Source organism: Peromyscus leucopus, chromosome 2 (assembly GCF_004664715.2).
Source record: "Peromyscus leucopus breed LL Stock chromosome 2, UCI_PerLeu_2.1, whole genome shotgun sequence".
NCBI lineage: Eukaryota > Metazoa > Chordata > Mammalia > Rodentia > Cricetidae > Peromyscus > Peromyscus leucopus.
Window position 1 is genome coordinate 144,167,269 of NC_051064.1, and position 264,261 is coordinate 144,431,529.

At 44.8% G+C, this 264,261-nt stretch overlaps 1 protein-coding gene across 1 annotated transcript; it reads right to left on the reverse strand.

Annotated features, from left to right (window-relative positions):
* Nucleotides 1–96,646: 96,646 nt before the first annotated feature.
* Nucleotides 96,647–207,960, reverse strand: Prdm2 (PR/SET domain 2). The gene is made up of 10 exons (XM_028880663.2): nucleotides 207,870–207,960; nucleotides 187,693–187,766; nucleotides 172,354–172,468; nucleotides 170,252–170,355; nucleotides 158,738–158,890; nucleotides 153,357–153,483; nucleotides 130,733–130,843; nucleotides 122,319–126,711; nucleotides 100,748–100,891; nucleotides 96,647–98,693 (listed from the first exon to the last, which is right to left on the reverse strand). The coding sequence occupies exons 2-10, from the start codon at nucleotides 187,699–187,701 to the stop codon at nucleotides 98,687–98,689; spliced, it is 5,163 nt and encodes a 1,720-aa protein (XP_028736496.1). The 5' UTR covers nucleotides 187,702–187,766; nucleotides 207,870–207,960; the 3' UTR covers nucleotides 96,647–98,686.
* Nucleotides 207,961–264,261: the final 56,301 nt, after the last annotated feature.

The window sequence follows — 264,261 nt, forward strand, 5'->3', positions numbered from 1 at the left end:
CCTAATAAAAATTTCCTGAAAATCAAAGAGACAAAGGAAAAAGCCACTGTCACCTCTTACCTCTAGAACTCCTCAGCCTGAAAAGCCTTCAGCTCCTGTCTCCTGATGCCTTATATACCTTTCTCCACCCAGCCATCACTTCCTGTCTCAACCTTCCTAATGCTGCAATTAAAGGTGTGTGCCACCACTGCCTGGCTCTGTTTCTCTCCTAGACTGAGTCAATCTCATGAAGTCCAGGGTGGCTTTGAACTCACAGAGATCCAGATGGATCTCTGCCTCCCAAGTGCTAGGATTAAAGGTGTGTGCCACCACTGCCTGGCATCTGTGTTTTATCTAGTGGCTTGGTCTGTCCTCTGATATTCCGGCAGATTTTATTAAGGTACACAATATATCACCACAGTGATGGGCCAGGAAGATGGCTCAATGAGTTAAGGTGCTTGCTGCCAAACTTGATGACCAGAGTTTGATCCCTGGGACCCACATTGTGGAATGAGAGTACTGCCTCTCTCAAAGTGTCCTCTGACACACACACACACACACACACACACACACACACACACACACACACGATGGAGGCAGAAATGGGCAGCTGACTCAGCCACTGTCCTGAAGCAGGCTCTCATCTGCCCTATGTTGCAGTTCCCTCTTGCAAAATTCTAAGGACTAAGTGTCTGCCTTTCTCATCCCTGTAAGGCCCAAAGTTAGCGCTGTGCCTCGAACACAGAAGGTGGCCAATAGATATACACTAATTGTTGACAGAAATATAAATTAATGTAGCCATTGTGAGAATCAGTTTGGAGATTCCTCTAAAAGACAAAATATAGAACTACTAGGATTGGGGAACGTAACTCAGGTGGCAGTGTGTTTGTTGAGCATGCAAGAAGCCCTGGGACCAATCCCTAGCACCTCACAACCTAGCATGGTTACACAAGCCTGTAAACCTACTGAGTGGGGGTGATGAGTCAGGAGGATTAAAAGCCCATGCTCCAGTGGATAGCCTCACATGCACACACAGACACACAGACACACACACACACACACACACACACACACACACACACACACGTACATTCATTACTGGTTGGATTCAGAGGGCCATGGAAGAAAAGGACATGAGAACATAAAGTTGGGAGTTGGGTGTGGGCATAAAGACTAGAGAAAGCTGGAAATGGAAAATAAGAGGTAGATATGATCATATTTCACTGTATGAAATTGTCAGACGAGATCTTTAAGTAGCTCAATGTCATCCTTACTTACACATCAAGTTACAGACCAGCCTGCAATATGATTTAGAACAAAGAACTACCTGTGACCCCGCAATCCCACTTCTGGCTATGCATCCAAACAAAATGAAACCAGTATGTTGAAGAATGCCCATGTTCCTCCAGCACTGCTCACAATAGCCGAGATTTGGAACCAGCCTGAGTGTGCATCCATGGATGCACAAAAGAGGAAAAGGCTGTGTATGAACACAATAGAATACCGCTCAACCCTCAAAGGAAGAAAACCCTGCCATTTGCAAGGGTGAGGACCAGCATTGGAGGACACTGCCCTAAATGAAGTAGGCCAGGCATGTACCTCATGACCTCACTTACACACAGAATCAAATTCATGGAAATCAAGAGCAGAAGAGAGGTGACTCCTGTGGGGTCGGAGGAGAGCAAGAGGACCCGTGGGACCATCACAGTGCAAGAGATTCTAATTAGAAGAGAGGAGTCTTTGAGGTAGATGGCACAGTATGATGTCTACAGTGAACACTTAACAAAATGCGTGTATCTCAAAACTGCTTTTTAGCGGTTCATCCTCTTGGGTGGATTTGAAATCTTCACACCACCAAAAACATAATTATGGGAGGTGATATTTTAATTAGCTTAATTTAGTTATTCTATAATGCATGTGCCACAAAACATCACATTGCACCCCAGAAACAGATACAAATATCAGTTGCCAATGAAGGCTAAAATATAAATAGATACGTATATGTGTGATAGATGACTGGATGGGGCTGTTTGGGTAGGAAGCAGGCTCTGACTACAACTGACACATGCTTTCAGTGGAAAATGACAACAGTGAGAACAAGGGGGTGTGGGAAAGTCAACATCTGGTCTGGGACTGCTCCGCTTAGAAGCCTGCTTACAGAGGTCGATCCCTGGCCAGTGTGTTTATATCCTGGATTGCAAACTACCACTCTCTTTAGAGGCCAGAAGTCTCCAGAACAAGATGGCTTTGCTCCCTCTGGGACCTCTCCTTGCCATGTCCAGCCTCTGGAGATTGCATGCATCCCTCTGGTAGCTGCCCCTCTCCAGTCTCTGTCTCCCTGGTCCCCTGCCTTCTCCTCTGTCTGCTGAACCTTCCAAGCATCTCTAGAAGGGCACTCATTTCTAGATCAAGTCAGTCTGGATAATCCAGGATGCCATCTTCATCTCAGATCCTTCATTACAGCAACAAAGACCCCTTTTCCGAATACAATCACAGTCTCAGGCTCTGTGATACAGATTCAACTTTAAGAGGTGAGTTCAAGAGGCTGGTGAGATGGCTCAGCAGTTAAGAGCACTCCTTGGTCTTGCAGAAGACCTGGGTTCAGTTTACAATCCCCACATTGGGCAGCTCACAACTACCTGTAACTCCAGTTCCCATAGGGAATGAGGGGTCCAACATCTACAGTTTCCTTGGAAACCTGCTCTCACATGCTTCTACCTACACACAGACATATAATTAATAAGAAACCCTTTAAAAAAGAGAGATAAGCCTGAGTTAACCCATGGCAAGAGGGATCTATGATCTTGAATTATAAACAGTTCCCCACCCTGATATGTGTGACTTTCTGTGCCCAGACTGTTCATTTAAGCAATGTGGTTTATTTTAAACACCTGCCTTTCTCCTAGATCTGGAGTACATGATAAGCAGGGGCTGCCTACAGAACCAGACCGCTGGATCTCTATATCAACTCATTTTCTATTGCTTTGGTAAAACAGCATGACCAAAACAACTCATAAAAGAAAGCATTTCATCAAGCTTGTGGTTTTAGAGGGTCTGAGTCCATGATGGCAGAGCAAAGGCACACATCTCAAGCCACAAGTAGGAAGCACAGAGCATGCTGGGAATGGCATGAGTACTTTAAAACCTCAAACCCCGACCCCTTGGACACACTTTCTCCATCAAGGCCACACCTCCCAACACCTGCCCCAATGGCCACCAACTGAGGAACAAGTATTCAAATGCCTGAGAATTGTGGGAGACATGTCCTTAGAACCACCACAGTCTCTAAATGAGTGTCCCAGTAGACACATCTCCACACAGGTACTCACAGCTCAGTACTAGAGTAATTGGGTGCAGCCTGTGAGACACTTCCCCCACTCAGGGAAGGGTTCTGACCCCAGCCTTTGCCCCCTACATCTTGTCCTCTTTGATTTTATACTTGATGCTCTTCCTGAAATGAGTCCTATACATCAGACCAACTCCTGGCCCTAGTGGACAATACAAACGACGTTAAATGAAGATACTTGGACCCACATTCTAAACGCTGGCTCAGCACTGCAGACGGACAGTGGGTGGGTGTATTCAGTCCCACTCCTAGTTTGGGGCTAGGGCTGTGTGTTAGCCACTTTTCTCGTTCTGTACAAGCTACCTGGCAAGAAGCAGCTTACAGAAGGTGGGGTTTGTTGCGCTCACAGTCTGAGCGTGCGGTCTGTGATGGAGGAGGAGGCACGGTGACAGGTAGCTCTGTGGTGGCAGGAATGAGCACCCAGCACTCCTCACCCGCCTGTGTCTTGCTGGAGCAGGAAGCAGAGAGCAGACAAGGAGCGAAGCCAAGCTATAAAACCTGAAGACCCGCCCCCAATGCATCACTTCCTCCAATAACACTTCACTTCCTAAAGGTTTCCATGACTTCCAAAGCAGTGCCACCAGCTATGAAGGAGAGTTCACATTCAAACCTCAACAGGCTGTAACAGTGCTAGAGTTCACCTAGAATGTACAAAGCCCTGGGTTCTGTCTCTAGCACCACAAAAGTTTGTGTGTGTGTGTGTGTGTGTGTGTGTGTGTGTGTGTGTGTGTGTGTGTGTGTAACTACTTTGAAAATGATTACTGGAGCCTAGAGAAGGAAAGTGACTTTTCTACAGACACACAGTGAGCCAGTAAAAGAGCTGAGACTTGGAGGCTGTGAAATAAGATGGTTAAGTTTTCTGTCTGCAAGATATTCTATCAGAGTCAAAGGTCTGAGGTCTGCACTCACTAGCTGGCTAGTGGAAAGATCCCAGGCCCAGCAGGGTATTGAGAACATCTGACCATTGTAGAAGGCATGAGGTCCTTTTGCCCATAGATAAGCACTAGGGAAACCAGGAATGTTAAACACTCAGGGTTGTCTCTTCAACCTGTATGACCCGTTTTCTGGCCAGAAGACTGGGAACGGATGTGGTTATAGCCTAGTGATCTGCGCTATCTGTAGGGCCAAGCCACACACCTGACTCTCTCTGACTCTTATGTTCATCCCAGACTCTTCCTCCCCACACTTTTATCTGGAGCATTGTTTCTCAGTCAATAGAAGAAATCCTTTTAGGAGATGTCACGTGTACTTTACAAATGGAGCAGAGGTAGTTGATAGCTTGGTGACCACTGCACTATCTGTGGTTGACTGAGACCGCACCAGATCCTCCCCCTCAGCCCTTAAGATAACACATGTAGTCAACCTACAGAACCCATCTTTATGGAAGAGGTTATTTGTACTTTGCAAGGAGTTTTGCTGTCGTTATGCCTTAAGCTTTATTGTGCACACGGGATTGAGATAATCACCAATGGGAAACTTTTTTCCAAATTTGTGGTGTACTCAGATATACCTAAAATAAACCACCTGGGGTCAGACCTTAGAAATCTGAACCAACACTGGCTACTGAGCCATGATTAACCAGATTTCCTTCTTGCCTCATACAGATCATCACTCTGCTGACTGTGGCGTTGGCAGAGACCCCTACAGGTCATAGTGACATGTGCACTGGGTGCCTTTTCAGAGCAGGACCCTGACTTCTGGCCCCTGGCAGACAGCTGATCTCCTTCTAACCCCACAGGGGCTTTGGGGAATGACCTCATCTCTTATTATTTTCAAGATAGAGTGCTATGGATTAGTAATTTGTGGGAGAACCCTCCATTGGTGGCTATCTGCCTTTTTCTTCTTAAGTCATTTTGATTACCAGAATATTCTTTATACTGGCCTTGAACTCCTAGGCTCAAGCAATCTTCCTGCTCAGCCTCCTGAGTAGCTGGTGTTTGCCACCATGCCCAGTTTACTAGAATGTTCTATTTCCCCTTCATCCATGTTTTGTCAGCTCTGGAGTAGCACAAGGTAAGTGTCTCTGATGCCATGGCTTTGGAAGTCAAGCATTGTGAAACTCTTCCCAAATAAGACAAAATAAAAACTCACAGAATACCCAGTGGACTTGGGTCCTTCAATGGGAGAACTAGGTGTGGAAACTGAGGCACATTACAAGTGACAGACGGGGGCATCCTCGAGCCCATGTTGAAATGGCTCTGAAATGTGGCAGGGCTACTGTATCAGCAGCTCCAGGTATGGATCACACTTTCCCACCCTTCAAGCTGTAAATATTGGCCCTGTGTGTAGACTGGTTCTAATTACATTCTCAGCCCTGTGACATGTGGAAACTTACATGATACAGCAGAGGAAGAAGAGCTGACTTCAAAATGACATGAAGTTCTAGTATTCATATTCTTATATTCAATCATTTTCATCCCCCCACTCTCTCCTCATATACTCTGGGCTCACCTCAAACTCCTTATGGAGCCAAGGATGACCTTGAGTGAACTGTTGATTCTGCTGCTTTGCCTCCCAAATACTGGGAATACAGATGTGCATCATCATACACACCTGGTTATTTGGCACTGGAGCTGGAACCCAGGGCTTCATGCACAACTAGCAAGCACTCTACCAAATGACCTACATCCCTATTCTTTATTCTCTTTAACAATTAGGTTGTTGTATCTCTGTAAGGACACAAGAGCATGCCCAAGCTAGCCTGGTAGAGGGCCAGTAGAGATGTACAGGAGACCTGAGTTGTTCTCTAGCCTGACTGATCCGTAGCAGATACCAATAGCTGCTGTGGGATGTTCTGTATGGCAAATGTGTTGCTCTGGTTGGTTAGTAAATAAAACACTGATTGGCCAGTAGTCAGGCAGGAGGAAGTATAGGCGGGACAAGGAGGAGAAGAATTCGGGGAAGTGGAAGGCTGAGTCAGAGACACTGCCAGCCGCCACCATGACAAGCCGCATGTGAAGATGCCCGTAAGCCACGAGCCACGTGGCAAGGTATTGATTTATGGGAATGGGTTAATTTAAGATATAAGAACAGTTAGCAAGAAGCCTGCCACGGCCATACAGTTTGTAAGCAATATAAGTCTCTGTGTTTACTTGGTTAGGTCTGAGCGGCTGTGGGACTGGTGGGTGAGAGAGATTTGTCCTGACTGTGGGCCAGGCAGGAAAACTCTAGCTACAAATAGCCAACACTTGGACATGGGAGGAGTCAATGTGGAGCAGAAGAACCTCCCTGCTGAGCCCATCTGAGTCACCCTCTGAAGGGAGCTGAGCGAACATGTACTGTGCCTGTAAAGGCACAGTGGTTTACGATGACAGATAACTGATACACAAAATATGTCACTCTTCCCTGTTAATAAGATCTAAGACGAGATTTGAATCAGTTGCTGCCATTTCCAGTTGTCATCGCCATCTGAATGAGAAATTCTTTATTCCTGAACGTCTTTTTCTGTGATTGAGTATTTTGATTGGCTTAGACAGAATCGACAACCCCGGGAGAGCTGGCATGACATATTGTAGGTAAAGATGAGAAGCAGCAGGTGTGGAGGCGATGTCTACAACCCTAGAACTCACAGCGCAAGTGAGAGTGAGGCAGAGCCCTGTGCCTCTGTCCCTGCAGGGCAGCTGTGTGAGGCTGGGGACTGGAGGCTAGGGAGGGGGTTCAGTTTGTAAAGTGCTTGCTTCTCAAGCATGAGGCCCTGAGTTCAGATTCCCAGAATTCACATAAGACAGGCAGGGAGGTACAAGCTGTCATCAGAGCACTGGCAAGATAGACACAGGTGTGTCCCTGAAATTCACTGGCCAGCCCCCGCCACCAACCTATCAATAAGCCCCGGATGCAGTGAGAGACTCTATCTCAAAATAAATAAATAAATAAATAAATAAATAAATAAAATAAATAGGTGGAGGGTGATGAAGGAAAACACCTGCATGTGTTTTCCTCCACGTGCAATTCATGCATACACACAAACACACACACACACACACACACACACACACACACACACACACACACGAGTTTTCTAGGAGAATCACCTTAAAAGGTCATATCATCCATGCCCCTGCCTTTGAGCAGCCGCATACCTGCTCCATCACAGACAGACCCCAGCAGGTTCTTCTACACATTCAGAGTCCCCTGCCTTGTGATTCTTGAGTTAAGGCCCAGGAGTCAGACCCAGAGGGTTGACGCTCTGTGAGCCCAGCAATGCGGTCCCAGGCCTGGAACTCGGCTCTGTATCACACTCTCCTCCCCTGTGAAGCAAAAATAACAACAGCATGTGCTTCCAGAGCTGTCATGGGACCCATGAGGTGGGGACAGTCTCAGCACAGTGCCTCTCTCCAGCCATCCTGAGCCGTGGCAGTTTCTACCCACCCTGTCAGTGCCCCTCGCTACCATTTAAAGCCTCCATCATTCGCTGACAGCCTTCGCTTTCTGCCATCGCAAAGAGATCAGAAGCAGATGGCATTTGGAATATTCCTTCTGCTTAGAACTAAAAATACAATTATTTGGCCTTTCAGCCTTTTTTTCTCTCTCTAGATGAAGTATTCTAGGAGTCTGGGGTGAGAGAGGAGCGTACAGGCGCACGAATTCACTCAGTACACTAGAAAAGAATCCGAGTGTCTACCAGGTAGGCTTCCATCAGGGCTGTGTGTCTTTTTACCCACGGAGTGATCTCACAGCCTCCTGCTGTGGATCTTCAGGGAAGCCACCTAACCTCTCTCAACCATGCTTTCTGCTTCTATATATTTCTGCTAGCTGCTTTCCTCATAGGATCCTTAGAAGAAGTAATGGTGAGTTGCTATTATTGGCCTCCATATTTGAATCCAAAAAACAGTCCAGAGTTCCAGAATCACGTGGGGTCCATCGGAAGGCAACCATCTGGTGGTGTTATAGCTTTAGGCTTGTATTCCAGGCTCCCTTTCTCCTCCAGGTGAAAGACAACACCCTGCGGAACTAGGGCCCTCATGGAGGTCAGAAAACAACCTTTGTTGAGGCCCTGATTTTCCACCTTGTTTGAGACAGGGTCTCTTTGCTGTTTTTCTTCGGCCAACTGGCCCAAAGCATCTGGGATTCTCCACCTCCCATCCCCACCCAAGGGGCACTGGGATTACGGATGCTTACTCTGTGCTGCCTTCAGCCTTCAGGTGGGTCTGGGGATCCAAACCCAGGTCCTCACGTCTGCACAGCAAATACTTTTACCCATTGATCCCTCTTCCCAGACCTCTCTCTCTTCTAAGGATATTGTTTCTGTTAGAATGTATGACCTCATCTTAAATAATTGCATCTGCCATGATCCTCTTTTTCAAATAAATTTGCATCCTGAGGTCCTTGGGATTTGAGCTTTGGCATATGGATTTTCCAGGAGTACATGTCAAGCCACATCCTCCATCTAGAACAATAATTATTATCCTGTGGGTCAGGACCACTTTGGGGGTCAAATATCAGATATTCTGCAGATCAGATATTTACATTACAATTCATAACAGTAGCAAAATTACAGTTATGAAATAGCAATGAAAATAATTTTATGGTTGGGGATCCCCACAACATGAGGAACTGTATTAGAGGGTCGCAGCATTAGGAAGGTTGAGAACCACTGCCCTAGGACATAACTCCATGAGGACAGGAACACTGTTGGGGTTTGTGGCTATGTTTCCTTTACTAAAAGATCCCTTAGTATGTAGCAAATGACAAAACAATGCATTTTCTCCATAAATAACTGAAGGAAATTGGTGGAGGAGAACGTGTAGGGGTGAAAGCCAAGCATACTGTGGTAGATCTGCTAGGTGCCTATTAGAAGCCCACACAATGGACAGGGCAATGGCCCAGGTGGTAAAGTGCATGCCATGAAAGCGTGAGGACCTGAGTTTGAATCTCCAGTGCTCACATAAAACATCAGGTGTGGTGGTACGCTTCTGTACCCTAGCACTGGGGGAGTGGAGACTGGAGGACCAATGGAGCTCACTAGCCTGCTAGTCTTGCTGAATTGCTGGGCTCAGTGAAAGACTCTCTCTCAAACAATAAATAGATATGGCAGAGAGTGATAGATGGCCTGAGGTTGACATCCTCTGGCCTCCATCTATACATGTGCACATGCAAACACATACAACATATACCATACACAGACAGACAGACAGACAGACACACACACACACACACACACACACAGATTTCATGTGGCAGTTTAGCAGGGAGGTCCTGGATACAGAGGTAGATTTGTGGGGCATCAGCAAGCACATGGCATTTGAACCCGGGACTGGAGGGGGTCAACTAGGGAGGGAGAAACAAACAGTGGCCTAGAATTTACCAAGCAAGAAGAGAGGTCATCTCAAGGACAAGACAGTCATCTGTGTCGCTGCCACCAAGGAGTCAAGCAAAAGGATTGGACAAAATGAGCATTCCTGGTAGCCTTGCTGTAACGGGGCTGGCAGGCAGGATTCTAAACAGACACGTGTGTCCTTCCCTTTGGCTATAAGACCATTGAGACAATGCACCCCAGTGGATGACATTTCTACAGAAATCTCATGCTGGGAAAGGAAAAAGCCTGGAAGCTGATGCCAGCCAGAGTGGGAATTTGTCTCCAGAAAAGAGATTTACAGCTTGTCAGACCACCTCAGAGAGACTGGAGGCAGAACCACACCTTGACAGGGACTACTTAGCTATGCATACCTCTTGCTCTCCAAACCTAAACCTCATATAGGCCTCCTAAGATGGACGAGGGAGGGAGATTACTGGGTAAGCTTTGATCTTCTTCCCAGTGTGGCCACATTGAATAAATCTTTTTTTCTGCTTTTCACTATTATTTGCTTGTAGAATTGGCTGACTGAGAATGAGTGGCTGAGCCTGGCTTGATGGGTCTGCCAGGGACCAAGCTCTAACCCTAACAAGTCTGGTGACATTACCAGGAGAGACAAGACCCAAGTATAAGGAAGGGGCCAAAGAGAGACTGGACAATGAGGAAGCAGAGGCAAGTGGCACAACAAGCTTGGGGTGGGGGTTCCCCAAAGAAGGGGGAAAGTTACATTGACAGATGGGGACAGGGCTAGAATTTGGGCAACAAAGACCGAAAAGGAAGAGTTATTTGGGTCCTTCTGGCTTCTGAACTATGTATGCATTGGAGACACACGGTGAATGTTCCAAAGACCTGAGTCTTTCCAAGGCTTCTCATAACCCATAAAGCTTGCCACACCACACCACACCACCCCCCAGTCAGGAAAGCCAGGGGTCACTTACTGCAAATGCTTGGGACTATATCATCTCTCCTGATGGTCCTGTTTCTTTCCTAGTAACCTGGAAGATATCCTAAGAACTGAACGGCCAGCCCTGGGCTCCCTGAAGGATGGCAGCTTTAGCAGTCCTTGCTGAATTGCCTTCAGGATGCAAACTTTCCAGGGGCAGGAGATACTACTTAGCTGCTTAAACCCGCCTCTCAAACTAACCATTTTCTCTGCAAGAAATCACAGCAAGAAATGACCACTTTGGGGATAATAGAGCTGGGGGGCCAAGGAAGAGGCTCCAAGACACCTACAGTCTGGGGAGAGAAGAGGAGAGGAGAACAGAGCAGAGCAGAGGGGAGCAGAGCAGAGGAGAGCAGAGGAGAGGAAAGCAGACAAGGAGGAACTTCCTGCCTGGCCTCCTGGTTTCCATGGTTTCCATCCAGGCCTTTGGGAATCTCTGATGTGCAGAGCCCCAAGGGTGGGCAGGCTCCCCTCTCCTCTCCCACCCCTCTGAAACCTCGAGAGCCAAGTGCTTCAGTGCAACGCCACAAGCCCATCTGTGGAAAGCCCGTGGGAGAAAAGCAGCTGCCACCTTGGCAGGTGTGGGGAGCACCACATCTGGGCTTAGCACGTCTATACCTACCTGGCAGAGCCTCCCCTCTGTTCTTAAAATAAAAAATGGTCCTGAGATCTGAACTCACATCTCAGTACCTGGCCAGCTGGAGAAGGAGGCTCTCCTAGGCGCCATTCCTACATTTGGAATGGATTTAACCTCTCAGGGCTCTACCAAATAGCCAGTAGGGAAGTAAGCCACAATTGTGGTTCAGTTCTCCAGGTGGGGAGAGAGAGGTTTGGAAGTGAACTTGACTGCGAAACTGTGGTTCTCCAGGGGCCTGCATTTGCCCTCAGGCCACACCATCTCCGTGGCTGCACTGCTTGATGCTAGCCAGTAGAGTGGTTCCCAAAGGTGGTTCCCTTCGTCATCCCAAGGAATCACTGGGTGCAGGAGGGGCTCTTCAGTGTAGTCTTTCCAGTTGTGAAGGACTGCTGGGAGCCTGGTCCTGGGAGCACAGAAGGTGCCGTCTTCATCAGATCAACTGCTTGCAAAAGTCCATCACAGTTAGGCTTATTGATGATTGACATCCCCTCACAGAAGGGGTAGGTGGGAAGAGTCACTTGACCCTCACCTGCATTTCCACCCATTCCTACCATCCATTTATATTCACTTCTGCCCTAAAAGGGCACATGGCCTCGGGGCGGGGCGGGGAGGGGTCTGGTGGAAAGGCCAACAGGAGGGGACTCCATCGGTGCAGTCATGAGAGATTTCATCCACACTAGACACTGTCCTTCCAGTGAGGCAGCTTTACAGTCACCCACTCTCCTGACCATAACCCTTCACCCATGCATAAGGGACCCCAATAAACTCGCTGATTCCCAGGATGAACATTAGTCCAGCAATACTTTGATTTGATCTTGTGGATCTTCTGAGGCAGGGTAGATGTGGCTTACATCTCCCTGGGAGAAAATTCTAACCCAGACTCATTCCCTGCAGGATGACAAGAGCAGTCATCTGGTCATTAAGCCACAGCGAGATATCCAACTACATGCAGTGGAACAGTGTGGTTTCAAATAAATTCTGAAAGCAAAGCATGATGGTAAGTGTCAGCAGTCCTGAGACTGAAGCCCAAAGATCTCTCTGGAGCCCAGGAGTAGGACACTAGACTGGATAACACAGAGAGGGCCTGTCCTCTTTTAAATTAAATTAAAAAGGAAGGAGAGAAAGAGGGGGTGGGGCATAAATTCCAGATCAGTGCTGACCACTAAAACTATAATGAAGGTACATCTGTGACTTTATATTTTCTTGTATTTCTTAAAGTGTAGGAAGGTGCAATTAACTTTAATAGCCATTATTGATGCAATAGACCTAAAACTAATCATGCTAGCACATTACTAATGTAACACAGCATTAGTGCCATACTTTTTTATTTAGTTTTTTCTTCTAATTCTTTAAAGCCCAGCATGTGGGTCGGATAGCCACATGTGGAGATAGGCTGCTGCAGGGGACATCTGAGGTTGGCAGTGGCCCATGCTGGCTGCCAAGTCTGGCTGCATCGCTTGCCTGTGTTGCTCTGAAGAGACCACACAGCTTCTGTGCCCTGGTTTCCTCCTCAGTGGTCCATACACTTAGGCCAGGACATTGAGTTTGCTCTCCCACTCTGGTCAGTCCTGCAGTACTCTTGTAGAAAGGGTGTGAGAAGCCATTGCTGGTGCCCAAGGGCATAAAAGACATAGAACCAGGCTAGAGAAAGCCCAGGCAAGGAGCTGTGAGACCAAGGCCAACTCCATCCCATCACATCCCTGCTTCCTTTTTTATTCCTGTTGTCTTTCCTCCCTGGTCTCCAAGCAGCCTCCTGCTCCAAAAGCAACTCCTGTTGGTTCCTGAGGCAGGAAAGGGTGTGAGACGGGAACTGAAGGGGAAAGGGACCAGGACAGGAGGAGCAGAGGGGAGTGAAGAGAAGTGGGGTACAGGAAAAGCTGGCTCTGCCTCAGGGGTTCAAGCACAGCTGCACCACAGGGTCTCATTGATATCAGCAAGGACAGGACAGATGCAGCTGTTCCGCTAAATCTGGGGCGTTCTTTCCACTGTCCTCTATCTCCCTCTACTGGACTCCAGGTCCAATAACTACGTTAATCAGAAAAGACACAGCCTTGCAGGAGTCTGGTCAAAAAGCAGGCTGGAATGAGGAACCTGTTTAGAACTTTATGAGACCCCAGTCAATGCAGGGTGGACACAAAGCATTCAAAAGACACGAAAATAATGTAATTCCAATCATAGAGATCCAACTTTGGAGATGCTGTACTTTGGCCTGTGGGTGGGATAATAAAGATCTAACTCCTGTTCCAGAGGTTGCAGAGGGTGCATCCCATGTCCCTAGTCCTCCAATGTACCACTGTTTACCAGCATGATGCTGAGCATGGTCCCAGGGGGCATGTGCCTTCACTGGCTTCAGGGACCTTAGCCACAGCAATGCCCCGTTGCATCTTCACGGTGCAAGGTGGCACCCCTGAGGACTCAGCATGTCAGTCCTTCTGCCAGAAACCATTAAGCTGCCCACTATAGTGAAAACCACCACCCATTTCCAGCTGGAGAGCACCAAATGTCTTGGGAGCACAGAGACTCATGCTTCCATTCTATCTAGCTGCAATCAGCCCTGGAAGGTTCATGCCCCACAGTGTCCAGGGGTGGCTTTGTGACTCCCTGAGGCCATAACCACTATCTCTTCTCCAAGATCCCCCTACCCATGGGTCCCTCTGCTCAGCCCCTCACCCTCACAGTCTTCAGGTACTTCACTTACCACAAGGTGATGACCACTTAACCCAATGAGTTTAGTCAAATAATTTAAGTCAACAATGTATTGACTGTGCATAACCCACCAAACATCATAGCTTAGCCCAGCCCACCTTCAACATGCTCAGAACTCTGTAGACCTTACAGGTGAGCAAGACCATGATACACAAGATATGTGCATGCTCATGAGAGTACACATGTATGCAGATGTTCATGCACATGTGTACACAGGCATATAGGGGTCAGAGGTCAACTTTGGATGTTCTTAAAGTCTCCTTCTATCTTGCTTTGGGTTTCTCATTAAGATTTATTTTTATTATTTGTGTGTGTTTATATATGCCACATGTGTGAGGATGTCAGATCCCCTGGAACTTGGGGTGTGGGCAGTTGTAAGCTGCCATGCAAGTGCTGGAATTGAACCCAGGTCCTCTGAAAGAGCAGCCAGTGCTCTTAACCACTGAGCCATCTCTCTAGCACCTTGTATTGTTCTTTCAGTATCCATTTCAATTATTTCTTCCATGAGCTTTATTATTTCTTTCCATCTACTGATTTGGGATTTAACTTGTTCTGGTTTATCCAGGACCTTCAAATAAATTAGTAAGTTATTTCTTTAGAGTCTGTCTTTTTAACATTTATTTATTTAGTGTATATGTATGTACACATGCATGCATGCACTCGTGCACACATGGCATGGTGCACATGTAGAGATCCAAGGACAACCTACAAGAGTCAGTCAGTTCTCTGCCTCTGCCATGTGGGTCCCAGGGACTGAACTCAAATCATCAAGCCTTGGCTCCAAGTGCCTTTAGCTCTGAGCCATCTTGCTGGCCCAAAAGTCTCTTAATTTTTTTTAACATAATCATTCATAGCTGTATTTTTCCTTCTTGGGACTGCCTTTGCCGTAAACTAACCATTCTGTTAAGCTGTAAGTTGTTTTCATTTTCATTTTATTCTAAGAATTCTTTCAATTCCTGACTTTTCCAATGACCCTATTGGTCATTCAAGTATTGTTTAATCTCTATGTATTAGTAGTTTCTGTTACTATTGATGTCCAGTTTTGTTTCCTTACAATCTGATAAAATAAATCATTGAAGTTTTTTGGCCCAGTCTTACTCCATTTAGAGAATGTTCGGTGTCCTGCTGCATGTGTATTCTACAGCTATTCGGTAAAATATTCTGTAGATGATTTTTAAATCCATTGGACCTATAGTGCAATTTAAGAGAAAGAGTTTTTGGTCTGAATTATTTGTTTGGGTTGAAATCACACATTTTATATCCAGACATATCTGTCCCTTTACATCCAGTGGTCCCAGTTCATGAAAATGATTGTGTCAATGTTTGTGGTATATATATTTACAATGGTGACATCCTCTTGATAGATTTTCCCTTTATCAATATGCAGTGGCCTTGTTTATGTCCGATTAATTTTGTCTGTGATTTACATGATCAGATCTGAGTATAGCAACTCCTGGTTGTTTTTCTACTGTGCATCTTGACTCCATCCACTAACGTTGTGTCTATGTGTGTGTGTTTGCCTGTGAGGTGTGTCTCTCACATACAACAAAAACTTGGGTCTTGTATTGTTTGCTTTTTTTTTTTTCAGTCTGCTAATCTATATCATTATGTTACTTATGGAGAGAACTCTTAATTCTGTGGGCCACTTTTCTTGGTTGATTCAAATATTCTTTGTTCTAATCTGTTCAAGATAGACCCTAGTCCACAGTTTTAGACATGATTATTTCCTAATTCTCACTTATTCATCGATTTTTCCCATGAAACCTATTCTTCCCTGCATTACCACAGCTGAGAAACCCAGGGGTCACAAACTGCTGTATTTGGAACTTGTCTACAAGGCCTTTATTTCCCTATAAATCTTTAAAGATCATGGGATATAATAATCTTGGTTGGCAATTATTTACTTTCAAGGCTTAGAATATATCACAGCATGAGTTCCTGGCTTTTAAGGTTTCCTGGCGCTATTCTGATGGGCTGGGCTTTATATTTGAGTCGACATTTTCCTTCCATCTTTTAACATTCTTTGTTCTGTAGTCTTGGCACTTCATGTGCTGTAGAGAAATTCTTTTCTGTCTGTGTCTATCTGGGGTTAGTTTGCTTTGTTTGTCTATTTCTTCTCTAGACTTGGGAATTTTTCTGCTATAATTTAATTTCTGCTATAATATAATTTCTATGCCTTCAGCTTTCATCTCAGTTCCTTTTACTGTGTTCTTGGATTGTGTTCCTGAGTATAAGTGAGCCTCCTGCTTCAGTCTCCTGAGTAATTCAGTAACACAGCTGCAGACAATTGCATCCAGCTAAACTAAAATAGCTTTTAATTTATTTAGTTATAATTTATTAATGATATACTAGATAATAGTTGATGGATGATATATTTTTGCCTTGGGGATCAAACCCAGGACCTCATGCAATCTAAGCAAAATGCTCTACTATTAAGTCACATCCCTAGCCCTCCAATAATAACTTTTAATTGATTTAAAGATCATTGAAGAGTGAACAACCCTCATCACTATTGTTTGAGCACATGTCAAAACTGTACCGAGCTCTGTGGTCAATTAGCTCATTCAACTTTCACATTAGGAAATGCATGTTCTTATTCCGCTTTACTGATGAGAAAGAGAAGATGCCAAAAAGATAATCAAGAGGTTCAATCATCAGTTCAAGGCTGCACAGGTGGCATGCAGCAGGAGCCGGATTAGAACCTAGGTGTCCGAGTCCAAAGCCCATGATCTGTACTGTCTCATCTGCCATTGCACCCACACTCAGAGTGTCAGGGCAGAAACAGTTAAGTCCTGAAGCAGGGAGAGGAGAGGGAAGGGAGGAAGGGAAGGGGAGATAGGATGCTGCATGCAGGAAAAGCTCTGCAGCATGGACAGAATTTTAAGAGATGAATGAAGATAAGCAGCTGGTATTTATTTAGAAAATGCCATAATTGCTAACATAATAGACTCACTCGTCAGGAGCCAGAGGCATTGCAACCAACACAGCATCCAGTACAGAAACCCAGTGTGCTGAAGATGTGCCTGTTGTGGCTGGGAGACATGGTTCACTTGGAGACATCATCCATACAAGGAATAAACCAAGGACATGGGCAGCAATGTCCCTGATGAATTCCAGGCCCACAAACACTTCTCCAATGCCTGCTGCCCCTCCCAAACCAAGCAAAATGTTCTAGAGCGGTGGTTCTCAACCTTCTTAACGCTGCAACTCTTTAATATAGTTCCTCATGTTGTGGTGACCACAACCATACAATTATTTTTGTTGCTACTTCATAACTGTAGTTTTGCTACTGTTATGAATCATGTAAATATTTTTGGAGATAAGGGGTCAAAACCCAGAGGCTGAGAACCACTGTTTCAGAGAATAAAGGAGATAGAAAATAAAGTGTCGTATTCCACCTTAGCCTCCTCTTCCCTCTTTCACTTACAACTTCCAAACTGTTCCTGAAGCACATTGATTTTCTCTTGAGAATAGCCCAAATCTATTTCAGATGGTTGACAGGTTCCTATAGATTTGGACCCCTGTCTGTCTGACCCACCAATCCCCAATTCTACTGACCATTTGTTTTTTTTTAAAATGTGTATGTGTCAGCATTGTAGAGAGGTGGCTTCCTCACACATGGTGTCAAAATCAGTCCTGTCACAGTGCACCTCTGAGGCTCCCCGAATGGCTTCTTCCTCCAATCCTTATTCCTCCTGCATACTCCCCTGTAGTCCACCCATCTCCTCCTCTTTGTCCCTCCAAGTGCCCCAGGGCCTTTGCAATTGCTGTTCCTCTTACCCAGAATGCTCTTCCCAAAAAACCACATGGCTTTCTTCCCCAGAACCCTGAGGTCCTTTTCCAATGTGGGACACAGCAGGACAGAGGGACACATCTCTTTTATGACAATCACTCCAGATGAGAAATATTTGTCACAAGTTTGGCCCAAGTTACCCTCAGAATTATCGAGGAGAGAGAGCACTAATTTACACCATTGAGGATGTAAACTGAAGTCCCCGGAATTTTGCCGGGCCTGGGTGTACCTAGGAACAAACACTCCCAGAAGCCCCCTCACACACTCCCAGCCATTGGCCAGCATCTGCAAGTCCATGTGTGAAGATATACTGAAAGAAAAGGGCCCCCAAAGCGAGTGGCACTATTAGGAGGCGTGGCCTTGTTGAAGTAATTGTGATCTTGTTGGAGGAAGTGCCACTGTGGAGGCGAGCTTTGAGGTCTCATATATGCTCAAGATACTGCCCAGTGTCTCAGACCACTTTCTGTTGCCTGCAAGCCAAGATGCAGGACACTCAACTACTTCTCCAGCACCAGGTCTGCCTACATGCTATCATGTTGCACCATGATGATAATAGACTAAACCTCTGAAAATGTAAGCCACCCCAATTAAATGTTTTCCTTTTAAAAGTTGCTGTTGTCATGGTGTCTCTTTACAGCAATATAAATCCTAGCTAAGACGCCTTCCAAGTGTATTCAAAGGGCCCAGAAAGGCCCAGGGCAGGCCTGAGAAAAGTCCAGCTGGCTTGGGAAACAATCTGCACTTCTCTTGGTCAGTGAGGCAGCCACACTACAGCGCTATGAACACAAGAGGGCAGTGTAGCTGCACGGAGCGTTTTGAAGGCTCTGGTTAAGGCGGTGGATTGGTTTCTGATAGTTTGGAAGACACACCTCAGGAGAACAGCCTGGGACTCCAGGGTTGCCAGGATATATATGACCCAGGTATGTCTCCATAAACACAACACCACACACACACACACACACACACACACACACACACACACACACACACACACGAAGTTGTGTCTACATCAGGTGACCTGGACATTAAAACCCCAGCTCCGCCGGGCGGTGGTGGCGCACACCTTTAATCCCAGCACTTGGGAGGCAGAGGCAGGCGGATCTCTGTGAGTTCGAGGCCAGCCTGGTCTCCAAAGCAAGTTCCAGGAAAGGCGCAAAGCTACACAGAGAAACCCTGTCTCAAAAAAAAAAAAAAAAAAAAAAAAAAAAAAAAAAAACAGCTCCACCTACCTATGAGCAAAGCTCTCTGCCTCAGTTTCCCTACCCTCTATCAACAACAAAACAACACTGAAGAATACACAACACAGTTTGAATGTGAAATGTCCCCTATGTGTATGAACACTTAGTCCTTAGCTAGTAGCACTGTAATAGAAAGGTCTGGAACCCTGAAGTGTGTTGCTAGGGCCTTGAAGTTATAGCCTGAACCCATTTCCTGTCTGTTCTCTGCTTCCTGACTATAGATGCAATGTGACCAATCACCTCACCTCCTGCCACCATACCTTCCTACCATGATGGATTACATTCTATCCAGCTGTAGCCAAAACAAAAAACAAAACAAAACAAAAAAGCCCTCCCTCTGTTAAGCTGCTTTTTGTCAGGTATTTGGTCCCAGCTATGAGAAAAGCGAGTAATGAACACAGTGTATAGTCAAGAGGCTGGTGTCCTCAGTGGTTTTATTTATTATTATTTAATGTGTATGGGTGCTTTGCCGACATGTATGTCTGTGCACCACATGCATGCAGTGCCTAGGGCATCAGATCCCCTGGAGATAGAATTAGAGAAGGTTGTGAGCTGCCATGTGGGTGCTGGGAATTGAACCAAGGTCCTCCGGAAGATCAGTCAGCGCTCTTAATCAAGACCATCTCCCCAGCTCCATAGGTGATTCTTGGTCCTGTTGAGTTGACAATCAAGATTAACCGTCACATGTAAGAAGCTGAGCAGGGTGTTGGGCAGCTGGGGAGGAGTGTGCATTGACCGAGGGCCCTGTGCTTCATGGTATCTAAGTCTAATAAAAGGCCATCTCGCCGGAGAGGTGGCGGAATTGAATATGATCAGGCATTACAGCACCTGCCAGATCTAAAGGAGTTAAGTACTGACGAGGTAAGAAGTGGTATGCTCTATGAAAGGTGCATGTGCAAAGGTCCTGAGGCATGAGAAGGGCAGTCATGTTTAGTGCTACCAGTGGGACTGACTGACTGATTCTGGCATTCCTGTTCCATAATGAAGCATTCTCTGGGCTGTGCTGGGAATGAACAGACACATCTTGTCAGTTGGTTCCTGACTACCATCCTGCAACCTGCCAGTACTCTCTCACAGGAAATGCCTCCATGGTGTTAGTCTTAATGCATTTGAGGTGCTGGAGCAAAACTGCCACCCACTGGGTGACTCATAAACACTAACTCACAGCTCTGGGGGCTGGACTGTCAGGGTTCCAAGACACCTGGCATGAATGAGATTTCTCTACTGCCAGCCAGCACTTTTCACTGCGGCCCCACCGGATGAAAGGGCTAGCCAGCCTCCTCTCCAGGGTGTCCCTGAGGACATTAATTCCATTCATCGTTATTTTTTTCCAGGGCCCCATCATCTAATATAATCTAATGGGAACTCAATTTCATTGTGTGCATTCCAGACATAGACATGCAGACAGCAATTCTATTCAAGGTGGCCCCCTATGCAACTGGCATTGGAAGCCCTAGGGCACCTAACTCCGGCAGGGCAGGAAGCCAGGCTGAAGAGTCATCGAAGAGTGTGTGTGTGGTCACAAGATTTGCCCCTAGTAACCTGCATTTTCAAGGATATCCCAATCCCAAGAACTCTAAGGCTTCCTAACACCGAGTCACAAGCTAAAGACCCAGAGCGCGCGCGCGCGCACACACACACACACACACACACACACACACACTCAGAGGTTGTGCTGACAAGGGTTATAATTGGCAAGAAGGAGACAGGAAGTTAGGATCATTCCAAAACTTGTCATTTCTTTATGAAAACCTGACCCAAGACTGACAGGATAAAAACACATGCTCACTGTTTCCCACCCACATGTCCGTGTCCCCGGTCCTAGGAAACAAACAGGAAGTGTTTCCTTACGGAAAGAATGTGTAGACCTCTAAGAGTCAAAATGAATCCCATCCTCAAGACAAACGTTCAGAGAGTTTCTAAGCAGAGCAAAAAAAAGACGGTGTGGGAGTGGGAGAAAGAGGCCCACAGTCCGAGGTCTGCAGGGTAAAGGTGATGAGGAGGGTGGGGCCAGCTTAAGATGGTGGGGGGGGCAGTTTTCTGGTGCACTAAGGCCCAGCTCAGAGGGTGAGCTGGATGGGGAGCAAGGCTGTGAGGCTGTGGTCGGTGAGTGGGGGGCCTCAGCTGCACCTTGCTTCCCTTGTTTATGCTGAGCAGCAGAGACAGCTTCTCCCAGAAATGTCTCTAGAAGCATCCACAGATCCCACAAGGGGAGCCCAAGAACTCAAGGAGATAAACTATTGGCAAATCCTCTGTGTTAGTCAGTTATCCATTACCGCAACAAATACCTGAGGTAAATGGACTTAAGAAGGAAGCTTTGCTTTGGATCACAGGTTCCAGTCTCTGACCGACCAGCCTGGTTGCTTTGGGCCTGGGGCAGCTTAGCACATCATGGTGGAGCACATGGTCAAGGCTGGTTCACTTCAAGGCCATGTGTGGAAGAAAAGAAGAAAGCAGAATCCCACAGTTCCACTCTGGGCCACTCCTCCCGATGACCTAAGCCTCATGCTAGGTCCTGACTTTTAAAGGCTCTACCTTCTCTCAGCACCACTGGGGGTTGAAACCAAGTATTCAACACTCTAGGGGCCCATACTGGATCCCAAGCAGAGTACCCAGCCAGTCATGACTCATGCATCCAAACTGTCCTCTGCCATTCCTGGGCACAGGCTGTGGTAAAGAGGGAGGGAGACAGAGATAGATTGATTCCATATAGAGGAGGGTGAGTCTCACAGTCAAGACTGACCACATGTGAAGTACCACCTATGCTTCACACACAAGCTCACTGAATCCTGAAGAAAGAAAAGTGCAAAAGCAAGCAGTCATAAGCCCCCAAGGAAATGTGGTGACCTCCACAGGCACCTGCCCCATGTGGCATACCGATACACATAAATAGACACATAAATAAATAAATAGATGCAAATCCCTGAGTGAAAGCCAACCGCAATCATCTAGCAAAGTAAGACAGCCAGCATTTCACAGCCAGATCACCTGAGCTGAAAACCCAGGAAGCAGCTAAATGTTTAAACAGAGTGGAGATGAGCTATGTAAGCAAAAATGTGAGCCCAGGGGTCCTCAAAAGGTACTTCAAGAGTCCCAGAGACATAAAACGTTAGTGGGAAAGAGATGATAGATAGAAGGTATAAGAGAAAAATCAAGAGAACCAAAAGAAACCCCAGAAGTTCCAAGGGCTGACACATATTGCCCGATAACTATACATCCAAAGCCACAAACACCAGTCATGTGTAGTTTTACTTTTTTGTATGTGTACATACATATGTGGATATGTGTGTGTATGCTCATGCACCTGTGTTTTGAGGTCAAAGGTCGACCTTGACTGTCATTCTCCAGGCACTGTCTACATTGTGTTTTGAACCAGGGTCTCTCACTGAACCTGGTGTTTGCCAAGCAGGCTAGACAGGCTGGTTAGAAAACCCCAGGGATCCCCCTGTCTCTACCTCCCCAGCTCTGGGATTACAAGTGTGTTTCACCATGCCTGATTGTTTGGTTTGGTTTGGTTTGATTTGTTTGTTTGTTTGTTTTTACATTGGTTCTGTGAGTGGAACTCAGGTCTCCAGATTCACAGAGCAAGCACTTTGCCAGCCGAGCTATCTCCCCAGCCTTAATTTTACATTTTTCTGACAGCTGCTTAGAGAAGAAAGAGACAGAAGGGATTTATTGCAGTAACGGATTTTAATAAGGCATTTGCCAAATATTTCCATTTCAACACACAGTCAGTCAAGTGAAAACATTGAGATATCTTCTATTTCTCTGATGCCTTAGAAGCATAGTGTATTGTTGGACTTGGTGGTGCAGGCCTATAAAACCAATCACCCAGGAGGTCTGTCAATCCAAAGCTTTCATCAGCTACAGAGTAAGTTCAAGGCTGGCCTGGACAACTTAGTGAGACCCTGTCTGGAAGCAAAATGTAAAACATGGGTTGGGATGTGGCTAAATGGCAGTGATTGTCTAACATGTGTGAGTCCCTAGGCTCCAATGTAGGAGAAGTACAAAGCTGGCCCAGGACACAGTTCTTAAATGAGAAGAACTCAAGAAATTCGTGAAAGCAAAGCTGGAAAGATGGCTCAGCAGTTAAGAGCACTTGTTGCTCTTGCAGAGGACCAATTTCCCAGCATCCACTATAGATGGCTCACAACCACCTGTAACTCCAGGTCCAGGAGATCTGATGCCCTCTTTTGGCCTCCACAGGTACTGCATTCACATGCACATACACATACCACCACCCCCCATACACACATACACATAATTAAAAAGAAAATAATCTTTAAAAAAATTTAATTCATGAAAACAGACCCACATTTCCAAATGCAACAGCTAACTTTCAGGACAGAATTCATTTTAGAAACTTCCAAATAAGAAGGTTCCTAGCATGGAAATAAGAGTCAGATTGAGATCAGACTTTACTGACACAGTATTACATGGCAGAGGAAGTAGGGGCAGGGATTGAGAATCACTTACTCTATGCTCAGTCATTTTGCCATTTTGAGGTAAGCATTGAATTTGGACATGCCCACTCAGCTCATCCCAGGATCCTTTCAAAACCTGCCCAAGAGCTTTCTTCATCATTGGCCTTGGCCAGTAACTACACTTCACTTGTGGGGCTTTAAGCACTCCACTGGCCTAAAAAAAAAAATAGCTTCCAATTTTCAGAGGTGAAGACGCCTTCAGATTTAAGCAGGCGCATCTAGTTCACAACCCACACAGGCTGCTTATATTTTGCTGCATGAGGCTAAGGATAGCTATGAATATGTTTGAGTGCAAGATCAATACCTTGCTTAAAACATGATTAATTAGGGGGAATGAGACGATAGCTCAGTCAGTAAAGTGCTTGTCACACAAATATGAGGGCCTAAGTTTGACCCCTAGAACACAACTAGAAGCCTGGCATGGAAGCACATGCCTGGAACCCCAGCAGCCGGGAGGCAGGTACCAACTAACCTAACATACCTGGTGAGTTCCAGGCCAAACAGAGACCTGTCTCAGAAAACAAGGTGAACAGCCCCTGAGACACAACAACTGAGCTTGACCTGTGGCCTCCACATGCACACAAATGCACGTGATTGCATACACACACACACACAATAATAATATCAAAGAAAAAGAGGCTGTTAATTTAAAGAGTTGAGGGGAGACATGGGATGGGAGGGGCTGGATGAAGGGGTTGGAGGGAGGAGAAGAAAGAGGAAAGCAGTGAAATTGTATTTTAATTTAAAAATTGTTCACACTTTCTAAAACATACAATAATAAGGAAGCAAGAGAATAATTGAACTGGGTCATATGATAAAATGCATACAACCAGCTATATTTCTTTTTAATTTCTTTTAACTGGGGTAGGATACTGTCTCTGCACCATGGTTCAGAGGCCAGCTCTAGAAGATAGAGCCTTCCAGACTGGCAGCACTGCCCCATGACGGGATTTGGAGGGCTATATCTGACCCCAGAAGACATGCTGCTCCCAGCTGCCTGCTCTACCGCCTCCTGTGGATATCTGGGGGACAATAAAAGAAAGGGAGGAAGAATGGTGGATTAATCGGGGAAGAGGGAGGAAGAAAGGGGAGAGAGCAGAAGAGAGGAGAGAACACATCCCTCCTGAAGCTTGAAACCCTCCCTTCCATTCAGCCAGGAAGCTGCTGGGAAACCCCATCTGCTTCCAGCAAGCCTCAAACTAGCAACAGCTCCTACAGGCTCACTTTGCTCACAGCAAGCAGGTCTGACCTGGTTTGAGGTTCCCCTGGGAAACGGTTGCCCAAACTACCATACTGATAACAAATAGCACAACTGAGAGAGGCAAGATAAAGAATGGGGATCGGGGCATGGGCACACCTTCCTCCCAGGAACTCTGAGGCCACTAGTGTCGCATTTCTCATGACACATTCATTTTGGGGACTTTCTCCAGTGCAGAAACTGTAGGTGGAGCGTATTGGGACCCACCAGGATCCATACGGCCCTATTGCCTCAGAGTATGAAGGGTCAAACAAATATCAGCAAATTGAGACTCAACCTAGCTGTTTTTATGGCTCAGCTTCAAGTAAACATCAGAGCAGGTGACACTGTGATGCCTGTGTCAGGGCTAAGGTCACACACTTTAGCAATCCCTCCTGTCACTCAGCTGTCATAAGACCTCACTGTGTGCAAGACTCTAGGTGCTAACTCCAGACCATAGCTCCTTTGAGAATGAAAGGCACACTGCTAATAGTCATTCTGGGACCACAGACAGACCTTGGAGCTGTCCCAAACTCACAGACAAACGTGCTCACCCAACTACAAGCCAGGTGTGGCTCTAAGTGTGTTAGCTCATCTTATCTCCATATACCACTGTCCCCATTTCACAAAAAGGAAAGGTAAGGATTTGGACCTAGGATTTGGACCCAAGCAGCCTATCCACAGGTCCCATGATTCTCACCAGTAGGCTATCCTGCCTGTCTGGGAGCCCAAGTATACTTTCAGATGGGGCTGCCCTCAAAGTTGGGCTTTAGCCAACCCCCCCCCCATACTGTGTCCTCTGCAAAGCTCTTGCTTAAGGAACCTCCCCATAGCATTGAGACATCTGCTGCAATCACACACATACACACACACACACACACACACACACACACACACACACACAAATGCAGAGCTGAGTAGGCAGAAAAGCCTAGAATAAGAGAAATCCTACACACTCCAGACACTGTCGCCTTCTAGAGACCAACAGCCCTCTGTCCTTCTGGAGTTTTCTGGAATGTCTGTATGTCACACATCACAGAATTTCCATTCTTACTCCACACAGTGCTGGAGTGAGCAATTCGCACAACTAGCCCCAAGGGACTGAGGAGCCAGTCAGTTGAAAAAGTATTTGTCCTGCAAAATGAGGAATCGAATTCCATCCTGGACACCCACATAAAAGCCAGACATGGTAGCCTGCACTTATAATCCCAATATCTGGGTAGTGGGTAGGGTTGAGACAGGTGGATCCTGGGACTCACTGGTCAGTCAGTCCAGTTTAATTGGTGGCTCCCAGGTCTCAGTGAGAGACCCTGTCTCAAAGAAAGTCAAAGTCTCTAAGGAGAAATACTAGATGTTGTCCTCTGGCCTCCATGTGCCCATACGTGAGCACACACAAAAGAATGCACAAGCAGACTATTCCATGGACCCCTTGTCCATTGGCTGCTCAGTGGACTCAGCCAATAGGAAGTGCACTGGAGGTCAAAGGGCAAGGGACAGGTGAGGTTGGTCATTCACTCCTCTGTTCATGCTGGTGCCTCAGTGATCTCAGGCAGTTTTCCCTACCTATCACACACTTGGGCTCTCGAGCCTCCTGTCTTTCCACGCTCTTCAAGGTTGCCTCTCCCATATTACTCCCACCTTTGTGTCTCTACAAAAACCCATCTTCCAATCTGAGCATGATACCCGACAGTCTTGAGAGGAAACCAGTAAGCGGCTAGACCATTCACTAACTCTGCTCTGGTAGGTGGTGTGAAGACTGGGGATACACACTGAAGAAAAACAGATGCAACCTTGTCCTTGCAGACCTGACAGTCTAAGGAGAGATACCCAACAGCAGAGAAAGGCACACAATGACAGCTCTGAGGTGCTCGCTCCCAGTGAACAAGCCGAGGTCACGTGACATGGACCGGAAAGGTGGTGACTCAGCCAGGGAGGTCAGAAGGCATAAAGAGCACTGGGGTGGCATTGTTCAGTCATCTGCTGACACATACCTCAGTGTAAAAGCTGAGGCGGGAGGAGAGACAGTTTGTGGGCTGTGGAAGCAGCAGCGGAGGACGCCCTGTGCTCTGACAGTTGCTCCAGGGGGGCTGCTGCAGCAGATGAGCTCCCCCCACCCCCAGATATTAGCTCTACCTCCTGGAACCTGTGGCTCTTCCTTAGGTGGGAGAGCACTTTGCAGCTCGCCAACTTAAGGACGTGGGTGGAAGATCTCTTGGTGAGCCCATTAGGGTTAAATTGTTGCACCACCACCCTGCCCAAATTTGTATGTTGAAATCCTGCCACCTGCTACTCTGAATGTGGCTGCTCGTGGAACCGGCATCTTTAAAGAGGTGATTGAGTTAAAGTGGGGTCATTGGAATAGGCCCTAATCCATTTAACATAACTGGTGTCTTTAAAAGAGGGAAATATGGGTCGGGCAGTGGTGGTGCACGCCTTTCATCCCAGCACTCGGGAGGCAGAGCCAGGCGGATCTCTGTGAGTTCGAGGCCAGCCTGGGCTACCAAGTGAGTTCCAGGAAAGGCGCAAAGCTACACAGGGTTTAAAAAGAGGTAAATGTGGAGACACACGCACCAGGGAAAGGGACATGACTTCACAAGGAGAAGACATGCCCCACAAGCCAAAGAGAGGTGCCTCAGAAGACATGCACTTCACAACACTTTGTTCTGTAGACTTCCAGCTCCTGAACCCCAGGATGACACACTTCCTTGGCAGGACCCCCAGTCTGTGATATTAGCTACAGTAACTCTTCTGGGCTGACAGTCTCAAATGTGATCATGACTGTCCTTATTGAAGGATCGGGAAGGGATGTGGACCCATCCACATACCCAAAAGGAGCCAAGGCAACCTCAGAGGCAGAGAGGCAAGGGCTGCAGCCAGGAGTTTCTTCCCTAGAGCCTGCGGGGAGGTGGGGAGTGTAGCCTTGCTGACATCTTTATTTCCAGCTTCTAGAACCATGACAGAAAGCTTTGCTGTTGTAATCCACCGTGCAATGGACATTTGATACAATGGTGCAGGAAGACAATATGCTTCTTAATAACTAATACACCAGCTTACTAAAAAGATTTGTTTTATTTTAATTATGTGTATGTGTGTATTCATGTGTAGGTATATACGCATATGTGAGGGTGCCTGTTGATGCCAGAAGTGTCTGATCCTTTGGAGCTGGAGTTGTGAGCTTCCTGATATGGGTGCTGGGAACTGGACTCAGGTCCTCTGGAGAGCAGTATGTGCTCTTCACCATGGATCCAGCTCTCCAGCCCAAGACTGCTCTTTTATGTGGGTTCTGGAGATTAAACTCAGGTCCTCATGCTCACAAGGCAAGCACTGAGCCACCTCCCCAGCCTTTGGAGTTTTATGTTCTTGAAGGTTGTAGAAAACCTAAAAACACTGTCTTCATTACAAAGCCTATCCATTAAGACAACGTAAGTTCCCTAGTACAAAATTAGTTCATGCTTTGAAAGTTACAGCACTTAAGATTGTCCTCTGTCCTCCCCATGGGTGTGAACACATACAAGGAGAAACACACACACACACACACACACACACACACACACACACACAATACACACACAAAAATCAAACCTCAGGGTTTTAGGAATTTCCATGTGTGCTAGAGGCCACCGTTCAAGATGCCTATGGAACACTGATTCAATAGATGTGTGAAGAATTCATTAGACATCAAGATCATCCTGGGAGCCCAGAGAGACAGTGAGACAATGATACCTGGAATGATTGTATTTACTCCCTCAGAGTTTTTCTATTTTCTACAGCAAGTTTAAGACATAATCATTCCTGTCAATCACTGTATTGGCAGAGGTTGGAGTTCGTGGTCTCCTGATCCTTAGAATTATTCCTTTGATTGCATTTAGAGATGGAAGTAGCAAAGAGAAGTCGTTTGTCAAGCACTATAAGAATGAGAACCCTATTTTGGATCTCAGGAAGACGGGCTTCCAAATCTGGACTCAGTGCCTTCACTAAGCATCTTGTGATTGATTGAACAAGTCAGCTGTGGGAGATTTTCATCAGTAAGAATGCAGTAAGCTGAGGAGGACGGCACTGAAGCCACTATGTGACTGACTCAGGTTGCCCAAAATGTATGCGCCTTATGATAGAAAATTACAAAAATTGCTGAGCAAGGAAAACACAGAAAAGCTAACTCGGGGTTTATTTTAAAAATAGCTGAGTTTCATCAGGCTGAGTGACAATCCTGAGGACTTGGGAGCCCAGAATGTCTGACCACTGCCATCTGGTCCTTCTTGGCACACCCAAGACCCATCACTGCAGTTTTTCAGGAATCAGGTAGCAGAATTCCCAGGAGAAAGTGGAAAAAGCAAGCAGAGGGGCCCATTGGGTATGGTGACTGTGGACGACAACTTAACCTCCTTCATTCACTCAGCATCTCTTTAGAACCAGCATCCCAGTCCCTACAATCTCATTCCACAGTCCTGCCCAAGGCAGGTCCACAAAGGCCCACTGAAGACCGAGGATTAAATTTAGTCCCTCACTTGCACACATCACATACCACACCACCAATGGGACATGCTCCTTTAAAATACCCTCCTGAAACAGAAGTATGTGACGGTCGCCTTCAATAGGTTGGTGTGGTCATACACACCTATGATTTTAATGCACAGGAAACTGAGGCAGGATGACCACAAGTTCCAGGCCAGCCTGGGATTCCCATGGAGAGCCTCTCTCAAAACAATATTCTGCCATGAGTATAGACTCATTCTTACTCTGCCAGTTATTTCTGGACCTAGTATGTTAGTTGGGGCATCTATGGTTTGTTGCTACTAGTTAGAGGGACTTCTGAGTAAGATGATGGAGTACAAGCTGCCTCCATGTGGTCCTATGCTTTAGGAACGTCTTCTCCTGGGGAGATGTAAACAATTATCTGCTCCTCTTCATAGGGCACCAAATGACAAACTAAAGCATGGGTCACCAACATCCAACATGGGGGAACCGATGAGTTTATGGAGCTTACTTACAGAGTGTGGGGGAGGGGTCACTTACAGGAGTGTGGGTAACCCCAGAGCATCCACACCAGAATGTCTTGTCCCAGCATGAATGATGAATTCCCCACAGCTGCCCAGGTGGAGTCCCCACTTCAGTGGCCCTTTCCCAGATTTACATCTCCTGAGACCACAAGGCCATGTGCAGTTAGGGAAGAATTACATAAGAAGGCTAGGAAATCTCATGTGGTGGCCAATGACTCCCTCACCACCTCCTTCATCATCAACAGTCAACAAGCCTGATCTTGGTGGTCTTTTGCAAGAAGCCACAGTTGTTCTGATGAAGATGAGTGATGCTATGCTCAGAGGATGGCTCTCTACAGCACTCAATGAAGGAGAAGGGTCATGTTACAGCTTTGGGAGTTTATATCCTTAGGGTACTGTCTTAATTTAGTTTCTGGTGCTATAATAGATACCCTGACCAAAAGAAACTTGGGGAGGAAAGAGTTTATTTTATCTTACAGGATAGAGTCCATCATCAAGAGAAGTCAGGGAAGGAATATGAGCAGAAAATTGGAGGCAGGAACTGAAGCAGAGACCAGAGGAATGCTGATCACTGACTTGCTCCCATGGCTTGCTCAGCTTCCTCTCTGGGATACCTGTCCAGTGATGGTACCTCCTACATCAATCACTAACCAAGAAAATGGCCCCCACAGGCTTGCTGCAGGCCAATCTGATGACTGCTGTTCCTCAGTTGAGGTTCCCTCTTCTCGGGTGACTTGAGTTTGTGTTGGTTTGACAAAAGATGACCTGCACAGGTGTACTGAGCCCGTAATTGTTACCACTAGTGTGATTTCTTTCTCCTTACACCCAGGAACATCTCTTGTTTTGCAGTCTACTTAGGTCTACCAACAAGTTGACAACAGCTTTCCTCTGGCTGACATCTGTCTAAGTTAAAGTTTCTATCCTTAGTCTACAGAATTGCCTGGGGTGCCTCTTAAGCACATATTGTTGATTTTCTTTTGGTTGGACTAGCTAGTCAAGTGGATCATGACCCCTTTGGGGTCAAGGGTCAAACAACTCTTACACAGGGTTGCCTAAGGCCATCAGAAAACACAGATATTTACATTATGATTCACAACAGTAGTAAAATTACAGTTATGAAGTAGTAACAAAAATAATTTTATGGTTGGGGGGTCACCAACATGGGTGTTGTTTAATACAATAGGAACTGTATTAAAGAGTCGCAGCATTAGAGAGATTGAGAACCACTGGTCTAGTCTACACGCATATGTGGTGTGACTACTAGTACATCTGGGCTTCAGCCAGCCACCTATGGGTGTTCTGTTTGCTGAACCGTCTCCTTCTGCACATCCCATCTTTCCTTGCTCAGTTTCCTCGTGCCTTACAGTGATCCCTGTGCAGCTACACAACTGTCACTCCTCTGAGAGCGGTCATCACAGAGAAAATGGCCCACATCCTGGCATATTAAAGTCTGATGGAAACTTTTAGTTTTACTACATTGCAAACAACTTAAGGAATTTATAACACTCCTTCCCTTTACCTTAGCTTCCCGTTTTAATTTCACATATATTTTCATTAGTTTTAACTTTTAATTTATTTAGAGAGTGTGTGACAGGGTGGAGAGGTGTCAGGGTGGGGGCCTTAATTTTCTCATCAATAAAATAGAGATAAAAATGTCTGTCTGTGGTAATGATCTGATCATTCACGGAGTTAATAGCTCTAGCCTCTGAAACAGCTCGGTCAAAGCCATTTGTAAGAGTTGGGTGCTGGCGAGATGACTTGGTGCTTTGGAGTGCTTTCAGCTCTGGCGAAGTACTAGAGCTTGGTTCCTAGCACCCACATCAGGCAGCTCAAAGCACCTGGAACTCCAGCTCCAAGGGATCTGGTACCCTCTTTTGACCTCCACAGACACTTGCATACATCTGACATGCACAGACACTGACACACACACACACACACACACACATACACACACACACACTGACACACACACACACATACACACGCATAAATAAAAATATAAATACATCTTCCTTTTTTAAGAGTTGATACTAACATGCCAAGACCAATACACTTACAAAATGGGCAAACCCTGGGGATCCTCCATGTTTGGGGTTATAAGTACACTGGGTCTTCTCTGAGTAAGAGGGCTCAGGACACATGAGGGAGGCATGATTCCTTCTGGCTGAAGTTCCCCTGTCTCTAACATGTTAATCCCCAACTCAATGCCTCTCAAGAAAGACACACATCAAACGTGTACACACACACACACACACACACACACATTTACCAGTACACACACCCCTCTGGTGGGAAAATGCTAGCAGTTGCCAAAGAAGTAATTGATGCAGGTCAACCTCCACCCCTGCTCGGCCAGCCTTTACCACTCCACAGTGCAGAGCCATTAACACACATTAGAGAACCCTTGCTGGTACTGAGAGAAAAAAAAAATGTTAATTTATGTTTACAGTTTATAGACTCAGTCATAGCTGTGTGCTTAGACCATTGCATTCATTCACAAAAATACAGTGCCTGCTTCTGTTTTGCAGAAACTAACCATTCCCTTAGATTTCACAATTCACTAGCATTAATTGGCAAAATTGAATTCTTCCAGCATGAATGGAGATGAATGACTCTCATTATTTAATCAGCAGAGAACCAAGGGCTCTGCACACAGATGCTCTGACCACAGGGGTTTGCTGGGACATGCAGGAGCTGCTTCTTGCTTCGTTCAAGCCCAGACAAATGAGACAAGATCTGCAGGATGGGGAAATGCACTGGTGGCAAACAGCCTAGGAGTTACCCTAGCTGGCCAAGAGAGAGCTCAGCTCAGGACCCCCTAAGGATTGGGTTTTTTGTTGTTGATGTTGTTTTGGAGGGTTTTTTTGGGGGAGGAGGGCAGTCTAACACATGACTAAGAGGGCATCATGGGATGGCCAGGGATATAGAGTTGACTGAATCCAGTACTTCCTTTTCTCTGGCAATCAATTCCAGAAAATTCCTATGACACATGCAAAGCTAAACATCACCATCTATTATGGTTTTGATACGAAGTATCCTTCAAAAGGCTATGCACCAAAGGTTTGATTCCCAGCTGGCAGCACCATCTGAGAATGTTCTAGAACTAAGACATGGGGCTTAGCTAGGAATTAGTCAGACTGAGACATGTCCTTAAAAGCGATATCTTGTCCCAGATCTCTTTCTTTTTCTCTCTCTCTCTTTCTGTCTCTTTCTCCCTCTCCCTCCCTTTTTGCTTCCCATCCTTTGTGGGCTATGCTCAGCCATACACTTCGACTGTCATGATGTTCTGGCTCACCATGACCCAGAATCAACAGCCAAGGACTGTGGACTAAACTCTCTGGAATTGCAAATGAAAATAAATCCTTCCTCAAGTTGTTTATGCCAGGCCTTTTATCTCAGCAACAAAAAACCTAATACACACTTTGACAAGACTGTCTCCCAACACCATGCCTAGGGCCTGCGGGGACCTGGCTGTGTCCAGACACTTGCCACATAATAAGTACTCAGTAAGAGAAGGGGCAGGAAAAAGAGAGGGAGACAAAGCAACAACTTCAGCATATCCCACCTTATCAAGCATCCAATGCTGCAATGATGCTGCAAGGCAATACCCAAGGCCAATGCCTACAAGAGGCACTCAGGTTCTTCTTGTGGGTGAGCACATGGGCTGCTATGCTGCTGTGGCTCAGTTTGGTCTTGAGATGGGGTCAGGCCTATCATGTGGAGAAGCAGGTTCCTGAGCATTCTCTTTTCACAGTCTATAAGTGGGACTTCAAGATAAACCTTCCCAGCATGTTTAAGGCTTCTACCCAAATCTCTCTCTCTCTCTCTCTCTCTCTCTCTCTCTCTCTCTCTCTCTCTCTCTCTCTCTCTCTCTCACACACACACACACACACACACACACACACACACACACATGCACGCTCGCTGAGTCAAGTCATAGTATCAAGTATGGGGAGGGGTTTTCCCTCTGCCCCACAGAGATGTGCTATTAAGTGTGTGTACCTCAGACACAGGGGTGGAGTAAAGAGAAAACAGCAGAGGGAAAGGCTGTTTTTGAAAGCTAGGCTGCTTGGCTGAACCTCATTAAGACTGTGAGCTTAGGGAAGTGACTGACTCACAGGTCCAGAGTCTCAGGCTCACCACCTGTCAAATGGACCTAAGAATAGCAACTGTTTCTGAGAGTTGTTGAGGGATGGATGGAGAGAGAGGAGGGGATAACTACATACTAGATGGATAGATTGATTGATTGATATATAGTCAGATGGATGATGGTTAGATGACAGATGAATGGATAGATGATAGATAGATAGATAGATAGATAGATAGATAGATAGATAGATGAGTGATAGATGATGGATAGATAAATGATAATTGATGGATGAGTACATAGATTAGGTAGATATATGTGTTGGATGGATGATAGATTTATTGGATATAGATAGATGATAGATGCATAGGCTAATGGATGGATAGATGATAGCTATATGGATAGATGATGGATGGACAGATAGATAAAAGAGTAGATAGATAAATATCAAATAGATAATAGATGATGGATGGATATATAGGTAATAGATGGATGGATTGATTAGACTGTTGGTGAATAATTTAGAATAGATTCATGATAGAAAATTGACTGAGACAGACAGACAGGTATCTCCTAGTCCATTCATCTCCCCTTGAGCTGAATTTTCTTCTAGAAAACTCCAGATGCTTCCCAGCCCCAAACTCCACCTACTCACACCTCAGGAGGCCAGATTCTTCCCAACTGGTCCACATCCCTCATCTTATTCACACAATCCTTTTATAAGGCCCTGGTACAGCTGCAGTGGCCACTCAAAGTGCCCTTGAATGTCAGGTTCTCAGGCAGCACGAGAGCCCCAGGCTGACATTGAAGCAAGCATCCCCAAAGTCATTGTGCCCATGAATAGGGCATCTCAGTGACGGATGGCTGCAGGGCTGAGCTGCAGCGCGCTGCCTGGACCATCCATCTCCCCCTAGGAGCCAGGGTACAGCCATGAAGATAAAGGGCACACCGTGGGAGTCTCTGCCACTCTACAGTTCTCACGTGGGCTTCAGCTGCAGCTGAGCTCCCTTCCAGACTGAATCCAGACAAAGCCTTGCAGTCACATGTGAGAGCAAAGGATTGCTCAGTGCCACAGCCCAGTCCAAGGGGCCAGCTCCACACAAGAACAAGAACCCAAGCTCAGACAGCTGAGCCTGTCATTGCTCAACTGCCTCTGGCAGGTCAAGTCAATTTAACAAACACATAAGTGAATTTCCAGGACAACTTAGAGCTAGTTTGAGGACTGAGAAGGCATGAGAATCCATCCCTGAAGAGCTCTTTCCCCCACAGTGGAGCAGAGAAATGAAAGATCAGAGTACAATGTTTAGTTTACTTTAGAGGGTTCCCTTACCTGGAACATCATGTATTCACCCCTGCAATATGCACAGCCCCAACCATCACCCTCACACAGAGCCTTGATGAATGGATATCATACTCATATCCAGAATCATGCTCATATTTAGATATGTTATCATATACCTATAGTCCCAGCACTCAAGAGGCTGAGGCAGGAACAGCAAAAGTTTTGGTCCAGCCTGGGCTACATAGCAAGCCTCTGTCTCAGAAAATAAATCACACTTTTAATATTTTCTTATGCAAGTCACACACTGCAAATCATTTTGTCCCAGACAGAATGAATTTCTAAACTCCACTTCCAATTATATCTCCTCCTAATTTGTAGTCACAGATTAGGGGGCTAAGGAGATGGGTAAAATGTGCCACACAGGCATGAGGACCTGAGTTCAAATTCCCCAGCACCCGAGTTAAACAGCCAGGCATGGCAGTGCACACATGTAATCCCAGTGCTGCAGAGAGGAGACTGAAGGGTCCCTGGAGCCCCTTGACTAGTCCTAACTGAGATGGCAAGTTCTGGGCTATGAAAGACCTTGCCTTAAAAAATAAGGTGGAGAACAATTGAAAAAGACACCTGACATTGATTTCTGGCCTACACACACACACACACATGTACACACACACAAACATATATGCACACACACACACACACACAACCATAAAATTAAGACAGGCATGGGTATAGAAGCAGTACTGATTCTGTACACCCATGGGAAAGTCAATGACCCTTCTAAACTTCAACAACCACACAGGGAGAGAAAGAGTTCTCAGAATTACGGGTTCAAAGAGGTGAAATCCAGAGTTCCTGGTACATATTAGATCGTCAGAGAAAGTTGTGTCTGTTACCAACATTGGCATTACCATAGACACCATCCATGGTCCAATAAGACCCAGTTCAAAGAAATAACAGAGTGGAATAGACCCATGTTGGCCTGTGTCATGGAGAAGCCCTTTAGGGAGAAGCACAGATGCTGTACAAACTCAGACTGTTCCCAGACTGCATGTAGGAGTCTGAACTCTGTGCAGGCTGAGCAGTGGAGCCTCTCTTGACTCTCCATGCACACACACCCTGGTTCCTTTGTGTGTGCAGCTCACTTGGTCAAGGTTAAGTTAAGGCTCTGAATACTTATATGGAATGGAAGCAACCTGGAATCTGAGATCTGTCATACACTCGGCCCTTGAACACTTTGCCAGCTCATTCCCACCACAGTGCCTTTGCACATATGTTGGGATGCCTTCGATCCTCTGATCTTTTCCTACTTTAATTGCTATATGACTTCTCTGTATGCAAATTTGTTTCTCCTTTCCCACCCATATGAGCCCCCATGAGGGCAGGGGCCATCTCTGCCTTGTGCTCACTCTGTCCTCATTCCTAAAAAAATACTGAAGAGCCAAGAGCCAGTGAAAGAAAGGAGATGGTGAGGTTGAGATTTGGACCCATTTGTACCCAAAACAAAGTCTGAGGCTTGTAATACAGACCCCTGCATACCTACTCCTAAGCCAACTGGGACAGTTAATATTAATTACCAGCTTGACAGGGTATAGAATCACCTAGAAGACAAAACCCTGGGCATGTTTGTAAGGGAATTTTTAGTAGGGATAACTAAGGACCTGCCTGAAATGTGGGTGGTACCATTCCCTAGGCTGGTGTCTTAGTGTGAATAAAAGGGAGAAGGTTGAGCAACAGCATCCATTCCTCTCTGATTCCTGACTGCAGATGAGATGTGACCAGCCACCTCACAATCCTGCCATTATGCCTTCATACCGTTTGACTCACTGTGCCCTCAAACTGTGACCCAGAAGAAGTTCTTCCTCCTTTTAAGTTCCTTTTCTCATGGCAATGGGACTACATCATCTTTTTGAATGGATACATGGAACAGCTTATCCCTGCCTGAAAACAGTTCCCAGTCCTTCTGCGATCCCTTCACAACCCATCATGCTCAGCTGTGTCCTACACAGGCCTGCTTTAAGGTCCCTTGGTGACCCTTCAGTTCCTCAGGGTCCTTCTCCAATCAATCAGGACTGAATTCCTCCTAAGAAACATAGCCAGACTTTCCCATGGGTCTATTAGTCTCAGCACCCTGACATTATACTTCTATCATCAACTCCCAGGACTGCATCAGGCTTGATTGGCAAAGCTACCTGAAAAGAATATGAAATCCAATCACACAGAGAATAATCTCCCACAGACACTGAATCGTGGCCTCTCTTCAGGGGTGGCAAGATCATATGTCAGAGGCAGATCCCACATGAAGGACTTCTCGGGAAATAATGGGTTAAATGGCCCAAGCTTTACTTTAGCAACTTTAAAACCAATGTATATTTAAAATATATTTTTACAGAGGTTTTTTTTTTTCCTTTAAGCAAAACAACAATATTAACCTTTGGAGTGGAGTGAAAATTTTTAGATGATAAATGTTTCTCATCTCACTAGCTATTCCCTTTGAAGCCCTAACTTAGAAAAATGGCAAATGAAGGGCATACTATTTGAACTGTCACCTCAATATTAAATACACTCTGTCACTTCCAGCCAGTGTTTTGTCACCTTAGGAGACTGATTCGTGCTTGGGAAAATTTACAGCCATTTATTGCAGACATGTACTCAAATTCCTGAGAGATGAACCTTTAAAATGAAGATAAATCTTCCTCTCTCGTTTTCAGATCTGGGTTAGTTCTCATTAATAACAGGGACCTGCCAGTGATGCTTTAATCAGTACCCAGTGTCATTACCCTCACATGCACATGTCTTTGTGCTAAAGGAGCTTGAAAATAGGAAAGAGGCCTGGAGATGGAAACAAGATCCAAAAGACCCAGGAGCCCCTGGGGCTTAGCCATTGCTTCCTTCTTGGGATAACATTGAGTGAGAACATTCCAGAGTGAGAAAAGAAAATGCCTCTAAGTCACACAGCCAGGGATGCCACCAGACTAACAACCAGTGGCCCTTGTTTTCCAAGTGGGCAGTGGGCAGGGTTAGCCCTGCCCAGCTAGGAAGAATAGTCAGTCTGGTGTGTCACTGTCCTGTGCTCAAGTTACTCGGGAAACTTGATGTTCTAGAGAACTAATGGCGAAGAGAAGTGTGAATGAAGTGAGAGGAAGCAGGGCCCAAGCCCAGTGTGTGGGAGACTCTTCCTGAGAAGCGACCCAAAGACTCATTTTAACACTGAGTAGAAACTGGGGGGACAACTTGACTCTTTGGAGACTAGAGAGATGGGGGAACTAGAGTGCCTGCCCTAGAAACATGAAGATTTGAACCTGAGTTCACACGAAACCCTGAGAGTCACACAAAAAGCCAAGTGTGACAATGCATGCTGAGAATCCCCAGAATGGAAAGGCAGAGACGAAAGGATCCCTGGGGTTTGCTGGCCAGTCAGTCAAACTGAATCAGTAAATTCCAAGCATCACTCTTTCCTTAATATTTCCCAACCCCAATCCCTCAGCAACAGACCCCTGTCTCAAAACACAAACAAACAAACAAAACAACAACCACAAAAAAACTCAATAAATTGGAAAGCAATTATAAAACAACCTGATGTTAGCCTCTAGCCTCTACATGCACACATGTGCACACATAACTACACACTCAGAGCATATTCATATACACACACAAAGAACCAGACTCTTCAAAAAGAAAAATGAAGGTGAGGAAGACCATAATGGAAATCAAACTACTCATTCTCCCCACACTCTACCCCAGCCCCTTCCAAGACTCAACCACCTTGGCCAAACACTTGCCCACATTCCCTGACATTCAGGGCATCCCTCAAGGCCAGCGTCAACTCCTGTGCCTTTTTCTCCACATAAAACCCACTCCACTTTTGTTCTCTCACCAGTATTCAGTCTCTCAGAGAAGCCATGAACACTACTTTTATTTTGAGACAGGGTTTCTCTGTGTAGCCCTGGCTGTCCTGGAACTCACTCTGTAGACCAGGCTGGCCTCAAACTCACTGAGATCTCCCTGCCTCTGCGTTAAAGGCATGCAATACTACCAACAACCATGCACACTACTTTTAACCATACCTTGAGGCTGGTCACAACTCCCCACACCCTAGGGTCACATTCACACTCTCCACACTGCCATCTGCACTCTGCCCTCTCGTTTTAAGTTCTACCATGAACACAGTAGACAGTTGGTCTTTAAATGTGTACATTAGAAAGGGCTTCCATCCATGTAAAGCCTTTCTAGAGGCCTGCCCCATCTTCATGTAGAAGAATGAACAAATTCTTTTGACGTATCTGTAAGGTTCATTGAGGGTGTCAGCCCTTTCAACGCTATAAAATGACATCATCCACACATTGCTGGGCCTCCTCTGAAGGTATCCTGAGATGCATGTAGCCTGTGGACACATCTGTAGGTAGTCTCTCGATCCTGCTCTGGCACCTCTTGGACCTCACTTCAGATACTTCCCCTATCCTAGTTATTTTTCTATTGCTGTGAGAAAACACCATGCTCAAAATCAACTTGGGGAGGGAAGGGTTTGCATCATCTTACAGATTACAGCCCATCACTGAGAGAAGTCAGAACAAGATCTCAAGACAGGAACCTGAAGGCAGGAACTAAAGCAGAGACCATAGAGGAAAGCTTTCCACTGGCTTGTTTTCTCTGGCTTTCTCAGCGGCCTTTCTTATCTAGCCCCCAAACCCCTGCCTAGGGATGGCACTTCCCACAGTGGACTGGGTCTCCCTACATCAACTGACAATTAAGAAAATGCCTCATAAACATGGACACATGCCAATCTGATCTTCGCAATTCTTCAAATGAGTCTCCTCCTCCCGAGTGTCAGTAGGTTTGTGTCAAGTTGACCACTGGGCTAGTGTCTAAGTCCTGTGTGTCTATTAAGTGCTGGCCAATATTCGAGGTACTAAATTGTAGAAGTGAGATGGCAACCAGTGTATAAAAGCATGCCAAGGAGACGAGACTTCTGCACAGACCTCAAGTCTTGGCGTGAGCGTCTGCTGCTGACTCTAGAATACAGAAAGCCAGCCCCAGCTAGACAGGGTGTTCTCATGCCAGCTGCCACACACTGCCTCATCAGCTCCTGCTACTGTGACTTGCTGACTCACCTCTTCTCAAGGTGACTAGTGACTGTATTCACGGAGGTGTAAATCCGGGAGCAGAGGGGGTCCCAGGCTATGCTCTGCTATGACTCTCATCTGTCCCATTCAGGACAGTCCACTCAGAAACTCAGAGCTCAGTCCAGCAAGTATCCCTGCTAGACAGTAATGAGAAATCTCCCAAAGGAAGCCTTCCCTGGGAGGCAGATGGGGGGCACTGGAGCTACTGGTGTTTGTGAGCCACCTAACCAGGAACCCAAACTTGGTGCAGTGGTTTGAATGAGAATAGACCCCATAGGCTCATATATTTAAATGTTTGGGCCCAGTTAGGGAAACTGCTTGGGAAGAATCGGGCATGGCCTTGTTAGAGTAGGTGTGACTTGTTGAAGGAGATGTGTCACTGGGGGTGGGCTTTGAGGTTTTAAAAGCACACTAGGCCCAGTCTGCCCATCTGTCTGTCTGTCTGTCAACAACTTACAGATCGTGTAAACTTACAACTACTGCCACAGCACCGTGCCTGCTGCCTACTGCCATGATGTTCATGGACGAACCCCCAGTTAAATGATTCCTTTTATAAGTTACTTTGGTCATGGTGTCTCTTCACAGCAATAGAAAAATAACTGGGACACTTGGGTCCTCTGCAAAAGCAGCAAGTGCTTTTAACTACTCAGCTATCTCTCCAACCCCACCCAACTTACTTTTTTAATTTATGCAAAGGTAAATCAACAGAAAAAAATCTGCTTTTCCAATAAATGACACCGGGATGAGGAAAGTCTGGAGAGATGATTCAATGGAAAAGAGCATACACTGTTCCTCCAAAGGACCTGAGTTTGATTCCTAACACCCATATCAGGCAGCTCACAACCACCTGTAGCTCAAGCTCTGGGGAGTCAATGCCTCCATGAGCACCTAGACTCGTGTGCACAGACACACACATAATAAAAAAAAAAAATCTTTTTTTAAAATGGATGAATCTCACAATCAGTGCCTTCAAAATGGGGAAAACTATACTGTGCAGGAAGAGGTCAGAGCAGAGTCTATATTTGGGGAAAGCTGGGTGGAGACCAAAAGAAGGCATGAGGAGGGTACCCAGCATATTGCCAGTCTTGGTGAACTGAATGGATCTGCACAGGCATGGGTCCTGTGAGGACTCAATGAATGCCAGCTTTAGCATGTGCCACAGTTCAGTTTGAAGTTCCTGTGTCCCCTGAATAGACAAGAATCAGTTTCCTGATTATCTACTCTGCAAAGACAGGACACAAGAAAGGCCTGATCACTATCATATTCCTAAAAGGGAAAGAACTTTGAACAGCTAAGAGTCCCCAAAGAAATGCATCAGAATGAAGGAATCAATTAAATTGAGTACATATATTTATCATCATGAAAGAATTTTAAATGACGCTTTTAAGACCATCTAGACAACTTCAACTCCTCAGTTCTCATCTCCAGCCCTGACTCCTTTCTCACCACCACTTGCATGTCTAACAGAAGCTTCAGGTAGAGCACATCCACCTTGTACCCCAGGTATTTCCTACCCGTAGCTTCTCCCACCCGCATCTCCTTCAAAGGCTCACCTTAGGCCAGGCACTATTCTGTACAATTCATGCACATTTTAGCACCTTTACAGCTGATTGTCAAGATGATCCCTTGGATGCTTCATGGGCTTTCAGGGCCTCTGAGAAGCATTCTGAGCTCAGGGTGGCACAGCTGAGACCACAGGAAGGTGAATCGAGGCTTCTGAGTATGAGTGGCTCCATTGTCCTTTTCAACAAGACTGGCAAATACCCTGTTGCAGTGGTCTGAATAGGGACAGCCCCCAAAGGCTCATAGATTTCAATGCTTGGTCACCAGGGAGTGGCACTATTAGGAGGTGGGACCTTGTTGGAAAGAAGTGGCCGGTCACCAGGGAGTGGCACTATTAGGAGGTGGGACCTTGTTGGAAAGATGTGGCCTTGTTGGAGAAAACATGTCACTGGGGTTGGGCTTTGAGGTTTCAAATGCTCAAACCAGCCCCAGTGCCTCTCTCTCTTCCTGCTGCCTGCTAATCTGAACTCTCAGCTCCTCCTCCAGCAACAGATCTTCCTAAGAAATGCCGTACTCTCTGCCATCACCATAATAGAATAAACCTCTGAACCTGTAAGTTAGCCCCAATTAATTGTTTTCCTTTGTAAGTGTTGCCGTGGTTATGGTGTCTCTTCAGAGCAATAGAAACCCTAAGGATCTTGTCTATATGGGTATTTAGTCCCCATTTCCAGGCGAAGTGGCACACTAAGACCTGACAACTCCTTCAAGTTTTGCTTAGCACCTACCCCTGGTGCATGACTTTTCAAGCCCTGGGCAGTATTGAAAGCACCAGGGGTAGGGTGGGATGAGGGATGGGTGTTGTTGAAACTTGGAGTTCAAAGCCCAGGAGTTTCTGATTTAACAGGTTTCAAGGCACACCTCCAAAATATGCATCTCTAACAAGCTCCTTGAGGATTGCTGGTTTGAGATCTATTTGAAAACCATTGTAGTTCAATAATTCTCTAGTCACCTGAAGTAGGAGCCACTCAAAGTTCTGTGTGTGTGTGAGTGTGTGTGTGTGTGTGTGTGTGTGTGTGTGTGTGTGTGTGCATGCATGTGTGTGTACACATGTGTTTGAGTCTGTGGAGGCTGGGGATCAATGTCTGGCATCTTCCGCAGCCACTCTCCACCTTATCTTTTAAGAAAGGATCTCTCTGTGAACCTTCAGCTCGCCGATTCTGCTAGGCTGGCTGCCTAGTGAGTGCTAGTGATCTGCCAGTCTCTCTCTCCCTCCCCAGCACCAGGGGACACAAGCACTGCATGTGTCTTTGGAAAGAGTTATTTATTTTTATGTGTATGGGTGTTTTGCCTACATGTATGTAAGTGCCTTTGTGTGTATGCCTGGCGTCCTCAGAGGCCAAAAGAGGGTACCAGATCTCATGCCACTGGAGTTATAATGGTTGTGAGCTGCTGTGTGGGTGCTGGGAACTGAACCCAGATCTTCTGCAAGAGCATCAAGGGCTCTTAATGACTGAGCCACCTCTCTAGCCCTGGGAAGCTCTTGCTCAGTAAGCCTGCAGTGAGACTCAGGCTTCATAATTTCAAGAGTGAAGCTGAAAGTTTGCACATTAAACAAACTTCTGAAACCATCACAACACACTGAGTCAAAAGACTATTCTAGAAAGAATTGCTCCCACCAAGGTCCCTTGGGTGGCAAAGTGGACTTGGATTGAAAATGCTTCTAAGTGCCAGCTAACAGCAGAGCTGAGAGTGGATCTCAGCCATGGGTAGCTGGGATCTTCCCTGTGGCCCAAAGAAAACCAGAGCTGTGAGTCTGCTAACTTGCTAAGCCAAGTGGGGTAGCACATGCCTGTATCCCAGCATGCAGAGGGTGGAAGCAGAAGGATCAGAAGTTCAAGGTTATCCTTAGCCATATAGAGTTTTAGACTATCCTAAACTATATGGGACACTGTCTAAAAAGGAAGAAGCAAAAAAGAACTCTAAAATAAAGCCTAACCTCCTCCTGGTTTCTCCATGATGCATGCCAGCAGGTGAGTCCTGCATGAAATACAGAATTTTCATTAAACAACCTTTCATTTAACGGCTATGGGAATTCAGCCGACTCATCCAGTTTTATCCTTGGATGTATGTTTGGAATGTGAGTCTTCCCTCTGCCTTAGATAAGAGGTGGCCCTGGAGTGTGAGCATAAGCCCTCCCTCAGTTTCAGCTTCTACCTCTGGAACCTGGAGCCCGAGGTGCTTGGCTCTGGCCCCAGCAGTCATCATCCTGGATGAACTACATGGCACCTGGTTATCACAGCAAGCAACCAGCAGTTCTGTGCGGCTGTTGATTCAGACTGTGCTCACATACAAATCAGCCCCTGGACAGCTCGGCAGCTGCAACAGCTTCTCCATGAAACCATCAGTGAGTGAAAGACAGTCACCATGTTACTCCTAAGGATGTCTGGAGAAAGAGCAGGACTCTCTTTGCCCTGAGAAAGCTGAAGATCACGGTCACCAGAGTAGGACTGGATGTGTGTGCGAGGATAGGACAAAGCAAGGAGAGGCTGAGGGTCCCACTCAGATGTTGCCCGTGGCCGGGGAAAGCTGGTCTTTGGACCGCTCCAAGAGCATACACCTCAAACACAACTCATGCATTTCTCGGTAACCCTCTGAGCTCCTAGCTCACGAAATAGCCTCTTTGACATAAAATAACATAGTTCAGAGAGATTTAAAGCAGTAACAATTAGAAGAAAAAGGTCACACAGTCAGTAAAGGGTGGTACTGTGGCCTGCACTCCAGTCTGCCCCCAAACCCACCCCTCTGTCTTTCTCTGTGCTTTGTCACCTTGAAGGGCTTGGGGTTCAAAGCCAACCCCAACTCCTGGCACTTGACTGTTTTATTGGACACTTCCTTCCCTCTGCACAGAACTGCTGCAGGTCTCTCACAGATTTTAACTTACAGACATAAGGGCATCGTAGACCCTATTAGGTGATAGGATAGATGTACACAAAACATTTGTCTCTGGTCTTCTAGGAGGCATGCATAGCAGAAGGAAGGTCTCAGGGTGGTAAATTTAGTATAGACGAGAGATCATTGGCACCCTACCTGGCAGCATCAGAAAACAGGAGCCTCGCTCCTTCCCAGTCATGCCCAATGGCCTATAATCCCTACCTATCACCTCTTAGTATGGAAAAGGCCTTAGAAATTGTGGGGATTAAACCCTGTTTAAAGTGTACCCCTCCAGTCAGCCTCTTGGTCACAGAGGTAGCTGAAGACCACTATCAGGGCTTAATGGGGGCTCTCTGTGCTTCAATCTTGGTAGCAGGTTCACAAATCCAGCCCAGAATCCAAGGTATCGGAGCTGCCTCTGGGCTCCCTTCTGCATCCCAATCCCAGCATGGATTTTAACCCAGATCTCCTCCTCTCTTAAATGCTTTACAGCCACACTGCTTACAGCCCAGGCCTTGAGCATCAGCCAAGAAAGATGATATTATCCTAGATGAGGCCAAGAACCAAATATTGAGCTACAGAATCTCTGAAACAGAACTGTTGAAAGTGACAAAGCAGGATCCAAAGGAGTTGGGAAAGCAGATCTAAAGTCCCCTCATTTATCACTCCTCCGCCCTCCAGCACTAGATCCTAGCTCTCTTCTCCACCTGGGAAGGAAAAAGTTCTATGCTCCCTACCCCCACCCTCCCATACTCATCATCCCAGGGTCACTGTCTCCTAACTGAAAGACCCCCCACCAAAGGCCCAGACACAGTTCCAAAGGCCCAGACACAGTTCCCCCAGAAACCCAAATGAGCTGAGGGAAGAAATATCTTAAAAATAAACAGAACTGAGTCAGTTCCCCCTTCCTGGAGAGGGTGAAGTCAGGTGTTTTCAAAAGAACAAAGTCTGGATATCTGGTGGTGACAGATCAACCACGAGATGCCCCTCTCCAGAGATAACATGACCAGACCCCGGAGATGGGTTGTAAATCTCCTGACAGGGCAAACAGATAAGCTAGAATAAGACAAAGTCCAGGCCTGGGAAAAACTGGACCAATCAAGGATGGACCCGTACTAACCCCCTCCCCTCCAAGGAATTTTGTGGGTTTTGCCTAAAAAACCTAACTTCCCCAAGAAAGAGGAACTCTCCTCCCTGCCTCGCTGCATCAGGTGTGGTGGTCAAGGGTTCCCTGCTAGCTTCAACTACACACATGTGCTGTTTTAAACCTTGCTATTGCATTCTGGACATCTTCGGTCTCCAGTGATCTCTTTGGGGGTCCTAATCTGAGCAGAACACTAACTAAAGTTACCTCTGATGTCAATGCACTACCTTCTTGCAGACACACTGGAAGTAAACTGTAACTATCTATTTCTTATACTTGCAAGCACAGGGGACCCAAGTCCAATCCCTAGAGCCCACATTTAACAAATGAAATGGTGTACCGGCGACACAGGTGAGGCAGAGGCAGGGAGATCCCATGGGGCTTCACTGGCCAGCCCATCAGCCCACTTGGTGAACTCCAGGCAGCAAGAGACTTTGTCTCAAAAGCAAGTAGATGGTGCCTGAGGAAAAAGTTGTCATCTGGCTTCTTCATATATGTATGCATACACATGCATACCTGCACACACATGAACACATTCATAAACACACATTCATAAAGAGTCAGTTCAAATAATGCCTCAGCCAATCACATAGTTCAAGACTAGGTACTAGAGCTATCAGGATCTAGGATCAAGAGCTTCTGCATCCATAGAGACTGCTCTGTCTACCTCTAGCATCTGGAGTCCAGGAACCAAGAGAGAGCGGCACATCCAGATCTCGGGTCTTCAGGGCCCTCTCTTGGCCCCGCCTTGTAGGCATGACAGTTACCAAAGCCTCAATGGGGGTTGGAACTTCCAGATCAAAGCTGGAATGGCTACCCACTACAGAGAAGTTCATGACCCTTGAAGTAAACCACAGTTCTTCTAATGTGTGTGTGTGTGTGCATTTGAGAATGTGAGTGCACATGTGCATGTGTGTGTGTTCATAGTGTGCCTATTGTTGAGGCCAAAGGTCAATGTTCTGTCTTTCTCATTCACTCTCCACATTATTTCTTGAAACATGGTCTTAGTTTGCTTTCTATTTCCATGATAAAACACCATGACCAAAGGCAAGTTGGGAAGAAAGGGTTTATTTCCTCTTACACATCCATGTCACAGTCCATCATCAAAGAAAGTCAGGGCAGGACCTCAAGGCAGGAATCTGAAGGTGGAACTCAAGCAAAAACCATGCAGGAATGCTACTTACTGGCTTACTACCCATGGCTTGCTCAGCCTGCTTTCTTTACACCTCAGGACCATCTGCCCAGGAAAGGCACCACCCACAGTGAGCTGGGCCCTCCCATATCAACAATGAAGAAAATGCCTCACAGGTTTGCCTTTAGGCCAATCTGATTGGGGGGGGGGATTTTCTCAGTTGAGGTTCCCACTTTCCAAATGTCCCTAGCTCATATCAAATTGGCAAAAACTGACCAGCCCATAGAAATCTGGATCTCACTGATGGAGCCAGGCTGACTGGCTAGTGAGCCCCAGGGATCCTCTTGTCTGTCTCTCACTGGGGTGACAGACAGATACCTACTCTGCCCAGCTTTTAACATGGGTGCCTGGGATCCAGACTCAGGTCCTTATGCCTGCATGACAAACATTTTAGCAACTGAGCCATTTCCCCAATCCTCCATTCCAAGAGGCCAGCTGGGAGGAACAGCTCTTCTTACACTGCATGGGGCTCATTTATCAGGGACACTTCACTGAGCAAAACTATGAAGGCCCCTGGCCGCCTTCTGGCCCCAACGTGGCTCCACAATTCTATTCCCCAATGCCAGTGGCTACAAAGGAACTTTTGTTTGAATTGGGGACAACCAGGGTGGTACCACCTGACAAAGTAGATTTCTAATGACTGTTTAGCACTCAAGGGACCGAACTGTGGTAGCTGGAGCCTCCTTGGCTGGAAGCATTGAGGCCAAAGCAGTTTCAGCTGCCTCAGCCAGCTTTGTGCAGGGGAGCTCGTGGTTCCTAACCTCCCCCCCCACAATGTCTCATGACCTTGCTCATCAGCCTAAGAAGAAAGAGGCTGGTCCTTCATGCTAGAGCAGGTAAGAGAGTCTTTATCTGCTACAAGAACATATGTTCGTGTCATCAGCTTTCTGAATAACCCCGGTTACTGGCCTCCTGGAAGTAAACTGTTTCTCTGGCATGAAACAAAGTCCAAGAAGTCTGTAATAGGAAAGAAAATTGACCGGTTGCTAAATCCTGGTTGGAGTTTTCTTTAAATTGTTGAATTTCTGCAGGTCAGCTAAACACAAAGGCTGCTGTCTCTGCCTAGCTTATATCCTTCCCTTAGCTGACCCACATTTTGTGTGTGTGTGTGTGTACATGTGTGTGTACATGTGTACACACATGTGGAGGCTAGAGACCCCCCAATATCATTCCTCAGACACCATCTCTCTTGTTTCCTGAGACCTGGTCTCTTCTCCTCCTGCCATGAGCTCATTGATTTAGCTAAGCTGTCTAGCTAGTGAGCCCCAGTGATCCACCTGTCTCCATCTCCCCAGTGTGTATCCCTGTATCCATCCAGCTCCTCATGTGCCCAGCCTGACCCTGATTACTAACATGTACCTGGCCTTGCTTTCTCCAGAGTCCCATGACTCATATAGGGCATTAGCTCTAATTTGGGAAGAGCACATTCATTCTTCTCATGAGTCTTATAGCTTCACTTGGTCTGGCCACAAGAGTCATCATCCAAGTTCAGGGGGGCATGGGGAGTACATGTTGGAGAAGCTGTTCCCAAGCCATCAGGAATTATTATCTTTATTGTGTCTTTCTGGGTGAGGGCAACGGAATGATAACAGTCTTTTTCATTCTAAGGCAATCTATACACACAGATACACACTTCTCAGAAGACCTTACATTGAGCCCTGCTATTCCTCTGGTCATCATTGAGCTGAGAGCACCAGGGAGTGGTCTTCTCTGTCATTCCTGGCCCGTTTAATGCCTCAGGGAATTTAGGTCCTAGAATCTACTCTACCCAGCTACTGTTTATCTCTTAGGGGCTGTTCATCTTCACAGGGGGAGACATTAGTGTGGTGGTAATCTAATTGTACTGAAATGTGATTTTGATTGTATGTTAATAAATAAAGTTGTCCGAGGGGTCAGAGCTATTAGAGCCATAGCAAGAGTGTGGCGGTGGTGGCACATGCCTTTAATCCCATAGATCTTTGTGTGTTCAGGGATACAGCCAGCATTGGAGACATATACCTTTAAGACCTAGGGGGCTGTACATTCAGACAGTGACGAGGCAGTCACGTGTTTGGGTTTACAACCAATGAGAAGGCAGAACAAAATACTATAAATAGACGAACAGACAGGAAATAGGTCTCTTTCGGGAAGCTGGGACACCACAGGCAAGAAGGGTGAGATTTTAGCTCTGAGCTCTGACCTCTCGGCTTTCTCTTTTACATTGTTTCTGTCTCTTATTTAATAAGACTGTTGAATACATCAACATCTGGCGCCCGATGTGGTGGTATTGTGTTCCCCAAAATATTGTGTACCTTAATAAATTTATCTGGGGTCAGAGAACAGACAGCCACTAGATACAAAGGCTAGAAAATGGTGGCACTCACACCTTTAATCCTAGCATTCCAGAGATAGATATCCCTCTGGATCTCTGTGAGTTCAAGGCCACATTGGAAATAGCCAAGCATGGTGACACACCTTTAATCCCAGAAAGCCAGCCTTTAATCCCAGGGAGTGGTGGTAGAAAGCAAAAAGATATATAAGGCGTGAGGACCAGAAACTAGAAGCTTTTGGCTGGTTAAGCTTTTGGCTGGTTAAGCATTCAGGCTTTTAAGCAGTAATTCAGCTGAGACCCATTCCAGATGAGGACTCAGAGGCCTCCAGTCTGAGGAGACAAGACCAGCTGAGGATCTGGCGAGGTGAGATAGCTGTGGCTTGTTCTGTCTCTCTGATCTACCAGCATGGACCCCAATAACTCGTCTTGGGTTTGATTTTATAATAACTTTTAAGATTCCTGCTACACATTAGCCTATCAATCAATCACCAGGACTAGTGTATGAAACACAAAGTGTGCTTCCAGCTGTCAAGAAACTTTGGACATGTGCTGAGTGATAAAGGACTTTAGAAATACCTTTGGCTATTAAAAAAATCATAATTAAGGTTTAGCCACTAGCAGAAGGTCAAGAGAGACAGGATGAATATCGCACATATAAGCTATGTCTTCCTCTGACCTTCTGCTGAGTTCACACATCATCACTCCAAGGACACTGGGTATTTTGCTTTGCAATGACTGGTCAATCTCTGTTCCCCCAAAGAACCACAAGGCACATGACACAGCCTCTGACTCAGTTTACCTGACTCCCCCTAGGAAGGAAGCTTTGGACCATGACATAATGTCCCCAATCCACTCAGCTCTCAGCAAGAGTCAGCTCCAAGCTTGGTCCTACTCTGATCTTGACACTGTTCACTGGCACACAGTAAGTGCTTGAGAAACTCCCAGATGGATGTCTTGTGCAGTGTCTGGAACAAAAGGGACAGACAGGTTCAAGGTCTGTCAGGAGCAGTCACATGGAGTTGCCATTGGTGAAATGGGGGGGGGGGGCTGAGCCAGATCAGCCACACTCAAGAGCCAAGAGACACAAATAGGAGTGAACACAGGCAAACAGAAAAGCGAGATGAAGCAGCCAGAGGAGCTTGGGCCAGTCCTGTGGTACCACACAGCAGATCTTACTAACTTAAACAAAGCCTAGCTTTTCTGTCCCATAGGGATGGAGAAGAGACACTTCCTGATACCAGACAGTACCTACATGTCAGCATCCTCAGCCTCTGGCCCTCAGGAAGCAGTCATGTTCAAGAGGTCAACATTTTCCCTCCAGCCTGGAGATCCTTTGGAATATCTCATTTTCAGAGAGCAAATATGATGGAACGATGTGGAGAAGAAATAAGCCCACATGATATTTAGAAATACAGTGGGCATCCTTGTACACATAACAATGAGTTCTCATAGTAAAATCTCCTGAGGCTAAAATGTGCCCCAGATCCAGTTCCTTAACATTTATTTACCTGTTACCTTACCTGGTAAAGGGTCTCTATTGGTGGGACTGGGTTCAGGGTCTAGTTATAGGAAGATTTTCATTGATCTTCAGGCACTACATGCCGTCAACCTTCATAAGACAGAGACAGAGAGACAGTGTACATAACAAGAGAAGGAGCCATGTAACCATAGATGCAGAGATGGGAGTGCTGTGGACACATGATAAGGAGTGCAAGCAGTCTCTAGAAACTAGAAGAGACAAGGAGCAGATTCTCCTCAAGGAGGAAGGGGGGCCTGCGGATACCTCCATTTCAGACTTCCAGCTTTGCATTCTAAAATGCAAGAGAGTAAAAGTCTATTGCTTTGAGCCAGCAGGGCTGTGAAAGTTGGTTACAGTGGCCGAGGAAATGAATAAATCACAGAATAAAGTCATGAAATATGGACTTGAAAGTCAGAGTCACAGCTTAGGTGAACAGGCTGATACTCCATTCAGAGGCCTTGCTGGCCTTGTTAAATGATGTTTGAGGCTTACTTTGCTGGGGTAAAGAAGTCAAAACCACAACTACACACACACACACACACACACACACACACACACACACACACACACACATACTTACATGGATACACAGCTTCACCTTCAAAAACATAGAAGACTTGGTGTACAAGCAAAACCTATAAGGAAACTTGGGAGCTGGAGAGACGGCTCTTACAGAGGATGTGAGTTCAATTACCAGCACCCACATCAAGCACTCACAACTGCCTGTTAACACCAGCTCCAGGAGATCTGATGCCCTCTTTTGGCCTCCCCAGGGAACTGCACTCACACACATGTGTACATGGGCACACATGTGTGCGCGCACACACACACACACATATGCATGCATGCACACACACATGCATGCATGCACACATACATACACACACAATTAAAAAATAAAAGCAAATCTATTTTTAAATATGAGGAAACTTGTCTGTCTGGAGTACTACATTGAGTCGGGGTGAGTACTAGAAGCAGAATGTTCTTAAATTAGTCATTACCTTGCTTTTTCCTCCAAAATGTTAGGTTCAAATTTACAGTACTGGGAATTTGAGGAAATCCTCAGCCCAGAAATTAGCATTCATTATGATAATAGTATCTCAAGGTAAAGTATATCAAATAATATCAAAACACTATCAAATAGTATATCAAAGTAAAGCCCCAAAACACAAATGCAAAATTTAAACATACAAAACACACAAAAGACCATCCTGAGCATGAGTCAAAGGCAACAAGAATTGTCCCCAAGAGCTCCAGACATGGAGCATGAAATTCCTTCACCAGATAGATGATTCAGATCAATGGTTCTCAATCTGTGGGCCTCAATCCCTTTAGGGGTCACCTAAGACCATTAGAAAATACAGATATTTACATTACAATTCATAACAGTAGCAAAATTACAGTTATGAAGTAGCAACAAAAATAATTTTATGGCTGGGGGTCACCACAACATGAGGAACTGTATTAAAGGGCTGCAGCATTAGGAAGGTTGAGAACCTCTGGATTAAATGGCCAAACAAATTAAAGATAAAATCGAGAACAAGAGAGACAAGAGATTACCATAAAATGCAAAAGAATATCTGGGAGATTTGAAAGCTACTCACACATAACCTCTTGAGGTTGAGAAAAAGACATTTAAATAAAAATCTGATTGTCTGAAGTTGGCTGAAGATTATACACAGGCAGACAGAAAATTAATGAACCAGAAGATTGCTTTTAAGTTGTTTTATAGAGGCAGGGATGGGAAATACGATAGAGTTCAGACTGAAAACTGCTGTGCAGAGGAGAAATGTATAAAAAGAATGGAAAGAATGGAGGGGTATCCCTGTCCAAAGAAATAAACCGCTGAACCTGGGGTGGCACACACCGTAACCCAGCCCTTGGGAGACTGAGACAGGAGGATCCTGAGTTCAACGTCAGACTCAGCTGCATAGTGAGACCTTATTGAAAGAGAAGGAGAACGGAGGGGAAGCAAGAGAAGGAGTGGGGAGAGAAGAGAGGGGTGGGAAAGGGATGGGAAGAAAGAAAAGAAAAGGGAGGGAAGAAAGGGAAGAGGAGGGGAGGAAGGGAAAGAAAGAGGAAGGGAGGAGAAGGGGGGAGGCTGTACATTCTTCAGATCTGAGGCACAAATCCTCAGAGCTCAGCATCGTATGCCCTAAATAGAATCAATAAAATTAGATCCACTCTGAGACATGTTATAGTAAAACTACAGAGCCTGTGGGACAAATAGTTTAAAGGCATGCGCTTGGAAACGGCAGGTTACCTATAGAGAAATGACTCCAAGGTCACCATGGCCAGCAGCGACAACAGAAAGCAGGAGATGGAAGCATGTCATGCCTATAATGTCGAGAGAAAATAACTCAACTTAGAAGTCAGAGTCCAGTTCTTGTTCAATGACTGTGACCAAAATTAAACCAGAACAGTTGACAGTCCAGCTGTGTGTCTATCCCAAGGCCACTCTTGGCCTCCATCAGGCCTGGCTCCAACCACCTGTGATGGTCTCACACTGGCTGGCCTGACCTCTAAACCCAATTCTTCAATGTTGAGTGTTCTCCCACAGACAGAAGGGGTGTCTCCTAGTGGAGACAGGGAGGGGCTCTGGTCCTGATCATCCTAATATTCTCCTTCACTTCTCACTGTTCTGGTCTTTCATCAGTACCTTTCCTCCATGCTCATGAGGATGTGACCCAACCTCTAGAATCCCAGGGCACCTGCCAGCCCTGACTCCTTGCCTGCCTCCATCCACTCCTTGGACTGGTCACATTCCCCATGCTTCTACCAAGGCAAATGCTTCACGAAATGCATGGATCTAGCTGAAGACCTACGTCTGTCTCCTTGGTAGGTTTCTGGCTCTACCGTAGACATCAAAGGGATACCCCATATATTTCATCTGACCCAAACCCAGGAACTCTCCCTGCTGTCTGGAGTCCTGTGGTCTCCAAGGCTTCTAACAGGGCTAAGGTTACTCAGACTCCCAGGGACCCAGTATAGACATTCCTTCTGAGATTTACTTCTCACCCTACATTCAAGATCAGGATTTCTGACTTTTTCTGGCCCCGAGGAGCACTTCCTCCCACAAAGCCACCTGAAATTCTTTAATTCTCTCCTAAGACGTGGCTGTCTGCTCTGTACCATGTCACTTCTGTTGTCCCTTAGACCAGCAGAGATTGGTAGCCGCAGCCTTCCCCCTGCTTCTCTTTACTCTTGTCCCCAAGCCAGTCCTCTCTCCAAGCATCATGTGTGTCCTTACCGTGGGCTGCTGATAATGACTTCAGAAGACCAAAGGCAAGAAGAACTCAAGGTTCCGGGAATCCGAGACTGCATATGGATCCCTTCTTGGTGGCTCAGCAGCCATCTTGGCTTTGGCTTTATTCTCATATGGGAGCCCATTGGCGTGATCTTCACTTTGGTGACTCAGACCCAGGCTCCCTTCTGAGCACATTGCATTGCTCCACATGGGTTAAAAGGAAGGCTGTGCACAGGTCTTAGGGAAGACAGTGATACAAAAATGGGGAAATGTGTCCCTTTCCAGTCAGAGCCTAGACACTGTGTCTGTGTTGTCTGGCTCCTGCCTTACATGCTCAGGAGGATGGATGAGAGTTGAATGGATTCAGATGAAAGACATAGTCACGGACTGCATTAAAACCTGGGATGGGCAACTCACCAGGTCTGAATGTCCGTGCTGTGAGAGGTAGGGAAGAGAGGGGGTGAAAGGAGCCCCAGGGCCCCCTTGGGACAGTATTTTCACAGTGGTTACAGCACCACTTTGGCGATCTCCCCTACCTTAAACACTGACATCTTCAAGCCTCTGCTAACCCTTACTGCTTGGTGGGTTGCCCCTGGCCACAGGGAAGCCCTCCTCACTTCCTTTTTGCCCATGAAGTCCCAGCCACATCTCTAGGCACATGGTGGGAGGATGCGTTTTCCCTCTAGTCTGGGAAACCTGCAGCCACTTTTGTTTCCTTTGGGAAGAGCTTTGGGGAGTTTGTCTGGCTGAGAGCTTTGCCCATACTAAAGGGGTTGTCTGGGTGAGGTTTGGAAACACAGGAGAAGCAAAGCAAACCTAATTTAGGAGATACATCACACAACTGACCACACAAGGCCATTAAAACTGCCCCTGTGAAAGTGATCAGCTAACTCTGTCCAAAAAAGACATCAATGGGGAAGCCACCCTTTCTGGAAAAGAAAAGGCACCTTTTCTTCGGGACCCTACTCCTCAGGGGACTTCCAGCGTTAAGGAGGTTGACCCCAAGAAGGAAACTAGTTGTCACTTAACCATTTTTTCAAAGATAAAGCCAAGGGCGGTGTTGGATGCCTGACTCTCCCCAACATGTGCATTTTTCTTATTTTTCTGCAATACCCATCACTATTTGGCCAAACCTAGACCTTTGCCCTTGCCCTGGAGTGTTGCCATCAAGAAAAAAAAAGAGGAGGCTCAGCATGGTGGCACATGCCTGTAATCCAGACACATGGGAAGTAGAAAGAGGAGGATCAAGAGTTCAAGGCCAGCATCAGCCACACAGAGTTTGAAGTCAGGCTGGGGTATATAAGATCCTGTCTCAAAACAAAACAAAATAAACAAAAAAACAAACTAAGAGTGGAGAGATAACACAGGTAATACAGTGTTTGACACACAAGCACAAGGAACTGAGTTGAATCTCCATAACCAGTATAAAAATCCCACACGCAGTGCTGTGTGCTTTTAATCTTAGTGTTGGGAGGCACAGATAGGTGGACCCCTGGGGTTCACTGACAGTCTGGCCTACTGTACGATCTGTGATTACAGATTATCTATGATCTACAGATGATCTATGATCTACAGATCAACAAGAATCTCTGTCTCAAAAATCAAGCCAGATGGGACCTGAAGAACAAGGTACACATGTACATACACACACACACACACACACACACACACACACACGCACGCACGCACGCACGCACGCACGCACTCACGCACACACACCTTCCACAAGAACATGAATGCACACATGAGAGCAGAGATCAGCTCTGTGGCTACGTGGGGACCTGTGTGTTAAAGGCCTGGTTAAGAACTTTCCATTCACAGCAGCACCCAGCTGTCCATTCAGCACCAGCAAAATCTCAAGTCAAAAACTGGGATGTTTTGGAGCCTCAAGATGATGGGTTTGATCCTCTCCCATCCCTGCCATGTCTTTTTCAGGTGCCTGTGATAAGGAAGAGAACACTGGGGGCTCAGTCAAGTCTATTTGTCACTATCTTTTTTGGGGGGATGGAGGAGTTCAAGGCGGGGTTTCTCTGTGGAACAGTCCTGTCTATCCTGGAACTCACTCAGTAGACCAGGCTGGCCTCGAACTCACAGAGATCAGCCTGCCTCTGACTCCCGAGTGCTGGGATTAAAGGTGTGTGCCATTACCACACCTGGCAATTTGTCACTATCTTGCACCCTCCAGCCATGGCAGCACAGGGACGCTGAGAAACTGGAGGACACAGATGCTCCCAAGGACAACAGTGAGCCAGCCAGGAGTTCATCCCACACACACAGCGTGGAACAAGAGCAAAAGACAAACCAGTGCTGACATTAGAAACAGCCTCACCCCCATGGAATCCACTCATTGGAGCCAAAGGCTTCCTAGAGATCTCAGAGGGGACAGGACTTAGAGTCCAACCATCTAGAACTCTAAGTCTTTCCTTTGGTGACAGACACACCCAGAGTGAGGGAAGTCATGGCTGCTAGAATGGCTGGAATCTTGGTTACAGGCCTAATGACCCTCCCCAGTCACACCTTCTGTGAGGAATTGTTACTAGTCCTAATCTGGCCAGAGTTGGAAGTAAATCACCTCTTCTCTGATTTCCAAATGGCTGTGTCCCTATCACGACCAGAGGACAGCATTCCACAACAGTGCCATCAGCTCACCATGGTAAATCTTGATCTGGAACGTCAATCACAGGGTTTCCCACCAGAAAAAAATAGCCAATCAGGAAGCTGGATCATGACATCCCAATTTGGAGTTGTCCTGACTAGACTTTTGTCAACTTGACACATGCTAAAGTCATTTAAGAAGAGGAACTCTCAATTGAGAAAATGACTCCACCAGATTGACCTGTATACAAGTCTGTCCAGTATTTTCTTGATTATTGATTGTTGTGAGACAGCCCAGTTGACTACGGGCAGTGTCACCCCCTAGGTAGGTGGCCCCGGATGTTATAAGAAAGCTAACTGGACAAAGCAGGTGGAACAAGCCAGTGAGCAGCATTCTTCCATGGCTTCTACTTCAGTTCCTGCCTCCAGGTTCCTGTTTTGAGTCCCTTCATGATGAACTGTGCTGTATGAACTAAATAAGGCCTCTCTGCCCTAAGTTGCTTTTGGTCATGGTGTTTTATCCCGGTGTTAGAAACCCTAACTAAGACAGGGATCTACAAGGAAACCTTAATCCATGCTGTCATTTCCACAGAGGGAGGGATAGGAGAGGTGTTCTCTGTTTGGGGCATCTTCATCCATTTGGCTTCTGCAAAAGTACTCAGCATGTTCCACTCATAGCAGAGACCCTAAATGTTGCTTCCCTAACGCCTCAACTGTAAAGATGGAGACTGACTCCTGATGCATGTAACTTCTTACTCAAAAGGATCTCTGTATTGTTCTAAAGACAGGGGAAAGGTGTGCAGGGTCAGCCTTCAGAAGAAAAATAAAAAATAAAAAACATGATAACACAGTCTAACGATGACCAGACCCTGGCCAGATACCAGCCAGATGGGCAGTCATGGCCTGTACATTGTAGTGTCTATGTGGTGTGGGGTAGGGGATTAGGGATGAGAAGTCTTTATCTGACTGTACTCATAAGGAACCTTGCGGTAGCTTCTGAGCTGCAATAGGAACCCTGCAGAGCAGCAGCAGTAGCTCAAGCATCACCTCCCTGTCCTCTCCTCTCGTCTCCCTTCCCCCCTTGAGCCAGTCCTGGGTTCCTGCAACATCAGCAGAACACAGTGGACAGGTGACTTCGGTCTAACTGGTCAAGCTCTGTAAACCCATGGAAATGCTTTCTGCCCCAAATACACACTGCAAATTAACTCAGGTAACATGGAGACAGCTTCCCAAGTCAGCTTCTGGGACAGGAAACCAAGCCCCTCTGCAATCTGTGGCCACCACACAATGAATGCTAGGCCAAAGGCGAATCAAGAGTCTCCCACTGCACACCAAGGTGGAGATGTACCTGTCACACATTTCACGGGCTCTGAAGAGGACAAAAGGTTAGTGGGCTGGGGAGATGGCTCAGACAGCAAAGTGCTTGCATTATAAGCACAGGACTGATTTTGATTCCCAGAACTCCCATTTTAAAAGCCAGGTGTCATGGCATGTGCATATAACCCCAACACTAGGTAAGCAATTATAGTCATATTCATGGGGCTCACTGGCCAGCCAGCCAGCCCTACCTGGTGGCTTCTAGGCCAGCGAGAGACCCTGTCTCAAAAATAAGATGGTTGGTCCCTAAGAAATGACAGTTGAGGTTGGCTTCTAGATCTCTGGCCTCTGCATGCATGTTTATGCATGTCCACACACACACACACACACACACACACAGAGAGAGAGAGAGAGAGAGAGAGAGAGAGAGAGAGAGAGAGAGAGAGAGAGAGGTCAAGAGCCCTCAGTGAAAACACCCAGACACTGAGTCAGAAGCATGTGTCGTCACATACTCTGCAGACCAGACAAGAGGCAAATTGCTCAGCCACACTACAGAACACACTTGCTGGAGCCTCTGCTGTCTGTCCCATCAGACTTCCCCAGCATCCTTGGTACAATGTTAAAGCAGAGTGATGCTGTGTGGTGTGATGACAGCCCACAGCCAGTGGGAACGAGGCCTTCTGCTTCCACCTGCAGGAGGAGAAACAGGAAGAATGGAGCTTTCGTCTACCATGTTTGTCTAGACAAGCCAACCTCTCACCTGCTGTTTGAGGCTGTGACAGAGGAAACAAGAAAAGAAAACTACTGTGTTAGGAGTTAGACATAACTGTAAAAAACAAAAAAAAAATAAACAAACAAAAAACCTAGTACCTTTGTGGGCTAGGTATCAGGAGTGAGATGAAGGACCCTGATGAGGGGCAAAGGTACACAACAGCATCAAAGCCACCGAAGGTCTTCTCTACATCTTTGACAAGACCTGACAGAGATTCAAAACTCTCTGCAGAAATGGTGGTTTATTGCTTTTTGTTTGTACGGTGCTAGGGATAGAATCTTGGCCCTTTCATGTGCTAGGCAAGCCTTCCACTATGAACTACATCCTAGCCCTTGATGTGGCCATTTTGAGTATATGGTCCAGAATGATGTTAACAGAAGTTTAATCCAAACTCACCCAACATCCAGACCATAACTATTGAGTAGGAAATAGGCTGTGAAGATGGTGGTCTAGCTCAGGTGCTCTGGGCCTGGGCACAAGTCTATTTTCATTATGGCCTCCACATCCATATGAATGCTTCCTAAACCAACAGTGTGGCATTGTGCAGGTGGCAGAGGATGTGAGGGAGTAAAAGTACCCTGCAGCATCAAAGGCTTCAGCAATGAAGCATCAGTCAGAACCAAGCTCCCAGGCTTTAGTCAGGTCCATGCCACTCTGCCACATCTCTTGCTCTAGGTCCAGAATCCGGGATAGTTTTTATGTCAACTTGACACAAGCTAGAGTCATCTGAGAAGAGGGAACCTCAGTTGAGAGAATGCCTCCATAACACTGGACTGTGGGTAAGCCTATAGGGCATTTTCTTAGTGATTAATAAAGGAGAACCCAGCCCATTGTGGGTGGGACCACCCCTGGCCTGGTGGTCCTCAGTTCTATAAGAAAGTAGGCTAAACAAGTCATCAGAAGTAAGCTAGTAAGCAGCACCCTTCCACAGCTTCTGTATCAGCTCCTTCCTCCAGGTTCCCACTGAGTTTGAGTTTGTGCCTTTGCTTCCCTCAATGGACTGTGATTAAGAATATGTAAGCCAAATAAATCCTTTTCTCCCCAGGTTACTTTTGGTCACAGTGTTTCATCACAGCAATAGTAACCCTACCTAAGTCAGCAAGAGTCAGCAAAGTGCTTTTCTATGAAGAGCCAGACAGTATTTTCAAGACTACATGGCCTTGGTCACAACTCTTCAACTTTACTACTGTAGCACAGAAGCACCATGGACAAAATGTATTTGAATGGGTATGCTGTGTGTGTCAATAAAACTTTATTTACAAAAGGAAGTAGTGGGCCTGGTTTGGCCCCAGGAGTGCTGTTTGCCAATGTCTGCTCTGGGGTTTTTGGAGTTTATAAAGTTTATACAGCCAGCAACAACTAAACTGGGACTAAATGAAAAAGAAGTCTATATTTTTCTACATGCTAGCCAACCTTCACATAACTACTGCTGTTCACTGGGTCAGGGTTATATGGGTCTCACTTATGCCCAGTTTTACTTTTGCTGCCAGAAATCTATCCTTATCTCCAAAATCCTTGATGTACACACACACACACACACACACACACACACACACACACACACACACTCCATATCCTATTTTGCATCCTTACTGCTTCATGCCCAGATCCATCTTCTTCCCTAAGCCTGACATGAGATACTGATGGATGTAAACAATGAACCAGTGTCACCATCAGGGACATGTCTTTTTGAGGTTAAAGTCACAGACTTTAAGCATGGCTCCAAAGATTTCCTCCCCAAATGGTGTGGGTGTGAGCCAGAAGGCCATCCTTGAGTGTTTCTTTTGCTTTTAGGGTTTTTTTTTCTTTAATTATGGAAAATAGTTTTCATAAAATAGAAGAAGGGTGGCCAGGAAAATGGCATAGTTGAGAAATCATAGTGTCTCGTTTCCTCAATATGATTTATGTTTACCTCCAGCCAAACCAGCACTCCCGAGCGAGGGCAATACCTCACCCTGTAGAAACTGCAGATCTTGGCACCATGGATAGCACACAGAGAATGCCTTAAAAATACCTGGGGCTGACAGCTGCTGTTCCCTGGGGAACAGCCATGACTAACCCAGCTGCCAAGCTACGAGTCTGCAAGTCACTGGAACATACATTGAAGATCTCTTTTATCTCACTAACCGACTACAAATGGCTGGCTGGAGACAAGTTAGGGTTTCTCTTTATCCCTTCCACCTCCTAATTTAGTGAGCTTCTTTGACTACAGGCTAATGATTCCTCCTTGTGTTCTTTCAGGGAGAGAGTCCTCTCTAGAGAGGACTAGCTGTTGTTGTTATCTTGCAGTATCTTGCAGTACTCTCTTAATATAAAGGAGGTGGGGAGTTTGGGTGGTTTTTATTTCTTTCTTTTCTTTTTTTTTTTTTTTTTTTTTGGTTTCACAAAGGAGACTGAGGATTTCGTGGCCTGATTTAGGTCAGGGTGCTCGAGGAGGAGGGAGGAGAACGCCACAGGGGACCCAGGCGCTTTAGAAATCCAATCTGCCTTCCCCCAGCAACCTCAGAGAAGCAGGACAACTGGGCCCTCCTGGGTGGCAGTCACCTCTACAGACAGATGGAGAAGTGGGAGATTCTCAGTGTCTGGATAAACCAGAATTCAGCTACAGGGCAGGCAGGGCTGTTTGGTGCTTCTGTTTTCTCCTACAGAGCCCACTGTGCCCCGCTCTGCAAAACCAGATGTCCACACAAACCTACGCAAAGGGGTCCACCATGTATTAACTTATTTCACCTTCGCAGTGGCCCCATGTAAAGGTGCCTGGTATCTCCCACCCTACAGATGAGGAGGTTGAGGCACAGGAAGGCTAGGGATCTTGTCTGAGGACAAGCAACTTTCAACTTATAAAAGCAAAGCTGGGACTCAAGCCTAGGCAGTCTAGCTCCGAGCCCTCCCAGTCCACAAGTTGCCTCTCTGTGCATCCTGTCTTAGAAATGAGCAGGACTTTAACATCTCTCCCAAGCAGTGCTCCTGGGAGCACAGAGCCCTAGGTCTGGGCGGACCAGGAAGGCCTAAGTCCAGTTGTTAGGTTTTATACCTAGAATGATATATCCCAGGGATGGAGGAAGGGTCTGCCATCACAAGTCATGGGACCACCCATGAAAGTATCCATGTGACTCAGCCCCAGACTCCTAAGACAGCGGTCTTCCCGTTATCTTCCTGAGACTCAAGGCAAAACACACAATTAATTATACTTCAAACTCAGTCCTTTTCTCAGGAATGAACTCAAAAAATCAACAAATAAGAAGCAGAGAAACGCCGGGGGTGGTGGCACACGCCTTTAATCCCAGCAATCAGGAGGCAGAGGCAGGCGGATCTCTGTGAGTTCAAGGCCAGCCTGGACTACCAAGTGAGTCCCAGGAAAGGCGCAAAGCTACACAGAGAAACCCTGTCTCGAAAAACCAAAAAAAAAAAAAAAAAAAAAAAAAAAAAAAAAAAAAAGAAGCAGAGAAACAAGCATACAAGTTCTGATCTAATACCTTAAGTATCACTTGTGGGCTCCCTCCTGGTGACCATTCACATGGAGCCATATACCCATACCTGACTTTAATCTGTGATCACATGCACATCTTAGCAAGACAGCTGGCATGGGTTATAACTTCCATGATGCCAACTTTTCCTTTCTTAAAACACCAGACAGATCTATGGGCAAAGGTTGCGGGAGAGATCCCCTAGCAGAGCCAAAGACCAGAGAAGATTTTATGTGGGCATCTAAGCTACTCCAACAGTGCCTCAAGGCATGACTGCTGCAGCATTCAGGAACAGAGAGGCAAGGGACAGAAAGGCAACTAGTCCAGGACTAACAACTGTCCCCCAAAGGTGGGCACACTCAGCACTCTACCTTACCCCACCCCCACCCCCCACGCGCACATATTTCCTCCAACAGCTGGCCAGAGAAAACAGACATACAAGACAAACAGGGACCCTCACTCATCATACCCCAGTGGTAGCTTCAAGTCTCATAGTCAGACCTAAAAAGTTTATCATTTAAAGTGACAGATGTCAGCTGTCACATCTCAGGTTAGTCCCGCTCAGAATAACATGGAGAAAGAGATCAGACAGACCCGTGCATACACACACTGACGGACAGACCTCCACTCCCAGAAGACTGCTTCCCACTCTCTGGCCACCTCCTACCTGCTTCCATCAGCTGACACTGTTGGCCAAAGACTCGAGAGAATGTAACCCGGCCTGTGGGGGAACTGGATGCTGTCAGCACCGACTCCATGATGGTCGTAGGTCCTTGCTGTTGCTCTTGTGGATGTGATGGGATACTTAGTGTCCCACCAGCAGACTTTATCACTACTCCAAAAACAGTAGCAGATTTGGGGCCACTTGTCCCCTTCAAAAAAAAAAAAGTCCCCGCCTCCAAAGTTTACAAGACCTGCTCTGTTCCTTGTAGTTTTTCCCTCAAACACTGATCAAGTGAGAAATGACACCCTGAAGATTCTGCAAACCAAAGGAGCTACAAGCCTTATCTGTAGAGCCCAATCTAAAATGCCCCAACAGGACGAGTCTCTCCTGTGACTAGGGAAGAGATAATTGCTGCTCAGCTCTGGACCACACTGGCTAGAGAGGGCTCCAGCCCTGCCGCGTCCCAGCACCAGCTACAGGCAAAGCGCTGCCCAGGCTCCCTGGGGAGCTGACCTCACAGGCGACAGTCCTGGGCTCCTGGGTCCTGACTGGATCTCCGCGGCTCCAGGGGTCTTCTGGGTCCCAGGGATCGCTGCAGCCTGGGGAGACAGCAAAAGACGTGCGCAGCAGCTTGAGCGGGAGCTCTGCAGCTGGGGGGGCCACTGTCGTCGCTGGCTCATCCTTCACTCCTCCAGATGCCTTTGCCTTCCAGTTCTCCGCAGCCTGGCCTGGCAGTGGGAATCCGCTGAACGACACATGCTGACAGAGCTCCTGCTGCGACCCACTGCAGCGGGTGTCCCTAGTCTGCTCTGCTACCCCCTTTCCGTGATGCAGAAGGGGCTGTTACTTGGCGAGCTCCTGGATGTGGAGGGAAGTGCTAACTCAGCCCAGCGGGCTCCAGGGCTGGAGTAACCTCTTCATGTCCACAGCCAAGGAAGCGCCAGACCTGGGACATCAGACTGCTGGCAATAGAATTCATAGATCCAGGACAGAAAAGCTGAGAAATGTCATCCATTCCCAGTACCCTGGAGGGAAAGAGCGGAAGGAGGGCTGCATCTCAGTCACCCTAAGTCACCTGGGCTAGGAGCAGAATGTTCAGCCCCACTGCTCCAACCAGAAGCACAGTTTGTCTGGAAAAGGGGCGGGGCGGGGGGCGGATACCTTCCACAGGATCACAACCCCCTCCTGGATGGGCACTGGGTCTTGAAGTCCGCCCCACCCCCAGCTGAGGCCCGAACCCACGGCCGCTCTACCACTGAGCTAAATCCCAACCCCCCAAAAATGCTTTTAAAGACACTGCTCCACCTCACTCTAGCTCAGTCCTGGTGGTGCTTGCTCTGGGGATTCAGCTCCAACACTGCTGGGATTGGCTCTGGCAATCACCTGGTTCTAGGCAGAGCCGGGAGCACCTGGAGCCAGAGAGAAGGCTCCCTTCCAATCAGCCCCCTGCAGTCATGTAAGCACTACTGTTTGTATAGCCTCTTCAGGAGGAAAGGTGAAGCTCCTTTAGAGACACACAGGCTCCCTGACAGGAAGGAGCCTTTTCCATGCCAGTCCTTGGTCAGCAAAGGTGACACAGGATGGTGTTCAGGGTTACCTAGGAGCCAGAAGAAGCCATGAAATAGCCCCAGAACTCAGATGAAGTCTGATTTCATGTTGGTGTCTGTTTTGTGGTTTGTTGGTTTGGTTTTTGAGACAGGGTCTCTGCCTCCTGAACGCTAGGGTTAAAGGTGTGCACCAGCACTCACAGCTTGTCTTCAGGTGTCTTAAATGATGGAGCACCTTTTTTCCTGTCATAGACAAAGCTCTCTTTCACATCATGAAACCACAGGACAGCAGAGACCACTCTCTGTGACAGGGAGGGACAGGGTTCAAGATGAGCACAGACTGGGGTCAGAGGAAGTCTTGACTTTTGGTAAGAGGGGAAATGGGCCACTTTCCAGGGACCAGGGTAACCATGGTGCTACCTAGTACTCAAATTCATCAGGCTGTACACTGTCCTGTTGGATAAATAGAAGTACTGTGAACAATTAAACCAGGGTAAGCAGCGTAGGCCAGTGTGCCTGGGTCTGCACAAGAACTTCCCTAGCTGCATACCTGGGCATGGGATTACACTACTCAAAGATATATACAAATTCTATTTCATTAAATGCTTCCAAGTACTGTAAAGTGTCTGGGCTAGTCTATATTGGACTAATCCTGTACATGGTACTAGTGTAACTAGTACTGATTACTACATGTGAAATTAATATTACCACACTCCCGTGTCTTTGACAGTAACTGCTCTTGGCAAAAAAAAAAAAAAAAAAAAAAAAAAAAAAAAAAAAAAAAGAGGAAGCTGGGAAATGCAACAAGTGTCTTCCATTTGAGTTCATTGTTTTGCTCTGCCCTTTCTTAATTACTAAAAAGACCGAGTACTTCTTGGAAAGTGTATTATGTTTCCCTCATGTTTCCCTCTCAGGAAAGTTCCTGTTCAAGCTCTCGCCCATTCTTCTGGTCCTGTTCTGTCTCCTGGCTTTCTTACTGATTTACTCTTTGTGATTTCTACACATTAAACACTTGTTTACCCCTGGGCCTTGCCAGTGTCTCCTCACTGTAGCTCATCAACCTGCAGGCTTTGCCCCGGCATCCTTCTCTAACTAGAAATAAGCGTGGTCGGACTCGCTGAGTTTTGGACTTACAGTCTGATCTGCTAATCTTGCCGAAGACATTCTTCCTTACATCTGGGTCACAAAGTCAGCCTCTTTTGCAGCTCTCCCTCTCATGCTGTGATGGTTAATTTTAGTTATCACCTCGACACAATCTAGAAACATCCTGGGTGAGATCCTCACTGAGGGACTGTCTAGATTGGGCTGGCCTTGTGGGTGTGTCCATGGGGAATTATCTTGCGTATATTAACCGAGGTGGGGAGACCCCGCCCACCGTGGGTGGCATCATTCCTTAGGCAGAAGAACCTGAACTGATTAGGAGTACAGAAAGGGTGCCCTCTAGATAACTCATTTGGTAAGGGCACTTGCCTCAAAGCCCAACAACCTGAGTTCAATTCCTGGGAAGTGCATGGCGGGAGGAGAATACCAAGTCCCACAAGTTGCCCTCTGATCGCATGCATGCCACAGCGTGTGCACATGCGCGCACACACGGAAATAATAAATGGAAAAAGAAACTGAAAAGACGAGTGGAAGTGTATGCATGAAAACACTGATTCATTGCCCTCTGCACTTGACTGTGAATATGACTTGACCAGTTGCTTCAGTTTCTTGCTGCTTTGACTTCTCGACCATGACGAACTGTAACCTGGGATTGTGAGCTGAATCCTTTCTCCTCTAAGTTGCTTTTTCCAGGGCATTTTGTCACAGCAATAGGAAACAAAACTGAGACACATACAGAGTGTTTTCAGTCTATGAGGGGCCTACTTACAGATCTGGCATTAAGCAGTGGCAGGTTCCACCATCCCCAATATTCAAACCTTCTTTTTCTCCTCTGCAATGGACTGAATGTGCCCTCCCCACTGTGTTGTATATTAAAATCATAACCCCAAATATGGAGGCTTCTAGAGGTTAGGGTACTGGGGAGGCCAATTAGATTCTGAGGGTGGGGTCCTCATGAATCGGGTCAGTGCCCTTATTTAAAAAAAAAAAAAAAAAACCAACGATCTCCTTTCCTCTCTCTACCATGTGAACACAGTGAGAAGTAGGCAGTCTACCACCCTAGAAGAACATCCTCACCAGAACCATACCCTGCTGGCACATTCAGCTCAGAGTTCCAGTCTGAAGACTAGCAAGAAACAGGCACTGCTGTCTAAGCCAGCCAGCCTAAGGTAGACGGAGGCCCTACCCAGCCTGCCCCACTGTGGCTTCCATATCATCATGCAGTCTATTCCAACAGATGTGGGATGACTTCTCTGCCCTTTTCTATGGATTCCCAATACTATGCTATCAATGTTAGCATTTTCAAGTTACTTACCAACATTTCTGTGTATAATTTCTTTGTCTATGTGCCCATGTGTTCACATGTGTACACATGCATGTTTGTTTATGCACAGGGGTAATCTCAGACGCCAACCACTTGTTTTTTGAGACAGGGTCTCCTCATTGGCCCAGAACTCAACTGTTCAGTTGGTGTAGGAATTTCCTTTCTGCTGCTGTGATAACATACCCTGATAAAAGGCAACTTAGGGAAGGAGGGTCTTACTTTAGCTTATAGGTCCAGAGGGGAGACAGTCCATCATAGCAGGGGAGACAGGACAGCAGGAGCCTAAGACCCGCCTGAGAGTTGGGAAGCTGGCTGATCATATTCCAGGAAGCAGAGAGATAGAATGGGAAGGAGGAGGAGGCTCTAAACCCTCAAAGCCCACGCCTGGTGATGGACTTCTTCTGTCAAGGCCCTTCCTCCTAAAGGTCCCCTAACTTTCCCAAACAGCTCCATGGACTGGAGTTCAAACACTTGAGCCTATGAGGGACATTTCTCACTTAAATCACATCACCCAGTGAGCCCTCCAAGTCCTCCCATTTCCACCTTTCTAGTGCAGGGATTACCAAGCCATGCCACCACACCGAGCTTTTTATATGGGCTCTGGGGAATCAAATTTAGGTCCTGTGTTTGCACAACAAGCCCTTTACCAACTGAGCTGTTTCTTAGCTCAGTAATCATCATCTTAAGAAGTCTAGGTTGGGCAGTGCTGGCGTACGCCTTTAATCTCAGCATTCGGGAGGCAGAGCCAGGCGGATCTCTGTGAGTTCGAGGCCAACCTGGTCTACAGAGTGAGATCCAGGACAGGCACCAAAACTATATAGAGAAACCCTGTCTCAAGAAACAAACAAACAAAAATGTCTGGGTTTCCTGATAAGTCAGATTTCTAGCACTGAACCTTTTTGCCTCATGCTCAGTCAACTGGTAAAACAGAGACCCCCTTCCTATGGGTCCAGCCTATAACACAGCTTACACCTCACAGACAAGGATGTGTTAAGGGTTAGAAACAGCTTTAGAAAGGAAAGCAGAGAGAAACCCATGACTGGAGATGTCATTGGCCAATGGAAAGAACTCTTCTTCCATCCTTGCTGGGTCATTGATCAAATATCTAATTGATACCCAACTCTAGGCACAAGTAGATGGAAGACAGGAAGAAGAGAAAAGGGGGAAGATACTGGGAAAGGCAACATATTTTCTGTCTGTCTATCTCTGATAAACATAAGGAGCTATTGGCCATCCATGTGGGAGGTCTTCTTGTTGCAGCACAGGCAAGGGCCAGCACCTTTAATAGCACTCCAAGGGACAGGGCATCAGAGCTGGCTAAGAATCAAGGAAGAGCTGTCCCTGTAGAAGGAAGACTGCAACAGTGGAGAGGATTTGGGCACAATCAAGCTCTTTGTGAACAGTTTAAAATGCCATGTTATGCTGAAAGGGTTTTAAGGTCCACTTAGGACTTCAGGGAAATGCACAGACCCACGTTTCTAAGCATTCCCTGGGTCCTTTTTCAGTCCAATAAGATTCTAAATTGACTTTCCCTAAAGGGCTCTCTTGACCTTGCTTAGATTCAGCAACCCTTAAGAGCTAAGGACTGATTTCATAGGTCAGGTCAGGCTCAAGGTATCATCTGCTTTCACCCACAACTTCCAGCAAGTTCAGAGAAGCAACTACAGCCATGTACCATGGACAGAGGCAAGACAAAGGGCCATCTGTTGTAATGTGAGCCTGGGATGAGAACAAGGTATTTTATGATATTTAATTTCTCGTAGGCAAAGAGTACTCTGTCAGTCTGTTCCATGTGGGTAATAACATAGTATGTTTATGAGTATTTTTTAAATAAAGAAATTTTCATTTTGGATCATGGTTCTTGGAAGACTAAGGCAGAGTAGCTTCATCTGTGAGAGCTTTCATCCTTGCTGATCTCCTGGGAGGCATAGGTCATCAAAGCATGTTAAGGTTTAGATATCAAATGTGCCCCCCAACCCACAAAGCTCACTCACAGATTGAAGGCCTGGCTCCCAGAAGATGGTGTCACTGAGAGGTGATTGGTTCATGAAGACGCTAATATGTTCAATGATCAACCTATTATTGAGTTCATAGGTTGATGGGCTATTAGGAGGTGGTGCCTAGTTGGAGAAAGCTGGTCACTGGGGGAGTGCCTTTGAAAGATTGTCATGTCCTTAGTCCAGTCCTCGACCTCTTTCCTTCCCTCTCTTCCTTTCTGTGGCCAGGAGGTCAGCGCCTCTCTCCATCACGCTACTGTTCACGATGTAATGCTTCACCACAGGCCTAAAAATAATGGGGCCAGCTGCCCATACCACCCAGCTTCTGGTGATTTGACCACAGACCAGAAACTTTAAAACCATGAAAACAAATGGTCCTTAAGTTGACCTGCAGAGACATTTTGTCACAGTGAGCCACACATGGCCATGTGTCTCTCTGGTCTCTCTCCTCTTGAAGAGTCAGCAGTATTCCCTCATGGGGACTCTACCCTCACGACCTTGTCTAATCCTATCCACAGCCCAAGGGCTTCCTTTGAACACCATAGTCAGCCAGGTGGTGGTGGCACACGCCTTTGATCCCAGCACTCAGGAGGCAGAGGCAAGCAGATCTCTGTGAGTTGGAGGCCAGTCTGGTCTACAGATAAAGAGTGAGTTCCAGGAAAGGCTCCAAAGCTACACAAAGAAACCCTTTCTCAAAAAAAAAAAAAAAGTTGAATACCATAGTTAAATCAGGTTTTTACCCTCCTAATACTTCATACTAAAAATTAAACTCCAACACAAGTTGGGGCAGGGGGCATTTAGCACTTTCCAGACCATTGTGAGCACTAAAGAGAGGCTGCTCTACAACAGACTACTGTACTGTGAGCTCTACAGACATTCACATTTGATAACAGGTGCTCATGCGCCCCTTCCCAGAAGAGGAAATAGGAATTCAGAAAATTGCATGCTCTTTGCCAAGATTTCCCAGCAGTGTTGCATGACTGTGAGTAGGTAATTTACCTCCATGCCACATGGCTTTCCAACTAGCAACTGCCTGTTTCATTGAGAAGTTGTGTGATGGCCTAGTTGCAGAGGTCCCGTAATGACTTGAGTTGTCTAGAAAATCACAACGATGAATGTTCCCTTAAAATTTTATCAGCATAATTCATATGCCATATCGTTCTTGTATTTAGAGTATCTAGTTCTGCGGTTCTAGTATATGCACAACCAAGACACAGCTAGCATTAGGACATCGTGGAGGCTGGGGAGATGTCTCAGTCATAAAGAACTTACCACATGAAGGCCTGAATTCAAACTCCAGCACCCATGTTAAAATCCAGGCATGGTGGCTGGAAGGCGGTAATAGGTGGATCCCTGAGCTCATCGGCCAGCTAGTATAATTCAATTAGCAAACGCCAGATCCTAGTAAGAAACCCTGTTTCAAAAAACAAGGTAGATGGCTCTTGAGAAACAAAATATGAAGTTGGTTTTAGCCTGCACACGTGTGTGTGTGCACACGTGCGCGTGTGTGTGCACACACACACACTCACCTGCTTACACAAGTGCATCTATGCACACACAAAACATGCACAGACAAAGAAAGAAAACTATAAACTTCAGTTCTCACCCCAACTCCCATCTCCCTTCAAGCCTAAAAAGCTCTTATTTTGCTATGTCTATTCACTTCCCTGATCTAGATTTTTACATGAACAGAATTCTGGAATATGTCAACTTCCCTTTGGCTTCCTACACTTAGCCCAGTGTTCTCAAGGTTTGCCCAACTTGGAGCATATAAAAATACCTACCTCTTTTTTATGAATAATAATAATCTATGTATGTGTGGTGGTTTGGATGAAATTGGCCCCCATAGGCTCATATATTTGCATGCTTAGTCTCCATTTGGTGAACTGCTTCGAAGGATTAGGAGATGAGGCCTTGTGTGGAGAAGGAGGTGTGTCACTGGGGGCCAGTTTTGATATTTCAAAAACCCATACCAGGCCCAGTCTCTCTCTCTCTCTCTCCCTCTCTCTCTCTCCCCCTCTGTCTACCTGCTTCCCAGGGATCATAATGTAAAGCTCTTAGCTACTTCTCCAGCACCATGCCTGTCTAATGCAGCCATGCTCCCTGCCATGATGATAATGGACAAAGCCTCTGAAACTGTAAGCAAACCTGACCCATTAAATGCTTTCTTTTACAAGAGTTGCCTTGGTCATGGTGTCTCTTCACAACAACAGAACAGTGACCAGGATAGCATGTATAAACTCCTTTCTGCCTACCCATTTGTCTGAGGCTGAACACAGGGGTTGCTTCTGACTACTGACTGTCATGTTGTTCATGTTACATCATATCACATATATTATTTATGATGCTACAAATGCTCACATCCACTTTTGGTGCAGGCATTTATTTTCATTTCCCTTGGGCATGTTTCTGGGAGTGGACTTTCTAGGTCGTGTGGTAATTCTATGTTTAGTCATTTGGGAACAGCCCACTTCCCAATGGTGTCATCATTTTGCATTCCTGCCAGCATGTAAGAGGGCTCCGGTTTCCTCACACCACCACCAGTGCGGTCTTGATATAGGGCCAAGTACTAGGCTTAAAGGTGGCAGAGCCTGTGTGAATGGATGAGTGGATGAGTGGGTGAATTAGCACGCATGTACAGACATAAATAAATAAATCCATAAACATTCAGAAAGACAGAAGAAAGTGCTTTTCTTTGTAGCAGGATGCCAAGCCAGAAATGTACAAAGTGTTAATATTGGAAGTTTTCCTTAGTTATGTCTCACACCAGAACCAGTAGTGCTCAAGAGCAGACAGGGGTTTGATGAGAAGCAGTGTGCCTACAGTCTCAAACAACACCCACAAAAGATCTGACAGTCACAAAGAGAATGGAAAGCTGGAGATGGGGGCTCATGCCTATACTCCCAGTACACATGGGGGTATTAATATATGCCAGTGCTTATAAATTATATAAGTTATGATTATTCATGATTAACATTATCTTATCCTATGCTAATATGTTAATGAACTATAGTATTCTAATTACATATAGAAATAAAATAAAATAAAAAAGCTTAGACATTGGAACAAAGTCAATGAAATTAGAATAGCCTAAGATCCTTTCATTGTCCCGCAAAAAGGAAGGTATTAATTTATACAAACCTTTGATAAGTCAGAGGCATACTTTAATCTCTTGAATAGTCACTGAAAATTATTTAAAAATTTATAATCTTACCATGTGAATAGGAAAAATGAGTATAAAAATAACCCCAAAAAATGTCAGGAAAGGAGAGAAAAATGAATCATTAAGAAAGCTGGTATATGGAGCACGTGGACTAAGCAAGAGTTAGGAAGCCTGCATGGGACCACCTAGGCCCTCTGCATGTGGGTGACAGTTGTGTGGCTTGGTCTGTTTGTAAGGCTCCTAGCAGTGTGATCAGGACCTGTCCCTGGTGCTTAGCTGGCTTTTAGGAGCCTGTGCCCATGCTGGATGACCTTGCCCAGCCTTGATGCAGGGGGAGGAGCTTGGTCCTGCCTCAACTTGATGTGCCATGCTTTGTTCAAGCCCATGAGAGGCCTGCCCCTTTCTGAATGGAGACAGAGGAGGAATGGAGGGGGGGTAGATGGGAGTTGGGGGAGGGAATGGGAGGAGAAGAGAGAGGGGAAACTGTGGTCAGTATGTAAAATAAATTTTAAAAATGTTAATTAAATAAAATAAAATTGTTAAAAAAGAAAGTGGGTGTAGAGTCAGGCAGTGGTGGGAATAGCTGTAATTCTAGTACATAGTGTTATGAAGCAGGATGATCACAAGTTCAAAGCCATCATGGGCTATATAATAAGATCCTGTCTCCAAAAACAGGATAGGAGTGGGGTGGGGGCCAGAAGAGGAGAAGAGGAAAGAGGGGAAGGGTCTGGAGGGGTGAGGAAAAGCAAGGAGGGAAGAAGGGGGAGGGAAGAGAGGAAAGGGGAGAAGAAGAAGGAAAGAGAGGAGACTGAAGGAGAGAAGGAGAGGAGAAGTGGGGAGGAAGAAAACTGTAATCTACTGCTATCCAGTGATGCTGACGGGAAGATAAGCAGCAGCTGAGGCAGACTGAAGTACCCTTCTTAATAATGAAACAACCAACGCTCTTCAAACATGAAGCAAAAAAGGAATGTATTACAAGGAAAAATAAACACATAAGCGAAAAATAGAAGAACTAACCCAAAACTAGACAGTACACTAAAAAATTGAGAATAAATAACATGTTGACCAAGGGACATAGGTAGATCATTTGTGACCACAATTTCTTTTCTACAAAGAAAATAAAGAATAATGCAAAAACTGTTCATGTACCAGACTAGTTCAAGCCTCAGAAAAGGTGTCAAAGGAATAAAGTACAGTTTTCTTTTCTTAATAGATTTATTTATTTTACTTTTATGTGTATAGATGTTTTGCCTGCATAAATGCCTGGGCACTATATGTGCACATAATGCCTGTGGAGGCCAGAAGAGGGTATCAGATCCTCTGGAACTGGAGTTATAGATCATTACAAACCACCATGTGAGAGCCAGGAATTGAATCTTGGGCCCTCTGGAAGAGCAGCCAGTGCTCTTAACTTCTGAGACTCTTCAGCCCCAAGGATAACTTTCTTAACATAATAAAGAGTTCCACTAAGGAACACGTCATAATAGTGAAATATCAGGAGCCTCCCCATGAGAGTAGGAGGAGGGGACAGTGGAGGAGATGAGACCTGAAAAAGAAAAACAAACTCCAGCATTTGCACTTGGCATAATTATCTTAGAAAGCCCATAAACTGGGAAGATGGCTCACAGGGTAAAACATGTCTGAGTTCGCATCCTACACATCTGTGTGAAAATCTGGATGTAGCCATGAATGCCTGTATCTTCGGCACTGGGAGAAGGTCCTGGCCACTGTGTGCCCACATAAATGAAGATGCCCACACAGGTATACACACACCACCAACAACCACAAAATGGAGTGGTTGACCCGAAGAGGCACAAATGGAAAGATGACAATAAGTGGTCTGGCAGCTGACTCCCACGACAATATGACAAAGATGCCACACCCAATGGTGGGAATGCTCCGTGCTGCTCATTGGAAATCCTTGTGGGAAGATGCAAAATCTGACTTCTCTACCCTCACATCTAGACAAAAGTCAAAATGGTGTCTTAATGGATTCCCATGTGAAATCTAAGCCAATCTTCTTGGCAGTGATGGAAAACAGTTTTATGATGTTGGTAGAGAAGGTAATGACTTCTTCAATAAGATACAAAAGCACTGATCAAACAGAAAAAGATTAATAAGTCATCAAAACTAAGAACTTCCTCGGCGGGCAGTGGTGGCACACGCCTTTAATCCTAGCACTCGGGAGGCAGAGGCAGGCGGATCTCTGTGAGTTCGAGGCCAGCCTGGTCTACAAAGCGAGTTCCAGGAAAGGCGCAAAGCTACACAGAGAAACTCTGTCTCGAAAAACAAAAAAAAAAAAAAAAAAAAAAAAAAAAAGAAAGAACTTCCTCTGGGTTAGGGAGATTACTCAGTGGATAAAATGCTTATTGTGCAAGGGCGTGGAACAGAGTTCAAATCCCCAGCACTCACAAAAAAGCCAGTCATGGTGTACACATCTGGAACTTCAACCCCAGGCAGGCAGAGACAGCAGGCTGCTCCAAGCTCACTGGCCATCCAACCTAGCTATCAGAGAGACCCTATTTCAAAACAACAGAGGTGAAAAGCAATTGGGAAAGATGCCCCATGTGAATCTCTAGTCTCTAAGTGTATATGCATTAGCTAGTGCACCCATGCAGACACATACAACCACCCTTCCATCCTGCCTCTCTACTCTCCCAATGTTGTCCCTCGATGAAGGGATGAAATCTGAAACACTTATAACCAAGAACAGATGCTGTCCAAATTTCCTTTCTGTTGCTGTAACAAAATACCCTGACCAAAAGCAACCAGGGAAGGAAAGGGTTTATTTGGTCCAGAACTCCCTTCATGTCACAATCCATCATTGATGGAAGACAGGTCAGGAACTCAGAGCAGGAACCTGGATGCAGAAATCATGTAGGAAAGCTGTTTACTGGCTCTCTCAGTCTCGGCTAGCTTTCTTGTATAGCCCAAGACTGCTTTCCTAGGGAATGGTAGAACCCACAGAGGTCTTAGCCCTCCTACAACAATGAACAATTAAGGCAGTTCCTCACAGACTGCCCACAGGCCAATCCAGGCAGTCCTTCAATTGAGACTGCCTTCTCAGATGACTCTAGGCTGTGTCAAGTTAACAGTTAATGCTAACTAGGACAGGTGCATACTCTTATTATAGGAAGAATTCCTTCCGATCAGTAAGACAAATAACTCCTTTAAAGCATAGAGAAGAAACCTGAACAGGCACTTTGCAGAATGATGTGCTGTATTTCGTTCTGAGATCTTCTCCAGGGCCATGTTAAAGGCCCCAGCTTGGTGCTACTGACTGGTGATGGGAACTTTAAGAAGTACTCTAATGTGAGGTCTTGGAGTCACCAGGTTGTTACCATAGAAGAGACTGTGGGACCTAGGTCTCTCTCTCTCTCTCTCTCTCTCTCTCTCTCTCTCTCTCTCTCTCTCTCTCTCTCTCTCTCTCTCATCTGGCCACAAGCTGATATATGGCTGATGGAAGTAGACAGAAGTTCCCTTAAGAAACTATACGGTATTTTGTTTTCGAATTGAGCACCCCCTACTCTGTGACCCTGTGCCCTAGCTAGCTTTAACTGTCAACCTGATACAGTCCAGAGTCATCTGAGAGCCTCAATTGAGATCTGTGAGCATGTCTGTGACAATTAATTGATGTAGGAGAGACAAGCCCACTGCAGGTGGCATAATTCCCCGCGCGCGCACGTGCGCGTAGTCCTGAACTGTATAAGAAAGCTAACTGAGCATGAGACTTTGAGCAAGCCAGCAAACAGCCTTCCTCCAGGTTTTCTCCTTCAACTCCTGCCCTGGCTTCCCCCAATCACCGACTGTAATTTGTAGGCTGAAATGAACCCCTTCCTCCCCAACCTGCTTTTAGTCAGTGTTTTATCACAGCAACACAGAGAAACTAGAACACCCGGCAAGTCTTCTAGGTACATTCAAAGGAGAGTTCAAGAACATCCGCAGAACATTCCCAGAACCATTCATTATTCAGAACAGCCTCAAGCCACAAATAACCCCAAATTTCAACCGCAGCAGAACAAAATGGTTGAGAATATTCATAGAACAGAACAGAATCGGGATGAAAGGGAACAGATAGCAAGGATGGTCCTCGGGTTGAGGACTATAGCAAAGTCAATACATGTGGTTTTGGTTTTATGAGACAATGTCTTGCTGTGGAGCCCTGGCTGGCCTCTAGCTCACGATCCCCTGTATCCACCTTCCAAGTGATTTCACAAGCGTGTAAACACCACTTTTGAGGATCTGGGTGGACATACACTAACTTGAACTATTCTCCCCCTGAAACAGCGGGACTACTGAGTGGGTGCTGTCACCATTTCAAACTGTCCAAGACAGACTCATCCAGTTCTCAATCATTACACTCTGAATAGAGTGATGTGTTAGCACTCACCCGGGAGGTGTTTTCTTACCAGGTCACTGCCCCTGGAAAGGCTTACCACTTGAGGAGTGAGCTGTTAAATGAGAGCAAGCAATACTTACCTCAGCGATGCCTTTGCTAGCCTTCTCCTGAGCACAGGGAAAAGTCCACTATCCCTTCCTACATGGATGAGTGAGTTTTGTAGAGCAGGTCCTTGCCATTATGGGATAGATGGACAGATAATGGATAGACTAATGGGATCTGCCTGAGACCTGGGGACTGTTTTTTCTTGGGATAGATTCCCTTTAAGAAGCTGGTGGGGAGCCACTGCATCAAGTGTGGGTTTCGTCCCCTTAATTCTGTGTCACTGGGGTGACTGTCATATACTGTCCCAACCAATGCCCTTGAAGGTATGAGGTAGGTGGCTGTTGCGGGGACTGGGGGAGATGGCTCAACAGGTAATAGCCTGAAGACCAGAGTTCAGGTCCCCAGCATCCACATAAATGCCAGGAGAGTATTGGTTAGAGTATTGATTACACCTGTAATCTCAACGCTAGGGAGGTAGAGTCAATGGCTAGACTAGTTGAATGATCCAGCTCTAGGTTCAAGTGAGAGCCCCTACCTCAACACAAGGTGGAAAGCAATCCAGGAAGACACTTGGTCTGAACCTCCAGGCACCATATGCAAGCTCATACATGTGTACACACATCTGCACACCTGCCCATACAAACATGAACACACACGTAAAAAGAAATGGAGAAAGTCCAATGGAGCATCTTGGATGGTCATACAGGTCTTAAGGTAACTATCGGGGCATAAGCCAGGGCTGCTCTAAGCAGACTAGGAGGTAAGGTTGCAAGGGATTCTGGAACTCGGAACTTGACTCTACAGAAACTTCCAGACTTAAGCCAGTCTCCTCCGGGATCAGGCTGTGCTGCCAGGCATGTCGTTAAAGCGGTAATTGCTCAGCTTGCTTTCTACACAGCAGCTAATGCTATTGGCCCTGAAATAGAAACCTGTACTGGATGCATCTTTGATGAGCCCCCATGGCCTTTTGTGCTTTTCCCTACCTAATCTACTGGGTGCCAAATGGCCATTTCTGGATGGAAGACACCGGGGAGCATGCTTCGCCATCGTGACCGATGCAAGCCAACACCTCACTCTGCTCCAGTTGTTTCTCTCAGGCTGCGGTGCTGGGCGGTTAAAGGCAGGGGTGCCTGGGCCTCAGGCTGGATTTCGGTAAGCACTTAAGGACTCACGTGGTGCAGTGGCTTCCACGCTGTCCTGTTTTTCCACGCACTCTGAGCATTGTGCGCGAGCACCTGTGGTTTGTCTGCCATGCTCTTGCCTTCCTCTGGACTCTTGATTAACTCCTTCTGTTTCTCAGCTATGATTTTGACCTCACAGCCTCATGGAAGACAGACCCGACAACTCTGACTGAGCCAGGTAGTATCTCCAGTGAGGTCTGACTGTTAGGATTCTGCCACTCCAGCTGCATGACCGTAATGCGCAGCTCAGTAGTTAAGCAAGGGGTCTTCTGTCCTATGTCATCAGTACGCTGCATGATCGCGCAAATGCATGGCAATCGTGGTGTAGCTCCATAAGCCTACCTGCGCATGTGCAGGGGAATCCTTAAAAACCCGGACACAGACTCCTCCCCTCTCTGCTCTCTGTTCTCTCCTCCTCCCACTACCTTTCTCTCTTTTTCTGCACGTGTGTCTCCCCCAGGCCTGGTTACTCTCTTCCATACCCCCCTCCACCTAATAAACCTACTAACCCTGATACTGGGTTTTGTCATGTCTCATGACCTTTTTGCCCAGTAACAGTGCCACTAATGTATTTTTAAAACAACGCTGACTATACAGACCTCCTGTGAAGTATGACTACAAGTTGAGGACTATGGTCTTCTAGGGTGAGGCAAGCTGAGCTCCTGCCAGGGACACAGAATCGAAGGAGATGCTAAGTAACTCAAGATAAATAGCATAATGATGTAAAAAAAAATCTGCATATGAGTACACTAAAACATTTAGATTTTTTTAAAATTGTATTTATTATTGTCTAGGTGTGGGGGAGGGTATGAGTGAGTCTTGGGGAATGCATGCCACTTCATATGTATTAAGGTCACAGGCCAAGTTTCAGGAGTTGGATCTCTCCTTCTACCATGTGAGTTCTGGGGGTGAATTCAGGTTGTGAGGCTCAAGAGAAAGTGCCTTTACTGGCAAACACCTCACTGACCTCAAAATCTTAGTTAAAGGCTGAGTACTGAGCAGGGCTTGCCAGAGTAGAGAGGGCTGAGCCTCATGCTAAGTCCAACACCCCAAAACACACACAAAAGTCGAGGGCTGGAGAGATGGCTTAGCAGTTAAGAGTGCTGGCTGCTCTTCCAGAGGACCTGGGTTCTATTTCCAGCACCCACATGGCAGCTCACAACTGTTTGTAACTCCAGTTCCAGGGAGTCCAATACCCTCTTCTGGACTCTTCAGGCACTGCACCCACTTGTTGTTTAGACAAACACACAGGCAAAACACCTACACAAAAAATTAAAAATAAAAAATTAGAATGCCAAGTATGGTTGTGCATATAATCAAGCACCTGCTCATAATCAAGCCGAGATCTATGGGTCCCAAGGGCGCACTGGAATACCAGTTCCAGGCCAATGAGAAATACCCTGTCTCAGAAAACAAAGTGAAGACCAATGAGATGACTCTGTGGGTAAAGTCACCTTCTGCCAACTCTGATGACCTGAGTTCCTTTCCCATGGACCCACATGGTGAAAGTAAGGAACCAATTCCTATATGCTGTCCTGTGATCTTCACATGAACATCTTGGCACATGTGTGCACATATACATGTACACATACACACAATGAATATATGATTGTCATAAAACTATTTTTTTATCAAATTAAGGTGGTAAAGGAAGTGGGAGGAGGGCATTTAATGGGAAAGACCATGAGTTCCTTATGATACAACACAGCGAGGACTCAGCTACGATGTCTTAAGGCTCTGGTCTCAAAGCTTACTGTTGCATGAATGCTTCCAGCAGGAATGAGGCATTACCCAGTGACTGGCATGGCCTGCACAGGGGTCAAGAACCTTCCTTTTTGTTTGTAGATTTATTGCGTTTCTTCTGAAATTCCCTTGTGGTGATGCTATTTGGGGGCAGGGTCTATCAGAAGACCATTAAGGCTCATGAAGTCCTAAGAGTGAGACCGAGACAACCATGTTGACATCCTTATGTGAAGAGGAGCAGAGGTGTCCCTGCATAGGAAAAATGTATGTAAGGACACAGCAAGAAGGTACCCATTGGCAAGCCAGAAAGAGCAACTCCTCAGCAACTAACCCTACCAACTCTGCCATCTTGGATTTCAGACTCTAGACCATGGGGGAGCTGCAGGCCTGTTGTGTAAGCTGTCCAGTTAGGGGTATCTGTCATGACCCCTAAGAAGACTAGCACATCCAGCCATGCAAGCCCCTAATCTTAGAAGGACAGCTATGTCACAGAGGGTCAGTAACTCATCCCACTTAAAGCAGAGTTCAGTTATGAATGAATCCCCTCGAAGCTGGGCCTGTCTGACCCCTATATGCCACTGAAGATCACAGTCCCAGAGGGTACTGTTGTGGGATAATCTTTTTCTACATGTGAAGATGTGTCTCTGCCAAGGCACCTTCTGATTGGTTTAATAAAGAGCTGAACAGCCAATAGCTAGGCAGGAGAGGATAGGCAGGATTTCTGGACAGAGACAGGAACTCTGGAAAGGAATCAGAGAGGTGGAGATTCACCAGACAGACAGGAAGGAAGTGCGATCTACAGTATGGAGGCGAGATAATGAGCCACGTGGTCGAACATAGGTTAATATAAACAGGTTAATTTAAGTTTTAAGAGCTAGTTGGAATCAAGCCTAAGCTAAGGCCAAGCTTCCATAATTAATAAGAAGTCTCTGTGTCATTATTTGGGAGCTGGCAGTCCAAACAAAACCTGCCTACAGGGTATTGTGCCACTCACAGTAGACTGCTACAGCCAGACTCCTCCCTGGGCTTCCACAGGCCTCAGTGTGGAGGGAAGGCCATCACGGTGACAAAGGAATCAGGGTGGGCAGAGCACTGCATTAATGGGAGGCTCATTCATCAATGCCCACACTTGAAGCAGAGACATTAGCTCTGCTTTCATGAGCCCAACCAGGAGCCACCTAGCTTGAGGCAAGGAAGAATTCTAGCTCTAGGTTGGTACAGATTTTCACACGAATAAAGATCCACCAATGGATCAGAGATGCCACACCAGAGCTGCCTGCTGTCCCTTGAGGCGCCCACAAGATCTACACTTGATAGCGCCTTCTCGCCTTTCCCAATTCGAGCCCCTCTTCCATCAGGATGACAAGTGACAAGAGTGGATTTTTCATGAGACCGCGGCTTGGCCATCTTGGTTTCACTTCTTTTTCTAAATAATCAATCTACTGGGATCCCAGCTGCAATAAATGTCAGGTCATGATTTGTGACTAACGCCACTGCCAATTGGTTCCGGTGGCTCTTGACTGAGGCCGCTCCCACCTCACTGTAGCAGAGAGAAATAAAATTCTCAAGGCCATGGTGACATTTTTCTTCCTGTCACCTCTCCAGGGAGGAGGCTTGTGACTCCGTTTCATCCCACACCCTCATAGGAGAGAGCAGGTTAGTCAGGGCTGAGGATTTCCATGATACTCAGTTGACCTTGAGATATTCACAGTATCCAAGCAGATGGAGAAAACATGGGCTCTGGTCTTTAGAAGTATAAATCCCTGGGGAAATGATTTGTCAGTCTTAGAGACCACCAGGGAAGAGCTGGCAGTGTATCAGAAAGAGAAACATCATGCCCTGGGGCCACTGTGCCTGCAGATCTCCTTTGTTTCCTCTTGCCCTTTGGCCACAGATAACTGTGTTCCTCATCACGTCATTCTGGCTTTTGCGTTATTTGCATAGTGCTGAGGCTTGAACCCAAGGCCTCACCCACACCAGGCAAACGCTCTCTCAGCTGAGATACTGTCTCAGCCCTGTCTGTTTATTTTTGTTCCAAGATGTCTTCTCTGGCCCTTGACTGGAGTGTGAACTTTCTTCTGTGTCCTCATAGTTAATAGGATCTTGGGACCTTATCCAACAGCATGTGTGTCTGTTGGAGTCAGAGAAACTATTGAGTAGCTTTAACAAAGTGAGGACTAACTTCTACATAGACTCCAGAGCCCCATTAGAGACCCAGATTTCTGTTCATGTACCTCCCTGTCACTTCAACTAGACAAGATGCCTCAGAATATCTGTCCTACAGACAGAGTTGCCCCCATCTGCATGTTATAAGTTAAAATCTTATTTGTTAGAACCCTGCATCTTAGTGTTACTATTTCTGTGATGAAACACCATAAACAAAAGCAACCTGGGAAGAAAAGGGTTTATTTCACTCACCGTTCCATATAACACTTCATCATCAAAAGCAGTCAGGGCAGGAACTCAAGCAGGGCAGGAACCTGGAGGCAGGAGCTGAAGCAGAGGCCATGGAAGGGTGCTGCTTACTGGCTTGCTCCTCATCACTTGCTCGCCTGCTTTCTTATAGCACTCAGGACCAGCATCCCAGAGATGGCACACCCACAATGGGTTAGATCCTCTCACGTCAATCACTAATTAGGAAAATACTCTACAGGATTGTCTACAGCCTGATCTTATAGAGGCATTTTCTTAATCGAGGCTCCCTCTTCTAGATAACTTTAGCTTATGTCAAGTTGACATAAAACTATCCAGCACATCCTGCAAATTTTGATTACATCTGGAGACCAGGCATTTAAGGAGGTCAGCAGGGCTGAATGAGGCTATGTGGATGGATACCCCCTGACCCACAGGACTTGCATATCCATAAGTAAAGACCAACACACAATGTGCTCACACACAGAGGTGAGGATATGAGGACTAGGCAGCCATCTGCAAGCCAAGGAGAGAAACCACAGAAGGAACCTACGTACCATCACCTTGATGTTGGAATTCCACCCAGCTGAACTGTGAAGTTTGTCACTTGGGCAACCCACAGCCTCAAGGGTCCAGGATAAAAGTTACCCACTAAAGCATCAGAAGTGGATGCTGAGATAGAAAGAATTGGCTGGGCCATCTGGCAAAGCAGCTGCTGTACTCTCAGGAGCTGACATGTGTCCTGTAATAACAGGGCAGGGTGAGGAGAAAGGGAAGCTTGGAACAAGTACTGAGGACAGGCATCCTGTTTGCAGGGACAAGTCAGGGATTCAAGTGGCGGCCGAAATTCTAACAGCAGGAACACACAGACACCGTCAAGCTTCTTTACGATCGGCAAATGCCACTTCTTTCTTCCCTCCCCCAAACAGCTGTCTTCAGCAGCTCAGCTGTGCCTTCTTGTAGTAGACCATCAGGAGCGGACCGTAAACTGTTAACATCCCATCGTAGAAGGAGAGGGTGGGGACGGGTTTGTTAAACCCTGGAGATTCCAGGCACTCCTTCCCAGCCCTTTGTTTGCAATTGTGTCCCCAGTGCATGTAGCCTGGGGTCTCAGGATACAGAGTGCTAAGGTACATAGCTCAGGGGAGGTTAATTGAGAGATGCTCCATCTACATGAGCATTATCTTTGCTGGTGAAGACTTTTCAGTGTAGCTTCTTTGGGAGTCACTCATGTTCCAGCCAGTGACCTTTCACCCATGCTCTTAATGATACCCAGATGGTTCCCCAGGGTGAACTCTGATGGAATCACATTTGGTTTGTCATTTGGACCTTGTGAGGAGGAGGTACATATCATTTATAGATACTCTCAACAGGGCACCAGCCAGTGTTGATCTCAGCATGGTGTACAGAGGAAGTCAAAGCTCAGCCTCATGACACATCATCAAGACTCCATCCCTGAAATGTTTAAAAAGCAATCAAACCTTTCCAATCAGACCACTTTGTTCCCTTGTATCTTGGATGCCACATGTGTCCCAAAGGCTATACATCAAGTCCTATGTTGCAGGAAACACTATAAACATTAGGGGACAATTCCACCTGGGTACCACCCTGCACATCCCCACCCTTCCTGTACACACAACCTCACACACACTCTGTAGGTTATGATCTTGTTCTTAGCAAGGAGCAGGGCTCCACTGACTTGTGGCTGCTCCTTTAAGCAGGGGGGGGGGGCTGTGTTCAGAAGAACACAGGGAACACAGGCTTTAGGTCAAGATTGGTGCTGGAACTTTGTCCTAGTTAAGGTTCCTATTGCTGAAATAAAACACAGGGACCAAAAGCAACTTAGGGAAGAAAAGCTTTGTTTCAGCTTACAACTCTCCGGTCACACCCATCACTGAGTGAAGTCAGGGCCAGAACTCAAGGCAGGAAACTGGAGGTAGGAGTTGAAGCAGAGACCATGGAGGAGCACTGCTTACTGGCTTGCTTGTTATGGCTTGCTCAGCTTACTTTCTTTTATAGCCTAGGACCTCCTGCCTAGGAGCACTACTGATCACAGTAGACTGGGTCCTCCCACATCAATCATTAACCAAGAAAATACCGCACAGGTTTGCCCATAGTCCAATCTAATGAGGTCACTTTCTCCATTGAGATTCCCTCTTCCCAAATGACTGTAGCTTGTATCAAGTTGATAAAAAAACAAACAACTAACCAGGACAAATTTCCAGGAGCTGGCACAGCCCAGGATCCCATCTCATTGGCAGGCAAGGTCAATAGCAGGTTCTCTCTCAACCACTGTCTCAGCAGGTGCAACTGGGAAGACACACGTGTCCTGGAAGCACATGTATGAGAGAGGGCTCACCGAGGCAGTGCATGTTTGAACATCCATATTCCTGAATGTGCTTATGTGAAATATGTGCACATATATGTGTTTCTGCACGTATATTTTGGCATATGTTAATGTGAGCGTGTATTTGTTGTGAACCTGTGTGCTTGTGAACTTGAGTGTGTATGTGTGTATGGGTGTGATTGAAGGTATGCATTCATGCGTGTGTATGTGAAAGTGTGCACGCATGTGTATGCATACATGTGTGTGTGTGCACATGTGTGTTGAGGAAGGAAGTGTCTGGGGATCTGGAAAAAGTGAGAGAATTCAACATAGGTCATTCAAGGTATGTTAAGGGTACCATTTGCCACCTCTTTCTCCATAGGCCCTGCAAGACTCCTGTTCCCCCCAGCCCTTCACAGAGCTGCTAAACCCCATGTTATCAGACCTTCAGAAGCAGCAGTGGCTCCTCAGAGCAGAAGTACACACAGCTGGTGCCAGACATGTCTACCTGGGACTCCTACTTCAGAGGACTCCTTCCAGACACTGGGAAGGTGGCACCTAACTCGGTAACACAGCATGAATCCCATGTCTATTCCCTTTGACCACCTCTCCTTCCTGCCCAGTGCTTATGGGTGGCACAAGGCACTGCTTGTCATAGAAATAAACAGGGTTCTTGGCTTGCTTTGTGTTCAGGTGTTTTCCATTAATAATCCAAATACAAAGAACAAAGATAAATGGAGGGAAGAAAGATTGTCTGCACTCACACTCTGCAGAGAAGCTCCCCACAGCTATGTCAAGGGCAGGGGGCACATGGGTGATGATGTAATTCCCATTGGACCCAGGGCCTAGCTAGGAATAGACCTCTGGATGCCAGCTCTCACCTGAATGCCACCTATGCCAAAAGGGTGTCCTGGTAAGACACCCCGGAAGTCCCTTCCACTCTCTGCTAGCAGGTGCTCCATAGCATCCTCATTTAGAGAGCATGGGCAGAGGACTTTGAGTGGCATCAGACGCATTGCAGGGTCTCAGGAAGCCAGGAAGAGTTTGTGCTATAGGCATTTGCAGAGACTGGAGAATACTTCCTGCCGAAGGTGGCACAGTCTAACTCCCTTGGTCTTTAGGGGTCCTGGCGGCTTGTTTCCCCTGAGATCTTAGTGGAGACATCCTCTTTGAGCTTGTTTCCCTCTTTGTAAGTTTGGGAGCACCAATGAAACCCTCCTTCCCCAATTGCACAAGACCGGCATTGGCCTGCTGCATGTTTGGTAAGGCTTGTCTGTAATTCCCATCAACATGACCACCCCACTTCCATACAGAGCACTGGGCTCTACAAGCAAGACAAGGGGTGTCCTGCCCGAGTCGACTGGAAAACGCAGAAGGAGTCTGAACAGTGCTCGAGTTAGGAACCTCCCCACCACCATCACTGAAGGAACTGTAAGGGTAGCGGCAGTCTAAGACTTGGTTTGTCTGAGGGTCTTCTATAGCTGGAGTTAGCCTTGATCTAGCTTTGCAGCCAAGGACGACCTAGAACTCTTGACTCTCATGTCCCCACCTCCCTGGTGCTGGAATCACAGCTGTGCACTACCACATCTGCTCTATGCCATGCTGCGACTGAAACCCAGGGCTTTGAGCGTGCTAGGCAAGCACTCTGTCAACTGAGCCACATCCCTGCCCTGACAGTTTAAAAGTCAGTGTGGATCCATTGCCACTAACAGTTTGTGCCTGGGGCTGGGGTCAAAGTGCTTTTGTGTTTAAAAAACAAAACAAAACAAAACAAAACAAAACTTATTTTTCCCAATTACATACCAACTCTACAGACAAGGAACCGGAGGCACAGGAGACACAGTGGTACCCCAGGGCCACACATTAGTTGATGGCACATTTGTTGATCGTGTTTATTTCCAGAGACTGGAGATTTCTTTAAGTTTTCTCTAATTTTTTTCAGTTATTAATAACATAAACTTTCTAATCTAAACAAAAATAATGTTTTGGTAACGACACAAGAATTAGCCCAATGGCTTGGTGCTAGGGAAGCTCAGGTGGTTGTTAGGAGGTAGGCAGGCACACCTACAGCCTGAGAAGTCAGAGGGAGAGATGACCGGCTGGGAAGGCTGCATTCTTCTGGTCTCAGGTTGGTCTTCTGTGTATCAACCCTGCCTTCCCTCTCCTTGGTCTAGTATTTAACTGCACTTGGATGCCACAGAGCAGATGCATACAATGGCAGCCCTCAGAAGCCCTGAGCAACAGCTGGTTAGAAGCACCCCTCCCCCAGTGTGTCTCTGCACAGAGAAGGGAGCTCACAGCTGGTGAAGCCCTTTCTTGCCCCCAAATGATTTTATTTTGCAACATCCTGCCAGCCATTGCCAAAACAGATCCTCTCACTCATCCTTCTGCCTCAAGGCCTTTGTATCCCACAGCAAGAGAGGGAGGCTGTGGATTCAACACCCAAATGAAAAACAACGCCATTTCACGCATCAGGCAGAAGGCAGAGGCACAATCCCAAGATGTAAATGGCAGGTGTCAAGAGTCACTTGAACACTCTTTAAGAGTCCTAGGGCTCCACTTGACATTCAGTGACCTTCACATTCAAGGCAGAAGCCACTTTGAAGAGCAGAGGAGAAACCGGCCCAGCTGCTGGGCTGAGGGCCAGTTGACTGCTGAGCACTCTCAGTCAACTGCAGAAGTCAAGATGACCCAAAAGAGAGGGACAGCATAGAGGACGTTTTGACCTCTGCACAGGACTGCCAGACAGGGCAACATGGGGTGCCCAGGCACATTGGAACTTCACATAAACAGTTGTTTCGGTGTAAGTGTGCCCTGTGTGATATTAGGGACATATTTACATTGTGAGGTCTTTTCATGATTTTCCAAAATTCACACGATTGGGCATCCTGTATCTTATCTGGCAGCTGCTGTGGGAACTGTTTTTTTTTTCCTTGGAAGATACAAACAAATGTCTGCTCCTTCTAGAGCACCAACAATAAACCAAAATAGGATTCCACCAAAGTCCAGTTTGGGAAACCAGTAAGTCCATTGGGTTTACTTACAGAACATGAGGGAGGGGTTGCTTAGAGGAGCATGGGTAGCCCCAAAGCAGCTGTTACTACTTGAAAGTCTCACCCCAGTATAAATGGTGACTTTTCCATAGCTGAATATATGCAGTCCCCCAATCAGTTAATCTTCTGGTCTACATGCACTAGCATCTCCCAAAGCCGCAAGGCCATGTGCAATTTTGACAGAATTGTATACAGATAACTAGAAGGTACAAAAGAGTGGCCAGAATCTCCAGTGAGGGTCCAATGACCCTCCCCACACCCCTCCTTTCATGTGGGAATGTCAACAGTCAACAAACCCAATCATGGGGGACTCTTGTGAATGTCATAACATCTCTCATGAGGATGACAGCCATTACATTCGGGGGATAGTGCTCCACAACAGCAAAACACCTGAGAAGCAGCAACATTTACAATAAGGCCAACCTCACTTGGCCCTTGGACCTCAAGGTGGGCACAGAGAGAGCCTATACAGTAGCAAAGCCAGGCACAGAGGCCATGTACAGAAGCAAGGACAGGCACATAGCCCCAGCCCAGTCAGAGCATTGAGGAGCATTGGGCCAAATACTCTACCCAGCTTGACAGCTGCAAGCCAGTCATTTCCACACCTTCCTTGCAGTTAACACCAACACAGCCAGGGCTTCTCTGAGGTTTAATACTTGACACACACAGAGGCCTCCCGTGCATCCTACAGTGACTCAGAGGAACCACTGGGGCCAGAGGCTGGAACTGACTATGGGACACAGAGATGGCCCCTCTGGGCTTGTAGAATTGATGTTTGAGAGAAGCTAAAGATTAGAAAATCCCATCTGGGACCAGTTTCAAATAGGAGGCTAGAGCCAACCAAGTGGACAGGGAGAGATCCTAGGGAGATGGCATCTAAGCCAAGAGCCATGTGACTATTGAAAGAACCATTACAGGGAACAGAGTTAGTTCATGGCATGACAGAAGATGGTTTATATATCCCTGTGCATCTTAGTGAAATGCAGCTCTATGGCTGGACTGAAAGGGGAATGTATGGGAGGAGGTGATTACTCAGCCCAATAAACACACAGCACCCGAACCACAAATGGGGGAGACAAGTGAGGTGCCTGGGGTGCAATAAAAACATTCACTCTCAGATTCCCTTGAGTCGGAGAGTGAGATGGATGGAGGGAAGATGTTTGCTGCCAAGCATGACGATCTGAGTTCAATTCCCAAGACCCACATGGTGGGAGGAGAGAAGCAACCCCTGAAAGATGTCCTCTGACCTCTCCATATGCACACGCGCACAAAATAAACAAATGAATGTAATAAAGAACATTTAAAAATAATTTAGATTCCTGTGGGTGCCACTTCTCACTCATAGCTCTTTCTGTGGAAGCTGAGTGGCAGATGTCGTATGGGCAGGCAGACTTGTACCTGCCTGAGCATCTCAGCAAACCTGCCCATTTTCTCTGGCTGACTGTCAGAGAATAGGAGCCAGTCAGAAAGGAGGAGGAGAAGGGAGATTTACGCCACCCATGGGGCCAGGCAGCAGGTCCCATTTCCTGGGAGTCTGGGAGCCACTACATACAGTCCTGTTATCATCACAAAAGGGACAGAAGTCAGGTTAGGCTTGAAGCGTGAGTCTCCTATGGGGAGTCTAAAAGTTAGCAGCTGTCTGCTCAGCTGAGTGTGGCTAGCAACCCCACCCAGCACCCTGAGCTTCTAGCACCCTAGCTGAGCTGAGCACCTGAGCTGAGCACCCTAGCATAGCAGAACCCCAACCAGGGGAAAAGGTGGACTAGATGGAGTTGGGTGCCTCACCCCAGACTGTGGCCTTTCTCCTTTGCCACACACCCAAGAGCCGTTCCAAGCCTCCCTTTCCAAGGTAGAGAGCACAGGCACAGGAGCTCCTGACTCCACCTGTCCTGTGCCCGCCCAGCATCCTCGAGCCCCAACTCCCTGCTTGCTGTCAAGAGACAGCATCACAGCTTTGGCTGAACCACTGGGTACCCTACCATGACCTGTACAGCTTTGGAATTGATCTGACTTGGGCGATGGGAAATAAAAAATGGCAGACAGAATGTGCAGAAAAGCTGGGATCAGGTGGAGTGTGTGCTCTGATGGAGATGTACCAGGAGCTGGAAACTTGGTGCGTTTATTACAAGCAGCTGAATAAGGAGGCAGGTTAGCCAATCCTGGTAGAGAGGTACAATGTAGGGAGCAGTCTCTGGCTGCCGTCATCCATGAAGAAGCAGCTGTGGTTGATATTTTCTGCATACATCTTCAGCATGCGTACTCAAAGCAGGAGAAGGCCCTGCCACTTCCATGGGTCTAGGCATTGGTGTCCTTGACGTGTCTGTGCTCATGTCAACAAAGCATACACTCTGAATTTCATCCACATTCCCCCTAGGCTTCATTTCCTCCCAAGTTCCCAGGATGATGGGCCAGCCTCCCAGCCAGGGCTAGCAGCAGGTTCTGTTTGGGAAGCATTGTGCATTGGCAGCTCTGGTCCCCTTGGCACCCGAGAGTCCACTCTTGATCACTTGGCAATTTGCTAAACTCCAGGCCTCACTAAAGTCCTGGTTTGCTGTGATGCCCACTGGTTTTTAACCTGTCCCAGAGAAGTGGAGGGCATGTAATTGTCTGCTGCTGCCACAGAGGGACATGGGACTTCCTATCTCTATACCCTCTCTTTATGTTGCCTCATTGGAGCCAAGTGACTGGGTGCGGCAGGCTCTGTGAAGCACCTGGAAGATAAACAGTCACCAGGGGACTAGAGAGAGAGCTCTATCAGTAAAGTGCTTTACTTACAATCGTGAGGACCTGAGTTTGATCCCCCAGAGGACACGTGAAGGAAGGATAGAACCAACTCCTACAAGTTGTGCCCTGACTTTCACACACATATCATGGCATACACACCACACACATACACACTAAATATATGTAAAATAATTAAAAAGCAAAGCGTGGTGGTGTGTGTTTGTAATTGCAGCACTAACAGAGACAGGAGCATCATGGGGCTTGCTGGCCAGCCAGCCTAGACTATTTGGTGAATTCCAAGCCAGCTAGAGACTCTCCCTTAGAGATGGAATTTGGGGATGGACCTTAGCTGTAGTGCCAGGGAGAGAGGCCATGGTCTGGGGTGGGGCACTCAACTACTTCCAGGTCCCTAGCATGGCATCTAAAGATGATAGGTAAGGTCTCCCTATGGTCTCCACATGCACACATATACATGTGCACATGTGTACAAGATATACACATACACTGGATGACTCCTGTACATCCATGCATGCATGCGCACCTGCATACACAAAGAATCCTCAAGATGTCAACTACCTTGGCAACATCAGCCTAGTGACTGGCTCAGCCCTGCAATGCTGGGCTCTGATCTGGGCTGGTGCTCCAAGGCCTGGCCCATGAAACCTGAGCCTCTTCTATGGCCATGAACTTGAAGTGGAACAAAAGTCCAGAATCTGAATGCTCTTCCTGGGGGCTGGAGACTTATCTCCATGGTAACATTCCCATCTGAAGGAAAAACCAACCCTGAGGAGATGGGGAGAGCAGTGAGGGCAGGGATGGGCAAGTAAGAAACGTTAGCCATTGGACCCTCAAAAGCTCTTGTCCAGCTCCTGCCTAGTCCACATCCCCCAGCTGTGTGATGCTGGCCAGACGGCCCAATATCTCTAAACCTTTGGTGAGACGGCAATTGAGATGCCCACAAAAATGGGCTGTTGGAAACTGCCTGGAATACCACAGGGCTCAGTAAGTGGTCCCGTGCAATAGCTACCACCTGCCCAAACACTGAGTAGGTACAACCTGGATGCATTTCTTAGCTTGCCAAAACCACCTGCAAAGAGGAGCCAGTGGGCCTGTCCTGCTACCAAGAGCCTGTTCGGATGAAATGGAACTGTGTGAGTAGCTGATGGAGGGGAAAGTGGTCTAAAAAACCTGGTCATTGTTTTAATCCCAGCCTACTGGTTACTGTGCAGCACTTCCCTCCCAATCCAAACATTCTCTCCAAGAGTGAAAGGGAAGCCCACGAGACTCCAGAGGTAAAGCAAATGTCACACACACACATCTGAAAAAGCCAAGACTTGCAAGATTCTCAAAGGTCCCTCCCACCATGATCAAAAGCAACTTGGGGGAGGGGGAGGTGGTTATTTCATCTTACATTTTTGTGGTCCATCATCCAGGAAAGTTGGGGAAAAAAACCTGGAGGTAGAAACTGAAGCCGAGGCCACGGAGGGATACTGCTTACTGGCTTGCTCCCGCTGGCTTGTCCAGCCTGGTTTTTGTTGTTGTTTATAAGATTTATTTATTATGTATACCATGTTCTGCCTACATGCATGCTTGCAGGCCAGAAGAGGGCACCAGATCTCATTATGGATGGTTGTGAGCCACCATGTGGTTGCTGGGAATTGAACTCAAGACCTCTGGAAGAGCAGCCAGTGCTCTTAACTTCTGAGTCATTTCTCCAGCCCCCAGCCTGCTTTTTTTTTTATAGCATCCAGGACCACCTGCCCGGGGATGGCACCTGTCAGTTGTACCATCCACAGTAGGCTGGGCCCTCCCACATCAATCATCAATCAAGAAAATATCCCACAGACAAATCTGGTGGGGGAGGCATTTTCTCACTTGAGGTACCCTATTCCCAAATAACTCTAGCTTGTGTCAAGCCTACAAAACTAGCCAGCACATCACCTCTACAGACACAGTAAGCATCTTGGGGAAGAGACTCTGAGGAGCCCAACTGCTCAGAGGAGGCAGAGCTATCAGTAGACCTCTTAGACCTATGCGGCTGCCAGTAAGTAGTGCAAAAATCTCCAGGGTTGCAGCTTTCAGGCTCCATCAAGTGAACTGTCACCCATGCTGTGGTGGGCTTTTTGGAGATTCAGCTGCTCCTATGTCATCCCTGCTCCTGTAACCCCTCATTCATGCTCCTATTAGTAGCCTCGTTAACAACTCATTGGGAACAGCAGTGGCTCAGCAGCTAAGAGAACTGGCTGCTCTTGCACAGGACCCAGGTTCAAGTCCCAGCACCCATATGGCAGCACACAACCATCTGTGTCTCTAGTTCCAAGGGGTCTGGTCGCCCCTTCTGGCCTCCCCAGGTTTTGCATTCACATGGTGCACAGATGTGCATGCAGATAAAACACCCATTCACATAAAAAAATTAAATATAAAAAATAAAAACTCTCTGTTGAAGATAATTACAAATTTATTAGTATGTCTTTGAAATACCATACTCTCCTGTCATTTGTAATGTCAAAATGCACAATAACAAAATGATACTTTCATTTTTAATGACTGTGCTATAAAGCACTTTTAAATCTTCTGTGGAAATTATATAATCTCATTATTTTGCTGAGTGCTAAGTTTTAAAAATTCTAGCTTTCATTTTAGCTATGGAATCAAAAATGCATTGTTGCTGGTGTGATAGAAATATGTAAAGTTTAATGCAATATTAATTTCACCTCCTTTTGGTAAACATGTAAAAGAAGACAGAACAAAGTATAATAAACAGTGAAAAATTCACATTTTAAAAGAACAAAATTACCATTTAGGAAAAAGAATTCTAAATGATATTTAATACAAAAAATACATGAAAAACAGAAATAAAAAGCACTCCACCACTCAGAGAGATTGTGTTAACAATATTCTGATAACGTTCCCAAACCTGGACTTGGAAGCCTTTCCCTTTTACATCTCGTGACCTGATTATACAAACCATTTTCTATGCAGCTTTTTACACTTAACATTATAATCATGCAATTATAGCAAGTTATATAGGTTACCACCAACTTTAACATTTTTTCATTCCAGTTGCTTATTGACTTAGTTTCTTTTCCTACTGCGGTGATGAAATCCCTGACAAAAGCCACTGAAGAGAAAATGGGTTTATTTTGGCTCACAGTTCTAAAGGGATACAGTTCATCATGGCAGGGAGGCACAGCAGCGGCAGAGAAGACACAGACAGCAATTAGATCTGGCTGATCACACTGCAGCCACACTCGGGAAGCAGAAAGAGAACAGGAAGTGGGGCTAGGCTGAAGCCTCAAGACTCACCTTAAGTGACGTATTTCCTCCAGCAGTGCTCCATCTACTAGTTTCCTCAACTTTTACGGACAGCACTCCCAGCTGGGGACCAAGTATTGAAGCACACGAGCCTGCGGAGGCTCACCCAGACCACATAACAGTTATGCCATTGCTCTTAATGTGTGTAATACTCTGTGATATGGAGTGAGCCTTGTGATTATCCTCCATTCCGTTTACCCTCTGGTCCTGTTGAATCTGCTAAAACTAAGATTTTGTTGCAATTACTAGAAAGGTCCTAAAACTGACAGATCAGGACTGTATCCTGGCTCCAGCCCACAGGAGAGCACAAAAATCAGATGACAGCATGGTAACGGTGTCGTCTAATTATAGGTCAGATAAGTGCATGTGTTTCACAAAGTTTATTTGTCGTGATTTGGTAGCTTCTGGATCCCGGGAGAAGCTGAAACTTCAGCTCTGCGGCAGGTGCATGCAAAATGCTTCATGGATTAGGACATACATCTGCAGCATTCTTAGCTGAGAAGAGAGGAAAGGCAATATATGATAGCTTGCAAAAAACAGATGTTCCAAAAGAAGCTTCAGGACTATTTAGATCTTTCCCACAACACCGCCTCTTACCCAATAAAGGACTAATTTTGTCATCAAACTAAAAAAAAAAAAAAAAAACCTCAAGCTGGGCGGTGGTGGTGCACGCCTTTAATCCCAGCACTCGGGAGCCAGGTGGATCTCTGTGAGTTTGAGGCCAGCCTGGTCTATAGAGCGAGATCCAGGACATGCACCAAATGACACAGAGAATTCCTGTCTCAAAACAACAACACCAAAAAAAAAAAAAACAAAAAAAAAAAAACAAACAAACAAAAAACCCTCATTAGTTCACCAAGTTGGACTTTGGTGTAATCATTACTTTAGTCTGTTATGGGCTCCCTTTCTAGGATGAGTGAATGTGTGTTGCATCTCTCCCCAGGTGCCCAATATGGAGATCAGTTGAGACCTTATCAGCATCAGTCAGAGTCCCTGGGTCTCCTTCTCATCTAGGAAGCCCTGACAGTCCACTCCAAGCTCTCAACACCCACAAGACAGACTTAGCACCTCTCTTATCACGTTGAATGATGGTGTCCTAGTTAGAGAGCACAGTAACTCTTACAAAGAAAACATTAAATTGAAGTGGCTCACTTGCTGTTTCAGAGGTTCTTTCTATTATCGTCACGGTGGGGAGCATGGCGGCATGCAGGTAGACATTGTACTGGAGAGGTAGTCGAGAGTCCTACATCTTGCAGGCAACAGGAAGTCAACTGACACACTGGGCAGTATTCTGAGCATAGGAAACCTCAAAGCCCACCCCCACAGTGACACACTTCCTCCAAGGCCATAACCCACTCCACCAAAGCCACACCTCCTAATAGTGAGTGCCACTTCCTATGAGATCATGGGGGCCAATTACATTCAGACTACCACAAATGGTCTACTTTATGCTGTGTGAACTCTGCTGGCATTCTTCTTGCCACCACCAGTGTGGGGCCCCAGAGGGAGACCTGTGAACTCAGGCCTGCAGTCCAGCCAGGTCCAGGGATTCAGTGAATGGATTTCACCACGAGAAGAGGTTCACCTTCCCTTTCTACTTTGCTCCAGAGAGTGAGAGGTTGTGTGTGGTGACTAACTTCACACTGAATGGGTGGAAGTGGACGTGGGATCAGGCTGAGCCCAATTTCGAGGTCATCTATGAGGTTTTCAGATGAGAATATCACTTCAGTCTCAGAGGACTGTGGCAATATTGTGTTCCCCAAAATACTGTGCATCCTAATAAACTTACCTGGGGTCAGAGACAGAACAGCCACTAGATATAGGGGCCAGAAAATGGTGGCGCACACGCCTTTAATCCTAGCATTTCAGAGGCAGAGATCCGCTTGGATCTCTGTGAGTTCAAGGCCACACTGGAAACAGCCAGGCATGGTGACTCATGCCTTTAATCCCAGGAAGTGATGGCAGGAAGCAGAAAGGTATATAAGGCATGAAAACCAGGAACTAAGCTGGTTAAGCTTTAAGGTTTTTGAGCAGCAGTTCAGCTGAGACCCATTCAGATGAGGACAGAGAGGCTTCCGTTCTGAGGAAACAGGATCAGCTGAGAAATTGGCAAGGTGAGGTGGCTGTGGCTTGTTCTGCTTCTCTGATCTTCCAGCATTCACCCCAGTATCTGGCTCTGGGTTTGTTTTTATTAATAAGACCTTTTAAGATTCATGCTGCAGAGGACATCCTCAGTGTGTCTGGACTTGTCCAATCTATGGAGGGCTCTGAATAGAACAAATGTGATCAGGAGGAACTCTGCCCAGTCCCTGCCTGTCTTAGCATGAACTATCAACCTGACATAGCATAAAAATTCTTAAAGAGTCTCAAATGAGTCAATGTCTATGAGGTTGGTCTGCAGACATGTGCACAAGTTATTGTATTAATTGCTGTGGGCAGCCTGACCTACTGAGGGCCACATCATTCCCTAAACTGTGTAAGACAGCTACATAAGCCTGAGCCTGTGAGTGAGCCAGAACCATTCCTTCGGTTACTGCTCTGATTTCCCTCAGTGATGGCTCGTGACCCGGAAGTGTAATCCAAATATAAGCCCTATCCTGCCAACTTGCTTTGGACCACGTGCTTTATCATAGCAACAGGAAACCAGAACAGTAACCTGCTGAGGGGGCTGAGGCAGCTCACTTCCTCTCCTGCCCTGGGTCCCATGGGTCCCTGGTTCTCAGGCCATTGGACTCAAGACTGAATGGCATCTCTGCAGAGCTTCTTGGTCACCCCAAGCTTGCAGACAGCAGATCATGATGCCTCCCTTTTACACATATGGAAATCTATTTACCTCATTTCTCTGGAGATCCCTGACTTCTGCTTTTTAGAGTGTTTAGGTGAAAATATAGGATGTTTGACTCTTTCTATCATGTAGGATTTGGGCATCAGTGAAGGTCTGCTCTGAACACAATACAAAACGCTTATGTAAGTCTATTGTATCCAAAGCAAATTAGATCTCAATAAACAAAAATTTTAAAATATACTCTTAAAAGAGTATATTGGAGGGGCTGGAGAGGGAGCTCAGGGTAAAAGAGCAAGAGTTGCTCCTGCAGAGTACCTAGGTTCGATTCTCAGCACCCACATGTCAGTTCACAACCATATGTAACCCCAGTTCCATGGGATCTAGAACCTTCATCTGGGTGCAGTGCGCCTGCACACATCTCTCTCTCTCCCCTCCTCCCTGCTCCCCTCCCCCCCCACACACACACACGAGGAAGAGGGTATTGCGATCTCAAGAGGCTGTCCAGTCTTAACAGAATACGGTAACTTACGGTCTGGCAGAATGGGAAGGGACGTGAAGGTAGAGAAATCTTGTTCAACACGAGGCCATCCCCACCACTGGCCTCGTAAGCCTCTGATTTTCTCTGTTCCTAAGTCAGAGTCTACCCCACCTTTGCTCCGCCAGCCCAGAATCCACCAATGTGGAAGACCAAGTCTGAAAATGGAAAATGACCATGACCACACCGGTGTTTCACAATCGCTCCGCACTTTTATTGTTCACTTTCTTCACATGGCAGATACAGAACTGTCTTCGCGCGTGGCCTAGGACCATGCTGGAAGACCTCCACTGACCAGGAAACACCACTCATGACAATACTTTCTCCTTGTTTTCCTGACAATCTGGGAAGTGTTGATGGGTGACCCAGCACAATTTGCACATGCAGAGAGAGAGGGAGAAAGAGAGAGAAAGAGAGAGACAAAGAGAGGGAGAGAGAGGGAGGGAGAGAGAGAGAGAGAGAGAGAGAGAGAGAGAGAGAGAGAGAGAGAGAGAGAATCCCCCAAAAGCCCAGCAACACTTTCCAGAGTTTTCCAAAGTCTGACTGAAAGCCGCTTGCCAAGGCTTTGGGTTCGTGAGTTTTCCTGGCTGGCTGGGAGAGGCTGAGCTAGAGTCCGTGTGATCAGCTGTGGGGCATCCTGTGTCTGTGGGGTTAGCAACAGCCATGAGTCCATGCTTGCAAGGATTAACTGCAGGGTGTGGAAAAGGAAAATCCCAGTTGAAGAAATAAAAAAGGGAACACCAGAGTTTAGCTGGGTGGGTGAACAGGAAAACTGTAACACTGGACGATGATGGATGTTTGTCTGCCCGTGTGAGTCTCTAGGGACGCTTTTTCCTGGACCAGTCAGTCCCCTTGCTGCAGCCAGTCGACTGATTAATTAAATAACACACGTTATAAAACTTTAAAAATGGAGCATTTACAGTCGGGGCCATAAATACGTGCTTTTAAAAGTGTCTACATACATATTTACAGAGTTGTAAGATCAACCATAGTAGCCCTGAAGAAGAAAACCCCTTCCACGTGTGACAACTCTCCCAAGTTCTGTCCTCCCACTTCGACATGTTGGGACCAGAACGGAGCTGAGGAAACAGCACCAAAAATGTCTCAGGCATCCTCCGCCCCAAAGGCACAAAACCCAAGAACCTCAGTGACCCAGGTGCGAACTCTGAGCTCAGTCCCGTGTTTCCCCCAGACTCCAACTGTCCACCAGAGCAGGGGTCAGCGGGAGGTGAAAATCACCCGGTCACACTCCTGTTCTGTTTTCTTTAACCCGACCATATTTTTCTTCATTTCCCTTTTTACAATTTTTTCTTTGCTTCCCTTCGCAGCTAACTTGAAACGTCCAGATGCTAACAGTAGAGGAGGTCGGCCACGTGAGACAGGGGAGGGCACAGGAGAGCCACGCCTCCACCTCAAAGTCCCTAACCACTGCTTCCTCTCAACAAGAAAGCAGGTCTGAAAACCGCTGGGCGGGCGCAGAGTCTGCCTCCCGGGTGCACGGGCTCTAGGGTTCCCTGCAGAGACTTCAGAGCAGTGGACTCTGGAACGTCAAAGGAGAAAATGACTTGAAAGCTGGAGGCTCTGGTTGCTTAGGGAGAAAGGGGGTTTCCAAGTGCGGGGGCCAAGGTTCAGGCTCAGCCCTGATGGATCTATATGCTATTTGCTATTGATTCCCAGAGACAGTGTGAGGAGAATGTTGGTGAGGGAGGGGCTGGCATGAAGGGGAGCTCGGCCTCTGAAAGGTCATCCTTAGATAGGATGCCTCTCCACCCCTCAGGGCCAGACTGAAGCCCCAGTGACGGCAAGCGACAGCTCAAGAAGCACAAAGCAGGGTCAAGGAACTCTTTAAAAAATTGCATAGAAGGAGACGCCCCTCCGGGCAGGATGGCTGCACCACAGAGCACGGTTCTGGGCCACGTCCAAGGACAGCTGGAGGATGCTGCGAAGGCTACTGCCTTCCTGCTCCCGAGGCTGGGACCTTGGCTTGAAGACCACATGCATGCACCAGCACACACACATGCATGCACACATTCATATTCTCTCTCTCTCTGTCTCTCTCTCTGTCTCTCTCTCTGTCTCTCTCTGTCTCTCTCTCTGTCTCTCTCGCTCTCTCTCTCGCTCTCTCTCTCTCGCTCTCTCTCGCTCTCTCTTGCTTTCACAACTGGGAGAGGTCAGTACTCTCTGCAGGGCAGAATGCTGGTCCCTTTGGCTTCACTGATTCCAGGTCACTTCAGGTGCTGGGGAGAAACAAAGAGAAAATAACAATGGTCACATACTCACTGCCTTCTGTGGCTGCTCATGTTTCCCTGTTTAATTATTCTATTAAGCAGTTTAATAAAGTATAAAAGACATATAAAAGCCCCATTTGACCAATTTTCATAGCATATATTCTGCATTAGATAAAGATGTAGACTATGACCCCAACCCACCCTGAGCCATCCCTATTTAAGGATATCTCCCCCCAGATAGCCATCATCCTGGTTTTTAATCACTTTATGCTCTTGCCTGCCTTCCTTCCTTCCTTCCTTCCTTCCTTCCTTCCTTCCTTCCTTCCTTCCTTCCTTCCTTCCCTCCCTCCCTCCCTCCCTCCCTCCCTCCCTCCTTGTTGTGACATATTTGGTTACACTGTGTAAAGATATGTCACTCTGATTGGTTTAATAAAAAGTTGAATGGCCAATAGCTAGGCAGGATTTCCAGGTACAGAGGATGCTTGGAAGCTGAAAGGTGGAGAGACAAGGAGATGCCAAGAGATGGAGAACAAGCAAGACATGAAGGAGGGGAGGTACAGCCTCGAGCCACGTGGCAGCACATAGATGAGAAGGTTGGGTTAGTTAGAAACCAGCCTAAGCGATCAGTCCAGTTTCATGATTAGTAATAAGTCTGTGTCATGATTTGGGAGCTGGCTGGTAAGACAGAGAAAGATTCACTACCCTGCCTTCCTCGCCTTCCTCCCCTTCCTTCCCCATGATGCTAAGAATTGAACTCAGGACCTCCCACATTCTAGGCAAGCACTCCACCACTAAGCTACATCCTCAATCCCCTTTGAGACCATTTCACAATGTGACCCAAGGAGGCTTCAAATTCAGAAATCCCCCTGCATCAGCTTCCCAGGTGTCTGGAATTATAGGTCTCCACCACCTAGCTCATTTTTTTTTTTTTTTTAATTTAAACACACCGAATTGACTATGACTAGCATCTATACCTTTGTGCTTCAGTTTAGCGTGTCTGTGAAGTTCTGGGCATGCAGCTACAACTCTGTGTATATGAGCAGGCTGTATTTCTGTCTGTCTGACCATGTGGCTGTAGCTCTGTCCATCTGCTGCTTTACAATATTCTCTTGGGGGAACATGCACATTGGTCCCTTGGGTCCACTGCTAATGAACAACACGGAGCCCCTGAGGCAGACAGCACAGATTCTCATGCAACATGGAGGAAACAGAGACTCAGAGAGGACCGGCTTTTCATGAGATCATAGGGAGCGTGGGTCTTCAGGGAGTGACCTTCTCTCCTGCAGTGGGCAGCTCTCCCTCCCTGGGTGCTATCACTTACAGCCCACTGTCCATGCTGGAAGTCAGAGGACCAGAGTTCTGACACACGTTCTCCCCGTCAGTTTCCCTCGTGAAAAAGGAGGGGGCCGACCTGCAGGTATCTTCCTGAGCTGAGATTCTATGCCATGGACTTTAGAGACCTTTCTGTACCCATGTCTAATAGTGCTCTACAGTGAATCTCGTCTCTCTGAAAGCCCTGTGTTATAAGCAGACCCTTTAGTGTAACGGATCAGGACCGCTTGGCAATAATTAGGGCCCCAGCAAGTGAGGACACAGTAAGAAGGAAGATACTGGCTACAGTCCAGGAATTGGCAGGTCTAGTTTGAGCAGGCGCATTTGCAATGATCTTATGGTTGGAATGGCTGTGCTACACAATTTTAAAATAAGCACTTGATTGCCTGAGTCTGGGATGACATAGCAAAATACCACCAACGGGCAACTTCAACAGCGTTTGTCCCTCACCGTTCTGGAGGCTGCAAGTCCCCATTTGCACACGTGGAAGTGGAGACTCCGAGACAACTGATAGCCAGTGGATGGCAAAGCTGGGGTTTGAACCCTGGCGGTCCAGAGTCTATATGCTAAGCCACAAAACTCATGCCTGCCGAAGGCCCCAAGCCAGCCTGGAGGGCCCTTGGCATGCCATCTCTCCCACTCACCCACCCACCCACCCAAGACCTACCTCAGACCCCATCCCCAAGACCCAAGAGCCACCCTGATGGTGCCAGGGTGCCTCTGCCTCCTACCTGTCAGGGAGCAGACAAAAGTGCCTACTCTTTGAAGAAGGGTCCCTGGAACTGAGCTGCTGCTGCGCCCTTGACCTTTCTGCATTGTCTGGTGATGTAAGGGCTGCTGAGGAGGCGCATCGGGACGCCAGGCGGAGACTGTAGCTGTATGGAAAGGAACAGCACAGGTCATCATCAGGAACCAGTTTTGGGTCTCTGGCATCACTGAAGGTACACACAAGTCTTTGCTGCCTGTATCTCCCAGGCCCAAGCAAGATGGCATTTCCTTTCATGCCAGGGGAGGGGTGATGGGACTTCCTAATGGAAATGTAAGCCCAGGCCTCTTTGACATGGTAGAGCTTTGTGTTTTATGGCCATCTATTAAATGGGATTCATTTTTTTTCAAGAACAACTATTTTTTGGTTCCCACCCATCACTCACCCTCCTCTTCTTACACCTAACTAACTTGTGTTCAGCTGGGTTTCCACCTTCTCTGGGAACCCTGGCCTCCTGTGAGTGCACCCCACCCCTCCCGCCATGTCTCCCATCGCAGCGCTCAGCACACTGAATGAACTACTATTGTAGACTACAGGAGCTACCGTCCTCCTGAGCACTAAGAGCCCAAGGTCACATCTTCTTAGCTGCGGCTGCTCCACCGTTGGCTTAGCACAACAAAAATAGGAGTGGCTAGATGTGCCTGTAACTCCAGCAACCCAGGAGGCTGAGGCAGGAGGATGGTGAAATTGGGGCTAGCCTGAATTATATTATATAGTGAGACTCTGTCTCAAAGTGAACAAATGGCTAGAGGGTGCTCACTTCATGCCTGGGTGTTTCATGTAGACCAGCTACCTTCCTTTTCATACAAGCCGCTGAGTCAAACCCTTATTGTCTTGAATTCACAGAAGGGGAAATGGAGGAACAGAGAGCCCAAGGATCATCGTCAACTGTCTCTCTGGGCACAGAACAAGGGTGGCCGAGCAGGGACTGGGTGAGAGTGGGCTCGTGAGGTGCAGAAGGCAGAAGTGGGCGGGGCCAGCACTTCTCTACTCCACTTGCTTGGAAGCTAACAGTGCTTGGGAGAGCAGGAGATGGGAACAAGATCCTCCCTGGGGCTGGCCAATAGGAGGGCGGGAGTCAGTACTATTCAACCGGACATGATTTTGGCAATGTGTGGAGATATCTGGGTTGTCATAACTGGAGAGGTGGGGACTGCTGTCTGCATATGGTGGGCAATGCTCAGGAAGTTATGAAACATCCCACAAAGCACAGGGAAGCAAAGAGCTAGGCAGCCAAAGCCTAATACAGTAGACTAATACCCCTGAGCCACAAGGGCTCTGCTCCAAGACACCCTGTGCACACTGCCTACCTAGAACAACAGAGAGTACTAAGCCCAGTATACACTATGTCTATTCCTGTACATACGGCTGTGACTTAGAGATCAAGTGAGCCAGGCCTGGTGGCTCATGCTTGTAACCCCAGCACCCGGGGGCAGGAGGATCACCCGGTGTAGCTAGAGTTTTCCTGCCTTGCCCACAGTCAGGACAAATCTTTGTCACCCGCCAGTCCCACAGCCGCTCAGACCCAACCAAGTAAACACAGAGACTTATATTGCATACAAACTATATGGCCGTGGCAGGCTTCTTGCTAACTGTTCTTATATCTTAAAGTAACCCATTTCTAGAAATCTATACCTTGCCACGTGGCTCGTGGCTCACCAGCATCTTCACATGCTTCTTGTGCTGGCGGCATCTGGCAGTCAGTCCTTCTGCCTTCCTGTCCTTTTATTTCTCCTCTCTGTTAGTCCCGCCTATCCTTCCTGCCTAGCCACAGCCGATCAGGTTTTATTTATTGATCAGAACAACTTGACATACAGACCATCCCCCAGCACAGCCAAGTGCAGACCATCTCAGACACCTGCACTCAGGCCCATGGTCCTAATCATCCTCTATGCGGACCTGCTGGGTAACGCCACAAAGAACCCAAGAAGGGCTCCCACAGGACATACAGAACATCCCACAGCAACCCGGAGTTTGGGGTCTGCCTGTGCAACACAGTTCAACAGCCTGGGCTAGAGTAAGAACTCTGAGCGTTTCCGTTAACATCTCATCGCACGTTCAGCTTCCCTCTGAGAAGCAGCCTTGACAGCTCCTCTTTGGCACTCCTGTTGCCGCCCTTTCTTGGATATCTGTCAAACATTTCAAACCAGGCCCTAGACACCAAAATCCTGCGGGCCCCACCTCCTTGCCTAGAGGCCCTCTCCTCCCAGGCAGCAGCAACCACAGCCATTTCCACAAGGGGGCACACTTTCTCCCCAGCCCAGGACATCCACCCTGGTGTTTCTCAGAAGCAGAGGAAGGGCCCTCTGTTTTTACCCCAGGCATGTCTGGCATAAACGGAAGACAATTTCAGCCACATTCACAGGGCCCCTAGGAATCCCATATTCTTTCTCTCTGGATCGTCCGTCCCACGAGTCAGGAAAAGCAAATGATTCTACATTCATCTTAGAGATGAAAAAATGGAGGCATGACTCAAGGACAGGGGCTTATTCTTGGGGTGACAGAGGCCAGGCCTTGCACTCCAACTGTGGTAGACACCGGGTCACCACCTTGATGTCTCCTATGAGGACTAGGGTAAGAGTCATCTACTGGATAGACTCCTTCTTGATCCTGAGAGGTTGAATGCCTACCAGTGTCTCCGGAATGAGCTGGTCCTCTAGCTATGGATCTTACCAGTTCTTGAGCCTGGCTGCAGGTAGTTACCATCATGACTTGGGGTAAGCTTGGGCAGCTGAGGTCTGAACTAGCTCTGACTCCAAGCCTGTCACCTCTGAGCTCAACATCCTCTCCAGGTGACCTCATCCACAACCTCCTAGAGATGACCCCAGTGTCCAGGCCCAGACCACACCTGGCTGTAGCTTGAGTCTCAATCAAGCACCATTTCTATGCAGAGAGGGGGGACATTACCTGGACAGCTGAGAAACCCCTTAAATTTGGATCCTGACCTCAACTTGTGATACATTCCTTGTCTCTTTTTCTTGGTGACGGGTACTCTCTTAACACCCTGAAAGCCAGACCCATGGGAGTCTTCCGGTCCCCTCCTCTGCCGCTGCCGGGCTCTATCTGGGTCACGTTCCTCCCTGTCACCACCACGGACCACCTTTCCCCAGGTCTCCTGCAATGTGCCTTCCTCACAGGGCCTTGCATGGCCACACTGGCTCCCCTCCCGTCAACGGACAGCAGAACTGTGATCTTTCCCCCAAAGCGCACACTGGATCCTGACAGCCCTTCACTGCACCTACCCCTCCCACTACTCTCAGGACAAGCCCACCTTCTTTCATAGGTAGGGTCTGCAGGGTCCAGCCCTACTGACCTCACAGCCTACCTCGGTCCCTTCAGGGCTCAGTGATTCAGCTAACCTGGGCAGAGGGCTTGGTAGCAGCTGTTTGGGGACGGCAAAGAAACAGTCATGTTCCTAAGATTTCCATTCAAGTGATTGACTTTCCTGAAAACCAAGGTGCAGAGGGAGTGTGGGGTGGACTCTCTGTGCTACACACACACACACACACACACACACACACACACACACACACACACACAGAGGGGTGCATCACTTGTAGCATATGCAAGGTGCCTTCCGGAAACAAAGTCCAGGGAGCTCATACACCATGCAAGCCCACCCCAATCTTTAGACAGACAGGATGGTGCAGATGCCACAGACAAAGCTCTTTACCCACGTCCGGCTCTTGGAAAAGAAGACTTTTCACTTATGGCAGGCAGGATGCATTCATCCCCTCAGGCACCTTTTACATCTCCTGTGTACTTTGCCTGGCTGTCCCTCCTGCGTGACACTCTTCCCCACAGACAGTCATGTGACTCCCATCCCTTCTCTAGGCCTTTGCCCAGATGTTTTCTGGTTAAAAACTGGACCCAACCCCTCCTTAGGAGATAGGTGGCTAATGGCTGCCAGGGGACCGGGAGACATTTAATTCAGTGGCGTAGCCATGGTAAGGTGACCGTGGTCCTGTAAATAATCTTCACTCATGCTCCTGTAAGCACCCGCAACGACACCCAGTGGGTCTCAAAAAAAAGCAGAAGTGAAGAGAAAGGGACCAGTGGGAGCCAGAGAAGGGGAAGAGAGGACAATGGGGATGAGTATGATCAAAATACACTCCACACACATACGAAAATGCCATAATGAAACCCATTATCATGTAACTGCGCATAACTAATACATGCCAACCACCTCCCCAGCATCGAGGCTGTTGCCCTACAGATGTCCTAGGGCCTGTAGGGAACAGTTCTGTGTCCAAGGGAATTGGGTGCTAGGGCCCAGGCCTCAGGTTCCCAAAGGACCACGTTCCTTTTCAGCTCCCAGGAATCGGTGTGAAAGAAATCCAGGTAAGATGGTATGTCCGGGAGCAAGGAGGGGTGGGGAGAGAGGAGGTAAGAGGTGATGGGGCAGAGAGAGCAGCCAGGAGCTAAGGACAAGTCTCAGGCTGTCAGCAACACACGGGCCCTGAGGGACTTGGTCTGCTTGTTTGTCCTGGGTGCCTCCTATGAGGTGATGGAGCCCCAGCGGGTGCCTTAAGCAGCACCAAGCCTTGGGAGCTGGGGAGGAGGTGAGGTCACAATACCTGGAGCTTCTCCTCCCTGGTGCTTTCTCAGGGACAGGGGAGAGCTGAAACCAAGGTGAAGAAGGAAAGCTACATCAAAAACACAAACTACAGAAAGAGAGTAAAACTCAAACGGGCTGTGGGGTGGGGCCCAATTGGTAGGGTGCTCGCCTGGCTTGATGGAAGTACCACACAAAACCCAATGTGGTGGTGCACGTTGTCATCCTAGCACCTGCTAGGGGAGGCAAGACGACCGGGTCAAGGCCATCCTAAGCTACAGAAGGAGTTCGAGGCCACCTTGGGCCACCTGAGACCCTATCCCAAAATAAGTAAGTAGAAGATGGGTAATTCTATCAATAAATCATTTTAAAAAAATAAACAACTTAAAATGGGCAAAAGACACCAAATCACTGAGCAAATTTCAAATAAAAACGGTTAAGTGGCATAGTAAAAGAACAGCACATATTGTCACCTTCACTGGCCAGACTGAGGTAGCCTTTGCAGGAAAAGGAATGTGACAGGCCCCAAAACAACCCCCAGTGCCCCACACCACGGATGCCCCGCCCACAACTGAAACCTGTCCGCTAGGCCCTTCTTGAAGCCATAGTCCCAGACCTGGTGCATACAAAGACCACTGCCCAGCACAGCAGGGGACCGGAAGCATAGCACAGGACCTAGGGTGTCAAAGCCTGGCTCCCCGGACACTGTACACACGCACAAAGCAAACACACACACACACACACACACACACACACACACACACACACACACACGACCCCTCAGGCCTTAATGATCGAGTGATCACTATGGAGAGAAAAGAGGCCAAGGAGGGAGCCCCAGAGTGTGCAGAGGCAGGTGAGGGCTGTAAAGTGAAGAGGAAGGCTTCAGATGTAGCTTGTGTGTGAGCTGCCCAATATGGATCTCGAAGACACTTGGCTCTTATAGGTGGGAAGAGCATGTGCAGAGGCCCTGAGGTGTGGCGTTGTCTAAAACACCAGAGAGGTGGAGAGGAGCAGACGGGAGGATCTTGTAGGCTCTGTGGGAGATGAGCGCTTGCTTGTCCCTGATGTGACAGCTGTGGGTTTACAGGGACAAAACTGGGGAGACCAACTAGGAAGAAGTGCTGGAGGTCTGGCCTTTTCCGACTACTGGAGGCTGAGCTGTGGGAAGCGGCAGGTTTGCACACACTGAGGCCATGGCAGAGGGAAGCCTGACCTCTAGCAATGTCAGGGCTGAACCTAGGGGTATGAAGAGAGTATGCAGTCCAGCTTAGCTCCAGAGCAGGATGTGTCCATCCTGCTGACACGGGTAGGGGACTCTAGGGACAGCCAGGCCAAGGCATGCTCGCCAAGGCGTGAGGGTGCCTGCTGGGTTCCTGCCTGGCCTTCCCCTGGCTCACATCTTTCTTATGCAGACTATGCTGGGTCTCACATCAGATGCCTTACCCAACTCCATACCTATGTGACAGTTCATTGGGAATCAGTATTGGATATTCTGTATTATGCCAGAGGTAGAGAGGAAAGACAAAGGTGAGGGAAGACAAGCCTGAGACGCTGAGAATTCCTGTGGACTGAACTGAAGGAGCCACTTCCAGGAATGCTGGTCAGTTGGCACTGTGGGCCTCTCCCATTCTCAGGCTGGGAGCCCAGCAACAGAACTGGAGGACAGGCCCACACTCAGGCCTAACTCTGAAGGCCTCCAAAAGATGCCACAGGAGACTCACCTGCAAAAGGAATATTTCAAGAGGGGGTGGTGGTGTGACGGCAACATTTATGAGCTAAACACTGGGGGTGGGAGAGGGTGCTATTTTAGGTCCCTTGCTGGAGTTCTTTCAATCCTCTGCACTGCAAGGCAGGGCTGCCATGACCTTGCTTTATGGGGGAAGAAGAGGTTCAGCTTGGTAAAGGCAGCAGTTGTCAAAGTTTATAGGGAAGCAGATCAAGATTTGAATCCAGAACCATGTGCTCCCAAGCCAATGTGCACCCCTGATACAGGCCTCACAGTAGTGGAGATGAATGGTGCTTCAGGGTGGGGTTCCTCTTCCCTAGAACAGCTGCACAGACTCTGGAGAAGCTGGGTCTGCTTTGAAATGGCCCTGTCCAAGCTCAGAGGAAGCCAGGAACAAGCTAACTCAGGTGCTCAAGGGAAATCCTGGGATGCTTAAAACACTCAAGACTGAGCTCACAGCCAGACATTTGAACTGGCCCCCATCCCCGCACCCCCACCCCCGCCCCCAGCTCAGCACTGGGATTTTGAGAGCAGGCTCTGAGAGCTGGTGAGCTCTGTACTTCTGCTCAATGTGAGGTCCACAGTCTGGCAGCACAGTAACCATGAGGCAGGTGGGACCCTCATTCCCAATAGCCCTGGGCCACAAGCTTTAAAGGAAACCGGAGGGGAAACATGCTGAAGATGTGGGGACCTGTGGCTGGGGACACATAGGTATGAGGCTCTGATCTGGATTAGGGCTGGTGTCTAGACTATCTGTGAATAAAGTGCCTCTGTGCAGACGTGGGGAGGAAAACACAGGTGGTCCTTGGGAGCAGAAAAACACTGGCCCTCTGGGGTGGCCAGATGGCTCAGCAAGTAAACAATACTTGTGATGAAAGCCTGAGTCCCTGAGTTTGATTCCTGAAAGTCAGATGCAATGGCGAACATCTGTAATGCCGGCACTCCTGCAGGGAGATGGAGGAAGGAGACAGGAGACTCACCTGGATGCTCACGATGTGGAAAGTTACCTTCTCGGACCCATACATACATCATGGAATGAGCACACCTGTAAAATACACACACACACACACACACACACACACACACACACACACACACTTAAATTAAAAAATTGCTGGGCCTGGAGGGCTGTGATTTCTTAAGGTTGTGACACCTGAGATCTCTCTGGTCCTATGATGCTGGGGCAAGCTACAGTTGACATGGGGATCTGGCAAGCACAGTGTGAACTCTTTTATGGGTCTCTTTATTTAGTATCGCCTTTAACACTGTTAAGATGGTCATGCCCTTCTTAGGGCTCAGGGGACAGGAGCAGAAGGGTTCCGACCACCTCTCCACTGACAATTTCCCTTCCTTCCCAACAGGCCCAGCAAGGACCTCTTGCTCACCTAAAAGATCCATCTATTAAGCTCTGCCTTGTTGGGGCTTCTGGGTCAAACCTGTTTGGTCCGAACTTGAAATATCCAGTACGTGGCAAGCTCCTAACACCTGACCCAGTTAACAGGAAGGCCGACAGGGCAGCCAAGCCTGAGGATCTCAGCCAAGGAAGCTACCAGTGGGGAAACCTGTATGGATGCCTCCCTTCCGCTAGGACAAAAGAGGCCAGCCTAGTTCATGGTCAGACCAAGAAGCTGAGCCAGAGGGCGCAAGGAACTTGGTCAAAGCAGTGCAGTGTGCTGCTCTTGGGAAGGGGGCTGTCATTGGCTTCGGAGTCATCTGGGCAAAAGCGGGTGGAATGTAACCCTAGGAACACAGAGGGAAGCTTGGGAGTCAGGTAATGGTCCTGACTGGATGAACTCTCCCTACCAGCTGAGCCCAAACGCTCCATTTGCAAAGAAGCCAAAGGGCAGCCTGTATCCGTCCACTTCCTGCCCACGGGGCCATCACTGCCCTGGAAGGGACAAATCCACAGCAGGCTCTCTATGCAGTCACACCTACAATGTGCAGGTTCCCACTCCCAAGAGTGAAATTCACTCATTGCCAGAGTCCTCTCCGGAACATGGGACATGTGAACACATCTGCAGCTTCAGACCTCTCCCACAGATCCCCTACTCCACTAGTGCTGCCCTTTAGTTTCGGGGACAGGAATCCCTGCTCTACAGGAATCCTGCTACTGCCTATGACACGCGCAGCTCAGGCAGAGAAGCCTGAGCCAACATGAGAATGATCTCCCCAACCTCCTCCTCTCCACATCTCTCTCCTGTGACTTCCAGACTCGCCTTCTCCTCCAATTAAGTCAGAACACACAATTTACAAAGAAAAGCCAAGAAGAAAATAAATATATGTGCCAGGAATGCTGATAGAAAATTAGGTTCCCAGTGTGGGATCATCTAGAGAAGGACAGTCTCCCAGGACATCACATGGAAACACTCTTTTCAGTGACAGTCCTTTGGAGATGTGAGACATCACTAGCACCTGTCTTTGAAAGCTGAGCTTTAGCCAAAGATGTTAAAAGATGATGAGGTCAGCACCAGGGGCAAAGCAAGGCTCAACCCTTCACAGGATTTGCTGTTGTTGGTACAAAGGTCTCGTAAGAGTCACGTGGCATGAGTGTTGGCTCCGGACTCCAGAACTTGGCGTCAGATGCCAATGTTGAAGATGGTTCATCACAAGAACAAGCCCAAGGCTGATCTTACACAGCTGAGCGGCTCATGTAGGACTTTCTGCTCCCGCCTCCGCAGAGAAGCCCATGTTCCTGGCTAGTGTCCTAGACACAGGGCTGACACTGTCACTGGAAAGGCACGCTTACCATGTGATTGCATGGGCATTAGTCAATGGGAAAGGAGCTGCCAAAGAGCAGGGATATTATGGGATGGGGGCCAAGTTCCACCTCCAGCTTGTGTGCCTTCCCCCAAAGCCCTCACCCTGTCTGGCGCCAACCTCAACAGTTTAACCTGCTCCACACACTGGAGATGATGTGGCCTCAGGTCGTTCTTCCCACCCTGAGCTGCTCTACCAGCTCACTGGGTGGAGACCTTCCAGAAAGGCTCCTCCTGGTTGGGACAGACAACTCGGCCAGTTAGACGCTACTCAGTACTTGCGGAGCCCAAAGGCTTGCAGCTAGGTGGAGGCAGGTATAGAATGAACAACACTCCCCCCCCCCAAACTTCCTTCCCCTTATCTGCCCTAGCTAATGGGACTTGTTTGTTGGAATTTAATCCTCACCAAGAGCTGTGAGATGGGTATGCCAGCCTTTCAGAGTGGGTAAGCACCTTGCTGTGGAGCACAGACACCTGGCCCCAAAAAATCAGGATTGAAGCAGTATAGACTCCTAAGGATAGCAGGCAGCTTGTTACTGACCTAACTTGTTTTCCCCATTGGCACTATGGGATGTAGCTGTGAGCAAGGATCAAACACTGCATGGGGGGTGGGGGTGGGGGGTGGTGTGGAGATGGATGGATGTTCTCCAAGATGAAGAGGAAGAACATACGATTTAATTGTGCGTGTGCTCACTTGCATGTGAAAGACAGGGGGCACACTTAGGTGCTGTCTGTTTGGTGCTGTTCACCTTGTTTTTTAAGACAAGATCTCGCCTTGGCCTAAAGTCACCAAGGATACTTGGCTAGCTGGTCAGGGAGCCCCTGCCTGCCCAGTGCTGGGACACAGCTGAGCAGTCACACTGCACTTGTTCTCATGAACAAGGCTACTTTCATTACTGACTCCCGGGAAGCAAACACTGGGCTCAGGATTTACAGAAGCATCGAGCTGTAACTGTTGATTACAGTACGCTGGGGCGACACCACAGGCAAATGAGTCTCAGCTGTCATTCTGTCCACAGGTCGTGTCATAGCAAAAGGTCAGAGTTTTTCTGGGACCTTCCCACTCTCCTAGCTCCTTGCTTCAACTCCTTAGGCAACAGTGGACACGTGACACCCAGTGACTTAGGAGAGCTGTTTCCTTCATCTGCAGCATTACCCTTTGATTCTGTCAGCCGCTTCATTACAGCAGCTCTGACTCACAGGTGCGATGGAGAAATCACCAAGGTAGGTGACACTAGGCTGTGGACTAAGGCTTTGGAAACAAGTCCAAACACAGCCCTGCCAAGTGCGTACAGCATTGTGAAATCAGCCAACGCAGACATCAACAAGAAGGGGCTTCCATATTCTGGGTGAAAATCTCAAGACAAGAGGAGTGGGGTCCCCTGCAATGCATTCTGGGTGGCTGCTCTGAAAAGGGAGCCCGTGGATGTCTAGTGTCAGGATAAAGTGGGAGATGGTCCGATTTCTAGCTCCCAATGCTAGAACAACATAACAGAAAACTCTGCGAGCCTATGTGGGTAGCTCAACTCCCGAGGCGTGGCTGAGGCCAAAACTTGCCTGTAAGGACTCAGGTCTGTGCTATGGCACCAGAGTGGGCTGTAAAGAAAGAAGCCAAGCTTACTAGTGCCTCTGAATGAACGAATGGTGTTTCGCTGTTCTGACGGCACCTACAGTCTCTGCTGTTTACTGATCAGCTGTCATGTTTTGTATGCATGTACACGACTAAGTACACACATGGGTGCATGTGAAGGCCAGAGGACAAATCTGAGTGCCAGCCCTAGAGATACTGTCCAGTCCTCTGAAATAGGTAATTCTCATCGGCTTGGAGCTTGTCAGTCAGGTTAAACTGGATGGCCACTGAGCCCTAGGGAATCCACCTGTCTCTGCCTCCTGGTGGGTTCTGGGGATTGAACTCAGGTCTCTGTGCTTACAGGGCAAGTACTTCAGCCACTGAGCCATCCTCCCAGTGCACACCATGAATGGTTACCCTAAGGACTGCATATTGAGGAACTATCCCTTCAGCCAGGTCTGTCATGGCATAGCTCCCCAAAGGGGCCTCTGCCTCTCACTAGATTTTAATCATTTCCACAGCTCCAAGAGTCACACTTTAACCCAAAACTTCAGTACTTTCACCACGAGACCTGTGAAGTGGAGTAGCTCTCACACTTTAACCAGCCCTAAACATTTTTTTCTTCCATTATCCCACAAGTACTGAGTCTGTGTAGGAGCTTGGGCTGTGGCAGGTGCTGGGGAAGCATGGGAATGGAGGATGCTGCACCAAGCCAGCCCAAGTAATGACTCAAGTTCCTGTTTCCTCCTCGGGAAAATTCAAAGGACAGACAAGCCTGAGAACTCTCAGTTCTACCTCAGCTCTGACTTTCGGAGAGTCCTGGACTTTGAAGCTGCCCCTAACTTACCTGCCACTAGTGGGTTATAAAGACAGAGGAAATGTATGTGAAAGCACCTGAGAACTGAACAACACTCTATACCAACAGAGATGGCAAAAGCAAGAGGAGTGCTGAATGACAGCTGGGAGGAAATTACACAAGAGTAATATATATCCTTTTAGGATGAAGGGACTCTGTAGTCTGGTTATGGCTCACTTGGGAAGCTAATTTCAAAGTCCCAGGGGTTACCGTTCAGTATATTTGGAACCTTACATAAACTTCTCGGGGGGGGGGGCCGGCACACAGTCACAAAATGGTAGTCTCTTAACTACCGTTAACAAGTTAACAAGACCGTTCATGCTCAGCAAAATATTACCCTCACCTAAGCAGGTGTCAGACACAGCTCGGAATGTCACCACAGTGAGACACTGGCTGGCAGTGTCACTAACGGGCTCCATCTCTAAGTTTAAAAGATGCTTTAAAGAATGTAAATGTTGTTCACAATAGTGATGGAAGTCATTCTGTGCAGCAGTTCATCACCATGCCTGGGTTCAAACCCAACACCACTGAGGACAAGCAGCACAAGAAGCTTCTTCAGCAGCCCCCTCCCTCCAAAAGTCCCTCAGTGACCATCACCATGAAGACTGCTCAAGCATGTCCCACCCATTTCACAGGGACTCAGTTCCTGAATGTCGCCTGGCAGATACTCGGTGATACCTCCCAAGGTTATGTGACCTTGGTGGGTGTTAACAAGCACTACCGGGCCTTCCTAGGAGCCTGTGTCACCTTCATTAACACTCACAGCCCATGCATGGAGGCCTCGATCTACAGAGCAGGCAACCCAGGCTTGGCCAGCAAGCATTCATTACTGACAGAACCAAGGGAATCATAGTAATTCAGCTGGTTCCTCCAACTCCACTGAAACAAAACCGAGTTTTGGACAAGTGACAGAGGTATCAAGCTGCCATCAGGCATAGTTATATAAATGAAGTGACTTTAATACAAGACAACCAGGTGGCTCCACACTGCAGCTTAGCACAGCAGCTGGGAGATCAGACTACTAGGTATGGCGTCCCCTTACACCAGTGTGGGACAGGATTCAAGTACTGTCATCTTCCCCTCTGTTACCTGTAATGAGAACTGTGCTTCCTTCAGGTCCCGAGAGAGCTCAGAGTGAGGTCCCACTATGCACTCAGAAGAGATGCCATACAAGAAACAGTGGTTACTTTTGTTCCTCAACAGAATTGGTGCATCCCACGGGGTAAGCCGTGGCGCACAGGAATACTCTCCGGATCCACAGCAAGATACAGAATACAGCCTGACACCTGATGGCCTACACGGATGTTTTCTGATTAGCAGGAGCTAGGGGTAGGACTCAACACATCCAGTCATCGCATGGAAACAGAAGCTATCTGAAAATGTTCCTGCATCCTATCTGGGCTGGCAAGGGCTGGGCCTGATTATAGAAAGTGAGGAAGAGGATGCTACTACAACAAAAACTAAATCAACAAGGCTTAAATAACTTCATCCCAATACTGAAATATATCTCATCAAAATACTTATCTGCTTTAAATAGAAAATGTCCTTAAGCACTGCTGTGACAACATCCAAAAGCTGTCATACATTCTTTTTGCTAACCTACACGTGCCTCAAAGTCTAGGATGCTATGAAGTGAGTCCTGTTTAAAATTTACATTTATATTGATGCTAAGACTCAACAGATTACTAAAGTAGAACTTTACAGTAAATGTCTGTCTCAATACTGATAGATTCCTGCTCAGAATATAAACCTGCATCTCACAGTCCCAGACTCTGTGGCTCCCCAAACGACATTACCGTCTTCCTCCATCCAACATCTCAGGGAGCACCTATTACAGGACCCCTGGAGAAGCTGCTTCTTTGGCTGGCTTTCTGCTCTGGTTTGGTAGCTGAACACTAACGTCTTCCATAAGATGTTTATGTTTCTTTTAACATCTGCCTGGATCTCCTATCACTCTACATCAAAGGCTTGAAAAAAGACATCCAGCCAGCACAAGTGAGGCAGAAACCACAGTGTGTGCAAATCCTATTACAGAAATATTTCCAAGACCCTTATGGCTCAAAATTAAATCTATATCTTTTGGAATTGCATTAAGTAATTTAATGCAGTCATGTGGAGCTTAACCAACCCCCCACCTCTAGTTTTCTTGCTTAGTCAGAAGTAAATGAAGCTTACAGAGACCCTTAAGGCCCTAACACCCTTAAAACCCAGGAGAAGAACACTGGTTTAGTTCCCACCACGTCCACGTGACAGCTCACAACTGTTCGAAGAGCACCAGGCACGTATGCACTGTGCATACATAAACACAGGCAAAACTCTCACACACAAGACAAACTTGAAATAATCTTTAAAATAACACCACAGGCAGATCTGATTTTGCATGTAAGGCAGTTTGCTGAAGTTGGAGGAGCCTAGACTAGCCTTCTCTGGGGGCTAATACACAGCTGGCCATGGTCTTCTGTCAGTCCCCCAACCGACTTCTTAAGAATCACTGTTAAACACAAAGGGCATGATGGCGGGGGTGGTGGGCACGCTAATCAGCAACAGACAGAGGATTCTGTGATTCGAGCACTGGCTACAAGTGAGAAAAGCAAAACAAAGAAAGCCAAAAAAAAAAAAAAAAAAAAAAAAAAAAAAAAAAAAAAAAAAACACAAAGGGCATGATGCTAACAAACTTGATTTTACATGCATGAACTCAGTTTCTGTTGCAGTCGACTGATGAAGCAGAAGGTTCCTCTGAGCCTAGTCTGAAAGGAGGGACAGGCTGAGGGAGATGGGGCCAAAGTGCCAGCCAGGGTAGTCCCTCAGCCGTAGGTGTTCTATGTTTACTAATGCCCAAGTCTTTAAAGGAGAAAGTACCAGGATGGCTCCTGAGATCAACCCTAACAGTTCTTGAAGAGGAAAGGGCACTGTGAAGGGAGGTGAAACAGGTAAGTGATGCGCGAGCAGGTGTGAGGCAGTGCCCTAAGGCACAACCTCAAGACTACAGTTGGCAGCAGTTCATGCCTTCCCTAATCACACCCACTCACAAACCCCAGTCTGGTCCTATTTTCTCCTCTGTGAGACTGGGTGCTTTATATATGGAATTTTAATGCAACACAGATGTCATCTTTACCCTCAATTTGGATCTATTATTTGGTATTCCATAGCACCGGCCACTTAAGGTCATGGTGTGGAACAAGTCTGTGGCAGGAAGGCTCAAGGCACAGAAAGGAAGTGGCTTAAAAGGGTCTGAGGGCGCTGTGGCTGCTCCTGCTCCCCTAGGATTTACACGCACCCCAGTCCTGTGCCACTGGTGCGTATGTCTGTAAGTCCAGAGCTCAGGGTTCAGGGACTTCTGCAGTGTCCTGCAGGATGGTCGTAAGGATTAAGTGTGCAAACAGAAGGCTCAAGAACCCACAGATCCTCTAGGGATGGAGTTGCACACTGAAACTCTTGTTCATGGGCTGAAATTAGCCAGAATATTTAAAGCAGAAACTGTCCAGCACTCCTGGGGCTCATAGTCTAAGTTGAGAGGGCTCTTCTAGTGAACTGCAGAAACCCTGGTCCAGAAAGGATTTGGCTCTCTCTTAATGGCCTGCCCACACTTCCAAATATACAACAGTGCTCTAGCAGAAAGTTCACTGGGACCAGATGGGCAAGTGACAATCTCAGGCTGCTGTCAGGGGAGAAAGGCTAGGGGCTGCCAGATCTGGAAAGCCAACAGACAAAACCATTCTCCTTAGCCATCAGCCAAGTCCTTAGGGCACCTGCAAAGTGGCGTGTATATTCACATAATCCTCTCAGTCTACTTGTGCTCTAACGCATTTTCAAAGTAAACTACCCTCTATAAAGTTTTTGGGTTTTTTTTTCCTTTTTTCTTTCTTTCTTTTCTTTTTTTTTTTTTTTTTTTTTTTTGGTTTTTCAAGACAAGGTTTCTCTGTGTAGTTTTGGTGCCTCTCCTGGATCTCACTCTGTAGACCAGGAACTCACAGAGATCCACCTGCCTCTGCCTCCCAAGTGCTGGGATTAAAGGCGTGCGCCACCACAGCCCGACGAAGTTTCTTACAGACATCAATCGAGTACAAGCAAACCTTAATATCCAAAGGCACACCACACAAAAAGTGAACTTGGATGTCAGTAAGCATTTAGATCTAAGTATGAAAATCTGCATTCCCCAGTCATCAGCACTCAAGCATCAAGTTGGTTGCACCTTTCTCATCAATCAGTTTGGGGACAATGACATGAGGACAGCACTCCAAATATGAAGTATGACACCAGAGCAAAGATCGCTAGGAAACCAGACTCACAGGGGTCAGGAGTTTTTGCTTTGCTTTGCTTTTTGGGACTGGGTCTCACTATGTAGCCCTGGCTGGCTATGTAGCCCCCGACTCCTGATTAATGATATGCAGCACTGCACCTTCCTGGGACCAGGATTTTTGTTCATTCTGTTGGCTAACATACATTAAAGTACCTAGAATGGAGCCTGGCACATGTTAAAGACTCAAAACTAAGTTGACTCTAGAAACTATTCTTGCCAGGAAGTACTTGTCACAATGGAGCTTACAACAGCCACGATGGGATCATCCCTGGAAATGACGTGAGGGGCCTCCAAACAGTACAAGGGACAGAAGGCTCTAGTCATTCAGCTTTTTAATGTTTAACAAATATTTCACTTGGCATAAAAGGTAAGAGGAATTGGAATGGAACAGCTCCTGCTTTACCAGATGGACATGGATGGCATGGCTTCTTGGGAGCTCTCCCATTTGGCAAATGTGTCTGAGGTTCCAGTGCCTCTGTCAGAGCCAGGGACACCATGGAGAATGGGAGAAGCACACCCTGTTCTTTATCAGTGTGGGTGGGCCAGCATGCAGGTCCAGCAACAGTCCACTCCTTGCTTTCTGCACACTGGAAACTAAGATCCAGAAAACAGCACTCACCCAAGGCTAACCCACCAAACACTAGGAAAGGACAACAGTCCAATGAACGAACCCTAAGCAGACAGGGTGGGAGGGATGCTGCTTCTCTTTCTCAGAGTACCTCCAAGAGTACCTCCAAGATCTGGCTTCCTGGCAGAGCACTGTGGTGCATCTGCATGCAATTGTGTACAGCATTTCCAAGAACAACTGTTGAAGGCATTTCCAACTTCCATCGCCATCCCCTCCTTCTCACTGGGTTTCTTAGAACCTGGTAGGTAGATTTGTGAATACCTGGACACTTAAGTTGTCAGGCCTGCAGTTCCTTCCCTAGAGGAAGGCCAGATAGTGGACCCTGGGATGAGAAGTGACAGAGTGTCAGACTACAGGAAATGCCTCCTATATACACACATTAAAGCCCCTGGAAGAAACTTAACACAAGCTTCTCTGATTCATGCTTGGGAGCAGTCAATCTGGAAACTAAACTGCAGGCAGCTCAGATGCAGTTGAGACCTCAGGTAACAACACCCCCAGTCCTTTGAACTGTTCTCATAATCCACAATCTTGATCCAGCTAAGTGTCTACCCTCTTAAGAGGAATCAACTGCAATTAGCAAAACCCAATTGACACCACACAGACACAGGTAGAGAGAGGTCCCCAGTCAATGGCTGACTACACAGACTACACACCAAACAAGGTCCAAGTAGCCTGCTCCCCCTTACAGACAAAATGCAGTCCTTTCACAAGTGTTTACAAAGTGTTTATTGGTTACAATGATATAGAATGTGTGTCATCCAAGTCTCCTCTAGTTATCAGGTGTTTTAAATAACATGAAAAAAAATCTTTCTTAGCCATCTAACAAGCAGAGGATGCATCCATTCTAAGAGGGCAAAATAGCAAACATCACTCTTGGATGTCTGTAATAAACTCTGTCAAGGCTACATTGGTTAAGATCAATGAACAATCCCTTTTGTAGGTCAAATGGTAAATTTTAATGTTTCCATTAGAATAGTCTTTATAGCACTCTGCAACAAGAAGCAACAAAATAACTAACAGCAAACTTCAGTACAGCAGACACTGTCCAGATTAACAATGCAAACAAAAATGTAAGATGTAAATCACATAATACAATTGAAGCACCCAAAACAATTTAAATAATTTTAAATATTTTATTTTAAACTGCTACAAATGCTTTATACAGTATTTCAACACCAAGTCTCCTTAACAGAAATGTAACAAAATGGGAATGACAGTGAAAGGTTAAAGTGGCACAAATTCATCAAACAAGTATTAAACTACAAATTTTAAGAGGTAGATTACTTTTAAGGTTGAGTACAAAACACAGCATGAATAAAATGTAGCCATTTTCCACCACCTCAGTCATGAATTTGGGGGAAGTGTCAGGACTCGTGGAGAAGTGGTACTGATCCACTTCAGAAGGAAGAGGCCAGTCTGCTGTTTTCAATCTACTGAGACTCAAGTGTAAGGCCTGGTGTGCTGATACAGACAGCTATACAGGACTGGATGCTTTCCATAGTCTGATACACTGCTACATAGCATCTCGTAACACAACAGCTATAAATTAGTGCCAGGCAGTGAGAGGATAACATCCACTTGGGATAAATAAACATGACACTGATAGAGCCATAAAAAGGAGTCCATATCCAATCTGGCTTCCTCTGCATTATACTGGCAAAATCTGCTTGTGATTTTTAAGAGTCAAGGGGTAGAAATCAGCTAAATGCCTCTCTGTGTAATATAGGCAAAAGAAAGGAAGGCATCAAGGGCTGGTGTGTAAGCAAGTGTTCTGAAGTGAGTGCACCCGATCTGCCACTCCTGAAACTACAAGGACCACTGATAAACAACAGCACTTGCTTTGCAAGGTTCAGTTCAATCACTCCCTTATCTGCTCTCTGCCCAGACTCAAGGGCCACACTCAGAGCTGGGTTGCCAGTCCAGTGATGTGGAAGGAGCCAGTTCATCTAGCCCGTCTTATGGCACCCTGGCTCTTTGGATCTCAATTCCCCGAGAGCCCAGCACACATGTGAGAACACACCAAAGAGACTCTAACCTGACTCTAACCAGGGCAAGAAGCCTGCTGGCAAGCAGCTGTATGTTCTTGCAAGCTGGGTAGAGTTTGCGTCCTTTGCCGTAGTGCGTATCCTAAGTTGAGCATGCAATACCTTTTTGTCAGTTAAGGTTTGTTTTGTGGGAGTGGGGGCTTTTCTACAGGAAGTTCCTAGAAAATAAGAAAACTGAAGATAAATGACAACATAACACAACCTTATATGAACTGACCATGTTAAAGGGAAAAAAAAGGTGAAATGACTATAAGACAAATGTCACTAAGACAGAAACACATACACGACTCTTAGAGTTTTAGAAACTCCACACCTGCTCCAAAAGACACAGGGCTGTTTCTCACCCATGGTGGGTGGGGCTGTCAGCAGAGAGGGGTACTTTGTTAACTCAGCACTTGGTGCTGGTGGTGGAGAACCTGTCCCAAAGTTGCTTCTTTTCTAGCTTTCTAACTTGTGGACATGGGGGTGGGGGTGTTGTGGAAAATGTTGCTTGGATAGAGCGGCCCTTTGGATTACAGGGGAGAACATGGTAAGAATCTGATTTACTCTCTGGCAAGGAATCCTTAACAACATATCCAAAGGCAGTAGCAAGAAGGCCCAGGCAAACTGTGCTACACACTCAGGACAAGGGTCACCTGCTTGTGTGTGTGTGTGTGTGTGTGTGTGTGTGTGTGTGTGTGTGTGTGTGAGTGCTGTGTGTATGTGGTTTTGTTGAGAAAAACATTTGGAGCACATGGCCTTTTACCCCCAGAATGGCGTATCAGCAGTGGCCAGCTGATAATCTGTAGAGTCCTGTGCTCAATGCTGTGTTCTGGTACATGCATGTGGCTGGTGGCAGTCATGTCCTTGAAAAATTGCAGAACCCTACAATGGCTTTCAAATAATCATGGTTTGCTGCAATCAACAACAAACAGGAAGGAATGAGTTGCAAGTTCTGCAGAGCTGAGGACAGCAAATCCCTGCAACATGGGAGCTTGCATCAGGGAGACTCTTGTAAGCCAACTAAGAGAAACACTGGGGCAGAGGACCACTGTCAGTAAATGTTCCTCTCTTGTCAGCATACAACACACAAGCACTAAGAATGAGCTCAGTCTAGCCTGTATCAGCCCTGAGTTAGAGAACACCTGGTGTACATGTGTCAGCAGCCAGGAATCCTACTGCTGTCTACATTTGCAATGGGATACTAATAACCAAAACATACTCTGCACAAATGTCCAGTCTTATATCTAGGCAGTCAAACATCATGTTCCATTGGACATTTGGTTTTTAATTGTCCAAAACAGCTCATGAGGTTGTAGCCCCAATGGTTGATGCCCAGCATCCTGCAGATCTGTCTACAACACAGGGGCAATGACTCACAAAGGAAAAGGATTAGCCACCGGGACATCTACTGCACCTAGGTCTATTATTGAGTGCACGACTCATGTTTTCGTTATCCGTTCCTTTAGTGATTCCTTTTAGACCACCTTTAACTCCAGCAATGTAACTCTGTTAACTATCAAAATAGTTTAAATTTACTGGAGCAAAGATGAGAGATATATTTTGGGGCATTTTAGCCTTAAGGAGTCTTTACAACACCAGATAAGAGTGAAACAAGTGAACTTACACATGCACACTCAGCTCTTATGTTTTCAAACATTTACCCTTGAAAAGTCTAAACAGGATCCAGTATGAAAGGAAATGCGTTTAGAAAATACTAGAACAGAGTAGATTCTAAAGCATCAACTACCTGGAGGTGTTCTGGTAACCCACAAAAATGATGGTTCAATAATGTTCCATTGGTGTAGAACTCTCTAGAACAGAGGCCAGTAACAAGCAGGGAGCGCTGATGACTGAAAACAGTGCTTTCTATCACCACAACCAACTCCACGATGCCACCTATGCACCAGTGTGGCCAAAGATGACCAGATCTATATAGCAACTAACACTCAGCACATTTTGAAGTACCTTTAAAAATTCCAACCATTCAGGGCTATAGTATATCGTTGAAATCAGCCTTTGTTTGGTGCCCATGATCTAGAGCTTTCCTTTGCTATGCTTCAAGGCACACTAGCACCAAGAACTCTACCTGATCGTCATACGGTGACACTGAAATCTTTGTAGGCTTAGGTCTTCTCCAAAACAAGTCACTCTACAGCTGTCCCTCATTCTGTTTGTTTCCAACACCCAGAATTATAGCCATGACAGTCCAGAATCTAAGCAGGCTGCAAACAAGGTGTCCAAGTATTTGCAGAGATGCCTTCTGATGGCCACTGACTAGGGACATGGGGGCATTATATGGGAATTCCAAGTGTATATCAACTCAGCCTGAGAAGTCAATGTAACAGATTGAACTAGGGCCATAACATCATCCTGTCTGTCCCTGAGAACAGTTTGTAATGTGAGGAGAACATGGAATAAGGCAGTAAGGTCAACTTAGATGAAATGAAATCTAATGTTATGGGGAAGGCACTGAGCCTCAGGGCCACAGGGCCCTGCCTCCCTGCAATCTCAGTGCCTATTCCACTCTTCTTGCCCATTGGAACCTTGACTGCTGATCACACTATGGCTGTAAGCAGAGGGCTGGAGGGGGAATATAAGGCATTTTTAAGATATATGGTATTTTATTTTTAAGCAACATGGTAAATTTTTAAAATTCAAACACTAGCAAATGGAAGCATTAATAATAAACAGTCTTAGACATTAGTAGGTATGCTTAAGTCACAAACTACTATAAAAGAGTGCACTGCAGTTGCTAATGGACTTGTGACCCACTTTACCCTAAGGAATGCAGGACCAGGAACCAACACATGTGGCAATGAAACATTGCTCAAGATGTGAATTAAGAGAACCTCATCTTTTCACACGAGGAAATGGGTTCAAGCTCCATCCAAAAATTAGAGAAATGGTACCACTTTGTGAGTACTAAGTCTGAAATAAATGTATTTATTCATCTGTACAGCAGCCAAAGCAGCAAGGGTATGCTACAAATTATGCAACTGCCACTTTGCTAAAAAGCTCGTGTCAACATTTTATAGGAGGGGGAAACCAAACCATCCTCCAGGCCGGCTACAGCTCTCCTGGCGGTCCTCACATCCCCGAGCTCAGGGCTTACCTCAAGTCCTTCAGCTCATGCCTGGCACTGCTGTCCTCTCTCCTGCTTTCACTCAGGTCTGCAGCAGCTGCCAGCTGAAGGCTTCTGGTGATGGGGCCCCCACTCCGCTCTCTAGACTTCACTATGAAGCGGTCTGTTCTTTTCTTACTGGCCAGAGCAGTCTTGCTCTGTACAACAGCTTTGCTCTTCTGCACTCTCACATGCAGATTTCGGGACGATTTGCTTGAGAGCTGAGCACAATGACTCTTGGCAACAGCCTTGGACTTTTTGCCCTCAACATGAGTAATTTTGGCCATTCTTATAGGACTGGAGTTCCTCAAGGATGAAGAGCTTGCTTTTTTGGATTTGACTGAAGCTGCAAACTTGACATTCTGTCTGGATCTGAAGGATGAGGAGGGCAGTGAGGCTTGGGCAGGGCCTGAGCTCCGAGCTCTGGTCTTGCCCAAGGGCGCCTGCGTGCTCTGCATCTTAATCTCCGTGTCCGCGGTCCGTCTCCGGGGATTGCTGCTGCTGTTTCTGTCACTGCTGGCTGGTGATGCGTGGCCACCTTTCTTAGATGAATGGGAAACTTTTCTTTTGGAAGGAGAAAGGGGTTTTTTAGGACAGCTGAAAGCGGCGTGCTTATTCAAGCTGCCGATATATGTGAACTCCCTGTCACAGTAAGGGCAAATGTGCGAGGATACCTCAGAAGTGTCCTTCAGGTCTGTCTTCTGCTTTGCAGATCTGTTCTTCTGAAGGATCGCTTTCTGGACCAGCTGATTTTTCTTCTTCAGTGCACTTAGCTTGAGCTTATTGGGAGACATTTTGCTGAGTTCAACATTGAAGCTCAGTCTCTTGGGCTGCCCCATCCGTCTGAAGGCGTTTTTCCCAGAGTTGTCTAAAACCACCACTCCATTTTTGGGTTGCACAGTTTGTTTCAGGGGCACTGGGTTTTTCTTAGGGGTGTACCTCTTCTTGTCACTTGCAGATGCACATGCCAAGATATGTTTATGCAGCTCAGGCATATTATCAACACCCTTTCCACACTTTGTGCAGCGAATGGCAGTCGTGAAAGTCTGTGGAATATTGTGGGTAGTGAAGTTTGTGGCCGTTACGCCAATACCCATGGGGTTTCGATGGTGGTATTGAAATGGAGGTGGTTTAAAGCTCGGGTAGTGCTGATTGAGACCAAGTCGGACATCTGGATCTTTCGTCTTTATTCCAGAAGCCATTATTTTGATGGTCGTGTAAAGCTCTTCAGAGGAATCATTTAACTCCTCCTCTCTAGAAGTTTCCAAAGGCTCTTCTGGCAAACTCTGAATATGCTCCACATGGGCCTTGCTGGGGTCTGTGAAGTTCTGGGGCCTCAGGGTCCCACTTTCAAACTCGTGATGTGTGCACACCTCATCTGGGTGGAGATCTCGCTGGTGCTGCTGTAAATTGCACAAGAAGGCAAACTCTTTCTTACACACCGAACACACAAAGATATTCCCAACTCCGTGAAGCAGAAATCGATGCTCTGACAGGTCAGTCTTACCCTTAAAAAGCTGCACACAAAACTCACATTTGAAGGGCCATTCTTCAGCATGAACAGATAAATGTTTGGTTAGATCTTTAATGGAAAGGAAAGGTGATTCACAGACATTGCAAACAAAGTTTTTGCTGAATGTTTCTTGGACAACACTCTGTCCACCTGCAGGTGGGGCCTCTTCCTTGGGTTTCAGAACTTCACTCTCTGACTCTTCCTGTTTGAAAGTTATTGCAGGGAGTGATGCTTCCAGGTTGTCACCAGAGGAAAGCACAGAGGACACTGCTGAGAGAGGAGGAGGTGAGGGAGATGTGGAGGAGCATGAAGAGGAGAAGGAAGAAGGAGAGGAGGAGGAGGAGGAAGAAAGTGTCGGAGGTCCAGGGGACGCAGCAGACATGAGTGGCTCCACAGGAGGAATGGGGGAGGGTGAAGGGGACACTGTGGGGGAGAGAACCGGGAGAGGGGACTGGGCAGTGGCCTGTGAGAATGGAGAGGGGCACTGCTGAGGAGACGCATCTGAAGAGGGAGTGGGGAGAGGGACAGTGGGAAGGAGGGGAGGTGGCGGAGTGGCAACCGTCAACACAGGAGGGCACGGGGGAGGGGAAGAAGGCTCTGTGGGGGTCAAGAGAGGAGGCAGCTGACCCGAAGACAGGGAGGCTGTCTGTAGAGAGGGTGATGAAGGACCAACTACTTCTGGTGGGGACTCGACAGCAGGGGCTGAGGAACTCGAGTCAGGACCAAGTTCAGGATCTGGCTGTGTATCTAGAGATTTACAAGGACTTGGGCTTCTGGTCACCTCTGGGGTGGTTTCTGTAGGTAAGCTAACACCATTATACTCATTGAGAAGAACCTTTTGTAGCATGCAGGTGGTTGGTTTCTTCTTCTTTGCAGCACCACAGGCTGGCTGTGCTGAATGGTTCTCTTTGAATTCCTTGCCTTCAGTATCACAAGGCTTTTTATGCACACTGAGATCCAATACAGATTCCCATGGGACTGGAGTCTTGCCTGTGCCCTCGGACTTCTGTTTGACCCCGCTGGATAAATCCAATGGCTGTTGGTTGCACACACTGCTGAAAGTAGAATTGGCTGCCCACTCTTTTGTTATTTTGTATTCATCAAAGCAAGGAGGGCTTCCAGTTTCTCTCTCATCTCTCCCAGACAAACTCCATGCTGGTGAGTCACTACGATTTTCTAATTTGGGTTTCTTAGAAGTCAGAACTGTATCTGTCCATGCTGCTTTCCCATCACTTGGTTTCCCAAAGTCTCGAAGGGCAGGACTGTGCTGTGGAGAACTGGGTGGAGAGCTGGTGCGCCTCTTAAACCTACTAGAGGTCACTGGTAACATAGATGCTGGAGTGGATACACACACGGGACCTAACTTGGGAATCTCAGCCGCTGAAAGTCCTGCAGGAGGAGTCAGTTTGTCCTGGGTCTGAAGAAGCTGCTTGAGCTTTGAAGATAAATAGACACCCTTCTCTTTATGGAAAGACACTACCTCTGTTGTGGATATGCTCAGAGGCAAACTTAAGGAACATGAGGGCGCTGTGGAGTCAGAATCTGCTTCAGCTTTGATTTTGGGGAGTACAGGTGGACTGGCAGTTCTCCGTTTCTTGGACTCACAATTTGTGCTACTGGGAGACTCTTTGGGAAGATCATCTGTTACAGAGACCTGGGTGCTCTTTATATTTTGAGTAATTTCCACTGTTACTGGGGCAAGCAGACAATCTATGCCATATAAGTGTGCAGAATTAGACTCCATCTCAATCACATCACAATTACTAGTGCTGTTGTTAGTCTGAATCTTACCATCAATATAGTAATTTAGGTTTTCAGAGATGTTGCTTGAAATGTCCATAATGTAGACATCGTCAGCTTCCCCTTCCTCCTCTGGCTCTGTGCTTGGTACATAGACATTCTGGGAGGGTGGGGCCTGCTCTGCTGGTGGCTGTGGCTCTTCCAGGAGTCCTCCTTTTCGACGGACACCTTTGGGAATCAGATGGCGTTCATGAACCCTGCGCTGATGTCGTCTCATATTGGTGTGAGTTCCAAATACCTTTTTGCAGTATTTGCAGGGATGAAGTTCTTTAACTTCGCCGTTCTCTTCCACGAAAGATGACTTTATTATTTCCTGGGAGGCTTTCTCTGAGTTCAATATCAGACAGTCTTGTCCAAGTTGAGGTGGACTTGACTCATCTTTAGAAGTGACATTTTCCCCCTTGCCATCATCTAGGTCCTCTGAGGGCTGTAGTGTCACGCTGGGTCTCCTCTTTAACCCCGCTTCATGGCGACGTTCATGTCGTCTTCTGTTAATCTGTGTGCCAAACGCTTTCCCACAGTACTTGCACTTGAAAGCATGATTGATTGTAGACATGTGGATATGCATGTGACGTTCAAGCCCTTGCTTAGTTGCAAATTTTCTTTCACAATGCTGACATGGAAACATAAATGTTTCAAATGCATCACCGTTGGCCTCCTCTCTAGTTCTAGAGATGTGGAGAAGAGGGGCCATGTCTGGAGAGTCTTCAGAAGTTTCATTTGAAATGCTCTGTGGTTCTTCTAATAAATCCTCTGGCTTTTCTTCACATCGTATTTCTGGCTCTTTCACAGAGCTTTCATTCAGCATGTCAGCTTCTTCCTCCCCATCTTCTTCCAACTCCTCCTCTTCTTCCAACTCCTCCTCTTCATCCTCCTCCTCTTCTTCCTCTTCCTCCAGATCATTGGTCTCACAGTCTGTGACTTCTTGTTTCCCATCTGGCTCTGGCTGTGGCTCGCAGGCAGGGAGAGGGATGGCCACCTGTGGAACTGCATCCTGGCTGATCACCTCAGGAAGAAGGGCTGGCTGCTCAGGTGCGGAAGCCAAAGGCCTCTTGTCCTCTTCCTTAGGACCTAGGGGCACAGAGGAACAGAAGCACAAAGGTAAGGACACACTGGCTACGTGTGATCAACTCCTATGACTTCACTGCCAGAAGACACTAAGATATATGAGCAAGAACACTCCATTTATAGAGGTAGCTGGTGCAAATACCTTCTACTGACTTAACAAATGAAAGGGACTGCTTAGCACTAGGGAACACTCCGGACACTTCAGGACAAGCAGATCCACAGGGTACTGAGCTTTTTGTTTACAAAAAACGTAGTGCCTACAATGGTGTTGGAACAGTCAGTATTAACTGTAAGGAGACTAGCTGTAAATTCCAATTTCTCATGATTCAAAGGACTTGCTGAGCCTATCAGATTAGATTCTTGACAATGTACCTAAAGGACGAAACCAGAACTCATTCTGATATAATCAGTTCTTCAAGTCAAAGAAACTTTCTATCGCTTAGAAGCCTAATCTAATTGTTATGAATCAGGAGCACTTCACTGAAGAAAACAGCAATCTCCAATTACTTGTGACACTATATGCTTATTCCCACCTAAAGTAGACAGTCCAGAGGAGGGCTTGCTAATGAAGCCACAGTTGAGCAGAGACATAAAGAAAATAAGTTACACAATCGCCTGGTGGACAGAATGCACTGGACAGAGAAAGCAGCCAATACATTAGTTCTAAGTCAAGATGGCACTAAGCAGGTTCAAGATTGGAAAGGCTGTAAGAGAGAGTTGGGAAAAGGCCAGGAGATGAGATTAGAGGTAACCCAGGACCTAGATACCATGAGAAGCTAGCCATTACCCTGAGTCAACAGGGAGGTGGTTCTAACAGAGAAGTTATATGGCTCCACTTTAAAGAGAATCAATCAGGTTGCTCACTGGAAGGAAAATGGAAAACCTAGGTGGGTAAGGGAGGGAGGTGGTAAGAAGAGCTCATTGCTCTAGGAGAGGTACAGGACAGTGACATACAGGTAGTAGGATGGGGAAGGGGGTGGAAGTAATCAGACCCTGGGTACTAGTATTTGGGAAATGAAGCTGACAAAATGTGCTTATTAACTGGCTGTACTGAGAAGCCAGAAGACTGCAGAAAAACTGCAATAATCCTGCTTACCAACCCACATTGACTACAGGAAGAGCAGGGATATCTATGTACACGTATAGACATGTGACAGAGAGAAATCATGAGTTTACTTAGGATGAACTAAAGTTTAGGATATGGTAATATAGTTGTCCCACTGAAGATATTAAGTAGAATCTTGAGGTCAACACCGAGGCTGGGGCACCTGCCTATACCCAAGTCCTCAGGGGAGAGAGGTTAATGAGCAATGAACTTCAGACTACCTAGAAAGGGGACAGGCAAGGAAGGACTATATCCCAGACACTGAGAGGGTGTTATGGCTAATATCTGTCAGCTTGACCTACCTAGGAAAAAGGAACATCAACTGGGGAAGTGCCTCCAGTATATATATTAGCCTATAGGCATGTCTGTGGGGCATTTTCTTGATTGATGGTTGATGTTGGAGGGTCCAGTCTACTGTGGGCAAGGCAAGCCCTGGGCATGTAATCCCAGGTTGAATAAAACAATGTAGCTGAATTTGAGCCTTGAAGCAATCCAATAAGCAGTGTTCCTCCATGGTCTCTGCTTCAGTTCCTGCCTCGGCTTCCCTCATTAATGGGCCATAACCCATAAGCCAAATCAACTGTTTCTTCCCCTACGTGCTTTTTGGTCATTGTTTTATCACGGCAACAGAACACAAACTAGGACTGAGAGTGAGGAATATCCTCTAGGTCAAGAAACAAGTCACAAGGAAGGAATGGTCTGTTCAGTCCAGAGCTGCAGGATGCTGGGTAAATAAAGGACTAAAACTGGGGTATGCTCCATTTGCCAACAGGGAGGTCTGGTGACCAAGACAACAGCCACAGCAGAACAGTGAGGACAAATTCTCAAAGGGAAGGGAAAGGAAGGAATGTTAGGAGCTCTTTCAAGGTTCTCTCTCTATATATATAGGACTTGTGGATGAAAAGGAACAGAAGACTCTTCCAGATCAAAGCTAAGAGGAAGATGCAGCATGAATGCTGGTAGGGTGGTCCACATGTCACCTGCCCAATAAGAAGGACCAACTGCTATGCTATTGAATTCAGCCCCTTCACCCATAGTCACCCTCAGAATTCAGAAAACTGCAAAAGAGGCAGAGCTACAATTTCTCTACACCAAGTAAACTGGCCAACTCTTCAAGTTTCCTGACAGATCCCCATGAAGCATGCACAATAGACAGCATGAGTCACACCAGACTGTCAGGACCCTTAGCCCTACCTCTCACACACATCCCAAGTTTATAGCAGGAGCCACACACAGCAAGCAAGCAACTATCCTATAATAGACTAATGGCCATATGTGGTGTGAAGTATGCTATGCAGGCTAACCCAAAGTTCATAAGGATCAAGGATGGAGAGGGAAGAACAACAGAGGGCAATCAAAGTGAGGGACAGAAAGCATCTGCATACAGAATCATTTGGGATACTGAACTATGGGATGGATGAAGAGACTGAGAAAAAGACTTTCCTGAATGCTGAGACCAAGGCGGGAATGGTGCTGTTGGACAATAAGCTATGAGACAGAGGCAGGAAAGAGCGGTCCAACTGTCGGGATACAACAGGCTGTCCACAGACAGGGACCACTACAGAGAGGAAATGCTAAAGAGCGCCCAAATGCTACAAGCTCTGCAAATACAAAGGTAAGAATAAAAGTTCACTTAACCACCTAGGCATTAGCCCTCTTGCTATTTCCTAGAAACAGAGGTCCTACTTCTCCCACCTGTGGCTACCTCCTTAGCAATAGGCTCCTGTTTCTAAATAGAAATCAGCCTTCTCTCCCTTAGACACATTTTATATTTTCCGTGTGCTCTCAACAAGCCGGGAGAGCAATCAATAATATTAGTAATACATTTTAAATGAGCTCTCCGATATTTTTAACAAGCACCCAGAACACTGGACCAAAGTCAACATGGGACAACAGGAATCTATTTCCATGGCTCCAAAAGGTCTTTCTAGAATTTGTTTTCTGTGATAATCTGTAGTTTCCTTAGGTTTTAAAAGTGTCTACAATTGATGATCAATCTGGTTTGACACTATCTAAAGCAGTGGTTCTCAACATTCCTAACGCTTTCTGTCCTCTTGGGCTTTCAAACATGAGGGCTGGAAGACCTTGGGTCAGCAGCTACACTAGGCAGAGTGACCAGCACTACCAAACACTGGGCCTCAGCATCGAGTGTCTCTCTCATGGTTTAATGGTTCAGCAGGGAACAATAACTCTTGACTTACTAAAGGGACCTCTTACATTTTCAAACTCTACTTTTAAATAAAAATTGTTTAGCAATTTTTGTATTGTTCAAACAAATGTCTTAGCAAATTTTGCTCTCAGGAGGCAAAAGTTATATTGAACTCATCTCACTTCCCCCACTGTGTAAAGCACAAAGGGAGGTTTAGGGGTGGAGGGAAGCTCCCCTTCTTCCAGTTAATTCCTTCTGTTTAAAAATCACACTGACCTCCTACCTGATTCCCTCGGTCACCCTGATGGCCATGTACACAATGAACCCATCCTTTCCTGAGTCACAAAAGGGCATAAAAATTGTGATTCTTTTGAGTGTTGTCATCACCAACAGGGCAAATAAGTGACCATAAAAGGCATTCAAGATATTGATAGCCCCAACCCCCTCCCCTCCCCCCACACAAATGTTTCTTGCACGAGTCACAAGCCTGTGTTCTGAAATCTGCCTGTCTGTGTCATGATGAACAACTCTTGGGCAAGCTCCTGTCGCTATGTGAATTTGCCTGTATCAAACTAAGAAGACACATAAAAGTCCCAAATATGGAAGAGGTGGGGTGTGGAAAGTTCAGTTTCTACACTAAACTCAAGACGGCTTTCTTGCTAGTTGAGCCCTCTCTAGTTCTTGGCAGCTTCTCAGGTGGGCAAGCCAGAAGATAAAAGATAGGATGACGTAATAACACATACCCAGATCACCAAGATCTCATCACTTACCTTCTTCAGAGCCTCTCATGTTTGCAAAGGTGGAGTCGGGCTCACTTGCCTTCAGCTGTGTGGCCTGGGTTCTGAGGCCTTTGTTTTTATTCTCTTGGGATTTCTTCTTTCCTGAAATACAGCATGCATTTATTTACTCATTCATTCACATCACACTGATCTTAGAGACAATTATTAACCAAAGCAAAGTAAACTGTATTTGTAGGCAATTTTAGCATTTTGGATTTCTAAAAAAAGGAATGGATGACTGACTGTAAATAACATCAAATCTATCAAAGAAAAAAGAAATTCATAAGTCCTACACTTTTAGATGCTCAGTCCTTAGTGTCACAGCTGTAATAGCTATCCAATTAATGAACAATGTATTCTCAAAAAGTTAGCAACAGGCCAGGCGGCGGTGGCGGCGCATACCTTTAATCCCAGTAGTTGGGAAACAGGGGCAGGCAGATCTCTGATTTCAAGGCCAGCCTGATCTACAGAGCGAGTTCCACAACAGCGGGGCTACACAGAGCAACCCTGACCCTGTCTCGAACACAACAAAAATAATGATACAAAAGAAACTTTAGAATCACCAAAGTTTGAAATCATATAAATAATATATGGGCAAAGGCATATTAGAGAGAAACAATAAGGTGTAACTTAAAACCTTTTTATTAAGATAACCTATTGGTTAAGCTAGGATAATCCCTAACTGCAACTTCTACTTGAATCCCAGCACTTGGGAGGCAGAGGCAGGTGGATCTCTGTGAGTTCGAGGCCAGCCTGGTCTACAGAGTGAGTTCCAGGAAAGGAGCAAAGCTACCTGAGAAACCCTGTCTCAAAAAACCACACACACACACACACACACACACACACACACACACACACACACACACACACAAGTAGTAGACATTGCACTGCATTATGAAGGATAAATATGGCTCAACATCAAATGCAGAGTGATCATGAACAACTCCATCAGCCAGCATAGCCCTTGTTTCAGTAATAACATGGGGAGAGGCACACAAAGTTCAGGAAATAAATATTAAGTGCATTTCAAATGATCCCAAAGCACAGAAGGTTAGATTCAAACATGACATCTCCTGAGAAGCTACAGCAATGAACTGAATCCCCAAAGGAACACAGCAGAGTACACTGCAGGTCCAGTCCTGAAGGACTGACACCAAATTGGTCATCAGATCCAGGGGAGTCTCAAGTCCCTTACCAAACACTCCCTTCTCTTCTGGCACTGTTCTCCCCACCCCATCCCAAAACCCCCCATGTTTCCCTGCTTTTCCTAAACAAGCCTTCTCCCCCTTTATGTCCACCTCAGCTAAAGACAAACAAGAGCCGGGCAGCAGTGGCGAACGCCTTTAATCCCAGCACTCAGGAGGCAGAGCCAGGTGGATCTCTGTGAGTTTGAGGCCAGCCTGGTTTACAGAGAGATCCAGGACAGGCACCAAAACTACACAGAGAAACCCCGTCTCCAAAAAAATAAAAAAAGGAAGCCACTCACCACTCGGAACACAAAGAAATCACATTCTGATAGTCTCAGACAACCACAGGAAGAATAAAGACAACTGATGAAAACTAATGTCAGAAACTCAAAATGACATAACTGAAAAGATCATTAGATTAAAAGTACAGAAATCAATTATAATATAAAGTACTAACTAAAAAGATTTTGATAGCCGGGCGGTGGTGGCGCACGCCTTTAATCCCAGCACTCGGGAGGCAGAGCCAGGTGGATCTCTGTGAGTTCGAGGCCAGCCTGGGCTACCAAGTGAGTTCCAGGAAAGGCGCAAAACTACGCAGAGAAACCCTGTCTCGAAAAAGAAAAAAAAAAAAAAACAAAAAAAAAAATTTTTTGATAAAATTTTAACAGATATAACAAGAAAACAAACTACGCAAAACAAGTCATTTAATTTGTTAAGTCTTCAAAAAGAAAATCCTAAAATATCATTTTAAGTGCCCAAATCTTTAGCCAGTAAGAAAACATGCTTAGTTTTTGTCTTTTTAATTTGGGGGGCAGAGGGGTTGTTCTTACAACTATATGGTTAAAAACTCCTGACAGTATGCCCACATGTTCTTTTCCACCTGCAGTTAAAGAACACACATATGATCAGAAGCACCTCCACTCTGGTATGGCTAGAAGTCAATGGGCAGAGGATCATGGCAATGGTTGATTCCATCTCCAGGTGAAGAATCATACTAATCGGCACCACAGGAGTCAGACACATAGGCAACTTGGGGGGGGGGCGACGACACACCACACTCAAGACTCCCCTGTCTCGCCCTTACAGTGCTAGTCTAGGAAACACACAGGCACCTTCCACAGAGCGAGGGAGGCTCTTTGGACTCCCCTGTATTGACTTTCCACTGTGTGGAACAGAATCTGGATCCTCTTCCCTTTCAACAGTTCCTCATCCTCAGTGTCTATGTCCTTCCTGTGTGTGATGTTCAGTCTGAATGAGATTAGTAACTGCAAACAAAATGCATGCCAACGCGCGCGCGCGCGCGCACACACGCACACACACGCGCACACACACACACACACACACACACACACACACACACACACACACACGACAATCTGACGCTATGGTGCAGTGGAACTGCTCCAGCATCACAAGGCCAGCAGCAAAACCTCCAGACTCTGCGCTCAAAAGTTAGACAGAGTTGTGGTTCCTAAATCAAAACCACATCTTTCTCTAAGTACTAGTCAGTACTACCCCATGTCCTCCCTCAAGCAGGTCGAGAAATAGGACCCTTTACTCAACTGTCTACAGGTCTGCAAATAGAGAACAGCAATCTAAACATGGCTCTGCAATAATCTTCAGATACATTGGAAATAAAGGCATACTGTAAGAGTTTCTAGAAAAACAGGTGTCAATCTGTTGACCATGATACCTTGCCAATGCAATTCAAAGATTTTCTACAACCCAAGTGCTGTACCATGCCCAAGTAGCAACATGAAGCATACCAGGCAAACGGAAACAAAACATTAAATATACTTCCATTATAATAAAACATGCAGTGTGATACACTCAAAATGTAGCTGCTTAAGTATGTGAAAGACAAACACTATTTACATTGTATTCCTTGCCTTAAAAAACAAAACAAAACACCACTAAAACAGCTAGTTCACACCATATGTCCCTTTCTGGGCTCCTCATCAACAAATTAGTTTGTTTTCTAGTCCCCAGGTATTGACTGTAAAGCCACAGCCATGGAAATGCAATCTGTTGTGAGGACAGACCACATCAGGATGAGCACCTCCTGTACCTTCTTGAGAGGATGAACAAGAGCACACCACAGGCACAAACAGAACAGTTAGCCTAGTTTCTCAAGCATAGCACAAATGACACTCCCAGTCCCACAATTCTGTTGTGAAGGCTGCTGATTCACCACAATATATTTCACTGCATCATATAGTGGGCAGGGGCACTCTACCCACAACATCCAGCAACAATGCCCCTTTTCCCAATGTGACAACCTAAAACTCAGAACACAGTGAAATCTCCCTTGTTCTTTGTGGGGAGATCTCAAATGTCAGAGCACTGGACTATACCAATGTATTAGATTTGAGGTCACAACAGACAGACGTACAGGAATCTGTGGCCTATATATTTATTAAAAATTATGGTAAGTTCTTAGAATAACACTAATATAACAATTCTATAGATGAAGAAATGATACCACCAAGGTAACTTAGTGAACAACAATGGATTATGTGGCAACAGGAATCTAGTAAGACTATTATTTGTTCATGGAGCTAAGTCTGATATCTAAATTTTCTCAATCAAAACCATTTATCAAGAGACTTCTCCTGAGGCCCTCTGACTAGAGATGAAAGGGCTACCAAAAAAGCTACATGCTTCTCCCACTGGAGTGCAATTTTGTGGGAGAAACTGAAGGCTCAGAGCCCTGAGGAACAAGTACATCTATGACAGAAGACAAATTAAATTCTGCTCCCACTTATGTGTCAATACAACACCAATACTGTTGGACAGGCGGGGACCTTCCACGTTTCCTTAATCAGAAAAGTTCTTTCCAGGTACTTGGTTTCTGTCTGCTACATTAGAAGAGATTACAAGAGAAAATGAAATGACCTATCAGAACTTTCCACAGGGGAACAGAGGACTTGTAGCTTCTATCTCTGAAGCAAGAGGAACCACTGGGCGGCTGGCAAGTACACAAGTGCACTTACCAGGGGTTCTGCAGGGTCCTACATGGCGCTACTGCCAGCTGGCTGCTCCACTTGGTCTAGACAAGAAAGATACAGGAATGAAACATGAGGAAAGCGAAATGGAAATGACCACAAGAATAGCATGAGGGACAACACCTGAAGTGTTGAGGGGAAGGAATGTGCACATAAAGACGAAGAAAAGAAGGCAAAGAGCAATTATCTACTATATCAAGGCTCTCATACACCACCCCCGCAAAAAGCCATTCCTATGTCCTTATCAGGCTTACTGTCAGGCCTGTGCCATGCCTATGTTATATGACACCATGCCACACCACTATGGGCCATTCCTCTAGACCTCACAGTACCAACCCATGCCCCCAATTTCATAGAGACCTCCACAGATCAGAGATGGGATTAGACTCAGGAGCCAGAATCAGTGGCGACAGCACTACTCAAAGTGCTCTTTCTCTGGCTGCCACCTCCTGAGCCAGGGAGGGCTCAGTCAGCACACTCCAGTCTTGGCATCCATTGCTGGCCTGACAGATGAAGAAGCTCCTACACACTCAGCATAAGGACAGCACTCAAGGTGGAAGGAAGCACTCTTTCATTTTCATTTTATCTTACGTCACAAAGCATCAGTCAACCACTCAGAACTCTGCTCTCAATAAACATGATTCACCAAGGAAACAGGCCTTTCTAGTCAAACAGCTGCCATAAAAAGACACTCAGCAGCTGTAATGGCTGCTTTCTTAGACAATAGACAGCCTTATACTGCTAGTACCCAGGGTGGAAATTACAAAATCAAAATTGCTTAAGACAGCACATGAATAATTTAACCCAGATCTGGACTATGTTTTACTAGTCAAATAAACTAGACAAACAACAAGAAACTCTACAGAATAATGTTTCACTTAAAAATGTTCAGGCAGCAAAGAAAATTCCAGGTCTAATCAAGTAACATTAAAAATTCAGCACAATAGTGAAGTTCGTGCATATAGTGACTTACGTGAACTAAATTTAGAACTACATGGAACTCTCACTGGGGAGCTAGCCATCTCTTCAGTATCAACAGAATTAAGACAGCACAGAAGCCAGGCCCATGGATCTTTCACACCATCCTCGGATACACAGTGACTCTAATTTAGACAGTCAGGAATGCCCGTGAGACTCTACACTTTACCATGAAAGGTCACTAAAGGTCTCAACAGCCCTGAACAGTATCAAGAGAGGCCATCAAACTGGGCTGTCTGCTAGCTCTAGTCCTTACCATTCAGCCAGCCCTGCCTCTCAGCAACTTCTGTCCCTACCACTCCAACAAAATCCATTTCCCATGGTTATCACTGACATCCTTCTTTCAAGTTCAGCATTTCTTCAGTTTCGTTTGTCTTGTGTTCTCCTTCTGAAGATAGTAGGGTAACACGATCTTCCATCCTTAGGATTCCTCTTCCTGGTCTCATAGCATTACCATCCAGAATCTCCTCCTCCTTCTCCTCCTCCTCCTCCTCCTCCTCCTCCTCCTCCACCACCACCACCACCACCACCACCACCACCACCACCACCACCCCCCCCGCCCCCTGCCCCTTCTGTCTTTCTTTCTTCTGCCCCTGAGGAAATCTGAAGACTGGAACACTGCTTTCACAAAAAGCTGCAGAAAGACTCCAACAAACACCCAGAGCTAGGATGAGGGGAACAGAAGCTCAGTGAACACACCATGGGAGATGGGAGAAGCTGAGCTGCTTGTAGCAAAAAGATGAGACCACCATAACACCATGGAACAGGAGAACTCGGAAGACTACCCAGCTCTAAACTTTACATTATTATATGGACTGCCTCAAGTCCCAACACATCACAAGTCACATCACAAGTCAGTACCCAATCTGGAACTTCAACTCCCACCCAATTCTCTCCTTCATCCTCTGTGTTCCAGGAAGCCTGTCAATGACATTTTCCGAGTCCTAATTTCACTCTTAAAAATGAGACATAATGTCTCCTTCTATATCTCAGGCAAAGTGTGAGCGATTCATTACAGCACTTAAGTTCATTACACCTTTTCCCCCCACATTTCTGTAAGGAAAAGCCGGCTGTGGACTGATGAGCACTCAGGATATGGCTGAGATACAAGCTTAGGTTCGAAAAACCAGATAAAAGGTTTAACTGAGAGAAAGCACAAAGTACATGCTCCAGGAAGATTTTTAAAAGCTAAACCCCCCTTTGATTGTGTTAATCAGGTCAAAGAATAAAGAGGTAATGGCAATGTTGACAGCTCAAACTGCCAGAATTATGTGAGGCAGTGTTGGCAGGAAGAGACAAAGTACCAACCACTGGAGGTAGTTCAGTGCTCTACAGTGCATATGGGAACACTCGAAGCTAAGTTCTCTCTCCATGAAGAATCCCAGCCACTGCAGGATCTGTGTGCCTGTAGGCCACCAAAAGCTACTCAAGGGAGAATCGGGAAACTGAGGGCAAGATTGATGGAGACCACTGTCTGAGACACTGCGCCCAGAAGGGCTGCTGGAAAGGTCACCAAGCATCACACTCTGGCCCTGGTAACAAGGTCAAAAGTGGCCATGACAAGTAGTCACCAGGGAAGAGGTCCTGTCAGTCTACCTACCAGTTTGACACTAATAAGAGTCTGGGACATTTTCCATTTCATATAAATGTAAGTAACATGCTACACATTTCTCAGATTTTTCCCTTAAAATAACTCCAAAATTTCCCTGAGAGTAAAATATTGCTAAGTTACTTTGGCACAATCACACCTTCTTTCTACAGCTAAGTTCAAAAAGTGCTGTCTGTCAACACTGAGGCAAATAATAAAAATAAAACCTTCATGGTTTTAAGTTGCTCTGTGTATTAAACAGGACTCTGAACTCGTTTCCAACAAAACAACAGGAAGAAACCCTCCAGCAGCCTCAGTTCTGCTGTGTAAACTCCTGATGAGACCCTGCTCCTACCAGGGGGCTGCTGCAGAGCCTGGGTGGCACTTCAGGCTGCCCCACTTCCTCACAGGCTGACGGACACAGCAACAACCTTATCTTTGCTTTTAATTTTTCTAAAAACAGAAAAAATTTATACAGTGGCTTTGAATTTTAATTTCGAGAAAGAGCTCCCCAGACAAACCAGCAAATTTAAATTAAGAAAACATCAAGTTTCCTTTCCTTTCTCTTTAGGATCTTTAAAGTCCTATGGTATAAGAAAAAATATTTTAGAGGCTAATTAAAATATCTCTGAAATCTAAGCTAAGCTGCTAGCCTATTCTATCTTATAACTTAATTAGAGGTTTCTTCTCCTAGTTTTTCAAAAAGCCTTTATGAATGAAAATGGATGTCCAATCTAAAAACATATGGAAAGCAACTGGTCAATTAAAAAGCAAAGAGCTTGAGGCTGGAGAGATGGCTCAGCAGTTAGGAGCACTGGCTGCTCTTCTAGAGGAGCAGGGTTCAATTCCCAGCACCCACCAGGTGCCTCACAGCCACCTGTAGCTCCAGTTCCCCAGGGAAACATTCATGGTTTAAGTCTGAGTCTGTTCCCACAGCAGACCAAGAGCACTGACAGCTCCACAGTAGTGGTGCATTCCAGGCACCTGAAACCCCAAACCACCAGGGAAGGCTGTATCCTCCATAATTGGTAAAAGGCCTCTTAGAGCCCATGCTAAATTTTACAATACTATCTTTTGATGAATTAACTATAAATTTACTTTAAAATATTTTAGAAATAAATTTAGACATAACTGAGACAAAATACAACACTTAAAATTCATCCTTGGCATTTATGACAGAAATAGAATGTGTTCAGACCTTATGACAAGAAAGTCTACAGTAATCATAAATGTAAATGTTAAGTGACCTCAGGATACACACATTAAGACACTGGAAGGTGGCACCTAGTGATGCAGTTGTAGAGCAAGGTCTATTTTCCCTACCTGTGTTCTCTAAAACCGAAAAATTCATGAATGGGTGACTTTCAAAAATGAAATGCACACAAAAGCAAAATTAATGAGATAAAATTAACATTTCTGTGGGTAAGATTAACATACAACATTTTTCACCCTTTGGCAAAAATCTCTACTTTCCATTTTGAACAAATTATCCGTTTCCTCCCTCTTACTTATATATACCCAGTAAAACTGCTCAGAATAAAAATCGCTCTCCTCAGAAATATTAAGTCCACAAGACAGCCACAGAGATTTAAATGGAACTAAAAGTATAATGTAGCATTTAAAGAGCCAGAATTGCTTAAGTCTTCAAATCACCTCACTGATCCTCAGGTGTGTAACCTGTAGCTTCTTGTGTATAACAGAACTTCAAACAACTGTTTCCTCCTTTCATACAGAGGCACACACTCATATTCTCTGTTGTTTCACTGCTCTTTAGTTATTATACCCATCATTATTTAAATAAAATATCCACATCAAAACGATCATGTTGAGTGCTTATTGATATTAAAGAGGGTCCTGATCTTGGCAGTCAGCTATGATGAGAGTAATGTTAACTAGCCTTTATTTGCATTTTCTAAAACTCTCCAAGTAGGCAAGTGGATCTGCTATGTTTAGCTAGAGGGCTACAGCCACAGGATCCCTTACAGAAACAAAAAACCACTTCCTCTCATGGCCCTACTATGGAGGAAGGCACTTTGTTCTATCTAGTCCAGCTGCAATAGTAAAACAGCAATATTGCTCATCAACCCGATCCTATCTCTGGCATGTTCGCTGTCATCAAGCTGCCCTCATGCCTGCACGGCACCTTATCACAACTGAAGAACGGCACATCGCTGCTCCAACAGGAATCTTGGCCACGCTCATCTCAGCGCTGCCATGCAGTCCTTTACCTCAGCAAGACAAGGCATCGGACACTTTGCTCACAACTATTGTTAGATTATAGAATACACTGAAACTCAGTTCCAAAGTTTTCCTATAGGTCTCCACCTAAAGCCAGAGTTGTTCTCATTCATTTAATAACCCATCTATTCTCAGATGCACCAGGAAATCAGCACAAGCTTGTTCTTTCTAAGTTTAAAAGACCTTTTCTCTGCTTTTTCTTCATTGCATAAAGGTTCTAATGCAATGGTAGAGAGACATTTTTATGGTTTTCTTGGGTGCTCTTAGCTACAGGACACTATTAGAAGCCACCAAAAAAAAAATGCATAGAAAAGTTGTTCAAAAGTATTTGTATTTCATTGAGAAGGAAAGAGGGAGAGTTGGCTGGAGGGAGGAGGACAGACACAGGAGGGAAGGGAAGGAAGTAGGGGCTGATGAAAAGAGCCAGACCAGACCAGATAAGGCAAGGTAAGTAGCTCCAAGTCACAGCAGCACCCACAGCTACCCACCTCCAGCAGACCCCTGATTCCCAACAGGCTCCAGCACTGAGTAAACACTACACCATAACTCAGCACTGTTCTTCAGGGATTATCCCACCTCTTCGTCAATAGATGTTTCTTATTCTGCCAATTCAGGAAAGTAAAAGAGTGCTATTCCCAATAGGAGGAAGACTAAGTAAGATGAAGGCTTGTCAGAATCAGGTTCAGAGCACGGGGGCCTCCAAGGCCAGTGCTCACGGCTGAGGAAAAGGGTCTCTCTCATTCTCAACCCAGCCCCTCACCTCACCTGTTCCCAGGAGATCTGCCTCATGTGCAAGGTTATACATCTCCTCTTCAAAGAACTAACCCAAATCACGGGAGCACACTAAATCAAATAGGTCTTCAGCAAAAGAAACCCCAAACCTACATGAAAGTACTGCATGACAGCCCTGGGCCATGATCTGAGAAATAAGAAATAACCATCTTGCAAACAAATGAGAACCACCTGGGTACATGTTGGTGGTCTAACAAGCCAACACTGACACCGAGGGGCAAGCAAGATCAAGCATACAGAGGAAGCCTCTCAGTGTTGCCTGGACACCATGTGAGCAGAATCATCTGTAAAAGGTGACACAGCAGATTCCACTCAACAAAACATGAAATTCCCCACACTTGGTTGGTTGACAGCCTCTGTTTCTTCTTATGCATTCTCTAGCAAATTTCTCCATCAGCCTTTTGCTTTGTTCGTTAGTTTTACATGAACCTAACCTGATATATTTATGGCATGCACAAGTCTAATGCAGGAGAGAAAAAGAATCCCACTACTCATCAATGCATGCCAATGCATTATCAATATGAGCTACAAGTACATTCTATCTTTACAAGTATTAGAAGATTCAAGTACAGTCTACACTTACGGACTTTATTACTGTTAACAAATCTTTAATCTGTTGTGTTTTTTTTTTCCAAATCTGAACATCCATTTTGCATTTATTTTAGTGTGTGCATGCACACATGCATGTACGCAAGTGTGTGTGGAAGTTAGAGGACAACTTTAGGGAGCTGGTGCTCTTTTCACCATGTGGTTCCAGGAATGGAACTAAAGTCATCAGCACTTTTCCCTGCTGAGCTGCCTCTCTGGCCCTCAACCTAAGCTGTTTTGTTGATGTTTTAATTAAACATATTCACGTTAGTGGTTTTTAATCCTTAGTGAAGGATATCTTGAACCCCTTGTAAAACCTAAGGCCCCTCCCTCTGTGAAGTTAGTCACATTGGGCATAATCACATTTTGTAATCCACACTAAGGTCTGGGCCTCCTCTTACTGGAGTCAGGTTGTAAGTGCATGCAAGCACTGTGAATCCACAGAAGCATACCTGTGTATTTATTCTCTAACTTCTCAGAGCTGTCGAATCCATTTGCGCCCCTCAAACCCAACTTCATTAGAAACTTCTAAGAAAGTGGTTCTTTACACTCTTGCTTTTTCCTAACTTCACTCCATAAAGAGCACAAAGAAATCTGAAATGTTTCCACAGTTACTTTCATGACTAATGATTTCTGGGAAAATGTATCTAAACTTCATCCTAAATGTCAAACACATAAAATCTGGTTCAAACACACAGCATCCAGGAGTGGTATGAACTACACAGTGGGACAAAGAAAGATGACAAGCCTCCATTCCAACAAGCCAGTGAAGAGCAGGTATGTGCAACACATCAAATGCCACAGATCATCTGATCAGCTCCATTAGCCCAGGTGAGTGAGTTTCAGGAACAAGTGTAGCAAGGCAGCTTTGGAGGCGGTCTGGAGACTCTTCCAGGCCACAAGACAGCTAGTAACGCTTGCCTAATTAAATCTTTTTAACTCTGCATCTCCAAAGCAAAAACAAAGATTTCTAAATCTAGAAAATGTTGAAAGTTGACTTCTTATATCAGTCCCCACAGAATGAATTGTGCTAGTACCTCCATTACTATGGAATAAACCAAAGATGCATAGCAACCAGCAAGGAAGGGCTCATCCTCATCTTTATTGTTGCTGTTTTGAGACAAGGGCTCTCACTTTGTAGCCTAGACTGGTTCAGGTGGCATGAGCTATCACAGCCAGTTCATTTTATCCCATTTTACAGAAGCGTAAACTAAAGGCAAAAACATGGAAAGCAACGTTGATACTAAAGCAAGAAATCAATCTGGCCTGGATTTCAAGTCTAGGTACACCATTCTCACTTGCTGCAAAACAGTCCAAGCTTCACACATTTAACACTTGAGGTGTAAGTCTGCAACTTTCCCTTCCCCTCTCCACTTAAAACACACACACACACACACACACACACACACACACACACACACACACACATATTTTGGACTCAATTTTAAAAAGTTATCCCTTTGCAAAGTATTAATTGATTTGTAGTCAACAAGGAAGTAACTAACAGAGAATCCTGTGTGTACAATGCAATATCTTGGCTTAGGATAAAAAACAGCAGCAAAAAAAAGATCCACGGCATTCTTTAACACAGATATTGAAAGAGGGACAATTTTATGTACTTTTGACAATTACTCATGAGATGTATAGGACTTTGTTTCCCCAAAGCTTAACTAGAAACAGTGTAGACTACACATGATCTAATATTATCTCCACTCTACAACTATGAATTTACTACCTTAGCATACAGAATAGTTTACATTAATCTTCAATTCCTCAATTTACTGTTTTGATGCAATTGCAACTAAATAGATACTCAAGTTTTACATTTAAACTCCCTCTTATCATCAGTCTTATAACTCAACTAACAAGGAAAAGATATTTCCTGGGATAGTTCATGTAGCTGCTGGTAAAATTCCTAATGATGAGTACATATGGAATTTGGGATCCTTAAAAAAACAAAAGAAAGAAAAAAAGCCAAGCAACTGTAGCTAATGACAGCCTGATCCTCCTTTTTGTGGTCCAGATGTGGATATCACTGTGAACTGCACAATCTAGTCTGTGGAAACAGGCCAAAAAGTTGTCCCATATTAGAGAAATCACAAGACTGACTGACCACCAGGGCCACCCACAGTACAAACCTACCCATTCATGGACAGTCTCGACACTGCCCCCTGCCCCTGTCAGCATTAACAACAAAAGACCCTTCAAGGAGCAGGAGCAGAGTGAAACCCTCATTTTTCTCCTAGACTTTGGACTTTAGCTTTTAGCCAGCAGTCACTCTACCCTAGAGAGAAAGAGGCTCTGGTAATCCCACATTAAAAATATAAACAGCTAGCAGGCCCAGAAAGGCATTTTCTAACACCTCAAACTGGCAAGAAAATGAAAACCAAACCTGAGAAGGCAAACAGTAAAAATAACAAAAGGCCCAGAAATTGAATTGTTGTCCATTCTCAACTACAACTTCAAACAATGCTTGTAATACTGTTCTTAGATCTAAACTCAGGCAAACAAACCAGTTTGCCTTCATTTTTTGTGGCATGTGATGTCAAGAAACCTACAAAAGACTGCAGAGATTATAAACACTGAAGGAAAGATTTCCCTTTTGCCCAAAGCAGAGACAATCCTCTGCTTAACATGGAGCTCATTCATTAAATGTGAAACTAGTCTTGGTCAAGCCAACACCATTAAACTAGTAATATAAGCTTGAAAATATCCAAGTATCATGTAAGCAAAGACTCCATCTCATTTCAGAAACCAGAGAATTTTTATATACCACACTCACACAATATCATTATCATAAACGTCTTGCCTCTGAAAGTATATTCTTGTACATTCAAAACAATGTTGTAGTACGCTCTGAGTATATAACATATAAGATAACTATCCATTCATCAGCTGATTATTAAAATTTCTATCAAGAAGTCCTTTGAAGCCAAAAATGGCATTACACACCTTTAACCCCTGCACTGTAGAGGATGGGAGATGGAAGAGGATTTCAAGTTCAAGGCCAGTATGGGATACACAGTGAGCCAAAAGATCTTTTGAAATTTCCAAATGATAACCAGATTTGGAAATAACTAACACCTACAATCAGTGCTTCAGAGCCCCCAGAGTTCTCTAGTCTCCTACTCATGTTCTCCTAGGGCTGAACATATGCACTGCTTCTTGACACTGTAAGTAAAATCACTTCCTCAGAACTTGTGGAGAAAAAAACAGAAAGGAAAAGTTCAAGGCGTTTGGAAACTGAATGCAAATATTACTAAGCTAGCTCTGCACCCTGCCCATCAGGCATATTTGCCACAGGGTCAGATATTAGCTACCTGACTCTACAGGGACAACTGAATATTCTCAGCCAAAGTTCCCAAATTCACACTTATCACATTGTATTCCAAATTAAAGTTGGAAAAAAATAAAGACTCTACTGTATGACAGGCCATGATGATGCAGTAGCTCAGTGGTATGGTAAAGTATATCAGGGTATCTAAGCCTGATCTGAGTGCAAGCTCCAGTGCTCCAGACAAACAAAACATTATGCATACAGACACATGAATTTAATTTTTTTAAATTACTGGACAGTGGTACACACTGGGATCACAACAACTGGGAGACAATGGCAGAAGGATCTGGAGCTCAAAGCCAGCATGAACCACACAGGGAGATCATCTTCAAAAACAAATACAATCAGCTGGGCAGTGGTGGGGCACGCCTTTAATCCCAGCACTCGGGAAGCAGAGGCAGGTGGATCTCTGTGAGTTCGAGGCCAGCCTGGTCTACAGAGTGAGTTCCAGGACAGGCCCCAAAGCTACACAGAGAAACTTTGTCTCAAAAAAACACAAACACACACAAAACAACAACAACAAAACCAACAACAAACAAACAAGTAGAATCTACTGTAGGAAAATCATGATGAAATGAACTTCAGCACTCCTTAAGACAATTCAATTACCACTGCAGTTCATCCAGGTCTAATAGCACATGCCTATAATCCCATCCCAGCACTTAGGAGGTGGAGGCAGATCAGAAGTTTAAAATCCAGTCTGGACTGCATGAGAAGTCCAGAAGAGGGAGAAGGCAAGGAAAGAGAAAAGAAAGAGAAAGAAGGAATGTAAAGGGGGAGGGAGTCATGCCCAGGACAGGTTGGAGCAACTTCTCCTACTAAGTCCCCTTTCCTGCCTTTCATACAGAATGAGTCAGGAACGGCTGCATCAGCAGGCCAGACCTCTGGAGGTGCCACTTCAAAATAGCTCACACTTGTTCCAAGCAGGCAAAATGAAATACAAGAGGCTATCCCTCACAAATAAACATTCAAACAAAACAAATAGAAAAACCAGAACACTTACCTTACCCTAAGACAGGGAAGGAAACTAGCAAGCATCACTTCCTTCTACTACAGCCACAAAACAAATCAGAACTGCACTACATCAGTTTCTACATTTAATTGTCTGACTGTATATTAAAGCATGTTCATGATCCTCAATCTTCAAACTAAGCAAACTTTCAAGGACACATGATCAGTGGAACAGTGACAAGACCTCAAGAGTGCTGCAGAAGAGGAAACTAAACACAATTCTTCCTTGACTCCATCAGTAACAGTAAGACAAAAAGGAGGGTCCCAGGCTGGGCCCGTCGGCCAACTCTATCCAAGAGGCAAGGAAGTGAGGACAGCAGGGTCTTACTCTGCTCTTGTGGTTTCATGACTGATGTCAAGATAATACAAAATATTAAAAAAATCCCACCCTGGCAAATATGCCGATAGAAGTAATCTAGAAGTAGTCGTTAAACTGTTTAATTTAGGACACTTAAAAGAATGAATCTAGCCAGGCAGTGGTGGTGCACACCTTTAATCCCAACACTAGGGAGGCAGAGCCAGGTGGATCTCTGTGAGTTCAAGGCCAGCCTGGGAACAGTGCAAGTTCCAGGAAAGGCGCAAAGCTACAGAGAAACCCTGTCTCAAAAAACAAAACAAAAAAAAAAAGAAAGAAAAAAAGAATGAATGAATCTAGTTTGACTCATAACCTCTCAGAGCTGAGATAAACTCTGCTAGCAGCTTTCATTCTAACTTTGCTTTCTACACCAAAGATGTTAAGTCAAGCACTGTCTTCACATCTAGTTTTATACAGAGAATAAGTAGCCCAATTCACTCTGGCTAATCGGCAAAGCCAACAGCACATCCATGTTCACTGTGAACCTTCCCTATTCAGAAACACTGTGGGTAAAAACTGGGCTTAGGCAAGACAGAGCCACTAACAGCACAAATGTGGGCACAGGAGCACCAGTTTCTTTGGTGAGAATAAAGATCCTTTCTGCAGGGTGATTGGTAACAGTGCATATGCAATACCAAGCACAGTGCTAGAAAACAACCGTGTAACTGTTGTCACTGTCGGCAGTAGTACAAGTGCATGGCATGATATGGAAGTAAGTGTCAAATCCTGACATATGTCTGTATCAAAACTCACCTAATTAATTAATTCAGCAGGAAAGGTTTGCAAAGCATCAAACTGGTTTGGTCAGAACAACAAAAAGGAACAGCTGCTTTCAGTATTATCTTTTTCACTTAGAGAAAGCACAAACAGTTTCATATGGCTCTTGCTTCTGTACTATAAACTCCCCTAAACTATTAATGTTAATAAAAACCAAACTCCGAACCTGTTTCTGGCAGCATGGGCTACACACAGGGAATCCAAACTACACAGAACCAGGCTAGTTAACCTGAATTGCTACCTTTCATCTCTGAAGTCTTCACTCAAAGATGTGCCTATTGATGGCTACCCCCCAAAGTGTGCTCTCTTCCCACCCAACCAATTCCCACTTTCTTTATTTTTCTTTCTTTGTTTGTATGTTTATTGAGACAGGGTCTCTCTATGTCCTGGAACTCTCTTTAGATGAGGCTGGTCTCGAACTCAAAGAGATCCATCGCTAGTCTCTGCCTCCCAAGTGCTAGGATTAAGGGCATACACTACTACACCTGGCTCCTGCTTTCCTTAGAGGCAACTTCAGATATGAAACCACACCCTCCTTTCTGCCAAGCTTAGGAACACTGAGTTCCCGTATCTAAACCCCATCTGTGAACTGGAATGAGAAACTGCCTAGGAAAGAGAAGCACAGCTAGCTTTAAAACCAACTTAAAAATCAGTTATTTAAGCAAAGAACCTAGTGTTCATATTGTGTTTTAACATTCAAGTTATAATCAGATTTAAAAAAAAACTAAACTAATTTGAATTCATTATAAGGGCCTTATTATTTTACCTTCTAGAAAATGCAATTATAATCAAACCTTACAATTTACCTATAGACAAATCACAGCACATGGCACAGCTCCTAATACACTCAATCAGATGTCTCAAATAGTTTTTCATATATTAAGATTCTGGGCTAGAGAGCAAGATGGCTCTGCAGGTAAATTAAAGGCACTTGCTCTCAAGCCCGACAACCTGAGTTCAATGCCCAGAACCCACACTGAAGTAGAGAACTGGCTCCTCTACAAAGTGTTCTGACCTCCACCCCTACTACACCTCCTGGCATGTGCATATGTGCATAGAAACATGCACATAAACAGAAAATACACTTGTGAAGAACAGTTAACCCACACAACTGTAAACAAGGTTACATATAACGAAGAATCAAAGGCATAGAAACAAACATTTTTCAATGTTTTGCCTAAGTCTGGAATACCTCAGTGATGGCACAAGTAGAATTAGAAAAAGTAGCAGAAGTTTTCTCTCTCGTGGTGGAAAAAAAAAGCTTAACTGAAACCATACTGAGCATTTAAACACAGCCCACAGCAGCAAAGGTGGGCAAGACATGCAATGCTCAGCAAAGGCATCTCTCAGATGGACAGCAGCCAGGGCTTCAGAAGACACAGATGTTAAGACCCACCATACAACCATACACAAGACAGCCCACTGGACCCAACATAACAAGCCTGAAGCCATAAGCACAGCCTGCCTCTGGCCCCCAGAAGTCCTGCTCCACAGCGGTAAACAGGTGAGGGCCCAATTAAGCCTATGAACATAAGAACTGCCTACAAGGCACCAGGAGGTTTAGGACCTATCAACCATCATCCTCAGGCACCACAACCAGGCCTCTGTCACTCAGTTCCAGCAAAGGAATCTGAAACAGAGCTGCCAATTGTTAGAAGGGACCAAGAGATCACTCCATGGAAGCCCACCTGTTCTCTGCTTTTATAACATGTGCTTGTGAATGCTAACTTCAAATCTTTTATTGCTGCTTTACAAAAGCATAGACACCTGCCCACCTCACCCCCAGCCCCTGCTCAAGTTGATACCCATCAGCAGAGTAATCTCAAACAAGTCCATGACTCTTGCCTGAGAAGTGCCCATTCTTCGTCTGGAGCTAGGACAAACCACTCCACAAATGAGGGTTAGAGGGAACTCTGGTAGGGTGCTCAGAAGTCTACAAGTCTCTGTTCAGGAGGCGGAGTACCATCATCAGACCCGGAATTCTGTACATTTCCTACATGCCTAACAGTTTCCTGTGACCCCATATCCTTCACAGGGAAAACTCACGCCTTGCTCTTTCTCAAGATCCTTCCCATGATGATTGGGGAGCCTCAAAGGTCAGTCTCTGCTGACCCACATCAAGTACAGACGCCTAATTTAGCTTTCACTTGGTTGCACTCATGGAGACTAGGAACCTTACAGAGCTGGTTGTCTAGCCACCTCCTGAATCTCCACAACCAAGCCACACATGGTGCCTGGAGGAAAGAGGCCAATACAGCCATGTACCGAGCGGAGTTCCTCAGTTCTCGAATGGGCCTCTGTGTAAGCACAAGCTCCCTAGACCATGTGCAGCTCCTCTCCTAGAGCCCTCAGTCCCCAGAGCTTCATGTCACTTATGACACAAGTGCAGGAAGACCCTGACAACAGTTGTGCCCCACCCCACCTACTTCTCACCGACACTGATTGTTACTAAGCCTTGCTCATCAACAGCCGATGGTCCACTACTCTAAAGTCCCTCTGAGAGCAGGAACCTTCTCTCATCTATTCACACCCCTCCCTGAACTGAGTTCTCTGCATGTGGAACTTTTCAGCTTTCCTAACCTAACCTAATCTGAGCTGTTCAGCACTTTTGGGGAAGAATGTCAAATATGCTTGATTTCAAAACACTTAAGTGCTCATTATACTAAGTTTTCATTTGAACAATTCTATGTGGAGACAGGATGAAGCCATTTCCTTCTGAATACTGACCATAATGTAAATGTCATGTGGTAGTTGAAAGCCAAATAGATAACTAAATGATGTTATCAAATGAATGACCGAATCTCCTGACCTTAAGGAACATATCCTGTGCAGCCGGTTATGGGCTACAGACTTAGTCTTCTTTACCATCCAAGGGACTTCTTGCTGCTATAAATAACTCTTCTCTGCTAACCTGCTGGAACAGTGAGGTCAGTGGGTTAGAGAGGCCTCTAATAAGGGTGAATGGGAGAGTGAGGCTGAGCCTAGTGAGGATAATGGGGAAGAATCCAGGGCGTATATAGAGCTTCTCTCTGGTGGTCATAAACATCCACTGGCTGAAGGAGTCACAGATGCAGTACATCCTCAACAAGAAACCCACACTAGCATTGGCACTTGTAGTTTCCAAGTGTCTTCCAATTCAGAAAACACCCTCCTTTTGTTAACTCCCTTGTTTCTCACAGTGACAAGAAGTTAAATTGCTAAAGCTCAAGTGGCTTCCCAAGTCCCCACTTTAAAGCTGGCAAAATGTACCTCTGAGCAGTGTCAAGACTGCCCACGGTCCCACACCTGGCAGACCTAGGTGTCTCATGTTTCCCATCCCTTCCACCAAGCCCATCTGTGTAATGGATGTAGCACGAGTCTTAAAAGTTCTTATTAATAAAATCAAACCTGAGGCCAGTTATTGGGGTGAAAGCTGGAAGATTAGAGAAGCATTGCAAGCCACAGCTACCTCAGTAGCTTGCCAATTCCTCAGTTGGTCCTGTTTCCTCAGACTGGAAGCCTCTGAGTCCTCATCCAGAATGAATCTCAGATGAACTGTGCTGCTAGAAGCCTGAAAGCTTAACCAGCCAAATGCTTCTAGTTCCTGGTTTTCACACCTTATATACCTTTCTGCTTTCTGCCATCACTTCTTGGGATTAAAGGTGTGTGTCACCATGCCTGGCTGTTTCCAATGTGGCCTTGAACTCACAGAGACCCAGAGGGATTTCTGCCTCTGGAATGCTAGGATTAAAGGCGTGAGTGCCACCATTTTCTAGCCTTTGTATCTAGTGGCTGTTCTATCTCTGACCCCCAGATAAGTTTATTAGGGTGCACAATATTTTGGGGAACACAATACCACCAAACTCCTTCAGGTAGGGCTCTCTACACACACTGCTACTGCAGTCAAGTTTCAGAAAAGCATTACCAGAACTGGGTTTAGTGCGGTGGCACAGTGCTTACTCATCAATACTATGAGACCCTAGGTTTCATCTCCAGTGCCACTAACAAGCAGAGAAAATTCACCAACACTCATGACTTATGGCTAGCAAACTCAGTTTCATTTCTCAGTTATGAATAGGGGACAGGAATCAAGAAAGTGGTAAAAATTCTAAACATGGCCTTTTCTCTGCTACATTATAGATTATACAGGTCATAGCAAACAGCTGGAGGCAGCCAACACTAACCCTCCCACTTTCTACCTGAAAGCTTTAATCTGTCCCATCTGAGGCATTTCTGACATTCAACCTTACAGAGGCTGCTCATACATGTATGCGATTCAGCAGAAACACAGAGCTGAGAACTTTAAAAATTCTAGTAAAAATACCTAGTCCCTGCACATCTGTGACCATGGGAAAATTGCAAGCTCCTAGTTCAGGGACAATATGAACTGTCTTCTCAAAGCATTATGTACTGTTCTTTCTTCATACATTGTTTGAATGTTTACTGAAGGCCACTACCTGCCGGCTACCCAAGCGCTGATCACTGCCTTACTAATGCACCTACTCTCTCTCCCCAGGTCTTGGTTTCAGGCTAGGGGAATGACTGCTGCTGTTCTATTCACCAAAGAACGGCACAACTAACTGCCCAGGAAGTCCAGCATATGGCAAGGCTTAACAGATACTAGTGTCAGAGGGAAAAGAAGAGAGAGGGTGCCCGTTTGTCACGGACATGGGAACCAGGGCTTTTCATTACCCAATACACAACACAGTCCTTACGATCCACCAACAATCTGATGAGTTCTAAAAGGTTCCTCATACAACACACAGATGTGGGCATAGCAGCTGTCATGCAAAGGAGCTAGGGTCCAGAACTGTGAAGAATCCAGTCCTTTGTCTCAATGGTACGAGATTATTTATGCTCAATGTCAATCTACCAGTCAGCTGTATGTCCCCAACAAATAATCAACACTGCCTCTGAATCAATTTATTCTGATTCTCTCTGACACCACTGCCACAGAAGCTATTATTGAAATACCTAAAGTCATCCTGAGTTAACAGTAAGAAGTTCTGCCTTCAGGTCTTACAAGCTGTTAAGTCAGACTTCACAGCATAGCTAAGAAAGATTTGATTCACTAAACTCTCTTCTGAAGGGAGCTGCCCAAAGCAGAATGGCTATATGTTCTAAGCATAAGCTTCATGCAAGTCTTTTAATTAAAGCTCAAGAAGGACTTAGTGAGCTGTTTGCCGTCCAGACTCTTTATCAAAATAATAATGGGGCAGTAAGAAGTATGGTTTACCAAACAATCTAAAAACCAGCAAGGTAGCCATGAAATGTGTAAGTCTATGTATCACTAATAAAACAGTAAGATTAATTCCAGGTTTTTCCTCCACATTGAACTAACTGCATAGAACAGTAAGGAGTAACTAAAGAAAAAGAGTAATGAAAGAGGTTCTGAGCACACACCAAAGTTTACCACGGAGCAAAGTGAGAATGCCATCAAGTTATAGATCTGATTAAATATCAGGATTAAGTTTAGTGGCACAGGAAAAAAGTCCCCAGGACGCCTAATTTTTGGACTCCACAAGTCGTAGTTTGTCTAGGAAGGCCGGTAACATGAATTCTGCTTACAAACAAAATGTACATAAGTATAGAAACCAGTCAAATAATGGAGTGGAAACAAAATGTTAAGCCTTAGCCCAAAGAAATCTCAAAACACAGTTAAAACACTTGGGGGAAGGCTGGAATTTTCTAGACTCTTGTCATCTGACCCAGAATCAAAGTATTTAATGACCTAAAGCAGCAAGTAAATCTCCGTCAATAAACAGAAAAATGTAGTCAGCAAGTAGCCCACTAGCCATCCTTGGGTGAGCCCATTTTACTTTCCCGTGAAACACAAAGAATATGAAATTGAAAAGTCACAATGAGCTCATCAAATATTGCTTGAAAGTTTTCCAAAACCACGTTTATGCTTTTATTTATAGCCTCACTCCCACAACATACTTTGCAGTGTTCTGGGAAAAGAACGGGCTTGTTAGGATTACAAAAATTTACTAATATCTAAAAGAAGAGAAAAAAACTAAACAACAACAACAAAAAAAACCCCAATGTTCTTGTTTTAGTTAAAAAAAAAAAAAAAAAAAAAAAAAAAAAAAAAAAAAAAAACCACTGTATCGTGTGTTGGCCTGTTTTCAAACTAGGCTCAGTACGAGATTCCCAAATTCGCGTTAAAGTTTTTCGTAAAAATATTCCAGCGACGTATCTGCATGCCAGCTGGAAATATGATATAGCTATCCAAACTATTTTCCTACCCACAAATTATCCTCTCCCTTTTATAAGTGTGACTACATTCTACCTTCTGTTCAAAACATCGTTTATCACAGAACTGTAAAAATTGAGGGCACAGCAAGCCTCCTTAACTTCCACAAAGCCCAACATATCCTGTGCGGCAGCCCGCCGCCCTCGGCCCCCGGTGCACCCCATCTTTGTCTCTCCCAAGTCCGGCTCTCCCTTCCCGTCTCCCTCCTCTGCCGGGTCCTGGGCTGTCAGCGGAGCCGGAAGGCGCGGGCGGCCCTCCCTCGCGGCGCAGCCGGCCCGATTCCGGGAGCAGGGCCGGGCCCGCACTCGGCGGCCGCACGCGCACTTCCCGCCGCGCGGGCGCTCAGGCGCAAGTTCGCAAACAGCCCGAGCGCGCCGAGATCGCCGTGATTCAGCAGCGGGCCGGGCGGGGACGGCGGGCCGAGCCCGGAAAAGGTCACGGCGACTGCCAGGGGCGACGCCCGGCCTTCAATCCGTACACCCGCGCGGGTGCGGCCCGGGCCCAGCGGCGGCGGCGATTCCTACCTCTGCGGCTCTTCGGAGAGCTCCGCTTGCTCCGGGCGCTGGCTCGCTCTTCCTCAATCGCAGCTGCTATCTCGGGGTTGTCTTCCCCATTGTACCAGACCAGGAGCTCCTCGCCAGGCGCGATTGGCTACAGAAGAGACGAGACAAGGTGTGAGCCAATCAGAGAGGCGGTTGTTGACGGGGGCGGCGCAGCACGGCGACGGGCAGCAGCGGCTCGCCGACCGCAAACAGCTGTCGGGAGGGCGCCGCCGCCGCCCCGTGGGCGCGCAAGGAGAGGAGGCGCGGTCAGGGAGCGCGCAGGGAGGAGGCGGGCCTTGGGGCGCGCGCCCGGACAGAAGGAGGAGCCGCAGCCCGGGCTAGCAGAAACCTCATTGCCTGGCAGGGCCAAGGCAGGACACTCAAGGCAAGCAGGAGGACTTGGCAGCTTGTCACAGAGGATCGCAGGAAGGCGTGTACCGCCTGATCTGGGACTAGTGCTCAGCCTTCATCACCAGATTCTTACAGCTAGCTCCAAACCTCATGCCACCCACGCAAGAGAGAAAATAAAACATCGGACCATTTTGCCCATGAAATTGGAGTGGATGAGAAATTTAAAGGGTCATTAAGAAGCAAATGGCATGGGAAGGTGTTAGCAGCATAGTTTCTAATTCCAAGCACAAGTTAAGCAGAAACGCTCTGCACCTTTATCCATGCACGCACCCGCTATTTATAATTACAGAAGGGCTTAGCTCAGGCAGAGCCCGACCTAGCCTCCTCAAAGCAATCACCAACCAGCTCAGGCCTGTGAAAACATATCAAGAGTATACATCACAATTTCTAGTTACAGAAAAGCCTAAGAATACCTGCCAGGCATTATGCTCTTAAAACATTAAATTTTTCAGTCGCTCCTGAAACATCCCGAAGAAACATTTGGAGTAGAAAAGTGTAGTGAGTCCTAAACAGAATTGGGGAGGTGGCTTATAGCTTCATTCACTCTTGGTGATGTATCTGTTCAGAAAGTTCTAGTAAAGGCCCATCTAAACCCACATGCTGACATAGACGATCGAAGGAAGACAAATAAATAGGAATGTTCTTACTTAAAGTAGAACCAGTGGGAATGAGGGAATTATAATACTCTATATAGCAATCATCAACACAGATTGATCCAGACAAGACTCCCCAGTGGACATGAGGGTAATAGGTCAAAGTCTGTGAAGTACCAGAACATTTGCCTCCTGTCAAAATTCTCGCCCCACAAACAGCTCAGTCACAAAGGGAGGAACTGTCTTTATAATGAGTCAGATGGACAGCACCTGCCTCCTGAAACTATGCATAGAGAACAGATCACTTCTGAGATGTCCAGAAGGCCTAAGTGAGATCTAATCAGAAGTCCAAATTGCTTCTCCTCAGCACTAAAATGTTACCAAAGACCAAAGTACTTCCCAACTGTGATGGCCACTGTTGGTTGTCACCTTGACTATCTGGAATGAACTACAATCCAGACACGGAGGGCACACCTTTAATCCAGCTCTTGAGGCAGGAAGACAACATGCCTTTGATCTGGATCTTGAGGCTAGAAGACACAAGCTTTTGCTTTTGATCTGGATCTTGAGGCAGGATGATACACTCCTTTAATCCAGATCTTGAGGTGGGAAGACACACCTCTAATCTGAGCCACACCTCTAATCTGAGCCACACCTTCTGCCTGCTTGCCCTTGCCAGCCCATCCATTCCTTCACTGAATTAGAGCCTACTTTGGGACTTCAGCACAGACAGAACACCAGCTGAGACATCCAGCGTTGTGGACTGAGCAACTACTAGATTCTTGGGCTTTCCATTCACAGCTAGCCATTGTTAGACTGCAGCCTGTAAGTCATTCCAATAAATTCAGAGATAGATAGATAGACAGACAGACAGACAGATATACAGATAGACAGATCTTTCCCTAAGTTCTATGACTCTAGAGAACCCTAACTAATACACCAAGCCTAGGAGACAAATGAGAGCCAGAATTCTTTTCCTACAAGGACATGACTGCAGCAACAGATACAATCTTGGCTGAGTGGACAGATCGGATAATACAATACTTACTGCCTCTAAGATGCTGGCTTCCTGATGTGCCAGTGTACTGTGGCTATGTAAGAGTTTGGTCCTGTGGTTTTTGTTTGTTGTTTGGCTTTTGTGAGACAGGGTCTCAATATGTAGCATGGGCTGGCTTGGAACTCTCTAGGTAGACCATGCTGGCTTTGAACTCAGAGATCCACCTGCCTCTACCTCCCAAACACTGGCATTAAAGGTGTGTGTACCACTCAGCCCCTGTTTTTGTGTTAAAGAGGAAATTCCATCAGTGATGTCAGTTTAAAAATAAAATGGTCCCTTACTTCCACAAGCTTCTAGTTTAGATAGCATAATTTTGCTTCACTATCTATAAAGAATTACCACTATTTCAAATACTCAAGCTGTTTAAAATAAAAGAACCAGCCTGTTTACTTTTTTCCTCCAAAAAATAGCTAAAATGTGCCACTTTATTGTTTTTGAACCAATATCTCAATATCTCATATCCTTTCTTGCATCAGGTAAACTTAACCAAAAACCCTAATTTAACAATCTTTTTTTTTTTTTTTTTTTTTTTGGTTTTTCGAGACAGGGTTTCTCTGTGTAGCTTTGCGCCTTTTCCTGGAACTCACTTGGTAGCAGCCCAGGCTGACCTCGAACTCACTGAGATCCGCCTGCCTCTGCCTCCCGAGTGCTGGGATTAAAGGCGTGCTCCACCACCGCCCGCCCGCCTTAACAATCTATTAATGAGCTAAAATAACAAAAATTAAAAAAAAAAAAAAAGCAGCATCACAAATACCTTTTGGCACTCGGATAAGCTAATCTGTTTTGTTTGCTTTTCAAAATTAAACTGTTTTTAGAGCATGTAAATTTTAGTTCATTTCTCTTTTATGCCATACACTTATGAAATGGTATTAAACACTATTTGAAATGATTAGGATTCTAGAAAATAGAAAATAAAAGCAAATTTTTAAAGTAAAGGTGCAAGACTGATGACAAACGGATGCTCACCATGCATGATTTTCAGTCAACAGCATCATCAGAACAGACAGGCTGGAAGCCACCATGAGACACTCGGGCCTCGAAGAACAAGAGCGCCTGGTCTAGCTCCTGTTTCCCTTTTCACTGCTCTGCGGGCATCAGCAGAACTAGTTGTACTTCATGATGACATGAGTTAGACTTCTGCATAGGGATGGGGTGAAACTCTGTGCCCTGTGTTTGACCCCCAACACCAACAGATGGAGAGGGTGAGAATCGTGCAAACTCCTTATAAGGAAGGGCACTCATGTCCATTCAAGTTATTCTTTATTGCAATACACAAGAATCTGTGTACTGCAAATCAAATAAAAAAATAACTTAAACATTGATAGACATGAAATATTGAAGGAAAGCCTGGTTTGTTCCGTACTGAATGGCTTTCAACACTGTCAGTGACTGAGATATTACTATACTGTGGAGCTACATACTAACAGACACTATCTTACAAAAGAGAAAAATAATATTTTTAATTTTTTTCTGTACTCCTTAGCATTTTCAAGGTTTCTTACAACAAATTCCCATGTAATTCATTTACAAAGGCTGCCTCAGAGAATGCTTAATCCTAGAGAAAACAGGTGACACTCTTGAGGGACCCAAAAGGCTGCACGCATACCTGAACAACTAGCAGAGGTCAGGACTGCAGGTATGCAGAGATCAGAACTTATGCCCTGCCAGTGCACTCATTAGTTCACACTTGGAGTAGGTACTAATCCTCTGCACTGATCCACTACATATTGGCTCGTCTACTGTTTACAGCAACTGTATGAATTAGTGTTATAGGTTAAACATCTACCAATACAAAAATCTGAAACCTGAAATGCTCCAAAATTTAAAACTGTTGAGTGGTGACATGACCCCCACAATCAAAAGCAGGATCAATAGTGCCCCTGTATGTCTGCTTGTCTCAGATGTATCTGAGACATAAGTGGATTCTATATTTAGATGTGTAGATCCCCAAGAACTAAGTGTATGTAGATGTTCAAAATACAAAACACTGTGAAACTAAACAGTCCAACTAAGGAACACTCAACCTATACAGTTACCTCCATCCTCAGTCTCCCCACACAGCTGCCCCCATCTTTACTTGACACTGCCTGTCTCACAGCCACTGTCTCCCCAAAAGAACCAGATGTGTCTCCTGCTTGAGATGTGTTTGAGAAACAGAATGAATCCTAAGTGGCATTTGGAACCAAGCCGCAGGGCTACTAGAACAGCCTGTGACTACAATCCAGTAGAAAGATATGAAAAACAAGGTTTTAGACAGCCTAAGTATGAAAATGAAAACAAAAACAAAAACAGAAACCTCCAAATCCTGCAGGACCCAGAAGCCAAGATTAGCTATAAACAAGTCACATGCAGTTCAGTTATGTGGCAATGCCAGGAAAATACAATGGAGGAAAATTTAAACAGTCACATGCTACCACACCTAACTCAGGAGGACACTGCCTGAAATACTCAATAATTTTCAACTCTGTAAAGATTTTAAAAAAAGAAAAAAACTTTATAGACTTGTCCACCAGTCTGTGACATATATAATGGAACCAAATGAATGAAGAGCTATTTGTTTGTTACAGCAATTTGGACAGAGGTATTTTTCCAAAAGAAGCAACCACCATCTTTCTTTCCAGCCCCAAGATTCCATTCTAGAACATTCCATGCATGGAATGTAGCTCTGTCTGCTACAGAAACATGACCTGTGAAAGCAAGAGGAGGAGACAGAATTCTACTCACAACCCAAACATGCTAACATGAAAAGCATCCTAGTAGTAAGATCCTGAGTGCAGTGAGTGCCTCATCAACAGCTCTGAGTATGGCTGTCTTCTTAATCTCTGCAACTAATGTCCCCAAGATGTATTTGGCAGGAGAAGAAATATATCCCAAATTCTATCCTGAATACAAGCGAAGGAAAGGGAAAGCTAATCCAAAGCTTCATGCACACCGAACACTATGAGTGTGCTTTCTGTTAACATGCACCACCAGGGTACTGATAGCTACTCACAGTGGGATAAATCTGCCAGACAGTTCCAGTGTATCTGTGCCAGAGGAGGGGAGCAGCTGCCATAGATAATCAACAGTATCAAGAAAGATACAGTCTGTAATTACTCAACACAATCTTCCTGCTCTAGCTCCCTGACACATGCAAAGCCTCAGCAACCATGTATTTAACACAGAGCCTTGGGAGTATGGATGAACCACTTCAAACACAATCCATTCCAGGTCTGTGAAGTTGTTCTTGTCAGTCACAACTAGACTGCATTTAGAGAATGCACACCAAGTAGCCAGGAGTAGACTAACAGCAACACTGTTACCTTTAATGTTTTATAATAAATGGCTCTGTTGATTTCCAGTGGAAATAAATTCTGCTCTTCACCTGAGCAGGCCCAGTTCACATAGCGCAACCAGTTGCCCTTCTCCGGATCAGTGGCATCAATGCACATCCACCCCAGATTTGGGTAGTACACCTGTGGACAGAGAAGAAGTAGCTTGTATTAGGACAGGGATGCCTAAAAATAGTTTCATCTTCAACTTTCCAAACAGCTGTTTTCACTATTCACAAGCACTCTACATACAGCATTTCAGAGAAGCAAGATAAAGAAGCAATACAAAAAAATACAGGCAGGAAACAGAAGCTATAAAATCGTATTTATTCTTTAGGCTTGTTTTCTCCCCCAAATATAAGAAATTGAAGTTCATATGCTTGATCTACAAATGTTTCCTGTACATGAAAACAGGTTACAACTACATGCTCTCAAATGTGACTTAGCAAAATGCCCTTCTAAGTATTTTGCCAGTCCAGTCCAGGCCTGTACTGCTTGGCTACACAGTTCCGAAGTCTTCTTTCTAGCATGATTTATAGGACTTCACAAATGAGCACACGTTGTGAATCACCATGTGTGTGACAAACTACAATGGTTTTGTAAACCTCACTGTCCCTTAACACCTACACCACCCAGCACATGTGTGAGAAGTGAGGTCCATCGCTTCACTTCAAAACATGTTTGTGAAGTTCTGGGATGCTGCAGAAAACCCAGGACACAGGATCTACTCTCTTAGGAAGCTTCCCTGATCATCCATGCTTGTTCCTCCCCTGTGATACTGCCAATAATCACTTAGCCAGTCATGCCTTCATCGACTCTGCAAGGAGTTTGAAGTTTATATGAGCTCATATACATGTTTATTCTGCAAAACACCTGAGTAGACACTGAGCCAGAACTACAACTAGTCATTTTTTTTAGGAAGAAAGAAAGGATTCTGGGTGTGCCTCTCTTTCCCATACACACCTTGACTCCTTCCACTCACCCCTTTTTTTCCTCTCCCACCACATTAATCACCTTTAGTTGGGTGACTTTCCCTCAGATCAAAGCTCCTGCTCTCAGCTGATGGTTGGGATGCTGATTTCCTAATCAAACCTGGGCCCCTGAGCCTGGGCTCTAAGTCTGACTCTCACCTTCCAAGACACGGACACTACATAAGCCTCCCACTCTGTGTCAGACCTCATTTACTACTTTGCCCTTCCACATGTGGAAATCAGGGCTTGAAGGTGGAACAGCCTTCCTTTCTAAAGCACTTGACTGGAAGAAAGACAGTCTTAAGCCCAGGCCTGTTTAACCTCCATTTGTGGCTGTTTCCTTGACTACCTGATCACCCTAGGTAAGACTACAGGCTCTTCTCTTCCCACCAGCACCCCAGCCTCCTTCAGCTCTTCTAAGGGTAGACACACACACACACACACACACACACTCTCTGTCTCTCTCTCTCTCTCTCTCTCTCTCTCTCTCCCCTCTCTCTCCTCTTCAAAACAGAGCACCTCTCAAATGGTATGTTATGAAGAGGCAAAAAAATGTTAAACACAATACACAAAACAACAAAAGCTGCTTTCCAATGTTTAAGAGCTATGATTGTCCCACTTGTACGCACAATCAAATATGGAAAGTGAAGTCACAGTGATCCATGAACATTGCCAATCTGCTGGTTAGTCCACCACCTCACACAGGTATTCTTAGTCCCTTTGCCCCCAGGCTCAGAGATAGTCTTTTTTTTCTTTCTTCCTTCCTTCCTTCCTTTCTTTCTTTCTTTCTTTCTTTATTTATTTATTTATTTTTAATGTATATTGGTAGACATTGGGGTCCTACTGGATCACCACCAACACACTGGCAGTATCACCAGGTATCAATACTGCAGAGACAGCAGCAGCACCAGGAAAACCCACCAAATAGATGGTGAAGGTGGCAGCTTGACTATCCATCTGCTTTAATAACAACTCAGGCTCTGCTGGAACTTCCTGGATCTTGAGTCAATATAAACCTTTATATAAAAAAAAAAGTGTTCTAGTTGAGTGAGTTCTTTATTTACACATACCTCATTGTATCTCAATGGAATTAGGCATCTTGTAAGGCACAATGATGTTCATAAAGAAAAAAGTTGCATAGAAAAAGATGAATACAACAGAGGGGATTTGAGAAGGGTGTATTTGTTGGGGGAAGGGAGGCTTTTGTTTGCTTTTTTTATTTTGTTTTCTGAGAGAGGGTCTCACTCTGTAGTGTACCCATACATACACAAATACATTGCTGAGTGAACAAAGCCACTTACTGAAAGAATGAACTATTTATTTTTAGCCTAAACATAAGAATATATGAAGAGAAAATAATCTAAAACTAAACATAAGAAAATGTCATTAATGGTTTTCTCTGAGAAAATGGGATTATTCAGTATTCTTTTCTTTGGCTTGTCTAAACTTTCTGCCTTTCCTCCACTGGTGTGTCATTTACACTGGGATCGGGGTGGAGGAAATGAAGAAGGTCTACATCTGCATGAAGTACCAAGGTCTGCTGGATGCTAAAGGAAACCACAACTTTGTTACACTTAAAGAAAAAAAAAAAACTGAGAAGCTGAGTTTGGTGGCACACACCTTTAAATCCCAGCACTCAGTATTTGGAATGTGGAAGCAACCAGATAGATCTCTGTGAATTGTCAGCCAACCTGGTCTACATGATAAGTTTCAGGCCAGCCATGAAACCTGTAGCACGAATCTTAAAAAGTCTTATTAATAAAAACAAACCTGGAGCCAGGTATTGGGGTGAACACTGGAAGATCAGATTAACAGAACAAGCCACAGCTACCTCACCTTGCCAATTCCTCCGCTGATCCTGTTTCCTCAGACTGGAAGCCTCTGAGTCCTCATCCAGAATGAATCTCAGATGAACTGCTGCTAAAAGCCTAAAAGCTTAACCAGCTCTAGTTCCTGGTCCTCACGCCTTACATACCTTTCTGCTTTCTGCCATCACTTCCTGGGATTAAAGGCGTGTGTCACCATGCCTGGCTGTTTCCAGGGTGGCCTTGAACTCATAGAGATCCAGATGGATCTCTGCCTTCAGAATGCTGGGATTAAAGGTGTGTGTGCCACCATTTTCTGGCCTCTGTATCTAGTGGCTGTTCTGTTCTTTGACCCCAGATAAGTTTATAAGGGTGCACAATGTTTTGGGGGAACACAATATCACCACACCCTGTCTTAAAAAACATAAAAATTAAAAAAAAAAGTGTAGTGTTCTTTTTTTATTGAGCTTTAGTTTATTAGTGGGGAACTAAGATGAGAATATGATTTGATACAATTCCCATGTTTGCTAGTCAAACATCTACTTCTAATCACATTAAACTCAGTGACTGACACAAATATCTCTAATAATGAAATAAAATTTTGCTTAACTACTATTTGCTAAGCTACAACAGTGCCACCCATCATCAGACAAGGGTAGTGGGAAGCCAGTGACAACCAACTAGGATCACTTCCTCCATCAGTCACAAGGCAGGCGACCCTCCTTCCCTAGCTCAAACCCAACAGAGACACTGAAGAAGTCTATTTCCAATATCTCCATAATGACCAAGAAATAGTTGACTCACCTGATTCCAAAGGCTCACCTGCATCAGTCTTTATCTTGATGCAATCCATAAAGCAGCCCTTCTACCCAGCTGGGGTGCCAGAACAAGCTGACTGCCAGCCTTCATCCTTCAACTAGAGAAGAGGACTGGAGAAAAGCACTGTGTGCCAACTCTGGGTAGGCTGGGTACCCTCCAAACTATTTTTGTTCAATCTTTATAAGGGTCTACAGAATAATCTATAAATATTATGTCTTTGATATTTAAAATTTTTTATATATGTGTTATGTGTTTGTGTTTATGAGGAAGGTGTGGGTGTGCACATGAGTGCTGGTGCCCAAAGAAGCTAGAAAATGTCAGGTCCCCTGGAGCTGGAGTTAATGGAACAGGGTCTAAGTCCTCTGCAACAGCAATATATGCTCCTAACCACTGAACCATCTCTCCAGTCCCTATGAAATGTTATTAAGTCCTTTTTATAAATAAAGAAACAGCAGATGGGCAATTTTAGTACAATAACCAAGCCACTAAAAATACAGCCAGGACTCAACCTTGATCTTCTCATATCTCCCTTACATCCAAATGAAACAGATAAGAGACAGGGAGCAGGGAAGGAGAGCCTTAACTAAGATCCCTCTTTGTAATCCTCCTTCTGTTGGCTGGGGTGTAACTCATGGTAAAGTGCTTATCCAGCGGGCTGCCCCAAGTGTCCCCTCTAGCAGCACTAAATGAAAGGACACAGCTTTCTTCCCCCTCCTGACTCCTCTAGTTAGGGTTGTAGAAGCCATTCCTGTTTCTCACTGAACAGACTGCGTGCTAATTCTTCTTCAGGCACAGCATAAATGTCCTGTAACTTAATTTCAATTCTATTTAATCCAGTCATTTGATTAAAATAGTTTTAAAATCATCTAAATTCAAATGCAGTACTCATGCCCATTGGAATGTAACACACTCAAAGTCACATCTCTATGCCATTTAAAAAAAAGAATTTGCAAAGAACAAGCCACATTATATCTTCCCTTAATCATTTACTTATTATTCTGTAAGCATATTGGTTAACTTTGAAAGTTTAAAACAAAACTTGCATTAACTTTATGAAGCATAGCATCATTCAAACTCTCAACTGTTCACCTACAACATCCTAACCCAATAACAAAATCAAACAGCAAATTACCACAGACATCACTGACCGGAACTGAAACAAGGCAATGAAGAAATCTCATGCTGGGTCAACTCTCATATCAAGTTTGAATATGATACTTGATTAAACCAGCTCTCTAACATTACAGCCTACAGTGACAAAACCACGTCCCTGGGCTATTGTCTAGAGTTCCCTACAGTGTAGGTACCGAGCGTTTCTAACACTTCACAACAAAGACAGAACCTCTCCTGGAAACCAGGTTCCCACATCAGCAGCCCCAGCCTGCCTACATTGTGGGAGGCTCCTTTCCATACCGCTGTATCTTCCCAGAGGATTTGTTGTTAAACTTCAGCATGATGATCTAAACCAGCAATTCTCAACCTGTGGGCCAAGACCCCTCTGGGGGTGAAATGACCCTTTCACAGGGGTTGCCTATGACCATCAAAAAACAAAGATATTATGATTCATCACAGTAGCAAAATTACAATTACGAAGTATCAATGAAATAATTTTATGGTTGGGGGTCACCACAACATGAGGAACTGTATTAAAGGGTAGCAGCAATAGGAAGGTTGAGAACCACTGATCTAAACTGTTCTACACTTATACACAGCTACAATTTTTAAAAATGTTTTTATCCTCTATAAGATCAAATGTTTTTCTTCACTGTTCAGGCTCAAATAATATCACTGAGTTAGAATCATCTCTAGCAACTAATTTTATAAATATCATTGAACCTACAAAGTTATGAAGACAAAAAAGAGAAAGGTAATCTCACTTTGGTATGAAAAGGTAATAAATGTATCATCACAAGTCTTAAAGGATTTTTACTAATACTACTCATGAAAATATCCCATCTTTGTGACATGTTCAGCCCCTAGTTGTACTTTAGTTACCAGAGCTGGATGCCTGCAGGCCTCATTATGGACAAGCAGACTGCTGCCCTGCAGAAGTAACTTTCTGGGAGGTACAGACAAAATGTATCATTCACTACCCCACTCCTCAGATTACTCTAGAAGCTCAAGGGCTTCTAACATGTTCTAAACATTCTACAATAGAGAAAAAAGGTCTAACCAGTGCTTGCACATCTTAACAGAAAAGGCCCACTCCTCAGAGGACAATTCCTAGATGTCAGCTTTTTGTACTGGAAATTCTAAAATACAAATGTAAAATGTGAAGATCTTGGCTTCTCAGGCACTCAAAGTCCAGCCACTGCCCATCTCTTGAGCATGCTTATGACCCTCTTTTGAAATTACTGGGAGTAGGTCTCAGATCTATAACTATATAAATGTTTGTGGGAAATCCTCCAACAACAGATGCTCTAAAAAATATAAACTGCTTCGCAGCAAGTCCCTAATCAAATTCTAGTAGGTAAGAAAAATAATTATTCTGGTTCTTAAATCAGAATTTCTACCCATGACCATGGGTAAGAATTCCATAAACTCCTAGAAGTGGCATCCAACTTTTCCTGGTGTGCAGTTCTATGCTTTCTGCACAGACTTGCAAGAGGGTGCTGTGGTCTGGGTGCACGGTCCTCTACAGGGTGCTACTGAGAAGTAATGGACCTTTGAGATGTGGGGCCTGGTGGAAGGTCCTTAGGCCATTGGCACCATGCCCTCAGAAGGGACTATAGGGACCTGCCTAGCCCTCTGTTTCTGCTTCAGTCTGATATAGAAAACTTTGGCTTCTACATGTGCTACAGCGAGGATATGCCACTGTCACCAGAGGCCCAAGCTGCATGACCACTCAATTTTGGATGGTCACAGATAGAACTGTGAGCCAAAACAAACCTTTCTGTACTTTAGATAACCTGTCTTTGTTATCAAGGGTCTACATCACAAAATGTTCTGTCTGTGGCTTTTGCTATAGGAAGAGTACTGACAGCAACCTAGATGCTTAATTTGGTCCTGACTCCAGATGTAACAGCTTGAGGGCCTCAAGCAAGCTCCCGAGAATCCAGACTCATCATCTACATGAGTCTTGTACTCCAGACCAATAACCTTCATGCAACAAGGCCAGAAGTTTATAGTACATGTTTCTATGCCAAGATCAATGCTGAAAAACACATAGAAAAGGCTTGACAAAGAGACATTAAATGAACTTCCAAGGAGGGTGGGGCTATACCAAGCTGCTAATCTATGTAATAGTTAACCTGTTTGAAAAGATTTAATCCTCCATACTTCAAAACCCTCATCTATACTGAAACTCCTAAAACAGCAGATGATTGGCTCTGCTGTTACTACGACAACCATTTCTCCAGTTGGAATACCAAGTTTTGCACACTGCTATAACCCACTCACAGTAAACCTGAAACATCAGACAGCTCCACATACACTCCTCTGCGGGTGGGGGGGGGTGCCCCCTAGTCAAGACACAGGAAACTTTCTATAATAAGTAAAGTGAATGTATTTGGGAGTACAGGAAAGATGGCTCCATAAAGAACATCAACTGCTCTTCCAGAGGACCCAGGTTCAATTCCTAGCACCCACATAGTGGCTCACAACTGTCTAATTCCTTTTCCAGAAGATCTGATATCCTCTCTGGCCTCTGCAGACACTGCGCACACATGGTGCACAGACAGACACACATGTAAACAAAACACCCATACTTTTTTTAAAAGTATTTTTGGCCTTACAGGTCATACAGCCTGTTGCCACTGTTCAACTCCACAGACAGGAGACACATGAATGTGGCTGTGTACCAATAAAACTTTCCTCATGAACTGAAACTTCGATTTCATAACATCTTCATGTGCCACCAAGTTTAAAACTATAAAGATGCTTCTTAGTCTTCAAGCTTTAAAATACAGGGTGTAGGCTAGATCTAAAGACAGCCTTTCCTACAGCTGCCCTGACAGCATTCTACAGCTAGAGAACAGCAGTGAACATGACTAGCACTTTCTGAAAACAGGCTCTGCAGAATCTGCTGGCAGCTTCCAAGTGACATCCAATTACAAGAAAGGACACTGGAACGGGCTGCCATTGCTCCAAATGACATCCAATTACAAGGACACAGCAAGCACTATCAAACTCACACACTAACACTTATTTTACTCACAATGCTGCTAGCTCATTAAAAGGGGGGTTTGCTCCTTTAAACAACTGTATGAAATCTTTGCACTATGCAGAGGCTCTTCTACTTCTCCCCTCTCTGTCCTCTAGACTCAAATTTATTGCCAAGATGTTCAAACCACAAATAGAAGTGGTGATTGCTCACTTAAAAGGACAGATTTTTTTAAGGCAATTAAAAAGATAACAATACTTGGTTTCAAAGGCCTAGAAAAAAAAGCATACTCTTGCTGGTTATACAAATCATTACAATCTTTCTAAGGGCTTTGGGGCAAAACTGACCAAAAACTTACAGAAGTTTACATAACTTTTGATTTAACATTTACAATTCTAGGAATGTATCTTAAGGAAAGTATCAGACAAGTCAGTACATTGCATGTACAGTGAGTTTACATACTCAGCAAAAGATTACAACTGTTTAAATGTCCAAAAGAAGGTAAATCATGGATGGCATGCAAACAGAATTATGAGCAGCCACAGAAAAAATGGCATACACCAAGTACTTGGCAGACAAGCCCCTGGTACATTGGTAGGAAACAAGAATACTACATTCCTATACAAGGTGCAGGAGCAGGCACCAGTGTGAGAGACAAGGAGAGCAGAGGCATTAGGCAGAGAAAGGACAGCCTGCACTACATGAGACTCTGACCAAAATAATTCCTTATTAACTTAGTAAATTTTAAATGTAGTTGAAAGTGTTCATAGAGATGCCTGTGTGCTGGAAGTTTAAGTGAATTTTAATTTTTGGTAAGCTTTTTCTGTATTGTCCATACTATTATAGTTTGTGGTAAACGTATTTTTTGTTGTTGTTGTTGTTTTGTTTTAATTACATTTATTTGTGTGTGTATGCATGTAAAGTCAGAGGGCAATTTAAGAAGTCAGTTTTCTCCTGCCACCATGTGAGTTCAGTGATGGAATTCACGTCATCGGGCTTGGTGGCAGCACCTTCACCCAATGATGCATCTTGTTGGCCTTGTTTAAAATTTTAAGTTATATGCTGAGTTGGGTGGCACATGTCTTTAATCCCGGCACTGAAGGAGCAGTAGCAAGAAGATCTCTATACATTCAAATCCAGCCTGGTTAATCTAGCAAGTTTCAGGGCAGTCAGGCTATACAGACCGTCTCAGAACAAAACATTTTTAAAATACTTATTAGAATATATACCAAGAATAAGCTAACACAAACTATGATTGTTAGGTGATAACAGCCCTTGGAGGCAGGTTTAGTAATAATAACAAATGTCTCACTCTGAGGGAAATGTTGGTGGTTGGAAAATCTGTGGGTATGCAGGGTAGGGTTCTTTATTTGGAGTAGGGATGGCTCCCAAATGCACGTACTGTATAGAGACACGGGGCTTAATGGGATGTCCAGACTGTGGCAGCTCTGGCCGTGTGAAAGGATGAATACAGGTCCTAAAAGGGTTTGAGGCCACAGCTTCCATCTCTGGCTCTGTCTTGATCTGTAATACTTTCCAGCATGTTATAATAGATCAAGAATCCCCTCACCAGATATTTACAGCTCTTCAATGGCCTTCTTGACCTTCACAATAAGTTTTTGTACTCTACCCTGGCTGTGGAACTTTATCAGAGCAGCACAAAACAAATTAAGACAGAAACCACTGCCACTTTCCAATCAACTCCTTTCTGAACCTAACACTGGGAATAGTGGTCCAGGCCTGTATTACCAGCACTCAGAAGGTTAATGCAGGAGGAACTGGGTTTGAGGCTAACCTGCAAGCAAGGCTCTGTTTCAAAGCAATACAAGTAAAATAAAATAACCTACTTTTAAAGGATTATTAGCATAATTCTTACTCAGTTAATTCCAAAAAATCTGTTTATTAACAGCAATCTGAGCCTAAACTTTTACTCCTTACAAGGAAAAGTCAATCTTCACAAGAACAAGATGACAAACTCGAACTTGACTAAAAAGAAGTGGTACTTTCATAATGAGTTACAAACTGAAGCATGTGTATGTAAAGAATCTTAAACTATTAGTACTAGGATGTTGCATGTGTAGGGGAAAAAGGGTCACTAGTATCTCATGGTTGTAAATCATAACCATCAAGTGACTCTCAAGCCATACTAGGTGTGAATTTCAATGTAGGTGATAACTCCCATAAGCCATGAGTGGTGGTTTATACAGCCATGTCCAACATCAAACTGTTACACTGGATAGAAGGTACCACTGACTTCACTTTAGCAGTAATGGTGTTTATTCTACTCAGCACTGTACATACAGAATGTTGAAAAAGCATGTGACTCCCTAATATTACTCACTATGATTAATGCTAACAAGGTCAAGCATGCCTGTTAGCTTCCTTTGAAAAACTTTTTAAATTAAGAATGTGCTTTATTTCAGAGCAATATTTGTACAGGCATACATTTTTAATGACATAGTACTATGGTAATGAAGACTTTCTGTGACCAGACAGTTTTTCTACAATTACAAAGCTCTTTCACCTCCAAACAGTCCTGATTCTTTTGGTAAATCCTTGTTTCCTAAAACCCCCAGGGTTCACTGTCAGATACTAACACAGACAACAGACTCATAAGAAACAAACACAAAATGATGAAACTGTCAGATCAAACTATAACCTTTCAGACTTAAGAGCTCCCACCCTATGCCCTGAGCTTGGGGGGAGGGGTGCCCACACATTTTACTGTCAGGCTTTTATATGTCAACAGGTATGAAACAGACTGATTCCTTCTCATTCAAAATGGAACTTGTAAAGGAATCATTCCCTGAGGTGCTTCCCCAGGCACTGACCTGCAGAATCCCATGCAAAACCCAAGAACATCATCAACACATATAGTCACAAGCATCCTAATGAAATGTTTTCAGCCTACTTTTTAAACAGAAGGCTTCATAGCCCATAGGTTAGGTAAGTCAGGAAGCTAGTGTAGAAGCAGGACCTGGCCAAGGCAATCTGGGAGAACATGTAAAACTATTGTTCCTAGGAGACATGGCTCTGACTACATCTGCCCCACTCAGGCCTGGGCCTGCAGAGCAAGGGCAGTTCTTCCTTTTCTGGAAGCTTCTATAAAAGGCTGCCACTGCCCTGCTTTGTCCTCCAGGGCTGTTGAAAAAATATGAAATAGAATGAAAACCTTTTGCAAAATTAAAACTTCAGGGCTGGACAGATGGCTCAGTGGTTAAGAGCACAAGCTGCTCTTCCAGAGGACCTGGGTTCAATTCCCAGCACTCTCATGGCAGTTCACAACTGTGTATAGCTCCATTTCCAGGGTATCTGACACCCTTAAACTTGCAGGCAAATACCAATTCACATGAAATAAAAATAAATATATCATTAAAAAATTAAAAATTCAATGTAAATGTGTCACGTGCTATGTATGTTTATAATATTTCAGGATGAAACTACGTTCTAACACACAGAAAGGAATCAAATACTGTTGTTGGCAGCCTTTGAAGTGTACTTTGTGGTGTCTATCTGTGTCATTGTAAAATGACAGGCTACCACACAGGAAGTCAAGGTCTTAGGTGCAAGGCAAAATGCCCTGGACAAGGAATAAAAAAAAAGATGTGACATTTACAATCAAGAACATCCTAGCAGCTTCAAACTACACACACATATGCAAACAACAGTCATCCAGAAAAATTAATATTCTCATTAACAAAAAAATTTGATTTTTAAAGAACACATTAAAATATTTGTTTTAACTTGAAAATGTCAAATCACATGAGAATAGGCAGTGGTCTCTTTAAAATATTTGAAACTCTCTTACCTCCCACATGTACACATTATTCCTAACCTGAGATCTCTTCTTCTTATCACCAACAAATGGCCCAAACTTTTTCCCTTTTAAAATTGGTTTAGTGGCCCAGACACCTAAAAAAACAAAACCAATATTTTTATAACGTAATGTGGTTATTTTATATATTGAAAGCATTAATGTCATTGAGTTTTACAAAACAATTAAAAAGCAAGGTTGCCCAAGAGCAAAGTAACTATGAGTAAATTCAATCAAACCAAATAATATCCTCCAGGGGATTCTGAGTTTTCTTCTGTAGTCCCTCAGTATTTTCTAAATAGTCTGTAAAGAGTCTGCAATGTTTAATATGTTTTAAAAGTTTATATTAACTTTTACATGTAAAATAGACCATATATAATACAAACACAAAACTTGAAAATTAACATAAGAAACTGTTGGAGCCCACTAGGTTTCCTGGTGGCTGTACCCAGCAGGACTGCATGGGAGGTTGATTGGACCACGGGCCTGGGTAACAGGTGACTGTAACTAGCAAGGGGTAGGTCTTTTGCTTCACCCCTTGGCATTGTTATAAATAAACCTTTGGAATAAAGGTCTGGGCCGGTGGATAAGGATCCAGGCCCACCAGAGTCTCTCCTGTGTTTTCTCTCAGTTTCCCTCCTCACCTCCATTTCTAACTAAATCTCTTATCCCTCATTCCTCAAGAGTTTCTGGGGTAAGTAAGTGTGGGGCTGGTCCCCCACAAGAAACAAAATACAAATGGAAAAAAACTACAAATAACTTAAATTCTTCATTGTCTATCTACAGATTTCAAACAGTCCCTACTAAACATAAGTTGTTTTTATAATGGTTAGGACTTGGTTTTTATTAATAAATACTTTCAAAGTTGATTTGCCTAATTAGAGTGGAAAACTCTTTCCTCTCTCATTAGCTTCGTGAAACGTAGCTCATGGGACAGCTTGCCTCCCAGAGTGTCAAACAGACAACATACATGCTCATGCACGGCATCCCTTAGGATTATTTCTGTCTCTTATTCACCTATCATGAAGCACACAGACAGGATAAGGCACAGTCAATGGAATGTCAAGAGCCCAGGAGTCAAGAGAATCACACATTCTGGACAGGATCCTTCATGTGTAAGACAAGAGGTGGAGGCTAGCCCTGCCATGTGTGGCTAATACATATACACTCCACTCCCACCAAAGACAACTTGGAACTGCATCTGTGAAACAACCAGTTGGCTAAACTGTGAGACAAACACTTTTGTTCAAATTTGCTCACTAAGCAAATTTCCAATGAGAATTAGAAAAGGTGCTTGTCAGAGTCACACTCACTGAGCATCAGAAGAGCATCTAGAAGGCAAAAGGGAGGGTATAAACATGATCTATTCAAGAGTATGCTCTTACAAGATTTTGACAACTTACTCTTTGCCTTCTATCTAAAACTTATATCACAAAAACAAAATTCAAATACATACAAGCTTGTGTATTCAACAAGAAATTTTAGCCAGCTTATGTTGTTCATTCAGATACCCCTAAGGGTCCCTAAGTATCTGGAAATGGCAAAACAATGAGTAAAGCAGACTCACTATCAGTAACAGGGACAGATATAAAGTGCTAACATAATCACACTCAAGGCACAGCGAAATCAGAGGAAACCGCCCACTCTATGGAACAAGGCTCACAGGGATGCAGAGGAGGGCACACTGGGGCACACAGCCAAGGACAGAATATGCAGGTTCACTGTGTGTTTGGAGGTTGGGGGGGGGGAGTAGTTTCCTTCCCACCCCTCCCTGTTTTTTTGAGACAGGGTTTCTCTGTTTAACCCTGGTTGTTCAGGAACTGCTCTGTAGACCAGGCTGGCCTTGAACTCAGAGATCTGCTTGCCTCTGCCTCCCAAGTACTGGGATTAAAGGCTTGCACCACCACCACCCTGTTAGTCTCCTTTTATAACCCATGTCCACCCTGGATTCTTATGTGGAAAGTACATATACACCACATAATTTAAGTGAGGGCCAACCTTTCCTTTTTTTGCATAATGCTTACCTAACATGATCCCTGCTCCCAAAGCAAGCAGCCTACTCTTTGCTGCCTGCCTCCTGTGATGAGCATACTCACCAATGCGGGTCTTGTCAACCGCAGAGGGTAAAAGCCTCACTTCCTCTGGAAGTCCTCGAAGCACATGCTCAGGTACCCCAGCCAGAGTCTCAGTGGCAGTCACAGACTCAGTGTTCTGTAAGTCAAACAGCGGAAGAATCATAGGAAAAGGAAGAAACCAGCAGTGTTGTTTTGTTTTGTTCTGTACTGCTTTTTAGTTTCTCATCCAATAATCAAATAGTGAAAACTATCTGAAACTGGAGTATGCAAAGCAGACTGGGACAGGTTGTTCAGCAGCTCTGGAGTTGCTGTGCCACCTACTGAGACTGCTAATAAAACACCAGCAACTTGCAAACCGGGATCTATTTTACTCCAGCCACCTATATCCAGTTTCAAAATATGTAAGTCCTTAACACTACACTGCTCTTTAACTTCTAACAGAAGCGGACAGCAAAGTACAGCTTATGCCTGTTTCTAAATCAAAGGCTACCAGCAGTACACCACAACCTTAAAAGAATAATTTTAGCACGCTCCACGAGGGCCATTTCACCTATCAGGTGCTGCCCCCCTCCTGAATCCCTCCAGCAACCTGAGCAGCTTGGACATTGCACAGAGATGACAGTTTACTGTTAACCCTCACTTCAAGTGGGGCTTTCCAAGAAGCAATAGCTGATGACTATGTACTAGGTCACTAGACAGCAAAGGCATGATATCTCAGAGTTGACAGGAAATAAAGTATGCTATACAATTAATTCTCAAAATTTAGGCTGGAACTCATCAGAATCTTAAGAAATAAGATTAGTATTAGATGTTTATGTAAGGAATAAGGGGACTGGTGTCAATGAGGAGAACAAGCTTTTAGAATAACTTGCTGCATAGAAAACTAAAAAGATTACCAAGCCCCTCTGCCGAAAAAAAAAAGTCATCCAAACTCAAAACTCCTGGAGTTTCAATTTAGAAAAACAAAACCCACCAGGCTGTTCTAATAAAACTCAGTTGCGATCATCATGGACTACTCTCTGGCCTGCTTGGAGTCAGCAAGCCCAAGAGGATGGTTACAGACACGTCACCTCTGGAACAAGGCCAAACTACTAGTGTGCTTGCTTCAGAAGCACAAATACTTTGTTCTGCTCTGACTGACATCCTTTTCAACAAGTCATCCAACAGTTCCTAAAAATGGAAGTTTCAAATTGCCCCCAAAACAGCCTCCTGTACCTCTAATTAGCTAAAAATATGAATAAACTTAGCAGGCATTTTTCACTTCCACATATGGTATTCCCATTTTAAAATGTTTTAATCTATAAGCTGGGTATTATGAATAAGCTTTCTGTCAAAGGAAGAAAAATACTGACCTGACAGTATCCTATACCATGATTTTTCTACGGTGCCAATAACACCAATAAATACTAGCCAGAATTATGAGTGTATCGGTCTGGCCACTTAGAATAACCAATGAGAACCTTCTTCCTTTTCTAGCTGTGGCCCACCTAACCTATCCTCCCCAAGAGGTATCCCCTTCACACACATGCCTATGTATACACACACACACACACACACACACACACACACACACACACACCAAGGAAACTGAGGCATAGGGAAGTGGCCTAAGTTGCTCACAGTTGACTCTGAACCCTGGTCTAACTTTGAAACCCAAATAGTTACTGTGGGTTCCCATTAAGACTCACTGGAATCATCTAAGATGCTCTGCTGCACAATTTCCAGACTCCTGGAATAGCAGCAAGAGGTATTGCCCAAGGCAGACATGGTCTTCCATAGGAAATATGTCCCTTCAATGGAGACATGTACTAAAACTCCTGAAATGCCTGTGAATATAAAGGGCTTCAACAGAGCTGCCTGGGGTTAAGCCTGTTTGGGGTCAACCTGCTACCTGGGTGTGTCTTATGTCTTGTTTTGGTTTTGGTCTTGCTAAATGGCCTCCACTCAAACTGGCTAGTCTCAATCTCAAGATCTTCCTGCCTCAGTCCCTGAAGTATTGGGATTACGAAGATGAGATTTTAATGTGGGCTCATCTTTCTAGGAGAAGCTCTCTTTGCAATCTACTGTAGTTATCTTCAATGAAAATAAGACTCAACTAAGTTCACAGCAAAACTCTCTAGAGCCTGTCAGCCATGGCGTCACCCTTCCATCAGCCAAACTGCTGGAACATCTCCGAGGCTGCAAACTGCTCAGCACATTCTCAGAAAGCAGTGGCTTGAGAAGTAGAAGGCAGGCTCCATCACCCCACTTCCCTTGTTTTGTCTTGTAATCGGTTTCTAGGCAATTTTTCCTAACTGCTTACATACCATGTTGATTGTGCATCATAACACTTACTGTGTTGACTATGCATCCCTGTGAGACTACAGTAGATAGAGATGGTGTCTCTCTCATTCTCAATGCTGGAGACTTGAAATGTTGTTTGCATTTATATAGGTAGATAAGTATCTGATTCTTTGTTAAGATAACTAATGTAACATCTTTGAAAGAATATATTGTGTGTGTATGTTTGCCTGCATGTATACATATGTACCTGATGTGTGCTTTGTGCCCAGAGGCCAGAAGATGATTCCAAATCCCTAGGAACTAGAGTTACAAAAAGTTGTGAGTTGCCATGTGGGTGCTGAAAAGTGGACCCAGACCCTCCCCAAGAGCAGCTGTTAACCTACTAAGCCACTTCTCCACCACCATGACCCTGTCCTTCTTAAGAGGGACAGACTTGAACTAGCAGAGTCATCTCTCAGGACACATTTTTCCATGTGTGTGGTAATGTCTTGAATTTATGACAGATACTCCTTGGGGCTGATCCCACTTGCACCCACACATCTGTAGTAACAAAATCCAAAAATGCTCAAGTTCTTTACATAATCGGCACAGAATGTATATATGCCCTGCACACACCTTCTCATGTACTTTAAACCCACAAAGTATGGGTTAAGCACTATGTAAATAGATGTTAAACATTATTATTTAGGGAACACGGGAAAGAGAGAATCCTCTACATGTTAAATGCAGAAACAAGTTTGCCATCCAAATATTTTCAACCTGAACTTTGTAAAGTCTAGAGGTGCAGAAACCATGGATACCGACTAACTACACAAAAATCCTTTTTATTAGAAAATGCAATTTTAGAAACAAGCAATTTAGAAATAAATCTTTGGAACAAAGGAATTTTTCTTTAATTCTTTCCCCTACAGCATTCATAAGCTGGGCTCTTTTCTACATTTACTATGATAGTACCAGATACAGTTTCATACTCCGAACTGGCTGGCCTTCTTACATGAAACAATCACAACTGTTTCTCACTTTGGTCTTAATCTAAAAGAAACTATAATAAATGTCTACTCAGTACTAGTGCACTGATATATTTCTGAGTCCCTACTGCAGTCCAGACTACACATCACATTTACCCCAACAATGCATCTCTGTGGTAAGGACATTAAATTAAATGCAAGCAATTCCCAATGCTCAGAATCAAAATCAAGCATAGAAAGGGGAGCAGTGATGGGATGGGAATAGAGGTGCCACTTCAGAGAAAATGTGCAAAAGGCAATAGTAGGGACCAAATCATGACTAGGAAGAACCCTGGTGAACTCAGAGAGCAACTAAGCAAAAAAGGGCCAACGTGTTCAGGGCAGAGGAGATGAAAGTGGCTGTTGTAGAATATTACTTTAAGGTGTGTTACTTACCTTTTTTTTTTTAACCTTGGAGCTGAGGACCAAACCCAGGGCCTTGCACTTGCTAGGCAAGCATTCTACCACTGAGTTAAATCCCCAACCCCAAGGTGTGTTACTTTTGTTATTTTGCATTTGTTTAACTCTGCGCAGTTGTGTCTGAAACACCTGATGGGCTAATAAAGAGCTGAATGGCCAACAGGGAGGCAGGAAAAAGGACAGGCAGGGCCAGCAGGCAAGGAGAATAAAAAGGAGAAATCTGGGAGGAAAAAAAATTAAGAAGGATCAAGAACAAGGAGAGGAGGATGCTATAGGGGCCAGCCACCCAGCCACACAAGCCAGCCACAGAGTAAGAGTGAAAGTTAAATATACAGAAGGTAAGAAACAAAAAAAGCTCAGAGGCAAAAGGTAGATTGGATAATTTAAGAAACGCTGGCAAGAAACAAGCCAAGCTAAAGCCGGACATTTGTAACTAAGGATAAGCCTCCATGTGTGATTTATTTGGGAGCTGGGTGGCAGGCCCCCCAAAAAGCCAAAGAGTTAAAACAAACAAGTACAAGAGGCAGCCAGAGCTAAGGCTGGGACAGTCAGAGGTGAAGCCATGAGCTTTTGTCAGCAAAGTGGGAAGGAATTCCAGTAAGGAATGTTGGCCACAAACAAGATGCCTGTAGCTTTGAAGTCCACTGTAGCTGATGCTCTCATCCACTGCACGGCCTCTGTTGCCCTGAAGCCTGAAATGGCAAGGCCCTCTCCACTTGGCCCACACATGCATAGCAGCAAATGCTCAGTGGGCCAATGAAGTAGGGCAGGTATGACCTGTCTGTAGCCCACAGGCTCATGTGAGACATGTGGTGGTATTGTGTTCCCCAAAATATTGTGCACCCTAATAAACTTATCTGGGGTCAAAGAACAGAACAGCCACTAGATACAGAGGCCAGAAAATGGTGGCACTCACACCTTTAATCCTAGCATTCCAGAGGCAGAAATCCCTCTGGATCTCTGAGTTCAAGGCCACAATGGAAACAGCCAGACATGGTGACACACTCCTTTAATCCCAGAAAGTGAGCCTTTAATCCCAGGGAGTGATGGCAGATAGCAGAAAGATATATAAGGCGTGAAGACCAGAAACTAGAAGCATTTTGGCTGGTTAAGCTTTTAGGCTTTTGAGCAACAGTTCATCTGAGATTCATTCTGGATGAGGACTCAGAGGCTTCCAGTCTGAGGAAACAGGACCAGCTGAGGAATTGGAGAGGTGAGGAAGCTGTGGCTTGTTCTGCTTCTCTGATCTTTCAGCATTTACCCCAATATCTGGTTCTGGGTTTGTTTATATTAAGACCTTTTAAGATTTGTGCTACAGAGACATGCAGGTATTCCCATCAAAATTAACAACAGCAAGAGTCATAAACAGAGTTGAGGATGTGGTTCAGTGTTAAGGTTCATGTCTAGCATGGGCAAGGCCCTAGGTTTGATCGCTAATTATACATCTAACCTCCCCTCCCTGTTACACACACACACACACACACACACACACACACACACACACACACACACACACCTACCTCATACAAATTCAAGGTCCTGCCCCATCCCCCAAAGCCAAGATCTAAATTGCCACTTTTTAAACTATTTCCATCAAGGCCAGCAAACAGAGGCTACAGACAGACTGTTAGGTGGGTTTATTTGGTCTACTGAATGTTTTAAAGACAAAAAAGAAACAAACAAACAAAAATCCCACAATTCTTTTGGGGGCAAATAAAAAGGCTCCCATCTTGCCCTGGCCCCTGACAAACACCAGGCATAGCCTCTGTGTTCTTCCTCCTCTAGATCAGGGGGGTCTCTCTTAAGGGCAGGCTTTTATGCTGCTACTCCTCCTAGGCCTCCATTCTTCCAACCAAGCAATGTCCTCTTCATCTTTTCAAGTTCAGTTTGAATCCCAGCTTATTCATGAGGAGAAACAACCCACTATGGCCGCTCCTTCTGAGTTTCCATCAGTTTCATGTCATAGACACACAGGACTCAAGGTCTATGGAAAAGCTCTCAGCTTCACAACCCATGAGGTTGCTGTAATGGAACAAGCAAAAGTCTGAGCTCAAGTTGGCAATAAGAGGAATTAGAAGGCATTAGAGGGCCGGCAAGACAATTCAGCAGGGAAAAGCACTTACCATGCAAGCATGATGCCTTGAGTTCAAATCCCAGAATCCACAGTAGAAAGATAATAGACTCCTCAAAGTTGACCTCTGACAGTCTGTGGCATATGTGGGCCCCCACCCCCAGCACACATTATACACTCACACACAACAGTAATGATGAATGAAGATTTTAATCTAACAACAACAAAGGCACTAGAAGGCAGAACCAGCATGTAGCTGCTGGCTGATGTAGCAGAAATAATTTACAGAGTTCCCACTTCCCAGGCTGCAGCCTGGAGGCTTCCTTTTACTAATCCATTTACCACTGACTGTAACCACAGGTCTACCCTAACCCATCAGGTAACAAGCTACAGCCAAGAAGTCAGTCAGGTTACAGAGGGAGTGGCTTCAGAGTTGAGCATGGGTAATGACCAAAGACCACACAATGAGGTACAGTAAAACTGCTCTAATGCTCATCTACCACATCATCATGTCCAAACAACACAAAAAAGCAAAGCTTTCCAGTTACTTAAAGAAACACAAGGGGTTGGGGATTTAGCCCAGTGGTAGACTGCTTGCCTAGCAAGCACAAGGCCCTGGGTTCAGTCCTCAGCTCTGAAAAAAAAAAAAGAAAAAGAAACACAACCCAGGTTGTTATTGTTTTTTTTTTTCCCCAATTTTCAGATAATCTAACAGTTTCATTTAAAAAAAAAAAAAAAAAAAAAACAAAACAGCTGGGTGGTGGTGGTGGTGGTGGTGGCGGCGGCAGCGGCGGCGGTGGTGGCGCAGACTTTTAATCCCAGCACTTGGGAGGTAGAGGTAGGTGGATCTCTGTAAGTTCGAGGCCAGCCTGGTCTACAAAGCGAGTTCCAGGAAAGACACAAAGCTACACAGGAAAACCCTGTCTCGGGGGAAAAAAAAAAATCCATGTTTTATAAAAATTGCTGTTAAAAAAAAAAACTGCTATCTAGCAGATTACAGGATTTAACATGAGATTTAAGTACCATCATTAGAATATAAATTTCTTAAACTAGACATTTATTTAGATCTAAATCATAACAACTAGGAATACCTATGGAAGTCTTTTTAAGTCTGAAGATTTAAATTTGTATTTATACTTATAAACATTTCTTTGGCACATAATTAGTATATGCTAAGACAGACTATTTTTAGTGTTAGGAAAAAGAGAGAAGAAGATAATGAAAATGAAAGTGAGAAGCCACCACAGAACTAACCACCTGGTAGAATCAGACCTATGGACAGACTCGGCTAAATACTCAGATGGTATCAAAAGAATTCTGCAAAGGAAATGAAGCTGCAAGGCAGACAACAACCTGGATAGACTGCAAAACCATCAGAAGACACAGAACATGCTCTGTATGACTGCATGTCTATGACACTCGAGAACAAGACAAACCACTCCATGGAGACACAGAGCTCATCAGGAGCCGCTAGCTAGGGTGGAGGACTAATGGGCAAGAGAAGCCCTGAGAAACAGAAATATCCTGGAGCCAGGAGATGGCCATAACTCCATGTGTGCAGATGTGTGTCAAATGGGTATACTATGCTGTACACAAATCACACTTAAGGAAAAAAAATCTAGAAAAAAATGGCCTAGAAGTCTCCTTTAATATCAAACAATTTAAAACTTAAGCTCAGAGACAAATATTTGAGGAAAAATGTTAATGAGATACTGAGAAAACAGGAAAGTAGTAACAATATACAACCACAGTAGAAACCTAAGGCAAACAACAACAAAGAGCTTAATAAACATCGCAGCAGAAAAACAGTACTACTGAGGACAAACTCCAGCAGCCCTAAATTTCAACAAGAATGGAGATGATGGGAAAACACTTTAAAGTACAAAACAGTATCAAACTTTAAAAATACAACAACTGGAATAAATGCAATGTCCACAGTAAAGGAAACCAAAGTATGTGTATTAAACACCTCCTTGCAAGAAAACACTAAAGCAGGGTTGAGAGCTGGTCCAGCGGTCAAGAGCACTTGCTGGTAAATCTCAAGGACAGAGTCGGGATCCCAGAATCCCCATCCGGAGGCGCAGGAGTACCTGGAGCTCCAGTTCTAAGGAATGCAGTGCCTCCATGGGCACCTTCAAACAGACACATGCACACACACATAAATAGAATAAGTATTTTTAAGTGTATGAAATTAAAGTTTTAAATACTGTATATTTACAGATAGAAAAGTTAATTTACATACAAAGAAATAAAAATCTAGCTGACCTCATAATTTATGATCCTAAATACATATTAATCTTTAAATCATCACTAAACCAAAAATGAACCTTTAGGATATCAGACTTAAAGGACAGGAATACCAATATAATAGAGTATAAGATTTATTTATTAACCCAATTCAAACATTTCTCTACTCGAAACTCTCCCATCCCTCAGGCAAAATCCCCCCTAGTCTTTTACAAGGCCCATGAAACTGACCTCATCCCTCTTTGCTATGGTTCCATGTGGACTCAGAACCAGCCTCTCCTCCCTCACCACAGTCCCTCTCTCCACACACTCTGCCAGCTGCCAGCTGCCATTGGTAAAATAACTGCTGAAATAGTGGCTAGTACAGAAGGTGCCATCCACATTTTACATGTGCAATATGGACTAATGGTTCTGGCTTTTAAAAATAAAAGAATAAAGATTGGGCATGGTGGTACACATCTTTAATCTCACCACTTTGCAGGCAGAGGCTGGGAATTTCTGTGAGTTCAAGGCTGTCCTGGTCTATACAGTGAGTTCCAGGGCAACCAGGGCTATGTAGAGAGACTTTTTGTCTCAATAAACCAAAAATATGTATCACACACACACAAATGAATGAGCAAATTTTATTGGCCTTTCACAAGAATGTAGTAATTCCACTTACACACTTTACCCAAAAAGTAACTACAAATTATCACACCAGTTTTAACCCACCAAAACACTTAAAGAATCTGATCCAGATACTGAAAGAGAGCAGCAGATTACGGGGGATTCTACTCAGCAGGGTTTAACATTAAGAATACTTTGGAGGGGCTGGAGAGATAGCTCAGAAGCTCTGCTCTTCCAGAGGTCCTTGAGTTCAATTCCCAGCAACCACATGGTGGCTCACAACCATCTGTAATGAGATCTGGTATCCTCTTCTGGCCTGCAGACATACATGTAGGCAGAACACTGCATACATAATAAATAAATAAATCTTTTAAAAAAAAATCAAAAAAAGAATACTTTGGAGCCAAGTGGTTGTGGTGCACGCCTTTAATCCCAGCACTCATGAGTCAGAGGCAGGTGGATCTCTCTAAGTTTGAGGCCATCCTGGCCTACAGAGTGAGTTCTAGGGCAGCCAAGGCTACACAAAGAAACCCTGCCTCAAAAAACAAAAATAAAAACAAAACAAACAAAAATCTGTTTAAAAAAAAAGAATATTTTGGAGCTGGAGAGGCAGCTCAGTGGTTAAAAGAACTTGCTGCTCTTGCACAGGACCTATAACCCCAGTTTACATGATCTGATACCCTCTTCTGGTTTCCGTGGTCATCAGGCAAGCATGTGATACACATGGCATACATGCAGGCAAACACTCATACACATAAAAATAAAGAAAAAAAATATAAAAGAAGAATCCTTCATGCAAAGCTATACATCACTGTTGCAATAGGCTAATAATTATCACTACAGCACTTGTTACAAACAAAACACACCTAAGATTTAATCTTAGGGTATCCAATATTCAAACAATTCTTGCCTGTTTATACTTTTGAGGCCAACCCAATCTACACAGCCAGAATCTGTCTCTTTAAAATGGGGGTGAGGGGAGGGGGAGCTGAGGAGGGTACTTCAAGCTAATACTAGGACAATCAATGGGGAAAAGAATCAATCACGCTTCAGGACACTAAAACAGCATTTAATTGCATTTGATTAAGGAACAACTGGTTGTAGTAACAGTTTACAGACAGACACACACAACAGAAAATTCTTATACACCACCTTGGAAAAAAACATCAGTCAAATCAAATCTATAGTACAAAAAAAAAAGTAGCCTCTTCCCAAAAGCTTAAATTGTCCAACTGAAGAACTGTGCTCCAACATGTTGCAGGTCTCAAAAATGAACAGGCTTGTTACCACATCCCTACCATACATCCTTGGCTCTAGAGCAAATCGGACAGCACTTTCAATAAAATACAAATGCCTTCCCACAGCACTGACTCTCACACCAATATCACCCTGTACTGTAGTCTCTGATGGCACCAATCTTCTTAAACCAAGCTCAGGCCCTCCCCTAAGGATCGAATGTGTGTTACTCTGCCTGTTGTTTTCTTTTCCTAGATCAGTGTGCACTTCAGTGCTGGCTGTGTCCCATCTTGGCTCTAAGATGGCCTCTCAGACCAGCCTTCTGTGTAACCCAGTGAGCTTCCTCTAACTCCACCGCCATGCTTCCTCACTAGCACCTGCTGCATTGATTGCCTTCACAGTACTTTCACTATCCACTGGAAATGGCCTTGCCTGCTTCCTCCAAGCATACAGGCTGCAGTGCTTGGCTCACTGCAGTGTCCACAACATGCTAGGAGGTGTTCTGTGCATGGGAACAAATAAACACCTAGGATGGTCGGTCGGTCAAGATAAGAGCTGCAGATGGCTTAGAACAGTGCTCAGAGCTGGATGTGTGAAACTGAGTGGTCACAGTTTCTTTGTTCTTTTACTGGTCTCTAAAACTATCACAGAAAGCTAAACTGCCCTGCTACTGGTTAACAGCAGTAACATACATAGATCACTGTTTAGAACAAGGAGATGCTGTGACTATAGTCACTTTATTGCATTATAGTCACTATATTGCAAATATTAATAATAATTTGAGCTATACAAAGAATGAGGGGGACTGTGTAACTCAGTAAATTAGTAATAAAGGTACTCACAGTAAATCCTCATAGCTGTCCTTAAATACTAATTTTTCTCTGCTAGCAGATACAATCCCCCACCACACTAATTTAAATGATATATACCAAAAGGTGTGGCCAATTAATGTCACATATTAAGACCAAGCCTCCACTGACCCTTGTACTTGTGTAACTATAGCAGCACAGCACCATATTAATCTACACAGAGTATGTTGTTGTAGAATATTATTTTAAGGTGTGTTGGTTTTGTTTATGTTGCATTCGTTTAACTCTAAGAAGTTGTGTTCCTTTGCCTATCTAAAACACATAATGATCTAATAAAGAACTGAATAGCCAATAGTGAGGCAGGAGAAAGGATAGGCAGGGCCTGCAAGCAGAGAGGATATATAGAAGGAGAAATCTGGGAGGAAAGAGAGTGGTAGCCAGAGAAGGAGGACTGGAGGGGCCAGCCACCTATCTACACAGCAAGCCACAGAGTAAGAGTAAGATTTACAGAAGTAAGAGAACGGGAAAAGCCCAGAGGCAAAAAGATGGGATAATTTAAGTTAAGGGAAGCTGGCAAGAAATAAGCCAAGCTAAGGCTGGACATTTAGAAGAATAAGCCACTGTGTGTGATTTATTTGAAAGCTGAGTAGCAAGCCCCCCCCCCCCCCAAAAAAAGCCAAAAAACAACCAACAACAGAATGTAGCAAAGACAAGGAAGTAAGTTAGTGCTGTTTTAAGCCACTGAGCTGGGGAGCTGTTTGCTACCTCTGCATAGCCCAGTGTACTCTCTGGCTGCTTAGTAGACTGCAAAGCTCCTTTTCTTCCTCTGGAATGGCCATCTCTCTGGGCCTCAATGTCTTCAGTCATAAAATGAGAATTCTAATGCCTGCACTTCATAGGGTGTTTTACAAATACGGTATTAACAGGAGAATATTTATACATTCTACTTGTTTGCTTTTGATTTGGGTTTGTTTTTTTTGGGGGGGTTGTTTTGCTTTTGTTTCTTTTTTTTGGGGGGTGTTTCGAGACAGGGTTTCTCTATGTAGCTTTGGGCCTTTCCTGGAAACTCACTTGGTAGCCCAGGCTGGCCTCGAACTCACAGAGATTCGCCTGCTCTGCCTCCCCAATGCTGTTGTTTCATTTTTAAGACAGGGTTTCTCTGTGTGTCAGCCCTGGATGTCCTGGAACTCTCTTTGTAGACCAGGCTGGTCCCAAACCCACAGATATCCACCTGCCTCTGCCTCCCGAGAACTGGGATCTACACTACAGGGTTAGTGTAGAATGCTAGTGAGGAAAGAAAGGACAGCTATGATTAAAAAAAAAAAAAAAATGGAGAAAATAAAAAAGGAAGACAAACATGACCCTGCCTGCCAGCCAGGCATGACTGTAAAATGGAACAAGGACTCACCTGCACAGCAAGCTGTACTCCCTCTCCTCCACCATGCCCAGCACATACATTCTTTTTTTTTTTTAAATTAGGCACATACATTCTTGTTTGTTTGTTTGTGTTTGTTTTGAGACAGGGTTTCTCTCTGTAGTTTTGGTGCCTGTCCTGGATCTCGCTCTGTAGACCAGGCTGGCCTCGAACTCACAGAGATCCGCCTGGCTCTGCCTCCCAAGTGTTGGGATTAAAGGCATGAGCCACCACCGCCAGGCCCAGGTACATACATTCTTAACAGAGTACTTGGCAAGTGTGCTAAGAATTCAACAGATACAAAATGGAATTAAACTCTAAAACATATCTAACTTAGACTACTTTGAGCCTATTTGCATTATGTCACTAAATAACCTAGGAACCAGGAGAACATCACAGAGATGATCTCCAATTTAGATCAGTCTGAAATACAAAGGAAAAAAAAAAAAACCTTTACAATGAGTTTAGCAGGATATAACCATACTGAAAGTGCAGGAGCAACTGTACAGGGTTAGTGTAGAATGCTAGTGAGGAAAAAAAGGACAGCTAAGATCCAAAAAAAATGAAGAAAATAAAAAAGGAGGACAAACATGACCCTGCCTGCCAGCCAGGCATGACTGTGAGGAGGAACAAGGACTCACCTGCAGAGCAAGCTGTACTCCCTCTCAAGATCAAAGAGATGGCAAGAGTAAGTACTAAATGAGTAACAGGGATGAGGAAGAAAGATAAAGAACTAATGTTCTGGGGCATGTGGAACCCCAGAAATGGCTTCAGAGAGAAGTCTAGCAAACTGCCTCTCTAGGAGGGACTTAGAACACACCAGGACAACAGAATGTGACAGGTGGTGTGTACAGTATGGGCAGGCTCTGAACTCCACTGCTCCTCCTAAAGAATTCTCACAAGCACCGTGACCATAACCAGATCATCCCTGTGCCTCAAATGGCTCATTCATGGGAGAAAAGTGAGTCTATGCTAATGCCTCTGAGATCACAGCCATTATGAGAAGTTTTGACTGCTGAAATGCAACAGAGAGATGCTAATCATTTCCTAGAGGGAAAATTCCAACCAATCATAAAACAACTTTAGGATTTTAATTATAAGTCAGTCTTGTTCAAGTTCAAACTTTTTTCCACCTGAATTTTGTTGTGCAGTTATTTGGAAAATTTTAGTACAATCTGGTTGACAATGAGAGTGATAAATACAAGAACAAAAGCCATAAACTATTCTGAATAATATTCTTATTTTTATTATAATAACAATATTGGAAATATTGATTAACTTAATATTTCAGCATAATAAAGAAATTTAACTGAAAACGCTAAAAGTTTTAGTCAGGAAAAATGGAAGGGTTTTACAATCCAAATAAAACTTTCCTCACTGCCAGCCCATTTAAATTACACAAATAAGAAACGTGCTAGCCATTAGAACACACATGGATACTTTCGTCCTATACCTGGCACTTGGCATCAAAGGAAGCCCTGTACAGATCTAATGTTAAAACTTGTCAAAAGTAACGTGAGATTGCTAAAGAACCAAAAAGTGAAATGGTTATTGCTACAACTGTTTTTGAATAGTATACACTCTTTGACACAATTGGGACATTAAAGCAAAGTGTAAAGTATCAGAAAATAATAATAAGGTCCAAGAACATTTGAAATCTTACTAATTCAGTAGGGAATGAAAAGCAATGCACAGTTAAGCCTAAGCTTAACTGTCAGCTTCTCAGATAATAAATGAACACAAAACACAGCAAGAACAGTCCACACTCAAATTCACTTCAGAAAGTCACCATCACTCTAGCCCAGACTGACTCCTCTAACGAGTCCCAGACTACAGAAAAGTCACTGCCTTTGAGTGACCAGGTTCACATTAAGAATCAATCTTACAATAAGAGAAAAAATGAAATGCATACATAAATATACCTCTGATGTATGATGACTGAAAATCCATTCTGCTTTTTCCCTATCCCCTCACCATTTCAAATATAATCTGCCTTCAAAAGCATGTCAGTAAATCTTCAACTATTACTATAATAGAGACCATGTGCTCATGTGCTTGCCAGACTCATGTTTATGAGTATAGTCCTCTATATTAAAATAAGCTTATTTCTGATAATGAAAGCAATGAAAAGAAATCAAAAAGATCCACTCCAACAATTTCACCTCTCTCAATGTAACCCAGGACAGAATGTATTAAATCTCATCACCTCACAAAATTATACTTATGGTTTCTAATTAAAAACACCTGGAAATGACAAAAAGATATCTAAAGTTTCAATTGATAAGATACAAAATGTTTTCAAGTCCACAGAGTTTTAAGCTATGAAGTAAAAAAGAAATTTACATACTTTACATTTTTGGGTTTCATCTCTTTTAAAAGTTACTTATAAAAAATTTTAAGAGAATGTTTCTGACATCCATAAATTAATCTTTCTTTCTTTCTTTTTTTTTTTTTTTCTTTGAGACAAGGTCTCTCTATTCTGTAGTTCTGGCTGTCCTGGAACTTGATATGTAAACCAGGCCAGCTTCAAACTCACAGAGATCCATCTGCCTTTACCTCCCAAGTACTGGGATTAAAGGTGCACTTACAAAAATTTTTAGGAGACCATTTCTAGCATCCATAAATGTCTATAACTGTGAGAATGAGACAAAAAATAAGAATATTGCTCTAGAATGCATGAAAATCACATGGCTAATATTACTCATCAGAACACCCTTGAGGTTATGGAAATATCCATAGCAAAATAATTTAATCTCCCAGTAATCACACACCCTCCTGCAAGAGAAAAACATCTTATATTTCAGTATCTGCCTTCTGTATTTTATACAATGGACTTTCAAGGACAAAATACTTGAAAGTTTCTGTTTGATCAGCTATGGTCTCTAAAAATGACTTTCAATCTTGGAAAATTGAAAAATAGAAAGTTCAGAAAATAAAAGCTTAATATGTACCAAACAAAGAAACACAAACCCCTCAAGCTGAATGTGGCAGAAGAAAGGTTAAAAAGGGAAATCTGGAGCTAAAGTTCCTAAGAGTTCGTCCCCCTTGGGAAGCAAAGCAACAGCAGCAACCCACAGCAAGCAATGCACATGCCTTGCCACACACACATTCATATTGTGAGAGCAACGGCGGATAATGGGGCGAAGGAACCAACACAAACATCCAAGAGGAAGGAATGAGGGTATGTGCGTGTTGCTATGTTTTAAAATCAATAGCTGGCCTAACATCTAGGTCATGAATTTGTATAAATTTTATTTTTAAACTCACCTGATGCATTTTCAATTCCTGTTGTGTTCTGTAAAGATACACACAACAAAGAAACTTCTTTGATTACATGAGCCCTAAAAAGAAAAACAGACAATTGTAATATGCACCTGCCTACAAGTTTACAGTGATTTAAAACTGCATATGAACTACAGAGTATACTCCAAGGGCTATTCATAAAGCAACCCCTGCCAGTCAACCTTAGTCCAGACTGACAACTAACTTCTCAGATTCATTATCATAATAAATATATTTCTCACTAAACCCTCCTAGGGCTTCACTGTACTCTACAAACCAAGCAGAATCAGCAGAATGACATCATATTTTAGGTTAAGAATTGCATCACTCCTGGAGAAATAAATCGGCTTTGTTAATAGTCAGAAGCACAAAGCCTAGCAGAGTAAGTGGTGTGCAACCCAGGCATCCTTCTTTTGCTTTCAGTATTTGCTGCATGCAAACACAATTAGACTCCATTACTCTGTTTTTCAAGCTCCTGAAGCAGAAGGGTGGACTGACTAAAAAGGGCCACATGAAATTCTCTTCAAAGGGAAGAATAAAAAGCAGGCAGTACCATGCAAAGCTTTTAAAAGAAGTCTGGAAAGAACTACAATTATGCCTCTCTAAAGTATTGTTTGACAAAGTCACGGCATAGTAAGATGACAACAAAAGTTCTTCTTGTAAATACATATGGCATACAGTCACATACCTCATAACAATAGGGCAGTCAACAACTGTCCACATACACAATGAGGATCCCGTGAGACTGTTGTATTGCCTCATGTTTAGCACTGGTCTCAGCAATGTCATACCAGTACCTTAATGACATTCAAAAATAAAACTGCCCAATGATACATTGTTAGATCACACCCTTAAGTAGTGTGTGACTGTATTCATTTCTAAATAATAATCTACTAGCCAGGTGTGGTATCATACTGTAATTCCAGCACTTAGGTGGAGACAGGAGGATTTGGAGTTCAAGGCCAGCCTGATCTACGTAACACTGCTATCTTGAAAAAGTCTATGCAGATGGTCTTTTCTATGTATGCCCATGTAGGTATGGTGGCTCATGACTAATCCCAGCACTTGAAAAGTGGAGGCAGGAAATCAGGTTACTCTGAGCTACATTAGATAGTTACCCCCCAAAAAAAATTAATTAACTAGCGATTTAAAATATATAGATACAATGTATGCCTCGAGTCAGTTTCTATCATTCATATATGTGAAACATACCACTTTTGGTAGACCCTCTACTGTAACATTGTAAATGTCTCCAGTAAGCACACATACACATGTACCAGGAAGTATAATTCTCTTATTTTTTCATGCACATCTTTAGTCCACAAGACACCACCTATATGGTAACTGTCTGATTTGATTGTCAGTCATACAACAAGCTTGTGATGTAATGACACACATTTTAGATTGAAGAATACATGCCTGCCCCATCAGAGGCAACAGTGCTTAGAGAACAGTGGTTCTCTAAGAGGAGTTGACTTTCTGTTCTTTCCTTGAGCTGCTGGACCATACTCACCTGATGACCTTTAACAACAAGGTATTATATTTAAATATGGCCCTGCTCATCTGAATTCATTTTTATGGGTATTATGCCCAAGGAATGTACTCCACAGCATTCCATCTTGTTACGCGGGTCAGTCAGTTCTGGCCAAGCCAATATAAACTCTTAGTATATTCAACAGATAAAATGTCAAGGTAACTGAAGGACAGCCCATGGAGTCAGTTCCTTTAAAGTGGTTCTCAACCTTCCTAATGTTACGACCCTTTAATACAGTTCCTCATGTTGTGGTGACCCCCAACCATAACATTATTTTCATGCTACTTCATAATGGTAATTTTGCTACTGTTATGAATCACAATGTTTCTGTGTTTTCTGAAGATCTTAGGCTACCCCCATGAAGGGGTTGTTCAACTCCCAAAGGAGTCGCAACCCACAGGTTGAGAATCACTGCTTTAAAGTTTAACACTGATATTCAATATGACCTTCCCCAGGATACATATAATACAGGAAACACAACTCACCCTATTGCCTGAGACTTAATCTGCTATCCTGTCTGAAGGTGGTTCTTAGGTCTGAAAAGTTACTAATGGTCTCTTAGGCAGGCATACCTGCCCCCCATACAATGTTTACTGGCTACTATCAGCTCCTCTAGGCCTGTGTGACATCTTACACTTAAGGTTTCTCTTCTCTTCTTCAAGTTCTTATATGTGAGTTTATGAATTTGGCCATGGGAGATGTGTGGAAGGATTAGACTTCTATGCCATTTCCTCAGTTTGGTTTTTCCTTCTTTTAAGACTTATCAGTATCACTGTAACAATCACCTATGAAGCTTCTTCCAGAGACAGCAGGCCTGTGCTGCCTTCACACACTTACTTTGATGATCTGTTTTGAGGGAAGCACTGGCATCTTCAGCTAACAAGACCTAGCTTCAGGCTGGCTGAGAAAACTAGGCTATGTTCTACAACCTGGTTTCATTTAATGTATGGTGGTGGTGTTTGATTTTTGTTTGGGTTTGTGTTGTTGTAATTTAACAGCTTTACTGGCTATTCATGTATCGTGTAACTAACTCAATTACAATGTATAGTTCAAGAGTATTCACCAAACTGGAGAGATGATGGCTCAGTAGTTAAGAGCACTGTTGCTCTTGCAAACAATCCAGGTTCCACTCCCAATACCTAATAGTGGCTCACAACCTTCTTTAACTCAAGAAACCCAACACCCTCTTCTGACCTCTGTAGGCATCAGACATGCACACACATGAATATATGTACACAAACATACAAGTAGGCAAAGCACACATCCACATAAAATGAAATAAGTAAATCTTGAGAGAGAGAGAGAGAGAGAGAGAGAGAGAGAGAGAGAGAGAGAGAGAGTGAGAGTGAGTGAGTTAGTTTACCATGCTGTGCAACCATCACCACCACAATCACTCATGGACATTTTTATCCGCACAAAAGGAAACCCTAGCAGTGACAACACCCACCCCTAACTCTTACCCCTCAGCAACAACTAACCCACTTCTTGTCATATAGATTTGCCAGTTCTGAACACTACACTTTGTCAAGAGAAAAAATGACAATGAAAGACCTTAATGGGCTTTACTTTACATTCCAGAAATTAGGCAGCACATCATTTCATACAAGAGAGTGAGTGTTCCTTCACCTGCTTGTAACACAGATTTATAAAGGTCTTATCACAAAAAACCCGGAGCCTGATATAGGGGTGAAAGCTGAAAGATCAAAGAAGCAGAGCAGTGGTGGCTGGCACACTCCTTTAATCCTAGCACTGAGAGGCAGAGATCCATCTGGATCTGTGTGAGTTCAAAGCCACCCTGGACTACATGAGATTGACTCAGTCTAGGAGAGAAACAGAGACAGGCAGTGATGGCACACACCTTTAATCTCAGTACTGGGAAGCACACATGCCTTTAATCCCAGGAAGTGATGGCTGGGTGGAGAAAGGTATATAAGTCATGAGGCGACAGGAACTAAAGGCTTTTCGGAAGAAGCATCCCTTTCAGCTAGAGGCTTTTTTGGCTGGAGCCTTTGGGTGAAGACTCAGGGTTTTTAATCAGAGGATTCGTGGAGTTGGTAAGGATGAGATGTGGCAGTGGCTTGTTCCTTTGTCTCTCTGATCTTTCAGCATTTACCCCAATATCTGGTTCCAAGTTTTTTTTTTTGTTGTTGTTGTTGTTTTTTTGTTGTTTTTTTTGTTGTTTTTTTGTTTGTTTGTTTGTTTTTTTCGAGACAGAGTTTCTCTGTGTAGCTTTGCGCCTCTCCTGGAACTCACTTGGTAGCCCAGGCTGGCCTCGAACTCACAGAGATCCGCCTGCGTCTGCCTCCCGAGTGCTGGGATTAAAGGCGCCCGGCTGGTTCCAAGTTTTTTATTAAAAGACCAAATTAGATTTCGTGTTCCACCTGCCTGCTACTCCTCCCACCTGAGCACCTACAAACAGGGAAGATCCTTGCCCTCTAGGGAAGAGGCCCACAATGAGCAAATGCAGAAAACACCTGAACTGTAGAAAAAGGGCTATACAGAAAAGCAAGAAGAGGTCTGTCAAGAAGAGGCGCACCATCTCCTGTCTCTCCACCTGCCAACCCAACAAGCTGCTCTAGGGACAGGGAGAAGAGCTGTGACCTGAGAAGGTAGAAGAAGGAAGAGGAAGAGCACCGAGGAAGCCAGAACCTGAGCTGAAAATCTCCAGACGCTTGCAGACTGCAATGTCAGAGGCAAAGCATAGACTGGTTTGACATGGTGGAAAAAGAGAAAGAAGTGACTGGATCCTGGATAAAATTGCAAATAGAGCCTCTAACTTCAGCTACTAGATTAGAGATGAACTATGAAAGAAAGAACAAGTCGGGATGAAACCTGAGCCCCCATTCTCCCAGAACGAGCGGCGTGGAGGGGGATGAGGGGTGCGGCTGCTGCTTCCTAGGGGGCTACCTGTTGCTGGAGGGCTTCTCTCCAGGTTCCCCAAGCCCCGCAGTCCCACAATCCACTTATAAAATAATCACTCAGACGCTTATATCACTTATAAACTGTATGGCCGTGGCAGGCTTCTTGCTAACTGTTCTTTTATCTTAAATTAACCCATTTTTATAAATCTATACCTTGCCACGTGGCTGGTGGCTTACCAGAGTCTTTACATGCTGCTTGTCCTGGCGGTGGCTGCAGTGTCTCCCTCCTCAGCCTTCCGCTTCCCAGAATTCTCCTCTCTCCTTGTCCCACCTACTTCCTGCCTGGCAGCCTACTTCCTGCCTGGTCACTGGCCATCAGTGTTTTATTTATATAGAGCAATATCTACAGCACTTTCCCTTTATTTCTTTTTTTAAAAAGGAAGGTTTTAACTTTAACATGGTAAAATTACATATAACAAAACAATTACTGAGCAAGAATTATAGTTACAATATTAAAGAAGATGTCCTATCTATCTTATATTTGTGAGTTTAAGGTTTTATATCTAACTTATCTTTTATCATAACTGAGGAAATTACAACTATCTAGTTTTCAACCACATCAAAGACCTGAGAAGGAACATAATGGTACCTGAGAAATGGTAGATGGATGCAAGCAACTTCCAAAAAATTTATGAGTTGACAGAAACAGCCAGCTGCCTGGGCAGTCACCTGAGGTTTCCACAGTGTTGGGGCATCATCTTCAGCCTATAGGCTTAGCGTATCTGACAGACTCATTTGTGAAGTAGGATGTACACAAGGTCAACAGTTCAACATCACATTGGGTGAGAGCAGTTCATGTACCAGAAACACCTGAATTCCACTAGTGTCCTGTCATGATTCAGGATTTTAAATTCTGGAAATTGTTGACAGTTTTTGAATTCAGCTGTCCATTCTTCTTGGCTGTGTATATATGGCTTCATCTCAGCAGCTACCCTCCCCTTCCATCTGCTCTGCAGTTGGTTTTCCCTCTTTATTTCACATTCTTCTTTCCTTTTCCCCATCCACTGTAGTTGCTAGCTCACAGGCACAATTCAACATTCACACAGAGTTATCTGCTATGTGACACTGGACAGATCAAACAGTACAGGGCTTAAAACATTTCATTCTTGGATGCATTAGCTTAATAAATGGCAACTTTTCTAATTAAAAAAAAAAAACTATGTGACTCAAATTGTTACATGATGAAGTGTAATCTAAGACTTTCCTGATTCCTCCTTGTCCAAACAAAACCCATTCATTATTTACTGTTGGAGAATATAAAGATCTTAACACCTTCATTTATTTATTTATTTATTTAGGTTTTTGAGACAAGGTTTCTCTGTGTAGTTTTGGTGCCTGTCCTGGATCTCGCTCTGTAGACCAGGCTGGCCTTGAACTCACAGGGATCCGCCTGGCTCTGCCTTCCGAGTGCTGGGATTAAAGGCATGCACCACTGCCGCCCCAAAACACCTTCTTTTAAAAGTTCACTACATATCTATATTCAAGGGACCCTCTTCTCTGTCACTTCTATTCTTAACTGCTAAAAAAAAAAAAAAAAAAAAAAAATTCCTTTTTTTCTCTCTCTCTTGATTCCCAACATGGTAAGTTACATACCTAAAACTTCATAAACCAGGCACTTGCCACCAAGCCTGATAGCCTCAGTTAAATCCCCAGAACACATGTGAACAGAAAGAACCAATCCCCCACAGTTGTCTTGACCTACACAAACACACACCACACACACACACACACACACACACACACACACACACACACACAGAGGCATGCATCACCCATACATAAATGCAAAAATAACATAAGTGTACCTTTTAAAAAAAATATTGTACAGTATCAGAACTATTACAAGCCCAACAGACTTCTCAGCTGATTTTTTAGTATATGTATGTATGTAGTGTGTGTGAGGGTATGTACACACATATTCACATGTGAGGGGCACACCAGTGTGCAAGTGTCTGTAAACTTGTGTGCACGTGTATGTAGAGGCCAATAGGTTGACATCAGATACCTTCTTCAGTGGCTTTCCACTTAGTCGGGACCCCTCGCTGGGCCTAGTCCAGGTAGCTGGCTTGCCCTGGGATGCCACTCCACCTCCTGAATGGTGGGATTATAGACAGGGGAGCCATTATTTGTATATGGATGCTAAGAATCCGAACTCCAGTCCTTACACTTTTGCAGAGAGTGCTTTATCCACTGATGCATCTCCCCAGCTTTCCTGCTTTTCTAGGTTAAATTTTCTCTAAAGTATGCCAAAGTAAATCACATACAGTAGTGTGTGCTTGTCACACTAGTTACTCAGGAAACCAGATAGAAGGATCACTCTTGAGTTTAGAAGTTCAAGACAAGCTTGAACAACCTAGCAAGACTATAACACCAGCAAATGGGAGACTTGGGGGAGTCTCTTTAAAAGTATCACTGTGTATTGAACTCAACAGCCCCTGGCCTGAGACTGCCTCATTATGAGCATTAGCACTGCCCTGGCCCATCAAGGCCAGCAGTACTGCAATCATTTTCACAACTGAAAAAACCTACCTACCTTCCCAAACACAAGCTCAGGGGCTGAGAACAAGGGTCTGTAATAGGACCACGTGTGCTATCTATAGTAATGACAAACTCCAAACACTGCTTAAAAACCCCAAAGCTTTCACAGTACTTTGACCTCAGCACTGACTGGAACAGCAACACTTCCGCATTCCCACTTAGCTAATGTATGGCATCTCAAAGCCAAAGTTAATCCACAAGATATCCACAATGGATCCTATCAGTGCAGAGGGAGAGAAAAATCTTCTCACACAAATCATCAAAACCATTCCAGTGCCAGGCAGTGGTGGCCCACGCCTTTAGTCCCAGCACTCAGGAGGCAGAGGCTGGCGTATTTCTGTGAGTTCGAGGCCAGCCTAGTCTACAGAGCGAGTTCCAGGACAGTCAGGGTTATTACACAGAGAAACCCTATCTCAAATGCTTTTTTAAATTTTTATTAAGATTTATTTTACATGTGAAGATGTTTTGTCTACATGTATGTATACTACATGAATGCCTGGTGCCCACAGAGGTTAGAAGCAGGTACCAGATATCCTGCAAATGGAGTTACAAGTTGGTTGTGACTTGTAATATGGGTGCTGGGAACCAGACTCCAGTCCTTTGCAAGAACAAGTGTGCTTAACTGCTGCACTATCTTTCCAGTCCAGCAAACTCTTTTTTAATACTAAAAACTTCAGTGCTTCTAATTTTCTACTTACTAATAGATACTGAAAATAGGTAGAAAGGGTACAGTAGACGGATGCATAAGCTTGAGCCTGTGAATGTAAATCATCAGTTACTCACAAATAGCATGGATCACTGAAAAGGTACGAGCTTCAGCTCCACCTTATATTTCTAAAATTCTGATCACATACATATACTTATTTTCTTTTTAGATTTATTTTGTTTTATGTATATGGGTGTTCTGTCTGAATGTGTACATATGTGTGTATATGTGTATTATAAACATACATATATATTTAGATATATACACGTGTACACACACACACTCACACGCACAAGCACACACATAATGTAGGTACCTGGTGCCCACAGAGATCAGAAAAGAATGTCAAATCCCTTAAAGTTGGAGTTAGGGATGGTTGTGAGCCACCATATGGGTGTTGGGAGCCAGCCAAATCTGGGTCCTCTGCAAAATCAACAAGTGACCTTGATCACCAAACCATCTCTGCAGCAACTTTTTTTTTTTTAAGTAGTGTCTGGCTTGGGCTATAAGAGACACTATTTTTTTTAAAAAAAATCTAATCTTCCTACTCTGCCTTCTGAGTGTTGGGATTATAGTGTTCTGCCATGTCTAGTTTATAGAGTGCTAGGGATAAAACCCAGGGCTTCTGGCATGCTAGGCAAAGTCTATGAACTTGGACACATTCAGCTGTACTTTTCAAAGATACTGCTTTCAAATTATGGAACAAATCATCCTTACCAATATTAACTTGTTAATATAAAGGTTACTTGAGTATTGAGGGTCGGTACCAAAAACCTAAACAAACAAAAAGTTACTGGTCTCTCACAGTATCAAAACAATCTGAACAACTGGTAACATGCTCCAGAGACCTGAAAATGTAGAGATAAGTGACACTCCTGACCCTGGGTGTTCAAAGACCTGTAACCACTCACCATCCTCTGAAAGAAAGCAGAATGTATCTAAGGGCAAGCACACTAGCACAAATCAAACACATATGACACTGGTTATGCTGTCTCTGTGCACAGCTGCAACTTATGCATTTTACACAGCTTTAGGAAAAGCAATCTTTTTTAAAAATATCAATTTAAGTCTAGGAGGAAGGAAGAATGATGAAAATACTTAATACATTCACGCACAAATCACTCAGTTATTTTTAGGATCAATTCAGATCTTCTGTTCTTATTTGAAAAAATACTGTAACTTCAGGACTGTTACTTCTAACTTATATTCATTATTGCATGTGTGTGCTTGCCACTGTGTGCATGTAGGGGTCAGAGGACAACCTTCAGGAGTCAGTTGATTGTTTCTTCCAGAAATTTCCAGGGGCCAAAGTTCAGACACCCAGTTTGGTGGCAAATGCTCTCACTTGCTGAGCCATCTTACCGGCCTAATTTTCCCCACATTGTAACATCAAGAATCAGAAGCGATTACTTGCGTTGTAAGACTCCAGAAGCTCACAGACAAAGAATAAAACACTAGCTTGCTGTGCTAGTGTTAGACCAAAATGCAATACAGACAGACAAGGTGCAAGGAACCAGCACACTGTTAGAGCTAGGCTAGAAGTACAGTAAACACAGACAAGGTAGTACAAGAGAAAGGTCTGAAAACAGCACTTTGTGAAAGGAGTCTCACAAGTCCATATAATAAATAGTCTAATCACTACAAAGTAGCTCTTTCAGCAAATAAGCATCATAGTAGCAAATAATATGGAGATAGGGCCTTTAGCTTATCAGATTTACTAACTGTGGCTTACTCTGATCAAAAGACTCTCACAACCCAGAAACTTTAAAATGAATATATTAAAACCATGCTAACATCTCAAAACCAGATTTTATCAATTTACGAACACTATCAGATTGTCAGGATCCCTACCAGGAGGGTGGCACCAGTAGGTCATGATTGAAACAGGCACTGCTCACACTACACCTGCTCAGAGAAAAACACATCCATTTTCCTTTCCCAAAATAATATGATTTCACAAATCACCTAGTTCCATCCAAAAATAACAAAGCCCCAACTTTTCCTTGAAGATACAAATTATGAGTGGCCTGTTGGTGGCATGTTTACAGAGCATGTGCAAAGCTGTACAGCATTGCCAAAACAAAGAAGAAAATACAGGCAGTATTACCAGGTTATATAAACTGCAGTAAGAACTGTACTGAAATGTGTACCACTTTAGGAACAGGGAGACGTGTGTTTGTGTGTAGATCATGAAAGCAGACTCATGAAGGAAGACTGAGCAAAAGCTGACTCACTGGGTGTGGCCTCTGCTGAAACCTCTCACCCCCCAGAATGACTTCCACCCAATACCAAAGACAGAGGTGATAGAGTAGATCAGAGACACCAGCAAATCAGTTGCTCAGCCTCCAGAGCATGTGAAGAAGCACAGTGACCAGGCTGTTAACAGAGAACCCTGAAGTGTTCACCCACTTCAGTACACTGCTTTCCATCACATGGTCCACAACACCAACATAACAGCCCCAGGGCCTAGATCCCTGAAGGTGCACAGCACAGAGTATTCTGTGACCCAAACATAAATAAGGAAATGGGGGCTTAGAGGGTTGATTCAGGTGCTGACAACACTGTTTCCATGCAGCAGACTAAAAACCCGGGGCTTTCTGTTCCCAGAGCTACAGACACAAATGAGAAAATGGAGCTGATTAAGAGTTCTGCTTAAAATATGTAAGTTACAGAGCTCTGAGGTCAACAGCCCTTGGCTCTAGAGGGCCTTAAGCAATTAAACACCATCATATTAAAATGTCAAGTAAGAGACCAGTTGATATCCTAGGAAAGTAATATAAATCTGCACTTAGACTTCAGACACCCAGGAGTTTTCCAACCAAATGGAATTTTTTACTTTACAACAGTGGTTCTCAACCAGTGGGTCACACCCCCTTTGGGGGTTGAATGAACCTTTCACAGGGTCACCTAAGACCATCCAAAAACACAAATATTTACAATTCATAACAGTAGCAAAATTACAGTTATGAAGTAGCAACAAAAATAATGTTATGGCTGGGGGATCACCACAACATGAGGAGCTGAATTAAAGGGTGGCAGCATTAAGAAGGTTGAGAACCATTGCTTTAAAACAAAAGGGACTGAATAAATAATTCAACTGATAAAGTGCTTGCTGAATAAGTATGGGGACCTCAGTTCAATGCCTAGCCCGCTTGTAAAAAAGCCAGGTGCCACAGCACACATACTTATATGCTGAAACAGGAGGACCCTGGGTACTTGCTGGGCAGCCAGCCTAGTCAATCAGTAAGCTCCTTCAGGTGAGAGACCATCTCTCAAAATATAAATTGGGCTGAGGAAATGGCTCAGTAAGTAAAATACTTACTTGTCATGCAAATGTGAGGACCTGAGTTTGAATTCCTAGAACCCATTTAAAAGCTGGGCACAACAGCATGCATGTCTGTAATCCCTGCACAGAGATGGGGACTGAGTCCCTGGAAGCTCACAACCAGCTAACCTGACATACAGAGCAATGAACAAGAGATCCTACCTCAGACTAAGTAAAAGGTAAAGATCAACACCGAAGTCATCCTCTCACTTCCATCTGTGCCCACTTGCATGCACTCATGAGCACAAGCATGCACACACACACACACACACACACACACACACACACAAATAAGCAAACAAACCAAAAAATAAATAAATAAATGCAATTAATGGCCTGCCTACAAGATGTGCTGTGGTAAAGATGGTGCAGAAATTGTGGGATGACCAACTAGTGACTGGCCCAGCTAAGACCCGTACCCTGAGAGGGAGCTCACCCCTGCAGGCCAGGATAGAACCAAACATGACTGGCCAAAAAAAAAGTCAATGAAATGCTTCCTAATGATATTCTCCTACACTCACAGATTGGTGTCTAGCTCAACTGTTATCAGAGAGGTTTCACTCAGCAACTGATGGAAACAGAAGCAGAGACCCACAGCCAAGTATTAGGTGGAACTTGGGGAATCCTGCAGAAGAGGGGGAGGAAGGACTGTAGGAGCCAGTGGGGTCAAGGGCACCACAAGAAAACCCTCAGCACCAACTAACCTGGGCTCACAGGGGCTCATAGAGACTGAACTGACAACCAGGGAGTCTGCATGGGTCTGACCTAGCTCTCTGAATATGTGCTACAATTATGTAATGTGGTCTCCTTGTGAGACTCCTAAATGGGAGCAGGGGCTGTCGCTGACTCTGTTGCCTGCTTTGGGGACCCATTCCTCCTACCAGATTGTCTCATTCAGCCTTAATAGGAGGTGACTAGTCTCACTGCAACTTGATAAACCATGGCTGGCTGATAGGCATGTGAGGCCCACCAGTATCTGAAGGAGAAGAGGATGGGTGGGAGGGAGGGTGCTCGGAGGAGCAGAGGGAATTCTGGTTGGGATGTAAAAACAAAAAATAAATAAATAAAAACAAAAAAGAAAAGAAAATTGAGTAGGAAAAAAGAACAAGCAATAAAGAAAAATAATAAAGATAAAAAAAATTAATGGGAAATTCTTCACAAAATATTACTCCCAAGTTGGGGATGTAGATCAATGGAAGAGTACTTGCCTAGCATGTGTGAAATAATGGGTCCAAGCCCCAGCACTGCAAAGGAGGGGGGGAAAGCTTCTAGCACCCATTAATAGAGCTAAGCTTAGAAATAAATGTTGGTCATTGTAGATTATCATCTCCCTGGCTGATTTTAAAGACGTCTATTAATACTCTCCCTATTCCCCTCATCATATACCTATGACATATTTCACTGAACGTGGGAGCTCTAAATTTATGTCATTGCAAGCCTCGAGTTCTCTACAATATATATTTTCTTATCTCTCCTTGTAGCAGTAGTTATTCTCCTTCACTGTACCAAGAACAAAAAGATCACTGTCAATTTTCCTGGGTGAAATAATCCTATCCCATCAAAACATCCTTGAATCAAATTTTTCCTTATTTTAAAGACTAATTGCCAAAAAATGCAGATGTGAAGATCAGCAAGAGAGGTGGGAATGGGGCAGGAGCACCTGGGCTTTCTGCTCACACCCTGTGCCACTACAAATTCAAGGTTATAAGGAGTCCCAGCCAAAGTACTGCAACCCACTGCTAACTGCACATTCTGCAAAACAGAACCAACATAAAGACGTTTTAATTAAAAGATACTTTTGTAATATTTTGTTAGTTGTATAAAACTTGCCATTATTAGGAAAGGAAGTAAAATCAATTCTTCACTAACCTCCAAAGACAAGCATCCTGAAGAATGTCTAAAGAGAGGAGGGATGTGACCATCCACTCCACAGTTATCCTATGAAGTCTTAGCCAATTGCTTTGAGTGACCTTTTCCCACCAGAGTTCCCAACACAGCACTACTTTTGTAGTTAAACTTTGAAAAATAGATATTCAGGACTCCTGCTAAGTGTTTCCAAAAAAGATATTCAGGACTCCTGCTAAGTGTTCCCAAAAAGCAAAGAAAGCTACAGCAACATGGACATGGTGAGCATGTCACCCAAACGCAAATTTTTACTCTAAGACTCCCAAAAGTTTCATCTGCTCATGCTTCAGAGGCTGCTTGCAGCTCTCAAGGTTTTTCCTCCACACTGGGGAAAGCGGGAAAACTAATCTTGTTCATACTCACATCCACTGTGGGCTTCCTGACACTACAAGTGAGCAGCTGAGAACTATGAGGTACACCAGCCACTGTCACTGCTGACACTGTTTTTGGTAAAGGTGCTAGCCACATGGACATCACAAGATTCACCTACCACTTCAGTGGGGGATTTTTTTAGTTAGGGTGGACATTAACTTGTATAATCTGAGGTTTGAGGTTTACACTCTAAATGTGTAACAACTGTTCTCAAGACCCCTTAAAAACAGTAGCAATACCTACTGTCTACAAAGTATATACACTACACTACAGTTTTAGAAGGTCTTGTATACATAGTAGTTGTTTTTGTTGTTGTTGTTGTTGTTATTGTTTTAAGATAGATACATTTCCTCAAAATAACTTACCAGGCTGGCCTCCAACTCACAGAGATCCACCTTCCTCTGCCCGCCACCCCCATCCCAGTGCTCGTCCGGCTATAGTTCTCAATTCAACATAAAAGCAAATGTCTAGGAGTTTATGATAAAAACATGAAAAGAAGTCTCTTGATACAGGTATGATAGCTGTATGGTTAGTACAATAGTGCCCTCCATGCAAAGGTATAGAAAGAAAGAACAAAACAGATGAGGACAGTTCCAGGGGGCTTTGGGTTCCAGGTTAAATGTGAACTTGACCTTGTGGTAGGTGTCTAGTTTGCTTTCTGCTGCCGACCAAAAGCAACTTGGGAACAAAAAGATTCATTCCATCTTACATTCACAGTCCATCGCTGAGAGAAGTCAGGATAGGAACTTAAACAGAGATCATGGAGGCAAGCTACTTACTGGCTTGCTCAGCCTCCTTTCTTATACCATCTTGGACCACCTCCCCAGGGCTGGCACTGTCCACAGTGGACTGGGCCCTCCCACATCAGTTAATAATCAAGAAAATGTCCTACAGACATGCCCACAGGACAGTCTGGTGGAGGCACTTTCTTAACTGAGGTTCCCTCTTCCCAGATGTCCCTAGCTTGAGTCAAGGTGACAAAAGAACAGACAAGCATGGTAGGGCTCCCCAGACATTGTTGCCCTCTCAGCCTGCCCCCAAGCTCTAGAGGTCTGTCTGCCTACAGGATAAGTCAAAAGTGGGACTGCTAAAAAGCAGAGCCCACATCACCTGCAGGAGGAGAGATGGTCTCAGGACAGTCTGTTACGAAGGTCTTATCCACCTGGGGGACTTATCCACCAGTCTTTCTGACTGAGGATACATCATAAACAAAGCCCAATATTTAAGGAAAATTAAGTGAGGAGCCCAAAGCTAATAAGCAATTAGAGCCTGAACCAAGATAACTGGAAAGATACAAAAAAGCATCCGCACCACAGTGGAAGAACAAGGCGAACATGGTGACCAACCTAACAGGAAATGAGAAGAGATGGAAATAATCGAAAATGTGGAAGGTGAGTAACAGGGAGGGCTATGGAAGACATTTAAAAACATCTCATTAACATCTCATCAGAAACAGAGATGGGTAGGAAGTGGAAAGTGGTGAATTCCATGTTGGCCTCTGATGCTCAGAAGAGGGCAGACCTTCCCAAAGAAAGCTACATCAGTCAAAGGGGAAAACTGGTCTCCATGCAGACTGAAATGGACGACAGAGATGGAGATGCAGACATTTTTAGTCTCACTGGGGTGCCCCAAGAAAGAGGACTGTCCAGAGGGAAAAATATGTCCATAGGGAGAAGATGCGGGGTTTGACTCTGTGGAGTAGTCACCTCCTGTGCTATGTCTGCGGGGAGGGAGGGGTTAAAAAGCCTAAGGACAATTCTCTCAACAACCGCCCATTATCTCTCAAGGCCTACTGCACTGGAAATATCTAAGAAAAATGTTAGTTTTTAAAAAACATTAAACTGATTGCATCTTTTAAAACTTTCTTAAATCACATTGTGTGTGTGTGTGTGTGTGTGTGTGTGTGTGTGTGTGTGTGTGTGACTGCATCACAGGTCAAAGGATAACCTCTGGGCATCCTCCTTTCTACTACTGGGTCCTGGAGAGCTTTAACATGCTAAGCCATCTTACTGGCCCTACTTGCATATTCTTTACCTATTCAGCTCAAAATACCCCAGTGAAAGAAAAAAGTATTATTTGTCCCCACTTTGCAAACATTAAGAGGAAAAAAGAGATGCTACCTATATCCCCTCACATCTACCACCACCACATACACAGCTGTGTGGTCCTGTGATCCTGTCATTCTGTCATTCTGTGCACTGAGGTAGGGCTCTGCTAAACAACAGGGCTATATGCACACACTATCTCCACGTCTTCTATCGTGGGGAAAAAGGCTTTACAACTGAGCATCTAAATTTACCCCCAAGAGCCTTCCTTTTCAGAGGTTCTATTTGCAAGTGTATCTTAAAGTCAAGACTTGCTGAATTATGGCAAAGTCTTTAAGCCTCAGAGAATCAATTTGAATGTCATTTTTATAGTCTCCAAAATATGCTTAATATACATTGTCCGCATACAGTCTTAGGAAATATACAGAATTCATTCTCAAGTATATACAGGTTTGGGGAATCTCACAATTCTGTTCAAATTTTGAAACCATCATTTAAATTAATTTCCCATGAGACTTTAATGAAGTCTTAGAAAACCTACATGCAAGTACATATAAAATATGTAGGTTTTACCACTTTCCAGATGGGCTGCCCACAGTAATCAACCTAACATTTCCACTTAGCTTTACATATTTCAGACAAGCTGTGCCAAGAAGTAATTCAGCTCTTTTAAAGCAAAGCCTAACGTGATTTATTGCAAGGGCTACAAAATAATTCTTACCAAAATACCTGGAATATATAGATTCAGTCAAACTTTTTTATTGCACATTCCAATGGGCTAGAAATGAGAACACAGTATAGGTATGACATGAACCAAGATTCCAAGAATAACTACTACTTGCATAGTATAATTTAAAAAAAAAACAAAATAAGCATTTATCATTGTAGTGACTGGGTTTACTATATACTATGACTCTAACTTATGTTTCAAGGGGATGGGATAGAGAAAGAAAAGCATTCCCTTTAAAAAAAAAATATTTAAATGATACATGCATCCACTGCACTGGAATTATTCAGCTATTCCTATAATTCAGAAAAAACACTCATTACCAAATATGGCTCCAATGGTAGATTTTTTTTATATGTTTTATTTAATGGTACATTCTGACTAAATATAATTTCACAACCAAAACTAACTAAATAAAAAAGAACCACAAGCAATAAAATCTTTTCTTAGAATGATTAAGAATAAGACTTGGGAGACATATTTCTCTCCCAGCAGAAGATGCCATTAATGACACTTTTCCCATGATCAATTACCTACCATTAAAATGTAATGCACTGAAGTCAGGTAAGCATTGCAAAAGTAAGATCTTTCCTTAGGACAAGTTTCTGAGCATAACACCAAACTGGTTGGGTTTTTTTTTTTTTGTTTGTTTGTTTTTTGTTTTTAAGGAGGAAAAAAAAGGAGATTTTTGGAAAAAAGTAGTTTGGCTTTCATCATCAATCTTCAATCTTCAAGGAGTTGCTTCAAGTCTCATTTTTCTAGAAGAGTTATTTCTGTGCTATTCAGCATGACAGACCAAACGCTTAAATTATTCAACATCCATCAACTCTATGCAAATTTATTTAAATTTCATAATAATTTAATCTGCATACTGGGAATGCTGATCCCATGTCATGAAAACTTCATAATCTCCAGGCTATCTCACACTACCACATCTCTTGCCACAAAAGGACGCCAATGTTCAATTGCAGAAAGTGAGTTACTCTGTATTCACAAAAGCAAATGCTGAAAGGAATTTGGATAGGAAGTCCATTCCCTTCTTCAAGGTATAAACCATAACATCTATTCTTAGAGTTCTTTGTGAAGCCATAACTGCTTCTGTGATTCAATCACCCAGCAAAGAAACTTTCATTTAATGAGGTAGTTGAGAATCATGCAATTTTGTTCCCCCCAATGGACACCTGGTAATGTCTGGTGACTTCACGGCTTGTAACAATTGAGCAAGGAACCACTGCCACTTTGTGGGGTGGGGATGCTGCTAAGCATTCCACCATGGACAAGAGAGATGCCCCCAACAAAGACTAATTCAGTGCAAATGTCAACAGTACAGTAGCTGAAAAACAATGTTTTGCTGGGACTAAATATGCTAGTCCTACTAAAAGACTCTAGCTTTCCCTGGCCTGCTCTATGAAAACCATTTTTTATAGCTCTAACTAAAAATTTCTAACTTCAAAAGGCAAGCACCAGATATGACACCAGGCACTGTAATTGCTGGTGGACAGCACACCAATTATGAAGCACTAAACACAAGTGTGCAGGAGCAGAAGTCATGCTCAGCAGGTACTTCCCCCTCTGCATCCAGAATTCCCTGTGGATGCTCTCTGCATGCAAGTTTGACATACTGTCTTCAACGTCCACATACGCTTTCACTTTCCACTATGGAGTTATCTGCTGAAGGTTGCAGATTTGCTATTGGGTTTTTTCCCCCTTGTATGTGTATTAAAACTAACAGGGAGCTAAGCAGAAGACATGAAAATAGAAAATAATCCAAGGTGCTTTCCACCCGGAAACTATGATTTCACAAACCCTGAAAGGTTTCTAAGTCAGATCTAAACTTGAAAAGATATCAGCATTCTGAAGAAATAGTCCCATGAATAAATAAAGAGCAAATGTAAAATAATCATCAAAAGAAACCGTGTGCATATGCATGTGAGCTACACAGATGCCACAGCGAAAACAGTTGAAATGGACTGTTACTTCTTAGAAAGATAGCTAAAAACAAAAAAATGTGTAGACAGGTGCTAAAAAGCAGATTTTCCAGTTTTTACGTCTTAGGTAACTACAGAATTTTAAAGTTCATCATAGAGAAAAGACAAATTTTAATGAAAAGAAAATGTCAGGCTTTAGAAGCCTTACAGATCAATGTGGTATTGGTTGATAAATGACAGCCCATCCACATATCAGACGGCCATTAAACATCAAATTGAAGAACAGTTAAAGCCATAGATATGCACTTACAACAGCATAATGGAAGACAAGCTACATCAATACACACAACATATCAATTCTGTATAAAATATAATACAGAAGTGAATACTTCTATGAATAAATATGTGTGCATAAAGAAATACAAGCAGGCACACCATGAGGGACTGGTGACAATCTGCTACAATGTTAACAATGGCTATCTGTGGAGGCGGAAGGTTATGGCTGGTTTCTATTCCTTCTTTGTGCTTTTCTCTGTTTCCCCCACAGTCTTACAGTCAGACTATTTTTGCTGTTTTGTGCTTACAGAGCTAATACATTATTACAAAGTTGCACCTTATTATCTTGAGCACTGCGTAGGAAAATAAAAATCAAACCTAAATGAAGCCAACTCTTCCATCAACAAACAGCAAACATTCATTGAGCATTATCGTTATATCCCTGGGTCTAAGAACTTTCCTAAATGCATCAATGGCTTTAATGAAAAAAAAAAGGGGGGGGGGGCCTGAAATAACACCAAATGCAACTGGGTGTTGCTTCCAACAATGGATTTACAGCTCTATTCCCATGGCTTGAAATAAAAGGGGCTTATAAAATGATCTATAAAGGTCTTCAAAGCTAAGTTGAAATTTCACATGGAAAAGATTTTTTTTTACCAAGTGTTTGTAAGAAAGCCTGGAAAGTGGCAGCTACATTCGATCTCAAAAAACAGAACGCTACAGAAAAGAAAACAACATAATAATGACTCAGTTCCTCCTTAGTATCTAGATGCAAACTTCCTAAACCTCTTCTTTAATGCCATCATGGGCAGGACTGATGAAACTGTAGTCTGCGCTACTGTAGGTAAAAAGAACCATTGGTAGGGTTCCCTTTGCTGTAAAATGTTACTTTAAACAATAATCCCGAAGTAAACAAAAACTTTGAGATACATTTCAGTTATGTCCTGGGGACATTTTGTTTTAGAGACAAACATTCCAGCGTTTGATTAAAGGATCCTAAGGGCAAGGCCCTGCGATTCAGCAAAAGGAAGTCCACAGGTCAAATACACCCAAATCCTCAATATATGAAACATGGGTGGGGGGGGGGGGGAACCCCATTTCTCCAGGTGCAAATTCCAACTGCGTAGTAAGGGACAACGGGCCTTCCCAGTTATCTGTGGGATTGTTCCCCCTGCTCGAGGCCCGATCCAAAGGTACCAGGCCGTGGGCTAGTGCTTCACGAGTGGATCGTGGAAGATCACTGACCTGTTAGGTGAATTTCGGGTCTCACTTGTCATCCTCAGAGACAGGGTAGACCGATCTCTTGACTAACCCAAACCAGTCATGTGTATGTTGGTGCACACCTGTGACACACGCACATACGCACCAGTGGGTGGATGGGAACATTCGGGGAGACCATGGCCAGGTTTACAGCTCACAAGAAACTACCCGGGGGAACACAAAAGACTCGCGACCCAGAACCAAGTCGGGGATGCAGATGCGCTCAGACACACTCAGCGGGGACACAAAAGAGCAGAGAGGAGCGCAGACCCGCGGATGGGGACCGCCCGGGGCCCACGTGCCGACCCCGCCAACCCCGCAGCCACGCACCCCCCGAGTCCGCCGCGCCCGCCACAAAGCGGACCCCCAACTTGGCCGCAGGGACTTGAGAGCCGCAGGGCGGGAGCCTCGCGCCGCCGCCGCCCGCCAGCCTCGGTCAGCTTTGGCCATCGGTCCCCAGCGGTTCGGAGGGAGCCCGGAGGGGGCGCGTCAAGCCGCCCCGCAGTCCCCTCAGCGCCCGGCCCGGCCGCCCCCGCCGCGGTGGCCACGCTCCTCACCGACACCGAGCGGTGTCCCTCCGCCCCGAGGCCCGCCCGCCCGCCCAGGCTGCGCCGCTCCCCCTCACCAGAGAGCGCCGTGCCAGCCCCTCAGCGAGCCCAGTGCCGCCGCCGCCGCCGTCGCTCCGGCGTCCGCGGCCGCGCCGCTGCCATCTTGGCTCCGGCCGGAAGTGACGTCGGCAGGGCGCCCGACACCGACCCGTTGCACAGCTCGTGGCCCGCGACCCCCTGGGGCCCCCCGACACTTATACGCGGTGTGACCCTGACGGACTGTGTCGGCCTCGCTGTCAGTCACTGGTTCACCTCGGAGAGAAGCCTGCGTCGCCATTGCTGGGCCGGCCTGACCACTGAAGAGTTAGGGCTGAGGGATTCGTAGCTCCTCAGAGAACCCACCACCCTTCAAATGGTCGGGGCTGCTGGGCATGGTGGCGCACGCTTTAATCCCCAAACTCTATGAGGCAGCAGCAGGCAGACTTCTGGGATTTTGAGGCCAGGCTGATGCGCATAGTGAACTCCAGGACAGCCAGGACCACACCATGAGACCGTGTCTCAAGATCAGAAGAAAGGGTCCACTGTGAAGGCCATTATACCTCCGTCGGGCAAATAGACCACTTAGGTTGTGTGCAAAGGACCAGGGCAACCACGTGCACTAAAATGAAACTCCAGCAAAGCAGGTGCAACTGGGTGGCTGTGTTCATCCCTTACCAGGGAGCATTTGCCAGCCACGGGCCTAGGTCGGTGCCCGGGAGCTTTGGCACCTAACATGGCCTTCACCTTGCCCTTGGGAACTAAGTCAATGTTTACAGACAAGTCAGCAAATAGATGTCTGACTGTAGTAGTGTGTGATGGAGATGGACTGGGTCGAACTAGAGACCACTTCTGGACATCCCCAGAAAAGATGTCTGACAGGAACACAGCTGCCTATCAATCTGAAGTTGTGGAGAGATGCAGCCAGAGATGAAAGTTACAGTTGTCACATCTAGACGGTATCTAAAGCCATGAATACTTCGAAGTAAACCTGTCTTCTGAGAAGAAAGGAAGGATCTAAATGTAGCGGATTATATTAGTCCTCTGTGAAAAGATCTAGTCTGAAGAATAGATAATATATTATGTTCAAATGTTCAAAACTTTGGAAAGACCAGACATGTAGCAGGTCGTTCTCTGTACTGCCAGCTCCCAAATAAAGACATGGAGACTTCTTACTAATTATGAAAGCTCAGCCTTTAGCTTAGCAACTAACTCTTTTTTTTTTTTTTTTTTTGGTTTTTTCGAGACAGGGTTTCTCTGTGTAGCTTTGCGCCTTTCCTGGAGCTCACTTGGTAGCCCAGGCTGGCCTCGAACTCACAAAGATCCGCCTGCCTCTGCTTCCCAAGTGCTGGGATTAAAGGCGTGCGCCACCACGCCCGGCTCAACTAACTCTTATAACTTAAATTAACTCATTTATATTAATCTACATCTTGCCACGTGGTGTTACATCTCTTTCATCTTGCACCTCCTGTTTCCTCTCCATGTCTGGCTGGCAACGCTGCCTTTCTTTTTCTCAGAGTCCTCTCTGTCTCTGGAAGTCCTGCCTGACCTCTTCCTGCCTAGCTATTTGGCCATTCAGCTTTTTTTTTTAACACCAGACACAGCAAATATATCTTCACACAGTGTGTAAATATCCCACAACACAGACAAGTTCATGAAATGTACTTGGAGTTTAGAAACTATGTCAATCAACACAGATCTTGAGATGCTCTTACTGTAAAGGATGGATGATATCGCTGATCGTTTCATCAGTGTTGTTGACAGGTGAAGAGAATGTCCAATGTCAAAGTCTTAAAAATTACTGGGTCACTATAGAGCTCATGGAAAAAGGAAATAAAACATCAAGTGTTTGCTTATTTCTCTCACTATTCAAGGAAAAGTTCGTAGATCTCAACGATACAAGTAAGCATGTTACTAGAATATATAATTATGATACAGGCCATCATTGGACTTTTGCACTCTTTACTTGATTAATGCCTTACAACTTAATACATGCATCAAAATCATCTGAGATGTCTGTGGAAGCAAAAGGGAGACCACCATCTCATCTACCACCAAACTGCCACACAAGTCATCATTTTAAAAGAAAACCTAGACTGGAGAGATGGCTCAGAGGTCAAGAGCACTGGATGCTTTTCCAGAGGTCCTGAGTTCAATTCCCAGCAACCACAAGTTGGCTTACAACCATCTGCAATGAGATCTGCTGCCCTCTTCTGGTGTGCAGGCATACATTAAAAAAAAAAAAAAAAAAAAAAAAAAAAAAAAAAAAAAAGACCCAGGTTTGATTCTCAGCACCCACATGGCAGCTCACAGCTGTCTGTAACTCCAGTCCCAGAGGATCCAATGCCTTTTTGTAGTCTCTTCAGGAACAAGGTAGACACGTGGCACACAGACATACATGTAGGCAAAAGACACTTACACACATTAAAAAAGAGAGAGAGAGAGAACTTATATGCCACTGACATCTGATAAAATGCAAAAGGAAAATAGAAGTCAAAAGTGACATGGTAAAACCAGGGAGTATCATTCCAAAAGAAGGCTGACAAAGAAGTAAGTGGCTGTCCTTCCTGTCTTTAGTCTAAAATGACAATGTATTTTTTTTCCTGAGGCTACTGTTTCAGATCTGAGGTCTTAAAACAACAGAAATTTAATCTCTTATAAATGTAGAGGCTGGAATCCAAAATCAGTATCAGTAGGCCAAAGCTGAAGGGTCAGCAGGACCGTACTTCCTCTGAGGCCTCTAGAGGATACTGTTTCCTTCTTCCAGCTTCTGGTGGCTGACAACATTCCCTGGCTTGTGACCATGCCACCAACTCTTCAAGACCAGCATCTTCACACTCTCTGCTCTAGCTTCACACCACTTTCTCCTTTGTAGGTAGTCAAATTTCCCTCTGTTCTTTCTTAGAAGAAATGCATACACTTGCACTGAGGATCCCCAGATAAACCACAGTTAATCTCTTCATTACTTAGTCATATACACAGAAGTTCTGCACAAGGTGATGCTTGAAAATTCCAGGGATTTAGGTGTAGTCTAATATTAAGGAATGATTATTTAACCTACCACACTGAGTGTATCTTAGGTATTTCTAAATCCTACCTCTAACCAGCCATCATGCACTTTTGATGTGCATATTTTGTTTGGACATGTTTCAATTCTTCAACCTGTGATACTTTTCATGCTGAATAATACGCTCTATAGTTTATCTGTTTAATCCAAAATGACAAAGGCTAAATTGGTGATGATTTCCTATGTGATATACTCAGTGCTATTATTTTCCTCTTTGAAATGGTGAAATGTGTTGCTAATGAATGAGGGAAGGAATTGAGACACTTTCGTCACAACTCATGGTCTGTTTATTAGAAGACAGAAGTATAAAATGCACTCATTATCAAAATCTGCAACATGAATGAAACTCCATGTTGCACCAGTCACCTGACCCAGCTCTGGGCAGTTCTGCACATTATGCATTAACATGGTAATGATGTTCATGGTACACTCTTCACTTGGTGCAACATCTCAAAACCCAGAGCAATGTCTAAAAACATCTTTATAGGGGCAAAATGACATCTCCCTGGCTCTCAACATGAATGGATTAAGCAGATATGTATTAGCCCAGACAATGTATATTTAAAAAAAAAGCATGTGGTTGTAATTAGAACCACAGCAATATCTACAGAATTGCCCTCCAAAAAGGTTAAAACATTTATAACTGAGATCAAAGAGTTTGAACTACAATGTCAGTGACAACATGAGTGGACTTAAGACTCCATGAATGACGATAACACTGTTCTCTGCTAGGTTCTGCTATTGTGCATGGATTATCTCATGCTCGTCATAGCCGTGTATAGTGAGCTCATGCACAGCTGTGGGAACAAAGACTAACATGGATAAAGAAATTGCCCAGTTATGAAATGAGACCAAGGGGGTTGAAGAGATGGCTCAGTGGTTAAGAGCATTCACTGCTCTTCCAAATGTCCTGAGTTCAATTCCCAGCACCTACATGGCAGCTCACAACTGTCTGATGCTGTCTTCTCATGTGCAGATGTACATGAAGACAAAGTACCCATATACATAAAATACATAAATAAATAAATCTGAGAAGTGAGACAAAGTTTTTAACTTGGACAGTTCAGCTCCACAGGAAGCAACCACCTCATCCTTGGTGCACATACATGTACATAGACACACACACTTGAGACAAGACCAGTAGTCACTGTGGGCAACTATGATAAATACATGTGCTCTCAAGCATAAATTCTAGTGTAAATGTTGTCATGCTGGCCAATCCAACCACAGTTATCAGCTGTCATTACATTCAAGATAATCATGACTTAAGAGTAGGTAAAGGGAAGAGCAGGTATGTGTGTGCATAAAGAGAGCTAGGCCTGGTGACATAAGCCTGCAGTCATATCTATTTGGGTGGCTGAAGCAGGAAGATCATGAGTTCAAGCACTTCTTAGGCTCCTGAAAAAGTACAAGGACAGACTAGGCAATCGTGTGACCCTGCCTAGCAAGTGCAAGGTCTTGGGTTTAATTCCTAGTATAGCAGAGTATAAAACAGTATCTGCATACAAAGACTATGGCCATCCTAAATATTCTCCCTGAACTGTCAGGAGAAAACAGCTTTGAAAAGATCAAAGGTGCGGCCTCAAGATCTGAAGAAACTGCCTTATAACCTTGTTTGTTCAGATAATGCACTGTTCACCTTAAAAACAACAAAATGGAAACAAAACAAAATCTCTTTTTGTATGAAGACCAATTATTTTCCAATAAGAAGTAGTATCTCCCTGGTTTGGTCACTTTGCCCTTCTGATCCCCCATCCTCTGCACATCATTTATCCAAGCAAGGAGTGACGTCTTAATCACACAAGCATCCAAAAGATGTGAAGCTTATTTTCTTGATTGTTCTTAGATAAACATGAATGAAGTTAGCCAGGCGGTGGTGGTGCACACCTTTATTCCTAGCACTCAGGAGGCAGAGGCAGGGGAAGGCGGATCTCTGAGTTCGAGGCCAGCCTGGTCTACAGCGTGAGTTCCAGGGCAGCCAGGGCTACGAAGAGACACCCGGTCTCAGAAAGAAAAAAAAAAAAAATGACAAAACTAGACATTAGACATCCTGGGGACAAAATACACATCTCGTCATCTGACAAACCCTTGGAGCTACACTGTCTCATAAGAAAACTGCTGCAGCCTCACAATGCAGCTGCTGCTCCCTGCGGTGAAGTTGAACTGAAAGCAGGGGCTGGAAGTCACCTGGACTGAGCACCTCCCCCTTCTTCAGCCTGGCCACAGCAATGACCGCCGGAGTTGACAGAAGAGGCTGAAGCTGAGATTCATTGTTGACAGACATCTGGTGGTAAGCCAGAGAGAGAGGCAAGGGTCTGTGTGGTGCCAAAGTCTAAGATGTGTCTACTGCTCACGCAGCTTCTTCCGGTCATCAAGGTGCTCCAGGGTGCAGGGGACCAAAAACTGCCCCAGCTCTGCAAGAATGTGGAATCAAGGCTAGAGGACTAGACTTAGAAAGAAGAAAAGCAACTTACAGTGCAGTCAAAGCTTAGAACTGAAAACCTTGCTCTGGCTGTGCCCTTGAGGGCTGCTCCCCACATTGTTATGGGGGGGGTTCTTTTACATGTATATGTGTGTATGTGTGTTTGCACGTGTGAGTGCACATATGTGCATGTGGAGGCCCGAGGCTGACACCAGGCATTTTTCTTGATTGCTCTCACTTTATTTAGTAAGGAAGTCTCTCACTGAACTGGAAGCTCATGGATTCAGCTAGTATATAGTTAGTTAGCAGGTAGCCTTGGGATCCCCTGTCTCAGCTTCCAGAGCATTTGATTTTTAATGAGCTGCCACACTCACCCACCACTTACATGCATGCTGGGGATCCAAACTCTCATCCTCCCTCTTACATGGCCAGCACTTATCCACTGAGCCTTGGCTCCTGCCTGCCACAGGTGTTGTGTTTTGTTTTGTTTTGTTTTGTTTTGTTTTGTTTTGTTTTGTTTTGTTTTGTTTTGTTTTGTTTTAGATAGTCTCTATTTCCCAGGCTGGCCTCAACCTTACTAAGTGTCTGGAGATGACCTCTGCCTCCTGGAATTATAAGCATGTGCCACCACACCCAACCCCACAGGGAGCCCCCCTCCCCCAAAAAATAAACAGTACTTTTTAGAAAAGAAAGGAAAGAGGGCTAGAGAGATGGCTCAGCACTTGAGAGCACTGGCTTTTCTTTCAGAGAACAAGGTTCAATTTCCAGCACCCACATGGCCCCTCACAATAACTCAGTCTGGGGGGATCTGATGCCCTCTTCTGGCTTTTCAGGCACCAGGCATTCATGTGGTGTACAGACATACGTGCAAGAAAAATACCCAAACACATAAAATAATAAAATAAATACATTTTAAAAATAGCATTTTAAAAAGAGAAAAAAGAGCAACTTCAAAATGATAAAATAACAATTCTAGCAAAGCTAACTTTATTCCATCCCAAATGAGACACAGATGACAGATTCTTCACTTTTCCTGTGCATTCTTTGAGCCAAACATGCTAATGAATGAGTTAAGAGGTCCAGCCTTTCCCACACAGCTGCCCCTAAGAAGCCGTATTCGCTCCTTTCTCAGAAGCTCCAGTGTGCTGAGCTCAAAAGCCTGCGTGGTTTGTTCCCAAGAACACAAAGGGAAGGTTCCATCTCCACCGTCCTCGAAGGCAGAATTAATTCACTAACAAACCACCACGATGGCATGAATAAAACATATCCACCGACAACAAAGACAAAGTGAAATGTTTTTCAGCAGGAAGCGGCAGCAGTGTAGGAGGGAACCGAAGATAAATCAGGTGCAGAAATCCACAGGCCACGCTGGGAGGTGAGTTTTCTTCCTTGGGTTAGAGGCCGCACTCTCTGCCTTTTGGGGGGTAACTGCAGACAGGATGAACCACCCTCTATAGACTACTGGTCATTTCTCACACATCCTCAGCATAAACCATCTCTACACAGGGGCACCACTTCTGCAAAGATGCTGTCTCTAGAGGCCCGTGCTCTGGAAATGCAGGGTTGCTTGCTTGCTATTTGGCTAAGAGTCTCCCATCACCCTTTCCTTCTTCCTTTCTCTTTCCTTCTTCCTTTCTCTTTCTTTCTTTCTTTCTTTCTTTCTTTCTTTCTTTCTTTCTTTCTTTCTTTCTTTCTTTCTTTCTTTCTTTCTCTCTCTCTCTCTCTCTCTCTCTCTCTCTCTCTCTCTCTCTCTCCCTTCCTTCCTTCCTTCCCTCCTTTCTTTCTTTCTTTTGTTATTTTTGTTTTTGTTTTTTTGAGACAGGGTTTCTCTGTGTAGCTTTGGAGCCTGTCCTGGAATTGTCTCTGTAGACCAGGCGGGCCTCGAACTCACAGAGATCCACCTGCCTCTGCCTCCTTCCTGAGTGCTGGGATTAGAGTTGTGCGCCAACATCACCCAGCTACCCTTTCTCTTCTGCATCCATAGTTTGTCTTTCTTTAGAAGCCAGCTTCTGGATGAAAGCTTCCTTAGTTATGTGGCTTTTATAGAAAACAGGATGTTAAAAGGCTGAAGGGTTAAAACAACACACTGGTATTCTCAGCAGTCTGCAGGGTAGGATTGGTTGATTCTGAGGGCTCCGAGGGATAACTTGTTGCACATCTCTCTTCGAATTCTGGGTTTGTCTCTGTATTCCCCCAGCTTGTAGACCATTTTCACTCCAGCAGCCTCTGCCTTCACAAGGCCTCTTTGAAAGAATACCAGTCACTGTATCTGAGACTCACTCTAGACCAGGATTGTCTCAACATACTGCATCTTCAAAGATGCTATTGAAAGGTCACATTCTGAGGTCACAGAGTACATGAATGTTGGAAGGCGTTCTCCAACCCTGAAGCAGAGCCCACATGTGTTGTTACCTCTTTCTATGGGTTTCATTACAACCTGCATCTGCAACTACATTGTACTGCCTACTGCAGTGCGATTCCTGAACGTGTGTGTCTTATACCCCAAAGGTATCTTAAACCCCATGAGAGAGAAACAATCCTACAACATCGCCGTTGTGTTTCAGTGACAGACAGGTGTTTTCCTCATAGATACTGTTGAATAATAAGTGTAATGCTCTGTTTTGTCATTTAAATATGATCTCTAAAGTAGAAATATCAGCCACAGCCAAGGCTGGGATGCAGTTCAGTACTGGTTTAGCTGGAGGCAGACCCTAGATTCTGTCCTCCACACTGGGAAGAATATGCCTTCAATTCACGTTCCTTCCCTTCTCTATCCTGCCCAAGGGATTGAAACTTTGATTTCCTCATAAGATTCTTGAACTACCAACAGAAATATGAATTCTTTTGCATGCATGATAAGAGCGCATTGCATTCCTTTGTCGAAAAGATTGTTTCAACAATATGAAGCAACCATACAGGCGTCATAGGCAGGGCAGTACCTGTCAGGGCTGAAATACCAGAGCTGGGTTTGTATGCACTGACACTGGCCTCTGTAAGCCAGTTGTGACTAACTCTAATTGTGAAACTGGAGAAGACATTTTACCTTCAGGGGCCATTTTGCAAGGGCAGCAGCAGCAGTATCATCATTGACTAGAGAGCAGGCCTGGCCTTTAGTCGGTCCTGGCCAGGCAGGCTGCTAAACATTCTACTTGGTACAGGAAAATATCTCCCATATCAAAGGAATATCTGGCGGCAAATACCACAACTGTTCACAGAGCTGTACTAGATAACTCTACGTTTGATTTTCCAGCCTCACCTGGAGATATGTTTCTTCTTGACTGGAATATGGAACCCGAGCTCATAGAAAAAGAGAGTATTGTCCGTTTTCTATTATTTTTCCCATTCCAAGAGCTCTTTCAGATTTTTTTTTTCCTTAATCCATTCCCGTGGCAGTTTGAATAAGAAATGTTCTCCATGGTCTCAGACACTTGAAAACTTTGTCCCCAATTGGTAGCACTGTCTGGGGAGGTTTAGAAGGTGCATTCTTGCTGGAGGAAGTATGTCAGTGAGAAAAGACTTTGAGGTTAAAAAGCCATGCGCTGCGTCTAGTTTAACTCTCTCTCTGCTTCCTGCTTGGGCTTGAGAATGCGAGCTTACAGCTTCCTGCGCCTGCTGCTTGCTGCTGTGCCTGCTGCTTGCTGCTGTGCCTGCTGCTTGCTGCTGTGCCTGCTGCTTGCTGCTGTGCCTGCTGCTTGCTGCTGTGCCTGCTGCTTGCTGCTGTGCCTGCTGCTTGCTGATAGACTCATCCCCAAATCATATGTTGATTTTTTTTGTCACCCTTCATGAAATGTTACTATCACCAGCATGTTAGTGTATACACTGTACAAACATTTATGCATTGAATATTCTAGAATAAGCTAATCTTGTATGTAAGAGGACAATGAGCTTTTGTGAAAATAGTCACAGGAGCTAAGAGTGTCGTTCAGTGGTATAGTACTGATTACCGTGCATGAAGCCGTTGATTTCATCTCCAGCAAGGAAAAAAAAAAGTGATCTGAACCTGTCATGGTGGTGCTTGACTGTAATCCCAGCTACTAAAGAGGCTTAGAGGATTATTTGAACCCAGAGTTCAAGGCCAGCCTGGGCAACATAGTGAGACTATTTTCTTTTTTGTTTTTTTTTTTTTAAACTTAGACTTTTTTTTTTTTTTTTTGTTTTTTCGAGACAGGGTTTCTCTGTGTAGCTTTGCGCCTTTCCTGGAGCTCACTTGGCAGCCCAGGCTGGCCTCGAACTCACAGAGATTCGCCTGGCTCTGCCTCCCGAGTGCTGGGATTAAAGGCGTACGCCACCACGCCCGGCACTTAGACTTTTTTTTTAAGGATTTATTTATTTATTATGTATACAGCATGTATGACTGCAGGCCAGAAGAGAGCACCAGATCTCGTTACAGATGGTTGTGAGCTACCATGTGGTTGCTGGGAATTGAACTCAGGACCTCTGGAGGAGCAGTCAGTGCTCCTAACCTCTGAGCCATTTCTCCAGCCCTGTTTTTTTTTTTTTAATGGTATATAAAGAAGAAAGGGGGGAAATGGGGAGAGAGGTTTAAGTGAGGAGAGGATGGAAGAATACAGAAGGGGAGGGGTTTAAGATACAGATAATCAATACTAAGGGTGTTTGAACAAAAGCATATAGAAACCAAGGATTTTTTTAAAGATAGATAGGTAGGTAGATAGATGATAGATAGATAGATAGATAGATAGATAGATAGATAGATAGATAGATGTGAGTTTAATTGAATTACCCTACACAAAGGATGATACTCTTCTCAGAAGCCATAGATTGCTAAATCAAAAGCCCTGAGTCAGATGTGGGATACCTCTCCTTAAATTGTTAGTCGGGGTGTCCTGGACACCTCCCAAACAATACAAGAAGCTATTGCTCTTACTCTCGGTTGCCCACAGGCACTTAATGGTAAAACTCTATTGCTAAAGACATCACATACTTTTGTCACAGGACATGGAGGAATCTAGTTGATACTGACCAAGAAGCTTCCTCGATTCTAGATAGATTGCATAGTGTTAGAGAATGCTGTACAGCCTCCGAGTGGGAGAGGAATCTACATTCTTACCTAGCTGAGAATTCTCTGTGCTACAATAATGACTGCCCATGGGTACAATGGTGGTCTAAATCTTATATATATATATATATATATATATATATATATATATATATATATAAATATATATATATATAAAATTATATATATATAATTTTACAATACCATTCAGTTCTACATATCAGCCATGGGTTCCCCTATTCTCCCCCCTCCCACCCCCTCCCCTTACACCCAGCCTACCCTCCATTCCCACCTCCTCCAGGACAAGTCCTCCCCAAGGACTGCGATCAACCTGGTAGACTCAGTCCAGGGAGGTCTAGTCCCTTCCTCCCAGACTGAGCAAGTGTCCCTGCATAAGCTCCAGGTTTCAAACAGCCAACTCATGCAATGAGCACAGGACTTGGTCCCACTGCCTAGTTGCCTCCCAAACTGATCAAGCCAATCAACTGTCTCACCTATTCAGAGGGCCTGATCCAACTGGGGGCCCCTCAGCCTGGTCTAAATCTTATGGGGGTAACCAATCACTCTTTAGTTGGCTTTAGGCCTGATCCATAGATGGGAACACATGTCTGCTACTGTAAATCTGGCCAAGAACCCATGGCTAGGGAGATATTAGTACTCAGGGGTGACACTACTCCAACTATTTTGCTGAATGAACATATTATCAAACTGCCCTCTAAATTCACATCTTTATACCTGTAGATTAGTACAGCTCTCAGACCTCATTAGAGAAGATTCTTTGTTCAGTGGACAGCAGGTAACTAGTTAAAGTACAGAGAAAGGTGTCATTGGAGTACACAACCACAAATGGGACATCTACATCACACCCTCTCCCCTCAAGGCTCAGGGACCATTGTGGAAGAGGGTAATATTGTGTAGAGCTGGAGACTGAGAAGGGCTGGAGTCAAACAATGTCTTCCAGCCTTGACAGGACTTGCTGTGCTCATGAACTCAGAGCAGCTGCCCGCACAAAATCAAGCCAATCAGCGTTCCAGCATGGAGAGGCAAGAGGCGCAGGAGCTCCCACCATAGCTAAGGAGTTATTGACAGTTGATGGCTTCTGGGAGAAGGAGAGTCAGTTTTCTTTAGAGGTATGGCCCCTAATAGGTCAACCACCCTCCAATGGATGGCCTCACATACAAGTATATGGGTGGCATAAATTGAAGTCTGTGGGTTCTTTTAAGGGACACAAAGTTTGAAGGAAGCATGGAGTATACCTGGGAGGAGTTGGGGGAAGGAGTAGGGGGTAAATATGATCGAAATACATTGTACGTGTGTATGAAAGGATCTGAAAGAATGAAGATATCACAATTTTAAAAATAGTAAAATCCACTGGGCAGTGGTGGCACATGCCTTTAATCCCAGCACTTGGGAGGCAGAGGCAGGTGGATCTCTGTAAGTTCGAGGCCAGCTTGGTCAACAGAGCGAGTTCCAGGACATCCAGGGCTGTTATGTATAAAAACCTTGTCTTGGACAACCAAAAAAAAAAAAGTAAAATCCAGAAAATACATTTAATGTAAGGCGCAAAGCTACACAGAGAAACCCTCTCTCAAAAAACTAAATTAAAAAAAATTTACTACCTAAGGCATTTTTAAGTGGGCAATCCAGTGACATTCAGGGCACTTGATGTTTAACACTTATATCCATCCTGTAGCTGGAGAGTTTCTCTCTGGGTCCTGCTGAGCCCTGGCAGTCAGACAGCCCACGGCATTTCCACATGCTGCTTGTCATGGCGGCAGCTGGCAGTGTCTCCCTCCACCTTCCTATCCTCTCAATTCTCCTCTCTGTTAGTCCCGCCTATACTTCCTGCCTGGCTCAGTGTTTTATTTAATAACCAATCAGAGCAACACATTTGACATACAGACCATCCCACAGCACCATCCAACTCCAGAAGTGTTTTTATCTTATAAAACTGCTGCCCAGCACTCATGAAGGGACAGTTCCCTCTGCCAGTCCATGGCAACTACAATTCTGCTTTCTGCCTCTGTGAGTCCAAGTGTTCTAGGTATCTCCAAGCATCTATCTTTTGGAGATTATTTAATATCTGCTACTGTATATCTCCAAGCTTCATCCATGTTGCAGCATGTAGACAAAATTCTAAATGGTCTTATTAAATAGGAAACACAGAGCCAAATACAGAGTTAAAGCCAAAGAGATCAGAGCAAGAGCCACGAATACCTTAACTGACAACCTCGGTGCTGTCGCTCAGAGAGGGAGAGCTTCTTCCTGCGTGTCTTGTGTTCTATTGCTTTCCTGTTCTGCCCTCTCATTGGCTCTAAGCCCAGCCACATGACTTCCTCGTCACTGCCTGTCTATATAGACCTCCTGGTCTCAATGGTTGGTACTGGAATTAAAGACTCAGGTCACCACGATTGGTTGTCCTTGACCACACAGAGACTCTGCCTGCCATGTGATCAGATTAAGGGTGTGGGCTACCACCACCTGACTTCTATTCCTGGCTCGCTAATGACCTCTGATCTCCAGGCAAACTTTATATATTAACATACAAATAAAATCACATTTCAGCACAATAAAAATATCACCAAGCAGTATGTGTCAAAATGTCTTGCATTTAAATTTTTTACATTTATTTATATGGCGTGTGTGTGTGTGTGTGTGTGTGTGTGTGTGTGTGTGTTCACGCATGCCATGGCATATGTGGAGATCAAAGGACAACTTGCAAGAGTTGATTTTCTCCTTCTACCTTGTGGGCTCCAGGATCAGTCTCAGGTCATCAGTCTTGGGGGACTTGATGCACTGAACCATCTTGCTAGCCCTCTTTCATTTTGAAAGCTGGATAATATTCTATTGTATGTACATACTATATCTTGTTCTTCTGTTACTCTCTGGCTACAAACTTTTTAACTGTTAAAAATAATACTGTTACCAACATGTATATAAAACTCTTACACATTCTGTTTTCAGTTTGTAAAATATGTTCTCTTTAAGATTGCTTTTAATTTTTATGTGTATGAGTGTTTTGACTGCATGTGTGAAAGTACACCATGTGCATGCAGTGCCCTTGGAGGCCAGAAGAGGGCACTGGATAGCCTGAAATGAGTGATAGGTGGTTGTGAGCTGCCATGTAGGTGCTAGGAACTGAACCTGGATGCTCTGGAAAGTCAGCCAGTACTCTTAACCACTGAGCCATCTCTCCAGCCCCTGCTCTGAATTCTTTGGGGTCTATATACAGAAGAGGAATTGCTGGATCGTGTGGTAATTCTATTAAGTTTTTGAGGGACTGCTGCACTCTTTCTGGGGTTGCCGCTGATGCTACACAGACGGTCCAGTTTCCCTATATCCTCAGCACCGCTCATTTTTCTATCTGTTCGGGTGTTGTGTTTTCTTACAGGGCCTTACTACCTGGGGTGAGGTGGTATCTCATTGTGGTGTGACTTGAGTCCCTGGAATGATTCTAATGGTGTTTTTCCTTATCCTTGACAAAAGAACGGATGCAACGCAGAGGAGTCGAGACTGATTCTGTCCCCTGCCAGTTTCAGAGTTTTCAATCCATCATGACAAGGGGTGTCCAACAAAGCAGCTCACCTCATGGTGTCCAACTGAGAGGAAGAGAACACCACATCGCAAACCTCCTTCTTTTTTCCATCCAAGCCTAGCCCCAGACTATTGGGGTGGGTCCTCTGCAACTACGCTCCCACACTCCCAGAACTGTGCTTTATAGGCTTCCCAACCCCATCAAATGGACAAACAAGGATAAATAGTGTGTGTGTGTGTGTGTGTGTGTGTGTTGAGGAGGTGCACATCTGTCATCCCAGCATTCAGGAAGCAGAGGCAGGTGGATCTCTGTGAGTCTGGAAGCCAGCCTGGTCTACACAGCCAGTTCTGAGCCAGCCAGGGATACTGTTAGGCCCTTGTTGCAAAAAAACAAAAACAAAAACAAAAACAAACAAACAAACAAACATAAATGAGTTGGTCACATGACAGTGTTGCCATTTTGTTTATCTAAATAGTGTCCTTTGGTTATTTTTAAGGCTGAGTACATTTACATGAAAATAGTTCTCTGTTCAAAGATCTGTAAGGATTGTGCTGAGCAAATCCAAAGAGGCAGCATGCCAAATGTGCCTCTCAACAACGAGAAGACTGAAGCTTCACAGCCCAGCACTGTGGAGACTGGATCTAAAAATACCCACTCACTAAAGCGTCACTAGAACTGGAGAGGGACAGCTCCTATCCAGGGGTGTCTCACGCAGAAAAATGGCATGGCAGACACGGCCCAGCAAGAGCCGGATGCACAGAACACCCTCTTACGTGTTCTTCTCCAGGAGCAGCTGTCAAAACAATTTACAGGCAAGATTGACAGCTCATTAGCATCCCTTAGCCAACCAGGGTGCAGACTGCTTTCTAGCAGCCAGAGCAAAGGGGAGGAAGCAGCTGCCCTCGGCCAGGAGGCTCCAGCTCCACTTCTTCTGACATGATTCACATTAACAACAGGCATGCTTATGGACTGGGTTTTTAGTCACATGGGGTTGTCATCACAAGTCACAGATCCTCAACCGCTTCTTATAATCGACTGTGATGAAGTATCACGCCTGTCCTCACAGGAGGGCAAACAAACATTTGTCAGGAAAGTCCTCTTTTGTGTGAGATTTACAAACAGTGCTTAAGTGTAAAATAGACTCCTGCTTCTCTTTGCAAAATATTTATTTTAGCTGCCGCAAACTTGGGTGCTTTGTTCTTTGTTTTTGAGTGTTGGTGGTTTAGGCATTTGTACAGCCTTAGTGGTGATGCCTAATATCCCTGGGTCTGCTTTATATTACATCTGTAAAATAAAGGAGTTAAACTAAGCCACTAAGGCTCCCTCTAGTTCTAAAAGTTTATGGTTCTGGTTGCATCTATACACATTTCTCCAGGGCAATTTCACAACTAAGCATTAAAACCAGCCATAATTGATGAGAGGTATTTTGAAATACAAGTAGTTGATCTCTTAGATTATGAGAAATGCTCTTAAAACAGTAAATACTATGGACTGGAGAGATGGGCCAGCAGGTTAGATCTTTTGCCCCCCTTGCAAAGGACCCGGGTTCACAGCCTTCTGTAACTCCTACTTCAGGGGATCGGACACCCTCTTCTGGCCACTGCAGGCACTACATTCATGTGGTACATATACATAATTCAGGCAAACACTCATAAACATAAAATAAAATTAAATCAACATTTTCTAAAATAATAAATGTTCTAACCAGGCAGTGTACACCTGTAACTCCAGCACTCTGGAAACAGAAGCAGGAAGACCATGATTTCGAGGCCAGTCTGGGCCACATAACAGATCTCCATCTTTAAAACAAAACAAAACAAAACAAAACAATCCAAATTTCCCAAATTATAAACATTCTTTTTATGAAACTTTTTAGCAATAACAACTATTTAAGCAAAAAAAAAATATGCAAGTCATCTTCCATTACACACAGCATAGAAAACAAATAAAAAGCACACTTTTCCATAATTTGATACTTATTCTCTAACATCACTATGAAATTTGGATATTTGTAGCTAAAAGGGGAATTTTTTTTCAGTGACAAACCCCAGACTCAATACTGTATGAAATATAGAATATATAAACATATACATATGAATATATTATAGAAATTACATGATACAAACATATATAAAACAGCCTGAAATAGAAAAATATGCTTAATAAGGAATGTATGTGCTATTGTATATAAAAGTCACTATTCTGACCAGGTGTCATGATGGTGCACGCCTATAAAAATCCCAGTGCTCAGGAAGTTAAGGCAGGAGAATTGTTACAAATACAGGGCCAGCCTGGGCTACACAGTGAGTGTCCTATCCTTCAGCTGTGGGTTCCAGGGACTGAACTCACGTTGTCAGGCTTGGTGGCAGGCCACTTTATCCATTGAGCCTCCTCACTGGTCCTCTTCATTTCTCTTTCCTGAGTTGTCCATCAGATGAACGTGCCAGAATTGTGTAGGAAAAAAGATTTCATGTCACTAAATGAGCCATGTGTCAACATGAAGTTCATCCTGTCCAGATTCGTTTGTTCAGTCATCATAGATTTACTGAGCACCGTGCCCTCACGTAACTGGGATTTACAATTTGCGTCTGAAGTCACAGTTTATCTCACCTGGAGGTCAAGGCATTCTAGAGTCATCAACCTTGACATTCAGTCACCAGGGAGTACAAGGATAATACAAGTCACAGGAATAAGTTCTCATGACCTTGGGTAGGCAGGGACTTTTCAATGTGATAAGCTCAGAAGCAGTTAGAGGGGGAAAATGACTTGGATCTTATCAAGCTAAAAACCCAGTAACAAATAAACCATCAAGAAAGTACAAGGCTGTCCAATGACAGAAATATTTATAAACTGTGTCTCTATGGGGCAGGAGAGATGACTCAGCACTTAAGAGCTCTGGCTGCTCTTCCAGAGAACCCAGGCTCGGTTTGTAGCACCTACAGGGCAGCTCACAGCCATCGGTAACTTCAGTTCCAGAGGATACGATGCCCTCTTCTGACCTCCACAGGCACCAGGCACATATGTGGTGCACATACACACATTCAACAAAATACTCATATACGCCGGGCAGTGGTGGTGGTGGTGGCGGCGGCGGCGGCGGCAGGCGGCAGCAGCGGCGGCGGCGGCGCACGCCTTTAATCCCAGCACTTGGGAGGCAGAGGCAGGTGGATCTCTGTCAGTTCGAGGCCAGCCTGGGCTACAGAGTGAGTTCCAGGAAAGGTGCAAAGCTACACAGAGAAACCCTGTCTCGAAAAACAAACAAAAAAAACCAACAACAACAACAAAATACTCATATACACAAAACAATAAATCTAAAAAAAAAATTTAAACTGCGTCTCTGATAAGCATCTCCTATCCAGATTATGTGAAGAACTTTCACAATTCAATAATACAAAGAAAAATTGCCTTTTATAAATTTTAATTTGTTATTTTTTAATTTATATTTTGCATATGTAGGTGTTTTCCCTGCAATATATGCATGTGTACCACATACATGCCATGGAGGTCAGAAGAGGGTGTCAGATCCTCTGTAACTGGAGTTATGCGAGATTGTGAGTTACCATATGGGTGCTAGGAATTGAACCCAGGTCCTCTGCAAGAGCAGCAAATGGTCAGTCTTAACCGCTGAGCCATCTCTCCAGCCCCGTTTCTGGTTACTGTTATTTGTTGTTGTTGTTTTTAAGGGAAAAACTACTTGAATATACATTTCCCTGAAAAAGACATACAAATACCCAGTAAGCACATCAAAAAGATCCTGACTATCCAGAATCGTTTTTTTTTTTGGGGGGTGGGGTGGGGGGTGGGAATGCAGATCAAAACCACTAAGAGACACCACTTCACACCCACTAGGGAGGCTGTTATCAGTAGGCAAAAATGACAAATGTTGGCCAGGCCTTGACATGACTGGGATGCTTATACGCTACTGACAGAGATGTGAAGTGGAGCAGCAGCTTGGATAACTGCTTGGCAAGTCCTGGAAGAGTCGTGCATAGATATCACACGGCCCAGCAGTCCGTGCCTAGATACACATGCAAGAGTACTGAGAAAACATGTCCATACAGACATCCATGCTCAAACATCCAAGGCAGCGTCATTTATGAGCCCCAAATGCAAACAACTCACGTGCTGTGTTCATACAAATGGAGTAGCAGTCAGTCACAAAACAGGTGGAACTTCCATAAGAACTTCATTGAGAAAGAGGCTTGAAGACACTGTCCTTGGTGAGGGAAGCCAGGCCCCAGATTGTGTGATGAAACATCGGGAATCAGCAAAACACATATACAGATGCACAAAGGGGTTCGTGGCTGCCTTGGCTAGGGGCACAGAAAGGGAACATCTGTAGATGGGGTTTCTCTTGAGGTGGACACAAATGTTCCCCACTTGGGCAATGGCTGAGACTTTGTGATTAAGCAGAACACGGCTGAATTGTGTATTTAGAAGGAGCGGTTTTAGGGCATTATAAGGTGGATTATACCTTAGATTTTAAAAAATGCCAATACAATATCAGTGACTGAAGTCTTGGATGGGAGCGTGTCAAACAAGTGAGAAAACACACCCACCCTCAGTGGAGGTCAACTGGTGACTGAGGAAAGAGAGACATAAAAAGGGGTTGGGAGTTGAAGGATGGCTGGATATGTCTGCCAAAGTCGGCACACGTTTATTTTCCTTTCCCCAAAAAATACTGGGGGAAAAAAATCAAAGGATTCTAGGAGATGGCTCTGTTGGTAAAATACATGGGCGTCTGAGTTCAGATCGCCAGCACTCATGTCAACACTGTGCACAGCATGCTTCTGTGACCAGGGTCCTTGGATGGAGCTCTTTGATGGTTGCCGCTGCAGATGCATAGAGAGGTGTGCACATCTACACACCACACACACAAATAAAATGAAATAAAAATCAATGAAAGGGGGATGACCTGTAGCTCAGTGATAGAGAGCTAGTCCAGCATGCACATGGCCTGGCACATGGCTGGGGTTCATCCCTAGCACAAAGGGAGGAGAGGGGAGAGGAACACAGGAGAGTGGGGAAGAAAGGCAGACAAGGAGAGGAAGGTGGGAGGAGGAAGAGAGAAGGGGAAGGAGGACTTTCCATAAATAAAACCACAGTTGCAAAGGTAGATGTCCTCTGGGGAGGCACAAGGGGAATGTGGGAATAGTCACGAGCCGTCCTAAGAAGCTACTGGATGCCACTGCGGAGAGCCAGGCTGCAGGAGGGAGACCAGCCTCTCTGGTCCTGCTTCTTCTTCCCTGGTGGCCTTGTGCCATTACCGTCACTCATTTTGCTTTGAAAATCCTGGACCACTGCCTTCTAAAGGTACGACCAATCCTTGCGGGACTTGGGGACTGATGGGAATATACTGGGAGTCCTGGCTGCCTCTGGTCCCTCATACCTACAACTGTGCCTGGGTGTCCTGCCTCCTCTCCAGGCATGGATAATCGCCTCTGTGGTGGACTCTAAGGCCTCCACAGGTACTGAGAGCAGCGGGCAGGGGACTGAGGAATCAAGAGACGTGCTTAGAGAGTCTCAAAATAAAGAAAGGTATGTTGGAGAGAGAACGCCCAGGGAATGGGGCAGGAGAGATTGCTCAGTGGTTAAGCACACTGGCTGCTCTTCCAGAGAACCTGGCTTCAATTCCCAGCACCCACATGGCCGCTCACAACAATATGTAACTCCACTTCTTAGGAATCTAATGCCCGCCTCTGACTTCCCAAGGCTCCAGGCACACACACAGCACACAAACATACATGCAGGCAAAATACCCATACACATAAAATAAAAACAATAACTAAATTTTTAAAAACAAAACCCAGAAAACTAGATAACAAAGATTTCAAAAAATGTAATTAATAAACTTAATTATTAAATAGTTTAATAAACATAAATATGTGAGCACGAATATATGCATGCACATTTATATAGTCTATTATAATGTATATATGCATTATGTATGTGTGTGTATTGAGAGAGGGGAAAGAGAGAGAGAATGCTAACACAAACCAGAGTTCATCATCTTTCTTCCACATTTTTAAGAACATGTGGAAAAAATTCTTTAAAATTAAACCATGAGTTGGGTCATAAAATAAGTCTCAGTAAATTCCAAAGGTGCAGGATCATAGCCATGCAGACCTTGTTCCTCAACTCAAATGCAATAAAATTAGAATTTAATAACAAAGGCAGAGCCCAAAAAACACCAGACACCAGGCACCCCAAAGAGTCCTGAATGAAAAGCCATGTGTTTTGAAGGAGATCCAAAGGAAAATGAAGACGTTCTTAGGGTGTGGTGATAATGTGTACACTTGTCTGTGCTGCTGAGAACCCAGCAGGAGCCCCTTGCATTGGGACCAGCATTGTGCCCCATGGGCTTCCATGCCAAGGCAGAGTCAGGGATGGAGTCACGTGGTTTTTAATGCTGAAGTTGAAGGGGAGTTGGCTCCCTCTGTCTCTCCCCCAAATTCCCCAGCTTGGCCTTGAACTCTTGATGCTGTGCTGTTTGTGTGTTTGAGAGACAGGGTCTCACTGTGTAACTCTGACTGCACTGGAGCTCACTATGTAGACCAGCCTGGCCGCAAACTCAAAGAGATCCACCTGCTTCCCAAGTGCTGGGATTGAAGGCGTCCACCCCTATGCCTGCCCTGCCGCCACCAATCTTACTGACATAGAGTGTGAATTAGGAATGTCTAGGTTATTACATGAAGTAGCTGAGTGGTATGTGGGGGAGTGCAGGTGCTTGTACTCATGTGTGCAGATGTGGACACCAGATGTCAATGTGAGGTGTCTTCCTTTGTCTTTCTCCATCCTTTTTTAATTCTTTTCTTGTTGGTTTAGTTTTTGTGTGTATATATGTGTGGCAGGGTCTCACTATATAGCCCTGACTGCCCTGTAACTCACTCAGTAGACCAGCCTGGCCTGGAACTCACAGAGATCCACCTGCCTCTACCTCCAGAGTGCTTGGATTGAATGCATGTGTCATCATACCTTTTATACATACACACACAAATGTATATATGTTTATACACATACATATACATCATACATACACACATATATTTATACACATACATCATACACACACACACACACACACACACACACACACACGTGTGTGTGTGTCTGTCTTAATATGGAGAGTACTAGGATTAAAGTGTGTGCCATCACACCTGACGATTTTTTGAGTCACAGAACTTGGGGCTTACCAGTTTGGCTAGACTGGAGGGTCAGTGAGCCCCAGAGATCCTCTTATCTCTGTCCGCAAACCCCCAGAACTGGGGTTACAGACATGCCCTGGGTCTGACTTTTCTGTGGTTTCTGGGATCCGACTCAGTTCTTCACACTTGAGCAGCAAGTACTTTACCCCCTGAGCCCCCTCCTCAGCACTGCACAGGTGCCTTTATCAGATGTTACGCCTCTCTGCCCTTGACAAGATCATCCTAAACTTTAAGAGGAACGTAACCCTCTGCTTACATACTATATGGTCCGTCCCTGCAGATGCCGCCCCAAGCTTAAGGCGTGGCTACAAATCCAACCTAAGGGGCCATCATTTCCATAGCACTGTGGCTGCTTTAGATATGGGGATACAGATGGTGATCAGTCTGCCCTTAGGAAGATTTTAGCAGTGTTTGCTGTGGTCCTAGGGTGGAACCTGGGACACATACTGGACAAGGCTTCTTCTAGTTTTCTGTATTCCCATTCCTTTCTTTTTTGAGACAGGTTCTCTCAGGGCAGCCAAGGCTGTGAAGTCTCAGCCTTCCCGCCTCAGCTTCCCTAATGCTGGGATGACAGGTATGTGCCACCATGCTCAACTTCTTTTTTAATAAATTCTCTCTGTTCTTTTGAGAGTAGGGTGGTGATACATAGAAGTATGGAGTAGCTTGCAGTTACCTTTGCTTCTCTGTAAGCCGAAAGGTCTAGGATAAAGGCAACAAGGTAATTAAAAATTAGTTGTAGTGAGAGCCTCAAAAACCAAAGCAATTTAAACAAACAGAAGCGAGGGACTCAAGAGAGGAAGAAGAAGAAATTTAAGATTTATCATTTTATTTATGCAGGTTATCCACATGTGTGCAGATGTTCACAGAAGCCAGGAGGAAGTGTCAAATCCTCCAGAGCTGGAGTTACCGGTAGTTGTAAGCCTTCTGGTATGGGTGCTGGGATCCAAACTCAGGTGGAAGGCATGCTCTTAGCCACTGAGCCATCTCTCCAGCCCCAGTTTCTTAATGATATCATATAGGTACACAGATCCAGCCATACCTGAGTTAGATGTATACTTGAACTTTCTGCTTCTGGAAGTCAATAAATACCTTTTTAAAAGTTAAGAGGCGGGGTGATGGCTCGGTGGATTAAAAATATTTACTGTGTAAACCTGACGGGAGTTCAGCTGCCCAGAATCCATATGAAAGACAACACAGAAGTGCGAAATTCTGTAATTCCCGTGTATCCTGGGGGAAATGGGAGGCAGATATGGGGGAAATCTCCAGAAATACGTGGACAAGCTAGCCTATCACATGAAGTGGTAAAGAGACCCTGTCTCAAAGAAGTGGGAACCAATACCCAATGGTTGTCCTCTGACCTTCACATACACACTGTAGTACATGTGTGCCTGCATATGTGAACACACACACACACACACACACACACACACACACACACGCACGCACGCACGCACGCATGGACATTTACTTGCCCCCCAAATTAAGTTCTTTAAGGTTTATCACCTGAAGTAGAAAACACTGGTCAATATAGCAGCAAATTAAAAAACAAACAAATAAACAAACAAACAAACAAGCCACAGTGGGAAGCTGGGTAGAGTGCCATCCTCGCACTCAGAGGCTGAGGCAGAGGATTATGACTCCAGGCCAAGGCTGGAGAGGTTGCTCAATGGTTAAGAGCTGGCAGAGGTTATAGTTTCAGTTCCCAGCACCCACAGTGTGACTTACAACCATTTGTAACTTCAGTTCCAAGAGATGACGCCCTCTTCTGGCCTCTTACAGCACCAGGCATGCACATGATACACATACATCCATGGAGGCAAAACACCCACACACATAATTAAAAGAAAAATGAGAGTTCCAGGCCAACATGGGACACAGGTACCTTAGTTACTGTTCAATTACTGGCAAGAGACACCATAGCCACTGCAACCCTTATAAAAGAAAGCATTTAACTAAGGCCTTGCTGACAGTTTTAGAGGCTTAGTTCATGATCATCATGGCAGGAAGCAGAGAGGAAATAGACCACATGGTGAAGTAGCTGAAAGCTTTACATCCTGTTCTTCTTGCAACTGGCAGAAAAAGAGAGACACTGGGCTGGTGTGGGTTTTAGAAACCTTAAAGCCACCCCACCCCTCCCCCTTAGTCACACATCTCTTTGAACAAGCTCACACTTCCTCGAACAAGGTCACACCTTCCAATCCTTCCCAAACAGTTCCACTAACTTGGGACCAAGCATTCAAACACGTGAGCCTATGCAGTCCATTCTCTCTCAGGACACCATGGTAGCCAAAACCTATCTCAAAACAAACACACTGTTGAATTTGGAATCAGACTTCTGTTCTTAATCTGTCCAGTAGATACCTTCTGAAAAGAGAAGGGACAGTATTACACTGTTCACACAAACAAATAATGACTCTTCTTAATTTTAAAATGCTTTTATTTCATTTAAGTCACACAGAACTGTGACAAAATTTAAAATATGTAGATATTAATTTGGGGATGTGCCTGTATACTAAGCCCCATCAAAGCCCCACCCCCACCCAATGCAGCTAGTGTGAGCATAGTGTGAGCACATTGCCCGGGGCTTCCTTCTGTGGTTTTTCTTTCTTTCCACTGTGGACCCACATCACCCCAACTCTGTATAAGCACACGTGTTCTGAACATCAGTATCTGCAGGTCATTTTCCAAAAGACCTGGTCCAAAGTGAAAGCTCTGCAATTGAACAGGGAAACAATGAAGTCATCACTTATGCAAATATACTGGGTTTTTTTTGGCATGTGTTTATATACATGCAAACACATGTATGTTTTTGTGGAGGCCAGAGGTTTATTTCAAGAGTGTTTCTCAATCACTTTAGCTTTTTTTTTTTTTTTAAGGCAGAGTTTCTCATTAGTCTGGAGCTTGCCAATTCAACTGGACTGTCTGGCCAGAGAGCCCCACGGGCCTCCTGTCTCTGCCTCCCCTACCCAAGGATTACAGACGGAGGTTGCATCACCCAGCTTTCCATGAGGGCTCTGGGGAATTGAACTTATGCCCTTAAGCTTATGTAGCAATCGCTTTATGGACAGCCATCTCTCCTGTCCACTTTGGCCCTTTGTCTGCTTTAGGAGCAGTTTTTTTTTTGGTGCTCATCAATGCTGCCATCTTGAACTTAGCTGCTGCACACACCCTATGAACCTCCATGAAGCAGCGTCATGAAGAAATGAATCAAGACATAAGAAAGGAACGGAGACTATCTGTATTAAGTTTGGAGAGTGCTCGTATGCATGAGGGTTTTTCAAAGATGGGAAACCAGATTACACATCAATACTGACAGCGAAAGAACAAACGTGCCATCTTGCTTAACCAGGATTTGAGAAACGGCATCTCCTGGCATTCTCAACAGCGCTGGAAAGGAGCTGTCAGTCAAGGAAAATCGTTTTCTTTTTTGCTTCCTGGAGAGAAGATTCATTGGAAAGAGGATGTTTTCCTTTTTTTTTTTTTTTTTTTTTTTTTTTTTTAAAGCTGCAACCTGCCTCACAGCTGGAAAGTGCCCATCTTTTTGACATCAGATGACCTTCAGTTTTCAAGCCTTGAATTAGGGGAATGCTGCCTTGGATAAAAATATACCTGGAGGGTAGGGAAGGGAGGATTTGCAATGCCAAAAAAATAAATAAATAAATAAAAATTTTAAGGAAGGGCCGGGCGGTGGTGGCGAACACCTTTAATCCCAGCACTCGGGAGGCAGAGGCAGGCGGATCTCCGTGAGTTCAAGGCCAGCCTGGGCTACCAAGTGAGTTCCAGGAAAAGCACAAAGCTACACAGAGAAACCCTGTCTCGAAAAACCAAAAAAAAAAAAAAAAAAAAAAAATTTAAGAAAGGTAACCTAGTTCTAACCATGGTGGCTAAGCAAGTTAGGACAGAGACAGTCAACTAATGTACAGTCTCAATGCTGTAATTGTCAAGCTGATTCATCCTCCTGTCAGCTCCACGTCACAGTGAAACCTATTGTAGGTTTTTCTTTTAAAAGGAGGAAGAGGTCAGAGTAAGTAAAACCTGTTTTTGTTTTATATTTATAAGTATGAAAAACAGCAAAAGAACCTAAATCTAACTGAATTAAAGACAGTTTCCATGAGACACCCCACCTTTGCCTTCCTGACACTTTCCACCCCGACCTCAGGTAAGAGACAACCTTTTGTAACTTCCTTTTCTTTGTTTTAATGGCGAGCAGATAGGCTCTTCCTGTGGACCCTCTGGATATTTCAACCCTCCATCTAGGCTGGGTTGGCTCTGTCTGTTTCTTTTGACCCATGGCAGTGACAGGTAGTGTGGTGGTTTGAATGAGAATGGCCCCATAGTCTCGGATATTTGAATGCCTGGTCCCCAGTTAGTGGAACTGTTTGGGGAGGATTACAGGGTATATATAGACTTGAGAGTTGGAGGAGGTAGGACACTGAGGGAGGCGGGTGAGCTTTCAAAAACCCAAGCCTTTCTTAGTTAGTCTCTGTCTCTATCTGTCTTTCTCTCTCTCTGCCTTGTGGTTGTTCTCTTAACATGTAAGCTCTCAACTACTACTGCCTGACTGCTGCCATGCTCCCTGCCATGATGGTCATGGCCTCCACTGTCCTCTGGAAGTATGAGCCCCATATTAAATGCTTTCTTTCTTTTTTTTTTCTTCCTATTTTTAACTTCTTTTCTTTTATTGAAAATAGGTTATTTTTCATACCATATATTCTGATTATGGTTTCCTCTATTCTCTACTCCTCCCAGTTCCTCCCCACCTTCCCACCCATCTGGTTCCATCCGATTTTTGTCTCATTAGAGAACAAATAGGCAAGGGGCAGTGGCAGCGTGCGCCTTTAACCCCAGCACTCAGGAGGCAGAGGCAGGTGGATCTCTGTGAGTTTGAGGCCAGCCTGGTCTATAGAGAGAGCTCCAGGACAAGCACCAAAACTACACAAAAAAGCCCTGTCTCAAAAAAAAAAAAAAAAGAAAGAAAGAAAGAGAAAGAAAGAAAGAGAGAGAGAGAGAAAGAAAGAAGAAAGAAAAAAGAAAATCAAAACAAAACAAACAGGCATCTAAGGGATAAAAACAAACAAGATTAAAAAAAAAAAAAAAAAAAAACCAAACAAGTCAGAATAGGACAAAACATAGGGATATTCCCAAAAAATAGGGAAAGAGCCCAAGAAAAGGCATACATATATATGTAAAACCAGTAGTGTAAAAACAAACTGAAAGTAAATAAATACATAAATAAGATAAAAGTGAAAAAAATTTTAAAGCCCTGATATGACATTATGATACAAGATGCCTCCAAAAACACTGTGGAGTTTGCTGTCTGTTGCCGTCCACTGCTGGGCAGGAGGCCTGTCCTTAGGAGTAGTTTGTTTCCCCAGTGAGACCCTTGGAGAAAACTAGTTTCTCATTTGCAAGTGGTTATCAATTGGAGATAGCTTCTGGGTTAGGGACAGGGGCATGTGTCCACCTTTTCTTTTTCCTGTCCGATCTGGAATTCATTGTGTAAGCAAAGCTGGAGATAGCTTCTGGGTTAGGGATAGGGGCATGTGTCCACCTTTTTTTTTTTTTCCTGTCTGATCTGGAATTCATTGTGTAAGCAAAGCTGGCTTCAAAGTCACAAAGGTCCACCTGCCTCTGCCTCCCAAGAGCTGGAATGAAAGGCGTGAGGCACCACACCCTGATAAATGCTTTCTTTCATAAGTTGTCGCCTTGGTCACGGTAGGTATTTTGTCACAGAAGTAGAAAAGTAACTAAGGCAGGTGACTTGGAATCTGGAACATGTGAGGTCAGTCCCAGCGGGCGATTCTTCCCGACCTCACCTGCTTCCTCTTGGTGGTATCTTTACGCCCCTCCTCTCCGTTGAGGACTCCCCCAAATTCTCTTTTATTTACGCACCGTTGGTTCCAATCCATTTCTCTTACCGGTCAGCTGCATATAGCCCTTTAAAACCCGCGGAAAGTTCTGAACCTTCCAAGTCTGACACGTTTTGTGACCTCGGGCTCCTTACCAGTGGTCTCACTTCATAAGGTCTCTGTGAGGACCAAGAATAAGATCACAAACTAGGTAAGATGTGATGGATCCCAGAATGGACGGCCGGTGTCAACACTGCCTTGTTTTGTTTTCGGTTTTTAGCAGCAGAAATAACATTCATTTAATCACCTCTCCCCCTCTTCTCCCCCTACACCCTCTGCCTTTCTTCCTCCTTCTAGGCATAAACAGTCACTGACAGCCTTTTTTTTTTTTTTTTTTAAATTTAACTTCATCATTGCTAATCTGGAACATTCTGTTCCTTTCTAAGAGCCATGCTGTCTCTGTGGAAGATTGAGCCCCCTCGTGGTCATGTGGGACAATTACAGTTAATTTGGGTTTTTTGGTGAGTTGTTTGTTGTTTTGTTTTTTTAAGACGCTGACATGTGTTAGAGTTAAGGTGGCAGGACATAGAATACGGACGTTGCCTTTAAAGAGGTGAGATATTTGTCCGTCTGCGGAGAGCTGAGGGATTACCTGGGACCGCGACTTTCAGTGCTAAAGTCAGACGAATCCAGGACAAGTGGGGATGAGCTGGTCCGTCTGGGTTTATTTTACTCAGCTATGGCACTGTGCGCAGAGACCAGGTATTTTGAGAGTGAAGTACGGGGCTGGTGCTTTAGACGCAAGCAAGAATTGAGAAAAGGCTGAAAGGTGGTGCAATTTCCTACAGGATTTAGCATGGGTTATGGGTAGGGGGCAGGTTTGGGGGAGCTACAGATGAAAGACCTAGGGTAAGGAGGGGTGTTGAGAGGGGGGCGAGGCAGGGAGAGCCAGGTGGGGAATTCTTCAGGCTGAAGAGGGTGGAATATCAAGACATTCCTATACATACACACCCTCCTTGACGGCTGTACATATTAAGGGTGAGTTCATCAAATACAAAGTTTCTCCAAAGCTAGAGAGATGGTTCAGTGATTAAAAGAACACACAGCTTTTGTGGAGGATACAAGTTAGCTTCCCACCATCCACACTGGGTTATTCACAACTTCCTGTAATTCCAGCACCCATGGACTGGATGACTTCTTCTGGCCTCTATGAGCACTGTACATACATGCACATACATAATTTAAAATTAAAAATTAAGCTGGGTGTGGTGGCACATGCCTTCAGTCCCAGGACTTGGGAGGCAGAGGCAGGTGGATCTTTGTGAGTTCAAGGCCAGCCTAGTCTACAGAGCTAGGTCCAGGACCGTTGGGGCTACACAGAGAAACCCTGTCTCAAAACACCCAAATAAATAAATAAATAAATATTATTTGTATTTTATGCACATTAGTGTTTTGCTTGCATGCTAGTTCAGAAGAGGGAGCTGAACTCCCTAGCACTGGAGTTGCAGATGGTTGTGAATCACCACGTGGGTGTTGGGAACTGAACCTTGGTCCTCTGAAAGAACAGCAAATGCTCTTAACGACTGAACCACCTCTCCAGCCCCTAAAATAAAAGAATCTTTAATGAGTTTTTATATTCCTTTCTCTACTCGCCCCCACCCCTGACCAGATATCCTCCCAGGATTCGGACAACCATCAGAGCTGCTCACTGGCTTTTTAGCTGCTAACATCATTTAGCATGAGAAAAAATAGTATTACATCTATTTGTGTGTGTGTGTGTGTGTGTGTGTGTGTGTGTGTGTGTGCGCGCGTGCGCATACATGTGGGAGTCAGAAGACAGCTTTCAAGAGTTCATTCTTTCCTTCCATTATGTGAGTCCCAGGGATTAAAATTCGGGTCACCGGGTTTGGCAGCAAGCACCTTTACCCACTTCACATCTCTCCTTCCATGTTTTAAACAAAGATGTGTGTATTTAGACTTGTGGGCAAAGTTTCCATGCCTGAAAAGAGGCTGAGAAATCTAAGCTCTCCCTGTGCCAAGTGCCTTCTCTTGTTTTTTGTTTTTTGTTTGTTTTGTTTTTTCTTTCTTCTTTTCCTCCTGGCCAATGATGTCCTCATTACTTCTTGCCACTAGCTGGTGCTAGGCTTCCATGTAGCAAGCACACAGGGACACTACACTAACCATGACCAGTCACCCAAAGTTGGCTGTTCCCTGTGTTTGATGAAATGCCCTTATGTCTAGTCCACTGTTCACTACAGAGGCAGCACCTTCTGTCCTTCCTTCCGGGAGTGTTTGTTACATCAGAGCTGATGTACATTAGCATTGGTGGTTTCTGTTTGAATGAGATGACTTTTTGAGTCTCTCCAGTGCTAGGATTTTCCTGGCACATAGTTTATTTTTATAGTTTTCTTGACTCCTTCCAAAGATTTGATATTTGTCTAGAAATTTTAAAGATAAAGATAAAGCTGGGCATGCCTTCAATCCCAGCACTTGGGAGGCAGAAGCAGGTGGATCTATGTGAATTTGAGGCCAGCCTGATCTACAGAGCTAGTTCCAGGATAGCTAGAGCTGATCAACACAAAGAAACCGTGTCTTAATGCCCCCCAAAATACATATACAGATAAAAACACCAGTCTCCATATTTGTGCTGTGAAAGCCTCCCCCAAACAAAGCAACGGAGCTAGTTGGCCAGAACTGTTTGACTATTTTACATCATAACATCTGTGTGTGCTGAATTGTAGCATGTATGTTTTCCTATGAATTTATTAGTATATCCTCAACTCAAAAAAAAAAACCCACAGTCCTTTTTTAAAATAGATTTATTTCTTTTTATTTCATGTGTGTATTTTACCTGCATGTGTGTATATGCATTGTGTGTGTGCATTGCCCACAGTGGCCAGAAAAGAGTGCCTGATCCTGGAAAGGGCCTTATTGGAGTTGGAATTTTCTTTGGAGAATTATTAATTATGAATGCTTGGCCTTAGCTTAGGCTTGTCCCACTAGCTCTTTTTAACTTAATTTAACCTGCTTCTCTTCATCTACATTTTGCCTTTTACCTTTCGTTCATTCTGTATGTTCTACTTTCCTGCCTCTACTGTGTCTGCTAGCTGGCCCCTGGTGTCTCTCTGTCAGCTGCTTTTCTTTTTCTCAGAGCCTAAATTTCTCCTCCTACTTACTCTCTCGGCCTGAAAGTTCCGCTTATACCTCCTCCCTTGTTATTGGCTGTTCAGGTTTTTATTAAACGAATCAGTTGCCTTAGGCAGGCAAGGTACAACAGCAACACATCTTTACATAACTAAACAAAGGCAACACATCTTTGCATAGTTAAACAAATATTCCGAAACAAGTTACAGATGGTTGTGAGCAGCCATGTGGGTGCTGGGAATCAAACCAGGATCCTCTGGAAGAGCAGTGAGTGCTCCTACCCTCTCGGCTGTCTCTCCAGCCCCTAGAACCTTCTTCTCTTGTTCCGTTGCAGATTCAGTTTTCCTAATCCACTCTCCCTTCCCGTTTCCTTATCTCACAGTACTCTCCTGGGCTCTCTTACGATGCTGAACAGTGATGGCAGCAGCTGTCTTTATTTTGCTACAAGTGCAAAGGAAGTATCTTCGCCTTTGATGGATTTGCTGGGATGTTGTTTATCTGTTTTCTGAGGTTTATCATAAATGCAAGGTGCTTTAGCAAATATTTTCTGCAGCTATTGAACTAAATAATGAAGACTTTCACTTAATTTATGTTTTCTTCACTTATTTATTGAATGATTGACTGTGTACACACATGTGTGCTTGATGTGTGTGTGGAGGTCGGAGGACAACTTGTGGGAGTTGGTTCTTCCCTTCCACCGGGTGAGATCTGGGGATCGAACTCAGGTCGCCAGCCTTGGCAGCAAGCACCTTTACCCACTGAGCCATCTTATCTCTTCTTCCTTTCTTTCTGATTTTTATGTTATGTTTGTTTGGTTTGTTTTTCTGAGACAGGGTCTCAGTGTGTAGCACTGGCTGTCCTGGAACTCGATCTGTAGATCAGGTTGGCCTTGAACTCGCAGGGATCCACCTGTCTCTGACTCACAAATGCTAGGATTAAAGGCATACACCACCACATTGCCCCTCTCATTTAATTTCTTAATGCTGTGGATGGTGTTAATGAATCGCTAAAAATCATAAACCAACTTTTGTAATCCTAGTATAAATAAAATGTGACTATCATATTATATCCATTTTATGACATTGAATTTGGGTTGTTTGTTTGTTTAGGATTTTTGCCTTCATGTTCCCAAATGAGATTGGCTGGCTGTTTCCCCTCCCCTCCCCTCTCCCCTCCCCTTCCCTCCCCTCCCTTCCCTTCCCTTCCTTTCCTTTCATTTCCCTCTCCTTCCCTCCCTCTCTCCTTCCTTCTCTCCCTCCTTCCCTCTCTTCTCTCATATATTTTCAGTCAAGGTGTTATGCTCAAGCTGGTCTTTAACTCACTGTAACCAAGGATGACCTTGAACTTCTGATCATCCTGCTTCCGTCTCCCTAATGCTGAAATTACAAGCGTGCACCACTATTCCCAGTCTGGGTTCTGGGAATCTAATCTAGAATTAGTGCAGTTAGGCAAGCACTCTACCTGGTCAACCACATCATCAGCCCAGAATTTTTTTTTTCTTTCTAATTTCTTTGGCTACAGATCAAGGTTATGCCTCCTGAAAACAGCTGGATGGTCGTCACTTTCTGTGACAGTGTGTGTGAAAGAGAATATTTGATGACAATCTCCAGTAAAATCAATGGAGTCTGGATATATTTTATTTTTATTACCAATTCAGTTTCTTTGATAGTGGCAGAAATTGTCAGTTATTCTGTCTCTTCTCAAATTGATTTTGCCAGCTAATTTTCTCCTGAAATTGAAAGGATTGATTCAGAGTCTGCTTATGATGACAGCCCTGGTCTGGCTCTTCTCTCTCTCTCTCTCTCTCTCTCTCTCTCTCTCTCTCTCTCTCTCTCTCTCTCTCTCTCTCTCTCTCTCTCCATCCTTCAGAGATTCTAAAGAATTTGCACTTGTGGCTTCTTTATACCTGAAGAATTCTTTATGTGACCAGGGTGCATAGTCCAAAATAGCATACAAATCAAATATTTCCTGATAAATAATTGTAAAAAAAAAATCTTGTTTCATTTATTTAAAAATTTTATGATTATACTTCACATGTATGAGTGGTTTGCCTGCATGTATTTGTGTGTGTGTACCACATGTGTGCCTGGTGCCCAAGGAGGTCAGAAGATTTATCAGAGCACCTAGAATTGGTTTACAAATGGTTGTGAGCTGCCATGAGGGAGCTGGGAACAAAGCCTGGGTCCTCTGCAAGAACAGCAAGTGCTCTTAAATGGTTGAGCTATCTCTCTAGCCCCCAAGAAAGTTATTTTAACACGATTCTTTTGTATACACATCATTTTACCATTCATTAAAAACAAAGCAAATTTTGTTATTAATGAGATAGATAAGCTTGTTTGACATATAATCCAAAAACACACTAACTTGATGCTTACATGCTATGGAATGATGGTAGGCAAATATTAAATATTTAGGCAAATATTAAAACCTTTGTTTTCTTGGGCTGAAGAGATGGCTCGGTGGGTAAGAGCACTTGCTGTTCTCTCAAGTGACTGGGATTCAATTCCCAGCACCCACACCATGTGGCTCACAATTACCTATAACTCCAGCTCCAGGAGATCTGGCACCCTCTTCTGGCCCCTACAGGCACCACACATACGTGAAATACACTCATACAGATATACACACATACACATAAATAAAGAATAAAACTAAATCTTTTTTTTTTTTTTTTTTTTTTTTTCCCGAGACAGGGTTTCTCTGTGTAGCTTTGCGCCTTTCCTGGAACTCACTTGGTAGCCCAGGCTGGCCTTGAACTCACAGAGATCCGCCTGCCTCTGCCTCCCGAGTGCTGGGATTAAAGGCGTGCGCCACCACCGCCGCTGCCGCCGCCGCTGCCGCCGCTGCTGCCGCTGCCGCTGCTGCCACCACCCGGCAAAACTAAATCTTTTTAAAAGTCTTTGCTAAATGGTCTGACGGGTTCTTAGAGCTGCGTGAGATCTCTTTTCAGGAGACATGTTCCCTCTCTGGCTAGCTTCTTTTCTTTTCCCCAGCATGAGATTCCTAGGAAAATTCCCATTTCTCTGGGGTCCATTGCTTCAGTAGTCTGATATTCAAGTTGTAAGATTGGGAGATACAAGTGTCTTTAGAATATCTTCATTTCTGCCAGCCTTGTCACGCATACTCTTTGTCTTAGTCAAAGTCCTTTGTTGTGAAGAGACACCAAGACATGACAACTATTTCTGGTTATTTTGGGTTTTTTGTTTGTTTGTTTGTTTATTTTGAGACAGGGTTTCTCTGTGTAGCCCTGGCTCTTCTGGAACTCTAGACCAGGCTGGCCTTGAACTCTCAGAGATCTGCCTGCCTTTACCTTGCCCAGTGCTTGGACACAGCAACTCTTCTAGAGGAAAACATTTCATTGGGCTGACTTACATTTCAGAGGTTTGGTCCATTATTGTCATGGGAGGAAACATAGTGGCATGCAGGCAGACCTGGTGTTGGAGAGGTAGCTGAGAGTTCTACATCTAGATCTGCAGGGAGAAGGAAGAGAGAGAGACACTGGGCCTGGCTTGAGCATTGAAACCTCAAAGCCCACCCCCAGTGACGTACTTCTCCAACAAGGCCACAGCTACTCCAATAAGACCACACCTCCTAGTACCGCCACTCCCTATGTGCCTATAGGGGGGCAGTTTTTCCACAACTACCAGTTAGGTGGTTTCATTGAATAGATTGGAGAAATAATAATAAACAGTGATATAGAGAACTAGGACCAAGGTTAAAATACATTTAACTAGTGCCAGGTAGCCATGTATAAGGACCACTTTTCATAACCCCTTGGCTTTTTCTTATTTCATAGGATGAAACTGTAGCCCAGACAATGATGAGTCAATGATTGACAGAACCACACCAGACTGCTTAGATGTGCACATCCTTCGCCCAGGACCCTGAAGATAGACTTGGGGGTTTGTTGTTGTTCTTCTTCTTGGTGAGTCTACACTGAATAAATCTCTCTTTTCTGCTTTCTACTTAAAGACTTTTTGTTTTTGTTAAAGCATACATTTTTATAAGAGCAGAAAATTGTATGTATAGTAAAAACTCAACAGTTGATAATATGCAACAATTCTGAATATGAACCAAGGTGGCTCAGTGTTTATCAGAGCTGAAACGACACACAGTGAAAAGTGCCTGTGTCATGTGTTCAGAACTGAGGCTGCAGAGAAGTCGTGTGTGCTACTCATAGAACACTTCCAGGAACACCTTGGATCCATTGTGCATTGGATTTTGAATGAATTTTTGGTCAAGAACCTTTTACTGTTACCAAAATTCTCACAACCCCTTATTCAAACATTTGGGCCCATGTGGGATTGTGACCCACAATTTAAGAAGCTTTGTCTTGGGGCTGGAAAAAAGGGTCTGTAGCTAAGAGCACTGGCTCCTCTTCCAGAGGACCTGGGTCCGATTCCCAGAACCCACGACCATATGCAACTACAGTTCCAGAGGATCTGACCCCCCCCCCTCTTCTGGACTCTGCTGGCACTGCCTGCACATGGTGCACACACATAATCATATGGATAAAAATAAAAATAAATAAATAAATAAATCATTTTTTAAAAAAGGAGACTTCGTCTTAAATCCCAGAGAGTTTTCAACATAATTCATTTTAAAGAATTGACTTGTGGTGTTGTAGAATCTGTCTGCTGTCTGTATGTTTCATATTATTTCTTTTCTTTAGTATTATTCTTTTCCTTGCACTTTTTTTTGTGTATATGAGGTTTGTCTTTCTACCCCACTGCTAATGCTCCTTATAACTTGATTTGTGTGTGTGTGGGGGGGGGGGTCAGAGGAAACTAGTACCAGTCAGTTCACCCCTTCTACCATGTGGGGCCCAGGGAATCAGACTTAGGTCCTCAGGCTTGGCATCAGGGCTTTTACCCACCCAGCCATCTCACTGGCCCTTGATCAGTTATTTTTTTATTTATTTATTTTTTATTTTTTTGAGTCATGGTGATACTCAGACATCCTCCAGAGACCATGGAAATCGTGTCTGGAAATGTGCAGTATTGTGAGCCTTTCAGCATTTCTGGAAGGAAAATGTTGCCATCTCCTGGCTCCTTCTTTTTAGATTTATTTATTTGTATGCATATTAGTGCTGTGCCTGCATCTATGTCTGTGCACCATATGTGTATTTGGTGCTTTGGGGGGGCCTGAAAGGGGCATGAGGTCCCCCGGAACTGAAATTACAGATGGTTGTGAGCTGCCATGCCGACGATGGGAACCAAACCTGGGTCTTCTGCAAGAGTAGTAAGTGCTCATCACTGTTGAGACATCTCTCCAGTCTCTCTGCTGATCACTTTGAATGAATTAAAAAAGGGAAAGGAATACTAATTTTGTGACTAAAAGGAAAGGATCGTTTGTTGGTCAAGATAAACACACAGATATTTTCAAAGACTTTGGAAATTTCCACATATCAAGTTTCATTTTATTACGTTGTTGTCATCATAAAGCAACACATATTCACAGTGTAGAGAAAGGCCACCCCACAGCACGCCACCACCTCTGTTTGACAGCAGCAGGTGCTGGATTCTCCTGCTCCCTCTGTGTCTGGGAAATGAGATGACGCAGAAAACAAGGGAGAGCATCATCCTATCAGCCCAGCTGATAGGGACTTTTTCTCCCAGATGTCACTGTGCATAGTACAGATACCAAGACATCAGTGTGAGGAATGGAGTTGTGGAACTCTAAATGATAGGGCTGCAAGGAGGTAACAATGGTTTCCTATAATACTGCCATATAATTTTCAGAATGTTCTCGATTCCTAGCCTGTTGGTCACAAGATGCTGAATATTTGAAATGGAAATTGTTTTACCTTAGCTGAGAGCATCCAATAACCAGGACATCAATCATGTCAACTGATTCAAATGCACAATCAATCTCAGACAATTGGAAAGGAAAAAAATCCGTCTACTACACAGTCCATTAAGGTTACCTCTAACCTAAGATCTAAATGTTATTTATTTATTTATTTCATTATTTTCCAGTCCATAGTGTGAATGTGGAAGTCCAATGACAACTTGCAGGAGTCAGTCTCTCTCCTTCTGCTACGTGGGCTCCAGGGATCCAGTTGTCAGGTTTGCACAGAAATGTTTTACTTGCTGAGCTATCTTATTAGTCACTTAAATTTTATTTTAAATCAGCATTCTTCTTTCTTTCTTTTCTTTTCTTTTTTTTTTACTGAGATGTAATAGTCATACATCATTATGGGTACATTATGGTAATTCCATAAATGTTGACAATGAATAATGATCAAATTAGGGTAATAAGCATTCTGTCTCTTCAAACATTAATCATTTCTACAAGCTGAGAATGTCTTCTTTACAGCCATTTAAATCACAGAGGCTGGAGAGATGGCTCAGCAGTTAAGATTACAGGCTGCTGTCCAAAGAATCCCAATTCAATTCTGAGCACCCAATATGATGGCTTACAACTGTTTGTAACTCTACTTCCAGGGCATTCAGCACCACCCTCTGGTTTCCTCAGACACTACACACACATGGTATAGTAACCTCTGAAGCTGTAAGCCAGCCCCAATTAAATGTTTCCCTTTATAAGAGTTGCTGTGGCCATGGTGTTCTTCACAGCAATAAAACCCTTACTGAGACAAACCTATATATATGAAATAATTTTTTAAAACCATAGGCAGCTTTAACCAAAAGTCCCTAACTGTGCACTAGAAAACAAAAACTAATTGGTCCTCTCCAACAGAGTTGAGGCCTCTTATTTAACTTCTGTCTGTCATCCTCCTCCTCCTCCTCCTGTCCCAACCAGGCTCTAGTGACCACAGTTGCAGACCGTCTGTCTATGAGTCTTGCCTCATGTGGTGTGTGTCTTTCTGGGTCTGGGCTATACCATTTTACATGACAACCTGTAGTTCTATCAGTGGTGCTGTAAATGACAGGATTTCATGGCTGGATAAGTGTCCTGTTTGGTTTTTGTCAACTGGACACAAGCTACAGTCATCTGTGAAGGGGGAACATCAGTTGAGTAATTGTGTGGTGATTTGAATAGGTATGGCCCCCATAGACCCAGGTGTTCGAATGCTTGGTCCATTGAGAGTGGCACTATTAGGAGATGTGGCCTTGTTGGAGGAAATGTGTCACTGTGGGGGTGGACGTTGAGGTCTCATATGTTCAAGCTATGCCCAGTGTGGCACACAGTCTCCTTCTGCTGCCTAAAGATCAAGATGTAGAACTCTCAGCTCCTTCTCTAGTACCATGTCTGCCTGCACACCACCATGTCCTGCCATGATGATAATGGACTTAACCTCTGAAGCTGTAAGCCAGCCCTAATTAAATGTTTCCCTTTATAAGAGTTGCTGTGGTCATGGCGTTTCTTCACAGCAATAAAACCCTTACGGAGACAAATTGTTCCCATAAAATTGACTTGTAGGCAAGCCAGTGGGGGCATTTTCTTTTCCTTTTTCTTTTTTAAAGATTTATTTATTTATTATGTATACAGTGTTCTGCCTGCATGCCAGAAGAGGGTGCCAGATCTCATTACAGATGGTTGTGAGCCACCATGTAGTTGCTGGGAATTGAACTCAGGACCTCTGGAAGAACAGCCAGTGCTCTTAACCACTGAGCTATCTCTCCAGCCCCACATTTAGTGATTGATGTGGATGGTCCAGACTACTGTAGGTAGTGCCACCCCTGGGCAGGTGGTGCTGAGGTGTATAAGAAAGCAGGCTGAGAAAGCCACGGGAAGCAAGCTAGTAAACAGTGTTCCTCCATGGCCTCCATACCAGTTCCTGCTCCAGGTTCCTGCCTTGAGTTCCTGCTCTGATTTCCTTCAGTGATGGATTGTGATCTATATGTTGTAAGCCAAAATAAATCCTTTTCTCTCCAAGTTGCTTTTAGAGAAATGGAAACCCTAAGTAAGACAATAATATTCCAGTGTTTGTGTGTGTGGGGGTGTCTGTTGTGAAATATTAGTTTAAGATGTGTTACATTTGTTTATGCTATGGAATATTTGTTTAATGATGCAAAGATGTGTTGCATTCTTTTTTGTTGCATTTGTCTGGTTTTGTAAAGTTCTGTTATTTTGCTTGTCTAGAACACCTGATTGGTCTAATAAAGAGCTGAACAACCAATAGCTAGGCAGGAGAGAGAGAGATAGGTGAGGCTGCCAGGCAGAAAGAATAAATAGGAGGAGAAATCAAGGCTCAGGAGAAAAGGGTGGAGCAAGAAAAGGAGAAGGAAAGGAGGACACCACCCAGCCACACAGCCAGCCATGGAGTAAGAAGGAAAAAAGATATATAGAATAAAGAAAGGTAAAAAGCCCAGAGGCAAAACATGGATAAAGAGAAACGGGATAATTTTAGTTAGAAAAGCTGGCTAAAAACAAGCCACACTAAGGTTGGGCATTCATATGTGAGAATAAATCTCTGTGTATTTATTTGGGAACTAGCCCCGAAAAGAATAAAAAATCAACTACATTTTGATCTTCCAACATGGGGCCCAAATTTCCAAGTAGGGATTGAGAAAGCTGAAAAGGAAAAAAAAAAAAAAAAAAGGATACAGCTCCTTTAAAATTCTGCTGTACAGCAGAGCACTTAAACAGCCTTTTCCACAGTAAACAGAAACAAGAAAACTAAGTAAAACGTGCCTGCCACAGCGGAGGGCACTGGCACTCTGGATCTGGTGGGTTAGTGCAGTTCTTGGTCACTTAGCTCTGGCTAGGCCTGTGAGCTTTAGGCTTGCCTTTCAAGGACCAGAGAAGTGGGTGGAGCCAGCCAGGCTCACCCTCACTAAAGATGGATGTCCTTGTTTCTTCCACAGACTCATCTACAGAGTTTGGTCAGTCCAGGAAGGGAGAAATTGCATCTCAGTGTCGGTTTCTTTTCTTCTACTGTGAGTGAGTTGGAGAACCTCTGTGTCTTGAAGGATCATTTGTCCTAGCAGTGGTGGTGCACACCTTTACTCCAGCACTTGGGAGTCAGAGGCAGGCAGAGCTGCACGGTGAGATCTTGTTGAAAAGAAGGAATGGAAGGGAGGGAAAAAAGGAAGGAAGATCTGTTGCTAGGTCAGGATTCCCTTGGTGGAAGAATGCTTTTCTAAATTGCAGAGAGCTCTGGAATCTGTGCCCCGTACTGGAAAAAAATTTTGCCTTGATTTTCTGTGATCTGTAACTTTCTTTTTTAATTTGTTCTTGTTAATATTCTTTGTAACACACCAAACGTTTTTCCCAGTTTGTCTATTTACTGTGTGTGCTTTTTAATAACCAATGTCATTCAAATAACTCTGTTGTTATTCTTTCATAGTTGAACCCGCCATCGTTTTTACTGCTTCTGCATTGCAAATCATGATAATATTTTTTTTCCTTTTTCTTTTTTCTTTTTTTGGTTTTTCAAGACAGGGTTTCTCTGTGTAGCTTTGCACCTTTCCTGGATCTCGCTCTGTAGACCAGGCTGGCCTTGAACTCACAGAGATCCGCCTGCCTCTCCCTCCTGAGTGCTGGGATTAAAGGCATGAGCCACCACCTCCCGGCTTTCTTTTTGTTTCTTGAGGCAGGGTTTCTCTGTGTAGCCTTGGCTGTCCTGGAACATAATATTTTCTGAGCCAGGCTCTGGTGACTTCTCCAGTGTGACACAGCAATTGTTGGACTACTGGGTCTGCATCCTGTAAGCCAATAATATATTCGTTCTTATCAGTTCTGGTCCTTTAGAGAACCCTGACTGATACAGTAGAAATACAGAATATGATGAGGTCTACGAAGGAGAATTCAGCAACATCTAACAGAATCTCAGCTGTGTTTATTCTTTAACTCAGCAACACTGTTCTGAGGTCTACTTCCTAGTGGTGTGTGTGTGTGTGTGTGTGTGTGTGTGTGTGTGTGTGTGTGTTCACACACACAGTCAAAATGACATATTAAGTTATTTACTACAACATTTATAAGAATAAGATAGTGGTGACAACCTAACATCCATCAATAGAGTAACGGTTGACTGATATATGAAAGTGCCACATGACAGAGACTCAAAGGGAAATGTGGAATACATATGTGCACATAAGATATTAAGAGCAACACTCTAGATGAAACACATTTGACACAAATTCTTTGAGCAAAGGGCAGCTGGCAGAGAAATGGTTCAGAGAGCCCAGGGCAGCAGTGTGAACAGTGAGCCTCTGTTTACCTGACTACACAGCTGGATGTTGCCTGCCTTGGGAGTGGTCTGATGGGAGGTTCTGAGCTGTGTAACCAATCAGCTGGCTGGGTGTTTGTGATTGGGTGAGCTCCCACCCCTGCTAAGTCAGTTCCTAGAAATGCCTCCTTGTTTTGGTGTCCTTCCAAGAGAGATCCAGGTCTTAAAACCATCCCAGGCTGACCTCCTTTCTGTGTGAAATCAGTGGGAGTGTTAGCCAATGTATTTCCACAGAAGAAACTTTCACCCACAAGATTTATGTATGATATAGCATACAGAGGGAAAAAGAAGCCAGATGTGGTAGCACATGCCTTTAATCCCAGCATTCAGGAGGGAGAGGTAAGAAGATCTCTGAGTTCAAGGCCAGCCTGGTCTACATTGGGAATTCCAGGACAGCCAAGGCTACACAGAGAAACTGTCTCAAAAAGCAAAGCAAAACAAAACAAAAACAGAAGGAAAAAGAACATGGATGCACACATGTGTATACAGAAATGTTTTCTCATATTTTCAAAAGCCAACAAGAAAGATAGGCCAGAGGAAGGACCAGAAGAAGGAAATAAGATATTTCTGAATGTGTCTTGCTGAAAAGCTTTAACTTTGGAATTGCTTAAATATTTTATACATTCAAAATTTTCAGAGTAAGTCAAAAGGGAGAGAAGAAAGCATCGCCTAAAAACTGAAAAGAGTCGAAACAAGTACTAAATTATGTATCAAATTGATGGTGTACTGTTGAGATGAAAGATTTTACTTCGAGTTACTTTCAGATCCAGCCTTTAGAGTGCCCATCATTAGTGGAATGCATTCCAGGACCAAAAGAGAGTCCCAAAGAAAATGTAAACTTCCTCCAGCAGTCTTTTTATTAGTAGCAAAGCTGATGTTTGCAGTCACTGTGTACATAGAGCAGGTTCATAATCATTTCAGCAATTAAAATTATAGTTAGAAATCAAGAATTTAGTGTCAGCTAGGTGGTGGTGGCACATGCCTTTAATCCCAGCACTTGGGAGGCAGAGCCAGGTGGATCTCTGTGAGTTCGAGGCCAGCTTGGTCTGCAGAGTGAGTTCCAGGATAGGCAGGGCTACACAAAGAAATACTGTCTCAAAAAGAAGGAGGAGGAGAGAGAAGAGACGTAGAAGAAGAATTATTTGGTGTCACAGAAAAGCCATACAAATGTAGCACGTTGAATGACATAGTCAGACCTCAGGTCAGATGTTAGGTTTGAAGAGGAAAAGTTATCATGAAGTTTTGAGGCCTTTCGTTATTTGAAAACTAGTCAGTCTATAGAAGTAATAAGGACTCAGTGGCAGAAAATATAATATCCTTGCCCAAGCAGACCAGAGCACCTAGAGAGATGGTGTAGGCTAAATTGAAGACAGGATGCTTTGAGTTTTTCGGGGGCTGCTTCTTGTATCAAAAAGCCAGGGTGTTGAAGCTGGAAAGATGATTCAGTGATTAAGAGCACTTGCTGCTTTCCCGGGTTCTGTTACTAGCACCCCCAAGGCAGTTTACATCTGTCTGTAACTCCAGTTCTGGAAGAATCCAACACCCACTCTGGCCTCAGTGGGCTCTGTATACACATAGTGTACTTTACATACATTCTGATACAAATACACATAAAATAAAAATAAATAAATCTTTTTAAAAAGTCAGGTTAAAACCAAAAAGACAAAAGGAATGATACCAGAAGTCCAAACTGTGGGGCTTCCATTGACCTGAGACAAAATAGTCTGAACATTAAAAATGACTAAAACTGGTCAGGGTGGCACATGCCTGTAACACTAGCACTCAAGAGGTAGAGGCAGGAGGATCAGAAGGTCAAGACCGTCTTAAGCTATAGAGCAAGTTCAAGGCCCACCTAGGTTACTTGAGATTCCCCCACCTCTCTCTCAAAAAAGGGGGAGGAGCCTGAAGAGATGGCTTAATGGTTCAGAGCACTTGCTGCTCTTGCAGAAGACCCAGATTTCATTCCCAGTACTCACATGGGGTCTTGCTGTGGGATGGTCTGTATGTCAAATTGCTCCAATTGGTCAATAAATAAAACACTGATTGGCCAGTGGCCAGGCAGGAAGTAGGTGGGACAAGGAGAGAGGAGAGTTCTGGGAAGCAGAAGGCTGAGGCAGAGTCACTGCCAGCTGCCTGCCAGGACAAGCAGCATGTGAAAATACTGGTAAGCCATGAGCTGCGTGGCAGGGTATAGATTTGTAGAAATGGATTAATTTAAGATATAAGAATAGTTAGCAAGAAGCCTGCCACGGCCATACAGTTTGTAAGCAATATAAGTCTCTGTGTTTACTTGGTTGGGTCTGAGCGGCTGTGGGACTGGCAGGTGACAGAGATTTGTCCTGACTGTGGGCCAGGCAGGAAAACTCTAGCTACAGGGTCTCATTTTATTTGTATTTCCCAGGCTCCTATGTCCTCTTCTGGCCTCCATGGCCAGAATGGATTTATAATAATCAGCATGAAATGTAAGAAACAAGAAGAAAAAAGTAGCAGTTCAAAAATACATTAATCATATCAACTAAAGGTAGCCAAAACACCAAATCCTGACTTGATAGTTACAGGGAATGAATGAAAGGGGACCCCTCCGGTTCCGTGTGAAAAGCAGTTACCATTGTTAAATATCCCCATTGATAAGGAAAAACCTGACATCACAGGAGAGCCACAGCTGACAGAAGCAGTAAGAGAAACAAAATCATTTCCTTTGCTGGTCCAAAGATTAAGCTGTTGCAGAAACAAATAATAATAATAATAATAATAATAATCAATAAAACAGTTGATGGGGGCTGGACATGATGGTGCCTGAATGGAATCCCACTCCTTGGGTGATGGAGGCAGGAGGATGAGAACTTCAAGGCCAGTTTCAGTTGCACAGAGTTTGAATCCAGTCTGAGCTACATGAGATAAACAGAAGAACCAGAGAAACTAAACCAAAGGAAGGAGAGAGAGAGAAAGTTGTAATTTACAGTGGAGTCATTACACTGCCTTTACCTGCCCTGAATGAACCTGGCCTCACTCCCATGTGGGTGGACCTTTGGATAAGAAGAAATGGAAAGGACACCCACACACAAGCAGGGCACCCATGATGTGTCCTTGCAAAGGGGGTTGAGCCTGTATTTCTCAATTTAAGGAGAAAATGACTCCAGACAAAAACGGCAAACAAATGCAATGAGACTGATCCAGTTTTTTAATGAGTCAAGAGTGTCTGGAAAATGAGGGTGAGACAAAGGTCGGGAGCATGAAGGAAAAGCCCCAAGAGCCACGGTAATGCAACAAGGGGAAAATGTGTGTATGCGTTGGCTACTCATTCTTATTTAGCAATGTTAAAAGATTTTCAATTGTAATTTTTGTGTGTGCATGTGTGTGTATGTGTGTGCACACATGTGTTCACATGCATTTGCACAGACACATGGTGCACATGGGCACACCAGTGCAGGTGCCCACTAAGGCCAGAGGCATCAGATCCCCCAGAGCTGGAATTATAGGTGGTTGTTAACTGTTGATGTAGGTAACCTCAGATGTCCTGCAGAAGCCACACATGTTCTTAACTGCAGAGCCCTCTCTCCAGGCCGCTCGCTTAGGAATAAAGTTGGATGTGATGGTGAAAACCTCAAGAGAGATGTGAAGAGGATACCACAGTTAGGCTGACAGACAACCTGGGGCAGCCATGGGGGAGGGAAGGGCGAGGTGGGTGGAGCTGGAACGAAGACAGATTCAAGTCTGACAGAATCCAGTCACATCTATCACAGAGCTGTTGTCAGTTCCAGCTGCACAGAAGATCTAGGAGCCGCAGCAGCATACCCTACACTGCACCATTTCCAAGAAGTGTTAGGAATGTCTAACGGCTCCTTTCAAAGGTGCCTCCAGCCAACCCAGGGCCAGCTGCAAATGAACAGAAAACACTAGACCCCTGCTAACAGTTGCTCTTGCAGCTATTTCTCTCCCCTCCCAAATCTTCTAAGGATATCCCCCACACACGAGTTTAGAGTAGAAAATCACCCACGCTGAGCTTGCCTTGCAAGGGCGCTCATCTAACAAACTTCGAAATAAACAGGATGTAAAATGTAGAGATGAATCACGCTTGGTTTTTGTGGAGGAAAAAAGGACAAATGCAAGCAACAGAGGGAAAGAGGAGACCTAGATGTCTGGAAGATTGTATGTACCCTCCTGATTGTTCACACAGGGAGGAAGGACCATGCCACCAGGGTTAAAAAGATTGCGCTGTACTTCAGGTAGCATACCTGCCGTTCTAGGCTGATGCCCGACTGGATCAGGTCTAAAATAAACTGCTGCACTTGGGCTACTCTGATACTCCAGTGCTCTTATTATGAAGTGAGGGTCTTTGTTTATCATAAAGGATTCCTGAATGTAGAGGGCTAGGCAGAGACGAACCCCACTCCCTGTGTTCTTGCTAGGACATGGTTAGTTCTGAATGAGTTTTTCTCCTAGTGTCTGGGGACCTTTACAAGGTTCAGTGAGAGGTGAGTGCTGTTGGTTGTTTTTGCTCTTTTGGGGGGCCACAACCCAGCTCCCAAATAAATCGCACATGGAGGCTTATTCTTAATTATGAATGCCTGGCCTTAGCTTGGCTTGTTTCTTGCCAGCTTTTCTTAACTTTAAATTAACCCATCTACCTTTTACCTCTGGGCTTTTTCCTTTTCTCACTTCTGTAATCTTACTTTCACTCTTACTCCATGGCTGGCTGGGTGGCTGGGTGGCTGGCCACTTGAGCTTTCTTTTCTTGAGCTTTCTTCTCCCAGATTGCTCCATTAATTCTCTCTGCCTGCCTGCCCTGCCTGTCCTTTCTCCTGCCTCGCTATTAGCTGTTCAGCTCTTTATTAGACCATCAGGTATTCTAGACAGGCACAGCAACACAGCTGCACAGAGTTAAACAAATGCAACGTAAACAAAGTGACCCACCTTCAGATAATATTTCCCAACAGGTGAGCTTGGCTGTATAGAATCAACTCCCAGAGACACACCCCTTGGGTAAAATGATAATGGAGACAATGAGGCAGAAAAGGGGGCTTCCATATGTTGTATATCTAACTTCTATGCTGTCTTAGTTAATTTCTTGTTGCTAAGGTACAAAAGCAACTTAAGAGAGAAAGATCTTATTTTGGCTTACAGTTCCCAAAAGATATAATTTACCATAGCATGGAAGGCCTGCCAGTGGGCAGGGAAGGCCTGGCAATGGACAGGGAAGGCCTGGCAGTGGGCAGGGAAGACATGGCAGTGGACAGGGAAGGCCTGAGCAGTGGGCAGTGAAGTCCTGGCAGTGGACAGTGAAGGCCTGGTGACAGGAGCTGACAGCTGATTGATTGGTTGCATTTGAACTCAGGAAGCAGAACGTGGCCAGGAGGCAGAGGTGGGCTGTAAAGCCTCAAGAGCCACCAAGGCTCCTCCTGGTAGAGATTCCACAGTCTTCCCAAACAGCACTACAGCTGGGACCAAGTATTCAGACACATGAGTGCGGGGAGGCGGAATGCAGTCGAACTACAACATAATGTCCTTCACTGTCCACTTGGTCCCCAACAGAGCACTGTTGGGAAAGTCACATGTCGTGTGGACTCTGTCTTCATAAATAGATGAATGAGTTATCACCAGAGTGGATTTGTCATGCAATCCAAACTCACTGGCATGCTCGTTCTGTTTCCAAACTTGTTGTCCTCCACCTTGTTACAATGCAGCAAGAAGACCTCTCAAGATATTGGCACCACGCCCATGAACTTCCTAGACCCCGTGACCATGGACCAAATGAACCTTTGCTCTTTTTTAACTACTGAGTCTGGGGTATTCAGCGATACTAACAGAAAACCAAAACAAACAAACAAAACCCAGAAATACTAATGTTCCCATACAAAGAGATCCAGGGCCCCTAGAACTTGGTGCCTGTGAACCTTGTCTTCCCTTGGATACAGCGAGAATGAGACATAAAGTTAGTTCCTGCATTCAGTAGTCTAATGCCCAGGAGATGTGAACAACATCTTTTATGCCAAAAGAGGCAATTAAAGAAGATAAGCTTGATAAAGTTCATAAAGGGGGGTGCATGTATGGGTATACACATATGGTACATACGTGTATGAGTGTTCATGTGTGTGTCGGTGTAGGTGTAAGTGTGCACATCTGTCAGAAGACAAACCCAGGTGTCATTCCTCGGGGGCTTTGTCCTTTTTGGTTGAGACAAGGCTTCTCATTGGCCTGGAACTTTGCCGAGCAGGCTAAACTAGCTGGCCAGTGAGCTTCGGGAGTCTGTCTGTCTCTGCTTCTGTTCATGGCTCAGATTACAAACATCCACACTGTGCCCAGCTTTTTACATGGGTTCTGGGAATCGAACTCAGGTCCTCACTATTACAAGGCAAGCGCTTTACCTCTTGAGTCATTTCCACAGCCCCAGGTTAAGGCTCTTGAGGGGAAGAGCTTAGCCTGGGTTATCTGAGTGGGGTTTAAGTGCAGGCACCTGTATTCCAGGAAGGGAGATGTGGAGGAAGTTTGGGGACATCTACACAGGGGACAAGCACACAGGGAACAGGACAAGATCCATTTAAGACAGAGAGTGGAGCAAGACAGCCGTAGGCGAAGGAACGCCAACAACAGCTGGGCACTGTCACAGACAAGAGTCTCCCCTGGGCCTCCCACAGGACCGCAGCCCTGCTCACACCTTAAATTCAGGCCTGTGGCCTCTGGAGCTGTAAAAGGACAAAATCCTGTTGTTTCCGGTTTTCCAATGGCCTTTTTGTTGCACTAGCCATAGGAAATTAATATGGGAATTCATAATGGCCCAGCTGGGGAAAGGCCATTACGTGAGTCAGCACACAGAAAGTCACAAGCACACAGTAGTGACAGTAGCCGTGAAGCAGCAGAGTGTGTTGATGCCTCGGGACCTTATCTGGAGGTGACAGTGGAGAGGACTTTGAGGAAGTGGCGCTGAGAGGCAGCAGAGCCAGAGGCTAAGAGCTGAAGCACCTGGCTCAGATCTCATCAGGTCAAGCAGACAGGAGCTCTGAGGCCTGCAGCCTACAGATTCACACTGTGCAGGATGCAGCCACAAGCACTGTCTGCAGCCTACAGATTCACACTGTGCAGGATGCAGCCACAAGCACTGTCTACTTGCTCCAGGTGCGGTCTTCCGAGCTGGACTGTGACAGTATTTCTATTTCACTGACAGGAAATGCCCTGTGCAGAAGCGGCACCTGAGTCTGCCCATACCGGACTCCATGCTCTCTCTACTCACTCTCCCGTTAGCAGGATCCATTGGGAGCCTCCTAAGGGTAGACTCCCGGCACCAGACTATGACAGGAGTCCGAGGACAGGAGGGACCAAACAGGAGGTGAGGAAAGCAGCCAGGAAATCCTTGGTTTTTCAGAGTCACCTCTACAGATGATTGCTGTGTTAACTGTCTAGGCGTCTTGATTGACTTTTTTTTTTTTCGGCCAATGAAGGCGTTAAAAGGCAGGAAGAACCTTAGGCACCGAAGGCAACAAACCATTAAAAGTCAGGAAGCGCACACACAGATGGACAGACTCCCCACAAGTGGATGAGGGATTCAGAAACCCAAAGCCAAGGGCCTGGGTCTTTTAAGTGCCTTTTGGTATAAGGTGGGTCTCCCCCTCTTAATTTGGATTGGGCAACTTAGACAAAGAAGAGGGATCTGGGGGCTGGAGAGATGGCTGGGGCTGGAGAGATGGCTCAGCGTTAAAGAGCACTGACTGCTCTTCCAGAGGTCCTGAGTTCAATTCCCAGCAACCACATGGTGGCTCACAACCATCTGTAATGAGATCTGGCGCCCTCTTCTGGCCTGCAGGCAAACATGCTGTATACATAATAAATAAATAAATCTTTATAAAAAAGAAGAGGGATATTGTAGGCCTGCAGTTTTATGTGAGCTAAGACTCTCCTGGGCTGACCTTGGGCACATTGTGGCCCATCAGGAGGAAGGGGGTCCCTACCAATGCCACTTGGTTTTGAGTGAAGAAGAAGAAGCTAGAAGGTGGCCAAGTTGTTTACCCTTGGTCTCTTTCCCTGTCTGTCTGCCTGACAGGGTGTTTATCTACATTCAGCTGTATGCTCTATGGCCCGGGGCAGTCAACAAACACTTTTACAAGTTCGTCTGCTCGAGGCTTTGTGAATGAAGAATGCCACCATCCCTGAGAAACTTGCCCTGTTAGCCACAGACCCAAAGGACAGCAGGTTCTACACACTTTATCAGAATAATGCCACTCCATTCTTAACCTTACTGACAGGAGACACTCAGGCAGTATCTATTGAGTGCTTGTTGAATAGATGTTGGGATTTTATTTACATCAAAATGTTTCATAGTGTGAACTGTACATTCAAATTAAGCTTTGAGCAGGGAATACGTTTTAAGGTTAGTAGTCATGACAAATATAGAAGTTGGCAGTTTGGTCTGCCCTGAATTCTACTGCCCATTCCAGGGTTGGCTATGCCTATTGTTCTAGGCCGTATATCTTTCAACATGGATTCCTCCATCATTAACAATAAATTGGAATGACAGTCCGGTAAAGCCTAGTTAACATCTGTCTGTCACAAAGGAAGTGCAATGCCTGCCAGCCCATTGTTTGGAAGCATCAGGTGAATGGCTCAAGGTCAGAGGTGAGGAGGTTAGGGTTGCTCTCCATCTGGGATGGGCTGGACAGGAGTAGGGAGCTTCCTCCCTTGAGATGGGTTACTCACAGGGGTGTTGATTTCCAGGGGCATCTGGGACAGATGGCAGCAGATTGGGTGGGTGGAAGCAACAAGAGCTTTTTCTCTCCCATTTCCGGAGGATTTGCACCTGCAATCAGGAGTGGGCAGAACAAGGGCTCTAGGGAAATGGTCCAGCCTCCTCTAGCTCCTGGTAGCTCTAGGCAAGAGTTAGCTTGTGGTAGCTCTCATCCTTTCCTGGCATGGGATATCTTTCTCAAGCACTATTCTCTTTATATTTCGGGACAAGGAAGCCTGTTCAGCCTGTAGCTAACAAGCCCCAGGAATCCCCTAGTTTTCGCCCGCCCCTCCCTCTCCCCACATTGCTGGCACTACAGGTGCTCACTACTATGCCTGACTTCGTTTGTTTTGTTTACTTTCATACATGAGTACCGTATTTACATCATTTCTGCCCCCTCTCTCCTCTCCAAATTATTCTGTGCCCCACCCTGTTCCTTTTAAATTCATGACCTTGTCTTCTATAATGACTATTGTTATATTTATACTCAAAACCTAGAGAGTCCATTGAGTGTTATTTGTGTGTACTGTACTATTTAGTGTATGCAAACCTAGAGAGTCCATTTAGTGTTGTTTGTATGTATAATTTAGGGTTGACCACTTAGGATTAGACAACCTATCTATCAGAGGACTTATCCCTGGAAGAAAATCTATCTGTGAGAATATGGATCAATGCTCAGAACACAGTTAAAGGCTGTATTGATTTAGGAAAATGGCATTAGTATTTTCTCCTTTAGCACATATGACCTCTGTAACCACGGGTAATCAGTTAGGTTTACAGTACCAGGCATGAATTTGCTCCCATTGAGCGGGTCTTAAGTTCAATCAGACAGCTGTGTGTTACACCCAGAACGTAAGAACATTACTGCTCCACTGGAGCCATCTTGCTAGGCCAGGCGTTGCTGGGGTTTGTAGGTTCTGTAGCTGGATGGGTCTACTGTTTGCTGTTCTCCCTTGGCAGCTCACACGGCACTTTCTGATTCCCTGAGAGCTGGTCCTCAGAAAGGAGGCTTCCGGGTCAGTTCCAGCTTGATTCCTCCATGTCCTGTGTCTGTAATGTGTGGGGTCTTTAACAATAGGGTCTTTTTAAATTAAAAGAGGCAACCAAGAGCGATCTCATTATCCTGTATTGTTTTGGGAGTCTCTTGAATCACCTTGACCAACAGTTGAAAGGAAGGTTTCCCATGCCTGGCACACATGCACACACAACACCACACAAACACACACACACACACACACACACACACACCAAGCATGTGGATACATACCACACAAATTCACACACACACTCACAACCCCTTCAAAACCAAAAAAAAAATCTCTTCCATTTTTTGATAAATTATACTTTAAAAGCAAATGCCGTCCTTCAATTTCACTAAGTTGCAATTATATTAAATTACCAGCTCCAAATAAATTTTTATGGAATGTAGATGAGACATTTCTAACATTTTGAAAAGAAGTAATAAGCATGTTTTAAATAATTTTAGATAATTTCATATAGAAATGAAGTCAAACAGATATTCATATGAAGGGAAATGGAGAGGGGAAAGAATCATTATGAAGTTATTGGCTGTGGAAATCCAATTAATTCAGATCTTAGGAGCGAGTTTACAAGGAAGATGCTGAATATGTAAATATTAAAAAAAAAACTGGGTGGCAGTTGCTGGAGATATGGCTCAGCAGTTAGGAAGGAGCAGGTTTTACTCTTACAGAGGACCTGAGCTCAGTCCTTGAAACCCATGTTGGGCGGCTCACAGCCACCTGTAACTCCAGCTCCAGGGAATCTGATACTCTTTTCTGGTTTCTGTGGGCACCAGAACACATGTACACAGACATGCACATACTTAAAAATAAAATCTAAAATAGTTGATAAATAAACTCACTTCTATTTCTCTGTGGAGAACAAAATTCTGTTCTCTGGTTAAAAATAAAACTTCTTTAATTATGGGTGTGTTGTGGTGTAGCAGGAATCTTAAAAGTTCTTATTAATAAAATCAAACCCGAGGTGAGTTATTGGGGTCCATGCTGGTAGATCAGAGAGACAGAACAAGCCACAGCTATCTCACCTCGCCGGATCCTCAGCTGGTTTTGTCTCCTCAGACTGGAGGCCTCTGAGTCCTCATCCGGAATGGGTGTCAGCTGAATTACTGCTCAAAAGCCTGAATGCTTAACCAGCCAAAATCTTCTAGTTTCTGGTCCTCACGCCTTATATATCTTTCTGCTTTCTACCACCACTCCCTGGGATTAAAGGCTGGCTTTCTGGGATTAAAGGCGTGTGTCACCATGCTTGGCTATTTCCAATGTGGCCTTGAACTCACAGAGATCCAGAGGGATTTCTATCCCTGGAATGCTAGGATTAAAGGTGTGAGTGCCACCATTTTCTAGCCTTTGTATCTAGTGGCTGTCTGTTCTCTGACCCCAGATAAAATTATTAGCGTACACAATATTTTGGGGAACACAATACCACCACATTGTGGAATATCCCTTTACACTGTATGAAGATGTGTTACTATGATTGGTTCAATAAAGAGCTGAACGGCCATTAGCTATAGTGAGAAATCCACAGAATCTGCTTAATAGGCAAACAAATTTATTCAGAACAGCTAACCACTACAATTAGCTAGGCAGGAAGAGGTTGGGCAGGATTTCTGGGGACAGAGAGAGCTCTGGGAAGAAGAAAGGCAGAGTCGCCAGCTAGACGCAGAGGGAGCAGGATGGGCAAAATGGAGGTGAGGTAATGAGTGTGTGGAAGAATGTACATTAAAAAATATGGGTTAATTTAAGTTATAAGAGCTAATTAGAAACAAGCCTAAACTAAGGCTGAACCTTCATAATTAATAAGTCTCCGTGTTGTTTGTTGTGAGCTGGTGGCCTAAAGAAAAGTCCGTTGACATGGATGTCATCTTTAGATTCCAAAATTTAGAAACAGCCTAGATACCAACCAATGAGGAAAAATAATCATGAATGGTGGTATAGCCATGACCTAGTTCTCTACACCAGCCACCAGACTGCATCTGGGCAATGGGCCGAAGCAAAGATGAGGCTCACAGACAGAATGTGGCTAGAGCAAGCGAGTTCCAAAGAAAAGTTCCATGTCCAGGGAGTGAAACCCTGGGCCTGACATGTTCTGCAGGGGTTCTCTCTACCACTGAGCTGTCTCCCAGCCATTGTATTATACCTTGCTTGTGGATACATAAATGTGGAGTAGGAATAGTAGAAAATATGCCTGGTTCAAGGTGGTATGCACCAACTTAGGGGAATGGTCCCTCTGGGGCAGGAGGCAGCTTTGCTGCCAGAAGGTGCCCAGAAAGGATACAAACGAGTTTTTATTTCTGAAAGATAACTACATAGAATACGTGACAATTTGCTTTGAGATGCAAAGATAAGAGTAAGAAAGCTTTGAAGCCGGGCAGTGGTGGCTCACGCCTTTAATACCAACACTCGGGAGGCAGAGGCAAGCGGATCTCTGTGAGTTCAAGGCCAGCCTGGGCTACCAAGTGAGTTCCAGGAAAGGCGCAAAGCTACACAGAGAAACCCTGTCTCGAAAAACCAAAAAAAAAAAAAAAAAAAGAGTAACAGAGCTTTAAGTAGTTAGTGATCGAAACACAGGTTTCCTGTTTTTCCATTGGCTAAAGGAATTATGCTCGACTGTGGAGCTAATGGGGAGACCATTGATCTTCAACAAACATGGGGCTAGAGATGTGCCTCCATTGGTAGAGTACATTCTTGGAATGAAAACCATCGCTGAGTTTGATCCCCAGCAGACATGGTGGCACACAGCTGAGTCCAGTACTCAAGAGGCTGTGGTCATCTTTGGCTACATATAGAGTTTGATAGCAGGCTGGGATCCTGTCCTTAAAATGCATGCAGGCACACATATATACATGTGCAAATAAGTAAATAAATAAATAGTAAATGACTGAAGTGATGGGTCAGTGGTTAAGAGCACGTTCTGCTCTTATGGAGGACCTGAGCTTGGTTCTCAACACTCCAAGTTGGGCTACTCATGACTGACTGTTAACACTAATTACAGGAGATTTAATACCCTCTTCTGACTTCCACAGACATTTGTACTCATGTGCATATACACACAAATAAAAATAAAATCTTTAAGAGTCCAAGGAAGCAGAATGTGGTGGTACACACTTTTAATTCCAGCACTTGGGAGGCAGAGGTAGATAGATCTCTGTGAGTTGGAGGCCAGCCTGGCTTATCTAGACAGTTCCAGGACAGCTGGGGATACACAGAGAGACCCTACCTCAAAAAACCCAAATTATAAATAAATAAAATAAATCTAAGGACACAAAAATAGCAGTTTCCATCATATTGAAAGTGTGAGAACCTGGCACCTAGATCTAGAACCACACAGCTTTTAGTCCAATATGTTGTGTGAGTGCATGTGATACAGGTACCATGATCTCATATAGGACTCCCCTCCCCCAGTTATTTTATAACCATTGGAGCATTTTTGGAATGTGGTGGTGGTATGTTCAGAGAGATATACTAGGAAGGTATCACTGGTACAGAGCAGTTCAAACTGGAGGGGGGATGGAGACATTGAACTTCACTGTCATGATGAGCGTCTGTTGAAGACCTAACCAGGAAGAGGGATGGTGGACTTGTAAAGGGTGAGAAGACTGTCCACCAGCTAAGGGCTGAAGGTATAGCTGGGAACTGAACAGACACCTGCTCAGCTGGAGAGTGCTCAAGTAGATGAACTCTAGAAGTGAACCTTAAATCTGTTGATGAGGACAAAAGTCAAGACAGGAGCTTGTGGAGCAGGAAAGCAGAGTCAAGGGGAAACTGATCCAGGGTCTCAGTATAAAGCTCAGGTTGTCCTCAAATTCATGTTCCTCCTGCCTCAGTTTTCTGAGTTCGGGAAGTACAGGCATGTACTGCCATGAACAGCCAAAAAAGGCACTAATACAGCAACAGCTGTGAGCTTCATCACTACCACAACCCCAGATGTCCGGGATGGAGGAGTAGACAAAGTCGTTTCCTTAAGCATCCCACACCCTTTGTAGACTGCAGATCTGCTTTCTAGCACTCCCCTGGGAGTATTTATAATGGAAGATGAATGTGCACTGGAAACAGGAGGGCCCACTTTCCCTTCAGGGGTGTAAGACTAGGAGATGTGGGTAGTCTTCCATGAGACAAGAAAAGCATTCTGCACAGTCTCAAATTACAAATGAACCCCAGAGGTTAAATGGCCTGCTCAAGGGGTAGCATCTATTAAAAAAAGGCAATGGATGGAGCAAAATTTCAGTCTTCTCCAGGGAGCCAGACACCCAGGATTCCTGATGTCCCACGAATTCAACAGCCCTGACTGAGTAACACCCGAGGACAAGTCAAGCATTCCAAACTTTAAAAACTGAAATGCTAAAAAAATGTTTTGAGTTGACAGGATGCTCAGTTCAAGATTTTGGAGTGCCATAGATCTTTGAGTTTTAGATTGGGGATGTTCAATTGGGGGACTATGAAAATATTCCATGTTCTAATGTCTGGAGCCAGGCATAATCTCAGAACTGGAGATGCTGAGGTAGGAGGATTGTAAATTCAAGGGCAACCTAGATTATGAGACAAGAATCTATCTCGAGGGACTGGAGAGATGGCTCAGCAGTTAAGAGATCTGGCTGCTCTTCCAGAGGACCTGCGTTCAATCCCCAACACCAATGTGACAGCTCACAGCCATCTGAAACTCCAGTTCTAGGGGATCTCATGCCCTCTTCCGGCTTCCACAGGCAGCAGGCAATAGTAGTGCAGATACACATATACACACATACACAAATAATATAGTAACAACTTTTATAATGTAAGTTTATCTCAAAACACACCACCCAAAAGTCTGAATACTTACAGTCCTAGGCATTTCAGATATAAGGGACATCCAATCTGTATTTCTTTTATTGCTTTACATTTTTATTTTTGTGTGCATATGTGAGTATGAGTGGCTGTTGGAGGAATCGGTTCTTCTTTGTGGGTTTCAGGGATCAAATTCATGTCCTCAGGCTTCTGTAGAATGTAAGAATGTGCCTTACCCACTGAGCTGTCTCACCAGCCCCAGTCTTGACTTATTTTCAAAGAGGCAGAGGGTAGCTACTGCTAACACTCAACCTTTACAAGTGATCACAGGCTTGCAGAAGGCCGACAGTAGAACAGCGGAATCCCAGCACAGTGGTAGGGTGCAGAGGGATGGATGGCAGGGAGGAGCCAGCCCCCTGACTGGGGCAGTCTCTATGTAGGGGGAACGAATGAGAAGTGGGTTGGATGGAGGCTCTGCTGCCCAGGTCTGTGGACCCTTCCCTTCTATCATGTGGGGGCCCGGAGACCCCAGCTTGTAGCCTGTTTTCATCTTGACTCAAAGTCAGAGAGTCCGAGCTTGTTTTCCCCTGCAAGGCTGCATAATAGGATGTTTTGACCAAAGGCGTGGTTACCAGGTGTCTTTATACTTCAAGGCCTAGTTACAGGATGCTTTGCTGTAAGGCGTGGTCACCAGATGTCTAAGGAGGTGTTTACACTTGACTCTACTTTGTATGTTGAATCATGATATCCTTGAAGGAGGGGGGTCTTTTTGCCCCCCTTGCTTTGGGTATATAAAGGCTGTGAGTAATAAACTCAGGGTCTGTGGTATTGACCCAGAAACCTCCCGAAGCTGTCCTGTGTCTGTCTGTATCTATGTCTATATTTCATACCTATCATTTCCCAATTCCACAATTCCCCACTTCAGAACCATTCAACAGGTTGAGTGGAACTCGACACTGTCACTTCCTGTTCTTGGACAGCTGAGCTCTGGATCCAAAGTCAGTTTTCTAGGGAGGCCTTGAGTGTCAAGGGTGAGATAAAATTGCTCCATCACATGGCTTCTCACAGTGCAGAGAAATGAAGGACCAGGCAAGACCCTGCTAACCCTTATGGTGATATTTTATTTGTGCTGAAATGTGATTTTATTTGTATGTTAATAAATAAAAGTGCCTGGGGGTCAGAGCTAATAGCAAGCCATCTAGCAGAAGTCTGGCAGTGGCAGCACACACCCTTAATCCTGATCACATGATAGGCAGAGTCTATGTGTTCAAGGACATAGCCAGCATGGAGACACACCTTTAATCTCAATACCAACCATAGAGACCTGGAGGTCTGTATAGACAGGCAGTGACGAGGAGGTCATGTGGTTGGGTTTACAACCAATGAGAAGGCAGAACAGAAAGTTTAAAAAAAAAAAAAAAAAAAGACAGACACACAGGAAGTAGGTCTCTTTCTCAGGGGAAGGATGGCAGCGGCAACAGGTAGTTAGAAGGCAGTCTTGGTCTCAGCTCTTAGCTACTGCTCTCTGACCCCTGGGGC

Coding starts and splice junctions, on each gene's coding strand:
- Prdm2 (XM_028880663.2), bottom strand. Junction 158,891..170,251: donor ATAATGTGTACATGTGGGAG/GTAAGAGAGTTT, acceptor CTCTGTCCACAG/GTGTACTACCCAAATCTGGG. Junction 126,712..130,732: donor CATGAGAGGCTCTGAAGAAG/GTAAGTGATGAG, acceptor CTGTGCCCCTAG/GTCCTAAGGAAGAGGACAAG.